At 40.9% G+C, this 288,358-nt stretch overlaps 1 protein-coding gene across 1 annotated transcript; it reads left to right on the top strand.

The window, feature by feature from the left end:
• The first annotated feature begins 79,238 nt into the window (after positions 1-79,238).
• Positions 79,239-260,581, top strand: PTCHD1 (patched domain containing 1). The gene is made up of 3 exons (XM_034404530.3): positions 79,239-81,170; positions 149,000-149,660; positions 249,415-260,581. Exons 1-3 carry the CDS (start codon positions 80,742-80,744, stop codon positions 251,067-251,069), a joined length of 2,745 nt encoding a protein of 914 aa, XP_034260421.2. The 5' UTR covers positions 79,239-80,741; the 3' UTR covers positions 251,070-260,581.
• The last annotated feature ends 27,777 nt before the right edge of the window (positions 260,582-288,358 follow it).

Below are 288,358 nucleotides of genomic sequence, written 5' to 3'. Positions count from 1 at the left end.
AAGGCGTTTTTGATCTTTTCAGACCGTGAGGAGCATGAATATGTGTTACTTCTGCAAATCTGAGCTCTGTTTCAAAGGTTACGTTTTCTGGTTGAATTGCGCCCTACTGCCAACTCAGAGATGCACTTTGGTCTAACTTCTCAGGGAAAGCTCGTACTTGAAAATTGAAGGCGTTTTTGTGCTTTTCAGACTGTGACGAGCATGAATATGTGTTTCTTCTGCAAATCTGAGCTCTGTTTCAAAAGTTACCTTTTCTGGCTGAAATGAGCCCTACTGCCAATTCTGAGATGCACTTTGTTCTAACTTCTCAGGGAAAGCTCGTACTTGAAAAATGAAGGTGTTTTTGTGCTTTTCAGACTGTGACGAGCATGAATATGTGTTTCTTCTGCAAATCTGAGCTCTGTGTCAAAAGTTACGTTTTCTGGATGAATTGAGCCCTACTGCCAATTCTAAGATGCACTTTGGTCTAACTCCTCAGGGAAATCTCGTACTTGAAACTTGAAGGCGTTTTTGTGCTTTTCAGACCGTGAGGAGCATGAATATGTGTTTCTTCTGCAAATCTGAGCTCTGTTTCAAAAGTTACGTTTTCTGGTTGAATTGCGCCCTACTGCCAATTCTGAGATGCACTTTGCTCTAACTTCTCAGGGAAAGCTCGTACTTGAAAATTGAAGGCGTTTTTGTGCTTTTCAGACTGTGAGGAGCATGAATATGTGTTTCTTCTGCAAATCTGAGCTCTGTGACAAAAGTTACGTTTTCTGGCTGAAATGAGCCCTACTGCCAGTTCTGAGATGCACTTTGGTCTAACTTCTCAGGGAAAGCTCGTACTTGAAAATTGAAGGCGTTTTTGTGCTTTTCAGACTGTGAGGAGCATGAATATGTGTTTCTTCTGCAAATCTGAGCTCTGTGACAAAAGTTACGTTTTCTGGCTGAAATGAGCCCTACTGCCAGTTCTGAGATGCACTTTGGTCTAACTTCTCAGGGAAAGCTCGTACTTGAAAAATGAAGGTGTTTTTGTACTTTTCAGACTGTGAGGAGCATGAATATGAGTTTCTTCTGCAAATCTGAGCTCTGTGTCAAAAGTTACGTGTTCTGGTTGAATTGCGCCCTACTGCCAGTTCTGAGATGCACTTTGGTCTATTTCCTCAGGGAAAACTCGGAGTTGAAACTTGAAGGCGTTATTGATCTTTTCAGACCTTGAGGAGCATGAGTATGTGTTACTTCTGCAAATCTGAGCTCTGTTTCAATAGTTACGTTTTCTGGTTGAATTGCGCCCTACTGCCAATTCTGAGATGCACTTTGCTCTAACTTCTCAGGGAAAGCTCGTACTTGAAAATTGAAGGCGTTTTTGTGCTTTTCAGACTGTGAGGAGCATGAATATGAGTTTCTTCTGCAAATCTGAGCTCTGTGACAAAAGTTACGTTTTCTGGCTGAAATGAGCCCTACTGCCAGTTCTGAGATGCACTTTGGTCTAACTTCTCAGGGAAAGCTCGTACTTGAAAATTGAAGTCGTTTTTGTTCTTTTCAGACTGTGAGGAGCATGAATATGTGTTTCTTCTGCAAATCTGAGCTCTGTGACAAAAGTTACGTTTTCTGGCTGAAATGAGCCCTACTGCCAGTTCTGAGATGCACTTTGGTCTAACTTCTCAGGGAAAGCTCGTACTTGAAAAATGAAGGTGTTTTTGTACTTTTCAGACTGTGAGGAGCATGAATATGAGTTTCTTCTGCAAATCTGAGCTCTGTGTCAAAAGTTACGTGTTCTGGTTGAATTGCGCCCTACTGCCAGTTCTGAGATGCACTTTGGTCTATTTCCTCAGGGAAAACTCGGAGTTGAAACTTGAAGGCGTTATTGATCTTTTCAGACCTTGAGGAGCATGAGTATGTGTTACTTCTGCAAATCTGAGCTCTGTTTCAATAGTTACGTTTTCTGGTTGAATTGCGCCCTACTGCCAATTCTGAGATGCACTTTGCTCTAACTTCTCAGGGAAAGCTCGTACTTGAAAATTGAAGGCGTTTTTGTGCTTTTCAGACTGTGAGGAGCATGAATATGAGTTTCTTCTGCAAATCTGAGCTCTGTGACAAAAGTTACGTTTTCTGGCTGAAATGAGCCCTACTGCCAGTTCTGAGATGCACTTTGGTCTAACTTCTCAGGGAAAGCTCGTACTTGAAAATTGAAGTCGTTTTTGTTCTTTTCAGACTGTGAGGAGCATGAATATGTGTTTCTTCTGCAAATCTGAGCTCTGTGACAAAAGTTACGTTTTCTGGCTGAAATGAGCCCTACTGCCAGTTCTGAGATGCACTTTGGTCTAACTTCTCAGGGAAAGCTCGTACTTGAAAAATGAAGGTGTTCTTGTGCTTTTCAGACTGTGAGGAGCATGAATATGAGTTTCTTCTGCAAATCTGAGCTCTGTGTCAAAAGTTACGTGTTCTGGTTGAATTGCGCCCTACTGCCTATTCTAAGATGCACTTTGGTCTAACTCCTCAGGGAAAGCTCGTACTTGAAACTTGAAGGCGTTTTTTTGCTTTTCAGACCGTGAGGAGCATGAATATGTGTTTCTTCTGCAAATCTGAGCTCTGTTTCAAAAGTTACGTTTTCTGGTTGAATTGCGCCCTACTGCCAATTCTGAGATGCACTTTGCTTTCACTTCTCAGGGAAAGCTCGTACTTGAAACTTGAAGGCGTTTTTGATCTTTTCAGACTGTGACGAGCATGAATATGTGTTTCTTCTGCAAATCTGAGCTCTGTTTCAAACGTTACGTTTTCTGGTTGAATTGCGCCCTACTGCCAATTCTGAGATGCACTTTGCTCTAACTTCTCAGGGAAAGCTCGTACTTGAAACTTGAAGGCGTTTTTGATCTTTTCAGACTGTGAAGAGCATGAATATGTGTTTCTTCTGCAAATCTGAGCTCTGTGTCAAAAGTTACGTTTTCTGGATGAATTGAGCCCTACTGCCAATTCTAAGATGCACTTTAGTCTAACTCCTCAGGGAAAGCTCGTACTTGAAACTTGAAGGCGTTTTTGTGCTTTTCAGACCGTGAGGAGCATGAATATGTGTTTCTTCTGCAAATCTGAGCTCTGTTGCAAAAGTTATGTTTTCTGGCTGAAATGAGCCCTACTGCCAATTCTGAGATGCACTTTGCTCCAAATTCTCAGGGAAAACTCGTACTTGAAAAATGAAGGTGTTTTTGTGCTTTTCAGACTGTGACGAGCATGAATATGTGTTTCTTCTGCAAATCTGAGCTCTGTGTCAAAAGTTACGTTTTCTGGATGAATTGAGCCCTACTGCCAATTCTAAGATGCACTTTGGTCTAACTCCTCAGGGAAATCTCGTACTTGAAACTTGAAGGCGTTTTTGTGCTTTTCAGACCGTGAGGAGCATGAATATTTGTTTCTTCTGCAAATCTGAGCTCTGTTTCAAAAGTTACGTTTTCTGGTTGAATTGCGCCCTACTGCCAATTCTGAGATGCACTTTGCTCTAACTTCTCAGGGAAAGCTCGTATTTGAAACTTGAAGGCGTTTTTGATCTTTTCAGACTGTGAAGAGCATGAATATGTGTTTCTTCTGCAAATCTGAGCTCTGTGTCAAAAGTTACGTTTTCTGGATGAATTGAGCCCTACTGCCAATTCTAAGATGCACTTTAGTCTAACTCCTCAGGGAAAGCTCGTACTTGAAACTTGAAGGCGTTTTTGTGCTTTTCAGACCGTGAGGAGCATGAATATGTGTTTCTTCTGCAAATCTGAGCTCTGTTGCAAAAGTTATGTTTTCTGGCTGAAATGAGCCCTACTGCCAATTCTGAGATGCACTTTGCTCCAAATTCTCAGGGAAAACTCGTACTTGAAACTCGAAGGCGTTTTTGATCTTTTCAGACCGTGAGGAGCATGAATATGTGTTACTTCTGCAAATCTGAGCTCTGTTTCAAAGGTTACGTTTTCTGGTTGAATTGCGCCCTACTGCCAACTCAGAGATGCACTTTGGTCTAACTTCTCAGGGAAAGCTCGTACTTGAAAATTGAAGGCGTTTTTGTGCTTTTCAGACTGTGACGAGCATGAATATGTGTTTCTTCTGCAAATCTGAGCTCTGTTTCAAAAGTTACCTTTTCTGGCTGAAATGAGCCCTACTGCCAATTCTGAGATGCACTTTGTTCTAACTTCTCAGGGAAAGCTCGTACTTGAAAAATGAAGGTGTTTTTGTGCTTTTCAGACTGTGACGAGCATGAATATGTGTTTCTCCTGCAAATCTGAGCTCTGTTTCAAAAGTTACGTTTTCTGGCTGAAATGAGCCCTACTGCCAATTCTGAGATGCACTTTGGTCTAACTTCTCAGGGAAAGCTCGTACTTGAAAAATGAAGGCGTTTTTGTGCTTTTCAGACTGTGACGAGCATGAATATGTGTTTCTTCTGCAAATCTGAGCTCTGTGTCAAAAGTTACGTTTTCTTGATGAATTGAGCCCTACTGCCAATTCTAAGATGCACTTTGGTCTAACTCCTCAGGGAAATCTCGTACTTGAAACTTGACGGCGTTTTTGTGCTTTTCAGACCGTGAGGAGCATGAATATGTGTTTCTTCTGCAAATCTGAGCTCTGTTTCAAAAGTTACGTTTTCTGGCTGAAATGAGCCCTACTGCCAATTCTGAAATGCACTTTGCTCCAAATTCTCAGGGAAAACTCGTACTTGAAACTTGAAGGCGTTTTTGATCTTTTCAGACTGTGACGAGCATGAATATGTGTTTCTTCTGCAAATCTGAGCTCTGTGACAAAAGTTACGTTTTCTGGTTGAATTGTGCCCTACTGACAGTTCTGAGATGCACTTTGGTCTAACTTCTCAGGGAAAGCTCGTACTTGAAACTTGAAGGCGTTTTTGTGCTTTTCAGACCGTGAGGAGCATGAATATGTGTTTCTTCTGCAAATCTGAGCTCTGTTTCAAAAGTTACGTTTTCTGGTTGAATTGCGCCCTACTGCCAATTCTGAGATGCACTTTGGTCTAACTTCTCAGGGAAAGCTCGTACTTGAAAATTGAAGGCGTTTTTGTGCTTTTCAGACTGTGAGGAGCATGAATATGTGTTTCTTCTGCAAATCTGAGCTCTGTTTCAAAAGTTACCTTTTCTGGCTGAAATGAGCCCTAATGCCAATTCTGAGATGCACTTTGTTCTAACTTCTCAGGGAAAGCTCGTACTTGAAAATTGAAGGCGTTTTTGTGCTTTTCAGACTTTGAGGAGCATGAATATGTGTTTCTTCTGCAAATCTGAGCTCTGTGACAAAAGTTACGTTTTCTGGCTGAAATGAGCCCTACTGCCAGTTCTGAGATGCACTTTGGTCTAACTTCTCAGGGAAAGCTCGTACTTGAAAAATGAAGGTGTTTTTGTGCTTTTCAGACTGTGAGGAGCATGAATATGAGTTTCTTCTGCAAATCTGAGCTCTGTGTCAAAAGTTACGTGTTCTGGTTGAATTGCGCCCTACTGCCAGTTCTGAGATGCACTTTGGTCTATTTCCTCAGGGAAAACTCAGAGTTGAAACTTGAAGGCGTTTTTGATCTTTTCAGACCGTGAGGAGCATGAATATGTGTTACTTCTGCAAATCTGAGCTCTGTTTCAATAGTTACGTTTTCTGGTTGAATTGCGCTCTACTGCCAGTTCTGAGATGCACTTTGGTCTAACTTCTCAGGGAAAGCTCGTACTTGAAAATTGAAGGTGTTTTTGTGCTTTTCAGACTGTGAGGAGCATGAATATGTGTTTCTTCTGCAAATCTGAGCTCTGTGACAAATGTTACGTTTTCTGGCTGAAATGAGCCCTACTGCCAGTTCTGAGATGCACTTTGGTCTAACTTCTCAGGGAAAGCTCGTACTTGAAAAATGAAGGTGTTTTTGTGCTTTTCAGACTGTGAGGAGCATGAATATGAGTTTCTTCTGCAAATCTGAGCTCTGTGTCAAAAGTTACGTGTTCTGGTTGAATTGCGCCCTACTGCCTATTCTAAGATGCACTTTGGTCTAACTCCTCAGGGAAAGCTCGTACTTGAAACTTGAAGGCGTTTTTGTGCTTTTCAGACCGGGTGAAACATGAATTTGTGTCTCTTCTGACAATCTGAGCTCTATGTCAAAAGATAAGTTTTCTAGCTGAATTGAGCCCTACTACCAATTCTGAGATACACTTTTGTCTAACACCTCAGCGAAAGCTCATACTTGAAAATTGATTGTGTTTTTGCGCTTTTTAGACCGTGGGGAACATGAATATGTGTTTCTTCTGCAAATGTCGAAAGTTACATTTTCTGTCTGAATTGAGCCCTATTGCCACTTCTGAGATATACTTTGTTCTAACTCCTCAAGAAACGTCGTACTTGAAAATTGAATGTTTTTTTGCGCTTTTCAGCCCGGGTGAAACATGATTTGTGTTTCTTCTGCAAATCTGAGCTCTGCGTCAAAAGATAAGTTTTCTAGTTGAATTAAGCCCTACTACCAATTCTGAGATACACTTTGGTCTAACTCGTCAGGGAAAGGTCGTACTTGAACATTGTTTCTGTTTTTGCCCCTTTCAGACCTTGGGGAACATGGATATGTGTTTCTTTTGCAAATCTGACCTCTGTCTCAAAAGTTACGTTTTCTGTCTGAATTGAGCCCTACTGCCAGTTCTAAGATAAACTTTGGTCTATCTCCTCCGGCAAAACTCGTACTTGAAAAACGAATGTCTTTTTGCACTTTTCAGACCTTGGGGAAAATGAATATGTCTTTCTTCGGCAAATGTCAAAAGTTACATTTTCTGTCTGAATTGAGCCCTATTGCCACTTCTGAGATATACTTTGTTCTAACTCCTCAAGGAAAGGCCGTACTTGAAAATTGAATGTTTTTGCGTTTTTTAGACCGTGGGGAACATGAATATGTGTTTCTTCTGTAAATGTTAGCTCTGTGTCAAAAGTTAGTTTTCTGGTTGAATTGAGCCCTATTGCCAATTCTGAGACGTACGTTGGTCTATCTCTTCAAGGAAAACTCGTGCTTGAAAATTGAATGTGTTTTTGCGCTTTTCAGACCGTGGGGAAGATGGATATGTGTTTCTTTTGCAAATCTGACCTCTGTCTCAAAAGTTACATTTTCTATCTGAATTGAGCCCTATTGACAAATCTGAGATACACTTTGGTCTAACACCTCAGAGAAAAGTCGTACTTGAAAATTGATTGTGTTTTTGCCCCTTTCAGACCGTGGGGAACATGGATATGTGTTTCTTCTGCAAATCTGAGCTCTGTGTCAAAAGTTACGTTTTCTGGATGAATTTAGCCCTACTGCCAATTCTAAGATGCACTTTAGTCTAACTTCTCACAGAAAGCTCGTACTTGAAACTTGAAGGCGTTTTTGTGCTTTTCAGACCGTGAGGAGCATGAATATGTGTTTCTTCTGCAAATCTGAGCTCTGTTGCAAAAGTTATGTTTTCTGGCTGAAATGAGCCCTACTGCCAATTCTGAGATGCACTTTGCTCCAAATTCTCAGGGAAAACTCGTACTTGAAACTCGAAGGCGTTTTTGATCTTTTCAGACCGTGAGGAGCATGAATATGTGTTACTTCTGCAAATCTGAGCTCTGTTTCAAAGGTTACGTTTTCTGGTTGAATTGCGCCCTACTGCCAACTCAGAGATGCACTTTGGTCTAACTTCTCAGGGAAAGCTCGTACTTGAAAATTGAAGGCGTTTTTGTGCTTTTCAGACTGTGACGAGCATGAATATGTGTTTCTTCTGCAAATCTGAGCTCTGTTTCAAAAGTTACCTTTTCTGGCTGAAATGAGCCCTAATGCCAATTCTGAGATGCACTTTGTTCTAACTTCTCAGGGAAAGCTCGTACTTGAAAAATGAAGGTGTTTTTGTGCTTTTCAGACTGTGACGAGCATGAATATGTGTTTCTTCTGCAAATCTGAGCTCTGTGTCAAAAGTTACGTTTTCTGGATGAATTGAGCCCTACTGCCAATTCTAAGATGCACTTTGGTCTAACTCCTCAGGGAAATCTCGTACTTGAAACTTGAAGGCGTTTTTGTGCTTTTCAGACCGTGAGGAGCATGAATATGTGTTACTTCTGCAAATCTGAGCTCTGTTTCAATAGTTACGTTTTCTGGTTGAATTGCGCCCTACTGCCAGTTCTGAGATGCACTTTGGTCTAACTTCTCAGGGAAAGCTCGTACTTGAAAATTGAAGGTGTTTTTGTGCTTTTCAGACCGTGAGGAGCATGAATATGTGTTTCTTCTGCAAATCTGAGCTCTGTTGCAAAAGTTATGTTTTCTGGCTGAAATGAGCCCTATTGCCAATTCTGAGATGCACTTTGCTCCAAATTCTCAGGGAAAACTCGTACTTGAAACTCGAAGGCGTTTTTGATCTTTTCAGACCGTGAGGAGCATGAATATGTGTTACTTCTGCAAATCTGAGCTCTGTTTCAAAGGTTACGTTTTCTGGTTGAATTGCGCCCTACAGCCAACTCAGAGATGCACTTTGGTCTAACTTCTCAGGGAAAGCTCGTACTTGAAAATTGAAGGCGTTTTTGTGCTTTTCAGACTGTGACGAGCATGAATATGTGTTTCTTCTGCAAATCTGAGCTCTGTTTCAAAAGTTACCTTTTCTGGCTGAAATGAGCCCTAATGCCAATTCTGAGATGCACTTTGTTCTAACTTCTCAGGGAAAGCTCGTACTTGAAAATTGAAGGCGTTTTTGTGCTTTTCAGACTGTGAGGAGCATGAATATGTGTTTCTTCTGCAAATCTGAGCTCTGTGACAAAAGTTACGTTTTCTGGCTGAATTGAGCCCTACTGCCAGTTCTGAGATGCACTTTGGTCTAACTTCTCAGGGAAAGCTCGTACTTGAAAAATGAAGGTGTTTTTGTACTTTTCAGACTGTGAGGAGCATGAATATGAGTTTCTTCTGCAAATCTGAGCTCTGTGTCAAAAGTTACGTGTTCTGGTTGAATTGCGCCCTACTGCCAGTTCTGAGATGCACTTTGGTCTATTTCCTCAGGGAAAACTCGGAGTTGAAACTTGAAGGCGTTATTGATCTTTTCAGACCTTGAGGAGCATGAGTATGTGTTACTTCTGCAAATCTGAGCTCTGTTTCAATAGTTACGTTTTCTGGTTGAATTGCGCCCTACTGCCAATTCTGAGATGCACTTTGCTCTAACTTCTCAGGGAAAGCTCGTACTTGAAAATTGAAGGCGTTTTTGTGCTTTTCAGACTGTGAGGAGCATGAATATGAGTTTCTTCTGCAAATCTGAGCTCTGTGACAAAAGTTACGTTTTCTGGCTGAAATGAGCCCTACTGCCAGTTCTGAGATGCACTTTGGTCTAACTTCTCAGGGAAAGCTCGTACTTGAAAATTGAAGTCGTTTTTGTTCTTTTCAGACTGTGAGGAGCATGAATATGTGTTTCTTCTGCAAATCTGAGCTCTGTGACAAAAGTTACATTTTCTGGCTGAAATGAGCCCTACTGCCAGTTCTGAGATGCACTTTGGTCTAACTTCTCAGGGAAAGCTCGTACTTGAAAAATGAAGGTGTTCTTGTGCTTTTCAGACTGTGAGGAGCATGAATATGAGTTTCTTCTGCAAATCTGAGCTCTGTGTCAAAAGTTACGTGTTCTGGTTGAATTGCGCCCTACTGCCTATTCTAAGATGCACTTTGGTCTAACTCCTCAGGGAAAGCTCGTACTTGAAACTTGAAGGCGTTTTTTTGCTTTTCAGACCGTGAGGAGCATGAATATGTGTTTCTTCTGCAAATCTGAGCTCTGTTTCAAAAGTTACGTTTTCTGGTTGAATTGCGCCCTACTGCCAATTCTGAGATGCACTTTGCTTTCACTTCTCAGGGAAAGCTCGTACTTGAAACTTGAAGGCGTTTTTGATCTTTTCAGACTGTGACGAGCATGAATATGTGTTTCTTCTGCAAATCTGAGCTCTGTTTCAAACGTTACGTTTTCTGGTTGAATTGAGCCCTACTGCCAATTCTAAGATGCACTTTAGTCTAACTCCTCAGGGAAAGCTCGTACTTGAAACTTGAAGGCGTTTTTGTGCTTTTCAGACCGTGAGGAGCATGAATATGTGTTTCTTCTGCAAATCTGAGCTCTGTTGCAAAAGTTATGTTTTCTGGCTTAAATGAGCCCTACTGCCAATTCTGAGATGCACTTTGCTCCAAATTCTCAGGGAAAACTCGTACTTGAAAAATGAAGGTGTTTTTGTGCTTTTCAGACTGTGACGAGCATGAATATGTGTTTCTTCTGCAAATCTGAGCTCTGTGTCAAAAGTTACGTTTTCTGGATGAATTGAGCCCTACTGCCAATTCTAAGATGCACTTTGGTCTAACTCCTCAGGGAAATCTCGTACTTGAAACTTGAAGGCGTTTTTGTGCTTTTCAGACCGTGAGGAGCATGAATATTTGTTTCTTCTGCAAATCTGAGCTCTGTTTCAAAAGTTACGTTTTCTGGTTGAATTGCGCCCTACTGCCAATTCTGAGATATACTTTGCTCTAACTTCTCAGGGAAAGCTCGTATTTGAAACTTGAAGGCGTTTTTGATCTTTTCAGACTGTGAAGAGCATGAATATGTGTTTCTTCTGCAAATCTGAGCTCTGTGTCAAAAGTTACGTTTTCTGGATGAATTGAGCCCTACTGCCAACTCTAAGATGCACTTTAGTCTAACTCCTCAGGGAAAGCTCGTACTTGAAACTTGAAGGCGTTTTTGTGCTTTTCAGACCGTGAGGAGCATGAATATGTGTTTCTTCTGCAAATCTGAGCTCTGTTGCAAAAGTTATGTTTTCTGGCTGAAATGAGCCCTACTGCCAATTCTGAGATGCACTTTGCTCCAAATTCTCAGGGAAAACTCGTACTTGAAACTCGAAGGCGTTTTTGATCTTTTCAGACCGTGAGGAGCATGAATATGTGTTACTTCTGCAAATCTGAGCTCTGTTTCAAAGGTTACGTTTTCTGGTTGAATTGCGCCCTACTGCCAACTCAGAGATGCACTTTGGTCTAACTTCTCAGGGAAAGCTCGTACTTGAAAATTGAAGGCGTTTTTGTGCTTTTCAGACTGTGACGAGCATGAATATGTGTTTCTTCTGCAAATCTGAGCTCTGTTTCAAAAGTTACCTTTTCTGGCTGAAATGAGCCCTACTGCCAATTCTGAGATGCACTTTGTTCTAACTTCTCAGGGAAAGCTCGTACTTGAAAAATGAAGGTGTTTTTGTGCTTTTCAGACTGTGACGAGCATGAATATGTGTTTCTTCTGCAAATCTGAGCTCTGTGTCAAAAGTTACGTTTTCTGGATGAATTGAGCCCTACTGCCAATTCTAAGATGCACTTTGGTCTAACTCCTCAGGGAAATCTCGTACTTGAAACTTGAAGGCGTTTTTGTGCTTTTCAGACCGTGAGGAGCATGAATATGTGTTTCTTCTGCAAATCTGAGCTCTGTTTCAAAAGTTACGTTTTCTGGTTGAATTGCGCCCTACTGCCAATTCTGAGATGCACTTTGCTCCAAATTCTCAGGGAAAACTCGTACTTGAAACTTGAAGGCGTTTTTGATCTTTTCAGACTGTGACGAGCATGAATATGTGTTTCTTCTGCAAATCTGAGCTCTGTGACAAAAGTTACGTTTTCTGGTTGAATTGCGCCCTACTGCCAACTCAGAGATGCACTTTGGTCTAACCTCTCAGGGAAAGCTCGTACTTGAAACTTGAAGGCGTTTTTTTGCTTTTCAGACCGTGAGGAGCATGAATATGTGTTTCTTCTGCAAATCTGAGCTCTGTTTCAAAAGTTACGTTTTCTGGTTGAATTGCGCCCTACTGCCAATTCTGAGATGCACTTTGCTTTCACTTCTCAGGGAAAGCTCGTACTTGAAACTTGAAGGCGTTTTTGATCTTTTCAGACTGTGACGAGCATGAATATGTGTTTCTTCTGCAAATCTGAGCTCTGTTTCAAACGTTACGTTTTCTGGTTGAATTGCGCCCTACTGCCAATTCTGAGATGCGCTTTGCTCTAACTTCTCAGGGAAAGCTCGTACTTGAAACTTGAAGGCGTTTTTGATCTTTTCAGACTGTGAAGAGCATGAATATGTGTTTCTTCTGCAAATCTGAGCTCTGTGTCAAAAGTTACGTTTTCTGGATGAATTGAGCCCTACTGCCAATTCTAAGATGCACTTTAGTCTAACTCCTCAGGGAAAGCTCGTACTTGAAACTTGAAGGCGTTTTTGTGCTTTTCAGACCGTGAGGAGCATGAATATGTGTTTCTTCTGCAAATCTGAGCTCTGTTGCAAAAGTTATGTTTTCTGGCTGAAATGAGCCCTACTGCCAATTCTGAGATGCACTTTGCTCCAAATTCTCAGGGAAAACTCGTACTTGAAAAATGAAGGTGTTTTTGTGCTTTTCAGACTGTGACGAGCATGAATATGTGTTTCTTCTGCAAATCTGAGCTCTGTGTCAAAAGTTACGTTTTCTGGATGAATTGAGCCCTACTGCCAATTCTAAGATGCACTTTGGTCTAACTCCTCAGGGAAATCTCGTACTTGAAACTTGAAGGCGTTTTTGTGCTTTTCAGACCGTGAGGAGCATGAATATTTGTTTCTTCTGCAAATCTGAGCTCTGTTTCAAAAGTTACGTTTTCTGGTTGAATTGCGCCCTACTGCCAATTCTGAGATATACTTTGCTCTAACTTCTCAGGGAAAGCTCGTATTTGAAACTTGAAGGCGTTTTTGATCTTTTCAGACTGTGAAGAGCATGAATATGTGTTTCTTCTGCAAATCTGAGCTCTGTGTCAAAAGTTACGTTTTCTGGATGAATTGAGCCCTACTGCCAATTCTAAGATGCACTTTAGTCTAACTCCTCAGGGAAAGCTCGTACTTGAAACTTGAAGGCGTTTTTGTGCTTTTCAGACCGTGAGGAGCATGAATATGTGTTTCTTCTGCAAATCTGAGCTCTGTTGCAAAAGTTATGTTTTCTGGCTGAAATGAGCCCTACTGCCAATTCTGAGACGCACTTTGCTCCAAATTCTCAGGGAAAACTCGTACTTGAAACTCGAAGGCGTTTTTGATCTTTTCAGACCGTGAGGAGCATGAATATGTGTTACTTCTGCAAATCTGAGCTCTGTTTCAAAGGTTACGTTTTCTGGTTGAATTGCGCCCTACTGCCAACTCAGAGATGCACTTTGGTCTAACTTCTCAGGGAAAGCTCGTACTTGAAAATTGAAGGCGTTTTTGTGCTTTTCAGACTGTGACGAGCATGAATATGTGTTTCTTCTGCAAATCTGAGCTCTGTTTCAAAAGTTACCTTTTCTGGCTGAAATGAGCCCTACTGCCAATTCTGAGATGCACTTTGTTCTAACTTCTCAGGGAAAGCTCGTACTTGAAAAATGAAGGTGTTTTTGTGCTTTTCAGACTGTGACGAGCATGAATATGTGTTTCTTCTGCAAATCTGAGCTCTGTGTCAAAAGTTACGTTTTCTGGATGAATTGAGCCCTACTGCCAATTCTAAGATGCACTTTGGTCTAACTCCTCAGGGAAATCTCGTACTTGAAACTTGAAGGCGTTTTTGTGCTTTTCAGACCGTGAGGAGCATGAATATGTGTTTCTTCTGCAAATCTGAGCTCTGTTTCAAAAGTTACGTTTTCTGGTTGAATTGCGCCCTACTGCCAATTCTGAGATGCACTTTGCTCCAAATTCTCAGGGAAAACTCGTACTTGAAACTTGAAGGCGTTTTTGATCTTTTCAGACTGTGACGAGCATGAATATGTGTTTCTTCTGCAAATCTGAGCTCTGTGACAAAAGTTACGTTTTCTGGTTGAATTGCGCCCTACTGCCAACTCAGAGATGCACTTTGGTCTAACCTCTCAGGGAAAGCTCGTACTTGAAAATTGAAGGCGTTTTTGTGCTTTTCAGACTGTGACGAGCATGAATATGTGTTTCTTCTGCAAATCTGAGCTCTGTTTCAAAAGTTACGTTTTCTGGCTGAAATGAGCCCTACTGCCAATTCTGAGATGCACTTTGGTCTAACTTCTCAGGGAAAGCTCGTACTTGAAAAATGAAGGCGTTTTTGTGCTTTTCAGACTGTGACGAGCATGAATATGTGTTTCTTCTGCAAATCTGAGCTCTGTGTCAAAAGTTACGTTTTCTGGATGAATTGAGCCCTACTGCCAATTCTAAGATGCACTTTGGTCTAACTCCTCAGGGAAAGCTCGTACTTGAAACTTGACGGCGTTTTTGTGCTTTTCAGACCGTGAGGAGCATGAATATGTGTTTCTTCTGCAAATCTGAGCTCTGTTTCAAAAGTTACGTTTTCTGGCTGAAATGAGCCCAACTGCCAATTCTGAAATGCACTTTGCTCCAAATTCTCAGGGAAAACTCGTACTTGAAACTTGAAGGCGTTTTTGATCTTTTCAGACTGTGACGAGCATGAATATGTGTTTCTTCTGCAAATCTGAGCTCTGTGACAAAAGTTACGTTTTCTGGTTGAATTGCGCCCTACTGACAGTTCTGAGATGCACTTTGGTCTAACTTCTCAGGGAAAGCTCGTACTTGAAACTTGAAGGCGTTTTTGTGCTTTTCAGACCGTGAGGAGCATGAATATGTGTTTCTTCTGCAAATCTGAGCTCTGTTTCAAAAGTTACGTTTTCTGGTTGAATTGCGCCCTACTGCCAATTCTGAGATGCACTTTGGTCTAACTTCTCAGGGAAAGCTCGTACTTGAAAATTGAAGGCGTTTTTGTGCTTTTCAGACTGTGAGGAGCATGAATATGTGTTTCTTCTGCAAATCTGAGCTCTGTGACAAAAGTTACGTTTTCTGGCTGAAATGAGCCCTACTGCCAGTTCTGAGATGCACTTTGGTCTAACTTCTCAGGGAAAGCTCGTACTTGAAAATTGAAGGCGTTTTTGTGCTTTTCAGACTGTGAGGAGCATGAATATGTGTTTCTTCTGCAAATCTGAGCTCTGTGACAAAAGTTACGTTTTCTGGCTGAAATGAGCCCTACTGCCAGTTCTGAGATGCACTTTGGTCTAACTTCTCAGGGAAAGCTCGTACTTGAAAAATGAAGGTGTTTTTGTGCTTTTCAGACTGTGAGGAGCATGAATATGAGTTTCTTCTGCAAATCTGAGCTCTGTGTCAAAAGTTACGTGTTCTGGTTGAATTGCGCCCTACTGCCAATTCTGAGATGCACTTTGGTCTATTTCCTCAGGGAAAACTCAGAGTTGAAACTTGAAGGCGTTTTTGATCTTTTCAGACCGTGAGGAGCATGAATATGTGTTACTTCTGCAAATCTGAGCTCTGTTTCAATAGTTACGTTTTCTGGTTGAATTGCGCCCTACTGCCAATTCTGAGATGCACTTTGGTCTAACTTCTCAGGGAAAGCTCGTACTTGAAAAATGAAGGCGTTTTTGTGCTTTTCAGACTGTGAGGAGCATGAATATGTGTTTCTTCTGCAAATCTGAGCTCTGTGACAAAAGTTACGTTTTCTGGCTGAAATGAGCCCTACTGCCAGTTCTGAGATGCACTTTGGTCTAACTTCTCAGGGAAAGCTCGTACTTGAAAAATGAAGGTTTTTTTGTGCTTTTCAGACTGTGAGGAGCATGAATATGTGTTTCTTCTACAAATCTGAGCTCTGTGACAAAAGTTACGTTTTCTGGTTGAATTGCGCCCTACTGCCAATTCTGAGATGCACTTTGGTCTAATTCCTCAGGGAAAACTCGGAGTTGAAACTTGAACGCGTTTTTGATCTTTTCAGACCTTGAGGAGCATGAATATGTGTTACTTCTGCAAATCTGAGCTCTGTTTCAAAAGTTACCTTTTCTGGCTGAAATGAGCCCTACTGCCAATTCTGATATGCACTTTGGTCTAACTTCTCAGGGAAAGCTCGTACTTGAAACTTGAAGGCGTTTTTGATCTTTTCAGACTGTGAAGAGCATGAATATGTGTTTCTTCTGCAAATCTGAGCTCTGTTTCAAAAGTTACGTTCTCTGGCTGAAATGAGCCCTACTGCCAATTCTAAGATGCACTTTGGTCTAACTCCTCAGGGAAATCTCGTACTTGAAACTTGAAGGCGTTTTTGTGCTTTTCAGACCGTGAGGAGCATGAATATTTGTTTCTTCTGCAAATCTGAGCTCTGTTTCAAAAGTTACGTTTTCTGGTTGAATTGCGCCCTACTGCCAATTCTGAGATGCACTTTGCTCTAACTTCTCAGGGAAAGCTCATATTTGAAACTTGAAGGCGTTTTTGATCTTTTCAGACTGTGAAGAGCATGAATATGTGTTTCTTCTGCAAATCTGAGCTCTGTGTCAAAAGTTACGTTTTCTGGATGAATTGAGCCCTACTGCCAATTCTAAGATGCACTTTAGTCTAACTCCTCAGGGAAAGCTCGTACTTGAAACTTGAAGGCGTTTTTGTGCTTTTCAGACCGTGAGGAGCATGAATATGTGTTTCTTCTGCAAATCTGAGCTCTGTTGCAAAAGTTATGTTTTCTGGCTGAAATGAGCCCTACTGCCAATTCTGAGATGCACTTTGCTCCAAATTCTCAGGGAAAACTCGTACTTGAAACTCGAAGGCGTTTTTGATCTTTTCAGACCGTGAGGAGCATGAATATGTTTTACTTCTGCAAATCTGAGCTCTGTTTCAAAGGTTACGTTTTCTGGTTGAATTGCGCCCTACTGCCAACTCAGAGATGCACTTTGGTGTAACTTCTCAGGGAAAGCTCGTACTTGAAAATTGAAGGCGTTTTTGCGCTTTTCAGACCGTGGGGAAGATGGATATGTGTTTCTTTTGCAAATCTGACCTCTGTCTCAATAGTTACGTTTTCTGTCTGAATTGAGCCCTACTGAGAATTCTAAGATAAACTTTCGTCTATCTCCTCCGGGAAAACTCGTACTTGAAAAACAAATGTCTTTTTGCACTTTTCAGACCGTGGGGAAAATGAATATGTCTTTCTTCGGCAAATGTCAAACGTTACATTTTCTGTCTGAATTGAGCCCTATTGCCACTTCTGAGATATACTTTGTTCTAACTCCTCAAGGAAAGGCCGTACTTGAAAATTGAATGTTTTTGCGTTTTTTAGACCGTGGGGAACATGAATATGTGTTTCTTCTGTAAATGTTAGCTCTGTGTCAAAAGTTAGTTTTCTGGTTGAATTGAGCCCTATTGCCAATTCTGAGACGTACGTTGGTCTATCTCTTCAAGGAAAACTCGTGCTTGAAAATTGAATGTGTTTTTGCGCTTTTCAGACCGTGGGGAAGATGGATATGTGTTTCTTTTGCAAATCTGACCTCTGTCTCAAAAGTTACATTTTCTGTCTGAATTGAGCCCTATTGACAAATCTGAGATACACTTTGGTCTAACACCTCAGAGAAAAGTCGTACTTGAAAATTGATTGTGTTTTTGCCCCTTTCAGACCGTGGGGAACATGGATATGTGTTTCTTCTGCAAATCTAAGCTCTGCGTCGAAAGATAAGTTTTCAAGCGGAATTGAGCCCTACTGCCAATTCTGAGATACACTGTTGTCTATATCCTCAGAGAAAATTCGTACTGGAAAATTGAATGTGTATTTGCCCCTGTCAAACCGTGGGGAACATGAATATATGTTTCTTCTGCAAATCTAAGCTCTGTGTCAAAAGTTACATTTTCTGGTTGAATAGAGCCCTACTGCCAATTCTAAGATAAACTTTGGCGCAAGTCCTCAGGAAAAGGTCGTACTTGAATATTGTTTGTGTTTTTGCCCCTTTCAGACCATGGGGAACTTGGATATGTGTTTCTTTTGCAAATCTGACCTCTGTCTCAAAAGTTACGTTTTCTGTCTGAATTGAGCCCTACTGCCAATTCTAAGATAAACTTTGGTCTATGTCCTCCGGGAAAACTCGTACTTGAAAAACGAATGTCTTTTTGCACTTTTCAGACCGTGGGGAACATGAATATGTCTTTCTTCGGCAAATGTCGAAAGTTACATTTTCTGTCTGAATTGAGCCGTATTGCCACTTCTGAGATATACTTTGTTCTAACTCCTCAAGGAAAGGTCGTACTTGAAAATTGAATGTTTTTTGCGTTTTTTAGACCGTGGGGAACATGAATATGTGTTTCTTCTGTAAATGTTAGCTCTGTGTCAAAAGTTAGTTTTCTGTTTGAATTGAGCCCTATTGCCAATTCTGAGACGTACGTTGGTCTATCTCTTCAAGGAAAACTCGTGCTTGAAAATTGAATGTGTTTTTGCGCTTTTCAGACCGTGGGGAAGATGGATATGTGTTTCTTTTGCAAATCTGACCTCTGTCTCAATAGTTACGTTTTCTGTCTGAATTGAGCCCTACTGCCAATTCTAAGATAAACTTTGGTCTATCTCCTCCGGGAAAACTCGTACTTGAAAATTGAATGTGTTTTTGCCCCTTTCAGACCGTGGGGAACATGAATATGTCTTTCTTCTGCATATCTGAGCTCTCTGTCAAAAGTTACATTTTCTGTCTCAATTGAGCCCTATTGCCCACTTTGAGACTCACTTTGGTCTAACTCCTCAGAGAAAGCTCGTACTTGAAAAGACAGAGGTCAGAGGCGCTTTTTAGACTGTGGGGGACATGAATATGTGTTTCTTCTGCAAATGTTAGATCTGTGTCAAAAGTTAATGTTTCTGTTAGATTTTTGTCAAAAGTTACGGTTTCTGGCTGAATTGAGCCCTATTGCCAATTGTGAGATACTCTTTGGTCTAAAACCTCAGGGAAAGGTCGTACTTGAAAATTGATTGTGTTTTTGCCCCTTTCAGACGGAGGGGAACATGAATATGTGTTTCTTCTGCAAATCTAAGCTCTGTGTCAAAAGTTACGTTTTCTGGCTGAAATGAGCCCTACTGCCAGTTCTGAGATGCACTTTGGTCTAACTTCTCAGGGAAAGCTCGTACTTGAAAAATGAAGGCGTTTTTGTGCTTTTCAGACTGTGAGGAGCATGAATATGTGTTTCTTCTGCAAATCTGAGCTCTGTGACAAAAGTTACGTTTTCTGGCTGAAATGAGCCCTACTGCCAGTTCTGAGATGCACTTTGGTCTAACTTCTCAGGGAAAGCTCGTACTTGAAAAATGAAGGTGTTTTTGTGCTTTTCAGACTGTGAGGAGCATGAATATGTGTTTCTTCTGCAAATCTGAGCTCTGTGACAAAAGTTACGTTTTCTGGTTGAATTGCGCCCTACTGCCAATTCTGAGATGCACTTTGGTCTAATTCCTCAGGGAAAACTCGGAGTTGAAACTTGAAGGCGTTTTTGATCTTTTCAGACCTTGAGGAGCATGAATATGTGTTACTTCTGCAAATCTGAGCTCTGTTTCAAAAGTTACCTTTTTGTGGCTGAAATGAGCCCTACTGCCAATTCTGATATGCACTTTGGTCTAACTTCTCAGGGAAAGCTCGTACTTGAAACTTGAAGGCGTTTTTGATCTTTTCAGACTGTGAAGAGCATGAATATGTGTTTCTTCTGCAAATCTGAGCTCTGTTTCAAAAGTTACGTTCTCTGGCTGAAATGAGCCCTACTGCCAATTCTAAGATGCACTTTGGTCTAACTCCTCAGGGAAATCTCGTACTTGAAACTTGAAGGCGTTTTTGTGCTTTTCAGACCGTGAGGAGCATGAATATTTGTTTCTTCTGCAAATCTGAGCTCTGTTTCAAAAGTTACGTTTTCTGGTTGAATTGCGCCCTACTGCCAATTCTGAGATGCACTTTGCTCTAACTTCTCAGGGAAAGCTCATATTTGAAACTTGAAGGCGTTTTTGATCTTTTCAGACTGTGAAGAGCATGAATATGTGTTTCTTCTGCAAATCTGAGCTCTGTGTCAAAAGTTACGTTTTCTGGATGAATTGAGCCCTACTGCCAATTCTAAGATGCACTTTAGTCTAACTCCTCAGGGAAAGCTCGTACTTGAAACTTGAAGGCGTTTTTGTGCTTTTCAGACCGTGAGGAGCATGAATATGTGTTTCTTCTGCAAATCTGAGCTCTGTTGCAAAAGTTATGTTTTCTGGCTGAAATGAGCCCTACTGCCAATTCTGAGATGCACTTTGCTCCAAATTCTCAGGGAAAACTCGTACTTGAAACTCAAAGGCGTTTTTGATCATTTCAGACCGTGAGGAGCATGAATATGGGTTACTTCTGCAAATCTGAGCTCTGTTTCAAAGGTTACGTTTTCTGGTTGAATTGCGCCCTACTGCCAACTCAGAGATGCACTTTGGTCTAACTTCTCAGGGAAAGCTCGTACTTGAAAATTGAAGGCGTTTTTGTGCTTTTCAGACTGTGACGAGCATGAATATGTGTTTCTTCTGCAAATCTGAGCTCTGTTTCAAAAGTTACCTTTTCTGGCTGAAATGAGCCCTACTGCCAATTCTGAGATGCACTTTGGTCTAACTTCTCAGGGAAAGCTCGTACTTGAAAAATGAAGGTGTTTTTGTGCTTTTCAGACTGTGACAAGCATGAATATGTGTTTCTTCTGCAAATCTGAGCTCTGTGTCAAAAGTTACGTTTTCTAAATGAATTGAGCCCTACTGCCAATTCTAAGATGCACTTTGGTCTAACTCCTCAGGGAAAGCTCGTACTTGAAACTTGAAGGCGTTTTTGTGCTTTTCAGACCGTGAGGAGCATGAATATTTGTTTCTTCTGCAAATCTGAGCTCTGTTTCAAAAGTTACGTTTTCTGGTTGAATTGCGCCCTACTGCCAATTCTAAGATGCACTTTGGTCTAACTCCTCAGGGAAAGCTCGTACTTGAAACTTGACGGCGTTTTTGTGCTTTTCAGACCGTGAGGAGCATGAATATGTGTTTCTTCTGCAAATCTGAGCTCTGTTTCAAAAGTTACCTTTTCTGGCTGAAATGAGCCCTACTGCCAATTCTGAAATGCACTTTGCTCCAAATTCTCAGGGAAAACTCGTACTTGAAACTCGAAGGCGTTTTTGATCTTTTCAGACCGTGAGGAGCATGAATATGTGTTACTTCTGCAAATCTGAGCTCTGTTTCAAAAGTTACATTTTCTGGTTGAATTGCGCCCTACTGCCAATTCTGAGATGCACTTTGGTCTAATTCCTCAGGGAAAACTCGGAGTTGAAACTTGAAGGCGTTTTTGATCTTTTCAGACCTTGAGGAGCATGAATATGTGTTACTTCTGCAAATCTGAGCTCTGTTTCAATAGTTACGTTTTCTGGTTGAATTGCGCCCTACTGCCAATTCTGAGATGCACTTTGCTCTAACTTCTCAGGGAAAGCTCGTACTTGAAAATTGAAGGCGTTTTTGTGCTTTTCAGACTGTGAGGAGCATGAATATGTGTTTCTTCTGCAAATCTGAGCTCTGTGACAAAAGTTACGTTTTCTGGCTGAAATGAGTCCTACTGCCAGTTCTGAGATGCACTTTGGTCTAACTTCTCAGGGAAAGCTCGTACTTGAAAAATGAAGGTGTTTTTGTGCTTTTCAGACTGTGACGAGCATGAATATGTGTTTCTTCTGCAAATCTGAGCTCTGTGTCAAAAGTTACGTTTTCTGGATGAATTGAGCCCTACTGCCAATTCTAAGATGCACTTTGGTCTAACTCCTCAGGGAAAGCTCGTACTTGAAACTTGACGGCGTTTTTGTGCTTTTCAGACCGTGAGGAGCATGAATATGTGTTTCTTCTGCAAATCTGAGCTCTGTTTCAAAAGTTACGTTTTCTGGCTGAAATGAGCCCTACTGCCAATTCTGAGATGCACTTTGGTCTAACTCCTCAGGGAAAGCTCGTACTTGAAACTTGAAGGCGTTTTTGTGCTTTTCAGACCGTGAGGAGCATGAATATGTGTTTCTTCTGCAAATCTGAGCTCTGTTTCAAAAATTACGTTTTCTGGTTGAATTGCGCCCTACTGCCAATTCTGAGATGCACTTTGGTCTAACTTCTCAGGGAAAGCTCGTACTTGAAAAATGAAGGTGTTTTTGTGCTTTTCAGACCGTGAGGAGCATGAATATGTGTTTCTTCTGCAAATCTGAGCTCTGTTTCAAAAGTTACGTTTTCTGGCTGAAATGAGCCCTACTGCCAATTCTGAGATGAACTTTGATCCAAATTCTCAGGGAAAACTCGTACTTGAAACTCGAAGGCGTTTTTGTGCTTTTCAGACTGTGAGGAGCATGAATATGTGTTTCTTCTGCAAATCTGAGCTCTGTGACAAAAGTTACGTTTTCTGGCTGAAATGAGCCCTACTGCCAGTTCTGAGATGCACTTTGGTCTAACTTCTCAGGGAAAGCTCGTACTTGAAAAATGAAGGCGTTTTTGTGCTTTTCAGACTGTGAGGAGCATGAATATGTGTTTCTTCTGCAAATCTGAGCTCTGTGACAAAAGTTACGTTTTCTGGCTGAAATGAGCCCTACTGCCAGTTCTGAGATGCACTTTGGTCTAACTTCTCAGGGAAAGCTCGTACTTGAAAAATGAAGGTGTTTTTGTGCTTTTCAGACTGTGAGGAGCATGAATATGAGTTTCTTCTGCAAATCTGAGCTCTGTGTCAAAAGTTACGTTTTCTGGTTGAATTGCGCCCTACTGCCAATTCTGAGATGCACTTTGCTCTAACTTCTCAGGGAAAGCTCATATTTGAAACTTGAAGGCGTTTTTGATCTTTTCAGACTGTGAAGAGCATGAATATGTGTTTCTTCTGCAAATCTGAGCTCTGTGTCAAAAGTTACGTTTTCTGGATGAATTGAGCCCTACTGCCAATTCTAAGATGCACTTTAGTCTAACTCCTCAGGGAAAGCTCGTACTTGAAACTTGAAGGCGTTTTTGTGCTTTTCAGACCGTGAGGAGCATGAATATGTGTTTCTTCTGCAAATCTGAGCTCTGTTGCAAAAGTTATGTTTTCTGGCTGAAATGAGCCCTACTGCCAATTCTGAGATGCACTTTGCTCCAAATTCTCAGGGAAAACTCGTACTTGAAACTCAAAGGCGTTTTTGATCATTTCAGACCGTGAGGAGCATGAATATGGGTTACTTCTGCAAATCTGAGCTCTGTTTCAAAGGTTACGTTTTCTGGTTGAATTGCGCCCTACTGCCAACTCAGAGATGCACTTTGGTCTAACTTCTCAGGGAAAGCTCGTACTTGAAAATTGAAGGCGTTTTTGTGCTTTTCAGACTGTGACGAGCATGAATATGTGTTTCTTCTGCAAATCTGAGCTCTGTTTCAAAAGTTACCTTTTCTGGCTGAAATGAGCCCTACTGCCAATTCTGAGATGCACTTTGGTCTAACTTCTCAGGGAAAGCTCGTACTTGAAAAATGAAGGTGTTTTTGTGCTTTTCAGACTGTGACAAGCATGAATATGTGTTTCTTCTGCAAATCTGAGCTCTGTGTCAAAAGTTACGTTTTCTAAATGAATTGAGCCCTACTGCCAATTCTAAGATGCACTTTGGTCTAACTCCTCAGGGAAAGCTCGTACTTGAAACTTGAAGGCGTTTTTGTGCTTTTCAGACCGTGAGGAGCATGAATATTTGTTTCTTCTGCAAATCTGAGCTCTGTTTCAAAAGTTACGTTTTCTGGTTGAATTGCGCCCTACTGCCAATTCTAAGATGCACTTTGGTCTAACTCCTCAGGGAAAGCTCGTACTTGAAACTTGACGGCGTTTTTGTGCTTTTCAGACCGTGAGGAGCATGAATATGTGTTTCTTCTGCAAATCTGAGCTCTGTTTCAAAAGTTACCTTTTCTGGCTGAAATGAGCCCTACTGCCAATTCTGAAATGCACTTTGCTCCAAATTCTCAGGGAAAACTCGTACTTGAAACTCGAAGGCGTTTTTGATCTTTTCAGACCGTGAGGAGCATGAATATGTGTTACTTCTGCAAATCTGAGCTCTGTTTCAAAAGTTACATTTTCTGGTTGAATTGCGCCCTACTGCCAATTCTGAGATGCACTTTGGTCTAATTCCTCAGGGAAAACTCGGAGTTGAAACTTGAAGGCGTTTTTGATCTTTTCAGACCTTGAGGAGCATGAATATGTGTTACTTCTGCAAATCTGAGCTCTGTTTCAATAGTTACGTTTTCTGGTTGAATTGCGCCCTACTGCCAATTCTGAGATGCACTTTGCTCTAACTTCTCAGGGAAAGCTCGTACTTGAAAATTGAAGGCGTTTTTGTGCTTTTCAGACTGTGAGGAGCATGAATATGTGTTTCTTCTGCAAATCTGAGCTCTGTGACAAAAGTTACGTTTTCTGGCTGAAATGAGTCCTACTGCCAGTTCTGAGATGCACTTTGGTCTAACTTCTCAGGGAAAGCTCGTACTTGAAAAATGAAGGTGTTTTTGTGCTTTTCAGACTGTGACGAGCATGAATATGTGTTTCTTCTGCAAATCTGAGCTCTGTGTCAAAAGTTACGTTTTCTGGATGAATTGAGCCCTACTGCCAATTCTAAGATGCACTTTGGTCTAACTCCTCAGGGAAAGCTCGTACTTGAAACTTGACGGCGTTTTTGTGCTTTTCAGACCGTGAGGAGCATGAATATGTGTTTCTTCTGCAAATCTGAGCTCTGTTTCAAAAGTTACGTTTTCTGGCTGAAATGAGCCCTACTGCCAATTCTGAGATGCACTTTGGTCTAACTCCTCAGGGAAAGCTCGTACTTGAAACTTGAAGGCGTTTTTGTGCTTTTCAGACCGTGAGGAGCATGAATATGTGTTTCTTCTGCAAATCTGAGCTCTGTTTCAAAAATTACGTTTTCTGGTTGAATTGCGCCCTACTGCCAATTCTGAGATGCACTTTGGTCTAACTTCTCAGGGAAAGCTCGTACTTGAAAAATGAAGGTGTTTTTGTGCTTTTCAGACCGTGAGGAGCATGAATATGTGTTTCTTCTGCAAATCTGAGCTCTGTTTCAAAAGTTACGTTTTCTGGCTGAAATGAGCCCTACTGCCAATTCTGAGATGCACTTTGATCCAAATTCTCAGGGAAAACTCGTACTTGAAACTCGAAGGCGTTTTTGTGCTTTTCAGACTGTGAGGAGCATGAATATGTGTTTCTTCTGCAAATCTGAGCTCTGTGACAAAAGTTACGTTTTCTGGCTGAAATGAGCCCTACTGCCAGTTCTGAGATGCACTTTGGTCTAACTTCTCAGGGAAAGCTCGTACTTGAAAAATGAAGGCGTTTTTGTGCTTTTCAGACTGTGAGGAGCATGAATATGTGTTTCTTCTGCAAATCTGAGCTCTGTGACAAAAGTTACGTTTTCTGGCTGAAATGAGCCCTACTGCCAGTTCTGAGATGCACTTTGGTCTAACTTCTCAGGGAAAGCTCGTACTTGAAAAATGAAGGTGTTTTTGTGCTTTTCAGACTGTGAGGAGCATGAATATGAGTTTCTTCTGCAAATCTGAGCTCTGTGTCAAAAGTTACGTTTTCTGGTTGAATTGCGCCCTACTGCCAATTCTGAGATGCACTTTGGTCTAACTTCTCAGGGAAAGCTCGTACTTGAAAAATGAATGTCTTTTTGTGCTTTTCAGACTGTGACGAGCATGAATATGTGTTTCTTCTGCAAATCTGAGCTCTGTGTCAAAAGTTACGTTTTCTGGATGAATTGAGCCCTACTGCCAATTCTAAGATGCACTTTGGTCTAACTCCTCAGGGAAAGCTCGTACTTGAAACTTGACGGCGTTTTTGTGCTTTTCAGACCGTGAGGAGCATGAATATGTGTTTCTTCTGCAAATCTGAGCTCTGTTTCAAAAGTTACGTTTTCTGGCTGAAATGAGCCCTACTGCCAATTCTGAAATGCACTTTGCTCCAAATTCTCAGGGAAAACTCGTACTTGAAACTCGAAGGCGTTTTTGATCTTTTCAGACCGTGAGGAGCATGAATATGTGTTACTTCTGCAAATCTGAGCTCTGTTTCAAAAGTTACGTTTTCTGGTTGAATTGCGCCCTACTGCCAATTCTGAGATGCACTTTGCTCTAACTTCTCAGGGAAAACTCAGAGTTGAAACTTGAAGGCGTTTTTGATCTTTTCAGACCTTGAGGAGCATGAATATGTGTTACTTCTGCAAATCTGAGCTCTGTTTCAATAGTTACGTTTTCTGGTTGAAATGAGCCCTACTGCCAGTTCTGAGATGCACTTTGGTCTAACTTCTCAGGGAAAGCTCGTACTTGAAAATTGAAGGCGTTTTTGTGCTTTTCAGACTGTGAGGAGCATGAATATGTGTTTCTTCTGCAAATCTGAGCTCTGTGACAAAAGTTACGTTTTCTGGCTGAAATGAGCCCTACTGCCAGTTCTGAGATGCACTTTGGTCTAACTTCTCAGGGAAAGCTCGTACTTGAAAAATGAAGGTGTTTTTGTGCTTTTCAGACTGTGAGGAGCATGAATATGAGTTTCTTCTGCAAATCTGAGCTCTGTGTCAAAAGTTACGTGTTCTGGTTGAATTGCGCCCTACTGCCTATTCTAAGATGCACTTTTGTCTTACTCCTCAGGGAAAGCTCGTACTTGAAACTTGAAGGCGTTTTTGTGCTTTTCAGACCGGGTGAAACATGAATTTGTGTCTCTTCTGACAATCTGAGCTCTATGTCAAAAGATAAGTTTTCTAGCTGAATTGAGCCCTACTACCAATTCTGAGATACACTTTTGTCTAACACCTCAGCGAAAGCTCATACTTGAAAATTGATTGTGTTTTTGCGCTTTTTAGACCGTGGGGAACATGAATATGTGTTTCTTCTGCAAATGTCGAAAGTTACATTTTCTGTCTGAATTGAGCCCTATTGCCACTTCTGAGATATACTTTGTTCTAACTCCTCAAGAAACGTCGTACTTGAAAATTGAATGTTTTTTTGCGCTTTTCAGCCCGTGTGAAACATGATTTGTGTTTCTTCTGCAAATCTGAGCTCTGCGTCAAAAGATAAGTTTTCTAGTTGAATTAAGCCCTACTACCAATTCTGAGATACACTTTGGTCTAACTCGTCAGGGAAAGGTCGTACTTGAATATTGTTTCTGTTTTTGCCCCTTTCAGACCATGGGGAACATGGATATGTGTTTCTTTTGCAAATCTGACCTCTGTCTCAAAAGTTACGTTTTCTGTCTGAATTGAGCCCTACTGCCAGTTCTAAGATAAACTTTGGTCTATCTCCTCCGGCAAAACTCGTACTTGAAAAACGAATGTCTTTTTGCACTTTTCAGACCTTGGGGAAAATGAATATGTCTTTCTTCGGCAAATGTCAAAAGTTACATTTTCTGTCTGAATTGAGCCCTATTGCCACTTCTGAGATATACTTTGTTCTAACTCCTCAAGGAAAGGCCGTACTTGAAAATTGAATGTTTTTGCGTTTTTTAGACCGTGGGGAACATGAATATGTGTTTCTTCTGTAAATGTTAGCTCTGTGTCAAAAGTTAGTTTTCTGGTTGAATTGAGCCCTATTGCCAATTCTGAGACATACGTTGGTCTATCTCTTCAAGGAAAACTCGTGCTTGAAAATTGAATGTGTTTTTGCGCTTTTCAGACCGTGGGGAAGATGGATATGTGTTTCTTTTGCAAATCTGACCTCTGTCTCAATAGTTACGTTTTCTGTCTGAATTGAGCCCTACTGCGAATTCTAAGATAAACTTTCGTCTATCTCCTCCGGGAAAACTCGTACTTGAAAAACGAATGTCTTTTTGCACTTTTCAGACCGTGGGGAAAATGAATATGTCTTTCTTCGGCAAATGTCAAACCTTACATTTTCTGTCTGAATTGAGCCCTATTGCCACTTCTGAGATATACTTTGTTCTAACTCCTCAAGGAAAGGCCGTACTTGAAAATTGAATGTTTTTGCGTTTTTTAGACCGTGGGGAACATGAATATGTGTTTCTTCTGTAAATGTTAGCTCTGTGTCAAAAGTTAGTTTTCTGGTTGAATTGAGCCCTATTGCCAATTCTGAGACGTACGTTGGTCTATCTCTTCAAGGAAAACTCGTGCTTGAAAATTGAATGTGTTTTTGCGCTTTTCAGACCGTGGGGAAGATGGATATGTGTTTCTTTTGCAAATCTGACCTCTGTCTCAAAAGTTACATTTTCTATCTGAATTGAGCCCTATTGACAAATCTGAGATACACTTTGGTCTAACACCTCAGAGAAAAGTCGTACTTGAAAATTGATTGTGTTTTTGCCCCTTTCAGACCGTGGGGAACATGGATATGTGTTTCTTCTGCAAATCTAAGCTCTGCGTCGAAAGATAAGTTTTCTAGCGGAATTGAGCCCTACTGCCAATTCTGAGATACACTGTTGTCTATATCCTCAGAGAAAATTCGTACTGGAAAATTGAATGTGTATTTGCCCCTGTCAAACCGTGGGGAACATGAATATATGTTTCTTCTGCAAAACTAAGCTCTGTGTCAAAAGTTACATTTTCTGGTTGAATAGAGCCCTACTGCCAATTCTAAGATAAACTTTGGCGCAAGTCCTCAGGAAAAGGTCGTACTTGAATATTGTTTGTGTTTTTGCCCCTTTCAGACCATGGGGAACTTGGATATGTGTTTCTTTTGCAAATCTGACCTCTGTCTCAAAAGTTACGTTTTCTGTCTGAATTGAGCCCTACTGCCAATTCTAAGATAAACTTTGGTCTATGTCCTCCGGGAAAACTCGTACTTGAAAAACGAATGTCTTTTTGCACTTTTCAGACCGTGGGGAACATGAATATGTCTTTCTTCGGCAAATGTCGAAAGTTACATTTTCTGTCTGAATTGAGCCGTATTGCCACTTCTGAGATATACTTTGTTCTAACTCCTCAAGGAAAGGTCGTACTTGAAAATTGAATGTTTTTTGCGTTTTTTAGACCGTGGGGAACATGAATATGTGTTTCTTCTGTAAATGTTAGCTCTGTGTCAAAAGTTAGTTTTCTGGTTGAATTGAGCCCTATTGCCAATTCTGAGACGTACGTTGGTCTATCAATTCAAGGAAAACTCGTGCTTGAAAATTGAATGTGTTTTTGCGCTTTTCAGACGGTGGGGAAGATGGATATGTGTTTCTTTTGCAAATCTGACCTCTGTCTCAATAGTTACGTTTTCTGTCTGAATTGAGCCCTACTGCCAATTCTAAGATAAACTTTGGTTTATCTCCTCCGGGAAAACTCGTACTTGAAAATTGAATGTGTTTTTGCCCCTTTCAGACCGTGGGGAACATGAATATGTCTTTCTTCTGCATATCTGAGCTCTCTGTCAAAAGTTACATTTTCTGTCTCAATTGAGCCCTATTGCCCACTGTGAGACTCACTTTGGTCTAACTCCTCAGAGAAAGCTCGTACTTGAAAAGACAGAGGTCAGAGGCGCTTTTTAGACCGTGGGGGACATGAATATGTGTTTCTTCTGCAAATGTTAGATCTGTGTCAAAAGTTAATGTTTCTGTTAGATTTGTGTCAAAAGTTATGGTTTCTGGCTGAATTGAGCCCTATTGCCAATTGTGAGATACTCTTTGGTCTAACACCTCAGGGAAAGGTCGTACTTGAAAATTGATTGTGTTTTTGCCCCTTTCAGACCGTGGGGAACATGGATATGTGTTTCTTCTGCAAATCTAAGCTCTGCGTCAAAAGATAAGTTTTCTAGCTCAATTGAGCCCTACTGCCAATTCTGAGATACACTGTTGTCTATATCCTCAGAGAAAATTCGTACTGGAAAATTGAATGTGTTTTTGCCCCTGTCAGACCGTGGGGAACATGAATATGTGTTTCTTCTGCAAATCTAAGCTCTGTGTCAAAAGTTACGTTTTCTGTCTGAATTGAGCCCTACTGCCAATTCTAAGATAAACTTTGGTCTATCTCCTCCGGGAAAACTCGTACTTGAAAAACGAATGTCTTTTTGCACTTTTCAGACCATGGGGAACATGAATATGTCTTTCTTCTGCAAATGTCTAAAGTTACATTTTCTGTCTGAATTGAGCCCTACTGCCAATTCTGAGATACCCTTTTGTCTATATCCTCAGAGAAAATTCGTACTGGAAAATTGAATGTGTTTTTGCCCCTGTCAGACCGTGGGGAACATGAATATGTGTTTCTTCTGCAAATCTAAGCTCTGTGTCAAAAGTTACGTTTTCTGTCTGAATTGAGCCCTACTGCCAATTCTAAGATAAACTTTGGTCTATCTCCTCCGGGAAAACTCGTACTTGAAAAACGAATGTCTTTTTGCACTTTTCAGACCGTGGGGAACATGAATATGTCTTTCTTCGGCAAATGTCGAAAGTTACATTTCCTAGCTGAATTGAGCCCTACTACCAATTCTGAGATACACTTTTGTCTATATCCTCAGAGAAAAGTCGTCCTGGAAAATTGAATGTGTTTTTGCCCCTTTCAGACCGTGGGGAACATGAATATGTGTTTCTTCTGCAAATCTGAGCTCTGTGTCAAAAGTTACATTTTCTGTCTGTATTGAGCCCTATTGTCAATTCTGAGATACACTTTGGTCTAACACCTCAGAGAAAAGTCGTACTTGAAAATTGAATGTGTTTTTGCCCCTTTCAGACCGTGGGGAACATGGATATGTGTTTCTTCTGCATATCTGAGCTCTCTGTCAAAAGTTACATTTTCTGTCTCAATTGAGCCCTATTGCCCACTGTGAGACTCACTTTGGTCTATCTCCTCAGAGAAAGCTCGTACTTGAAAAGACAGAGGTCAGAGGCGCTTTTTAAACCGTGGGGGACATGAATATGTGTTTCTTCTGCAAATGTTAGATCTGTGTCAAAAGTTACATTTTCTGTCTGATTTGAGCCCTATTGCCAATTCTGAGATACACTTTGGTCTAACACCTCAAAGTCGTACTTGAAAATTGAATGTTTTTTGTGCTTTTTAGACCATGGGGAACATGAATTTGTGTTTCTCCTGCAAATTTGAGCTCTGTGTCAAAAGATGTTTTTTAGCGGAATTGAGCCCTACTGCCAATTCTGAGATACACTTTTGTCTATATCCTCAGAGAAAATTTGTACTGGAAAATTGAATGTGTTTTTGCCCCTTTTAGACCGTGGGGAACATGTGATATATGTTTCTTCTGCAAAACTGAGGTCTGTGTCAAAATTTACGTTTTCTGGCTTAAATGAGCACTATTGCCAATTCTGAGATACACTTTGGTCTAACACCTCAGGGAAAGGTCGTGCTTGAAAATTGAATGTGTTTTTGCGCTTTTCAGACTGTAGGGAACATGGATATGTGTTTCTTTTGCAAATCTAAGCTCTGTGTCAAAAGTTACGTTTTCTGTCTGAATTGAGCCCTACTGCCAATTGTGAGATACACTTTGGTCTAACTCCTCAGGGAAAGCTCGTACTTGTAAATTGATTGTGTTTTTGCCCCTTTCAGACCGTGGGGACCATTAATATGTGTTTCTTCTGCAAATCTAAGCTCTGTGTCAAAAGTTACGTTTTCAGGCTGAATTGAGCCCTATTGCCAATTGTGAGATACACTTTAGTCTAACTCCTCAGGGAAAGCTCGTACTTGTAAATTGATTGTGTTTTTGCGCTTTTCAGACCATGGGGAACATGAATATGTCTTTCTTCTGCAAATGTCTAAAGTTACATTTTCTGTCTGAATTGAGCCCTACTGCCAATTCTGAGATACCCTTTTGTCTATATCCTCAGAGAAAATTCGTACTGGAAAATTGAATGTGTTTTTGCCCCTTTCAGACCGTGGGGAACATGAATATGTGTTTCTTCTGTAAATGTTAGCTCTGTGTCAAAAGTTAGTTTTCTGGTTGAATTGAGCCCTATTGCCAATTCTGAGACATACGTTGGTCTATCTCTTCAAGGAAAACTCGTGCTTGAAAATTGAATGTGTTTTTGCGCTTTTCAGACCGTGGGGAAGATGGATATGTGTTTCTTTTGCAAATCTGACCTCTGTCTCAAAAGTTACGTTTTCTGTCTGAATTGAGCCCTACTGCCAATTCTAAGATAAACTTTGGTCTATCTCCTCCGGGAAAACTCATACTTGAAAAACGAATGTCTTTTTGCACTTTTCAGACCGTGGGGAACATGAATATGTCTTTCTTTGGCAAATGTCGAAAGTTACATTTTCTTGCTGAATTGAGCCCTACTACCAATTCTGAGATACACTTTGGTCTAACACCTCAGAGAAAAGTTGTACTTGAAAATTGAATGTGTTTTTGCCCCTTTCAGACCGTGGGGAACATGAATATGTGTTTCTTCTGCATATCTGAGCTCTCTGTCAAAAATTACATTTTCTGTCTGAATTGAGCCCTATTGCCCATTGTGAGACACACTTTGGTCTAACTCCTCAGGGAAAGCTCGTACTTGAAAAGACAGAGGTCAGAGGTGCTTTTTAGACCGTGGGGGTCATGAACATGTGTTTCTTCTGCAAATGTTAGATCTGTGTCAAAAGTTACGTTTTCTGGGTGAATTGAGCCCTATTGCCAATTGTGAGATACTCTGTGGTGTAACACCTCAGGGAAAGGTCGTACTTGAAAATTGAATGTGTTTTTGCCCCTTTCAGACCGTGGGGAACATGAATATGTGTTTCTTCTACAAATCTGAGCTCTGTGTCAAAAGTTACATTTTCTGTCTGAATTGAGCCCTATTGCAAATTGTGAGATACACTTTGGTCTAACTCCTCAGGGAAAGCTCGTACTTGAAAAGACAGAGGTCTTTTTTCTAAAGTTTGTCTGTGTTGAAATATGGCGTTTAGACTAACAAAGCTAGACAAACAAGCAGTGGGGGGGATTCCCCCATTTACAAACTCTATGAACAAGTTTTGAAACTACAGACTCAGAAAACTGATTTTAATATAATTGAATTTCTCTTGGAGGAGATTGTAAGAAGGGATGAGATTATGAACCAGAACTTTGAAAAATTTAAGCAGGAAATTAAAGAATTGGTGCAATTAAAGTTTGATACTTTGCAACGAAAGATAGTAAAAGTGACTAATGGTTTTTCAGAAATTGCTATGAATTTGGATGCAAATATTAATTTATTAGAGTCTAAAATGGAGGAAATTGAGGATAATTTTGACAATAAAATACAAAGAATTGAAAATGATTTGATAAACACTCAAGACAATAGCTTAGAAGAAAAACCTAAAATGGAAGCTGATCATGAGACTTGTAATGCTGAAAATATAAAACAATGGATTGAAAAAGAAGTTTTAATGATGCAATATAATCTCACAGAATATGCGATTAGACTGAGAGGAATACAGGAAAATAACAGAGATGATTTAAGGAAAATATCTTCTGAGATTCTGGATGGGATCTTAAAGGTTCATCCTGAGGAAGTATTTTGTAGGATTGATGGAGTCTATAGAATAAATTCCTGGATTGCAAAGCAAAGGCAACTGCCTAGAGATGTGGTGATTTATTTTTACAGATAAAGAAATAAGAAATAATATTGTGCAAAAATCTTTTAATTCTATTTTGCAATTGTTTGGAAGAAAGATTTGGATATATAAAGAATTACCGCCTAAGATGTTATTGGAAAGAAAGAAATTTGGATTTCTGGTGACTGAGCTTAAAAAACAAAATATTTTATTTAGATGGGATGTTCCAATTGGTATAATATTGAGATATCAAGGAGAAAGATACCAATTAAATACTGTTGAAAAAGCGGAAGAATTTCACCAAATTTTTTTGAAAATGAGCTCAACATTTTTATGCACAACACAAGATAAGCAGAAGGAGTTGGAAATAAAGGAAAAATATCGAGCTACAGAGGCCTCTGTAGATGAATCGCCTTTGGATTCTTTAGATGCCCCAGTTGGATTATCTATAAATAAGAGAGACGTGGCATCGGATTCTAATGTGATGACTCATCAAGTCACAGACAAGCATGGAAATCAATTAGTTGATATACAACTTATAGAAAAGAAATATGAGCCACAAAAGCAAAACCAACAAGATCAAGTTATAAATCAGAATGAAAATGGGCTTTGCCTTACCTGAAAGCCCTTTCTGATTGTGGTGGGTCCGGTGGTCCTCTTCCATGGGGAGTGCTCTTCCGATGACGTCGGATCGGGTCTGCTAGCTGAGAAGCTCCTCCCTTCCTGTAGCCTCCCAGCTTTCTGATGAGATTCGATTTGTAGCAGACCTACACGGTGAGCTGCAAGAAAGGAAACAGGACACCAGAACCCCGCCGAATCGGCCCTGGGCATAACAGGGCGGGGCGGACCACCGGACCCACCGCAATCAGAAAGGGCTTTCAGGTAGAATGAGCCCATTCTCATTGAACGTGGGTCCGGTGGTCCTCTTCCATGGGACATACCAAAGCGTGAAACTATAGGGAGGGAGTTGCCCTGGCCGATGAGGAGGTCCGCTGGAGGACCTGTTGGAGTACCCTACGCCCAAATGCTGCATCCGCAGATGCAAACTGGTCTAGTCGATAATGCCTAATGAACGGGGTAGGGGACGACCAGGCCGCAGCCCGGCAGATTTCCTCCAAGGAGGCTTGGGTGGCCCAGGCGGCCGAAATGGCCGCACTGCGGGTGGAATGGGCTGTGATCCTGGGTGGAACTGGCAAGGCCTGGGATCCGTAAGCCGTGGCTATGGTGGCCCTAATCCAATGCCCCACTGTAATGGATGAGACTTTTTGGCCCATACTAGATGGCTGGAAGGAGACTAGAAGGGATTCTGATCTCCGAAAGTCAGATGTCCGATGGATGTAGATCCGAAGGGCTCTCCTCACGTCCAGGGAGTGCCAGGCTCGTTCTAAGGGCAGGCTAGGACGTGGACAAAAATTTGGAAGGACTAGTTCCTGTGCCCTGTGGTAAGGGGAATTCACCTTAGGGAGGAACGTGGGGTCCAACCTAAGTACCACCCGGTCAGGATGAAAAACGCAGAGATCAGCCCTGATGGAGAGGGCTGCCAACTCTGAAATCCGCCTGGCCGAGGTTATGGCCAGTAGGAAGGCGACCTTATAAGACAGGAAACGTAGGCCCACTGACCTTAGGGGCTCGAAGGGAGCCTTCGTGAGGGCGTCTAGCACTAAGGGCAAATCCCAGGAGGGATATCTGTGGATAGACCCCGGGCGAAGGTTGGAAGCCCCCCTGAGGAAGAGGCGGATGAGGGAACGACTCGAGAGGGAATGTCTAGAACCGCAACACAAAATAGTGGATAGGGCGGAGACCTGCCGACGGAGCGTGTTAGGGGCCAGGCCTGCCTCAAAGCCGTCCTGCAAAAACACCAGTACCTGCACCGTGGAGGCCGACGTAGGGACGATGGAGCGACGGTTGCATCATGACACAAAGGAGCGCCAGGTGGAGTCGTAAATCTGTGCTGTTGACGGGCGTCGAGCCGCTTGGATAGTGTTGGCGACCCGAGAAGGAATCTTGGACTTCTTCAGCAAGCTCCGCTCAACCGCCAGGCGGTTAGCTGAAGCCACACCGGATCCGGGTGCAGTAACGGCCCTTGACGAAGAGTCACTTTGTTTTGAGGAAGACGCCAGGGATGACGGACGGACAGGGCTTGGAGGTCCGCGAACCATGGCCGATGGGGCCAGAACGGGGCAATCAACAGGAGCTCCGCCCGGAGGAACAGCATCTTTCTGATGACTTTGGGAATGAGAGGCAGAGGCGGAAAGGCATAGAGGAGGCCGGCCGGCCAGCTGCTGTGTATTGCGTCCACTGCCTCCGCCCCCGGCTCCGGGTAGCGAGAGAAGAATCTCTCTGTCTGGCGATTGGCCCGAGTGGCGAACAGATCCACCACCGGGAGGCCCAGGCGGTCGGTGATCATCCGAAACAGGCCCGGGTCGAGGGCCCACTCCCCTTGGTCCACTGACTCCCAGCTGAGCCAGTCCGCCTGGGTGTTCGTCACGCCCGATATGTGAGATGCCCGGAGGGACCTCAGGTGAGACTCTGCCCAGGCTCCCAGACTCTCGGCCTCCTGCATGAGGTGGCGAGACCGGGTCCCCCCCAGGCGGTTTACATGAGCCTTGGCGGCTACGTTGTCCGTCCGTACCAATACGTGTTTGTCTGACACCTGATCCTGGAAGATCCGAAGAGCCAGGTGGATGGCCCGAAGTTCCAACCAGTTTATATTGTGTGTCAGATCTGACTGGGACCAGCGCCCCTGGGCCATGGACGAGGACAGGTGGGCCCCCCAGCCCAGGAGACTGGCATCTGTAGTCAGAATAAGGAATTGGGACACCCTGAACTCCCTCCCCTTGAGGACTGCTGCTGAAGACCACCACTGGAGGGAGAGGAGAACTTTGTGGGGAAGGAGGACCTTGCGGTCGGAAGTCCCTAGATGACGTTTTTGGAACGGGATCAGAAACCACTGCAGATCCCTGCAGTGGAGACGCGCCCAAGGGATGATCCCGATGCAGAAGACCATCTTTCCCAGGAGCTTGGACAGGGCTGCCAGGGAGACTGGTCTCCCTGACGACACTGACCTGACCAGTGACCGCAGGCTGGACAGGCGGTCCTGGGAAAGATAAACCTTGCCTTCCACCGAATCTATGATGGCTCCCAGGTGCTGTATGCGAGTCGTGGGTATCAAATGGCTCTTGGCCATGTTGACGGAAAACCCGTGGCTCTCCAGGACCTGGAGGGTGGTGTCCAAGTCCTGGCGCGCTAGATCCTCCGAAGTCGACTGGACGAGGAGATCGTCCAGATAGGCCTGGATCCTTACTGGAAGAGTCCGGAGGTAGCCCACTAGCGCGGCCATGATTTTTGTAAAAACTCGGGGAGCCGAGGATAGGCCGAATGGGAGGGCTCGATATTGATAATGACAGAAGCGGAGGAACTGCCTGAAGGCCGTGTGGACTGGAACGTGGAGGTAAGCCTCCGTCAGATCTATTGAGGACAGAAGGTCCCCGGGCCTGATACCCTCCAAGATGGAGCTGAGGGACTGCATTTTGAACCGACGGTATCGGATCCGTCGGTTCAGGGATTTGAGGTCTAGAATTGCCCTCCAACCCCCCGACGACTTCTGGATGACGAACAGGCGGGAGTAAAAGCCTTGTCCGCGCAGCTCCTGAGGTACCGGTTCGATGGCCTGAATCTCGAGAAGATGTTGAATGGCCGATACCATCAGGAGCCGACGAGCCCGATCCCGAGAGAAAGGGCATTTGAGAAATCGGGTCGGGGGTGTGGAGAGAAATTCGAGGGAGAGGCCCACCCTGACAGTCTCCCTGACCCAGGCGTCCGAGGATGTGGCCTCCCATTGGCTGGCAAACAGGGCCAGGCGGCCTCCGATGGGAAGGCTGGACGAACCGTCAGCGGGATCTGCGGGCGGAGCGCCCATGATCCCCACGGAAGGGGCGCCTAGATTGGCCCCGCTGAGATTGGAACCCCTGACGCTCGGAGGGGCGGAATTGTCTGGATGGAAAGGACCTCTGACCTTGTCGAGGAAAGGAGAATCCTTCTGGCCCTCGAAAGGGACGAAAGGAGGAGGAGGAGGAAGAGGGGAGGAATCTTTGTCCCGACCTACGAGACATGGAAGGTAAGTATTTACGCTTGTCCCTAGATTCTGCTAGGAGAGGTTCCAATGGAGCCCCGAATAGGAAGGGGCCTTCAAACGGGGATGTTGCCAGACGCCATTTAGATTTGGCGTCTGCCTGCCATTGTCTGAGCCAGGAAAGTCTACGGGCCGTGATAGTTGCCCCAATGGCCTTGGCCGTGAACCTGGATGAATTCAAGGTGGCGTCGGCCGAAAACTCTAAAGCTGCCAGTACCTTAGTAATGTCCTGCTGAGAGCGTAAGTCAGACACTGGAAGACGTTCCTGCAGTTGCTTGAGCCAAAGAATGGACGCTCGGTTAAAGAAGGAAGCAGCCATTGAGGATCTGACGGCCCATGCAGAAGCCTGGTGAGGCTTGACCAACACGTGCTCCAGACGGCGTTCCTCCGGCCGGAGGTTCTCCTCTGGAGGGCCCGCAGTATACGAAGAGGTCGAAAGGGCGGCAACCGGAGCATCCACCGAGGGCACCTGCAGAAGGGAGGAAAACTCCGGGGCCATATTATAAATGCGCTTGTCCAACGCATTGGGTCTAGGCAGGGGCAAGCCATTGCTTAGTGAAGACATCCCGGAACAATTTGGGGCCTGGGATCTCTTCGGTTTCAATGAGAGGTTCCTCAAACAGAGGCACTGAAGAAGTTCCCTCCCCAGCCGGATTAGGGCGGGGTGTTCCTAAACCAGTTGTTAACTTAGCTTTGTGCAATAAGGACCTGAACAATTGAGGTTTGAATAGGCCTATGAAAGAAGGTTGGTCTGGGGATAAATCTTCATCATCAGACAACTCAGTGTCCTTAACCTCCTCACCGGTGAGAGAACCTTGGACAGAAGAAGCTGATGAATGAGCTCTGGCAGGGGGTTGAACCCTATCTGACATAAGACATGAACCTTCCACATCTATGTGAGAGGGTGAATCAGAAACCCATGAGGCTGTTCTGTGCTGTCTGTCGGCCTGAATGCCTTGCTGAATGGCCTGATGGATATAAGCCACCAAATCTGGGGAAATTACAGGCCCCTGCCCTTGGTTATCAGAACTCTGCAGGACTGGGGAAGGAGAAACCCTGCCCCCCCCGGGGATTGAGCCCTAGAGGGCTCTTCTTCTTGATTCCCAAAGAGAGATTCATTAACTTGTTGCTGTGGCTGAACAGAAGCCCCATCCCCATCCGGGGATAAGGCTGGAGGCAAGGCCTGGGCAATGGGTTCAGGTCTCACAGGAGAGGAGGCCCGAGCAGGGATAGAGGCTGAGGCCTCAGCTTCCTTAATAGAGGCCTCCTTGAGGGCCTTTTGTATTGAACGTTCAATTGCCTGGTGCAGCCTCATCTCCTCCCTTGATCTAGATTCAGAAGATGTTGCAATATTTTCAGGATCAGACTCAATAATAATAATAAGAGTTAGAGGTTTAAATATATTTCTCTTTAATTATAATAGGCATTCTATATTCACTGAATATTCACAGATAGAAGCAAAGAAAATGGTGAAGGTGGCTCCTTATATATACAAAGGGTGGAGCCAAGAGTGGGAGTGGTGAATTATGAATACATTAAGAGTCAAAGAATAAGTTAACCCCTGATATCCCATATATACATTATTTACACATTAGGGAATAAGGCATTTACATCTGACAAATCCCCCTCTAAATGCCGGTTCGCTATACAACACCAATTACATTCAGATTCAGGACAATATAAGACATACAATTTGGAAGTTAAGTATTTGTGCTGTTTAGAAGGTAAAGGCTTCGTCAATATGTCAGCTAATTGTTCAGAGGTATCACAATGCACTGCTTTGATAAATCCATCTTGAGACAATTGTCTCACATGCTTAAATTTTATATCTATATGCCTGGATCTTTGTCCAATGGCATCGGATCTAGATATTTCAATGGCTGCTTTATTGTCTTCATGCATAACAAAAGGCAAAGCAGGTTTTTTCCAAACATCTGAAATTAAATCATTAAACCATACAAGGTTATTTGCAGCTTTGGATAAACAAACATATTCCGCTTCTGTGGTTGAAGTGGCTACCAGTTCTTGTTTACCAGTGTACCAGTAAACTGGACAGTCATTTAACAGAAAAATATAACCAGAAGTACTTTTTCTGCATGATATATCTCCAGCCCAATCCGCATCTGCGTAACATGTAAGTTTTGGTTCTTTATTATCACTAGGTTCTAATACTAGGCAAAAGTCTAATGTACTTTTCAGATATCTTAAAATTCTTTTGACAGCTTCCCAGTGATACATTGTTGGCTTGCTAACGTGCCTTGATAATAAATTGAGTGGTAATGCAATATCTGGCCTAGTCCAATTAGATATATAAAGAAGTGAACCTATGACTGATCTATAAAATGTATTATCCTTGAATTCAGGGGAAGATTCATCAGTATTTCTAAGGAAATCAGTTTGCATAGGAGTATCACAGGGTTTGGCATTGTTTAAATTGCATTTGTTTAGAAGTTCAATAATCTTATCTTTTTGAGTAAGTTTGAATCCCCTTCTAGTTTTGTTAATTTGTACACCAAGGTATTTGTTTACTTTACCTAGAGATTTCAACGAGAAATGTTCATTTAGCTTGTTTACAAAGATTTCTCTTCTCTCTTTGTGTTTTCCTATATATAAAATATCATCTACATAAATCAATACGAATTCAATGTAATCATCACTCTTTTTGACAAAGAAACAGTTATCAGCAGTGGTAGCGTTGAAATCCATGGTCTTAAGTACTTTTACCAAGCAATCGTACCATCTTTTGCCAGATTGCTTTAACCCATATAAACTCTTGTTCAATAGCCAAATTTCATTTTTATTAGTGTATTGACTGTGAGGTGCTCTTACATATATTTCCTTATCTAGTTTTGCGTGTAGATACGCAGTCTGTATGTCATATTGAAATACATCAAGATTGAGTGCGGATGCTACTACTAGAGCTGTTTTAACACTCTCTGTTCTTACTGTGGGGGAGTACGTGTCAGTATAGTCCTCCGGATATTTTTGTGCATAACCTTGTGCAACCAATCTAGCTTTGTATAGGGTATTGCCTCCTTCTAGGTTCTTAATTTTATAAATCCACCTGGTACCAATAATTGTTTTATCTTTAGGTGCAATCGCAGGTGTGAATACATTTAATCCTTGCAAACTTTCCATCTCTTTTTTCATAGCTAGTTCCCATTTTTCCTTTTCTTCACGAGGGAGTTTTAATACTTCCTCATATGTATTAGGTGTTATTTGTTCACCATCCATATGCATTATGTAATCTCTGTATTTATTTGGTATTTGATTTCTGTTGTTCCTAATAGCTCTTTCAGGTTTGCTATGGTAGTCATGCAAATATCTCGCTTCCTTTTTTGTTAATGTGTCTGTCTTTATTTTGTGTTGACTATTTGTCCATGTTTTGGTTTTGTTTTTACTTTTGTTGATATTTTGATTTTCTATTGTCCCTTCCTCACGAGATTTTGTATCTATGCATTTATTTGGAAATATTTCATTAAGATGTAATTTAGACCAGTTGGCCTGTTCATGGAACACAGCTGTTCTGGAAACTATAAATTTGTTATTATTATCAATGAATCTGTACCCTTTGGTGCCAGTTTCATATCCCATAAATCTTAGTCTTCTGGATACGTTTTCTCCCTTTCTTCTCAACTGTTTAGGTATGTGTACGTCTGCAGTGACCCCAAATATGTGCATGTGTGCTAATTTTGGTTTCCTATTATACATCACCTCATATGGTGTCTTATTCACAATACTGGACCAGGTTCTATTTTGAGTGTAATTTGAATAATGTAAGGCTTCTGACCAAAATTGTTTGCCTAAACCAGCATCCTCTAATGTGCACCTAATCATGGTTTGTAATGTGGAATTCTTTCTCTCTACAATCCCGTTCTGGAACGCAGAAAATGGACTAGACGTGTAATGTAGCATTCCTCTATCCTTTAACCATTGGGAGAATTCTTTAGACATGAATTCACATCCCCTATCTGTCATAATTTGTTTTATTCTGATATTATGTTGTGTTTCTATGCGTTTGTAAAATTCCTTAAATTTTTGAAAGGTTTCATCCTTGTGTTTTAATGTGTAAACAAAACCATAGCGACTGTAATCGTCTACTATTGTTAGGAAGTAACGTTTTCTATAAGTGATTGATGGAGTTAATGGGCCAACTAAGTCCATGTGTACTAAGTCAAAAATTTTGTTAGTTGATCTGGTGGATTTTTTTGGCCTGGGACTAGTTTTTAGTTTAGTAGATTTACATACTGAGCATTCCAAATAATTTTCACAATTTTTTATTTTGACACCTTCTGCGTGTTCAGTCATTTTTTGTACTACAGGAAAACTTGCATGTCCTAACTTCCTATGTAAGATGTGAGCACACTCGTCATGAATTGGTTTACCTATTTTTGGTTTCTTCTCATTGTGTGTATCTGTGTGATCATGAGATATTTTACATTCATCATTGTCACTGTTACTAATATTTTCATCATCTGCCTCAATACAATCTTCCATATTTGAATCAATGTTATGTAACCATCTTTCTTTTGTTATCAGATAGGGTAGGCCTCCTTTAATCATCACAGTGCCTACATTTGTTTTATTCTTCTCTAAAGTTGCTTTTCCCTTTGAGAAAACTATATTGATGTCAGAATCTCTGCTTAGTTTTATGGCACTTAGTATGTTATGAGGTATTTCTGGTATTAACAATACCCCCTCTATTTTTCCTAGACCAGGCAAGGTCACATTCCCTCTGCCTAATACTTGAACTTTTTCTTGATTAGCTACCTTTATTACAAACTTATCTTCTGTAAATGAAGACAATATATTTTTGTTATTAGTGGTGTGATTAGTTGCCCCAGAATCAATAAGCCAATTATTGTTCTCATTTTGTTGCGTTTTAGTGCTGTCTTGTTTATTTAGTCCATTCAATGAACCAGATTTTCTCTCTTTTGAATTTTCTCTGCCCCCTCTACTTTCTCTGTAATTTGGTGGGCTTCTATATTTATGTCTATCTGTGGAAGACTGTCTATAATTGTATTTATTCCTATATTCTGACCTATGTCTTTCCTTTGAAATTTTGGGACAATCTCTTCTATTGTGTTCCCTGGACCCACAATTGTGGCATTTAAAAGTTTCATTATATTTTTCTTGGAAAGCTACCTTCCTAAAAGATTTGTGTTCTGTGTGATTGCTATAACGATTTTTTCTTGAATTGTCTTCTGCTATCAATTTGTTAGACAGACTTTCTATTGATAAATATCCTAGATTGATGGTGTCTAAGTGTGACATAAAACTATCCCATGATGAATCAAGTGAGTTGATAATAACACTTTTCATTGTTTGATCTGAAATCACTTCCCCCCTCAAATGCAGCTCAGCTCTTATTTTGTTTAAAGATATTAAATGCTCACTTATGGAAACCCCTGGTTTTACTCTGGAAGAAAAGAAGTCCTTAGACATTCTTGTGGTGGTAGCTACACTATCGCTGTGAAACAAATTGAACATGCATTGAATTATTTCTGAAACAGTTAGATTTGGTTTGATGCTATGATACATTGCAGGAGACACGCTAGATATTATTAAGAAAAATGCCTTATGGTGTAAACAATCTATTTTTAAAGTCCAAGGTCTTCTTGGGGGACTAGTGATAAAAAATAGTAAATTTTCTTTCATAAAGACAACCTGGAGCTGTTGGTACCATTCTTGCAAATTAATGCCATCAGCCCTAAGTTTTGGGAAGTCACTGGGTAAGTTTCCCACATTATTTTGTCCATTACTTACAACCTGAGGTAGTCCGTGGTCTCGCAAGTGTAGGAAATTGCAAAACGGCATGGGGATGCTCGCAACGAGTCTGCGCGGTTCTCTGGCCAGTTCAAGTCTTTCCGGACCGTCTACGTAGTTTCGCACATGCGCGTTGTTCATTTCTTCTTTGGCGTCGTCGTGGAAGGTTCTCTCCATTGTAGCTCGCTCGCTCCGCTCCTCTTCAGACGAGTCGGTCTCTGGCTCGGTCTTAGGAGTTCTGATGGCGGCGACTGTTCTTCTCTTTCTTTTGGGTGCGTTGGCACTTGCTTCGGTCTGCGGTGTAGGGCGGAATCGACATGGCTCTCTGGGCTCGGGCGTCGTCGCTCTCGAAGTCAGGATGGGAGCGTGCAGGTCTTGAAGTATCGGCTTGTTCGCTTGCTTCTTCGTTGGCGCTTTGGAAATTTTTAATTTTGGCCCAAATGCAGCAAAAAGTGTCTTCATTGCTGACTTTACTTGGGATTTCGTTAAGTCGTCTTCACTTTCTGATTCTGGCTCTTCCGAAGAGTTTGAATCCTCCTTTTCACTTTCGTTGTCTGATAACGTTTTTCGCGCTAGAAATTTTGAACTGAGCATTTTGATTGGCTCTGCTTCGCTCACTTTGGAGGCTTGTTGAAACCAAGATGGCTGCCATTCAAAATTTCGCGCGGGATCACTTTTTTTCTTTTTCATAACGACTTTCTCTGTAGTCATATCACTCACAGTTTTTTGGTCTTTGGGTTTCTCTTTAGCGATGTTTTTCTCTCTCGCTGCTCCGCTGTTCTTCAGCATTTCTTGGAGGTTCGCGATGAGGCTTTCATCATTCTTCTGGCTTTTTAATAACTTCAATATCTCTGACCTGAGTTCGTTATTTTCTATTTCGATTTCCTCCTGGCCATCATTTTCATTTATTAATTCTTCTTCTTCAGTGGTGTATTCTCCGGATTCTCTCGAAATCGCGTTTGTGGATTCGTTGATTATTTCTTGTTCAGTTTCTATTTCTTTGCTGTAGGCCCTGGTGTTGGGCCTATCTTTCTTAGACATTTTTAGGTATTTATTGAGTCAATTAACCATCCTCTGCTACCAGCTTGTTGCAATATTTTCAGGATCAGACTCAATAATAATAATAAGAGTTAGAGGTTTAAATATATTTCTCTTTAATTATAATAGGCATTCTATATTCACTGAATATTCACAGATAGAAGCAAAGAAAATGGTGAAGGTGGCTCCTTATATATACAAAGGGTGGAGCCAAGAGTGGGAGTGGTGAATTATGAATACATTAAGAGTCAAAGAATAAGTTAACCCCTGATATCCCATATATACATTATTTACACATTAGGGAATAAGGCATTTACATCTGACAGAAGATTTGGAGGAGGATTTTTTAGTCTTTTTTGTAGGAACCTCAGCTGAAGTTCCAGGTTGGTCCAAAGAAGGGCCCTGTCTCTTAGTCTTAGACTGTCTGGTGGAAGCCATTGTAGAAAGAGGCCCAGACCTCGCAGAAATGCAAAATGGCGGAGGGAGCAGAAAGGCCAAAATGGCGGCTGCCACGAGGTGAGCAGGGATCCCTGGAGAGGCCTAGGAAGGCTGCAAGCCGTCTGCCGAAGAAAGGGCAAATAGAACAATTAATCCAGGAGGGGAGGATGATCCTTAGTTAATCCCCCCCCCCGCAGGGAGAAACTTACTTTGGCAGCAATGAGTTCCAATTAGACTGTGCTGTCTCCTTTGCAATTCCCTCCAGGCGCGTGGGCGAAAGCCCAGGGGGCGCCAAATCGCTGCTGGACAGGCAGGAAAAATCGCCCTGCCTGCGGTCCTGCCGGAGCTGAAAGGAGAGCCGGAGGAGAATGGAGCGATTAGGCCCGAGGGAAAGGCTCCCAGCTCCTGCGCCTTCCGGCGCGATGCAGCCCAACGGAGCAGTGGAGGCTCCGCCTTCCCCGCCCCTTCTGAAGCCGGTGCGGCGGCGGGGAAGCAACCACCTAATCCCTGCCTGAGGGCTGCTGCAGCGGCATAGGGAGTTTAACCCCTCTCGCTGCCAGAGAAATCTCCACCTCGAGGGAGCTTAACTCACCTCGATCAGTCCTCAGCGGCCTCGGGACGAAACCTTGCTCGCTGGGAAATATTCCCCCCCCCCGGGGGAATCAGGCAGGCAACAATTTAGGAGTCCAATTAGCTGGAAGGCAGGGATCAATTTAGAATATCCAATTAGAGTTATAATACTTCCAAAGTTATGGAGCAGCTCAAACCGTGACTTGATCCAAATCGGATCGAGTCTGAAAGCTGGGAGGCTACAGGAAGGGAGGAGCTTCTCAGCTAGCAGACCCGATCCGACGTCATCGGAAGAGCACTCCCCATGGAAGAGGACCACCGGACCCACGTTCAATGAGAATCGACCAATTGATATACAACTCATAGAAAGGAAATTAGGATGGAGATCAAACCGACAAAAATTCAAGAAAAAAAAGAAATAGATCTCACAAAAATAAAAAATAAAAATTTCTAAATTAGGCAACAGTGAAGCCAGTTAATTAAAAGATGACTGAATACATGAAAAGATAGTTGAGGCGAAGTATTGGTTAATATTATCCTGAGGAGAGTGACGGACCTCTGCAATGCCATAATTTTGGGATGTGAAAAGGGCCTTAAATTGTTGGATTGGAATTATCTATTTTGGATTTTTTTTTTTTTTTTGATAAATGTATTATGTTTATGCTGAGCTATATGGCAAGAGAGCTATGCTGGGGCATGCAGAAGATCTGGTTTTTACCCCAGTATGACAGTGGGAATTAATAATCCTGAAGAAAGCCACTACTACAGATATTATATGGAATATAATCACAATGTCACTCGGGTGGTTGTTTTCTTTTTTTTACATACATGAAGATATTCATTACTGGGGGGCAGATGATAACTAAGGATTTTGAACATTCTGTTGCAATCAGGATGTTATGTTACCCTAATATGGGTGATGGAGTTAACAATCCAGTGGAAAGACATCAAAGAAGACATTATATGGACTATAAGTTTAAAGTCATTGATTTTATCTATATAAGGGAATATTTTTTTTAGCAGGGAGGGCAGAAGAATAAAGATATTAAGAATTGTTATGTATGGTAATTTTGTAGGAAAGTGGGTGGAGACAGACTAGTTTATTGATTATTTAGTTTAAGAAAAGGGATGTTTAAGAGATATATTGGAGTGGCGGAAATGGATAGAGTTGAATAAATGTTAAATTAGGATTTATTATATAGTTTTATAGGGGAAGGCTGCTTTGAAATGTTATATTAATATACACAAAAGATTAAATGTTAAATTAGGATTTATTATATAGTTTTAAAGTGGAAGGTTGTTTTGAAATGTTATATTAATATACGGATATATGTATGGGGGAGGAGAAAAAGGGCAGATTATTGCTAAATTGGGAGTCATAATAATATTACTATGCTAAATTAGAAGTTATTATATAATGTTATAGTAGAATGTTATTTTGAAATGTATGGAAAAAGGGGGATGTAATAATATTATTAGAAAGAAAGGGTCAGTAGTTGGGGGATGGAGTAAGGGGATGGTAAAATATTATATAATCTGTTATGAATTTGGATCTTACTTTGAAGAAGTCACAGGGGGACGGGTGGTGAGGGGGGGTTAGGGAGGAGGGGGAGAAAAAAGGGGGAAAAATCTGTATTTGAAAAACTTTTTCAATAAAAAAAAAAAGTCTGATTCTGTTAGACTCAAAATCACCAATATCCTCTGCACCAGCAAGCCACCCAAAAGCAACTTACCCAAAGAGGAACAGACAGCACTACATAACATGAAAGAAGACATTGGCATAATAATCCTACCAGCAGACAAGGGAAACGCCAAGGTGGTTATGAACACATCTGACTACCAAACCAAATTAACCAACCTACTCCAAGACTCCACATACAAACCCCTAAACACAGATCCCACCACCTACCTGGAAAAAACCACTAGATCCAAAATAAAAGTCTTGGTAGTACTAGGGTTTAAGGCACCCTGTTATTAAGCTGCTTAAGACCAGCTGCCTGCAATTACTGCAGGGTTCGAATCTCGCCAAGGCTCAAGGTTGACTCAGCCTTCCATCCTTTCTAAGGTAGGTGAAATGAGGACCCAGTTTGTGGGGGCAATAAGCTGACTTTGTATAAATATACAAAAGGATGAAGGCTATTGCTGAGCACATTGTAAGCCGCCCTGAGTCTTCGGAGAAGGGCGGCATATAAATCAAATTAAAAAAAAAAAAAGCCTCCCCCATCAGCAAAGAGATCCAGCAAAGAATCATTCCCAGAGAGAAATCATCCAAATGCCCTAAGCTCTATGGTCTCCCGAAGATACACAAAGAAGGAACCCCACTTAGACCCATAGTCAGCTCCATAGGCTCACCTCTACAAAATCTAGCCAAATTTCTCGCCAAACAACTACAGCCCTATGCAGAATCCATCAACTAACATGTAAAAAACTCATTCCAGTTCATAGAGATAATAAAAAAACAAAACTTACAGCCCAGTGACCTACTGGTGAGCTTCGATGTCATATCCCTCTTCACCCAAGTGACAATCAAAGAAGCCTTGACAGCTATCCAAAACAAATATAACCCCCCCAAGCACATCCTAGATCTGACCAACCACTGCCTATCCAACACATACTTCATTTATAACGGACAAAAATACAAACAAATAGAAGGAGCACCCATGGGATCACCCCTCTCACCTGTCATTGCTAACCTCTACATGGAACACTTTGAAACCCAAGCTCTAGAAAAATCTGATCACAAATCCAAACTCTGGCTCAGATACGTAGACGACACCTTCATAATCTGGCCACATGGGAAAGAAAAACTGGACAACTTCCTCACACACTCAACAGCCTACACCCCAAAATACAGTTCACCATGGAAACAGAAGCGAACAACCAACTTCCCTTCCTGGATGTCTTAGTCTACAAAAAATCCAATGGCTCCCTAGGACACACCATCTACCAGAAGAAAAAACACACAAACCGCTATCTGCACGCACTCTCACACCACCACCCAGCACAGATCAACTCCGTAGCCAAGACACTCATCTCCAGAACAAAACGCTTAGCTGACGAATAACACCTAAAAACCGAACTACACACTCTCACTAACATACTAACATCCAATGGATTCCAAAGAAATAAGATTACCAACCTAATCCAAAAAGAAACCCCCACTAAAATCCAAGACAGAGAACAAGAAAATGGCAAAGCCCTCCTCCCATACATAAAAGGCACCACAGACAAAATCAGCAAGATCTTCCACAAACACAACATCAAGACAGCATTCTGCACAAACCGAAAAATATCCACCATCCTAAGAAACCCCAAAGACAAAATTGAGTTAGAAAATAAAGGAGTATATGAAATCCCATGCACCGCCTGCCCCACCACATACATCGGACAAACCAATAAGTGCACACATTGAAGAACACAAGAACTCAGTTAGAAAAGAGGAACCAACTTCTTCCCTGGTCCAACACCTCAAAGCCACAGGACATGATATTGACTTTAAAAAGACCAGAACTATCGCCAAAACTGAACACTTTAACAACAGAATAATCAGAGAAGCCATCGAGATAGAAAAACGTCCACACAGCATGAATAAACGAGATGATACCTCCCGTCTACCAGCCATTTGGAAACCCGCCCTTATTGACAAACGAGTCCCTAACACAAAGAATGACACCAGACCCACACTCATGAGAGCCACACAGGATGTAACCAGCACACATCCATGCAGAAAGCAGACTCAAACCCACACTGATGATGAGGCACGACCCCGGACCAGAAGCCAGACCACAGCTGCATCATTAGCCACTTTAAACCCCTCCAATCCATACATGAAGCAGACTGACACCCACCATGAAGAGGTAGCACGGCCATGAACACAAAGCCAAAGAACAGCAACACAGCTCACCAGCTCAAATTCCCCCTGCTACTCAGACTAACCCGAGCACAACCAAGCCCCCACCTAAACAGAACACACACCCATCCAATCAGAGCACAGCCAACCCCCCATCCAATCAGAGCACAGCCAAACCCCCAACAAATCAGAACACACCTCCGCCCAATCAGAACACAGCCAAGCTCCCACCCAATCAGTTCACACCCACACTGGCAGTTAAAAGGAAGAAACAGCTGCGATCACACACATTGCTCCTAGAAGCACGAAGCCGAGAACACCAGCCTGAAGATGACGAATGAGACTTCATCAAAACATTGCCAAGAAACCTCCAATTTTATGTGGGAGAAAACCCGAATAACCAAAGACCTACATACAAACACCCGCGAAAACCTCAGAAAACAAATATATATATGTATATGTATATGTATATATTTCACGGGTGTTTTGTATGTAAAAAGTTAAAATCTCGGGTGTTTTCCCGCGTCATTAAAAATCTGTTAGTTGAAATACTTAAAATCTTGGCTAAAATCCCATCTGTCAGCCTCCTCTGGAACCACCTGTGCTCCACCGAACAAACACCACACGCACACACTCAAAGGTGAAGCTATCCGGTTTAATCATAGCTTACACGGTGGTCATACAGTAAGCGCTGAAGTTTTCTGATGGAAAACAAAGTCGGAGACGCCCGATTCCTCCGCTTATCTGGCTTTATAGAACGCCCCCAAGCGCCCCGCCCTTGCTCAATTGTGCATTTAAAGTGACCGCGCTATTTACTCCTTCAGTTACTTCCGGATCTCGCTGTCCCTCGTATTGAAGGGCGTTTGTTTCCTTTGACATCGTTTTAATGACCCTGTCCCCAGATTCCCTATACCGTCCACCACTTGATATCACCGTGCCCTGCTAAACGCTACAACACCCCCCTTCACCGTGTCTCTGTTCTTCTGGCTTGTCACAGTCCCCGGGATCATGTGTCGAGGGAATGGCTGACACTCGACATGCGGCCCCCCAGTACTAGGTCTCTTCCTGTAGGGACATAAAAACATTCGGTTATTCTCATTAAGTGGGAAAGTGTCCACCTGGTTTGTTTGGATATGTTTCATGGAATTGTTTTAGTAATCGTGGAGCATCTATATCCTTCGTTTTCACCCATGTTGCTTCTGATATAGGGTATCCCTTCCAATGTACTAAATACCTAAGCTTCCCATGATATATTTTAGAATCAAGGATCTTTTTAATTTCGTATGAGCTTCCTGTCATGGGCCCTGGACGTGTTCCTGTCTCTTATTTTGGCTGCTGGTTTTAGGAGACTACTGTGGAATACTGGGTGTATTCTTTTCAGTAAGGGGGGTAGTTGTAAGGATACCATTATGGGATTTATTATTTTGGTGATGGGAAAGGGACCTATATACTTTGGACCTAATTTTTTACTGGGCATATGCAGATTGATATATTTTGTGGACAAATACACTTTTTCTCCTATTTTTCTCCGTTTGTTTACTTGGGTTTTTTACGCTTCAAAAAGCTTTTTCTAATGCATTTTTGATGTGTGGCCAACTCTGTTTAACCTTCTCTGTCCATTCTTTGGGACTATGGGAACTAGTCATTTGTACATCTAGATTGGGGATGGCCGGGAACTCTTTTCCAGAAACTACCAGGAAGGGTGTATAACCTGTACTGCTGTGCACGGTGTTATTATATGCTGATTCTGCGAAAGGTAAGAGTTCGTACCAGTCTGTTTGTTGGTATGACACATAAGAACGTAGATACCTTTCTACCATGGCATTGGCTCTTTCAACAGCTCCATTGGTATTTGGGTGGAACGCAGAGCTCAGTCCCTGTTCTGTTCCTAATTGTCCTAGGAAACATCTCCAGAACCGGGCGGTAAATTGGGGACCTCTGTCTGAGATTATACATTTGGGTGTGCCATGAAGTCGATATACGTGTTGGACAAATAGTTTCGCTAGACGCCCTGCGGACGGTAGTCCTTTACAGGGGACAAAATGTGCCTGTTTGGAAAACAGGTCAATAATAGTCCATATTACATTGTGTCCTTTGCTGGGAGGCAATTCAACTATGAAATCCATGGCTATATCTTCCCAAGGCCTCTGTGGTTCAGCCACGGACTGTAATAAACCAGACGGTTTCCCTGACAAGGGTTTAGCTCTTATACAGACGGGACAGCCTTGTACATATGTCTCTACCTGTTTTCACATACGTGGCCACCAGAACTGTCTCCTCACTAGATGCAATGTTTTCACGAAACCGAAATGCCCTGCTGTTTTTACATCGTGGCATTGTCGTAACACCTTATCTCTCAATCCTTCGGAGATATATAATTTATCTCCTTTCCACATTAGTCCTCTTCTCTGTGTGACTATCTGGGGATTGGTCTTCAACCAACTGTCTGTTGCTAATTTTTTCCTCAACTCCACTACCCAGGTTGTGGGGAGCGGGAATACGTCCCTTCCTTGCTTTCCTGTCTGTTTATAAGGTATTAAGGCTTGTGTTATCTCCTCTTTTTGGCTCTCAAATTGCGGCATGCACGATAGGGCATCAGCTAAATAGTTCTTTCCCCCTGGTATCGCTTTCAGCTTGATGGTGAATCTGCGGAAATATTGCGCCCAACGTGCCTGTTTTGGGGACAGTTTACGAGGCGATTGAAGTGCCCCTAGATTTTTGTGATCCGTCCATACCTCAGATTCTACCTTAGTCCCTTCTAGCAAATGCCTCCACATTTGCAAGGCCCATTTTATGGCATACGCCTCTTTTTCCCAAACCGTCCAATTTTGTTCTGTATCGGTTAGTTTTCGGGAGGTGTAGGCGCATGGTTGAAGAACCCCATGTTCATTTCTTTGTAGGCGAACACCTCCTACCGCCACATCACTTGCATCCACCTGGGTTACAAAGGGTTTCAATGTGTTAGGATGTCTTAGTATGGGTTCATTAGCGAAGAGGGTTTTCAACGTGTCAAATGAACGTTGACATGATATCGTCCAATTGATTTTTTGTTGTGGATTTCCTTTCCCTACTGCAATTTTTCTCATCTTTAAGAGATCAGTCAACGGTAAAGCCACCTTAGCAAATGAGGGGATAAATCTTCTATAAAAATTTGCAAAGCCCAGAAAACTTTGTAACTGTTTTCGGGTCTTTGGAGCCTGCCATTCCAACACTGTCTTAACCTTATTTGGGTCCATTTCAATCCCTTTTTCTGAAATCCTAAACCCCAAGTAATCTATCTCTGTCTTGTGAAATTCGCATTTCGATAGCTTTACATACAACTGAGCCTTCAACAACTTCAGTAATATTTGCCGTACCAGACGAACGTGTTCTTCTAGGGTATTGGAGTATATTAGTATATCGTCTAGATATACGAGAACTCCGTGATACAGGTGGTCATAGAGTATACTATTGATAAACTGCATAAAAACTGCAGGGGCCCCCTGTAGACCAAATGGCATGACCCGGAACTTATAGCTGCCCAAAGGGCAGTTAAATGTGGTCTTCCATTCATCACCCGCTTTTACCCGGACCCTGTAATACGCTTCTCGGAGGTCCAACTTAGTAAAGATCTTCCCTGTCGTGAGAGTGGAAAGCAAATCTGTCATAAGGGGTAAGGGGTAAGGGTTCCATACAGACAGCGTTTAATTCCCGAAAATCAACACACAATCTTAGCCCTCCATCTTTCTTCTCCTTAAACAGAACTGGCGCTGCCATATGCGCACAACTGGGCGAGATAAAACCCCTGGCTAGGTTCTGATCTATATAATGCCGCAATTCCTCTAATTCAAGGGGAGTCATGGAATACATGCAGGTTTTAGGTAGACTAACACCTGGTTTCAACTCTTATCGCACAGTCTGTAGGACAGTGGGGTGGAAGGGTCTCACATTCCTTCTCGCTAAACACACGCCATAGATCTCTGTATACGTGTGGGACTTTTTCTAGAGAGGTCATCTCCCTTCCAATCGCTCCTACATCTCTACTGTCTTCAGGTGGATCAGGGCCTACTGCCAAGCGTAATTTGCGAAAAACCCCTTCCCACCAAATGGTAGGTTTCCACTTATCTAACCATGATAGGCCTAGAATGATGGGTTCAATCATTTTTTCTACAACCACAAATCGTACTACTTCCCAATGATTCCCGATCTCAAGTGTCACAGGCTCTGTAACATGGGTAGCCGGTTGTCCTCCTAGCGTTGAACCATCCATTTGCTCAGAGTAAATAGGTTTCTGCAATCTCACTACACGGAGTCCAAGACTGTCTGCTATCACCCTTCGTAAAAGGCAACGGGTGCAACCGGTATCTATTAAGGCCCCTTGCTGTTCCAGTCTACCCGACCCAGGGTGTTTTAGTGTCACCTGGATAACGAAAGGTCGGACAGGATCACATACTATAGGATCCATGTGTTCCATTTCCTCCTCAATGTTCCCCTCCTCCGTCGGTGTTCGGATGACATCAGGAGAGCCACCATTGCCATCACGACCGTTGGCCTCACCACCTCTTGTTTGAGCCGTGATATGAGAGCGCTCCGATAGTCTGGAACGGAAACCCGCCCGCCTACCGGAACCTGATGCCTGGATGTCTGGGGCTCGGAGAGGCGGGAGTGGGCAATCAAGCACTCTGTGGCCCTCCTGATCACACCGGTAACATCGGAATGGTCTTCGTGAGGCAATACCACCTCTTACTCCTATAGGCATATATGTTCGAATGCCTCCCCGCCCTGTTGGCGGCTTCTCCAACACCTTCCGTGGTGGGGTCATGGTGTCGCTTCGCATCCGGAACTCCTTCAGCCTACATCCAATTCGACAGCCGCTTTATACCAGGCTGTTATGTAAGAACCAAGGCCCCTATAAACGCAGGCCTGACATAGGTCTCCATCCAGCCCCTTATGGAAATGGTGAACTAATAAACGTTCAGGCCAGCCCCTCAACTGATTAGTCAAGGTACGAAATTCCTTTACATAGTCTTTAGCCGCTTGTCCATTTTGTTTTAGTGAAACTAGATCACTTTCGACAATGGCCTGGGTGCTGGCATCGTCCTCAAATCGACTCCGTAACGCTTCCAGGAACAGTCCCAAATCTGCCAGTTCTCGAGCATGCATGGTGTATAAACTGGCCACCCAGTCAGCTGCCTCACCTGTCAACACCGTCGTAACCGCTACTACTCTGGCCCACTGAGAGGAATAATAGTGCCTGTAAGCATCCATGTAGCTGATCACCTGGCTTAGAAAGAGGGCTACACGGTCTGGATTCCCATCGAACGTGGCTTGTAAGGGAGGGAGACCCCATGGTATTTGCTGTACCCAAGGCCCTGGGATCCGTGCAGGTGCTGGATCCCATTCACGCCCGGACCGCTCTCCACCCCGAGGGGCTCTTTGTTCCCGTGAGTGGGACCGTCTAGCAGCAGGCTCACCTTCCTGGTCCTCACGATGCCCCTGACTATGTGGCTGTCGTTGTGTACCATGTATCCCCTCCTTGACTAGGAACACCCCCCTGGGGAGCAGGGTCTTCATCCCTTCCGCCCGTGTATCGACTACGGTCTACTCGCAGCTTTGGACTGGCCAAACGCACCCTGGATTCAGACATTCCGCCCGTTGATGCTCCCACCCCACTCGGCCACGTATTTGACTGGTCTGCCCCAGGCGCCCAGGGCTGCCAAGAGGGGGCATCCCGGAAGCTAGCTTCCCCAAACCTCTCCCTCAACATATCCATGGTGCTTACACTGGGGCCAGAAGAATAACTCCAGTCCCCCTCTTCCTCCTCCTCAGTCCATCTCCTTTTCTGCCACCCTTGGAATTGAGGGGCTAGAGGGGGGTTAGCTGACGTCTGAAACCCCAACTTCCCCAGTATAGCGGTACTTTGCCACCAATTTCCAGATGGTTTTCGAGCAGCTTCAGTCCCCAATGAATCCTGTCTTTTCTGCTTGTCTTCTGGGGGCGGGGGCGACACCACTCTCTGTTTGGGGTGTACCACTGACTGTTCGCAATGCTCCTCCATCTCCACGTTCTCCCCCTCCTCTGCCTCCAGCTCCGTCCCCAAATCCAACACCGTAGCATCATCCGTCACGCCCTCTGCCATCACAGCTGCTTGCAGTCCTCAGACAGAAGAATAAAGCATCTCCGACTTTCTGTCAGCCTCCTCTGGAACCACCTGTGCTCCGCCGAACAAACACCACACGCACACACTCAAAGGTGAAGCTATCCGGTTTAATCGTAGCTTACATGGTGGTCATACAGTAAGGGCTGAAGTTTTCTGATGAAAAACAAAGTCGGAGACGCCCGATTCCTCCACTTATCTGGCTTTATAGAACGCCCCCAAGCGCCCCGCCCTTGCTCAATTGTGCATTTAAAGTGACCGCGCTATTTACTCCTTCAGTTACTTCCGGATCTCGCTGTCCCTCGTATTGAAGGGCGTTTGTTTCCTTTGACATCGTTTTAATGACCCTGTCCCCAGATTCCCTATACCGTCCACCACTTGATATCACCGTGCCCTGCTAAACGCTACAACACCCCCCTTCACCGTGTCTCTGTTCTTCTGGCTTGTCACAGTCCCCGGGATCATGTGTCGAGGGAATGGCTGACACTCGACACCATCTTAAAATCTTCCAAAATCCCAACAAAACACTTTGTAAGGTCTTTTGAAACTGTGGCTAAAATCCTAACCAACACTTTAAAAGTTTTCTTTTTGGCAACGTTTCGACAAGCTCTCTAACTTGTCATCATCAGGCCTCTACTTTCAGTTTAGAAGCTGTGGGTATGCTGCGAGATCGGAGTTGTTGCTTTTCTATGTTCGCTGCTGCTGACGTATGCTGGTTGCCCTGCAACTCTGTGTCCTGATTGGAGGGCAGCAGTTTTTTCTCCTGCTTCATTATCCTGACTGTGTGTTAAAGGCCCAGCTTTCTCTAGTTCCCTATTACTAACTGTCAATTGCAAAGAAGGAAGGATTCTGGTAGGCATCACAACACCGCTGATTGCCTGTTGAGATCTCAGCCTATCTTCTGGCTCGGTTCTATCTCTCTCCCTATTGCTAGCTATCATCTGCAAAGAGGGAAGGACTCTGGCAGGCATTACAACACCACTGGTTGCCTGTTGGAATCTCTGCCTATCTTCTGATGTTAAAACTCGAGTTTCCCTCAGTGCAGGTCTCCAAATACTTGATAACCTAGAAGTGTCATCTCATCTATTCATATTCTGCGGCCTCTTTTCAATTTTGATAGCCTCCCTAATTATTCTCTTATTAAGATGTTCCTTTTCACCACTGTTCTAGTATTGTTGAAGCCGATATTATGTCCCGTGGCCTTCATGTGTTGTACCAAGGAAGAAGTTCGCTGTTCTTTTTTCACTGTGTTTTTGTGTTCTTCTAAACGCACACCTATTCGTCTATTCATCTGTCTAATGTAAGATGACTGACAGGAGGCACATGGCACTTCGTATACCCCTTGATTTTCCAGCTCAATTTTATCCTTGGGGTTTCTTAACATCATCAATATTTTTCTATCTATGCGGAACACTGTTTTTATTTTGTGTTTCTGTAATATCTTACTAATTTTATCAGTGGTTTCTTTTATATAGGGAAGGATGGCTTTTCCCATATTCTGTTCTTCTTGGGTTTCGCTCTGTCCTGATGCCCCTTGCCGGATTATACTTCTAATTTTATTTTTGTGGAACCCATTTGCCATTAATACCTGCAGTATTTGTTTTCTTTTCTTTTCCAGCTGGCTGCTGGAAAAATAGCCTAGAAACTAGTGGATTGGGATTTCACTGACCTAGGGCTGCATAAAAATCTTGGTTTACGTAGGAAGAACCTGGCTAAAGAGAAATACACATAAAGACTTACGAAAAAAAACAAACACACACACACACACACATACATATATATATATACATATATATACGTACAATATATATATATATATATATATATATATATATATATATATATATATATATATATACACACACACACACATATATATACACATATATATACATATATATACGTACAGTATATACATATACATATACATATACATATACATATACATATACATATACATATACATATACATATACATATACATATACATATACATATACATATACATATACATATACATATATATATACTGTCGAGCCCTGGCCAGGGCTCGCCATCTCCGGGACGCTGGGGTGTTTGGGACCAGACGGGGCGTTCACCTGACCTCCCGGTACAGCGGCATTGGCTCTGTGCAGCAGCTAGAGAAGCGGGCGTTGCAGCAGCTGGAGAATCGGGCAATGCAGCCGAAACCTACCGGCGCTGTCCTATGACGTCAGAGCTGTGACGCTGAGCGGCACAGAACTCAACAGCTGGTGTGGGAGGGAGGAATTTTGAATTAGTTTGCCGGATGGTGGTTTGGGAGCGGGGAAAAATATAAATAGCGCTGCACGGCGGCTGCGTGCAGTGCTGACTTAAACTGTGTGTTCCGGCCCATTTTGTTCTTCTTGCTGTGCTGCTGCTTATCTTGAATAAAAGATTGTTAAAGGATGCTGCTTCTGAGGATTTCTTGGTGGACACGGTCTGGATGACAGACAGAGCTGAGAGAAAGTCAGCGCTGCCTCTTATTCCGTTCCCAGCTTTGCTGCTCTTGCCTGCTGCTGAGGAAGGGTCGATGCCAGAGGAGGTGAAAACGGAGCTGTTAGCCGAGGCAGCTGGGGGCAAGATGCTCGTAGAGGAGGAGGTCCAGGGGGAGCCTATTGAGCAGCCGGTGGTGAAGCCCAAGGTACGACAGACCCCGGAGGAGGAATGCCAAGAGCAGAACGATGCCCAGCCGCAGAGAGGCCATCCTGTACAAACAGCCACAGGGGACTGGTGGCACAGCTCTGCTCTTGCTGGACTGAAACTGCCCCCCCCCGTTTTGGGTCCAGCCTTCCAGGGCTGGAGGGAGAGATGGTGGATAGAGGAAGAAGAGGGGGAATGGGGTTATGACACCAGGCCCAGTGCTATGGATCCCCTCTGGGACCGCTTTGGGGAGGCGAGCTTCTGTGATGCCCCCTCATGGCAACTGTGGGCCACTGGTTTGGAACCTGGGCAAGCGCCATCCTGGCAGGACACTGGGACGTTTAGTTCAGGGGGTCATTTCCACCTTGCCAGCCTGAAGCTGTGGAAAGAGCAGGCCCCAACCCAATTAGAGGACCGCACGGCTGCATGGGACCAGGAGTCCTCTCCGGGCAAGGGATTTATGCGACGCCAGGAGCACCAACCGGAGCGGCAACCCCGGGCACAAGAGAGGGCCCCTGCGAGAGGCCTCCAAAGACCAACAGCAGGCCAGGCTCACATTGACTGAAGGGGTGTGGAGGCAAGAAGGCCACCTGACCTGCCGCAGATGTGGGCCCCAGCTCCAGGCATGTGGGTACCACCCACTTGAGGCACTCCTGCTTTGCAGGCCACTTTCGCTGGGAGTCCAGATCGGGTGGCTTTATTTCTCAGCCAGGTAATAAGTCATCTGGACCAGTATGGACGCTGGTACCCTTCCCAATGGGCCATGGTCGTGGCCATAACGGCGGTCTTGACTGGGGACGCTGCTGATTGGGTGGCTAGCCTGCACAGTAACCACGCTAGGGAACTGGTCGATGTTGGGAGATTCCTGGAGGCCCTCCGGTCTATCTTTGAGAATGAGTCCAGCGTGCAAGTAGCAGAGGGCGACCTGGTTGCCCTTAAACAGAGGGGTGCTCCTGCTAATGACTATGTAAGAGACTTCAGGAAGATCACAAGTCGCTTGGTGGGCTGGCCAAAATGGATGTTGGTCCAACAATTCCGCATGGGCTTGGACCGAGAACTACGACAAGCCTGTGTGTACCGGGGTCTGGCACCATGTTTGGCAGTATGGTTTAAGGCTGCTATAGAACTGGATCTTGGCCTCCGAGAGTTCCGAGCTTGACCTGAGAGTAGTGCAAGCCAGAGGAAAGGCCAGATGGACAAAGCAACAGAAAAGCCCCAAGGCATAAAAGAACCTAGACCGGCTGTATTCTCGGAACCACCGGAGAGGTCCCAGCGACCCGGATTCCGATGTTTCCGGTGTAACCTGGTGGGACACCGAGCAGCGGAGTGCCCATCGCCAACACCTTGGCCACAACCCCAGAGGTCAATTACCGGAACGGCGTCAAGAGGGCGAACATGACAGCCACCCGAGAAATCCCGGGCAGCCCAGGGCCCCAAGACAGCTACGGAGTCTCAGACCAGGGGTCCTGCAACAATCCCAGCAGTGGGGAAGTTTCCTGTGGTGGACGGGGACAGTGACGATGAGGACCTGGAAGACCCAATGGTGAGCCATTCCATTTGCCCTTTTGTGATACCGGTGACGATAAGGACCCCTCGAGCCATTTCTGGGACTCGTTATGGGGCCCTAGTGGATTCGGGGTGTACCCGGTGCCTTATCCGTCAAGCAGTGGTGGATGACTTGGGGTTGCGGGTGAGACGGCTAAAAGCTCCCATAACATTTGAACAGATGGATGGATCGTTGTTGGGGGGGGGCACCGGCTACCCATGTGACAGAGAGGGTACACCTGGAGATAGGAGACCACCGGGAGGTGATCCACTTTATAGTCATTGAAAAGATGCTAGAACCAATAATATTGGGATTAGCTTGGCTTGATAAGTGGCAACCCACCATCTGGTGGGAAGGGGGGTATCGGAAACTGCGGCTGGCTGTCGATCCAGCGCAGCTTGATGTGGCTAGGGACCCCTGTGCGTCCTCTACGGCGGGGCATAAAGGGCTGTGCTGTGCTACGATGGTACCCCCTATGGAAAGAGACTTCCCTAGTGTTTATGAGGATCTTGCACTCGTATCTAGCAAAGAGGAGTGTGAGGTCTTGCCTCCCCATCGGCCTACGGACTGTGCTATAGAATTGGTGCCTGGGGCCACACTACCAAAACCAAGGATGTACTCTATGACCCAGAAGGAAATAGCAGAGCTATGGTGATACATTGATAAGAACTTGGCTAGAGGGTTCATTAAACCCAGTAGATCACGTATGGCAGCCCCTGTCCTTTTCAGGGAGAAGGATCGGGGTTTATGCTTATGTGTCGATTTCGGAGACTTAAATGCAGTTTGTGTGGAGCATTTGTACCCACTCCCCTTGATGAAGGACCTCTTAGCCACGTTGGCGACTGGGCGTATTTTCATGAAATTGGATCTGCGAGAGGCATATTATCGGGCTCGTATCAAGCCAGGGGACGAGTGGAAAACCACTTTCAACTGTCCCCTCGGACGTTACCAGTTTCAAGTCATGCCATTCGGTCTCCAGGGCGCTCCTGCAGTTTTTATGCAGCTCATCAACAAGGTGCTGCATGAACATTTGTACAGGGGTGTTCTGGTGTACCTGGACGATATCTTAATATATACCCAAACCATGGAAGAACACGTCAAGTTCGTGCATCAGGTGTTACGAAAGTTGTTGGCGGCCAAACTGTTTGTGAAATTGTCGAAATGTGAGTTCCACAAAACAAGAATAGACTACCTGGGTTACCGAATATCAGTGGATGGTGTGGAAATGGACCCACGAAAGGTCCAGGCAATCGTGGACTGGCAAGCCCCAGGGACTAGAAGACAGCTCCAGAGTTTCCTTGGTTTTGCCAATTTTGATCGACAATTTATCCCTGCATTTGCTAGGATAGCGTTGCCTCTAACAGACTTATTGTGTACCAAGCCGCACACCTCCAAACCAAAACCCAGCCAGTTGTTACATTGGACCACAGCATGTCAAACAGCGTTCGAACAATTGAAATACCTGTTCACTAAAGAACCAGTCCTTAAACATCCTGATCCAACACTAGCGTTCATCGTTGAGGCAGACGCCAGTGACGTAGCTGTAGCGGCTGTTCTTCTACAGAAGGATGGGCAGGGTCGTCTGCGACCGTGTGCGCATACACCTCCCGCAAATTAAGTCCCACCGAACGAGGATGGGCTATATGGGAGAAAGAGGCCTTCGCTGTGAAATGGGCGTTGATGACATGGCGTCACCTTCTTGAGGGGCAGTGCATCCGTTTGAGGTCTGGATGGATCATAAGAACCTGGAGGCCCTACAAACACCGAGACGGTTGTCCCCTAAACAAGTGCGATGGTTGCAATACTTCCATAGGTCCTCCTTCCGCTTGAAGTACGTACCGGCTGGGAAAAATTTCCTTGCAGATGCCTTGTCTCGAATGCCACAATACCATAGCAGACGGGAGGAGGTCGTAGAAGCTCTTATACCGCCCAGTCAGGGGTCACATGATATGTCAACCATGCTTCGCTCAGAGGGGTCCTTTATAACTGAACTCAAGGCCGCACTGAACAATGATCAATGGTTGACACAGAACCGAGCCTTACTTACCATTCGGGAGGGGTTAGCATGGAAAGGCGATAAAGTGTACATTCCAGAGTCGCTGAGAATGTATGTTCTACGCCGTTGTCATGATTCAAAACTGGCAGGACATTTCGGCTATTTAAAAACACTTCATCTTGTCAGGCGACAATTTTGGTGGCCGCAGATGCGCGGCCAGATCGAGAATTATGTAAGAGGATGTTCAAATTGTGCGGCGGCTAAACCATGGTCAGGAAAACTGATTGGACTGTTACAGACTGTAGCTGATCCCAGTAAGCCATGGGAAGAGATCGCTATGGACTTTATAGTCGATCTTCCCCCTAGCGATGGATACAATGTGATCTGGACGGTGGTGGACTTGTTCTCGAAGCAAGCTCATTTTGTGCCCTGTAAGGGATTACCATCTACACGACGTCTAACCGACATGTTTCTCCAACACATCTATCGCCTTCATGGAGTTCCTAAGCGGATTATTTCAGATCGTGGAGTCCAATTCACCGCTAAATTTTGGAAGTGCTTCGTACAACGTATAGGCTCCACCCAAGGGTTAAGCTCTGCGTTTCACCCCAGTACTAATGGAGCAGCAGAGCGAGCTAATGCTGCAGTTGAGTGATACCTTCGTTGCTACGTTTCTCACCAGCAATCTGATTGGTCCAGGCTGATCCCATTCGCAGAAGTAGCTTATAATAACGTCATTCATCGTAGCACAGGCCTTTCCCCCTTTCAGGTCGTATATGGTCGAGACTTCCCAATCATACCGGAGGTAGAGCCTCCATCAACCAGCGTGGACACCCCTGGTAGTTGGGCAGAGAAAATCCGCCGCATATGGCCAAACGTTAAGATAGCATTACAAAAAGCGGCAGACGAATATAAGACCTACATAGATAAAAGAAGGGCAGACCCGAAGCCATTTCAAGTAGGAGATAAAGTATACCTGTCAACCAAATATCTAAAGCTTAGGTTGCCGAGTAGGAAGCTGGGTCCAAAATACCTAGGGCCTTTCCCGATTACCCGAGTAATCAACCCTGTAATCAAGTAATCAAGTCTGATTCTGTTAGGGGACTTCCGGTTTGCTCTCTGTCACTGCCAGACGGTCCCTCGGGACCGCCAGCCCCATCGCCTGTAAAGAGCCGCCTTTACAATGGAAAGGCGGCTCGAAAAACTCCATTTCCATAAGGAAATGTGAGATAGAGCAGGTGAGGGTAGGTAGAGCTCTCCACGAAGCCCCCAGAGTTTATTTTTACTCTTGGGGGCGAAGCGGATGAGGCTCCCTATATCCCTCGCCGCTGCTCCGGGCTTTGGGAGACCTCTGCCTTTTTTGCAGAGCCAGGCGATGAGATCAAGCCTTTTAAAGAAAAATAACAGATTAAGTAAAGAGGATGAGATCTGGACCTGTGACCCTAAATCGCAAGTATTTTTATTTACTTCGTAAAAGATATTGAAGAAAGCAAAAAAAAAAAACTTTTTAAAATGGCGACTGCCGAGGCTTGAGCAGGGAAAGCTGAAAAGGGAAAGTCCTTCCGTTTCTTATTAAGCTACAAAGTAGCGGAATAAATACTCCTGGCTACAATTGAAGAAAAAGCTCCACTTTTGTGTTTTCTCTTTCTTGGAGATTTGATATTGATCTTGTTTGGAAAGAAGCTTTTTTTTCTCTGCTTTTCTTTTTTTTTCTAAAGTTTGTCTGTGTTGAAATATGGCGTTTAGACTAACAAAGCTAGACAAACAAGCAGTGGGGGGGGATTCCCCCATTTACAAACTATATGAACAAGTTTTAAAACTACAGACTCAGAAAACTGATTTTAATATAATTGAATTTCTCTTGGAGGAGATTGTAAGAAGGGATGAGATTATGAACCAGAACTTTGAAAAATTTAAGCAGGAAATTAAAGAATTGGTGCAATTAAAGTTTGATACTTTGCAACGAAAGATAGTAAAAGTGACTAATGGTTTTTCAGAAATTGCTATGAAGTTGGATGCAAATATTAATTTATTAGAGTCTAAAATGGAGGAAATTGAGGATAATTTTGACAATAAAATACAAAGAATTGAAAATGATTTGATAAACAATCAAGACAATAGCTTAGAAGAAAAACCTAAAATGGAAGCTGATCATGAGACTTGTAATGCTGAAAATATAAAACAATGGATTGAAAAAGAAGTTTTAATGATGCAATAAATCTCACAGAATATGCGATTAGACTGAGAGGAATACAGGAAAATAACAGAGATGATTTAAGGAAAATATCTTCTGAGATTCTGGATGGGATCTTAAAGGTTCATCCTGAGGAAGTATTTTGTAGGATTGAAGGAGTCTATAGAATAAATTCCTGGATTGCAAAGCAAAGGCAACTGCCTAGAGATGTGGTGATTTATTTTACAGATAAAGAAATAAGAAATAATATTGTGCAAAAATCTTTTAATTCTATTTTGCAATTGTTTGGAAGAAAGATTTGGATATATAAAGAATTACCGCCTAAGATGTTATTGGAAAGAAAGAAATTTGGATTTCTGGTGACTGAGCTTAAAAAACAAAATATTTTATTTAGATGGGATGTTCCAATTGGTATAATATTGAGATATCAAGGAGAAAGATACCAATTAAATACTGTTGAAAAAGCGGAAGAATTTCACCAAAATTTTTTGAAAATGAGCTCAACATTTTTATGCACAACACAAGAAACGCAGAAGGGGTTGGAAATAAAGGAAAAATATCGAGCTACAGAGGCCTCTGTAGATGAATCGCCTTTGGATTCTTTAGATGCCCCAGTTGGATTATCTATAAATAAGAGAGACGTGGCATCGGATTCTAACGTGATGACTCATCAAGTCACAGACAAGCATGGAAATCAATTAGTTGATATACAACTTATAGAAAAGAAATATGAGCCACAAAAGCAAAACCAACAAGATCAAGTTATAAATCAGAATGAAAATCGACCAATTGATATACAACTCATAGAAAGGAAATTAGGATGGAGATCAAACCGACAAAAATTCAAGAAAAAAAAGAAATAGATCTCACAAAAATAAAAAATAAAAATTTCTAAATTAGGCAACAGTGAAGCCAGTTAATTAAAAGATGACTGAATACATGAAAAGATAGTTGAGGCGAAGTATTGGTTAATATTATCCTGAGGAGAGTGACGGACCTCTGCAATGCCATAATTTTGGGATGTGAAAAGGGCCTTAAATTGTTGGATTGGAATTATCTATTTTGGATTTTTTTTTTTTTTTGATAAATGTATTATGTTTATGCTGAGCTATATGGCAAGAGAGCTATGCTGGGGCATGCAGAAGATCTGGTTTTTACCCCAGTATGACGGTGGGAATTAATAATCCTGAAGAAAGCCACTACTACAGATATTATATGGAATATAATCACAATGTCACTCGGGTGGCTGTTTTCTTTTTTTTACATACATGAAGATATTCATTACTGGGGGGCAGATGATAACTAAGGATTTTGAACATTCTGTTGCAATCAGGATGTTATGTTACCCTAATATGGGTGATGGAGTTAACAATCCAGTGGAAAGACATCAAAGAAGACATTATATGGACTATAAGTTTAAAGTCATTGATTTTATCTATATAAGGGAATATTTTTTTTAGCAGGGAGGGCAGAAGAATAAAGATATTAAGAATTGTTATGTATGGTAATTTTGTAGGAAAGTGGGTGGAGACAGACTAGTTTATTGATTATTTAGTTTAAGAAAAGGGATGTTTAAGAGATATATTGGAGTGGCGGAAATGGATAGAGTTGAATAAATGTTAAATTAGGATTTATTATATAGTTTTATAGGGGAATGCTGCTTTGAAATGTTATATTAATATACACAAAATATTAAATGTTAAATTAGGATTTATTATATAGTTTTAAAGTGGAAGGTTGTTTTGAAATATTATATTAATATACAGATATATGTATGGGGGAGGAGAAAAAGGGCAGATTATTGCTAAATTGGGAGTCATAATAATATTACTATGCTAAATTAGAAGTTATTATATAATGTTATAGTAGAATGTTATTTTGAAATGTATGGAAAAAGGGGGATGTAATAATATTATTAGAAAGAAAGGGTCAGTAGTTGGGGGATGGAGTAAGGGGATGGTAAAATATTATATAATCTGTTATGAATTTGGATCTTACTTTGAAGAAGTCACAGGGGGACGGGTGGTGAGGGGGGGTTAGGGAGGAGGGGGGAGAAAAAAGGGGGAAAAATCTGTATTTGAAAAACTTTTTCAATAAAAAAAAAAGTCTGATTCTGTTAGACTCGAAATCACCAACATCCTCTGCACCAGCAAGCCACCCAAAAGCAACTTACCCAAAGAGGAACAGACAGCACTACATAACATGAAAGAAGACATTGGCATAATAATCCTACCAGCAGACAAGGGAAACGCCAAGGTGGTTATGAACACATCTGACTACCAAACCAAATTAACCAACCTACTCCAAGACTCCACATACAAACCCCTAAACACAGATCCCACCACCTACCTGGAAAAAACCACTAGATCCAAAATAAAAGCCTCCCCCATCAGCAAAGAGATCCAGCAAAGAATCATTCCCAGAGAGAAATCATCCAGATGCCCTAAGCTCTATGGTCTCCCCAAGATACACAAAGAAGGAACCCCACTTAGACCCATAGTCAGCTCCATAGGCTCACCTCTACAATATCTAGCCAAATTTCTCGCCAAACAACTACAGCCCTATGCAGAATCCATCAACTAACATGTAAAAAACTCATTCCAGTTCATAGAGATAATAAAGAAACAAAACTTACAGCCCAGTGACCTACTCGTGAGCTTTGATGTCATATCCCTCTTCACCCAAGTGACAATCAAAGAAGCCTTGACAGCTATCCAAAACAAATATAACCGCCCCAAACACATCCTAGATCTGACCAACCACTGCCTATCCAACACATACTTCATCTATAACGGACAAAAATACAAACAAATAGAAGGAGCACCCATGGGATCACCCCTCTCACCTGTCATTGCTAACCTCTACATGGAACACTTTGAAACCCAAGCTCTAGAAAAATCTGATCACAAACCGAAACTCTGGCTCAGATACGTAGACGACACCTTCATAATCTGGCCACATGGGAAAGAAAAACTGGACAACTTCCTCACACACTCAACAGCCTACACCCCAAAATACAGTTCACCATGGAAACAGAAGCGAACAACCAACTTCCCTTCCTGGATGTCTTAGTCTACAAAAACTCCAATGGCTCCCTAGGACATACCATCTACCAGAAGAAAACACACACAAACTGCTATCTGCACGCACTCTCACACCACCACCCAGCACAGATCAACTCCGTAGCCAAGACACTCATCTCCAGAACAAAACGCTTAGTTGACGAACAACACCTAAAAACCGAACTACACACTCTCACTAACGTTCTAACATCCAATGGATTCCAAAGAAATAAGATCACCAACCTAATCCAAAAAGAAACCCCCACTAAAATCCAAGACAGAGAACAAGAAAATGGCAAAGCCCTTCTCCCATACATAAAAGGCACCACAGACAGAATCAGCAAGATCCTCCACAAACCAACATCAAGACAGCATTCTGCACAAACCGAAAAATATCCACCATCCTAAGAAACCCCAAAGACAAAATTGAGTTAGAAAATCAAGGAGTATATGAAATCCCTTGCACCGCCTGCCCCACCACATACACCGGACAAACCAACAGAAGAATAAGTGCACGCATTGAAGAAAACAAGAACTCAGTTAGAAAAGAGGAACCAACTTCTTCCCTGGTCCAACACCTCAAAGCCACAGGACATGATATTGACTTTAAAAAGACCAGAACTATCGCCAAAACTGAACACTTTAACAACAGAATAATCGGAGAAGCCATCGAGATAGAAAAACGTCCACACAGCATGAATAAATGAGATGATACCTCCCGTCTACCAGCCATTTGGAAACCCGCCCTTATTGACAAACGAGTCCCTAACACAAAGAATGACACAAAGAATGACACACTCATGAAGCAGACTGACACCCAACATGAAGAAATGGCACGGCCACGAACACGAAGCCAAACAACAGCAACACAGCTCACCAGCTTAAATCCCCCTGCTACTCAGACTAACCCGAGCACAACCAAGCCCCCACCTAAACAGAACACACACCCATCCAATCAGAGCACAGCCAACCCCCCATCCAATCAGAGCACAGCCAAACCCCCAACCAATCAGAACACACCTCCGCCCAATCAGAACACAGCCAAGCTCCCACCCAATCAGTTCACACCCACACTGGCAGTTAAAAGGAAGAAACAGCTGCGATCACACACATTGCTCCTAGAAGCACGAAGCCGAGAACACCAGCCTGAAGATGACGAATGAGACTTCATCGAAACGTTGCCAAGACACCCCCAACTTTACGCAGGAGAAAACCCGAATAACCAAAGACCTATATATACATACATACATACATACATACATACATACATACATACATACATACATACATATATATATATATATATATATATATATATATATATATATATATATATATATATATATATATCTTTTCGTAGGTTTTATGTGTGTTTTTCTTTTAGCCAGGTTTTTCCTACGTAACCAAGATTTTTCTACAGCCCTAGCTCACTAGGCAGCATAGGGCAGCATAGGGCCTGCTGGCTGCTAGAAGAAAAAAGCCCAGAATCTAGTGGATGTGACTCTACTGAGCTAGGGCTGTAGATAAATCTTGGTTACGTAGGAACCTGGCTAAAAGAAAAACACACATAAAACCTCCGAAAAGTAAGAAAATAGATATTGTACCTTTACAGGGAGGATACATGAGATGTGGGTGTGGCTTACTGATGATGGCTAACAAGCCAGAAATAGATCTATATAAGTCTCTCACTAGGCAGCATACAGCAGCATAGGGCCTGCTGGCTGCCAGAAGAAAAAAGCCCAGAATTGAGTGGATGTGACTCCACTGAGCTAGGGCTGTAGAAAAATCTTGGTTCCGTAGGAAAAACCTGGCTAAAAGAAAAAGACACACACACACACACACACACATATATATATATAAAATAAAATTTTAATTATTTTAATTAAATAAATTAAAATAATTTATTATTTTAAGAAGCAGGATGTCTGCTTCTTTCTTTACTATATATATGCTGACATCATCAGAGTATTAAACTACCATTACAGAGATCTCTGCCTTTATATACATCAGAGTATTAAACTACTGTTACAGAGATCTCTGCCTTTATATGCCATTAATCAATTTGGCCACTGTGTATATAATAGGCCCTTCCAGCCATCTCCCACTTGTAATTAGCTGTGTTGTTTTTATTGTCATCACGCTGAATGATGGAGGCTTATCCTACTGTTTCCTCCCTCCTAGCTTGCTTATCAGTAGGGGATGATGTTAGCCTGTCAACCATTGCAATTTGCCGCCTTGTCCATGACCTTGTGGTCGGCCAGGTTTGTTTCTCATTAATCCTATCTGTTACAGTTTGAGACAGCCCTGCTGGGTTGCTTTGTGTTTGGTCAGGATTGACTATGCCTTCACAGGCTGAGTATGCATGCTCAGAGGTGGGGGGTGGGTACCATTGCTCACTGATGGAAAGCCGTCTCTGCTCATCCTGCAGGGTCTTTTCTAGTGTCTCAAAGCCTGGTAGGTTCGATATGCCTGTTGATGGAATTGTTATTGGGAGATGGCTGGAAGGGCCTATTATACGCGCAATGGCCAAATTGATTAATGGCATATAAAGGCAGAGATCTCTGTAATGGTAGTTTAATATTCTGACGATGTCAGCAGATGGTTGACGAAAGCTTAGTAAAATAAAATTTTAATTATTTTAAAATTTTAAGTTCCAAAGCTCGCAGGATGTCTGCTTCTTTCTTTACTAATATACCTGGAACTCGTATTTTTAGAATAGTTTGTTATTTCCTAATTTTTCTAATCTTTCCTAATTTCAATTCTTCTGAAAGTTCTTCTAGGACTCTTGTTTTAAGTAATTACTATAAGTCCACTATATCAGGGTTTATAATGTCTTTTGGATTATTATTTCTTTCTCTTTAAGTCCAATGTATGGGGTTTTTTTTCTCCCCCCAAGATGTTGTCTCGGTTCAAAAAGGCACAGTCACCATAGTTCTCTCTAGCAGGATTTCTCTTCCAGCACGCACAGTGTTCTCTCTTTTAAGATACCACTGTCAAAAGCCAGTTAATCTTTCAATAAAAGCCCAAGTCCACTCATTCACTCGCACCTCTCATGCATTACTTTCCTTTTTGGTGTTTGACAGCTCATAGCCTCCACTCCCACTGCCAATTCACCACTTTTTTCAGGAGCCTGATCAGAAATTCCTTTTGTTAAACGGGAGTTTGCACCTCTCTCTGCTTAAACTCCGAAGGTACTCCTCTACTCCATCGATCACTCCAGGATCCAGGTCACCTGTGTGGGCCTTGAAAACATGGAAAATTGGGTGAAAATGAGTGGAGCCCCACTTGTTTGCCCCACAACAGCGTGATATCACCACTGGAAGTCCCAAATGCTGCTTTTCTATACAGCTTCAGATCATCCATGCAAAAGAGGTGGGATAGCCTGGCAGATGTTTTTGATGTTTGATAGCCATGACCTTAGTTATTCAGTATTGTTGAAGAGGAGACAGTGTAATGACAAATAGTAGGGGTAACAGTGAATCTCTTGTAGTACACTGTGTGCACAATTATTAGGCAAGCTGTATTTTGGAGGATTAATTTTATTATTGAACAACTACAGTGCTCTCGGTCAATCCAAAATGTTAATAAACCTCAAACCTGAATATTTAAGAAAATAAAAGTGAAGTTTTGATTTCCTTAGGAGAATATCTATGTGTGCACAATTACTGGGCAAATATTAGTGTGCAGAATTATTATGCAACAAAATGAAAAATGAAAATTTGCCCATCTCACTTGTTTGTTTGCATCTGTTGAGAAAAAACAAACAGCTCAAAATGTACAATAAATATTTTTGGACATTTTAAAAAAATAAATCAGTGACCAGTATAGCCACCCTTCTTTTCAATAACAGCCATAAGCTTTCCATTCATGGAGTCTGTCAATTTCTTGGTCTGTTGATGATCAACTTTTTGTGCAGCAGCAACCACAGCTTCCCAGACACTGTTCAGAGAGGTTTACTGTTTTCCTTCATTGTAAATCTCACATTTAAGAAGGGCCCACATGTTCTCAATAGGGTTTAGGTCAGGTGAGGAAGGGGGTCATGACATTATTCTTTATCTTTAAGGCCTTTACTGGCTAGACACACAGTGGAGTACTTCAATGCATGCAATGGAGCATTGTCCTGCATAAAAATCATGGTCTTCTTGAAAGATGCAGACTTTTTCTTATACCGTTTGAAGAAAGTGTCTTCTAAAAACTGACAGTAGGGAGATGCTGATCTCCTTAGGCCACACCCCATTACACAAATACACATCACCTGATATGTTTATATCCAGTAAGCATTCAAGTTTATACAGCTTGGAGGTGGAAAATATGGATGAAAATGATATGGTCAAAATACTCACTTGCCTAATAATTGTGGACCCAGTGTATGTTGGTAAGCTGCTTGGCAATGAGAAGGTATAGACCAGTGGTGAAATCCAAATTTCTTTTACTACCGGTTCTGTGGGCATGGCTTGGTAGATGTGGTATGGCTTGGTGGGCGTGGCTTGGTGGGCGTGACAGCAGAAGGATACTGCAAAATCTCCATTCCCTCCCCACTCCTGGGGGAAGGATATTGCAAAATCCCCATTCCCACCCCACTCTGAGACCAGCCAGAGGTGGTATTTGCCAGTTCTCCAAACTGCTCAAAATTTCCACTACCAGTTCTCCAGAACCTGTCAGAACCTGCTGGATTTCATCCCTGGTATAGACCAGTTAGATCAGGGGTTGGCAACCCATGGTTCCAGAGCCACATGTGGCTCTTTTATCCCTCTGCTGCAGCTCCCTCCTTTCATCCCTCTGCTGCAGAGAGAAGCGGCTGGGGCTGATTCTCCAGTGCCTCATCTCTTGCTTGATCTTGCAGGCTCTTCTTACGGCCTTTGTTGGTGCTGGGCATCTCAGTTGCTTGGGATGCATGACCTGCTCTCCACCCTAAGACACCGGCTTCACCTGGCCGACACCACTGCTTTGGCGCCTCCATGGCCTCACAGCGCCTTGTACAGCACAGTGAAATTTAGTATGCTTCACAATGGGGGAGATGGGGTCCCCTCCTCTTCCTGAAGCCCATTACGATACAGAGCCACAATGTGACCCTGCCCCACTGGCAACAGCAGCGGTGTAGGCCACAGCATGGGTCGGGCCAGTGTCTTGGGGCAGAGAGCAGGTCACACATCTCCCCAAGCAACCGAGGCACATCCAGCACCAACAAAGGCTGGAAGTAGCCACCTGCTGTTTCCTGCTGCAGTCTGTTGGGCAGCAAGACCCAGCTAGAGATGATGCACCAGAGAATCAGAATCAGAGAGAGAGAGGCAAGAGACAGAGAGAGAGACAGAGAGAGCCGAGTGTGGCAAGGGGTGGCTGAGAGGGAAGGGGTGAGGTGGGGCCGGGCGGGGCAAATAATTTAACAACCTGTTCTCTGCCCTAATGACCGGCTGGGTAGGTGTGGCTGGAAGGGGTCATGTGACTGGGTCTGGTTATTAAATTATTGGCTCCTGGTGTTTTCTTTTCTGTGGGAAACGGGTCCAATGGCTCTTTGAATGTTTAAGGTTGCCCCTGAGTTAGATGTTTCAACCAAAAACCATGCAGTTCATCTTCACCTGGTGCTGACCAATTCTTGATCTTCTTTGCTCTTATCTCTACCATTTCTGTTGTTATTACTAGTTCTTTCATTTCAACTTCTGTTTCATTTTTATCCACCTCATTTAACCAAGTTGCGTCCTTGTTGTATTTCTTTGGGTTATCCCATATCTGTGCCCAGAACTGCACTGATTCTTCCTTGTCAGGTACTGACTGATTCACTGCAGTTTCTCCATTGATAGATTGGTAGAAATGTTTCTTTCTTTTTTTTTATTGAAAAGTTTTAAAAAGTTTACATATATATCCCCCCCTTCCCTCCTCCGTCCCCAACCCTCCCCCTCCCACCCACCCACCTCCCTACTTCCCAGAGCAAAATACAGGGTATAACATTCAACAATCATGATCTAACATAGTCTAATTAATTATAACCTCTTACATCTCTCTAATACTTTAACTCCCCATTTACCAAACTAAATTTGAATACATAATAACATCTCTCTATCTATTCGTAAGCTATTTGAAATTTTTTAGTCCGGTATTTATTTTGAATATAATCTATCCATCTTCTCCATTCTATCATATATTTCTCATTTGAAGAGTCCTTCAAATACGCTGAGATCTTTGCCATCTCTGCTAAATTTGCTACTTTTAATATCCATTCTTGAGTAGTAGGCAAATCTTCCTTCTTCCAATACTGCGCCACCAACAATCTTGCTGCAGTTATTAAATTCAGGATCAAATTAGTCTCTATAACCATACAATCCGTGATTATACCCAACAAAAATAACTGTGGAGTAAACTTTATCCTCTTTTTAAGAATATTTTGAATAATCCACCAAATTTTTATCCAAAATGCTTTAACTTTTTTACAAGTCCACCATACATGAAAATAAGTAGCGTCATCACAATCACATCTCCAACATTTAGATTGTAAATTCGGATACATACAAGGTAACTTTTTGGGATCTAAATGCCATCTATAAAACATTTTGTAAAAGTTTTCTCTCAAATTTTGCGCTTGTGTAAATTTTACATTTCTTACCCATATCTTTTCCCATGTTTCCATCATTATTGGTTGTTCAAAGTTTTGTGCCCATTTTATCATACAATCCTTAACTAACTCTGTTTCCGAGTCTGTTTCTATCAATATATTATACAACCTTTTTATATGCATTTGACTCTGGTCTCTAATTTGTTTTACCAAATTTTCTTCACTTTGTATAATACCAATGTTCTGATCTTTTCTCCATTTAGCTTGTAATTGTATATACTGAAACCAAGTTTGCATTACCCTTTCTTCCCTTAGTACCCTCAAGGGCTTTAACTTTAATATACCTCTCTCTGTGTTAAGAATTTCTTTATATGTAATTACATCCTGTCTTTGTTCTATACTTATATTCTCTTGCACAGTTAACTGGAGAGTCCAAAGCAGAGTGTGACTGGCAAATTGATAAAATTTATCGTGTTAATTCATGGATTTCCAGGCAAAGACAAGGCCTGGCTAGTAGCACAAGGCTACGCACAGCGCTACTTACAGGACTTTGATGAAACCTACTCCCCCACCGTGAGAGCAGAAAGTGTGAGGGCTGCTTTGGTCAGCGCAGCAGCACATGGGGAACACATTTTTCAATTTGACGTGCAAACTGCTTATTTACACGCACATCTAAAACAAAAAATTTACGTCAGAGGTGCCCCCGGATTCCAGCAGCAGGAAGGCCACACCTGGCTTCTGAAGAAAAGTTTGTACGTCCTCAAACAATCAGGCAGAATGTGGTACAAATGCCTGACTACAACACTCAAATCACTGGGTTTCCATCCATCTCCAGCTGATAAATGTACCTTCATAAGGGATACCAAAGGGGGGCTGGAGAAAGTCCTAGTGACCTTTTATATATAGAGCCTGACAAGGGGGGATGTAATATATTTGCCAGGACCCTACAAAAAAGGTTCACTCTAAAGTCTTTAGGATATGTGGACAAGTACCTAGGCATACAAATCATCACTAGACCAAAAGGTTTTGCTCTCTCCCAAGAGGATAAGATAGAGGAACTTTTGGTGAAATGTAAAATGGAAGATAGCAAGCCAACTGCTATCCTAATGCAGACCGACTATTATGGATTGGCACACAAGGATAGCCCAGAGTTCCAAAATAATACTCTATTTAGATCAGTGGTCGGCTCATTATTATATATAAGTAATTGGAGCCGTCCAGACATTGCCCTGGCCGTGAACCTGCTATCCAGACAAGTGGAACATCCTACCTAGTTCCACTGGTTGGCCATTAAAAAGCTATTAAGGTATCTCAAGACCACAGCAGATTACGTGCTTCGCTTGGAACCTGAGAATAGAGACAAGGCCCAATTAGAATGCTTCGCGGATGCGGACTGGGCCGGAGATACCAAAATCCATAGGAGTACTTCGGGGTTCTTGGTACTGTTAAATGGGGCACCCATCCATTGGCATGTGGGACAACAGAAATTTGTTTCGTGCTCCACCGCTGAGGCCGAATTTGCATGCCTATCAGAGGCAGGGAACGATCTGATATGGTTTGATGCCTTAATATCTAGCATCTGGACACCACCGACTTTGCCCATCCAAATTATAGAAGACAACACCGGGGCCATAGGCATTGCCAAAGCCTATGCAGTGGGGAAAAGGTCCAGACATATTGATATCCGTTATCAAAATGTTAGACAACTAGTAGAGATGGGGTGTATATCTTTAACACACTGTCAGACCAAACATCAAACAGCTGACATTTTCACAAAACCTCTACCAGCGGATAGGCACAAAGATCTGTGTAGGAAGTTATGTCTCACAGGGTAAAATCTGTTGTGCATTGCATTAGTGTGTTTGCATGCCATTGGCTCGCAAGGAGGGGAACTGTCAAGTATTTGCAAGCCATTGGCATATGTGTCATACAGACATCAGTGGAGGCAGAGAGTGTCTCCACCCCTATGTGGAAAGGAGGGGCTTACCCTGAGTATAAAACCCCCTCCAACCTTTTCCACCTCGCTCTCTCCATCTCTCTCTTTTCATGTTTGTTCCTCATGAGACTTGATCTCTGTTGTACATAGTTAATATGATTTATCATATGAATAAATAGGTTTAAGACATTTATTTATGCATCTACCTCTGAATTCTTCTATGCTCCTGGGTGTTTCTATGATCCCAATTCCACATTCAGACTCTGATAGAACCGTCTTTGGTCTGATTGGAACAATTGATTTTGTTTGTACTGGATGACTCTAGCTTCGTATCTTTCAATTTTTCTTGCTGTTGCTGTTATCTGCTGCTTCACAATTTCCAATGCTTCGTCATTTCTTCTTGTGCTGAGCCCATATTTTTTTATCAGGTGTTTCTTGATCTTGCTGTCCTTCAGCTTTTTCTTCTGCAGATTCTTCAAGTTGCTTGCATCTGCTCACAGGCTCTTGATTTTCAACTCCAACCTGATTTTCCATTGCGGTTTTCCAGTCGATTTTCTAGGGGCTTGCAGCTGTTGAATCCCCAGTTCTTCCGTTACTATGCTGTACTATGCTGTACTGTAGGCAAGCTGATTTGTTTGTTCAATTGATGTTATCTGGACTGCTGCAAGTGCATAGTTCGCATCTATCAGCAATGGTGCCAAATGTTTTCTAGGGACAGTCTTCAATGTTGGAAGCCTTTTTCTTTCTGCATTTATTGCAGCATGTGCCAAGATTTTAGCTTTCAGTTCTTGCTGCCTGGCATTGAGTACTCCTGGTGTTTCAATGATCACTTCAAGCCTTTGCTGATCCTGTTCTTGCAGAATATCTGCATTTTTTTCGAATTCAAGCTATTCAGTTGCTCCAGACGTTATTGGAGTATTTTCTGCTGCCACTCCAGCAGTCTGTTGTTCAGCAGTCTGTGTTCCCATTTCACAATTTTTCCATATTTCTTCAAGTTCGATTTCACTGAGCACTTTGTTCTAAGTGATGAATCATTGCTGATCGGCTAATCGTAATTCAGTTATCCTTGAGTCTGGGTATTCTTGTTTCCATAATTGGTACATCCTTTTTTGGTAGCCTCATTTCTCTGGTTCTGCTTTGTAGTAGCATTTCATTACATTGCAGTTCTCTGACATGGTGTATTTCTGCCGCTTCTGAGGTTGTTCATCTTCCAGTCACTCTACAGGCCCATGCCCTGGTTCCTCAGCTATGGGACCCGTGGCCTGTAGCCTACTTGTCGACCGATGGCCAGGTTCCCCAACACCTAATGCGGTCCTTGTTAACCCGGGCGACGACCGAGCTGATATAGGCTTCGTTCAGTTGTGTTGATTCAATGATGCAATGATTCATTGCATGGGTTGTTGGGTGCACTCAGTTCTGCTCCTCAGCCTAGACCTCTCTGACATGGTTGGACCTGCTGGTAGCAGTTAAGCCCCCCACCATGTCAACGTGGCACCCCATGGGGATGTAGTTGTTTATTATTATTATTATTATTATTATTATTATTATTATTATTATTATTATTATTATTATTATTATTATTATTATTATTTAATCTTTAGTGAGATTCACAGCCTTTGAGGCTGGTTAATAGCTCAGCAGCTCGAGTCCTAACCAAGGACCTAGGAACTGTTAAGGTATCGTCGGAGGATGTAAGCTGTTCTGAGTAAGGTGGTTTTTTGTAGAGTCAAAATGTTCAAGTCCGGCAAATTTAGAATTTCTAAATAGCGGGGTAGCCCTTTGGGTATTGCTCCAAGGGCTCCAATTACAATCGGGACAACACACGATTTCTTTTTCCACAGTCGCTCAACTTCAATTTGCAAATCCCGGTACTTTGTGATTTTTTCTTGCTGCTTATCTTCAATCCGTGCATCACCAGGTATTGCAATGTCAATGAACCATACTTTTTTCTTTTCAACTATTGTTATGTCAGGTGTGTTGTGGACCAAGTACCTGTCAGTCTGAATCCTAAAGTCCCACAAGATCTTGAGTTTCTCATTCTCTAAAACTTTCTCAACCTGATGTTCCCAGTGGTTTTTGCTGTACTCAAATCCAAACTTCTGGCACAATTTCCAGTGAATGATCTTAGCAACATGGTCATGGCGTTGTAGGTAGTCAGTTTGTGAAATTTTGCTGCACCCACTGATCAGGTGGTCGACTGTCTCATCTTTCTCATTGCAGAGGCGGCATTTGCTGTTGGTGGTAACATGTTGAATTTTTGCCTTCATGCAGTTTGTGGCTAGGGCTTGTTCTTGAGCTGCCAAAATAAAGCTTTCCGTTTCTTTTTTCACTACTCCTGATCTTAACCAGTTCCAGGTTAGTTTCTGGTCAGCTTTGCCTTCAATACTTTTCAAGTGTTGGCCATGCAGAGCTTTGTGTTTCCAATTTTCAGCTTGTGGTCAATTACTTCTTTCTTATATTCTGCTTTTGTTTTAGTTGTCTTTAAAAGGCCTCCTTTATTTACTTCCTTAATCATTGGTTCTTCACTTTTCTGGATGTAATCATTCAAGCTGCATTTTTCTTCTTCCACAGTCTGCTTTACTTGTAGGAGTCCTCGACCACCCTCTGCTCTTGGTAAATATAATTGGTCAACATCACTTTTAGGGTGCAAGGCATGATTCATTGTCATAAGCTTCTTTGTTTTTCTGTCCAAATTGTCTAACTCCATCTGGGTCCAGTCAATTATTTCTGCAGAGTATCTAATCACAGGTATAGCCCAGGTATTTATGGCTTTTATGATGTTTCCTCCACTCAATTTGGGCATTAATATCTTACGAATTCGCCGAATGTACTTGGCTGAAGTTAATTCCTTGACTTTATTATGCATTAAGTCAGAGGCTTCTAAAATCCCCAAGTACTTGTAGCCTTCTTCTGATTTTACTGCCTTTATCATTTCTTCATTCTCTAGTTCTATTCCATCCTCTTCTATGATCTTGCCTGCTTTGGTTGCTATTATTGCACATTTGTCAATTCCAAACTGCATACCAATGTCTTGGCTGAATTCTTTTGTGTTTTCAATTAATAAATTCAGTTATTATTATTATTATTATTATTATTATTATTATTATTATTATTATTATCATCATCATCATCATTATCATCATCATCATCTCTTTTATTCGTTAAACTCAGTCAATTGAACATTTAAAAATGTGTCACAAATACGATTGACTGGTGCTAATGGTTGATACGAATTGCTGCCAGCGTCCTAGATATCAACCAAGTATCTTCTTAAAATATATGTTCTGAGTAGTGCAGTTTTTTGAAATTCTGCTGGTGTTATTGCAGAAAATTGTTATTATTATTGTTGCTGTTATTTTACAAAAATGTGAAATCACAACTGTCAGTTCTTTAGCTTGTGTTCGCCTTCATACACACTGAGTTCTTTCCAGGAACTGGAATGTCATATTGTATCTTTTTAACCACAGTTTATATTATTATGGTTCACTGCACAGTCAGCCAGATGTTTAGACTAGATTTAGCATTTTTATCCACCTATGGAGTCTTTCCCAAGGACATTGGATTTTGTAGTTTGATAGTAATAGTAGTACCCTGTTTCCCCCAAAATAAGACATCCCCTGATAATAAGCCCAATCAGGCTTTTATATATATATATAAAATTTTTATTAATATATTCTATACACTAATACACAAATAAAATATACAATCCTGCCACCATGGTATATGATTACATTGTCCATAAGTATAAAGTCATTCCTTTATACATACATATTTGCCATCATATATATACATCATCATATATCTGTTCTATCCCACCTTTTCTAGACCCAATCGTACCACACTTTCCAACTGTTATAAAATTCTGAATCTTTTCAATCGGGCTTTTGAGCGCATGGCAATAAGGCCAAGCACTTATTTCAGGGTTCAAAAAATATATAAGACAGGGTCTTATGGGAAACACAGTGGTAGTAGTAGTAGTAACAGTATTACTTGTTTGGTAATTGTCAAGACCCCATTTCTACTACATTGCTTTCAGACAGCATACTGAGCTTCACAAATACTAACTTCCATTCTCCGTCTGCCTGATAGCACCTTTTTCCTTTGAGAGAAAAGGGGAGATTTTAAGCAAGCTCAGGGCAAAGTGTTAAGGGCACCGGCTTCTGTGCAGCGTCACCTTGTTAATGGGCATGTGCAAAGCATTCGCACATGCCCATTTAGGTAAGAGATTGAGCAGTTTCTCCTCTGGCACCAGAAAGACCGTTGAACCCGCATCGCACCGAAAGAACGAGGCAGACAGAATCAGTACGAAAAGAAGGCGGGGAGAGCAGAAGACAGACAGACGGAGCAAGTGAGAGAAGCATGTGGGAGGGAAGTAAGAGAGGGAAATTCGTGGAATTGCCGAGACGTTTCTGATCCCTGGCATTTAAATCGCCGAATCCTCACTATGCGTTGACAAAGAAGAGCAATCGCTTGAAACCAATGAAATACACAAAACTCTATCTTTGCGCTGCTCCGGTCGGGAAACAATAGGAACCACGTTCGCTTGCGTGCGGATAAGTCCATCTCTCCCAAACGGGCTTCTTCGGGGACTGCTTCAAAGGTGAGACTTGAAAACTTTGCCATGCGGCAGGAATCGGTTGGTTGTTTGCTCCCCCCTTTTCCTTGGTGATCTTCCGACACTGATGGGCAGCAGTTATTTCGCTTGGATGGGACATGCCGGCGGCGCTGACATGGATCTCACCTGAAGGAAGATCCCGTCTTTTTTTAAAGAACAATTACACCCGTTCTAGTTGCGGGATAGTTTCCTTGAAACTGCAACCCCGAGCGAACAAGGAAGCTCCGATTAAGGCCACCGGTAATTGACAATCAGCAGCCGGGACTTCCAGCTAAATTGCCCACACTGTGGGAGGGAGGGGTTGTGTTATCTTATTTAGTATTAATCCGGTGCGACCGTCCAAATCCCAGTGCCGGAAATGAGCCTGGGAAGATGAGGCGAGAAAGCGCTCCTCCGCCTAGTCGCCCGTTCTGAGCCACCAGCCTCTCATACAGCTCAATAACTGTCATGAAAAAGCCGGTAAAGAAACTGACCCTGAACTCCGGCGCAGCCTTAGTGGCGGCGGCAGAGGCGAGGGCTTTGAAACGGCACATCTCTCCCACTTTCGGGATTATGGCTGAGAAAGGGGCGAGTCTCTTTCCTGGCCTCGATTAGAGGCGTGGGTGGGGGAGGAAAACCACCCATTCAGTTCTGCAGGTGTGTAGTCAGCCGTAGCCCCAGGGTCTTGGGAGCTGTGTTCTGTGCTTAACTGAGTTAGTCAGCGAGTGTGTCTACCGACAAACCCCACCCCCACTTCTGTATTCCCCCATATATCTTTCCTGGGTAAACAATCCTTACCCACCCACTTGGTTTGGCAGAAAGAGCTGCCACCATAAGAAGTGGAGAAAAGAAATAGGTTTTTCCGTCAATAAGATCTTGGCTTCCTCGCTGACCAACACCAACACCCCCCCCCCCGATTTTTATTTTTTTATTTTTTTATTTTTGCTCCCGCCCTCCTCCCTTTCGGAATCTCTGGTGTTGTTTAAAGTCAGACAATGGGGCGCCAGGAAACTCCCTTCGGCAGCTTGGAGGGAGGCGAAGAGCTTTAGCACCCACCGCGCAGAAAGGGGGAGTGCGGGTTGCCTGCTTGGTCAATTTCAGCCCACGGAAAGCTCCCGCCTGCCTGGGCTCCCCGATGGTTTTGCCTGGGCTCTGGAAGAGCTTCAGATTCCGTCGTGCGCACCTCGCCCTCCTGAGCTGCTTCTGCACTAGAATGTTGCGGCAGGTCTTGCACAGAGGACTGAGAACGTCTTTCGCCAGACTCGGCCACTTCGTTGCCAGCCACCCGGTCTTCTTTGCCTCTGCGCCCGTGCTCATCTCCATCTTGCTGGGGGCCAGTTTCAGCAAGTACCAGATCGAGGAGAGCGTGGAACACCTGCTGGCCCCCAAACACAGCCTGGCCAAGATCGAGAGGAACCTGGTCAATAGCCTCTTCCCTGTGAACCGGTCCAAGCACCGGCTGTATTCCGATCTGCAGACCCCAGGGAGATACGGCAGAGTCATCATCACATCCTTTGTCAAGGCGAACATGCTGGACCAATATCACACGGATCTGATCTTAAAGGTAAGGAACAGCCGTTCCTGATGAGTCACCCTTTTCTTCTCCACCCGTTGCTGAAATCCTTTCTTTGCCTTCCTGCATGGATCCTTAAGAATGTGTAGTGGTAACTGTCAATGGAATACCAGTCATGTATGTCTGTTCAAGTAGCTCTTATCTTCAGTTCATAGTTCTGCAACAGTTGGGTTAACTATGGGTTGCAGAGGAAAATGCCTGTACAGATTCCTTCTCCTTTTCAGAGGTGATGGGGGTGGGTGGGTTATGAATGAAAGAATGGCACCTTTCTCTCTCTGCCTCTTGTCCCTCCTGTACAAGCTGAGTTAGTGACAACCACTTTTGTTAATTTGAAGTTCAACCTAAACTTCAACATTGATGGGTAACACTTGTAGGTTACTCTTAATTTACTCAAGACAATCCTTTGATTACAATGGCTATACAAATTAATTGAAAATTAAATACAGGAGCTGTTTTATTTCCAAAAGATTTCTTTCATAGCATCCTAATCACATCATTTTGAAAACTGCTACATGCTACTTTTACATACACAAGATTTGAAATCAGAAGAAATGATTGTTTATATAGTTTCTTTGTGTAGTTATTTACTGTGTAATGTAATGCAGCTAATTTTACTGAATTGTTCCTGAACTGTATACAAGGTCCTGCCTATTGCAATATTTTTGTCAATATTGTCTGTTATTTTACAACAGTAGCATACTTCTCAATACAGGTTTGAAATAAAAACATGAGAAAATGCATGGATGGAATGGAGATCATGTTGATGAAAAGAAAGGAAGATTAGATAGAGAGAGAGAGGAGAGAGAGATGGCTTTGAGCCTACACATTTACTTTTTAGCATTAAACAACATTTTGATAAGCTTTGATAACATACTGCAAAGTAATCACAATCATTGGACCTTTAGTATCTCTTGCAATGAGAAAATACATATTCATAGAGTCCTGCCAGTTCCACTAAAAAAAAACTTGCAATGGAATCCATGATATTAGCCTTTACAGATCTCTTTCTGTCTCTCTCTCTCTCTCTCTCTCTCTCTCCCTCACACACACACACACACACACAGACAATCTCATGTAGCAGTTATAATATGTCTTCACATGGAAAAAAATGTTAACTAGGAAAACCTTCAGAAATATCAGTGCTTATATTTGAAATACTTTGCAAGCAGATGTCAGTAAAGATTGGTGATATTTTTTCTGGTGTGCTATCTTAGAATCTCAATTAAAATTATAGTGATAAATAACTATTTTTTCTCAAATAAAATTGTAATAAAAGCATTAATTATTGAAAAGAAAATTGATTAGTTGAAAATTGCATCATATTCAACATAATCTAAAATAGTTATTGTTAACTTAAGATAATAGTCATCTATGCACCATTATTTCAATACCATCAGCTCTTGAAATCATTGAAGCCTTCAGGTACATTAAATGTTACCTCTTGTTTTGTAGTCTTAATTGTCTAAAAGCTTGGTTTAATTGCTCATTTAGTAAATTAGTGCCATGTTCTATCAAATGTATGGCCTAAGTCTGAAAGATGCTGTAGGTTGGGCTTAAGCAAGTAGAGACAGAAAAAAATAGTTCTTGATAGGTTGCAGTGAAATGATATTGAATTGTGCAGTAAAAGAACATATCAAAGAAAGGTAAGAACTAAAGTTATAATAACTAATTCTATTAATTGGATAGTAAACCATATGGAACTAAGTAGAATTTACTTCCAAGTAACACGATAGGATTCTGCTACACTTGTGAAAAAAGGTTCCTTTAGAAAAGATGGTCCAAATAGAAATTTAGTTATAATATTATTAAGATTAAATATAGCTGTCCATTCTATATTTAATATATTTATATTTAGTATATATTCCAATAATCAACCATTTTTCCCTTTTTTATCAATTCTCATGTCAAAAAAGCTGACATTGGCGCCAATGTTGTAACCAAATATTTGAATGTATCTGAAATATCTCAATTGTAAGATGTGAAAATGATTTAGTTTACCAAAACCTGAAGTTACTAATGTCTTGCTTACCCCCAGTATTTTAAATTTTAAAAGGAAAACTTCATCTCCCCACTTTTTAAATGTCAAGCCATTGTGTTTTTATCTGATTGACAAATTGTGGTATTGGTCCGAAAGTTTTGATTCAGGTCAGTTTCCTGTTGATGGATCTTGGGACTTAAAGGAAGAACTGTTTTTGAAGTAATGAATCAGACTTGGCAGAAAGCGAAAATGCATGGAAACAGCAGCTAAACTATATCAGCCATTGAAAGCTCTCCCAGATCAAGGTGGATGTCAGATACTAATGTTACATCTGCTCCTTATCTTCCAGGGTTAAATAAAAGACCATGAAATCACATGTAGGACTCTCATGAGCAGTTCTGGAATGCTGACTGTTAATTTCTGACTTCATTTTAAATATTTCTAAGTATTTTTTTTTTTTTTAAATTTGATTTATATGCCGCCCTTCTCCGGAGACTCAGGGCGTCTTACAATGCACTAAGCAATAGCCGCCTTTCTTTTGTATATTTATACAAAGTCAGCTTATTGCCCCCACAACTGGGTCCTCAATTTACCTACCTTAGAAAGGATGGAAGGCTGAGTCAACTTTGAGCCTTGGCGAGATTTGAACCTGCAGTAATTGCAGACATCTGGTCTTAATAACCAGCTTAATAACAGGGTGCCTTAGACCACTGTACTACCAAGGCTCTGTATTTATTGCTAATTGTTTGAAAATGCAGGAGTGAAGAAATCCTTTCACATTTATTTTGGTTTGGGGTCTAAATTAATTAATTTTTAAAATCTTCATACAGCAATATAATATTGAGATACATTTTACACCTTCGCTTGCAGATATTTGGGGGTAATTCCTTGGCAGCTAATTCCATTTTTTGTTAGGCAAAATGCTAAAAAAGGCACAAATTTTGGGGCAAATCTATTAAGTTACTATTTCTCATGACAGAGGGTTGTTCTAACAGTTATAACAATTGGATTTTTTAATGAATGATCATATTTCTTATTACAGATGATCCTTGATTTACGACTGTTTAACAATTTTTCAAAGTTTCAGAAAAAGTGATTTATGACCCTTCCTCAAAATTAACCCCGCTCACAGTCATGTGATTGTAATTCAGGCATTTGGCAACCAATTCACATTTACAGTGGTTGCAGCATCTTGCAGTCATGTGATTGTGATTTACAACCTTCTGACAAGCAAAGTTGATTGTGGAAAACAGAATGACTTAATGACTGTATGATTCACTTAATAACCACAGTAAAAATGGTCATAAAATCAATTCCAGTCACATAAATTTCATTCCCAATTGTGAACTTAAATCAGGGACTATATGTATGCATAGGTCAGAGGTCTCATCCTGTTAAGTAGAATTTACTTCTTACTTATTAATTAATGTGTGCTTAATACAATAATATATTTATTTTAAAAATGGAATCTCAACAGAATTTCTAAGCAATAGCTTCCCAATAGAACCAAACTGTTAGAATTCACTATTGTGTGACCAGGAATTTTTTTTGCTGTTGTTGTTGTTGTGAGAAGTAACTATTGTACGGTCAATAAGGATGAGGTGGCAATTTTGTTTGTTTCTTGTTTGAAATTCATTTTAGGGTATTAACTAGCTGAAGAATTAGCATCATCTTTCCTATAATCTATCTTGGACAACAAAGGATTGTTATCTGTTTTATAATGTTTACTTCAGATTTGCTTCTTAGTACCCTGCTTGGGATTCTTTTTATTTTTCTGAAAAACAATTTGCATTTATGATCAGCTATATCTGACTATAAGAACTTTGAAGGGGAGCAATTGATCTAGATGGTTTTTATTTTGTTTTCCTATGGATCTAAAAGCAAACAAATATTTTCTCAATTTCTTCTTTTAAAAAAAACTAGATTAGGCTTGTTCTACAAGGTGGTCTTCAGATATGTTGAACTTCAATTCCCATAATTGACCTTCTAACATTAACAAGAGTCACCTGCCATTAGGATCCCTCTGTTTGATTCTGTTTGATTTGTCTTTATCAAAGGATGAAAGTAAACATATTGTCTGTGGGCAGTTTATTAAATCTGTTCAATTGATTATGCCAATTTTGGATCTTCTGTCAAAGGTTAAAACCAAAATTAGAACAAGAGCCCAATTATTATGGCAAGACTGAGCAGTTTAGTATCAAATACAGGGTGGATTCTTTATAACCTATGACAGTAAATTCACTTTTTAAAGCAGTGTTTTGTTTACCTTTGCTTTTTTACACACTTTTGTATTACTACCAAGATATTCAATCTAAATTCTCAACCTATAATCCTCAGAATACAACCCTGAGATCTGCTGCAGGATGCTTGTTCTGGTTTTCATGAATGATGCTAGATATTTTGCTGCCCAGAAGATGAGCTCTGCATTCCACTCAAATCAAGGTGGACAGGGATCAAGTCAGTGAAGTTATTTTGGCACAAGAACAGATAATTCCATAAGCACCTCTGGCAATAAAAGTAAATCAATTGTTTTTGACATTTCTAAGATGATTGATTCCCTTAACCAACAATTACGGTCTTTTCTTCCTCAGAGTAAGCTTTTTATACCTAGAATTCATCTTTAATCCAAGGATTTGTTCATATTCATATTTATTATATATTTACTAGAACTGGATCCCAATCTACTTGCTAAAGGCCAGAAATTTTAAGGAAAACAGCTTGGCAATATTTACTGTACTCTACTTCCTGTGTTTTCAGCAACATATACATGTTTCAGTATCAAAAATATAGATATACAGAGTTATTAACCACCTGAATTTGAACACTTTTAGCAAAAAAAGACCCATTTTTCATGCACTCAAGTGGCTCTGGGTAACAGCCTTTGCTAGCATATAAATATATGATGCAAATCTTTTTTCACACTTAATTGACATGAATAAATTGCACTTTACCCATGGAGACTTAATAGTATAAAACAGATTTCTTGAAATATTATGTAGACAATAAACCTTTGCTGAGAGAAAAATTGCTTAAAAATTATTGGGAATTGTACATTCTTTTCCTTTTCATTATTATTAGCATTAGCATTAAAATTTCAGTCCTGCTGTTCCAGAAGCTGGATCACAGACATCATTTATACAACTGATTAACAAAAATAGTTTTCTGATTGTTCACAAGAACTTTTTAAAACGGTCAATATAAAACATGGAAGAGAATAAAATGGTACAAAAGATACATTAAAATACTAACTTCATCTTAACAATTTAAATCATGTAAAGAAAAGGTTAAAATCTTCATCAGATATGAAAAACTTTCTAAATTGTGTTCCAGGCCAAAAATTTCTCTGTTTAGTACCCATTCACCTTTACTGAATTAATGGAACCATCCATAGAATAATTTGTGGATCTTAAGATTTGGATAAAAATTTGGATAAATTTGGACCTTAAGATTTGGTAAATGTCTACAGGAAGTGATAACCCTCAGATAACCTGGTAATACATTTTTGTGAATTAGGTGACCATGTAAATATGATACATAAATAAATAAAATAATTCAGATAAGAATAGAAATTGGTGACTAGCAGATGTTACTGAATTACTCTCAGCAGCTGCAATCATGAAGGACTTTGGGAGTTGTAGTTTTATCAACATCTCAGTGACAAGTTCCTCATCCTGCTAAGATATAAAATAAAGTTTTTTGTGACCAGGAATGCACTTTTTCTTATATATTTAGTAGCTACCATGTTTTCCTGAAAATAAGACCAGGTCTTATATTTTTTGGGGCTGCAAAATAAGCACTAGGGCTTATTTTTGGGGAATATATCTCTTTTTTTAATGTACAAGAGGCAGTGAGCTCGGGGGCCAATGAGAGGGGGAATGCTGCTACTGCCAGCCCTGCCCTCTCTGTCCCACTGTCTGCTTGTAGCAGCCAAACTCTCAACTTTCCCCAGCTTCCACCTGCCCTGCCTGCTGGCCCTGCTGCTGCTGGGACACTTCTTGGCCATGGCAGGTACCTTACTGGCCTTGGAGCGGCTGCCTGTGCTGCTGCTGGCCTCGTGGGGGCTTTTTGCCCTCTTGGCCATGCTGCCTGCTGGGCTGCTCCTGCCTGGTGCGGGGTGAGTCAGCCCAGATCTACAACCTACAAAGAAAAAGGCTAGCCGGTACTGACCAACCATGTGTGCTGGTGTGTGTGTGTGTGTGACTGGCATCAGAAAAGAAGCTCCAAGTGCCCGCCTCCTTTCATCCTGAGTTGGAAGAATCACATGGTCAGGGACTGTCGGTCAGGCTGCTATGCAAACACCTTCACCAGCTTCTTCCTTTAAGTGGTAGCGCCACCCCAGTGCAGGAGCTGGCCAAAAAGCCCTGCCTTTGGCACATTCACACCAACATGCCCTGGCCACCTTCAGCATCTACCTCACCTGCGGCTGGTCTGCCACCACGTCGCCTTTCACCCAGCCTGGCCCGCCATTGGGGTTGGAAGTTCAATTGTGCCCCGCAAGGGACCCTCCACCCTTGGTGTCTGCAAAAACAGAGCAGCTGGAGGAGATGGGGGAGGGGGAATGAAGGGAAGGAGAAAGCCCAGACCTTCCTTGGCACAAAGCTTCACAATAAACACAGCATAAAAGAGCTGCCGTGCATGTTGGCCACTACAGTGCCCGCTGTGGCTGAGAAGTATCCCAGGAGCAGCAGGGACAGCAGGCAGGGTGAGTGAAGGCTAGGGAGCAATGAGAGCTTGGCCAGCAGGTGCCACAAGAGCAGCAGCAGGGTGGTAGCCAGAGCTGAGGCCAGGAAGGGCAGCGGCAGGTTGCACAGCAGCTGCATGGAAACAAAGGGAGTCGCTTGCACCACTGGCTGAAGAGCAGCCCGGCCAGGGCACCACTGGTCCCCAGCAGCAGCAGGTGCAGCAGGCCCAGCCGCCAGGCCATGTGGCCAGTGATGGCAGCTGCTTCTGAAATTGATCTGGGGAAGAATGGACAGTTTCTTCCCTTTCAGCCCCTTCTGCAGTTGCCGTAAGATCCAAGCGGCAATTGCTTGGGGAGAAAAGAAAGGTAAGGGAAGTGAAGAAATCTTCCTCCCCCCCACAGGTGCCCCATGATGTGAGTGACATCAGATGACCATGCCCATCACTGATGACACTTTTAACTAGGGCTTATTTTTTGGGTAGGCCTTATTTTTGGGGAAATGGGGTTATTATGGCTGTTAGGATGTCAGCAAATATGACAATATCATTGTGCCAACATAAGATTGATTCTTTTGCCTTTTCTCCTTCTCTTTTGAAGCAGTGCTTTTTTATTTGTTTCCCCCACTGAAAATTGTTGAATGCAGATGGTCCCAGATCCAATTTTCAGTATCTTTGGACTTAGAAAAGTGATTGAAATGCAAGAGTATTTCAGTCAGTGGCAACTATACTGTGCTTAGTGATCAATAATATAGCATAATGTAAAGCTCCAGGCAATGTAATTAATGGCCATGATCGATGAGGATAATGGATGTTTGATTTTGTAAGTAAACAATTGGAAAGTAGCAGATTGGAGAGTACTAACCAATATAGCAAACATTCTGAAATTATAGGATTATAAATGATTAGAACCATTATTTATACTGTGCTATAAAAGAACTACAAAAACCATCAAACCCTGCAGATCTATATTTATAAATATACAGTATCTATATTTAATGTATTGGAACATTTAATATATTCTGTAGATTGTGCCACATTTGACAAGGGTCAACATGAAAAAGTATTGACAAATCTAAATGAATTCTGTGCATCCTCCCAAGTCTAGGCTGTCATATTTAGGTAATACCATCATCATTGCTTACCAATATTTTAAAATATTCACAATATACTCCGTGCTTATCCACTCTTAAACATTTAAAGTAATTATTTAGTTGGTGATGCACCTAACAGGAGCAAATGTAGCCATCCAAAAATTTGAGCAGTAATATCTAGATCCACAGGTGGCACACCGAGCAATATTTGTGGGCACGTGAGCGTTGCCCTAGCTGAGCTTCAGCGCACATGTGTGCGCTTACCAGCTGATTTTCGGGCTTTCTGGTCCCACCAGAAATTGGGAAATGGGCTGTTTCCGGCCTCCGGGGGGGGGTCTCTGGGCGGGTGTGGGAGGCCATTTTCAGCCTCCCCAAGCTCCTAGAAAGCCTCTGGAGCCTGGGGAGGGCAAAAAAATAGGCCTACCGGGCCAACCAGTAACCTTTTTGCCATTTCATGCCAAAAGACGGAGCACAGGGGTCGACGTGTGCATGCATGGGGGGCAGGGCCCGGGGGCATTGAATTATGGGTGTGGGCATGGGCACGCATGACCTCCCCACGCTCCCCATGCTTTTGGCACGTGACAGCAAAAAGGTTAGCCATCACTGATCTAGATATTCAGAACAATCCAGCTGTGTACCTTTTTCGTTTTAGTTTCGAAGGAGAGGATTTAAAAAAATTGTAAACCTGTAAGAGTCCAAGATACAGGGATGTAGAAATAAACTTAACAGATAAAAAGGAAGGAAAATGCACCTTTAATTTTCCACTTTCCAAATATACATTCACTCCACTAAAGATGAAAATGTTCAGATTATGGACTACCAGTCATTAACTCTTTCACTCTGCATATCATAGAAAGAAAAAGCCTCAGGAAATAGTAGTGCGAAACAAGAAGTCTTGGTAGTACTGGGGTTTGAGCCTTGGTAGTACAGGGGTTTAAGGCACCCTGTTATTAAGCTGGTTATTAAGACCAGCTGCCTGCAATTACTGCAGGGTTCGAATCTCGCCAAGGCTCAAGGTTGACTCAGCCTTCCATCCTTTCTAAGGTAGGTAAATTGAGGACCCAGTTGTGGGGGCAATAAGCTGACTTTGTATAAATATACAAAAGGATGAAGGCTATTGCTGAGCACATTGTAAGCCGCCCTGAGTCTTCGGAGAAGGGCGGCATATAAATCAAATTAAAAAAAAAAAAAAGTCCTTTTCAGCTTTTTTTACTAAGACTTTTTTTCTACACCACATATGTAAGTACATAGTTGAATAAAATACTATGTTTCATTTCCATATTGTCTGTAATCTTGCAGTGAATTCTTTGGTTGTGGCAGTGGGGTGGATTTTTTTATTGCAGGTATTAGATAGCCATACAAAATCAGATTTGTGCAATGTCACTATTACAATAATCAGTGGATTTGTTGAAGTGCAGCACACGCCCTCTAAAATTGAAGCAATCTATCTATGATATATTCTCATCTTCTTTTTTTTCAATTTTTTTTTATTAAATCACTTTTTTTATTTTAAAACACAAAAAAAGAACATAAAAACATCATCATAACCCCAACGATGCCCTTGAATAGATGTCCCAGTGCCTGGAGGCTGTGCGGATCTGGATGGGGAGGAACAGGCTCAAGCTCAACCCTTCCAAGACTGAGTGGCTGTGGTTCCCGGCATCCCGATATAGTCAGTTGACTCCATCACTGACTATCGGGGGCGAGTCTTTGGCCCCCACGGAGAGGGTGCGCAATCTGGGAGTCCTGAATACGCAGCTGTCCTTGGAGGAACATCTGACGGCTGTAGCCAGGGGGACCTTCTGTCAGGTTCGCCTGATTCACCAGTTGCGGCCCTTTCTTGATCGGGATTCCCTGTGCACAGTCACTCATGCCCTCGTCACCTCTTGCCTGGACTACTGCAACGCTCTCTACATGGGGCTCCCCTTGAAGAACACCCGGAGGCTCCAACTGGTCCAGAATGCGGCCGCGCGGGTAGTCACGGGAACTGCATGGCGCTCCCATACAACACCTCTTCTGCGTGAGCTGCACTGGCTCCCAGTGGTCTTCCGGGTGTGCTTCAAGGTATTGGTTATCACCTTTAAAGCGCTCCATGGCATAGGACTTAGGTTTTTTTTTTTTTTTTTAATTTGATTTATATGCCGCCCTTCTCCGGAGACTCAAGGCGGCTTACAATGCGTTAAGCAATAGCCTTCATACTTTTGTATATTTATACAAAGTCAGCTTATTGCCCCCACAAACTGGGTCCTCATTTCACCTACCTTAGAAAGGATCGAAGGCTGAGTCAACCTTGAGCCTTGGAGAGATTCGAACCAGCAGTAAATTGCAGGCAGCTGTGTTAATAACAGGGTGCTTAGACCACTGTACTATCAAGGCTCTTGATAGTTATCTTCGAGACCGCCTGCTGCTACTGACGGCCTCCCATCGACCTGTGTGCTCCCACAGAGAGGGTCTCCTCGGGGTGCCATCAGCCAAACAATGTAGGCTGGTGACCCCCAGGGGAAGGGCCTTCTCTGTGGGGGCACCTACCCTCTGGAATCAGCTGCCCCCAGAGATAAGGAGAATCCAAGACCTCGGTGCCTTCCGCCATGCCCTTAAAACCTTCTTTTTCCAGCAAGCCGGGCTGGCCTAACACTTTTAAAAATGTTTTTAATTGTCTGTTATTGTTTTTAATCATGGGGCCAAATTTATATATATCTTTTTAATTGTATTTTAATGTTCGTAGTTTATGTTTTTACTTGGCTGTTCACCGCCCTGAGTCCTCAGGGAGAAGGGCGGTATACAAATTTAAAAATAAATAAATAAATAAATAATTCCAAATAATTACAGACAGTGTATCGATCGGTTAACATCTTATTGTGCTCCCTCTTCTCTTCAAAATATCACTATACATCCAAAGCTTATTTTCATAAAAAATATTCCACTTAATTTATCTCAATATCTACATGTTATATATTTATCTCCATATTTTATTGTCCATCCATTGATAAAATAAGTCCCATATCAAGTAATATTGTTTATCTTCCTGTTCTCTTATTTCAAATGTCAGTTTGCTCATTTCAGCACAATCCATCATTTTCTTAATAATTTCTTCATCAGTAAGTGTCTTGTCATTTTATAGTTATGCGATCACAATTTTTGCCATTTCTCTAAATCAGTACCATGACCAATATATTCTCATCTTCTTATTGGTCACTTTTTGCATTCAGGTGTTCACAAACTACCAGGGCAGAATCTGAAAAATGGATTTGTTTTGAAACAACCTCTTCTGGGACTTGTGCCATTGACATTTGCAACATTTTCCTCTTCAAAGCCCTGAGGAGATAATTTTTCTGTTTAATGAGAGAACCTAAAGTCTTCTGGTAACAATTCTCGTATAATGACATGGCTCCAGGGGGCTCTGGCTTTGTGAAGAAAAAATTGTTCCACCATGAGAGTTTTTAACCCTGCCCACATTGAGCATCCTCTTTAGTTCTTCTAAGTTGCTCTTTGTCCTTGGCCTCAAAGTCAGTCTGTAAACAACTAGAGGGCAAAATTTATAGTTCCACAGGGCTGTCACAAGTGTCAGACTGTCATATTGGCAATGTTTTTCTATTCTTGTCAGATGACTCACTCTGCTGGAGCAAAATAAACTCAATACCCCTAATTTTATATGGTGATTTATTTATTGCCACATGTCTAATGACACACCATAATTTAGAGTAACAATGTACTATATTTCCCTGCAAAATGTTTTGTACAAAGAACCTCAAAGCAAAACAAAAATGAACATATTTAAATCTCAAGTACAGGTAGACTAAAAGAATGAGGACTGACAAGCTGTTTTTGAAATACAGAAAATATTGCCCATTCTTCACTATTACTGAAATTACCATAGAATAGTTCTATAGTCATCATTAATAGCAGCATTAATCATAACTGAGTCTTAATCCCAGAGTTCTTAATTCTGTACTTTAAATGTGGGAAATAAGATTTAGATTTAACTGTGATCTAACTAATAGATCTAACTAGTCTAGGATTGCAAGATTTGTGCTTCCTGTCTTCTGTTAGTTTCCAGATTTTTGGAAACACTTTGGTGGACCTTATTTCTTATTCTTCTCTACTCACTGAACCTTTGGAGCTGCTCAGTCACTGTTTTGGTGTTTTCAGAAAGAAAGCATAAAAAGAAACCTATTCTTTGCTTTTCCATTCTTGCTTCTTTATAGCCAGTTAGATAATAGTAAGATGAACAATAACTTTGATAAGCGGATGGTTTAATGTTTGTAAAGTAGATGACCATATGAGCTAATTTACAGCTTTCCGCAACTCCAACGGAACTCTAACACATGTACTTTGCCTATAAAGTGTTTCTGTTTTGCCTTTTATTAAAATATATAGTTTAGTACTCTGAAATTCTATGGCACAGTTTTAATTAAGCTCCCAAACAACACTTAAGATTTTTTTAAAAATCTGACAGTTTTAGAGTCCAAAATAAATCCTGGATTTAATCCAGAAGAACCATAGTAATCTGCTTTGGGGACAAAGATACAGCTTGACATTACCATTGGAAAAAAACTTTCTAGAGGAACAAAATTAGCATATTTAATGGGGGAAGTATTTATTTATTTATTTATTTATTTATTTATTTATTTTTCAAACTTCTATACCGCCCTTCTCCTTTCGGACTCAGGGTGGTGAACAGCCAAGATAAAAAACATTTATACATAAAAGTTAAAAATAGATTTAAAATAATTAAATAAATTTGGCCCGTAATTTAAAACTTATCAATTACAATCCATATCAAATTTTAAAACCAACCATAAAATCAGGACAGTCCGGCTAACTGAAAAAAATAGGTTTTTAGGGCCCGACGAAAAGTCCGGAGGTCGGAGATCACTCGTATCTCTGGGGGTAGATTGTTCCAAAGGGTAGGTGCCACCACAGAGAAGGCTCTCCCCCTGGGGGTCGCCAGCTGACATTGTCTGGCCGACGGCACCCTGAGGAGGCCCTCTCTGTGGGAGTGAACGGGCCCTCTCTGTGGGAGCGTACTGGCCGGTGGGAGGCAATTGGTGGCAGAAGGCAGTCCTGTAAGTACCCCGGCCCTAAACCATGGAGTGCTTTAAAGGTGATCACCAACACCTTGAAGTGCACCCGGAAGTCCACCGGAAGCCAATGCAGCTCGCGCAGGAGAGGAGTCACATGGGAGCGTCCTGTCGCTCCCATAATCCCCCGCGCGGCCGCATTCTGCACCAGTTGGAGCCTCCGGGTGTACCCCAAGGGGAGCCCCATGTAGAGAGCGTTACAATAGTCCAGACGAGAAGTGATGAGTGCTTGAGTGACCGTGTGTAGGGAGTCCCGATCCAGAAAGGGGCGCAACTGGCGTATCAGGCGAACCTGATAAAAAGCCCCCCTGGCCACGGCCGTCATATGCTCTTCTAAAGACAGCCGTGCGTCCAGGAGGACACCCAAGTTGCGGGCCCTTTCTGTGGGGGCCAATGATTCGCCCCCAATAACCAGTGATGGCGTCATCTGGCTATACCAGGACGCCGGCAGCCACAGCCACTCGGTCTTGGAAGGGTTGAGTTGAAGCCTGTTTCTCCCCATCCAGACCCGCACAGCCTCCAGACACTGGGACATCACTTCCAAGGCATCGTTGGGATGGTCTGGGGTGGAGATGTACAGCTGAGTATCATCAGCGTACTGATGGAACTCCACCCCAAAACCACGGATGATCTCACCCAGCGGCTTCACATAAATGTTGAACAGGAGGGGCGAGAGGACCGATCCTTGTGGCACTCCACAAACAAGGGGCCTTGGGGTCGACCGCTGCCCCCCTGTCAACACAGATTGCGACTGGTCGGAGAGATAGGAGGAGAACCACCACAAAATGGTGCCCCCCACTCCCAGTCCCTCCAGCCGGCGCAACATGAGACCATGGTCGATGGTATCAAAAGCCGCTGAGAGATCTAACAGGACCAGGATAGAGGAATAACCCCTATCCCGAGCCCTCCAGAGATCATCCACCAACGCGACCAATGCCGTTTCTGTGCTGTACCCAGGTCTGAAGCCGGACTGGAGTGGATCCAAATAGACAGCTTCATCCAGGTACTGGGGAAGCTGTCGCGCCACCACACTCAACAACCTTCGCAATAAAATGAAGATTGGAGACTGGACGATAGTTAGCCAAAACAGCCGGATCCAGGGATGGCTTCTTGAGGAGAGGCCTCACCACCGCCTCTTTCAAGGCAGCTGGCAGGACACCCTCACTCAAAGAAGCGTTAATAATCCCCTGGAGCCAGCCTCGTGTAACCTCCCGGGAAGCCAGCACCAACCAGGAGAGACACGGGTCCAATAAACATGTGGTCGCGTTCAGCCGTCCCAAGATCCTGTCCATGTCCTCGGGAGCCACAGGATCGAACTCCTCCCAGATAACACTCTCAAGGCCTGCCTCAGTCATCTCGTCTGAACTAACCCAGTCAGCGGCCAAGTCTTCCCGAATCTGAGTTATTTTATCATACAGATACTGTACAAAATCCTCAGCTCGGCCCTGCAAGGGGTCATCCCGCACTCCCAGATGGAGAAGGGAGCGGGTCACCCTGAACAGGGTGGCTGGGCAGTTATCTGATGACGTGATAAGAGCGGCACAATAGCTAGATTTTGCCGCTTTTATCGCCACTAGGTAGGTCTTAATATGAGACCTTACCAGTGTCAAGTCAGATTCGGAACAACTGGCCCTCCAACCACTCTCTAGGCATCTTTTCCGGCGCTTCATCTCTCTCAGCTCCTCGGAGAACCAAGGAGTTAAGTGAGTTTGGTGCCAGGTCAGAGGCCGCAAAGGCACGACCCGGTCCAAAGCCCCAGCAGCCGTGCTATCCCAGGCAGCCACCAGGCCTTCAGCCGAGTCATGAGCTAGAGTCTCAGGAAATGGCCCAAGCTCCATCTGGAACCTATCAGGATCCATCAGGCACCTGGGGCGGAACCACCTGGTTCGCTCCGCCTCCCTGCGATGGGGTGCGGCGGTCAGAAAGTCAAGTCGAAGGAGCGAGTGGTCAGACCATGACAAGGGTTCAGTATCTATATCCCCTGTATCAAGGCCACTCAACCACTGACCAGAGATAAAAACTAAGTCCAGAGTGTGTCCCCCTATGTGAGTAGGGCCGTGAATTACTTGGGTCAGGTCCATGGCCGTCATGGAAGCCATGAACTCCCGAGCTACCTCAGATGTTTCACCGATAGATGGCAGGTTGAAATCCCCCATGACCACAAGTCTGGGGGTATCAGCCGCCACCTCGGCTTGACATTGAGGAGTTCGGGCAGGGTCGTTGCCACGTGGCAGGGAGTCAGGTACGTGATCAACAAACCATCTGCACCCCACGACCCCACTTCACAAAAAGGGACTCACATTCGGCTATCTGAGGTACGGTGGTCTCCCTTGGATCAAGACCTTCTCTTAGAATGACCGCTACCCCCCCGTCCCTGCCCTGAGCTCTCGGCTGATGAAATGCATGGAAGCCTGGTGGGCACATCTTCACGAGGGGAACCCCCCCTCATGGCCCAACCAGGTCTCCGTAATACCTGCCAGGTCCGCTCCCCCCTCCTGAATAAGGTCACAAATGAGGGGGGCTTTATTTACTACGGACCTGGCATTACACAACATCAGCCGGAGACTTGGGCCCTGAGATTCTGAGCAACCTGGGGAACGGGAAGAGCTAAGGGGACCGGGGCATGCAATCGCTCGAAGATAGCAAGTGCGTGTCCCCACCACATGATATGGCCCCCTGCTCCCGCCATACCTGCCCCTCCCACTCAGCGTATTAATGGAGAAGACCTCAATAGAGGGCATTCTAACAGTCCCCTTTCCCCCAGAGTCCATATCCACTATGACACCATTAACTGCCGGGCTAGTCCCCATCCCCCGTGGATTTTCCCCCAAACCCACATAACCTCCCCACCCCTCAGAACCCCTTAAAAGTCTGTTTAAAAATGTCCTTAAAAAACCCCTCAATCCCCTTTTTGCGACATGCCACCTCTTACGGTCCCAAAACCCGTCATTAAGGTGGGCCCTCGATAACATAGAGGGCCAAGCCTGTGAGAGGGGGGAATCTCGCAGCGCAAGAAGCTTTGCCCTGGAATACATTTAAAAACACTGAAGTCATAATACAAATTTGGCCTAGACATGGCCTACGGGTCTATAATAATGGTCTTCAATGTCCAGGAAGCAAGGCTAAGTTAATCGGAAAGAATCACCACTACCCTCTCACGGTAATGGGTAGGAGTCCTCACGTTCTGTCCAACTGGGGGAACTATCCAACCACCCTCTCATGGCGGTTGGCCATCCTAATCAAGGCAAGATGGAAAAGTCCAAAACCACCCTCTCACAGTGGTTGGCCCTATTGGCCCTGAAAGATGGCCCTGAAAGATTTATCCCAAAGGCACTACCTTTCCTATTTTAAATAAGTGTAACTACATGCAGATCATGCATACTGTTCCCTTGCCCAACCCAGAAGAACTGGTCCAGATAGCTCTTGCCCTCTGTATTCGGCCTTTCTGTTCTGTGGCTTCAATCTTCAAAGCAAAGCAAGACCTCATCCTGAAGCCTTCTGGGCAGGGCTGCTCTTTCAATCTCTATCACTCCTCAGGGACATCTTTATGCTGTTTGCTGCTGTTGATGATTCTAGCTCATCGGTTTTTTTCCAACCAGGTTGTCTCTCAATTCAGCATCCTTTCAGGCACAGATCCATTCCCAGTGTTGCCAACATTAACTAATTAACAGTAGCAACTGTCAAAGTGACCATTTCTCATTTCAAATTCCTGGCCAGATATGTTATTTATAGGCTTCTAATTCCCAGTTCAAAAGTTTGATCAATCCAAGTGGTACTTACTCTCTCTAGTAAATTTTTTTTTTTTTTAATTTGAGTTATATGCCGCCCTTCTCCGGAGACTCAGGGCAGCTTACAATGCGTTAAGCAATAGCCTTCATACTTTTGTATATTTATACAAAGTCAGCTTATTGCCCCCACAAACTGGGTCCTCAATTTACCTACCTTAGAAAGGATGGAAGGCTGAGTCAACCTTGAGCCTGGGGAGATTCGAACTAGCAGTAATTGCAGGCAGCTGGATGATAATAACAGGCTATTAGTCTGCTGCGCCACCAGGCTCTTCCTGGCTCTTAAATTTTTAAGTTTCCTTTGCATTATCAATGAAAACAAGGTAAGGTTGTTATCTCATGAATAGTGCAAGTATCAACTCTAAACTTATATCCTGGTTATGTGTACTCATATCTCTTTTTTCTCAGGATTCTGCTACAAGTGCAGAGGGCAAACATTTGATCCTGAGAAGTGACACGGTGTTTTAAGAAGTTGCAAACAGTGTCCTTCTTTTACTTTGAAGTGCTACAGAGCCCTATTATGTACGAATAAATATGCATGTTTTCTTTAGTGCCTGGGACTATACTAAAGTTTCTCTTCTTTAACTTGCCAGCCTTTGCATTAAGAATACCAAAAGAAACTCTTCTGTTAGCAATGTTGTTTATTTGGAGGTATATCTCTCAGACTCTATCTCACTGCTAAGCAGAATGGTGCCTGTGCCAGCCCAAGCAATTTACCACCAGTGAGACTGTCATCCATAATGAATGACAGGGTCATTGACAACAGTCTTTGCTACCTTCTCCATGCTATTATTTGTTGTATTCTACTGCTCGATTCTACTGTGGTTTCAGGGGTTCTCAAGAAATCTCATACAATATGGTTATAGACCTAGAAAGTAAGTTTCTATGTAATATCCTTAAGCATATTATATACTATAATTTATCCTAATTTTTTTTTTTTTTGCAGGATCCAATCTGGGTGGGTCGCCAGTGACCAACCCAGATTGGATCCTGAAAATTATCCTGGGACACATATATTCACCTATTTTTTTGTTCAGATCCTTCTCTCATTTTTTGCTGTGGCCAGCTGCATGATATATTATTACAAATTGATGATTATCTTTATTTAGGCCCCTAATGTACTAAATAAACAGATACAATGCCTTTTTATTCAGAAGTATTTCATACATAAAATGGACATGATTTTGCATTTGAGGGCATTCAGGTAAAAAACTGTTTTGTAAGAAATGGGAAAAATTTGTGAGCAATAGGAAATGGGGATAAAGTATTTAGACCACAACATGTTCAGGTTTCTGATTGCTTTTCATTCTGCCCTAAAACTTCTCACAGACAACCAGCAGTTTCCTTCCTCTCAGTGCTTTGTTTTTCATCTATCTTCTCCGTGCTAAGACTGCTAAGATTTTCCCAACTAATTGCAACTGATGGTTTGGCTTTACCACTGACAAAAACAGAGCCTTTTTCATTGGCTCTGTTCCTGAAAGAGATCTATGGTATGTCTCCCTCTTTCCTTCCATCCTTCCTAAATAAGATTTAACCATTTTCCATATTATAAATTAGGACTGTATAGAACACTATAAATCAGTCTGCATTACAGTCTTAGAGTCTTTACAGTGTTTATCAGGGAACATTCTGCACTGATATATCCATTCCATATTTTGTAATTTCCCCAATATAGACAGTTATTATATAAACATAGTTTACACAAGGGAAATTTATGTAATAGAGAACAGAAATAATACAATGTGCAGTGGAGTAAAAGTCCTTTCTAGCCTGGGTCTATTATTTATTTTATTTTATTTTATTTTATTTTATTTTATTTTATTTTATTTTATTTTATTTTATTTTATTTTATTTTATTTTATTTTATTAGTTCAATTTCTATGCCACCCTTCTCTGGAGACTCAGGGCGGCTTACAATGCATTAAGCAATAGCCTTCATACTTTTGTATATACCTGCTTAGTAGGGCTTTTTGCCCCCCCTAAGCGGTGTTCTATTTTATACAAAGTCAGCTTATTGCCTCCACAAACCGGGTCCTCATTTACCTACCTCGGAAGGATGGAAGGCTGAGTCAACCTTGAGCCTGGTGAGAATTGAACTCGCAGTAATTGCAGACAACTGGCAGCTAAGTACTACTTTAACAGCAGTTTAGTCCGCTGCGCCACCAAGGCTCATGTATATAGTATGATTATGTAGTCATACTCGTGCCATTCATTTCTCAGGGGTCATTGTTTCATTCTTAAGCCTGTCATTCAGTAGCAGGGGTATCATCCAAAGTTCAGCTTGCCCAGGTTCTCCCTAAGGACCATCATTCCATAATTGGGCCTATCATTCTAACACAAAGGATCATCATTTCAGGTCTAGGCCTATTGATTCTTCAGTAGCCATGGGATAAGAGAATGGACTGACAAAAACTCAGAAATTCATAGACTAGGAAAACAAAATAGCAAATGACTTTGAGGGATAAACAGCGCACTTTAAAACCAGATATGTTTCAATTATTATACCATACCTACAGTATATACAAATGCTCAAAGCTTGGGGAACAAATAGAGTGAACTAGAAGCAATAGTACATGAGGGTATGCATGACATAGTTGCCATTACAGAAACCTGGTGGGATGAAACCCAAGACTGGAATGTACTGATGGATGGATACAAATCGTTCAAAAGAAACAGATCTACAAAAAGAGGAGATAGAGTTGCACTATATGTAAGAAATCACTACATATCTACAGAAAGGCACGTGACCGAAGATACAATCCATCCAGAATGTATATGGGTCAATATAAAAGGGGGAAAAGTGACATTGCCATAGGTGTTTATTACAGGCTGTCCAACCAATCAGAAGAAATAGATGAACTCTTTGCCAACCAGTTAACAAATGTACCGTATTTTTCAGAGTATGATACACCAGAGTATAAGACGCAGCTTAGTTTTTGGGGAGGCAGATAGGGAAAAAAAATCTGCCTACCAGGTATTCATCTGGCTAGCGTCCTTAGTCTGGTCAGCTTCAGCACATTAGTTTGCTGGTTTTTATCCCCTGCTTGGGGATAAAAAACAGCTTCTAAAGCACAACTGATCTTCGGAGAGAGAAGCAATGAGAAAAGCAGGCAAACCATGGAGATCGCTTCACTCGCTAGTTAGGGCTGAAAAAAGCTTCACAGCTGAGAGTTGGAGGGAGCGGGGAAGATTGCTTCACTGGAAAAAAGCTTCTAAAGCACAGCTGAGAGTCGGAAGTAGATCTAACACCTCCTTGGGCTGAAAAAAGCTTCGAAAATGCTACATTTGGAGTATAAGACGCACCCAAATTTTCAGCCTCTTTTAGGAGGGAAAAAAGTGTGTCTTATACTCCGAAAAATACACTATGTAGGAAGCATACCATAGTAGTAATGGGAGACTTTAACTATTCAGATATCATCCGGGAGACCAACTCTGCAGTGAGTGGGAGATTAAATAGATTCCTAACCAACCTAGCCAATAATTTTGTCATCCAAAAGGTAGAGGAGGGAACTAGAAGTAAAGCTATACTGGACCTAATTCTTTTTTTTTTATTGCAAAAGTTTTACAATTACATTTTCACCCCTTTCCCCCCACCACCACCCACCCCAAACTTCCCAACCTCCCTAACCCTCCCTAACCCTCCCCTCCCCCCAGACTTCCCTATATTATACTCATATCTGGTAAAAAAATAAAAAAAACCCCTTAATATAAAACTTGTATAAAAACTTGAACCCCTCCCTCCCCTTTATAATTTTTCTATTTACCCTCATTACATTAAAATATTTCTAATACATTATTTTCAAATAAAAGCTATTTGATATTTTCTAGTTTGATATTTGTTCTGAACATATTCTATCCACTTTTTCCATTCCCATTCATAAATCTCTTGTGAACAATCTTTTAAGTATGCTGAAATCTTCGCCATCTCTGCAAAACTGGCCATCTTCAAAGTCCATTCCTCAATAGTGGGCAAAGCTTCATTTTTCCAATATTTACCTATCAACAATCTTGCTGCTGTTATCATATGCAATATCAGTTTTGTTTCACCCAATGTAAAACCCTTAACTATACCCAATAAAAACAATTGTGGAGAGAATTGAATTTTTTTCTTCAAAACATTCTGCATGACCCACCAGATTTTTATCCAAAAAGCCTTAACTTTCCTACAGGTCCACCAAACATGATAATACGTAGCATCCAAACATTCACATCTCCAACATTTTGGCTGAACATTAGGGTACATACATGACAACTTTTTGGGATCTAAATGCCATCTATAAAACATTTTATAGAAATTTTCCCTCAAATTCTGCGACTGAGTAAATTTAACATTCTGAACCCAAATTTTTTCCCATGTTTCCAACATCACTGGTTCTTCAAAATTTTGTGCCCACTTAATCATACAATCTTTAACTAATTCAGTTTCTGAATCCCTTTCTAACAAAACATTATAAAGCCTTTTGATATGCATTGGACCTTTCTCTTTTATATGTCTAACCAATTCTTCCTCGTGCAACATAATACCAGTTTTTTGGTCCTCTTTCCATCTCAATTGTAATTGATTATATTGTAACCAAGTTAGATTAATCCCTTCGTCCAACAGTGTCTGCAATGTCTTCAGCTGCCATCTGCCTGCATCTGTAAAAAGAACCTCTTTGTATAAAACCCCCCCGAGTGACATTATATTTGTATTCCACAAAATATGACCAAGATCCAGCCATAGCGGTATTTTATAATCCCATTTGAATCGGTGCTTCTTCCAAACTCTCATCAAAGAATCTCTAAGTATATGGCTTTTAAATACTTTATCAACTTTGTCATCATAAAATAAGTAGGCGTGCCATCCAAATTCAAGATCAAAACTTTCTGCATTCAATATTCCAGCCTTTTTCCTTCCAAACCAATCACTTGTTAAAGTTAAAGCTGCTGCATCATAATATAACTGTAGGTTTGGAAGTTTAAGACCTCCTCTTTCTGGAACATCTTGCATAATTTTCAATTTCACTCTCGGCTTTTTCTCGTTCCAGACGAACTTATTCACTCCAGTTTGCCAGACTTTCAATTGTTTATCACTTTTAAGCACCGGAATCATTTGAAACAAAAAAAGAAATCTTGGCAAAATGTTCATCTTAACTGCTGCTATTCTTCCAAGTAGAGACAGCTGCAGTTTTTTCCAAGTCTCCATGTCTTTCTGCACCTCTCGCCACAACACCTCATAATTATTTTGAAACAATTTCATGTTTGATTCTGCAACCTGAACTCCTAGATATTTTACCTTTGGTACAATCTCAAAACCTGCCCTCCTTTCAAGCTCATGTTTACAGTCTTGTGTCATGTTTTTAGCTATCATTTTAGTCTTTTTTGGATTCAGACTAAAACCTGAAACTTTACCATAGTCTTGTATAATGTCCTTCATCAGGATTATTGATTCCATTGGCTGTGATAGGGTAACAACCAGATCATCTGCAAATGCCTTTATTCTGCAATCCTCTTGCCTAATCTTTATACCTTTCAGGATATTAGAGTCCCGTATTGTATTTAGCAAGACTTCTAGTGTTAAAATAAATAAAAGTGGGGACAGCGGACATCCCTGTCTTGTTCCTTTTTCAATTTTGAACTCTGTTGTCAAACTTCCATTAATAATAATCTGTGCCTTTTGCTCTTGGTAAATTGCTGAAATCGCCTGTATAAATTGATCCCCAAAGTCCATCTTTTTTAAAGTCTTTAGTAGAAAATTCTAATCCACTCTATCAAAGGCCTTCTCTGCATCCAAAAAGACCAGCACTGCAGGAATCTGTTTATTCTTCTCAAGATATTCCAATAAATCTATTACTTGCCTTGCATTATCCTTCATGTATCTGCCCTCGATAAATCCCGCTTGATCATCATGAATCACCTTTTGGATTACTGGCATCAACCTGTTGGCTAATACTTTCGCATAGATTTTATAGTCTGTATTCAAAAGAGATATTGGTCTGTAATTCTCTGGTTTTTTAGGACCAACTTGTTTTTTTGGTATCAAAGATATAAAGGCTGTTGTCCATGATGGGGGTATTTTACCCCCTTGTTGAATATTGCAAAATAAATCTCTAAGTTGTTCCACCATTTCAGCTTGCAAAGTTTTGTAATACACTGCGGTCAAACCGTCCGTACCAGGAGCTTTGGCTGTTTTTAACTGTTTAATTGCTACTATTATCTCCTCCTCTGTTATAGGATAATTCATTCTTTCCTTTTGTTGATCAGTAATTTTTGTAACTCTTTTATCGTTTAAATATTTTTCTATAAGTCCATTCTGCACCTCCTCTTTGGCATATAGTTTGGTATAATAGTCCACAAAAGATTCTTTAATTAATTTTTGTTGAAAAATTTCTTTCCCTCCAATATCAATACTATCAATAGTCCGTATACTCTGTTTTTTCCTCAATGTGTAAACCAACCATCAACCATCAACAATCAACCAACCACAATTTCTATTGGGGTACCTTTATTCAAATTTATTTCAAAAAATTCTTTCAAGTGCTTTTTAAGTTCTATTATGTTTTTTTCATATCTGAACAAGTTCTCATTTAATCTCCAAGAACGTCTCTCAATCTTATCCATCTCAATTTCTATCCATACTGGGCTATGGTCAGTCAAAGTTCTTGGAAAAATCTTTGTTCTTTTTGTTTTGACAAGTAAATCATCTGACAACAAAATGAAATCAATCCTAGAGAAGGATCTATGTCTATCTGAAAAAAAAGTATAGTCCAGTTCTTTTGGGTTATGTATTCTCCAAATATCTTTTAGTTCCAAATCTTCTTTCATATCAAAAAAGGTCTGAGGTAACCTAATCCTAGATTTCGCTGAACTCCTTTTGTCTAATTTAGAGTCTATTACTCCGTTCCAGTCTCCCATGATTAAAATAGATCTATAGTCCCATTGTAGTATTTTAGTATGTAACATTTTATAGAAATAATCCTGTTGTTGGTTGGGAGCATAAATTCCTATCAAAAGAATTTGGCCATATGTTGTAAGTAATTCAATTGCTACAAACCTACCATCTTCATCTGTTTCTATAACTTTAGCCATAAATTTCTTATTTACATAGATAACCACACCATTCTTTTTTTGCAACGTTGAAGATATAAAGTGTATTCCTAGTTTGGAGTTTATCAAGTATTTTTGATCTTGAACTGTAATATGCGTTTCTTGTAGACAAATTATATCATTATTAAATTGTTTCAAATATGTAAATAATTTCTTCCTTTTCTGTGCTGAATTCAACCCATTCACATTCCAAGATAAACACTTAAGCGTCATCTTCATCTTTCTGGAGCAAAGAGCAGAATAACCGAATATCATCCAAAATCTTCGGAGTCGCTCCCCCCATGGCTCCAGTCTCTTGTATAGTAGTCTTAGCTCCCTTCTTGTCTTGTCTTTCCTGTTGTTGTTGTTGCTTTTGTTTAAGTAACTTAGATTGAGCTCGAGTTATACGTTGATCCTTAACTTCGATCATCCGAACCGGGTCCAAGATTGGAGAAGATTCCAACAGAGGCTCATCCAGAAAACCTCCTTCTGCGCCTTGCATTTCCTCTGGTTCCTGCTTAGACTGTTCTTGCAATTCTCGTTGAGGTTGCTTCTCATCACTCTCCTTAATTTCCAAAACTGTAGATGTTCGTGGGGATGGTGTTCTTTCCTTAAGAGTAGTAGTGTAGAAGTGCTCTGCCTTCTCCACGGTATTCAAACGATATCTTTCTCCCTTGTATCTCAAAATTATACCAACTGGGGCGTCCCACCGAAATGGTATCTGTTGATTTCGCAATTCTTTAACAAGAAAGCCAAAGTCTTTTCTAGTTTTCAACATTTTAGGAGGTAATTCTTTAAAAACTCCAATTTGTGAGCCCCCCACTTGCACAGAGGTGTAAAAGGATTTTTGCAGGATGTCATTTCTTATTTCTCTGTCTGTAAAATATATGACCACATCTCTGGGCAATTGTCTTTGTCTGGCCACCCAAGAATTCACTCTGTAAATTTTATCTATTTTGTGAAAAACCACATCAGAATTAAGTTTTAAAATCTTAGCCAGAGCCTCAGAACAAACCTGTCTCAAATCCTGTCTATCCTCTTCTCGGATTCCTCGAAGCCGTATTGCAAACTCCATTGCCCTGAATTGTACCATCACAATTTCGTCTTCAACTCTCTGCATTTTATTGTCAACATCAGCAATTTTATAATCATTATCTTCCATCTTAACATTAACTTCTGATTTAAATTCTTCAACTTTAGAATCAACTTTAATAATAAATTCTGCCAGGCCAGACGTCACTTCTGATATTTTTTTGGTCACCTTGTTTTGATTCTGTTTCACCATATCTTTAACTTCATTAATTTCCTGCATAAATTCCTGATGTGACTTTTGAAGTTTGTCATCTATCTCCTGTTGAGATTTTTGAAATTTATCATCCAAAATTTTTGAAATAAATTCTTTTAAATCTCCCACATCAAAATCTTTTTTCTGAGTCTGTGTCTGTTGTGCAGGGGGAGGCTGTGTTTTATGTGTGGGAGATCCACCTCCTGTTGCCTTCGCTTCCTGCTTCTTTGAGGCCATCCTGCCACGTAGGCTGGTTTTACTAAAAAGGGAAGTTCTTCTTCCTCTCCCACCTCCACAAAGACTTCTGAAAAAGTCCCCCAGATTTAATCAAATAAAAACTAAAGTAAAGCAAAGTCCAATATTAAAAAAGGAGAAATTTCTCTCTTATTTCTCTTGTTACAAGCGAAGCAACTTCGTAACAATTTAGAAACTTTGTGACAAAGCAAGATGAGTTCAGCAATCCACACTCGCCAGCTCGTTAACTCTGAGGCTAAGCGCCATGTTTTTACAGTTCACTTTCACTCATCCGCATTTTTTCACTCAGATTAGAAAGCCAAGAGAACTCTAATACTTGCGATTCCGAGTTTCAGGGTTCAAGTAAAAATATGCTGCTTGTTAAGGCTAATTCCTTTCCTTTCAGTTTGAAGTTTCCTGTAGCCGGCTTGTTCTGCAAAAGCAGACTTGTCCCACGCCGCCCGGAGTTCCAGCAGGTTAAACGGGAGCCGCTCCTGTTCCCTCCCCAGAAACTATTCCCTGGGGGGGGGTTGCAGGGGCTCAACCTGTGCCCTGCGATCTCTCTTCAAAAATCCTAAGGATTTTGAAGTTTTCGAGCCGCTTCTTAGTCGTGAAGCGGCTCTACAAGCGGCGGGGCTGGCGGAGCTTCAAAAGGCACCGCCGCCTCCGAAGACGAAGAAACCGGAAGTCGGACCTAATTCTTACTAATAGAGAAGAAGTGATAGATGGAGTTGAAATTGCCGGAACCTTGGGTGAAAGTGACCACATACTGGAATTCAATATACTGCAAACACAAGCGATAGAAAATAATCTAACCAGTGTCATAAACTTTAAAAGAGCTGATTTTAACAAACTCAGAGATTCCATGGATGAAAATCCTAAAGGGGAAAACAAGAAACATGGGAAACTCTGAAAAATGTGAAATTCAAGAAGAAACTATCATGGTTGCACAAAGATATCTTTGACAAACTGAAAGATAAAAATGAAAAGTACAAAAAATGAAAAGAGGAACACATAACTAAGGCTGATTATCAGCAGATAGCCAGAACATGGAAAGATGAAGTCAGGAAAGCAAAGGCTCAGAATGAACAAAGTTTTGCAACAAAAGTCAAAGATAATTTTTAAAAAGTTTATTTCAACATATTAATAACAAGAAAAAAGTCAAGGAAACAGTAGGTCCACTAAAGAGAGAAGATGGCAAGGAAGTAACAGGCAGTAGGTAGAAAGCAGAGTTGCTTAACTCATTTTTTGCATCAGTCTTCATGCAAAAAGAAATTATTTATTTATTTTATTTGTTTGTCAAACATGTGCAAGATAACAAGTATAAGTATGAACATAAACATGAACAAAAAAGTAAATACAGATAAATGGGAACAGTAAGAGAGGGATGGTAGGCACGTTGGTGTGCTCATGCATGCCCCCTTTACAGACCTCTTAAGAATGGTGTGAGGTACATGGTAGACAGTTTGAGATTGAAGCTGTGAGGGTTTGAGGCTATAACAATGGAGTCAGGTAGAGCATTCCAGGCATTGACCACTCTGTTTGCTGAAGTAATATTTTCTACAAAATACATTTGAAGCGGTTTATCTTGAGTTTGTATTGATTGTTTGCCCATGTATTATTGTGGTTGAAGCTGAGGTCGTTGACAGGCAAGATGTTGTAGCAGACAATTTTGTGTACTATGCTTAGATCGGACTGCAGGATTTTTATAGCCCAAAGTACCAAAAAAATCTTAATGTAAAAGACAAACTAGAAATAAAATTAAAATAAGCAAGAAAATGGTAAGAGAACAACTATCTGACCTTGACGAGTATTAATCACCAGGACCTGACAGATTACATCTCAGAGTTCTGAAGGAGCTGGCAGATATTATCTCAGAACCATTTTGGAAAAAATTTGGAGCACCGGGGAAGTACCTGAGGATTGGAAAAGGGCTTATGTGATTCCAATCTTCAAGAAACGGGGGGAAAACAGACCCAGGAAGATCTGGGAAGAACCTGGTGGGAAAAAACAGATCTGAGAACAAGCAGAAGCAAATACAGTTATAACTAGTAGCCAGCATGGCTTTATTAAAAACAGATCATGCCAAAACAATCTTATTTCATTCTTTGATAATGTGACTAAATTAGTAGTCCAGCAAAATACGGTGGACATAGTATACTTAGATTTCAGTAAGGCATTTGACAAAGTAGACCACAACCTACTTCCGGGTAAGCTAGAAAAATATAGAATAGACAACATTACCAGATGGATTTGTAGCTGGCTGACAAACTGTACTCGACAACTAGTCCTTAATGGTACTACATCCACATGGAGAGAAGTAAGCAGTGGGATACCACAAAGCTCCATGTTAGGCCCAGTACACTTCAATATCTTCATAAATGATTTAGATGAGGGAATAGAAAGGGACCTCATCAAATTTGCAGATGACACTAAACTGGCAGGAATAGCCAACACCCCAGAAGACAAGCTCAGGATCCAAAAAGATCTTGACAAACTTGAATAATGGGCCCTATCCAACAAAATGAATTTTAATGTTGAGAAAAGCAAAGTTTTACACTTAGGCAGGAAAAATCAAAGGTATAAGTACAGATTAGCCATGACCTGGCTCAAAAACAGTAACTGTGAGAGGGATCTTGGAATCCTAGTGGATGATCACTTGAATATGAGCCAGCAGTGTGCAGCAGCAGCCAAAAAAACTAATACAATCCTGGGTTGTATAAACAGAGGCATAGAATCAAGATTATTATTATTATGAAGTATTAGTACCACTTTATAAAATAGTAAGACCACACCTGGAATACTGCAACCGATTTTGGCCACCATATTACAAAAAAGATGTTGAGATTTTGGAAAAAGTTCAGAGACTAAGATGAGGCCAAACATATGAAGAATGGTGTTGTGGCCCGCCAGCGGCCAGCAGAGCTGGCAGCAGATTTGGACAGTGAGGAGGTTGGGGAGGAACGTGGGCCAGTCCTGGAATCTGGGGAAGGCTCGGATGAGGGCTCTGCATTGGAGGCAAGGAGGGGGGCAGGGCCATCTGATAGTTATGTGTTGCCTCCAGAGCCTCTGGAATCTGACATTAGCAAGGCAGAAGAACAGTGTGAGCCTATTCCCAGTGCGCATATGTGCAGAACTGTCAAAAGGCAAGAACAATTAAGAAAAAAAGGGGCAATTTGGGAATAAGGCTTGGCGATGAAGGACTTCTCCTTTAAGACATAAAAGAGGAGCAAACTGGCATGAGCCTTTGCAGGAAGCAATTAATTCATATAGTCAATTCAAGCTCTGAGAAGTCTGTTTGACTCTGTGCTCCGTTTGGCCTTGCAAAACTAATTGACAATTAGGTTTCAAGGGAGATAAAGGTAGGTATTTTTCAACATTACCCTGAAAGACTATGTCAACTTGAGCAGACATCTGTCAGAATCTTCACAGCTGTTTGTGAATCATTACGGACTGTGAATGACCATAATTCACAGCTGTCTCAATAAAAGAGGTTTTTTGAGACTAAGATTGTGATTTATGCTTTCTCAGAAAGCCTAGGTCAGAACAAATGGCTGCAGGATTTGGGTTTGGCTAATCTAAAGGTAAGATGAATTAGGGATGACATGATATCAGTATTCCAGTATTTGAGAGGCTGCTCCAAAGAAGAGAGGGTCAAATTATTCTCCAAAGCAGGAGAGGGCAGGACAAGAAACAATAGTTGGAAACCAATCAAAGAGAGAAGCAACCTGGGATTAAGGAGAAACTTCCTAATAGTGAGGACAATTAACCACTGGAACAGCTTCCTTCAGAAATTGTGGGTGCTCTGTCACTGGAGGTTTTTAAGAAGAGAATAAATAGTCATTTATCTGAAATGGTATAGGTTCTCCTGCTTGAGCAGGGGGCTGGACTAGAAGAGCTCCAAGGTCCCTTTCAGCTCATTCTATTCTAAGATACTTAATCTGTCTAGCCTTCAAAATATGAAGTAGAAAAGAGGTACTTTTACTGAATTTGAAATGATAGCAGCGAAAGAAAAGCAAGATCTGAGCCAAAAGGCGCAAAAGTTACATATTGAAAGTCTCCCCAAATTCCTCTCCCCAGGGACCCAGACAGAATGTTCAATCCCCATCCCACATAGTGTTATGTGGGGCACATCTTCAGGTGTTTTCGTCCATCTGGAATTCTAGGACGGTTGGCCTTGACTGGATATAAACAACTCCATTCAGCAGCACAGTAATTCGTGAGAGCAAACCCCCCTATTTATTCACATGGGCCTTCTTCACACCAGCTCACTTCCCAAACCCTAATGTCATGCCTCCCCCTCCCCATTACTATGGCAGCCGATAGCAAGCAAGCATCAAAGCCATGCTGGAGATTCGGCTGATATTTGGTCCTCCTGCAGTAGGGGCGTTAGCCCTAAGGAAAGACAAAATAGACAGGATAGAAGCAATCTACCATACAGGGGAGTAAAATAACATTAAGGCTTGTCAGGTTATTTAGTGTGAAGCAGTTGTAGGAGTTTAGGGGCCCTGATATCCCGAGCATTCACCCATTCAGACTGTGAGGGAGGGAAATGTTTCCAAGCCACCAAATACTGTACTTCCCTCTATGCTTCCTGGAATCCAGGATTTATTTGATCTTCAAGTGTTATTCACCATTTTTATATATATATAAAATAATCTTTATTAAATATTTACAATAAAATTAATGCACAATAATGATTGAAAAGCAATATAGGAAGCGAAATATAGAAACACATAAACACAGGACTAAAACCAAACAACAAAAATGACTAACCGAGAGTCAAGCTCACTCTCCAATTAATATTAACTAATATCATCCTAGACAAACATTTCAATGCAATCAAGTTCTTTTTACTAACTACAAAACAATTGGTCTGTTTTTATCAAAATTATAAAGAGTTATAAAGCCTAGTAAATATCTAGTTAATCTAATTAGACGATCTTATCACCCTTCTCCTAAGTTTAACCTTCTTTTGAGCCAAACAAAGCATCTGTCCCAACTTCTATTATATACTGAATCTTGTCTTTTAAGATATACATTAGCCTATCCATCTCAGCACATCGAAGAATCTTGTTTATTATCAGATGGTCAGGGGGCGTATCTGCATCTTTCCACAGTTGAGCAAATGTCATTCTCGCCGCTGTTGAGATGTGGACAAATATATACCAATCCTTCTTATCGATGTAGTCCGGTCTTATTCCAAGTAAGTAGAGGTCTGGGTGAAGGGGAAAGCTCACACTTGTTATTTCCAGCAGCCACTGCTGTATTTTCCCCCAATAGCATCTAGCTGATGGACAAATCCACCACTGATGGAAGAAAGTTCCCTTGGCCGACCCACATTTCCAACATCTATCAGAAGATCCTGGGAAATCTTAGCGATTCTGGCAGGTGGGGGGATACCAACGGTAAATCATTTTATAAAAGTTTTCTTTGAACGGGGAAGAAAGGGTCAGTTTCATAGTTTTGTTCCATACATTTTGCCATGCATCAAGCTGAATTGTTCCAATATTTCTCCCCCAGGCAATCATCGTGTCCTTTACAATCTCCTCCGCCATAAAATTGGACAGAAGAAGATTGTAAATGTTGGAAATAAATTTCCTTCAACCACCTAGGAGAAGCTTGTCAAACGTTTGTAAATGAAGGAAAATACCATGTTCCTGTTTATACCTAATGAATCTAGTTTGAATTTTCACATAGGACCACCAGTCTCTGTCTAATCCTCTAGTTTGGAGATCGGCTCTAGATCTAAGTCTCCCAACTTCATCCAACAAGTCACCATAAACCCAGTTCCTCTTTATATTGTGCACAGTCGGAAGGGTCATTGCCTCTAACGGAGACACCCACTTAGGAATCTGTGTGTAAACTTGCTTCTTCACCGTTTCCCAAACCCTTAATAAAATTCCTCTAATATAATGATTAGTAAAATGTTTGGATTGTTTGTCTTTCTGAGACCACAAGAAGGAATGCCATCCCCGCTGCAAATCATATCCTTCAATTGCCAAAATGTGCTTTCTTGAGAGGATCACCCAATCTTTTATCCAAACCAGGGTGAAGCTTGGTAATAAAGCTCCCACATAGGGAACCCCAACCCACTCCTTGTTTTGTGCTCTTGCAGCATTTTTCTTTTTATACGGGTTTTTTTACTCTGCCAAATAAATTTACTTAGAATTTGGTCTAATTTCCTAAAAAAGTTTTTATCCAATCTTGCAGGAGCCGTTTGGAATAAAAAGATCCATTTCGGTAAAACATGGGCTTTTATCGCGGCAATTCTACCCAAAAATGAGATCTGAATATGCCGCCATCTCTCCACTTCATTCGCTGTGTCTATTAATAATTTGGAATAATTGAGCTCTTTGATAGAAGAACATCTATTTGTAAGCCAAATACCTAAGTATTTAAGTTTTTTGACACAATTAATCCCCATAATACTTTGGATCTGTTCCTTTTGGGCACCTGACAAATTTTTTGTTAACATTTTGGTTTTATCCTTATTGATTTTTAATCCTGCTACCTCCCCGTATTTGTCTAATTTAGTATGTAATTTTGGTCCCGTAATAAGGGGATCTTCTAATATGAAAACCAAATTGTCGGCAAATGCTTGGAGTTTGTATTCTTCCCCTTTAACTTTTAAGCCCTTAATTTCCGAATCCTGCCTGATTGTCTTAAGAAGTGTGTCAGCACTTCAAGTTGCATTTACTGTAGTGCTGACATAAGAAGGAGAAGCGGAGGCATCTGAAAAGGGACGTTTGACTTTTCACCTACTTATTTTCCCTGGAGATAATATCCCCTAGGAGATGGGATGGGAGGGGGGAAATTCCTTTGAGCTGGAGCAGTAGATTAGGGGTAGAGTGATTTGGAAGATGGCCAATGAGTGCAGGGGAGGGAACGGAAAGGGAGGGTTTTGGGTCTGGAAGTCAGTGTTGGCTGTGATGAGTCGGAGCTAGAATGTCGTGCTTAATAAAATCAGAGTTTTTCATCAAAGACTTCGTTTGAAATGCAATTTATTTGAGACAACCTCAAAACCTGACAAAGTGGTTCAAGTGTTAAAATAAAAAACAGCGGTGAAAGAGGGCATCCTTATCTAGTACCTTTATAAATCTGTATCTCATCTGATAGTGATCCATTAAACAGTAACCTTGCCGACTGTTTAGAATAGATGGCTTGAACTGCCCTTGTAAATTGAGACCCAAAACCCATCACTTCCAATTGTTGTATTATAAAATTCCAGTTGACTCTGTCAAAAGCCTTTTGGGCATCCAGAAAAATCATTACCATTGGTTTATCAGGGTGTGTCTCATAGTATTCTAAGGCGTTCAATACTACCCTTACGTTATCTCTTAGATGCCTATGAGTCAGGAAACCATTTTGATCTTGGTGGATAAATCGGGACAGGAACACCCGGAGTCTCTCAACTAGTATTGTCGCAAAAATCTTGTAATCCACATTCAGGAGCGAGATTGGCCTATAGTTCTGGATCAGAGTTTTATTTGTATCGGGGTTCAGGATTAGGGAAATGTAGGCTTCCGTCCAGGACCGGGGTATCCTAGAGTGTAATAAAACCTCATTAAATAGATCTTTGATCTACAAACTAAGTGAGTCAATGACTCCTTTATAAAATTCACTAGGAATCCCATCCGGTCCCGGAGTCTTGCCATTGGTTTGTTTCTTGATAGCTACTGCTATTTCTCCAACTGTAATTTCTGCATTTAAAATTTCTTTACAGTAATCCGGAATCATCTCCAATTTTAGATTCTGGAGATAACTCTTGAGTTTATCTTCCTGATGAATTTCTTGGCTATATAAGGAGGTAGAAAAAATCTTGGGCCGCCTTTGCTTTTTGCTCTGTAGTACCTACCAAATTTCCCATAGAGTCCTGTAAAAATTCAATCTTTCTGGATTCTGCCTCTTTTCTTAATCTATATGATAACCACCGGCCCGGTTTATTAGCATGCTCAAATTGGTTTTGTCGACATTTCCGAATTTTATTCGCCAAATTGTTTTGATCTAGGATAGATAACTCATGCCTAATCAAGTCAATTTTCTCCTTAATCAAATTATTATGTGGATCTAAACGCAGCTCTCCTTCAGCTTTCTCCAATTCAGCCATTAACTCAATCTGTTTGGCCTTCTCCTTTCTCCATTTGGTAGCTGTATATTTTATTACCAATCCCCTAACTACTGCTTTGACAGTATCCCAAATATTTTGAAGGAAGTATCTTCTCTCTTGTTTTCGGTAAAAAAATGATCTAATTCTTTTTTAATCATATTTATAAATCCCTCATCTTTCATGATCTCAGCCCTCATAGACCATCTCGCTCTTCTAGTGGACCCCTTCCATTTTATTACCAGGGGATGGTGGTCTGCCCAAATATTCATCCCTATTTCAACCGAATTTATGCCTTCTTTCAAATCTGATGTTGACCAGACCATATCTATCCTAGACCACGATCTATGCCTGGGGGAAAAATATGTAAAGTGCTTTTGCATAGGATGGAAGTCACCAAATACTGTACTTCCCCCTATGCTTCCTGGAATCCAGGATTTATTTGATCTCGAAGTGTTATTCACCTTTGATGAGGAGGGGAATTGGAGGGGCAGGTTGGCCTGGTTCAAAAGGAGATACATGCTCAGGTTTCAACAAGCTAACATGAAACACAGGGTGGATCCCAGTGGTCGGATTCAAAATTTTCTACTACCGGTTCTGTGGGCGTGGCTTGGTCGGTGTGGCTTGGTGAGGTGTCACATGACCCATCAAACCACACCCACCAAGTCACACCCACAGAACCGGCAGAAAAGGCAGCTCCAGCAGCCTGTCCCTTTATGGTCCCCCCTCCCCCCTGCGTTGAAGTACTTTAAAGGGACACTGCAGTCTGGCTGCCTTCTGAGTATCTCCACTGCGACATCGGTCCTCCAGCACAGCAGGCCATTCTCCTGGCTGGGTCCGGCAATGGGGTATGGCTGTGCATGCACACTGGCAGGCAATAGGGTTTGCCAGCCGGAACCAAGCTGGCTTCTCACACCGAAAAAGAGGAGGTGGCTGCAGACTTCTTGCACCGAAAACTACAGACTGAAAAAGAGGCCTGAAGAAGTCCTGTCATCGCCGTCGCCACCCTGTTCTTAACACCAGCTGCACACACACACACCCATTGATTGCTGGATACTGCTGGAGAATGGCCTGTTGTGCCAGAGGAATGGTGTCACAATGGAACTGCTCGGAAGGCAACCAAAAACTACTGGCAGCTGGAGACTCGCTGGCCGAGCCTCGCCGGGGACCCCCACCAAGCTGGGGGTAAAGGTAAGATAAAGGTGAGCAAGGCAGAGGATGAGTAGGCGGCATGCAGGCGGAGGCCCCAGGGAAGGCCAGAGCCAGGGAATGGTGCATTCCCCAACCCAGCCAAGGTGAACGGTGAGTGGGCAGAGGCTCTGACTGGGGCCTCGGGGAATGGCGCCTCCCTGGGCCCTGACCCGAGGTGAAGGGCAAGCATGCAGCATGCTTACCTTTGGTGAGCAGAACAGGCAAGGCATGGAGGCAAGGTGATTAGCTGGGCCGCATAGTGAAGGCAACATATATAGGGCAGGGTGGGGCGAGGGTGGGTGGGGCAGCCAGGGGCAGGGCAAGCCAGAGGTGGTATTTGCCGGTTTGGTGAACCACTTAAAATTTCCACTACCAGTTTGCCTGAACTGGTCCAAACCGGCTGAATATCACCTCTGGTGGATCCGTCTAAGGGTTTTGGGTAGCTCTAACTATACTGTGACCGGATTTATGATCCTAACCATAGGGAAAGGGCCTATATACTTGGGCCCCAGTTTCTTTGATTTCTGGGTGATCTGTAAGTACTTTGTAGATAGGAAGACCCTGTCCCCTATTTCGAACCCTTTCGGTATAGCTCTTCTCAGCTTGTCTTTTATGGGCTTGATGTTCCTCATCTAGTGCCTTACAGGTGATGGGCCAAATATATTGATGCTGTTCAATCCATTCCACTAAGGAAGTGATCTGGGGATTACTCTGGAGCAGTTCTGGAATGGGTACGAAATCCTGACCAGAAGCAACTTTAAACGGGGTGAAGCCAGTGCTACTGTGGATCAAGTTATTGTAAGCGACCTCCACAAAAGGCAGCAAGTCGGTGTAATTGTTCTGCTGGTAGTTTATATAGCACCTGAGGTACTGTTCCAGAACCGAATTAATACATTCACAGGCCCTGTTAGTTTGAGGGTGGTGGGTGGAGCTTAGACCCTGACAGTTTTTGGGGTGTTTTTAGGGTTTCCAGGTTTTTAGGGTCAGTCCACACCTCAAAAGAGTGTTTTTCCTCTTTGAGGAAATGCCTCCAAGTTAATAGGGCCCATTGGACAGCAAATGCTTCCTTCTCCCATATTACCCATCTCCTTTCAATTTCAGTTAATTTTCTGGAGGTATAAGCGCAGGGTTGTAAGGCCCCAGCTGCGTTTGCCTGTAATAGCATGGCCTCCACAGCTACGTCACTGGCGTCAACCTGGACTACAAAGGAGACATCCATGTCAGGATGTTTAAGGACAGGTTTAGTTGCAAACAGCTGCTTAAGTTTCTCAAAGGCTGCTTGGCATTCCAGTGCCCACTCAAGTGGATGGCTAGGTTTGGCCTCCCTTTGTCTTTAGAAGGTTGGTAATGGGTAACACAATTTTAGCAAAGGAAAGTCAATAAAAGTTCGCAAAACCCAGAAAGCTTTGCAACTGCTTTCTGGGGTGGGGGAGGCATGACCACTTGCACATTCTTGGGGTCCATTTCTATCCCCTCATGTGATATGTGGTAGTCAATTTTATCCTGGTGAAATTTGCACTTTGACAATTTGGCATACAGTTCAGCAGCCTTGAGTTTTTTCAGGACTGAGTGCACTGCACAATGTTCTTCCATAGTGTAGTTTCAGTGTAGATAAGGATGTCATCTAGGTAAACCAAGATCCTCTTGTACAAATGTTCATGCAGCACCTCATTGATCAGTTGCATGAACACAACAGGTGCCCCTTGTAATCCAATCGGGAGCACCCTGAACTGGAAGCAACCCAAAGGGCAATTGAAAGTGGTTTTCCACTCGTCTCCCTCCTTAATGTGGACTCTCTAATAAGTTTCTCTGAAGTCCAGCTTAGAAAAGATTTTCCTTTGGCCAGATAAGCCAACATATCCTTCATTAGGGGTAGTGGGGAAACATTCTCCACACACAATACATTGAGACCTTTATAGTCCACGCATAAGCAAAGAGAGCCATCCTTTTTCTCACAAAACAACATTGGGACAGCCACCCATGGCCTAGCTGGTTGGATGAAGCCCCGCTTTAGATTTTTGTCAATAAAGGCTTGCAGTTTTTCCAGCTCTTGCAGGGTCATTGAGTAGATCTTTGGCTTGGGGAGTTTCACCCCCGGGAGGATTTTTATGCTGCAGGCTGTGGGAGCATATCTGAGCCACTCTTGCTGAATGCCTCCTTGAGGTCCCAGTATTCTTCTGGTATTTTCTACTCACTGTCTAGGTGCTCACTCACTACAACTCCTAGTTCCCTTGCGGCCTTGGCTCTGGGTGGGGTTTTGCCTCCCCCCTTTTCCTGGCTGTGTGGAATGGATTCATAAAAGCCCCTTCCTCCAGTTCACATGGGGGTTCCATTTTCAGAGCCCGGGTAATCCAAACAAGAGGGGTTGCTCCATTCCGGGGGCTACAATGAAACTCAGTGTCTCTTGGTGATACCCCATCCACATTTCCACTGGTTCAGTTACAAAGTGAGCTGGGCCTCGCCCAGCTACCAACCCATCCAGCTGGCAAAATGCTATAGATACCCTCAGTGTTCTCAGTTTCAGACCCAGTTTCTCTACCACCTCAGGGCTAATCACACATCTTGTGCATCCAGAGTCCAAAAGGGCTAATATCTTCCCCTGGGCACCAGATGAAGGCACCCGCAGGTCCACTGGGATGGTCATGGGGGCTGCATGCTGACTTACCAGGGGGTCAGAGTCGGAGTTGGTCTTACTCTCCTCCAGGGTGGTCCGAGTTCCCAGCTCCTCCTGGCCAGGAGGGATGAACTCAACAACCTCCATCCCTTTCAGCGCTGTTTTGCGGTGCTTTGCTGGCTGCTTCTCGGGCTTCCTGCCCCCAGCAGTTGTTGGCTTGGAGCATGGCTTGGTGAGGCAATCAGCTGCTCGATGCCCCTCCTTCCCACACCTGAAGGCAGAGGGGGAAGGCTTGCTCCAACTGCAGCTTCCATGATGCTGGTCTCTGGCCAGATCAATTTCCACCTCAGCTGCCAATACATACCAGTGCTGAAGGCCTCGGGGGGGCTCCCCAGGAGATGCTGCTCTGATAGACATCATTGTTAAGATCGTCTTCGTAGCACTCCATCAGGGCCTCTGTGGAGCAGCCAACCCTGGGTGTATTCTGCTACTGACCTCTGCCCCTGGTTTATGGTCTTCATCCTGGTCCTAGTCTTGTGTTTGGCTAGGGGGGTCCTCAAACTGCGAGCAGAGCATCACTATAAATTGGTTGTAATCCCTCAGCTGGTGGGCATCATTGTTGTGAAGGGTGACCATGCTGCAGTCCCTTCCAGGGCCATGGAGACACATCTCACTTTGGCTGCCTCTGAAGCAAAATCTTCCTCATATTCCTGCATGTGATTACAGGCTAGAACTAGGAAGAATCCCAGAGCTTTGGGATCCCCTCTGAATTTTACTCCTAGCTGAGGAACCTTTGGAATTCGACACCTTCGGGGGTTGCCCCTACCACCAGATGGCCTGGGCTGCAGCAGCCATGACTCCTGGGATGGCTGCAGCAGACACGGTTGCTGGGATGCTGCAGCTGGAGCTGGCCTCTTCTGAGCTACAGAAAACAAAGCTGGGATTGCAGAAATGCCGGTTCCCCCTGTTGCCTCTCCAGCTTCTTCATGCACTGGCAAGGATGCTTCTCTGTGAGGGCCCCCTGAGTTCTCGGGCTCTCGAGTGCTTCATGCAGGAGTTGCAGGGCATGGGTCAGCAGGAGATCCTCTTTGTCAGCTTCCTGCAAGGCATCATCTCCCCGCTGGCATCTGGCGACAGTTATCCCCCGGGGTGCTCCTCTGGGTCTTCCATGCATCTTACGCCCAGTGACCATCTGGCTCAGACCAGTTTCTCCTCAAGCTGCAACTTCTCCAACCATTCTGTCTCCTCCCAGCAGCAGTGTGGCTGGGGGGAGGTTGACCCCATGGCTCCCCAGTCTTCCTGGTCACTCCTGTGGGTTGACATTGTGTGCTCAGCCCCCTCAGTAGACTAGGTCTCTGGGTTGGCCATTAAAATCTTGCTTAATATCAGGCCTGCCTCCATTCAAAACTCAAGAAAGAAACCCCCATTGAAGTAGAGAAGAGGTACTTTTACTGAGTTAGAAATGATAGCAGCGAAAGAAAAGCAAGATCTGAGCCAAAAGGCATGAAAGACAAGCTGGCATTTCAGCCAACCCACCTCCACTTTTTTTTAGAGCAGGGATAAAGAGAATTAAGAAGAAATATCTATTGTGAGCAAGCTTGTGCAACATCTTGGCAGATCATATTCATGCACCAGACTTAATTAACCTGCCACAAAGCACATGTAATAGAAGAAAAAGGATGAAATAAGGAAGCATACATACCCAGGATAGCATTATCTAGTATTAGATTTCTACAGAACTAGAATCTAGATAGTTTCTTTCATTAGAATTAGCAAAGTGAATCAGACACACTATTGACTATTTTGTTACCTGTACAGGTAGTCCTGAACTTCCAACCACAATTGGTACTAGAACTTCTGTTGCTAAGTGATACAATCATTAAGTGAATTGCGCCTGATTTTGCAACCTTTTTTGCTGCAGTCATTAAGCAGATCTGGTTTCCCCCATCGATTTTGCTTGTCAGAAGCCCCCTGGGAAGATTGTAAATGATGATCAGATGATCCCAGGATGCTACATGTATCATAAATACATGCTAGTTGCTAAGTGCCTAAATTTTGATCACATGACCATGGGGATGCTGTGACAGTTGTAAGTATAAGAATTGATTGTAAGTTAGTTTTTTTCAGCACCATCATAACTTTGAATGGTCATCAAACAAATGATTATAAATTGAGGACTACCTGTAAACCAAACCAAAATCTTGAATCTACTTCAATTTGTGATTGAAATAATCTGCAATATGAGAAGCACTATAATTTTGCATCCTGTTCTAATTATTCAGTATCTATATGTATCATACAAGCTAGTTGTTAAGTGTCCAAATTTTGATCATATGCCATGGGGATGCTGTGACAATTGTAAATGTAAGCTTACTAATGGGATCTTGTTTTTTCTTCACTTTTAAGGAGTGTTTACTTTTTAGGGGAAAAAAGTATTTAAAATACCGTGAAAGAAGTACAGTGGATGGAAAAGCTCTAAGAAACTTCTGCCACAAGAAACACATAAATTTTATTAGAGGTACAGGTGCAAGTGTAAATGGCATCGCTTAATATCTATGGAAATTCTCAGTCATCCAAGTCATGGTTGTCCCAAAGGTGCTTTTTCAAAAGGCAACTGGACCTTCTGCTTTTTCTTTGAAGACATTTTGCTTCTCATCCAAGAAGCTTCTTCAGCTCTGACTGGATGGTGGGAAATGGAAGGATTTATACTCCTTGCAGACAGCTGGTCATTTGCATTCTTTTAGCAAGTCATTAAGATCACCTGGAGATTTATCTGTGTCATCAGGGTCTCCTGAGTGGTGCAAATGGATGTGGAGCCTTCTTGGAACTGTTGAAAGGACTGTGTTGTTGATTGGAGATAGATGATATTGTATCCCTCCCCCTCTGTTGAGAGAGGGCTGTTCAATTTTGACATAGATGGCCTCTTTCAAACCAGTGGTTCTCTCTGCCCAAATTGTGGACTTTATTGTTTTCAAAAGAGTGGCCTTTGTCTTTCAAATGAAAATTGACATGCTGAAACTTGTCCTGATGTGTTTGTTCTCCTATGTTGTGCCATGTGTTTATGAAGTGGCTGTTTTGTTTCCCCAATGTACACATCTGCATATGTCTCACTGCATTGAACTGCATATACCACATTGCTCAGTTGGTGCCTGGTGTTTTATCCTTGGGATAGACAAGCTTCAGCCTTAGTGTATTCTTGGGTTTGAAGTGTGCATGTATGGTGTGTTGGCTGAAGATCCTCCTGAGCTTGGAATGACAATGTTTTTCATCTATTATGGAGGAGCTCCTGTAGGGTCTTTTTGAGATTTGATGAAGGCCCACTTGGAATAGCAACATGTTCTGAAGGCTTCCTTGGTGTGTTTTAGTTTTAGGGTTTTTTTCTTTCCCATCTTTGCTGGTAGGCAGGCCTTCAGCTTGGTGGTGTAGGTTTCTAATGACTCTCATTTTGTGCTCCAGTGGGTGGTAAGAATCAAAATGTAAATATTGATCTGTGTATGTGGGTTTTCTGTAATGTTAAAACTTCTGTCTTCCTTAAGGTGCATTGCACAGTCCAGGAAGACAAGACTATTTTCCTTAACATCTTCCCATATTAATTTAATGTATCTGTTCACAGAGTTGATATGTTTGGTGAACGCTTCCAATTCCTGTGTTTTGATCTTGTATCATCCACATACCTATATCAAGATACTTTTGATCAAGTATCATTCACATACCTATACCAGTGAGTGGGTGGAATTCCTGTGAAGGAGTCTAGGACTTTAGTTTCTACCTCTTCCATGTAGAGATTGGCCACAATGGGGGACACAGGTGAACCCATGGTGCAGCGGTGTTTTTGTCTGTAGAAACTTTCATTGTATTTAAAATAGGTAGTGGTCAGGCAGAGGTCCAGCATGACACATATGTTGTCTGGGCTGAAGCTGGTTCTGTCACCTAAGGTGCTGTCTTGTAGGAGTTGTTTCTTCACTACCATGGCAGATTCAGTTGTTGGAATGCAGGTGAACAGGGAAGTCACATCATAGCAGTGGTGGGTTTCAAATTTTTTTACTACCAGTTCTGTGGGCGTGGCTTGGTGGGTGTGGCTTGGTGGGCATGGCAGGGGAAGGTTACTGCAAAATCCCCATTTTCTCCCAATCAGCTGGGACTTGGGAGGCAGAGAATAGATGGGGGCTCGGGCAGTCAAAATTTTTACTACCGGTTCTCTGAACTACTCAAAATTTCCACTACCGGTTCTCCAGAATTGATCAGAACCTGCTGAAACCCACCTCTGCATCATAGGAAATCATAGTCTCATCCGGGTCCAGTTTTAGTTTCCAAACTTTGCTGGCAAAGTCCTGTGAATTGTTGATGTGATGGGTGGTGTTGCCAACTAGAGGAGCTAATAAGGTCATTGATTTCTTGCAACACCTACTGAAGGACAATGCCATCGACAAGCTACAATATTACCATCTTTACCCTGGGGAAGCCACCCATGCATATATGAACTCCCCAAAATCCATAAAGAGGGAACTCCACTCAGACCAATTGTCAGCAGCATTAACTCTGTCACCTGCAACATTGCAAAACATTTGACCACCTTATTTGCTCCTCTGGCTGGCAACACCACCCATCACATCAACAATTCACAGGACTTCGCCAGGAAGGTTTGCAAATTAAAACTGGAACCAGATGAGACCATGGTTTCCTATGATATGATTTCCCTCTTCACCTGCCTTCCAACAACTGAAGACTGGTTCTTTTTTTCCCATCCCTTGCCTTATTAATTCAATGCTTTGCAATTGTATAGTAGCCTGAGTTTAAAACTAAAGCCTTTAACCAACTCTTTGCTTAGGTGATTGAAACAGAACTGCAAGCATTATGTCTCTGTATCTTATTTACTCATTTTTTTCTACCTTGCCTAAATTTTCCTTTGAGTCAATAATGGTGTGTGAATGATAGACCTGGTATAGATAACTGAATAGGTTAAAACTCTAGGTTTTCAATTGCCCACTACTGGAAAATGCAATGTTTACTCTTCAACAAGAGAAAAATGTTTGTTAAAAATAGAAAAGGATTACTCTACAAGTTTAGCAATTACGTCATCCCGAGACAGTATTTTCACTGCTGTTGTTTTGTCTCCCAAATAGTTAAGAAAAAGTTGGCCATAATTTTAAGTAGGAAAAACAATATTGGTTTAATCTGGGAACAACATGGAAAAGTTCTGGATATCCTGGTAACTAGCAGATGCTGCAGTGTATTTAGTGAAAATGCAGTGTTCTTGACTCTGAAGTTATTTATATTGTCCAAGCTCTTAAATTATGAACAATGACTAAGCAGGGCCAGATGCTTTTTTCCCCCTGTACTTTTACAGTTACAAGTTTCTTGAGCAGCTTAGATTATCCATTATTTAATCTATTCTCTCCAGATTTTTTTAAAAAATAACTTTTTGTTCATCATGATTATTCAATTTAAAAAAACATCTTAATCAAATCAATCTGCTTTTTCAAGTTAATCTACTTTTCTGCATTCTTTTTCAAACCTTACATTCACTTTTAACAATTCTCACTTGATTAAGCCTACTTTAAAATTATTCTAATGAAGCATCTTTTACTGTTACTAAATTAAAAAGTTATTTTAATATACTGTGTCCAAATAAATTCAGATTTAATATACTAATTCATGTTTATAATGTTTTCATGTTTTATATAAAAAAAGATGAAAGCATTACAATGAATTCCTTGAAAAATTAATTACTGAAACCATAATAATGAAAATTAAATAAGTGTTGCAGATGTGCACAATGCCAAGAAATTTGGGGGATGCAAAAATAGCCCTTTGAGTTTCAAACCTTTTTGGGACTTTCGTAGTGATAGTGAGGTCTGGCCACTGCTAGCGATAGGGATTCTACATATTTCTTATGAAACAGTCTTTCATACAAATGCAAATAATATACAGAGAAAGACTGCATGGGTAGAGTCTTGACATACCTATTTTTCAATGGTATAAGGATGAAGGTTCATTCTCCGAGCTTGTGGGTTGGTTTCCGAACATTTTGGTACCAGGCTAGGTAACATCTTCAGTGGAGTTTAGAGGATGTCAGTGTTGGTGTTCTTCTGTTTATAAGGGCTTCCACTATGGGTATGTCAAGTGAGGATCTTGTGATGGGTCAGCTGTGAGTCTTGTGATGCATGTGATAAAGAGATTACATCTGATCAGGGTCATTGGGAGGTAAACTGCTGGTGGTGGAAGGTTGCATGGGTTGGTTGAGGGTCGGTGCTGTCTCTAGTTGGTTGTGCAGTTGATTCTGAGGAGTTTGTAGGCTAGTTGTAGGTCAATGTGTCTGTTGATGAAATTTCTTGTGGAGTGCCAGGCTTCAATGAACTCACGAGCTTGATGGGTGGTAGTGTGGCCAATGATTTTTCTGTTGCTCCAGTTGAATTGGTGCTGTTTGGTGTTGGTGTGGGTAGAGATTAAGATTTTGGGATCATAGTGTTTGACTTCCAGCCGGTGTTCGTGGATCTTGGTTTTTAATTGATGTGATGTTTGTCACATGTAGAATTTGTTGCAATGATTACAGTTGATTTTGTAGATTACATTGTTTCCTTTATTCTGCTGTATTTTGTCTTTGATCCTGGATAATTCCTGACGGAGTGTGACTGTGAGTTTGTGGGCTATTGTTATTCCTAGGGGTTGGAAGATTCTGGCTGTCATTTCTGACACCCCTTTTGTGTATAGTAGGGTTAGTTTTTGCATGGTGGTTGGCTGTGGGGTGTGTAGTGGTGTGGGTGTGTGTTAGGATAGCCATTATGGAGAAGGACATTGAGTAGCTGTTTCTGTTCTGCTTTTCTTTCTTTTTTTTTTAAAAAACAATTTTTTATTTTAAAACCAAAAATAAAACATAAGACCATCATCATTCCAAACAATTACAGACACTGTATCGATCGGTTAACATCCTTTTGTGCTCAATCCCATCTTCAAAATATAAATATATGACCAAAGCTTGTTTTCATAAAGAAAAATTTCACATATTTTATCTTAACTTCCACTTCATATTTCATATTTTATCTCCATGTTTTATTATCTAACCATTGATAAAATAAATACTATATCAAATAATATTGTTTATCTTCCTGTTCTCTTATTTCAAATGTCAATTTACTCATTTCAGCACAGTCCATCATTTTCTTAATAACTTCTTCATCAGTAAGTATCTTCTCTCCTTTCCAGTTTTTAGCAAATACAATTCTGGCTGCTGTTAAAACATTCACAATTAAATATTGCAGTTCTCTACGATATGTCTCTGGTAAGATCCCTAATAAAAATATCTCTGGTTTAAAGTCAATGTGTCTCTTTATCATTTTTTCCAACCACGTGTGTATCTTAGTCCAATAACTCTTGGCTTCTACGCATGTCCACCACATATGGTAATAAGATCCTGGAGTCTGATGACACTTCCAACATTTCTCCGATTTATTCTTGAACATCCTGGTTATCCTCGTCGGGGGTAAATGCTACCTGTAAAACATCTTATACAAATTCTCCTTATATGCTATAGACATTGTCATTTTATAGTTATGCGACCACAATTTTTGCCATTTCTCTAAATCAATACCATGACCAAAATTTTCCCCCCACACTATCATTGATTCTTTAACTTGTTCTTCTTCCAATTTTACCTCGTAACAAGTATCCATATAACTTTTTAATTACATGGTCATCAGAACCCATTAAAATCTTATCTAAATTAGTCAAAACATTATAAAAACCTTCTTCTTTAAGATCTTCATATCTAGAGCATATTTGCATGTATGAAAACCAATCCATCTTGCATCCCTGATCTTCTAATTCTTGCTTTAATTTAAGTTCACCCTTTTCATCCAAGAATTCCCTATATCTTACAAATTGTTCCCTTTTAAATACTACTGAATATGAAAAGACTTCAATTGTAGATACCCAGACTGGAATCTTCAAATAATAATGTTTTTTGACCTTCTCCCAGTTCAACAATAAAGCTTCTCGTATTTGGTGCCTTCTAAAGTACCCCTGTATTTTTGTTCCTTTGTACCATAAAAAGGCATGCCATCCCATCAACAAATCATGTCCCTCTAAATTCAATAATCTGGTATTTCTCAAAGTTATCCATTCTTTAATCCACATCAAACTTGTTGCTTGGTAATAAAGTTCAAACTTAGGCAAGCCAAAACCACCCCTCATTTTAGCATCTTGTAACAGCTTTAATTTTATCCTCGCCTTCTTTCCCTGCCAAATACAGGTGAAACTCGAAAAATTAGAATATCGTGCAAAAGGTCATTTATTTCAGTAATGCAACTTAAAAGATGAAACTAATATATGAGATAGACTCATTACATGCAAAGCAAGATAGTTCAAGCCTTGATTTGTCATATTTTTGATGATTATGATTTGATGGCTGCCGGCGTCCCGATATAGTCAGCTGGTGCCATCGCTGACTATTGGGGGCGAGACATTGGCCCCCATGGAGAGGGCGTGTAACTTGGGTGTCCTCCTGGACGCACGGCTGTCTTTAAAAGAGCATATGACGGCCGTGGCCAGGGGGGCTTTCTATCAGGTGCGCCTGATACGCCAGTTGCGCCCCTTTCTGGATCGGGACTCCTTATGCACGGTCACTCATGCCCTTGTTACTTCCCACCTGGACTACTGCAACGCTCTCTACATGGGGCTCCCCTTGAGGAGCACTCGGAGGCTCCAACTGGTGCAGAATGCGGCCACGCGGGTACTTATGGGGGCGACATGGCGCTCCCACATGACACCTCTCCTGCGCGAGCTGCATTGGCTTCCAGTGGTCTTCTGGGTGCGCTTCAAGGTATTGGTTCTCATCTTCAAAGCACTCCATGGCTTAGGGCCCGGTTATTTACGAGACCACCTTCTGCCTCCGATAACCTCCCACCGGCCAACACGCTCCCACAGAGAGGGCCTCCTCAGGGTGCCGTCTGTCAGGCAATGTCGCTGGCGACCCCCCCGGGGAAGAGCCTTCTCTGTGGGGGCACCCACCCTCTGGAATGAGCTACCCCCAGGGATACGACTGATCCCGGACCGCCAGACTTTCTGCCGGGCCCCGAAGACTTTTTTATTTCAGCAAGCCGGGCTGGGTTAAAAATCTTTTAATTGGGGAATTTTATGGGTAAGGGGTTTTAAATTGGGGAAGCCAAAGATAAATTTAATTTCATTTTAATGTATTTTAATATTTGTATTGTGTGTTTTTAATTTTGGCTGTTCACCGCTCCGAGTCCTTCGGGAGAGGGGGCGGTATAAAAATTTAATAAATAAATAAATAAATAAAATAAATTATGGCTTACATCAAAAAAGCTCATGAAAAAGCCAAATTCACAATCTCAGAAAATTAGAATATTACATGGAATCAATAAAACAAGGATTGTACATAGAACAATATCGGACCTCTGAAAAATATAAGCATGAATATGTACTCAGTACTTGGTTTGGGCCCCTTTTGCATCAATTACTGCCTCAATGCGGCGTGGCACGGATGCTATCAGCCTGTGGCACTGCTGAGGTGTTATGGAAGACCAGGTTGCTTTAATAGTGGCCTTCAGCTCTTCTGCATTGTTCAGTCTCATGTCTCTCATCTTTCTCTTGGCAATGACCCATAGATTCTCTATGGGGTTCAGGTCAGGCGAGGTTGCTGGCCAATCAAGCACAGTAATCCCATGGTCATTGAACCAGGTTTTGGTATTTTTGGCAGTGTGAGGAGGTGCCAAGTCCTGCTGGAAAATGAAGTCAGCATCCCCATAAAGCTCGTCTGCGGAAGGAAGCATGAAGTGCTCCAAAATCTCCTGGTAGATGGCTGCGTTGACCCTGGACTTAATGAAGCACAGTGGACCAACACCAGTAGTTTCCCCAAATCAACACAGACTGTGGAAACTTCACACTGGACTTCAAGCATCTTGCAGTGTGTGCCTCTCCATCTTCCTCCAGACTCTGGGTCCTTGGTTTCCAAATGAGATGCAAAAGTTGCTCTCATCAGAAAAGAGGACTTTGGACCACTGAGCAACAGACCAGTTCTTTTTTTCTTTAGCCCAGGTAAGACGCTTCTGACACTGTTTGTTGTTCAGGAGCGGCTTGACAAGAGGAATACGACATTTGAAGCCCATGTCCAGGATCCGTCTGTGCGTGGTGGCTCTTGATGCACTGACTCCAGCCTCAGTCCACTCCTTGTGAAAGTCCCCAACACTTTTGAATGGCCTTTTCCTGACAATCCTCTCCAGGCTGCGGTCATCCCTGCTGCTTGTGCACCTTTTTCTTCCACACTTTTCCCTTCCATATAACTTTCTATTAATGTGCTTTGATACAGCACTTTGGGAACATCCAACTTCTTTTGCAATTACCTTTTGAGGCTTTCCCTCCTTATGGAGGGTGTCAATGATGGTTTTCTGCACAACTTTCAGGTCAGCAGTCTTTCCCATGATTGTGATTCCTACTGAACCAGACTGAGAGACCATTTAAAAGCTCAGGAACCCTTTGCAGGTGTTACGGCTTAATTAGCTGATTAGAGTGGGACACTTTGATATTGAACCTTTTCACAATATTCTAATTTTCTGAGATTGTGAATTTGGGGTTTTCATGATCTGTAAGCCATAATCATCAAAAATATGACAAATCAAGGCTTGATTTGTCTATATTAGAATATATTAGTTTCAACTTTTAAGTTGCATTACTGAAATAAATGACCTTTTGCATGATATTCTAATTTTTCGAGTTTCACCTGTATATTTCAGCATCATTTTATTCAACTCTTCAAAAAATTCCTTACCCAACTTAATTGGAATTGTCTGGAATAAATACAAAATTCTAGGCAGAATATTCATCTTGATAGTTGAGATCCTACCAATCAAAGATAGCTGCAAATTTCCCCATTTCACCAAATCTTGTCCTATCTGTTGCTTAAGCTTGTTATAGTTATTTTCTTTAAGTGCACTACATCTTGCTGTCAAATATATCCCCAAGCATTTTACCTTATTTGTGACCTGCATCTTTGAAATCTCCATCAATTCCTCTTTTTGCTTTTTCAACATATTTTTAGTCACTATCATCATTTTATCTTTATTAATTTTCAAGCCAGCTACTTTCCCAAACTGTCCAATATTTTCTATCAGTTTATTTATTGTTGTTAATGGTTCTTCAATAATAAAGACCAGGTCATCTACAAAGGCTTGTAATTTATATTGTTCTTTTCTAATTTTCATACCTTTTATATCTTTTTCTTCTCTAATATTTCTATTTAAAACTTCCAGCATCAATATAAACAAAAGTGGGGACAACGGACATCCTTGTCTAGTACCTTTTTCTATCTCAATAGAATCAGTCAATTCTCCATTTATCATTACTTTTGCCATCTGCTTAAAGTATATAGCTTCAATTGCCTGAATAAATTTCCTGCCAAAGCCCCTCTCTTCCATTTGGACATCATAAATCGCCAATTTACATTGTCAAAAGCTTTTTGTGTGTCTAAGAATATCAAGGCCATCTGCTTTTCAGGATGTGCTTCATAACATTCTAAAATATCCAGAATTATTCTAATATTGTCTCTTAATTTGTCTTTTTGGAAGAAATCCATTTTGATCTGTATGTATAAAATTATTTAAATATCTCTTAAATCTTTCTGCCAATATTGAAGCAAAGATTTAATAATCTGAATTTAGCAGGGATATAGGCCTATAATTTTTTATTTGTTGTGGGTCTGTATCTTCTTTGTGAATCAATGTAATATATGCCTCAGTCCATGATTTGGGTATTTTCTTCTTTGTCATCACTTCATTCATTACTTCCAGTAATGGGAGAGATAAAGATTCTTGTAATGTCCTATAGTATTCAACAGGTAAAGCATCTGGCCCTGGTGCCTTTCCATTCTTTTGCTTCTTAATTGCTTCTGTCAATTCCATCATCGTTATATTCCCCTCCAACATCTCCTCAATATCTTTGGAAATCCGAGGTAATTTTGCTTCTTGTAAGTACTTTGCCACTTTTTCCTCCTCTATCGTCTCTCTCTTGTAAAGTTGTCTATAATATTCTTGTATTATTGTTCCCATCTCTTTATTTCCAAATTTACTTTGCCCTTGGTCATCAATTAATTGTGTTATTTTTCTTGATTCTCTTTCTTTTTTCAGTTTATATGCTAGCCATCTTCCTGGTTTATTTGCATTTTCAAAATAATTCTGTTTAGTGCTTCTTATTTTTTGGGCTAGTTCTTCTTTCTCCAGTAAGTCCATTTTGTGCTTTATTATATCCATTTTCATTTTTACATCTTTCTTATATGGATCTTTTTGGAGCTCCTTTTCAAAGCTCTTATATTCATCAATTAATATTTTAGAAGTTTGTCTTTTCTTCATATTTCTTTTCCTTGTATAATCCATTATTAGACCTCTGGCATAGGCCTTCATTGTATCCCAAAGATTTTGTGCTGATGTATCTTCTTTCTTATTCTCCTTGAAAAAAAAAGCCAACTCTCTCTCCATTTTCTGTACAAAGTCTTTCTCTTTTAATATTGTGTTATTTAAAGTCCATCTAGATTTTCTTTTTTGCCCTTTCCAGGTAGCTATCACAGGATTGTGGTCAGCCCATAAATTTGTTTCTATTTCCACATGCTCTATATTCAAAGTCAAATCCATTGTTGTCCATGTCATATCTAACCTAGACCAAGATGAATGTCTATCGGAATAAAAAGTATATTGTCTGTTTTTCCCATTTCTATCTCTCCATACATCTTTCAAGTTTATTTCCCCTATCATCTTAAACAAGGGTTTCGGTAATGTCTTTCTATTATGTCTTACTATTTTTGTGTTTTATAGTCCATATTTTCATCCACTATTCCATTAAAATCTCCCATCATACATATATTGTCATATTCCATTTCAATTATTTTCTTTTTTTTTTAACAATTTTTTTATTGTTTTTAAAATTCAAACAAAATAAACGAATCACTTATCTAATTAAACATTTGTGCAACCCCCCCTTCCCTCCCCCCTCCCCCGGCTTCCCAGAAGAAAAACAGGGTATAGGTTTTACCAAACATACACTAAAATATGCTAAATTAAGACATTAAAACTCCCTAGACCCCTTAACTCCCCTTCTACAGATTATTCATCAACCTCCCTTTAAACACAAAATAACATATAATCCTTTAGCCCTAAGAATTTTTTTTTTAAAAAAAAACCAATAACAAACACTAGTAGATAATACATACTTAATCATTTGGCTATTCCTCCTGCTTTTGTTCTCAATATTCAAATATTTTTAACAATAACTAAACCTTAATTAATCATTAATTGAACTCCCAATTCATTTAGTTAATCATTGTAGTTAATCATTAATACATCAATAATTAGACCAAAAAATTTAATCTTCCCTTCTTCCTTTCTTTCTGTATTTTTTCCAATCTTTGTTCCTCCCTCCTTCTTTTATTTTGAGGAGGTTTTGAATTTTAACTGAGGGTTGTTGTATCTTTAAGACTTGTCCCTTTCTCAAAACCATTTCCTCTGGTTTAGAGCCCCCATATCGACTCTTCTTGCTTGTATAGACAGTCAGTTCATAGAACAAAGAATTAACTCGATCAGTTTGCAAAGAAAAATCCAGTTGCTGCATTTCAATTAATTGTGTGAAAGCCTCTGCCAAATCCTCCGAAACCTCGTAGAGCTGACCAGTTTCTTCTTCTTTCTGCTCCAAATTATATTTTTGAAAAGTTCTGTCAGTTAATTCCAAAAGGGCAGGAAGAAGGTTTGAAGATTCTTGAGGGTCAGCCAGTTCCAGCTTCTCTGTCTTGATCAAAATGTCTCCTGCATTGTCATTATGCTTTCCTTCAAAAACATCCTCAGTTGCTTTTTTATCCTCCACCAGTTCTGTAAATTTTTGTTCCATGATTGCTGTAAAGTTATTAATAATTTCAATTTGGTTATTCATGGCTTCCTTTATAAATTCTGCAAGGTCTCTAAAAAAAGCCTCCTGGCTCTGTGTTTCAGTTCTCTGTGTCATTTCTGACGCCATTAAAGAGTCTCCACTTTCAAAAACTCCTTCCTTGGAAGCCATATTATTTTAAAAGAATTTTTCTTTTCAGAGCCATAAAGTCTCTCAAACAGCTTTCTCAAATTTATTTGTAGTTTATCAAGCAAAATAGTCTTTTCTGGATCCAGCTCTCAAATCCAGCAGTTTAAATCCAGTCTCTGAGCACAAGTCTATTAACAAGCACTTTCCTACTTTCACTTTCACACCCACAACAAAGACACCATTTCCAGCTCCAGCTCAGCAAAATCAAATAGAAACAATGTATCCCAGGAGTTAAGCATATACTTGCAAAAGCTTGTTCTCCTGCTTCCGTTCTGCCTGCTTTTTGAAATCAGTTGATCTTCTTCTTGGCAGCAGAGTCGGTCACCGGCGTCTGGCTCTGTTTAAACGGAGTCGCCACCGATCCGGAGCTTCAGTGGGCTGAACGGGGAGCTCGCATCCTCCAAGCCCCTGGAATTGCTCCCGGGGCTCCCGGGGAGCTCTACCCTCGCCCACCGGCTCTCCTCTCCTTCTTCTCCCAAAGGAGAGGTTTTTAAGCCGTCTGATGGCTGATTAGCGCTGTCAGAATGGCTCAACGGAATCGCGGGGCTAGTGGTCCAAAAAGACCGTCCACGACGCCAGGTGGTGCCAACCGGAAGCCTCCCCATTTCAATTATTTTCATGTGTAATTTTCTATAAAAGTCACTTTGGTTGTTGTTTGGAGCGTATATTGCTACCAAAAGAATTTTCATATTATTGTCAATTATTTCCACCATCAAAATTCTACCTTCTGCATCTGCATATATTTGCTCCACAGGTATTGAATTACTTTGTGACAATGATAAGAAAGTTCTTCCAAGTTTTGGTTGTATCAATAATTGTTCATGTTGCTTTTTAATGTGTACTTCTTGTAGACAAATTATGTCAAATTTTAATTTCTCTAATTTGTGAAACACCTTTCTCCTTTTAACTACTGAGTTAAGTCCATTTCTTCCATGTTCATACTTTAATGTAGGTTTTGTTGCTCTAGTTGATCTTACTTCACGTTGTTCCTTGTATTCCACAATCCCACCTACAGTGCCTTCTGCTGTTTCAATCATTGCCAATTCCTCTTCTCTGAATTCTACAGGCACTACTGTAGCTTGGATTTCCATTTCCATTTCCACTTCCTTTTCTTTAAGAAATTGTTCATGGAAGGCTCTCGCTTTGTCAATTGTATCCAGCCTATATCTTTAAAGTTGCCATGTTAAAATTAACCCTTCTGGTATCAACCATCTGTAATTAATTCCTTTTTGGATTAATATTTTAGTCAAAAATTAGTATTCTCTCCTCATCTCTCTTACTTTTCTTGGTATTTGTTTCAAGACCACCATTTCTTTCTCCTTGTATTTCAAGGTTTTTTCTCTGGCCACCTGAAGAATTTGTGCTTTAATCAATTTCTTAGTAAATCTTATATGTACTTCTCATGGCAACTTATTATGCATTGCATATCTAGTGTAGACTCAATATAGCTCGTCCACGCCGTCTATCATCTTCTCTTTGATAGTTTCTAATGCATCAGCCAGCATCTCAATCATAATATCTGCCAAATTCTCTCCATTTTCTTCTTCCACATTTTGAAATCTAAGATAAAATTCTGCTTTATCCATTTCCCATCCAATTAAACCACTCCTTTCTCATTCAACCTCTCCCAGTCTATTATCTATATCCTTCATTTTTTCCTCTTTTTGATCATCCTTTTTCTCTAATTTTTGCAACCTTTCTTCATATTTCAACACTGTTTGCTGAATGCTGACCACTTTTTCATCTGTCTTAAGTAGTTGTTGTTCCATCCTTTGGACTTTTTCATCTGTCTTAAATAGTTGTTGTTCCATCCTTTGGACTGTTTGAAGGATCAGTTGTATCAATGTATCTTTCTCTTTCTCTTGTTGAAGCATCGCCTGAATGGTGTGTTGTCCTCCAGATGGAGATGAAGAGGGTGTGGTTGCAGCAGCTCCCACTGTCGCAACTTTTCTGCTCATTTTATTCAGTGGTCAACAAAAGCCAAATCCAAAAAAATAATTAAAAAATGCCAAATATAAAAATATATTTTAAAAAAAGAGAGAAAAGAAAAAAAAATAGAATATAACAACTCTTCAGGTTCTTCCAAACCCTAATCCATTAGGTGCCAATCAAGAGAGAAAAAAATAAAAAAGAGAGAATAAAAAAAAGAGACAAGAAAAAAAACAAGCCAGTCAAGATTCAAAAGGAAAAATAAAATAAAAATCCAAGCTCAAAAATCAGCAGTCAATCTTCAGGCTCTTAAGTGCCTTAATCCAATTCGGTTATAAAAAAATCACAAAAAGAAGATCCATCAAACACATTTGTACCCAGAAAGCATATGGAGAGTTATCTCTTAGCCAAGCCACAAATAAGAAAAATGAAAGTAGCTTTTGGGATCTTTAAAAAAAAATAGTTAATTGGGACTTTTTTTAGTTGTTCTTTTTTAGACCTAGCCATTTAAAGGTTAGGAAGTTTTAAATTTAGCATTCATATAAAAATAAAAATAAAATAAAATAATATTTGTGCAGCTTTCTGAGATTTAGTGTGTTTTTGTAGTGTTTCACTCTAACTACACAAACACACAAAATCTCACAAAGCTGTATGTGGAATTTTGTGTGTGTAAAGTGTGAAAGTTGGGTTTTTGGGCTTTTTGTGGCTGTGTGAGGTTCCTGCTTGTTGCAGGGGCCATTTTGGGTCTAGCACAGCTGCTTTTACATTGTGGGTGAGCCTGATGTGTTGTGTTGTGTGTGTGTAAAGTGTAAAAGTTGTTTTTTGGGGCTTTTTGTGGCTGTGTGAGGTTCCTGCTTGTTTCAGGGGCCATTTTGGGTCTAGCACAGCTGCTTTTACATTGTGGGTGAGCCAGTTGATGTTTTTTAATTTTTATTTGGTGTGCGTTGGAAGAGGGGTAGTCTTATACGGCGAGTATAGCCCAAACCCTATATTTTAACAGGAAAATTCGGGGGTCGTCTTATATGCCCAGTCGTTTTATATGCCGGAAAATACGGTATATTATAATAATATGTAAAATATTAAATTACATTTTACTTTACTGTCGTGTGTATTTTTTATTTGACTGTGCAGCTTTGATCAATTCTTTGTGTTTTAAGGAATAATTCTTTAATTTCAGTACAAGGTTGAGAAATATTAAAAAATATACAAAGTTCACTTCGAACTGATACAAGCAGTCGGTTACGTTCGTCAGTCCACAAATTTCCCATGACGCTGAAAAGTCATTCAACGTTTGCATTTGATACTGGAATTGATGCACAATACTGGAACAGTTTCAGTAAACTCGGAGGTGGCTCTTTCTTGAAAAAGTACGTCCACTTATCAAGGGATGAATCGCCCTGCAGATGAACATAAACTTCTTCTAAGGCAGAAATTTCATCGAAGAGAGTGTTGGGTGGAAGTTCTTCTCGCCATGGTGATAATAAGCAGATATTCGTCATTTCTTCTAAAGTTGGAGGATTATTGCGATCAATTAAATTGAAACAACTTAGCATCTCATATACTGAATCGGTGAAATTATACCACTTTTCTAGGTACGCAATGTCTCTTTGATACACGTTGATGGCTTCTTTCTTGAACTTTTGCACGGCATTCTCAGGCAAATGTTTTTTATGTAAGGCAAATAAAACTTTCATTCCAAAAAACTGCTCATCGTATTTTTTTTGTAAAAGAATCACCAGCTTACACATGATAATGTGAAGATCACATGCAAGAATTTTCTTGCTTTCCAGCTTCAGTAGGGTGTCTTGCATTATTGACATGAAGAAGTGCGTGAAATATAAATACAATTCTGAAATTGTTGGTTCATCGTCCTTTGCGAGTTCATTTTCCTGATCCGAAATAAGGTTCCAGATAACCTTATGGCACTCATCAGATCCAAGAGAAATAAAATACGATTTTAGAGGTATCCAGTTTAAAAGAAGTCTTTCGATCGCTTTAAACAAACTTAACCAACGTGTTGGAACATGGTGCAAAACTTCATGGAATTCTGACTCGCAAAACTCAAAAAATGATTTCAACTCTTCTCGTTTCTTCGCAGAATTCGAAAATTCGGCAAAAACCTTTAGCACTACATTTTCGATATCAAAAGATAACTGCTTTAATGCATTTTTTGCGCTGTTGTGTAAAATGTGATTATTGCAATGAGCATTCGATCTTTGTCTCATTCTAACTTATGAAAAAAAAGACAAAACGTGATTCTCCTATCCTTATTCTCTTAGACTGTACAGCTTTAGATTACGTATCATTTCATCATAAAGCTTTTGAATAAAAAAAATGTGCACTGTTTTTTGAAAAAAAAATAATGAACATAAGGTGAAAAAAGTGGACTGTCCACTCAAATAGTGGACACCTGGCAACCCTACTAATTTTTAACTGGTTCATAGTTTAAATATCTATTTCCCAGATGTATTTTCCAATACTCCTGTCTGTATTTATTTAAACTGGTTCACAGTTTAGCTACTATTCTCCAGTAAAATCTCTTCCACTTCCTCCTAAATTTATTTTTTAGCTGGTTCGCATTTTAATCAGCTGCTTTCCAGCAATGCTTTCCTCCACTCCTTACCTTAATTATTTTAGCTGGTTCACAGTATAATTTTAACTGCACACCAACCTTCTCCTTAACTCCTAAATCTATTATAAAACTGGTTCACAACTCAAGTAGTTGCCTTCCAGCAATGCTTTCCTCCACTCCTACCCCTATTTTTAACTGGTTCACAACTTTATTTCAATTGATCCCCAGGTATAGTCTCCTCCACTCCTAACTTTTTATTTTTGGCTAGTTCACAGTTTTGCTTTAACTGTTACCCAGCGTATGCTTTCCTCCACTCCTAACTCAATATTTTGGCTGGTTCACAGCTTTGCTTTAACTGTTTTCCAGCACATGCTTTCCTCCACTCCTAACTCTTATTTTTATTTTTAACTGGTTCCCAATTTACTTTAACTGTTCTCCAGTATGATGCTTTCCTCCACTCCTACCTTATTTGTAAAACTGGGTCACAGCTTTGCTTTCACAGATCTCCAGAATCATGCTTTCCTCCACTACTAAATTCATTTATTTAACTAATTCATAACATTTATCTCTTATTCAGTTGTTTAGCTCCAAATTACTTCGGAATGTGTTACCAATATTGTTTTCCAATCTAGTCTCCTCCATATCTCTTACCAATTTAAGATAAAAATATATTTCAATAAATATCTTATCTCCTATTCTCTCTTAAGTTTTCTCCCATTCCATGCTTATTTCTTATTTTCAATAGAAAACATTTTAAAACACTTTAAGATCAATTTTTCATGGTTCTTAATTCTATAAATAATTCTTTTTAACATCCAATGCCTTTAAAGGTAAACATTTTCTTCCAAATTATTAAATCTGTAGGTAGTGCTAGTTAAAAATTCAAAGTTTAAAAAGGCATTAGACCATCCAGAAATCATGTTTTTCTTCAATCATTTATGCTCTTATTTCTTAATCAAATTGTTTATATATTTATATGAGAATAATAATAGGAAAAAAAGGAAAGAGTAATAGCAATAATAATAATAATTACAATAAAAGAAATACAAAAAAAATAAGGCAACACTAAAAAAGAAAAAGGAAAAAGGAAGAGAGTAGAAATATAACAAAAGAAGTCAAATGGATTAAAAAAGAAAATAGAGAGGGGAAAAGAAACATAGAGAAAGATACTAAAAGAAAGAAATAGAGAGAGAGCATAGAGAAAAAAAAAGAAAAAAAATGATCTCCTAGCATTATTCAACCATCCAGAAATCGTTACATTCATTTAAATCAAAATATAATATTTTGTTGTCTTGTTACATAATATATTCCATTATTCCTTTCTCCAGTCTATTCAAATATGTATCTTTTCCATTTCAATGTCATCAAAGTTATGAGTTCTACAAAGTTAATTCTGAAGCTATTCCATATATGGTATCATCATGTCCTTCTTCTATTGCCACACCCTTCTTTTGTTGCCACGTTTATTAGTTCAGTTTTCATTGTTCCATTTAATTTCTTCTTTCTAATCTTCAATAAATCCTCCAGTGAACAGATTATGTATCCTAAGTCAAATTCTCTGAGTCTTTTCCTCAAAATAGTCAAGTTTAAATAACAAGCAACAAAGTTTCTCTTTTCAAGTAACAAGCAGCCTGGAATTTACACTTTCACTTTTCAGCTGGCAAACAATTTTATCCGTCTCCGTTTGTCTTTTTCCTTTGCTTTTGAAGGCATAATTATTTCCTCTTCTCCTTCCTCTCTCCCAAACATAGTCCAATCTCATTTATCCACCTAAAAATAAAGAAAAAATATATCCAGATCTGTAGTCAAACATTTCCAAAAGTTAGTAATTTATGTTATCCACCAACAGGTCTTTTATCTTTGTTCCCCAATAGTTCTCAGCCGCTGTTAAGGCTGGGGCAGACTAATTGTAATTCAGTGTTTGTGGGCAGTTCCTGCCTGGGTTGATGTCCACTCACCCGGCATGCAAACTCCCAGCTCCGCTCTCCGCTTCTCCTCTTCTCCTCCTGCACATTCTTGTATCCCGGTTGCTGCGGTCTCAGGGCAGCCGCCATGGCCGCCGTTCCACTGGCGCAGAGGCAAGGCTCCGGCCCCGAGGAACCTGCCTATTCCTCTCGGCCATCCGAGAGGTCCCTCTCTATCCCCCTGTCCCTACAGGACAGGGTAGGTCCAAAGACCTACCGGCGGGGGCTTGGCAGACAGGGTTTTCGCGGGGCTCTGAAGAGCCCGGTAATTGCCCGTCTGTATCCCCACGGTGCCAACCAGAAGTCAGTCATTCTATTTCTTTTAATTATGATTTGTCACACAGAGCCAGAAATTCAAACTTTTTGTCCACTTATCAAGTTCTTCCCAAGGACCTGGGATAGGTAGATGTTGATGTTTGATGATGTTACAGATATTGTTGCAGAATGTAAACTATTCCAAATAAAGATTCCTTTTGCAATTGACTGACGGTGAATTTGTCAATACTGATGATGTTCAAGTGGTGCCCCAGTTGTTTTGAGATTGTATCCAAGGTACCTATTGGTACTACCTTTGCTTTCTTTTGCCACAGTCATTCTATTTCTATTTATATAGAAATATTATATTATATAATATATAAATATATAAATTTTGGAAGCTTTATTGATGAAAAGGAGATACCATATCTGATCTGATCTATAACTTTTCAAATGCACAACAAATAAACTTTCAACAACAAATTAATTACCGTATTTTTCAGAGTATAAGACCCAGCTTTCCCCCCCCCAAAATCTTGGTGCGTCTTATACTCCGAATGTAGCCCCACCCAGCCTCGAAAACGGAGATTTTAGAGGCGGAAAGAAGCCTCTGAAAGAAACTTCAGAAAAAAAGCTTCTGAAAGGCTTTTATCTAAAATAATATGGCAAGCAACAAAAGAAGAATCAGTAAAGGGTCTAACCAAACTATGTTAACAAATCTGGAGAATGACACAACAGATTGGAAGGGGTTAATCTACATACCAATACCAAAGAAAGGAGATTGAACAGAGTACAGATAGTCCTTCAGAATAAAAGCCTCTGAAAGAAGCTTCAGAAAAAAAGCCTTTTTTTCTGAAGCTCCGTTTTGGAGGCTTTCAGAGGCAGAAAAAAAAGTAAGGCACAGAGCTCACAACCAACAAACTTTTTGCTAAAATTCACCTTTGGAAACAGCTAATTGGGGGTATTCCGGGAGGCCAATCCACCCACCAATCAGCTTTTTTCTTATTTTCCTCCCCAAAAATTAAGGTGCGTCTTATACTCCGGTATGTCTTATACTCCGAAAAATATGGTACTATAAAATATTATGCTTTATATGTGATTTATGTCCAAACTAAACAAAATCTTTGATCCAAGATCTAACACAATGTTCCTTGATTTTAATAGGACTTACAGTACTTGAAGAACTGTATGTAGAATTTACATCTGAAAACACTGCTAGTTTTCAAAAGAAATATGTATATGGTATACAGTAATTGCCATTAACCAAAAAGGAAGCATACTTTATTCATGTAGATTTCATATATTCATCTACTTTAAGAAAGAGTAATTAAATAGCTTTAATGCAGTAAGATCAATTGAGATGTAAATATTCAGTTATTTCCAAAACTTATGCTAACTGAATGAGCTTCAGCATAAGCAGAAGTTTGAAAATAATATTTATCATTTCCTTTTTTATTTATTTTCATTTCATTTTTTTTTTCATTTTATTAAATTTGTATACCGCCCTACTCCCAAAGGACTCAGGGCGGTGAACAGGCACAAAATAAAACACATGAATACAAAAGTTAAAAAAACATAATTAAAACCAAATTAAATAATTTTTGCCCGAGACAATTAAAATTCCCAATAATTTAAAATGAATTAAAATTTCAATTTAAAAATTTAAAAGAAGGGGAGAAAATTAGGCCAGGCCGGCCTGCTGGAATAGGAGTGTCTTCAAAGCACGGCGGAAAGTGCGCAGATCCGGGGTCCTCCGTATCTCCGGGGGGAGCTCGTTCCAGATAGTAGGTGCCCCCACAGAGAAGGCCCTCCCCCTAGGGGCCGCCAGTTGACATTGTTTGGCTGACGGCACCTGGAGGAGCCCCTCTCTATGAGAGTGTACCGGCCGGTGGGAGGCTGTTTGTGGTAGTAGGCGGTCCCGCAAGTACCCAGGTCCTGAGCCATGGAGCGCTCTAAAGGTGGTAACCAAAACCTTGAAGCGCACCCAGAAGACCACCGGGAGCCAGTGCAGCTCGCACAGGAGAGGTGTCACACGGGAGCGCCATGTTGCTCCCATAACCACCCGCGCGGCCGCACTCTGCGCCAGTTGGAGCCCCCGGGTGCTCCTCAAGGGAAGCCCCATGTAGATAGCATTACAATAGTCCAGGCGGGAGGTGACAAGGGCATGAGTGACTGTGTGTAGGGAGTCCCGATCCAGAAAGGGATGCAACTGGCGAATCAGGCGAACCTGATGAAAGATCCTCCCAGTCACGGCCGTCAAGTGCTCTTCTAAAGACAGCTGTGAATCCAGGAGGATGCCCAAGTTGCGAGCCCTCTCCGTGGGGGCCAGCGATTCGCCCCCAATAGTCAGCGATGGCGTCAACTGACTATATCGGGACGTCGTAAACCACAGCCACTCGGTCTTGGATGGGTTGAGCCTGAGCCTGTTCCTCCCCATCCAGATCCGCATGGCCTCCAGACACCGAGACATCACCACAAGGGCATCGTTGGGGTGGTCCAGGGTGGAGATGTACAGCTGGGTGTCATCAGCGTACTGGTGGTACTTCACCCCGAAACCACGGATGATCTCACCCAGCAGCTTTACATAAATGTTGAACAGAAGGGGCGAGAGGACTGACCCTTGTGGCACCCCACATATGAGGGGCCTCGGGGTCGACCTCTGCCCCCCTGCCAACACAGACTGCAACCGGTCGGAGAGTTAGGAGGAGAACCACCGTAGTACAGTGCCTCCCACCCCTAACTCTTCCAACCGGTGCAGCATGATACCATGGTCGATGGTATCAAAAGCTGCTGAGAGGTCTAACAGGACCAGGACAGAGGAGCATCCCCTGTCCCGAGCCCTCCAGAGATCATCAACCAACGCGACCAATGCCGTTTCCGTGCTGTACCCAGGCCTCAAACCCGACTGGAACGGATCCAGATACGTCGTCTCATCCAGGTGCTGGGGAAGCTGTTGCGCAACCACTCTCTCGACAACCTTCGTCACAAAACGAAGGTTGGAGACCGGACGATAATTAACCAACATTGCCGGGTCCAGGGAAGGCTTCTTGAGGAGAGGCCTCACCACCGCCTCTTTCAAGGCGGCGGGGAAGTCACCCTCACCCAATGAAGCATTTATAATCCCCTGGAGCCAGCCTCGCGTCACCTCCCGGGAAGCCAGCACTAACCAGGAGGGACACGGGTCCAATAAACAAGTGGTCGCATTCAGTCTGCCCAGAATCCTGTCCACGTCCTCAGGGGTCACAGGATCAAACTCATCCCAGATAACATTCTCAAGACCTGCCCCAGTCCCTCCCCCTGAGACTACCCACTCGGAGTCCAGATCTTCCCAGATCTGAGTGATTTTGTCATACAGATATTGAACAAAATCCTCGGCTCTACCCTCCAAGGGGTCCTCCTGCGCTTCCTGGTGGAGCAGGGAGCGGGTCACCCTAAACAGGGTGGCCGGGCGATTATCTGAGCAGGAAAATAACTACATTTCGCTACTTTTATCGCCACTAGGTAATTCCTAATATGGGATCTTATCAGTGTCCGGTCTGATTCAGAAAGACTGGCCCTCCAACTACTCTCTAGCCGTCTTTTCCAGTGCTTCAACTCCCTCAGCTCCTCAGTGAACCAAGGAGCCAAATGAGATCGGTGCCGGGTCAGAGGCCGCAAAGGCACGACCCGATCCAGAGCTCCAGCGGCCGCCCTATCCCAGGCGGCCACTAGGTCTCCAGTCGAGGCGTGTGCCAGAGCCTCGGGAAATGGCCCAAGCTCCATCTGGAACCTATCAGGTTCCATCAAGCGCCTGGGGCGGAACCATCTTACCGGCTCCACCTCCCTGCGGCGGGGTGCAGCGGTTTGAAGGTCGAGATGAAGGAGAGAGTGATCTGACCATGACAAGGGCTTGGTAACTATATCCCCTATCTCAAGATCACTCAGCCACCTTCCAGAGACAAAAACCAGATCCAGCGTGTTTCCCCCCGTGTGGGTAGGGCCATGAATTAACTGGGTCAGGTCCATGGCTGTCATGGAAGCCATGAACTCCCAAGCCACCTCATACACCTCACCCACGGACGGCAGGTTGAAATCCCCCATGACCATAAGCTTGTGGGTATCAACCGCCACTGCGGTTGATAGGTTTTATTTTATTATATAAAATACAAAAAAGAGAAGAAAAAATAAGCAATTAAGGGAAGGAAAGGGAGCGGGGAAAGGGGAGTGTGTGATATTTTTTCGTCAAGCATGTATTTTATGACAGATACAAGTGTAAACATAATTATAAATACTTGAAAAGGATATGAATAAGAGAAAACATTAGGACAGGGACAGTAGGCACACTGGTGCGCTTATGCACACCCCTTACAGACCTCTTAGGAATGGGGTGAGGTCAACAGTAGACAGTCTAAGGTTAAAGTTTTGGGGGTTTGGGGACCTGACAAGAGTCAGGTAGTGCATTCCAGGCATTGACCACACTGTTGCTAAAATTGTATTTTCTGCAGTCTAGTCTGGAGCGGTTTACCATGAGTTTGTATCTATTGTGTGCTCTTGTATTGTTTTGGTTGAAGCTGAAGTATTCATTGGCTAGTAGGACATTGTAGCAGATGATTTTATGTACTATGCTTAGGTCAGGCAGAAGACGGCGAAGTTCTAAGTTATCTAAGCCCAAAATTTCGAGTCTGGTGGCATAAGGTATTTTGTTGCGAGCAGAGGAGTGGAGGACACTTCTTGTGAAATATCTCTGGACTCGTTCGATTGTATTAATGTCCAATATGCAATGCGGGTTCCAGACAGTTGAACTGTATTCAAGAATTGGTCTGGCAAAAGTTTTGTATGCCCTAGTTTGCAGTTCAATAGTACTGGAGAAGAAACTATGCAAGATTAGGTTAACAACTCTTAATGCTTTTTTAGCAATGCTGTTACAGTGGGCTCTGGCACTTAGATCATTTGAGATGAGTACTCCAAGGTCTTTGACAGAGTGAGGGTGGTCTATTAGGTTGTATTCATCCAGCTTGTATTTTGTGTTCTGATTTTTTTTGGCAATGTGTAAGACAGAGCATTTGTTGGTTGAGATTTGGAGTTGCCAACTGCATTGACATCCAACTCTTCTTAGCACACTCCAATTTCAAGATAAACACACTCCAATTTCAACTTTTTGCTTTTATACATTAATATATAACTAGCCATTTCTATAACACCAAATCTTTCTAATCAACAAAACCAAAGTCAAAGTTTCATTTTTTTCTTCACAAGCACAAATTCCAGAAGTGATATCCAAATAAAAACATATTTTCCTCTTTGAATAAAATAATCAATGTAACCATTCCTGTATTTATCTTCCCTTGCTATGGAAATAATGTGTATTTCTATTTGCACCTAATAATCTTTGTAAACTGTCACCAGTTTTATTGACAAAATTCATTGTATACTTTCAAATTCTTTGACTTTACTGAAAAAAAGGGGGGAAGCCTTTTTTTCACCTTTTGTTTTCCTTCAAAGTACTAAACTTTTTTTTAAAAAAAAGAACACTTTTTTAAAAAATCAAAACTTTCTAATACATCTTTTTCTTTGACTTCTTAACATACAAGCTTTAAACTTAGGTATTACGTTTAGATCCCTCCCTCAAAACTGCCCTTATAGAATATTTTTTTTCTTCATAAACATCCTTTTTAACATAAGAGTTTTTCTTTAAACTGGTACATCATTTTCTTTAACTTTTTCTTAATACAGGTACTCTCAAATACGTTTTCAATATCTTTTGCCTACTTTAAGAATTACTTAAGCATTATATATATGTTTTTAAAAATTACATTTTCAAATTTTGGGTTAAACCTTTCTTTCAGTTGCACATATCAAGCAGAGAAAAATGCTTCCTGATTCCAGTTAACTCATTAAGTTTAAGTCACTTAATGAGCTTATTTTCATGGAGTAAAATCTTTTTCTTCTTTGGAAGTATTAAAGACTTGTAAGTCTTTCTTTTTATCATGAAATCCTCAACCTTGTTAATGTCTTTAAAGAAAAAGTCCCAAATTTGTCTTTTTCCTGGATGTTCTTCTTTCAGTTGTGTTGAAGAGGTTTATATTTGAACCATAGGAGTGGAAGTTATTATCAGGTTCTTCCAAAACTGCGATAAACTCCTCTGCATTTTCAGCTACTTATGAAGTTGCTTCGGTAGTTTGGTAACATTCTCCACATGTTTGCATCTCAGAAGTAATTTGAGAGGATTTTCATCATAAGAGAACAGCTGGTCAACAATTAGTGTATTTTATTTAGAGACCTTTCAAATATATCTCTAATACTTTGCTCCACCATCTTGGCTTCCTCTTTTAATCAGAATCAGAAGATTTTAGCCACCAATAGCTAAGAAGATCAAGCTACCAGTTACTGCAATAGTAAACTAAAATCATAGCTTTCAATCTTTATCTTTCTCCATCAACTTTTTTTTCTCACCATACTTCTTTATTTTACTTGCCTTAGCAGCCTTCTTCCTGTTCTTTGAGACAAAAAGAAATCTCTAAAATGGCGCAAGTCTTCAAAATGGTATAGCAGGCTGTAGCTAGAAAGAGCCTTTTTTAAAATTGATTTTAAAAAGGTTAAAAGTTGAAGGTGATTAAGAAGAGAAAGGCATAACTTTGACGGCATAACCGTTTGAAAGGTGAGTTTCAAAACAGCGGATTCTTCAACCCCAAACAGATTGCATCCTCTCCCCTCCCAACCTTTGGCATGCAGATAGCTTTGGAGTTCAACTCTAGAAGCTATTTCTTGGCTTACAGCTCTATTGGAGAGTTCAGAGGGGAAGTTCTTTGGCACACCTTAGCCGAGTGGATCATAAAAACCGATGGGATGCCAGTCCCTTCAGTTAGAAGCCAGAAGAGCTACACCCCAGGGAAAAATCCTTCAGAGATCTCTCCCCAGACATGTGTTCAGTTAGCCATCTTCCCGGAAGTGAATATTTACCATTTCTGATTTTTTGTTCATTAGCTTTCCAGAACTATGATGTAAAACAAAATAGAAATCATTGCTGCTGCAGTAAATAAGTCTGGATTGTCTAGTTCAACAATATCTTCTGTTTATTATCTGCATAATCCAGAAATAAAATAATAATTAACAAGACTATAAAATGTGTTAGATATATATACACCAGACACAATGATTCATTTTCAAAATGCTTCCAGTTCTTTATATTCATATTTGACTCACATAGTAATATAATCACTATATCTAGTTAGTACTGAGTTGGGGGATCATCAGAAAATGCAAAAACTCTGGGCTCCTCTATATGTCTGTCCAAATTCATTAAAGGGAAATCAGTAGAGATTTGGAGTAAGAACGTAGACCATATAAATATCTACTGGCTATTCACTTAGCTTGAGAAAGGAATACAAGAACTCCAGTTGGGAAATTTAAAAAAAAAAAAAAACTTATTTCCTCACCTCAATATTCAAAAGCTGTTTGCAGGAGCTATCATTTCTAAACTATAATAAAGAATAGTTCCTAGAAAATCATACTGCTCAAGACTTCAAAAGCTTTAACTTAGTTCATGTCTGCCTTGGAAGCCCAACAGCTCTTTGAAATCTTTTATAGGTCATTTAACAACCATTTGGAATTATGATGACCTCAAAAAGGATGATTTACGAACCGTAAAGTACTTCTGGCCATTGTAAAATGTCAAGCTGCCCTCTCCCACAGTCATATGACTGCATTTCAAATACTTGGCAACTACTTCAAATTTACAAATGGTTGCAGTGCTCCACAGTCACATGACTGCTATTTGCTACTTTTTTGCTGGCTTCCAGCAAAAAAGCCCATTTGAGAGAGAAAGCTTTCAGATTTATGACTGCATGATTTGCTTAACAATTGTGTGATTCAGAGTGGTAGACTTTAGGAGAAACCCTCCCATACTACCACCTCTTACAATACTAGACAACACAGTACCTTCAAATTTCTAGGTTCTACCATATCTCAAAACCTAAAATGGACAACTAACATAAAAAAGTCATAAAAAAAGCACAACGAAGAATGTTCTTTCTGTGCCAACTCAGAAAGCTCAAACTGCCCAAGGAGCTGCTGATACAGTTCTTCAGAGGAATTATTAAGTCTGTCATCTGCCCCTCTATAACTGTCTGGTTTGGTTCTGCAACCCAACAAGACAGACACAGACTTCAGAGGATAATTAGAACTGCAGAAAAAACAATTACTACCAACCTGCCTTCCATTGAGAACCTGTATACTGCACGAGTCAAAAAGAGGGCTGTGAAAATATTTACAGACCCTCGCATCCTAGACATAAACTGTTTCAACTCCTACCCTCAAAATGACTCTATAGAGCACTGCACACCAGAACAACTAGACACAAGAACAGTTTTTTCCTGAACTTTGCTAAAGAAATAATTCCCTCAACACTGTCAAACTAGTTACTAAGTCTGCATTACTATTAATCTTGTCATCGTTCCTATCACCCATCTCCTCCCACTTATGACTGTATGACTGTAACCTTGTTGCTGGTATCCTTACGATTTATATTGACTTCTTTCCTAATATGATTTGATTGCTTATTTGTACCCTATGACTATCATTAAGTGTTGTACCTTATGATTCTTGACGAATGTATCTTTTCTCTTATGTACACTGAGAGCATATGCACCAAGAGAAATTCCTTTTGTGTCCAATCACACTTGGCCAATAAAGAATTATATTCTATTGTATTCTAACATAACAGTCATAAAATCTGGTCCAGTCACATGGGTGCCTTACCTTACAATGGAAATTATGGTCCCAATTGTAATCATGAGTCAAGGACTAATGGTACAGTATCTTAAACATAATAATTCACCTTCAAAGGACTTTTACCTCTTTGGGTTGCATGTTGATCAATCTATCATTCAGGGACCACATAGCAATGTGACCACTGGACTTAGCTAGTCCTTGGATGGGAGGCTATCACAGAGTATCAGGGCTGTAGATTAGACTGGAGAGTCAGAAAACATCTTGAACAAATTGGTATGCTGTTGCCAAGAAAAATACATGGATGTGACCCTTCAAATATTTCAGCAATGGATTCTCTGCCGGGTGGGTGTGGCCATGGTGGGTATGGCCTAGTTAGTCTCCTGCACCATGTGGGGGGGGCGTTTTTGCCTTCCCCAGATTCTGGAGGCTTTCCTTGAGCCTCTGGGAGGACAAAAACTGCCTCCCCCAGGCTCTGGAGACCCTCCTCAGGCTGGAAACAGGCCTGTTTTTGGACTTCCGGGAGGCCTGTTTTTCCCCCTCCCTGAGCCTCTGCATGGGCCCTGCACTTACCTCACATCCAAAATGGGCCGCATGGAGACTCCGGGGTGGGGTAGGGTGTGCAGGACCAGCAAGGAATGGGATTTGGAGGTTCTCTGAACTGGCCATAATATTAGCTATGGGTTGTCCCGAACCCGGGCAAATCTGTAGCAGCCCACCCCTGGATGTGACCATGCATTAACCAGGGATCTATTTCAATTCAAACACAATTGTAGTTAATGGTATGGTGACATTATTGATTTGTTTCATTTTCTTTTGGATAAGAAAGCAGTTTTGATCTGATTGCAACAAAGTTCTTTATTGCTCCTGATAGAGAATTTCTGAACTGAAACTTGTTTGCTTTCTTAAAGATGGGGAAAGTCTATTTGGATGTATGAAAAGACAGAGCAACGAACTGAGACCCAGGGTGTTTCTTTTGCCAGAAGTTAATTAAGTTGTGCAAAATAGTGTTGGGGAATGATAACAATACTTCAATGCATTTTTTTTAATTTTCAGAAGGTACTTTTTATTGTTTTGGTTATTAAATCCTGCTTGCTTGGGTAGATAAGAAAAAACATAATGTTGTTCTAGTTGCCGCTGCTGTTCTGTTGCTATAATGCAGGATTATCAGATGATAAATAATATGTGATTTTTTTTCCTCTCTCCCTTGTAGTTGCATTCTGCTGTGACCAGAATCCAAGTACAAAGACCTGGTTTCAATTACACATTTGCTCATATCTGCATCCTAAATAATGACAAGTCCTGCATAGTGGATGATATTGTACATATTCTGAAGGAACTGAAGGCTGCTCGTTTGTCTAATCAAACTAATTTTGCTATCCGATATCCAATCACACACTTAAAGGATGGCAGGGAAGTATACAATGGGCACCAGCTTGGTGGAGTCACTGTGCACAGCAAAGATCGGGTAAAGTCTGCCGAAGCCATTCAGCTTACCTATTACTTGCAGGCAATCAATTCCTTAAATGACATTGTAGCAGAAAAATGGGAATCCAACTTCTGTGACACAGTAGAACTTTTCCAGAAATCCAACCGGAATGTCACACTGTATCCTTTCACTTCATCATCCCTTCAAAAAGACTTCCAGAAGACAAGTAGGATATCAGAACATTACCTAACCACAAGCCTAGTCCTTGTGGTGACCTTGGCAATGCTCTGTTGTTCCATGCAAGACTGTGTCCGCAGCAAACCTTGGCTTGGCTTCCTTGGCTTGTTAACTGTGACCCTGGCCATTCTCACTGCAGCTGGAATCATTAATCTGACTGGTGGGAAATATAATTCTACCTTCCTGGGAATTCCCTTCATCGTGTTAGGTAACTATATCTCATTCTGTTATTACTGTGGATTTATCTGCAATATTTATTTGATCTACTCTATTATGGCAAAATAACGAAAACAAAAGAGGACATTGTGAAGTGCTCTAGCAATTTGCTAACCCTCTCATTTTGTTTAATCATTAGCAATCATTCAAATTTGGGATACCTTATTTATGCTTATTTTGTAGTCAATAAATCTTCAGAAATTGTTGTCTATCAGTATCTCCCTCTGCCCTCTCATTTTGTTTAATCATTAGCAATCATTCAAATTTGGGATACCTTATTTATGCTTATTTTGTAGTCAATAAATCTTCAGAAATTGTTGTCTATCAGTATCTCTGTTTACTTTGCTATGGCATATTTAACATTAGTCCCTTCAAAATACAAGGAATTTAAAAGAGTGTGTGTGTTAGATATACCAAGACCATCCAATTTAGCTAAGTTCAAGTAGGAGATATGTCTAATTCATGCCACTCTAAAAATTCTCCAGCTCACTTTAAAACCCAGATCTGAATTAAGTTTGAAAAAGCAGAGCTCCATTAATTGAAAGTGTGATACAAAAAGAACACAAATACTATAGTTTGTTTTATTCTTTATGAGCAAGCTAAATGGGATGAAGCATCCCAATTTCATGACAGATGTGGGGAGTTGTAGTTCCTTTAAATGTTTTGTTTCTAAGTGCCTCCAATTATGTTGTTTTAAGGAAGAGTGTAAAACATTTTGTGGTGAAACACTTGCAAAAGATTTTCTGAAGGAAAGTGTATTCAAAAGGACTTCCTAAATACTGTAGAGTTTATTGTTGAAACTTGTATTGAAAGCATAAAGGAATAATTCTCTGCCTTTTCCATAAAATAAATCAACCATTCTCTTGTGCACTGCTTGGAGAGTCCAAGCATGGGTTAATTTCAGTCTGTTCTGACGTCACTGAGTTGGAATTTCTTTGGCCACGCCTTCCTCCTCCAGCCGAGCCTCAGTTTTTTTTCAACTCAGTCTGCCAGAAAGACTTGTTTTGAGTTGGTTCTTCAAAATATTGAATTAAATTAGGAAAATTGGCTATTTTAAATTCTTTTCAAATAAATTCAATTAGAGCCTCTTGGTTTGGCTTGGAGTGGCGAAAACGGAGTGCAGAGAGTGATCAGTGCTGCAAATTCTGCAAACAGCGATACGATCGCTGTGGCGGCCGCCATTGCCGCATAGCATCTGATCGCGCCAAAATTCGAGCCAGGGCTGCAGGCAGGCATTGTGAGAGCCTTCCCTTTGAGCTGCATGGGAGCAGCTGGTCGGAGGAACGCGTGCTGAATGTAAGACCGGTAGCTGCCATTTTGCTGGTGGTGGCTATTTTGTTGCAGCATACAATGCAGCATAAATTTACCAATTGAGAAGCTGGGCAGTAATTGGAGCAAGGGATCTTCTCCTGAGACCTGACTATCGCAGGGAATCATGGCCACGCAAGTAAAAACTGTTTCACCGGTTTATAAAGCATTATTTGTTGTGTTGGCAGCCACGTTATTGGGATCGAGCCCTGCTAACACCTGAGGTGCCTGGTCATTGCTGCTGCTGCTTGTATTTACAGGCTAACAAACCATTTTGCTGGTTTGGGTGTGATTTGAACTCTGATCTGCACAGTGAGTAAATCTTTCACCTTCTATTATCCTTGGGAATTCTAAAACCTGTATTCTGGGTTAGACATGGCAAATAGTAGTGATTCTGAAGATTCCTCACACTCCCAACATCAGGCTGATTGTCCTGTGGTTAAAAAGCCCAGATTGAGATCTAGCAAGGCTTCTTCCAGCACCCAAGCCAAATCTTCCAAAGTTTCCAAACCTCCATCTGTAGCTGCTGAGAAAGATGTACTGAGGAGGCAAAAAGGCTTAGAAAAGCATTTTGCAAAGGCCCAGCAACAGGCTGCAGCTTCTAAATCCCCTGAGGGTTCCAGGAATCTGGAAGAATCTTCTAATCCTTTATCTTCAGAATTGCAATTGCAGGAAGTGCAGGAGGATCAGCCTAACTGGTCTCCCACTGTACCTTTGGAATCACATGGGTTCCATGCAGTTCCCTTTCAGGAAGGATTCGTCCGTAGCTTTTTAAAGGGAGCTGCCAACCTGTTACCACCGATTGTACATAGATACCCGACCTGGGATCTATCATTGGTTTTACAAGCACTCACCTTGCCTCCTTTTGAACCGCTGCGGACTACCACGTTTAGACTGTTTACATTTAAAGTTGTGTTCCTGGTTGCGATTACATCTGCATGCAGGATATCGGAGCTAGCGACACTCTCAGTGCGCCAGGATTTATGTATCTTTCACCCGGACAGAGTCATTCTTAGATTGGACCCTACCTTTGTGCCAAAGATAAATTCCTGGTTCCACAGGGCACAGGAGGTTATTTTGCCGGACTTTTGCCCCAATCCACAACATCCAAGAGAAAAGCGATGGCATGCATTGGATGTACGTAGGGCCTTGAAACGATACATTAAACATACTGCCTCCTGTAGGAGAACAGAGGCCTTGTTCGTGTCATTCCAGCCCACTTCGATGGGGAAGAAGGTGTCTCCATCCACCATTGGGCGTTGGCTCAAGGCTTGTATTGCTTAGCTTATGAACAACAAGCTCGTCCAGTGCTATGTCGTATCACGGCGCACTCTACTCATAGTGCCGCCACCTCGGCAGCCTGGGCTACACAAGCATCAATTCTGGAAATCTGCAGAGCTGCCATTTGGACTTCCCCTTCACCATTCGTGAGGAACTACAAGTTGGATCAGTACACATCGGCTGAAGCAGCGTTTGGGAGACGGGTCTTACAGAGAGTCCTGCCAGCCGAGGAGACCCTGGACCAAACTGCTTCCCACCCAACATCACTTTAGCTTGGGTATATCCCATGCTTGGACTCTCCAAGCAGTGCACAGGAGAATGAACGTTGGGCTTACCTTGAACGTTCGTTCTATGTGCACTGCAGGAGAGTCCAATCCCACCCTGGCTGTTACTGGTCCGGGGTCCAGGAGAGGTCGGTACTTCGAACGAGCTGCGTCTTCCCTGGTTTCGGTTTCATTGAAAAAAACTGAGGCTCGGGACTTCCGGTTTCCTTGTCTTCGGCGACGGCGGTGCCTTTTGAAGCGCCGCCAGCCCCGCCGCCTGTAGAGCCGCTTCGCGACTGAGAAGCGGCTTGAAAACTTCAAACTCCTTAGGATTTTTGAAGAAGAGATCGCAGGGCACAGGTCGAGCCCCTGTAACCCCCCAGGGAAGTGTTTCTGGGGAGGGAACAGGAGCGGCTCCCGTTCAACCTGCTGAACCTCCGGGCGGCGTGGGACAAGTCTGCTTTCGCAGAACAAGCCGGCTGCAGGAAACTTTAAAGCGCAAGGAACCAGCCTCAATAATCAGTGAAAATTACTTGAACCCAGAAACTCGGAATCGCAAGTATTAGAGTTTTGTTAATGTGGATGAGTGAAAGTGAACTGAAAAAACATGGCGCTTAGCTTTAGAGTTAACAAGCCTGTGAGTGTGGATTAGCAAACCTATCTTGCTTTGTTACAAAGTTTTTAAGTTGCTACAAAGTTGCTTCATTTGTAATAAGAGAAACAAGAGAAAAATTCCTCCCCTGATTTTGTTCTATTTTAGTCCTCATTTGACTAAATCTGGGGGACTTTTTCAGAAATCTTTGTGGAGGTGGGAAAGGAAGAAGAACTTCCCTTTTCAGAAAAACTAGCCTACATGGCAGGATGGCCTCAAAGAAGCAGGAAGTGAAGGCAACAGGGGGGGGATCCCCCACACATAAGCATGAAACGCAGCTTCCCCCTGCACAACAGATACAGACTCAGAAAAAAGATTTTGATGTGGGAGATTTAAAAGAATTTATTTCAAAAATTTTGGATGATAAATTTCAAAAATCCCAACAGGAAATAGATGACAAACTTCAAAAGTTTCAACAAAAAATTACGCAGGAAATTAATGAAATTAAAGATATGGTGGAACAGAATCAAAATAAGGTGACCAAAAAAATATCAGAAGTGGCGTCTGGCCTGGCAGAATTTATTATCAAAGTTGATTCCAAAGTTGAAGAATTTAAATCAGAAGTCAATGTTAAGATGAAAGATAATGATTATAAAATTTCTGATGTAGATGATAAAGTGCAGAGTTGAAAACGAAATTGTTATGTTACAATTCAGGGCAATGGAATTCACTATACGGCTTCGAGGAATTCGAGAAGATGATAGACAGGATTTGAGACAGATCTGCTCTGAGGCTTTGGCTGAAATTTTAAAAATTAATCCTGATCTGGTTTTTCACAAAATAGATAAAATTTACAGAGTGAATTCTTGGGTGGTCAGACAAAGACAATTGCCTAGAGATGTGGTCATATATTTTACAGATAGAGCAATAAGAAATGACATCCTGCAAAAATCTTTTTACACCTCTGTGCAAGTGGGGGGCTCACAAATTGGAGTGTACAAAGAATTACCACCTAAAATGTTGAAAACCAGAAAAGACTTTGGCTTCCTTGTTAAAGAATTGCAAAATCAACAGATACCATTTCGGTGGGACGCCCCAACTGGCATAATTCTGAGATACAAGGGAGAAAGATATCGATTGAATACTGTGGAGAAGGCGGAGCATTTTTACACTACTATTCTTAAAGAAAGAACACCATCTCCACGTACATCCACAGTGTTGGAGATCAAGGGGAGTGATGAGAAGCAACCTCAACAAGAATTGCAAGAACACTCTAAGCAGGAACCAGAAATGCAAGGCGCTGAAGGAGGCTTTCTGGATGAGCCTTTGCTGGAATCTTCTCCAATCTTGGACCCGGTTCGGATGATTGAAGTTAAGGATCAACGTATAACTCGAGCTAAATCTAAGCAACTTAAAGAAAAGCAAAAACAGGAAAGACAAGATAAGAAGGGAGCTAAGACTATTACCCAAGAGACTGGAGCCATGGGAGGAGCGAGACCGAAGATTTCGGAAGATATTCGGTTATTCTGCTCTTTGCTCCAGAAAGATAAAGATGACGCTTAAGTGTTTATCTTGGAATGTGAATGGGCTTAATTCAGCACAGAAAAGGAAGAAACTATTTGCATATTTGAAACAATTTAATAATGATATAATTTGTTTACAAGAAACGCATATTACAGTTCAAGATCAAAAATATTTGATAAACTCCAAATTAGGAACACATTTTATATCTTCAACGTTACAAAAAAAGGATGGGGTGGTTATTTATGTAAATAAAAAATTTATGGCTAAAATTATAGAAGCAGATGAAGATGGTAGGTTTGTAGCAATTGAATTACGTACAACAAATAGCCAAATTCTTTTGATCGGAATTTATGCTCCCAATCAACAACAGGATCACTTTTATAAAATGTTACATATCAAAATACTGCAATGGGACTATAGATCTATTTTAATCATGGGAGACTGGAATGGAGTAATTGACTCTAAATTAGATAAAAGGAGTTCGGCGAAGTCCAGGATTAGGTTACCTCAGACTTTTTTCGATATGAAAGAAGATTTGGAATTAAAAGATATTTGGAGAATACACAACCCAAAAGAACTGGATTATACTTTCTTCTCAGATAGACATAGATCCTTCTCTAGGATTGATTTCATTTTGTTGTCAGATGATCTACTTGTTAAGACAAAAAGAACAAAGATTTTTCCAAGAACTTTGACTGACCATAGCCCAGTATGGATAGAAATTGAGATAGATAAGACTGAGACGCTCTTGGAGATTAAATGAGAACTTGTTCAGATATGAAAAAAATACAATAGAACTTAAGAAACACCTGAAAGAATTTTTTGAAATAAATCTGAATAAAGGTACCCCAATAGAAATTGTGTGGGATGCAAGCAAAGCATATACGAGAGGGGTGCTTATTTACATGAACTCTAAACATAGACTGATTCGACAAAAGAAAAGATCTGAACTGGAAGTAGAAATAAAGAATAAAGAACAGCTACTTATTAAAAATCCAACAGATGAAAGAACACGTGGTGCTATAAAACTCTTGAAAGACCAATTTCAAATGCTTATGGCGGAACAAGTTGCAACAAACTTACAATATGCGAAGCATAATACATTTTGCAATGCTAATAAACCAGGCAGATGGTTGGCCTACACACTGAGGAAAAAACAGAGTATACGGACTATTGATAGTATTGATATTGGAGGGAAAGAAATTTTTCAACAAAAATTAATTAAAGAAGCTTTTGTGGACTATTATTCTAAACTATACGCTAAAGAGGAGGTGCAGAATGGACTTATAGAAAAATACTTAGATGATAAAAGAGTTACAAAAATTACTGATCAACAAAAGGAAAGAATGAATTATCCTATAACAGAGGAGGAGATAATAGTAGCAATTAAACAATTAAAAACAGCTAAAGCTCCTGGAACGGATGGTTTGACAGCAGTGTATTATAAAACTTTGCAAGCTGAAATGGTGGAACAACTCAGAGATCTATTTCGTAATATTCAACAAGGGGGTAAAATACCCCCATCATGGACAACAGCCTTTATATCTCTGATACCAAAAGAGCAAGCCGGTCCTAAAAAACGAGAGAATTATAGACCAATTTCTCTTCTGAATACAGACTATAAAATTTATGCGAAGGTATTAGCCAACAGGTTGATGCCAGTAATTCAAAAGGTGATTCATGATGATCAAGCGGGATTTATCGAGGGCAGATACATGAAGGATAATGTAAGGCAAGTAATAGATTTATTGGAATATCTTGAGAAGAATAAACAGATCCCTGCAGTGCTGGTTTTTTTGGATGCAGAGAAGGCCTTTGATAGAGTGGATTGGAATTTTCTACTAAAGACTTTAAAAAAGATGGACTTTGGGGATCAATTTATACAGACGATCTCAGCAATTTATCAAGAGCAAAAGGCACAGATTATCATTAATGGAAGCTTGACAACAGAGTTTAAAATTGAAAAAGGAACAAGACAAGGATGTCCGTTGTCCCCACTTTTATTTATTTTAACACTAGAAGTCTTGCTAAACACAATACGGGACTCTAATATCTTGAAAGGTATAATGATAAGGCAAGAGGATTACAGAATAAAGGCATTTGCAGACGATCTGGTTGTTACCCTAGCACAACCAATGGAATCAATCATCCTGATGAAGGACATTATACAAGACTATGGTAAAGTTTCAGGTTTTAGACTGAATCAAAAAAAGACGAAAATGATAGTTAAAAACATGACACAAGATCATAAACACGAGCTTGAAAGGAGGGCAGGTTTTGAGATTGTACCTAAGGTAAAATATCTAGGAGTTCAGGTTGCAGAATCAAACATGAAATTGTTTCAAAATAATTATGAGATGTTGTGGCGAGAGGTGCAGAAAGACATGGAGACTTGGAAAAAACTGCAGCTGTCTCTACTTGGAAGAATAGCAGCAGTTAAGATGAACATTTTGCCAAGATTTCTTTTTTTGTTCCAAATGATTCTGGTGCTTAAAAGTGATAAACAACTGAAAGTGTGGCAAACTGGAGTGAATAAGTTTGTCTGGAACGAGAAAAAGCCGAGAGTGAAATTGAAAATTATCCAAGATGTTCCAGAAAGGGGAGGTCTTAAACTTCCAAACCTACAGCTATATTACGATGCATTAGCTTTGACTTTAACAAGTGATTGGTTTGGAAGGAAAAAGGCTGGAATATTGAATATAGAAAGTTTTGATCTTGAATTTGGATGGCATGCCTACTTATTTTATGACGACAAAGTTGATAAAGTATTTTAAAGCCATATACTTAGAGATTCTTTGATGAGAGTTTGGAAGAAGCACCGATTCAAATGGGATTATAAAATACCGTTATGGTTGGATCTTGGTCATATTTTGTGGAATACAAATATAATGTCACTCGGGGGGGGTTTATACAAAGAGGTTCTTTTTACAGATGTGGGCAGATGGCAGTTGAAGACACTACAGACATTGTTGGCTGAAGGGATTAATTTAACTTGGCTACAATATAATCAACTACAATCGAGATGGAAAGAGGACCAAAAAACTGGTATTATGTTGCATGAGAAAGAATTGGTTAGACATATAAAAGAGAAAGGTCCAATGCATATCAAAAGGCTTTATAATGTTTTGCTAGAAAGGGACTCAGAAACTGAATTAGTTAAAGATTGTATGATTAAGTGGGCACAAAATTTTGAAGAATCAGTGATGTTGGAAACATGGGAAAAAATCTGGGTTCAGAATGTTAAATTTACACAGTCTCAGAATTTGAGGGAAAATTTCTATAAAATGTTTTATAGATGGCATTTAGATCCTAAAAAGTTGTCGTGTATGTACCCTAATGTTCAGCCAAAATGTTGGAGATGTTTAGATGCCACATATTATCATGTTTGGTGGACCTGTAGGAAAGTGAAGGCTTTTTGGATAAAAATTTGGTGGGTCATGCAGAATGTTTTGAAGAAAAAAATTCAATTTTCTCCACAACTGTTTTTATTGGGTATAGTTAAGGGCTTTACATTGGGTGAAATAAAACTGATATTGTATATGATAACAGCAGCAAGATTGTTGATAGGTAAATACTGGAAAAATGAAGCTTTGCCCACTATTGAGGAATGGACTTTGAAGATGGCCAGTTTTGCAGAGATGGCGAAGATTTCAGCATACTTAAAAGACTGTTCACAAGAGACTTATGAATGGGAATGGAAAAAGTGGATAGAATATATCCAGAACAAATATCAAACTAGGAAGTACCAAATAGCTTTCATTTGAAAATAATGTATTAGAAATATTTTAATGTAATGAAAAGGGAAAAAAAAAATTATAAGGGGGAGGGAGGGGTTCAAGTTTTATACAAGTTTTATATTAAGGGGGGTTTCTTTACTTGATATGACTATATTGTGTGGAAGTCCGGGGGGGAGGGGAGGGTTAGGGAGGGTTAGGGAGGTTGGGAAGTTTGGGGTGGGTGTTGGGGGGGAAAAAGGGGTGAAAATGTAATTGTAAAACTTTTGCAATTAAAAAAAAAAAAAGAAAAAAACTGAGGCTCGGCCGGAGGAGGAATGCATGGCCAAAGAAATTCCAACTCAGTGACGTCAGAACAGACTGAAATTAACCCATGCTTGGACTCTCCTGCAGTGCACATAGAATGAACGTTCAAGGTAAGCCCAACGTTCATTTAATTAGGTCAGTTGTTATATATAATCCTTTGCTTTGCTTTTGCTTTTATTTGATTTGTATACCGCCCTACTCCCGAAGGACTCAAGGTGGTGAACAGCCAACAATAAAATACATACATACAAAATTTAAAAAGCAGAAATAAAATCAAATTAAATAGTTTGGCCCAGACAGATTAAAACCCCAATCAATTTAAAACCAATTTAGACTTTAAGTATTAATGATATTAAAATATTAAAATTGTTTAAAAAGAGGGAGAAAGTTAGGCCAGGCCCGCCTGATGAAATAAAAAGGTCTTTAGAGCCCGGTGGAAGGTGCGCAGATCCGGGATCCTCCATATCTCCGGGGGGGAGTTCGTTCCAGATAGTAGGTGCCCCCACAGAGAAGGCTCTCCCCCTGGGGGCCGCCAGTCGACATTGTTTGGCCGACGGCACCCGGAGGAGCCCCTCTCTATGAGAGTGTACCGGCCGGTGGGAGGCTATTGGTGGTAGTAGGCAGTCCCGCAAGTACCCAGGTCCTGAGCCATGGAGTGCTTTAAAGGTGGTAACCAAAACCTTGAAGCGCACCTGGAAGACCACTGGGAGCAAGTGCAGCTCGCGCAGGAGGGGTATTACATGGGAGCGCCATGTCGCTCCCATTACCACCCGCGCGGCCGCACTCTGCGCCAGTTGGAGCCTCCGGGTGCTCCCCAAGGGGAGCCCCATGTAGAGAGTGTTACAATAGTCCAGGCAGGAGGTGACGAGGGCATGAGTGACCGTGTGTAAGGAGTCCCGATCCAGAAAGGGACGCAACTGGCGAATCAGACGAACCTGATGAAAAATCCTCTCGGTCACGGCCGTCAAGTGCTCTTCTAAAGACAGCTGTGAATCCAGGAGGATGCCCAAGTTGCGAGCCCTCTCCGTGGGGGCCAGTGATTCGCCCCCAATAGTCAGTGATGGCACCAACTGACTATATTGGGACGTCGTAAACCACAGCCACTCAGTCTTGGATGGGTTGAGCCTGAGCCTATTCCTCCCCATCCAGATCCGCACAGCCTCCAGGCACCGGGACATCACTTCAAGGGCATCGTTGGGGTGGTTTGGGGTGGAGATGTACAGCTGAGTGTCATCAGCGTACTGGTGGTACTTTACCCCAAAACCACAGATGATCTCGTCCAGCGGCTTCACATAAATGTTGAACAGGAGGGGCGAGAGGACCGACTCTTGCGGCACCCCGCATATGAGGGGCCTCGGGATCGACCTCTGCCCCCCTGTCAACACAGACTGTGACCGGTCAGAGAGAAAGGAGGAGAACCACTGCAACACAGTGCCTCCCACCCCTAACTCTTCCAACCGGTGCAGCACGATACCATAGTCGATGGTATCAAAAGCCGCTGAGAGATCTAACAGGACCAGGACAGAGGAGCACCCCCTGTCCCGAGCCCTCCAGAGATCATCTACCAATGCGACCAATGCCGTTTCCGTGCTGTACCCGGGCCTGAAGCCCGACTGGAATGGATCCAGATACATTGTTTCATCCAGGTGCTGGGGGAGCTGTTGCGCAACCACACTCTCAACAACCTTCGCCACAAAGCGAAGGTTGGAGACCGGACGATAGTTTACCAACATTGCCGGGTCCAGGGAAGGCTTCTTGAGGAGAGGCCTCACCACCGCCTCTTTCAAGGCAGCGGGAAAGTCACCCTCACTCAACGAAGCGTTGATAACACCCTGGAGCCAGTCGCGTGTCACCTCCCAGGAAGCCAGCACTAACCAGGAAGGACATGGGTCCAATAAACAAGTGGTCGTGTTCAGTCTGCCCAGAATCCTGTCCACGTCCTCAGGGGTCACAGGATCAAACTCATCCCAGATAACATTCTCAAGACCTGCCCCAGTTCCTCTCCCTGAGATTACCCCGTTGGAGTCCAGATCATTCCGAATCTGAGTGATTTTGTCATACAGATACTGAGCAAAATCCTCGGCTCTACCCTCCAAGGGGTCCTCCTGCACTTCCTGGTGGAGCAGGGAGTGGGTCACCCTAAAGAGGGCGGCCGGGTGGTTATCTGATGACGCAATAAGAGTAGCAAAATAGCTACATTTCGCTGCTTTTATCGCCACTAGGTAATTCCTAATATGGGATCTTACTAGTGTCTGGTCAGATTCAGAAAGACTGGCCCTCCAACTACTCTCTAGGCATCTTTTCCGGCGCTTCAACTCCCTCAGCTCCTCGGAGAACCAAGGAGCCAATTGAGATTGGTGCCGGGTCAGAGGCCGCAAAGGCACAACCCGATCCAGAGCTCCAGCGGCCGCCCTATCCCAGGCGGCCACTAGGTCTCCAGTCGAGGCGTGTGCCAGAGCCTCGGGAAATGGCCCAAGTTCCAACTGGAACCTATCAGGTTCCATCAGGCGCCTGGGGCGGAACCATCTTACCGGCTCCGCCTCCCTGCGGCGGGGTGCAGCAGTTCGAAGGTCGAGACGAAGGAGAGAATGATCTGACCATGACAAGGGCTCGGTAACTATATCCCCTATCTCAAGATCACTCAACCACTGGGACTTCCGGTTGGCACCGCAGGGTCCGTGGACGATCATTTATGACCGCCAGCCCTGCGTCTCCATAAAAGCCGCTTTGATAGCGCAAATCGGCTGTCTAGCGGCTGAAAAACTCTCCTTCAGGAAAAGAAGGAGAGGAGAGCCGGTGGGCGAGAATAGAGCCCCCCGAAAGTCCTCTGGATCATTTCCAGAGGCTTGGAGGGTGAGAGCTCCTCAGTCAGCCCGCCAAGAAGCTCCGGAGCCAGGACAACTCTGCAAAAACAGGGCAAGACGCCGCGATCTGATCCTACTTTTAAAATTGAGTTTGATTGATCCCAAGCGCAGGCAGAGTGGAAAACAGGAGAACAAGCCTTAAGAGTACAGAGCTTAACTCCGAAGTTACTTTGTTTCAATTTGAATCTTGAGCTGGAGGCGGAAGATGGCGTCTTTGTTAGGGCTTTGAAAGTGAAAGCCAAAAACGAAAGTGCTTGAGAACTTTGTGCTGGGAGAGTGGATTAGCTGCCTATTAACTGCTGGGAACTGAGAGTGCAGAGGGAAAAGGAAAAAAAAACCTACTTTGTCTGGCAAATTAGAGACTATAAATCAACATCTTTAAGGACTTTGTTGCTTTTAAAGAAAAGAGGGGGAGGAAAGAAAAAAATGGCTTCTAGACAAGTGAAACCAGGAGTTGTTAAAGGAGGGGGAGGCTCTCCAGTTGTGTCAGTGGTGACACAGAAAGCACAACTTCCGGCTGATACACAGAGCCAGACCCAGAGTCAAGATGCAGCACTTAATGATTTTAAGGAAGCTATGAAAAAAGCCATGAATAATCAAGCAACAGCAATGAGAGAAGCAATGAACAATTTAACATTACTTGTTGAAGGGAAATTTAAGAAAATTGAGGAAGACATAAGCTCGATCAAGAGAGCAATTGCAAAGGAGCAGAATAAAATAAGAGATGATATTGTCTTTGCTGTATCAGGACTCTCAAACCTTGTTATTTAGCTTGATGGGAAAGTTGAAGAAATTAATGAAGCCAACTTAAATTTGGAAAGCAAAATGGGTGATGTCATGACTAGAACAGAGAAAGTGGATGATGAATTGGTAATGTTACAATACAGATCTATGGAGTTTGCTCTGAGATTGAGAGGCCTGAAGGAAAATAGCAAAGAAAACTTAAAACACATTTGTGCTGATGCTATTGCGGAGATAATTAAAGGAAGACCAGAAGATGTGGCAATCCAAATTGATAAAATTTACAGGGTTAATTCCTGGTTGGCAAAACAAAGACAGCTGCCAAGAGATGTGGTGATCTACTTTACAACTAGGAGGATCAGAAATGAAATTCTACAAGCTTCTTACAAGAAGAAAGTTCAGGTGGCTGGGCAGGAGGTGGTGGTTCTGAAAGAGATTCCTCCAAAGATGTTGAGAAGCAGGAAAGACTTTGGCTTTTTGGTAAATGAGTTGAGAAATCAACAAGTGGCATACAGATGGGACGTTCCAACTGGTCTAATAGTGACTTATAAAGGAGAAAGATACTGGTTAAACACAGTTTGGAAGGCAAAAGATTTTTATGTAAATGTTTTACAAGCTGGATACCCGCCCTCACCAGGTGGGGGAAGGAAGAAAATGGAGATGTTACAACAAGAAAAAGATGGAAAACAGATACAAACCTACGCTGAAGCTGCAGCTGGAGGAATTATTATGGAAGAAGATTTGGATTTTGGAGGCTTACCCCCAATTTTGGAACCACCTAAGAAAGGAGAGCCGAAAGCACAACGACTGACCCGATCAACTTATAAATTGCAACAACAACAATCAAAAGGGCAACAATCTCAAGATTCATCTCAAGAAGTCCAAAAAACAGAAGCAGTGGGGGGAGCTAGGCCGAAGAGTAAGGTGGAGGAGGAGCTTCAGCTGATGCTCACAAGGCTTCGAAAGGCTAAAGATGGCAACTAAATTCCTATCTTGGAATGTTAATGGCCTAAACTCACCACAAAAAAGAAAGTATTTCACTACTTGTAACAATTTAATAACAATGTTATTTGCTTACAAGAAACATATATTAGATTATCAGACCAAAAATATTTGATAAATTCAAGATTAGGTACAAAGAGCCTTGATAGTACAGTGGTCTAAGCACCCTATTATTTACACAGCTGCCTGCAATTACTGCTGGTTCGAATCTCTCCAAGGCTCAAGGTTGACTCAGTCTTCCATCCTTTTTAAGGTAGGTGAAATGAGGACCCAGTTTGTGGGGGCAATAAGCTGACTTTGTATAAATATACAAAAGTATGAAGGCTATTGCTTAATGCATTGTAAGCCGCCCTGAGTCTCCGGAGAAGGGCGGCATATAAATTAAATTAAAAAAAGAAAATTTGTGGCATCAGCGCCAGAGAAGAAAAATGGGTTAGTTATATATGTAAGGAAAGGACTATCAGCTAATCTAATTGAGGCAGATGATCAAGGAAGATATATTGCAATTGAATTATTGACACAGTCTGGAAAAATGCTTCTTGGAATATATGCCCCTAACCAGCAACAAGACAAGTTTTATAAATTTTTACATACTAAAATAATACAGTGGGACTATAAATCTTTTATATTAATGGGTGATTGGAATGGAGTAATTGATACGTAGAAAGATAAAAAAAGCTTATCAAAGACTTCAGCACGTGCAAAACTACCTAAATCTTTTTTTGATATGATGGAAGATATAGAACTGAGAGATATCTGGAGAGAACGTAACCTGGAGGAAAAAGATTTTACTTTTTTTTCTGATAGACATCAATCCTTCTCCAGGATTGATTTTATACTAATCACAAATGATTTTATTTCCAGGGTGAAGAAGACGAAGATATGTCCAAGAACTTTAACTGATCATAGTCCGGTCTGGATTGAATTTGAACAGGAGAGGGGAGAAAAGAGGTCTTGGAGGTTGAATGAAAACTTATTTAGATATGAAGAAAATGTAAAGGATCTTAAAAAACAAATGAGAGAATTTTTTGTTATTAACATGAACAAGGGTACTCCTATGGAAATGGTCTGGGATGCTAGTAAGGCCCATATGAGGGGTATCTTAATACATATGAATAATAAATATAGACTAAAACAACAAAAGAAGCGTAAAGAGATAGAGGAAGAAATAAAAAAGAAAGAACAATTACTTATATCTAATCCAGGAGATAAGAAAGTAAAAGAAACAATAAATATACTACGAGGCAATTTAATATGTTAATGGCTGATCAGGTGGCAACTAGTTTACAATATGCTAAACATAATACATTTTGTAATTCCAATAAACCAGGTAGGTGGTTGGCCTACATGCTGAGGAAAAAACAGAAATCACGAGTCATTGGTAAGATAAAATATAGAGGTAAAGAAGTTTACCAACAGAATATGATTAAAAAGGCTTTTTTGGAATTTTATACAAAGTTATATGCTAGTGACTCAATACAAGGTATAGACATAGATAGATATTTAAAGGAAGGGAATATTTTGGAATTAACGTTGGAACAGAAGGAAGGATTGAATCAACCAATAACTTCTGAGGAGATTGTTGCGGCAATTAAGCAGTTAAAAATAGGGAAAGCTCCAGGAACAGATGGACTAACAGCTGTTTATTATAAGAACCTACAGCTTGAAATGGTAGAGCCGCTTAGAACTCTATTTTGTAAAATTCAATCGGGGGAGGAGTTCCACCCTCTTGGAGAACAGCTTTTGTTTCATTGATTCCGAAGGAAGATCAAAACTGTATTAAACCTGAAAATTTTAGGCCAATTTCACTTTTGAATATGGATTATAAAATTTTTGCTAAGATACTAGCAAATAGATTAATGCCAGTTCTGCAACAAGTTATTCACAATGACCAATCAGGTTTTATAAAAGGGAGACAGATGAAATATAATGTTAGGCAAATTATAAATTTATTGGAATATTTGGAGAAAAATAATCAGGTCCCTGCAGCGTTTATATTTGTGGATGCAGAGAAAGTATTTGATCGATTGAACTGGCAATTTCTGTTTAAAATAATAGAAAAAATGCACTTTGGGGAGTATTTCATACATTCAATTAGAGCAATATATCAGGAACAAACAGCACAAATAATAATTAACAGAGGTTTAACAGATGTGTTTAAAATTGAGAAAGGTACGAGGCAGGGCTGCCCCTTGTCACCATTGTTGTTTATTTTAACTTTAGAAGTTTTGTTGAATAAGCTACGTGATTCTGACAAAATAAAAGGAATTGTAATTAGACAGCAGGATTATAGACTAAGAGCGTTTGCAGACCTGGTTCTTACTTTATCTCAATCTATAGAAGTGGCTCCCTATATGTTGGATATAGTAGCTCAATATGGTAAAGTATCTGGATTTAAAGTAAATCTACACAAGACAAAGATGATAACTAAAAATTTATCTATAACTCAAAGAGAAGAGTTAGGGAGGATAACGGGGTTTGAAGTAGTTAAAAAGGTTAAGTATTTAGGAGTATATATTGCAGCCTCAAATATGAAATTGTATAAAAATAATTATGAAATTCTTTGGCAAAAAGTACAGAAAGAAATGGAAAAATGGAAAAAGTTACAACTATCACTACTGGGAAGGATAGCAGCAATAAAAATGAATGTACTACCTAGGTTTTTATTTTTGTTCCAAATGATACCAGTGCTTAAAAAAGACGGAAATCTGATGGAATGGCAGAAAGGGGTTAATACTTTTATTTGGGCTGGGAAGAAACCAAGAGTGAAACTGAAAATTATACAGGATATACGTGAGAGAGGAGGTCTTAAAATGCCTAATTTAAGATTGTATTATGAAGCAGCAGCTTTATCACAAATTAGTGATTGGTTTAACTTAACTGAAGAAAGAATGTTAAACATAGAAGGTTATGATTTGTTATATGGATGGCATGCTTATTTGTTGTATGAAAAAAAAGTGGATAAAGTGTTTAAGGGTTATATACTCAGAAATGCATTGTTGAGGGTTTGGAAAAAGTACCAATATAAGCTGAACTATAAGATACCTATATGGGCAAATCCCAGACATGCAATAGAAAATATGAGTATAGAGCAAAAAATAGAGATGATTACCTATAAAGAGCTTCTTCTTTTGGAAAGGGGTAAGTTGCAACTGAAATCTCTAGATGAATTAAAAGAAGAAGGGATAATTTATACTTGGTTTCAGTATGGTCAGCTTCAAGCTAGATGGAGGGAGGATCAAAAAATTGAGGTTATGCAAAATGAGGAAAATTTGGTGAAACAGATTAGAGATGCATATTAAAAGGTTGTATAATGCATTATTGGAAATAGACTCAGAAACAGAATTGGTTAAGGACTGTATGATAAAATGGGCACAAAACTTTCAGGAACCAGTGATGATGGAAACGTGGGAAAAGATTTGGGTCAGAAATGTTAAATTTATGCAAGCACAAAATTTGAGAGAGAATTTTTATAAAATGTTTTATAGATGGCACTTAGATCCTAAAAAATTATCATGTATGTACTCGAATTTGCAAGCTAAATGTTGGAGATGTGAATGTAATGATGCAACCTATTATCATATATGGTGGACCTGTAAGAAAATCAAGGCATTTTGGATAAAAATTTGGTGGGTGATGCAGAACATCTTGAAAAGAAGGTTGAAATTTACTCCTCAATTGTTTCTATTGGGTATAATTACGGACTGTACAGTTTCAGAGACTAAATTGATTTTGAACTTAATATCAGCAGCTAGGCTGCTGGTAGTTCAATATTGGAAGAAGGACTCTTTGCCTACTATTGAAGAGTGGATATTGAAAGTAACAAACCTAGCAGAAATGGCGAAAATCTCAGCGTATTTGAAGGACCACATGCAAGAAAGATACGTATTGGAATGGAGAAGATGGATTGATTATATTCAAAATAAGTATCAGACAAGATACTTCATAAGCAAATAGCTTATGAATGAATGTTAGTATTAGAAGTATTTGGTTATCTGTAGTGGAGTTAAGGTTTCAGTGGGGGAGGCAGTACTTTGAGGATAAGTAGATTAATCTAGTTTATGTTTGATTAAATGAAATACCTTGTATTTTGCTCTGGGAAGTCGGGGGGGTGTGGGATGAAGGGGGGGAAAGGGTGGGGGGAACATTGGGGCGGAAAATTTTTTGTATTTCTTTTTTGTAAAATTTTTCAATTAAAAAAAAAAAGATCACTCAACCACTGTCCAGAGACAAAAACCAGATTCAGCGTGTTTCCCCCCATGTGGGTAGGGCCATGAATTAACTGGGTCAGGTCCATAGCTGTCATGGAAGCCATGAACTCCCGAGCCACCTCAGACGTCTTACCCACGGATGGCAGGTTGAAATCCCCCATGACCATAAGCCTGGGGGTGTCAACCGCCACCGCGGCAATGATGTTGAGTAGCTCGGGCAGGGCTGTTGCCACGTGGCAGGGAGCCAGGTACGTGATCAGCAGACCCATCTGAACCCCATGACCCCATTTCACAAGAAGGGATTCACAGCCGGCCGTCTGAGGGACAGTGGCCTCCCTCGGTCTCCCACCTTCTTTAATGAAAATACAATCTCACAAACCCTCAAGATTAGTAACTATAGAACAGAGCAAAGGTTATCTCTCAGTGCCCAAGATATGCCCACCACTGAACTCTCTGAGAAAATTGGAATTGGTGAATTGTGGCTGTATTATGGTAGAAGCAAACATCAGAACTAGATGTGTTCTTTGGAGTTCTTGGTGCTATCTAAACTTGGTTGTTTACTGAGATATTTATTAACCAACTAGGTGACAACATCATTTCCCCATGATAATTATTAATTGGATAATGAAATCTCTGCAAGTAAATATCCAAACTCAGACAGCATCAAATATGCCACAATTCAACTCCAAACTATACATATGCTCTTCCAGTAATTCTGATCATTGGAAATTGAAAAGTGGTCAGGTTTCTGTTGCTTTATTGTTCTGAAGATTTAATAATACTCTAGATTAGTTGTAGATTAGCTGTGGATTTATTTCAGACTTGTTGGAACATAATGTAATAAAAATTTGAATGGTGATAGTGCCTATGATATACTGTATGTAATAAATCAAGAAATATAAACAATGGACTTGTGCTAATTGTACTTCAGAACTTATAGTTACATTGGTTGTGGATTTGGACATAGGTTTATTGTGACAATTTGGCAGGTTATTTGTGATAGAGGTTGGAAGCTAGCATTGCACCGAGAAATTTATCAGTGTCATGAAGCAGGTGGGCAATCTGTAAGATTGCAAGGAAACACTTGAGTGTGGAGTATATGCTGTTGCAAGTAATAGAACTTGTATTTGCCTCTTGCAGCTAAATGGGTATTTCACCTTACTTGTTTGACTGTCTATCACCTGACTAGTAGTAGCTACATATACTTTAAAATTACCTACCAAATCAAAAATGATTCTATATTAGCTGGTTATTCATCACCAACATTTTGCCTATCCTGGTGGTGATGTGAATAGAAATTGCCACCTGATGCAGAAGTTTCCCTGTCTGATGTTCAGCTTATTTAAGTGGGGAAAAAGAAAATGATGAGAAAAGGGGGCTGTTCTCTCTCCTCTCCCATAATGTTATTTCTTCTGTACTTGTTGCCTCTATTGTTAGTAACAGCACCTGGTTTTTTAGGTCCAGCAAATTGCTAGTACTATACTAATCTGCCTTCTCCCCTGATATATTGATACTCTGAAATAATTTAAAACCTTAGTTCTGTTGCCTAGTCTCTTGGCAAAAAGAAACAACTGCTTTAACATTTTTAAGGCGCTTTACACTTCTTATTCTTGTATGTTCTAAAGCACTGTAGTGAAAATTTTGCCCACTTCTGATTTATATAAATAATAGGAAACTGGATTTTGTCCTTTGCTCCGTTTTAGGACTGTTCCTCCATAGCAGTTTAAATTGTTTAAATGTAATTCTGGCCCCAGATTGTTTATTTATTTTTTATTTTATTTATTTATTTTTGTCAATCATGTATTAGATAACAGATATAAGTATAAATATGATTATGAATACATGAAATGGATACGAATAAAAGGGGACATTAGGACAGGGATGGTAGGCACATTGATGCGCTTATACACACCCCTTACAGACCTCTTAGGAATGGAGTGAGGTCAACAGTAGACAGTCTAAGGTTAAAGTGGGGAAGAAACCACAGAGTCAGGTAGAGCATTCCAGGCATTGACCACTCTTTTGCTGAAGTAGTATTTTCTGTAATCAAGTTTGCAGTGGTTTACCTTAAGTTTGTATCTATTGTGTGCTTGTGCATTGTTGTGGTTGAATCTGAAGTAGTCATTGACAGGTAGGACATTGTAGCAGATAATTTTATGTACTATGCTTAGGTCAGACCAAAGGCGGCGAAGTTCTAAGTTGTCTAAGCCCAAAATTTCAAGCCTGGTGGCATAAAGCAGAGGAGTGGAGGACTCTTCTTGTGAAATATCTGTGGACTCACTCAATTGTATTAATGTCCGATATGCAGTGCGGGTTCCAAACAGATGAGCTGTATTTGAGAATTGGTCTAGCAAATGTTTTGTTTGCTCTAGTTATCAGTACAATATTACCAGAGAAGAAGCTACGCAAGATTAGGTTAACAACTCTTAATGCTTTTTTGGCAATGTTGTTACAGTGGGCACTTAGATCTTTAGAGATGAGTACGCCAAGGTCCTTGACAGAGTGAAGGTTGTCTGTAATTGGAGCTTTGTGGAAACACAGAATTAACAATGGCAATTGTATTCAGACCCTCGTCTTTTGCCAAGAAAATTGAAATTCATTCCAAATTGCCACATTTTGTCTCAGGATAGATCTTTGATCTTAATTCAGTGTACAGTCTATTACAATTTATAAAATATTGTTTCTGCTGAGGAGGAGGGTTGATTTCCAGTTTTATGATTCTATATAATCACCGTGAGGCTTCAAGGGAGTCTTTATTTAGTAAGTTTTAAGGAATAGAAACTAAGCTGGTCCATAAGCATAATTTTTTCCCACTACTATGAACAATGTAAACAATACCTGAGAAAGATATGATAGAGAAAAATATACAGTATTTCAGTACAGAAATTGTGGTTGGCTCACATACAAAATTTTGCACAGATTTTCTTACTAGAATACATGTTTTATAAAAGTAGTGCAGTAATCACCATACTTTAGCAGGATTGTTATTGGCTTTTATTTTAAACAGGGTTTTTTTTAGAGAATAATAATATATAATCATAATTTGGTTTTTTTTATTGAGATCATTAATTTATGTTATGAATAACATATAGAATCATATTCTGCTGATTTGCAGTTGTTAACTTTAAAAAAAATTGTGAAAGTAGTTCTCTAATTTCAGATTTGCAACCTACTTTACCTCTGAAAGTAGATTCTAGAACTGTAGAATAATCTTAGGGGAGGAAAAAAATCCATTTCCCTTAATTTACTATAGAATACCATAATTTTTGATTGAAAGTACTAAATGTATTAGGATTCAGTTGGACATGATTAATTGAAGTAATTGAAGATGCCATCTGGAGAAATTAAAATCATCATGTTAAATATGCTATACATGCTGTCATTTAAGATTAAATGACATTTCAAAGTTACTCATCTTATATTTTGTAAATCCCATACTTTAATTTTGCTGCTTCTCATAAATATAAGAAAGCAAAAACCCCAATTCATCTTTTGTCAAGAGCATTATTCATTTGCAGCAGATTCAATGCACTGATTTCATAGAGGCTTCAGAACTGAGATTTAATTTACAATGCATCTTTATGCTTTAGCATAAGGAAGCTCATATTTTTTTCTCACATCTTGTACTGTGTTATACATCTCTCAGGTGGGTTTTATGACTTTTAAAATATACATTCAAATTAATATTAATATATGTTAGCCATACTTACTTCTTGCTTTTAACTGAAAAGCAGTTATAGATTCATCCTTTGCAGTAGGTATCTGTAGACCTTAGATGTGCTTAGTTAAAAATAAGGAAATCAACCCTGTAGGTAAACATTGTTTTATGCCAATTCCATATTATATCCAGACTATAAGATAAATACCACATGATTTAAATGAAACATACTACAAGGATTTGTTGTTAGACATCCGGTGCTTACATGAGTTCCATACATTGTCTGAATATAAAGTGACAATGCTTTGATCAAAACTAAATCAGATATATAAATCATTATTTTCCCCAATCTGAATAAGGAAAATATCTACAGATATAAATTATATTTTATTAATTTCTGGACTTTATTAAATACAGATATTTTAATTGCATGATAAACTGCTGGAACAGAATTTTGGTTATGGCAGTTAAGTGATTAATTGATTCATCAATTGGTTGTGAAAGTAAAGGATGGGTGCCCAAAGTGAACAACACATGATTGCTTTTTTAAACTCCAGTAATAGGTTTTTTAAAAAAAGTCCCTGTGGGTTTTACTCTGCTAGTCATCAACCATAGGGGGCGGTGCTCATCTCCATTTCAAGGCCATTGAGCCAGCACTGTCCAAAGACATTTCTGCAGTCATGTGGTTAGCATGACGTCATAGAGCACTATTAGCTTCCCACTGAAGAATCTATTTATCTACTCACATTTTCATGGTTTTGAACTGCTAGGTTGGCAGGAGTTGGGGTGAGGACCGGAGCTCACCCTGTCACGTGGCGCTCAGGTCTTGAACCTGGGCTGCTGGCTTTCCAGCTGACAAGCCCAGCGTGTTAACCACTGAGACACTGCACCGCCCACCCCCATAAAATATAGGAAGCCTGAAATACCAGCTTTTGCATTAAGTTCCCTTGAGGAAGGCAGGAAACTGTTGATTTCCTGTTCACACTTTTGGAACATCAAAAATTAAAGCACAAAATAGATGTCATAAAACTTCTAGGTACTTGAGGATTTCACTCCTTAAATTCTCCTACCCTTTGAAACAATGGGCCTGGGCCCCACTCACCTTTTGCACATCATGGGGTTAAGGGATCAATATATCTGTCCCCTAAGAACAGCTTTTCAAATGTTTCATTGATTGGCAATGAATGCACTTCAAGCTTTACTTTTCAATGAACTAGTGTTAACTTTGTCAAGGCTTTAGTTTTAAGCTTTCCATTGTTTGCCAATAGAATCAAGCACATTGTTGTTCACTCCAGGAATTATTTTCAGCTAAGCTGTATATTGCTCAATAAATCAGAATAAAATTGTCCAATTATTCAAATCCTCTTAATTTTTTTGCACAGCTTAATAAAAACTGACAGAAGCTGGACTGTAAACTAGCACATAACAAAGAATATTTTATAAAAATTAGCTCAGCTTGACAGACAATTTTTAGTTTTCTAATATAGAATAACAGTTGATACAAGGAATTACAGTTGATACAAGGAATTACATATTTAATAATAACAAAGTGCTGGCTTTCTCTTTTATACCAATATGAAATATCCTATCTAATTTCCCACATCTTTATCCAGATAGCTTCAGTTGTCATAAATTCCTATGATTCTCCTCATCACTTATGTGTCTTTCTACTCTTACAGCTTTTCAGTTCTTTTCCTATGGCCTATTAATCCCCTATTGTCCTGAACATATGCCACATTTTCTTTTCCCCTTGGCAAAGAGGATACCTATTCACTGCCTATAAAGTAAGCCTGTTATTTTTCTCAACATGTTGCACTAAAATAGCTCCTTTGGCTGCTGTGACAATTCTCACAAATTGAATCAATGCATGAACAATTCAGCAAGGGAGGGAAACTATTATGAAAAAAGCTAGCAATAATTGGGCTTTCAGGCAATAGTCTATCAATTGCATTACTTTTGAAATGAACATTGGAGTCTAGCATGATCGTTAGGCCAATTTTTCTTGAACTGTGGTAGGTGGCATATGGCTGGAGGAATCTCATAAAGTAAAATCTCTTCTGGATTCAGTTCAACTTCTGGTGGAGTCTGTGTTAATTTTTTTGCCTCAAAATACAGTATAATTTGCCATTGCCATCTTTTATGATAATCTTAGTATTCCCGGGAAGTGTGCAATCTAAATATTAACTAGGCCTGACCATGCTTAGCTTGCAAGACCAGCAAAATGCTGCCATCTACTGAGAGGAACTGCCTATATACTGTAATTCCTCACTTTAAAATATTATACTTTGCATTTGATTATAATATCACAATGCTTTATTTGCATTGACACAAAATCAGTGGTGGGATTCAATTTTTTTAACAACCGGTTATGTGGGCGTGGCTTATTTGGGGGCATGGCTTGGTAGTCATATGTCTGGGTGGGTGTGGCTTGGTGGTCATGTGACCGGGTGTGCGTGGCTAGCTGGTCATGTGACCGGGTGGCCGTGGCTATGTGCATGGGAACTACTCAGAGGGCTGAAAAAAGTCATTTCTGACTGGTCCTCGCACTTTTGACCAGTCCTCACACTTATGACCATCCTCACATTTATGCCCGTTGCAGCATTCTTAACAACCGTGTCACTCATTTCACAACTGCTTCTCTTCACTACGGTGACAAGATAGGGCGCAAAACATAAAATGTGAGGACAGTCGTAAGTGTGAGGACCAGTCAAAATGTGAGGACCAGTCAAAATAACTTTTTCAGCCCTCTTAGTAGTTCATATGCACATAGGGACTACCCAGAGGACTGAAAAAAGTGATTTCTGACAAGTCCTCGCACTTTTGACCGGTCCTCGCACTTATGACCGCTCATCATTTATGCCCGTTGCAGCATTCTTAACAACCGTGTCATTCATTTCACAACTGAGGTGCTTCATGTGACCGGGTAGGCATGGCCAGGTGGTCATATGGCATCGCTTCTTTGCCCTAATGACAGTTTGCTGCAATGGTCGTAAGTGTAAAAAATGGTCATAAGTCACTTTTTTCAGTGCCATTGTAACTGTTATAAGTCAAGGATTACCTGTACAAATGCTTCTTTGCTTGCAAAAAGCTGCCCTAAATACCAATCATTAGATTAGAAATACTTGCAAACTGGAGTTACAAATCAGGCAGGGTGCCAGAGCACCTTGAGGAATTAAAATAGTTAAAATGCAATGATAACTTATCAGCAGCCAACTCTTGCTCATAAAGTGAAACCCTTTAGCAGAGAGATCATTTAAGATCTCCAGAATGAAGCAAAGGAGCAAACAGAGTATCTGTTGCTTGTTAAACCAATTACCAGAACAAATAGACACAGGAACTAGTCAGATTTCTGAAGCTGCTTCTTTTCAGGAACAGAGATTAACATTTTTCCTTCCAAACAAAGCTGAATAGGGAAAATTATCTCATCACTAAACACAGGATTAAACATCACCAAGCACAGAATTAAACTTCACCAAAACCCAGTTTTAGACCAAAAATCAGAAAGGGTATGTAAACTCACATTTGAATGTCAATCTTTCTAGCTAGCCAAGAAGCCTTGCTGAATATCACTCATCTTGGTTCCTTGTCATTAAAAGTTTCTGCTTCATTATTTAATTATTTCTTCAAATTGCTGATCATTGCACCCTGGCTGGAAGAACTCCAACAGGGGAGTATTTCCTCCCAACAGTGGTATAAAAAGCTTAAAACAACCCTTCCCCTTTAAGAAAGTCAAGCAAAAAAAACCCCAAAACCTCCGAGAAACTCCGGAAGCAATAGTAAGTCTAGGCGTTACTGCCAAGAATGTAATAAGGATTAATGGAGAGGCAGTTTCTGTAAGCAGGGCAATAAAGATTAGGAAACAACAATTCCTTACAGGAATAACCCTGTAAAGTGGGAAAAAAGAAAAGGAGATTTCTTCTAACAAGCAGTTCTCCGAATTGCTTAACTATTTAACAACCGGTTCTACCGAACCAGTGCGAACCGGGAGAAACCCATCACTGCACAAAATCAGTTATAAAAAAAGAATGAAACTCAAACAAATGAGTGGGATGTTGACAGTTGCAAGAGAGCAGGGGATATGTAGAAGTTGAATTGTAAGGATCGCCTCTCCTTCCAACTTAAGAAAGTACGAACTCTTGAAACGTAGTTGTTCAAAAGGATTCTTTTATTAAGCAGAAGTGAAAACCATCCAGCTAAAGCACAATCTGAATGCCCTTAGGCAAAGCAGTAGGATTAAAGTGGTAGAGACCCCTCCCTTTAGGTCAGAATGCAGATTTCAGCCAATACACAAGTGTGAAGATGTTTTCTTTACTATTTCCTTTGAGAACCCGAACAAACATGCATTCCCACCACTTCCCTTTAAAGTGAGACAACCCACATGGCTATCATATAAATTCCTGCAGGTAAAGGGAATATCAGGCTTCCTTGGCGCCAGGATATAGGTTGTAAAATATCTGATGACACAGGCCATGCTAGTAAATCGAATCCAAGTCCCCACTTCCTTCACTTGAATGGCAGTATCACTTTTAGGGATCTGACATGCTACCCTCCTTAGAAAACAAAAGGGTCCACCTGTAAAAAAAAAACAAAAAAAAAAACAAATATACACAAGATTTCATGATAGTAGATCAACAAGGTTTGTTAGGGTATTGGGAGTGAAATTTTCTCAGTAAGATTGGAGCCCTAACGTGGTGTTTAGTGACCCATTCATTGTGTGCTGATGGTAAATGTTTCCAAGCAACTAAGTATTGGACTTTCCCTCTGTGGATCCTAGAATCAAGGATTTCCTTGATTTCAAAATGTTGTTCACCTTCAATCATGATGGGAACAGGTGGTGTAGATGCAGGTGGTCTGAGGGATGAGATTACTTCTCGTTTGAGTAAACTGATATGGAATACTGGGTGGATCTGCCTGAGTGTCTTTGGAAGAAGTAGTTCAACTGCTACTGGATTTATGATTCTAGTGATGGGGAAAGGTCCAATGAACTTTGGCCCTAGTTTCTTTGATGGTTGTAATGATTTCATGAATTTTGTAGATAAGTATACTCTGTCTCCAATATGAAAAGGTTTGGGTTCCATCCTTTTCTTGTCCGCTTGAATCTTAAAAGCTTCTCTAGCTTCCTGTAAGGCTAATCTAACCACTGGCCACGTGTTTTGCAAATTATCCATCCACTCCTTAAGTGAGGGGATGGTGGGTTCTTCTGTGGGTAGTTCAGGCATGGGGCTGAAATCCTGGCCTGTTGCTACTCTAAAAGGGGTAAAACCAGTGCTTGAATGTACAGCATTATTAAACGCAACTACAGCAAAAGGCAAAAGTTCGGTCCAGTTATCCTGTTGAAAATTAATGAAACATCTTAAATATTGTTCTAGTACCGAGTTCAAAATTTCAGAATTACCATTAGTACACGGATGAAAAGATGTGCTCAACCCCTGGCCAGTACCAAGTAAGCCCAAAAATGCCCTCCAAAAGTTGGAGGTGAATTGAGCCCCTCTGTCGGAGATGATCCTTTGTGGAGCACCATGAAGTCGATAAATGTGTATTAGGAATAATTTGGCTAAACTTTTAGCAGTTGGGATCTTTTGGCAGGGTATAAAATGTGCCTGTTTTGAAAATAGGTCTGTCACAACCCAAATAACAGTATTTCCCTCACTGTTTGGCAATTCCACGATGAAATCCATAGCGATCTCTCTCCAAGGCGTTGCAGGTTCAGCTACCTTCTGCAATAGACCTGGGGATTTCCCCTGGCGTCTTTTTGCTGCTGCACAAATGGGGCAGCTAGCTACATAGCTTTCTATGTCCTTTTTTAGTGATGGCCACCAAAATTGTCTTTTAATCAGGTGTAAAGTTTTCACAAACCCAAAATGTCCAGCTAATTTGGAGTCATGACACCGTACCATTAAGCATAGTCTTTGGCTTGCAGGGACATACAACTTCCCCCCCACCCAAGCCAAGTCTTCTTTCATCAGACAGCTGGATTTGTTGTTCAAAAACCATTCATCAGTGGCCAATGCTTGTTTAAAATTTTGGGTGATGTCATTGTCTGTCACTGTTTCTTGTTTTTCCTGGGATCTGGTGACTACTTTAGCGGCTAGTTGACTGTTTTGTACTATAGGTTTGATTACGTCTGACCTTGCACGAATGTATTGCGGTTTTCTGGATAGTGCATCCGCCAGAAAGTTTTTCCCCCCCGGGAGGTATTTTAGAGTAAAATCAAACCGTTTAAAGTACTGAGCCCATCGTACTTGTTTTGGGGAGAGTTTCCTTGGGGTCTTTAGGGCTTCTAGATTTTTATGATCAGTCCAGACTTCAAAAGGGGTCTTACTGCCTTCTAGGAAGTGCCGCCAGGTTAACAATGCCCAACGAACTGCATATGCCTCTTTCTCCCAAATAGCCCACCTTTGCTCAGTCTCATTCAACTTTTTGGATGTGTAAGCGCAGGGTTGTAGTTGGTCTTGCTCATTCTTCTGAAGCAGGACCGCTCCTATTGCCACATCACTGGCATCTGCTTGTATGGCAAATGGTTTCTCCGTGTCCGGGTGTTGTAGAATTGGTTCTGCTGAGAACAGCCGTTTAAGTTTTTCAAATGCTGCCTGGCATTCCATAGTCCAGTTCAATGGTTGCTTTGGTTTAGGGTTGTCCTCCCCCTTTGTTTTTAAGAGCTTGGTGATGGGGAGGGCAATCTGAGCGAACGCAGGGATAAACTGGAGGTAAAAGTTGGCAAACCCCAGGAAGCTCTGTAACTGTTTACGTGTGCGTGGAGGGTCCCAATCAAGTACAGCCTGCACTTTTAGAGGATCCATCTCAACCCCCTGGTGTGAAATGCGGTATCGCAAATAGTCAATCTTCTCTTGATGGAATTCACATTTGGAAAGTTTGGCATAAAGTTTGGCAGCGCAGAGTTTGTTTAAAACTGCCCTGACTAGTTTTACATGTTCTGCTTTGGTCTCAGTATAGATTAAAATGTCATCCAAATAGACCAGAACCCCCTTATATAAATGCCGATGCAGCACTTCATTTATTAACTGCATAAACACTGCAGGGGCTCCTTGTAACCCAAAGGGGAGCACCTTGAATTGGTAGCAGCTGAGGGGGGTGTTAAATGCCATTTTCCACTCATCCCCTTCCTTAATTCTGACACGGTAGTAAGCCTTCCTTAAGTCCAGCTTTGAAAATTTTTTCCCTTTAGCGAGGTGTGCTAACATATCTTTCATAAGGGGGAGAGGATACATGTTCTGCACACTGATAGTATTAAGGTTTCAATAGTCAACACATAAGCATTTTGAACCATCTTTTTTCTCTCTAAACAACACTGGGGCTGCAATTTTTGGTCAGGCTGGCTCGATGAAACCCCTTGTTAGGTTTTTCTCAATGAATGTTCTCAGCTCTTCCAACTCCCTCGGTGACATGCTGTACATCTTGGGTTTAGGGAGTTTCGCGCCGGGTAAGATTTCTATTGCACAGTCAGTGGCACGGTGGGGGGGGGGGAGCTCATCTGAGGCTTTTTCGCTAAAAACCTCAGCTAAATCCTTGTATTCTATGGGTATGCCCTCAGTTGGTGTGGCATGACCAGGCATGGCTGTTTCTCGATTCTCTGCTTTCTCAAGTCCTTTATGTGGATACTCAGCAAAAGTCACCTTCCTCTGAAATTTTATGATGCCTTGTTTCCAATTGATTTGTGGGTTCCATCTTTTTAGCCACGCAAGGCCCAGAACCAACGGCCATTCCATGCCAGGTGCCACTATAAAGGTAAGCCTTTCCTCGTGGCTTCCAATGCCTATATGTAGAGGCACGGTGGCCAGAGAAGCTGGCTCCCCTCCTGCTATTGACCCATCTAGTTGGCAGAAAGCAATGGGGGTTTTCAGCTTTCTTACGTTAATCCCTAACTTCCCTACTAAGGTTGGGCTGATCAAACAACGGGTGCACCCCGAATCCACTAGGGTGGGGATACTTATCTCCCTGTCCTGGTTTGGGATAAATAGTCTTAAGGGGAGGGTAAGCGGTTTAATTGGTTTGCTTACCAGTGGTTCATCATCTGGATCGCTTCCGAACGAGTGTGATTCCTCCTGTTCAGATGCCAGGGTTTCTTCCCCAAAGAGGGGAGGGGATGAGACTTCTATAGTCTCCCTGCTCCTCAGGGCAGTCTCCTTCCCACGCCGACCCAGTTTTCCAGGACCCTCCCCCGGTGGGTGGTTCCGGGTGGGTGTTTGCGAACGACACTCTGCAGCTCGGTGCCCTTCTTTTCCACACTTGAAACAGGCTGAAGATCTCGGGGAGAATGCGGTTTGTGGTGTGTGGGGCTCTTGCTTCCATTGGGGTGAGGATTTCTTCCATGTTCGCCCCGCTCGATACTGGTTTCTGGCCATATCGATCTCAGCTTCTTTGGCGGTGACATACCATTCATGTAGGTCATTCGGTGCCCCTTGGGTCACGCAGGCATTGTATAGATCATCACTCAGTCCATCCTTGAAACAGCTCACCAAAATATCTTCCGGCCAGTGCACACGACACGCGAGGTCCCGGAATTCTTCAGTATACTCTGCTACTGGCCGTCGCCCCTGCCTCACCACCTTAATGCGGTCACGTGCTTTGCGATCTGCCAGTGGGTCCTCGAACCGACATCGCAGGGCCATCATGAAATGGTCGAAATTCCGCAGTTCTGGTGCGTTGGCATTATGTAGGGTCACCATCCATCTGGCTGCGGCACCCTCTAGGGCTAGGGTCACAACTCGCACTCGGGAGCCTTGGGTTTGGAAATCACGCCCATACTCTTGCATGTAGGTGAGCACATGTGCCACAAAGAATCCTAATTGTTGCGGATTCCCATCAAACTTCACCCCAAGAGGGGGAGTTTCTCTTTCCAGCTGAGGAGCCCGGGGTTGGTTGGGAATGGGTGCCGATGTGCGTGCTGCCTTGGGGGGAGGGTTTGCTGGGTCTTCTCCCGCAGCTGCTGCACCATCTGCTTGATAGGCGGCCTCCAGGAGGGGGGTGCCTCCTCTGGCATCATCCATGACTGCTGCCCTTTCAGTGCTCTTTGGTTGTTGTCCTGGCTCCCTTCGGATGTTAAGATTTTCCAAAGTCTCCATCACCAATTGGGTTATATGCCTCTTCAGATAGTCCTCCCTCAGGGGTGCTTCGGTCAGCCCCCCCTGGTCAGTAAGGGCTTCTAGTTCCAGTTTCCACCCCGGTTTTCGGTTGCCACGGTTGAGGGTGACTCCTCTGGTTCTCTCATCCCAGCCATCTTTCTTCCCAATGCCAATTGACCAGCGGGGCTTTTCAGGATTCTCCAGGGTTACCTCATCCTCTCCGATGGGTTGCACGAGACAGGCATCCGACTGGGTGGCAGTTGCTGTCTCTCCCCAGCAATCGGTTTCTCCCAGCTCTCTGCTTTGTTCAGACATGGTTTGCAAGGTCCCCTCAGTAGAGCAAAGATTGCTTCTCTGGGTTGACCGTTTTGCAGATTGTGCTTTCTGTAAGGATTGCCTCTCCTTCCAACTTAAGAAAGTACGAACTCTTGAAACGTAGTTGTTCAAAAGGATTCTTTTATTAAGCAGAAGTGAAAACCATCCAGCTAAAGCACAATCTGAATGCCCTTAGGCAAAGCAGTAGGATTAAAGTGGTAGAGACCCCTCCCTTTAGGTCAGAATGCAGATTTCAGCCAATACACAAGTGTGAAGATGTTTTCTTTACTATTTCCTTTGAGAACCCGAACAAACATGCATTCCCACCACTTCCCTTTAAAGTGAGACAACCCACATGGCTATCATATAAATTCCTGCAGGTAAAGGGAATCTCAGGCTTCCTTGGTGCCAGGATATAGGTTGTAAAATATCTGATGACACAGGCCATGCTAGTAAATCGAATCCAAGTCCCCACTTCCTTCACTTGAATGGCAGTATCACTTTTAGGGATCTGACATGAATATTCGATGTACTAAGAGGAAAGAGATTGCTTATTGTGACTTATTAGACTGCCATCTTTGTCATCCACATTAGAACATTTATCAGAAAATTATGCTTCAATGCTTGCAAACAAAGAACTCATTTCATCAGCATTCATGCATGTACACCTACAATTAGTTAGACTCCTTAAGAAAAAAATCCCAAATTTTCAAAAAAGTTTGAAATTCCCCTTACTTTATTTTCACAAGAAATTATTCTTGTTCTCATACAATTTATATACTTTACTACAGTGATGTTTGGTCAATGAATTTGTGTGACATGATTGTTCATGTCAGTGTTAATCTCTGACCTTGTCAATGAAAAGGAATCCAAACAGCCAGAGTAGGAAGGGTTTTTTTTTCCCTGTCTCAAATCTTATTGAGTTTTTGCCACTTGGAGTCAACAGGACTGGATTGATTGACCAACGTAATCAAATCTGAGCCAATTCACTGTATATCACCATGATGGCGAACCTATGGCACGCGTACCAAAGGTGGCAAAGCCATATCAGTGGGCACACAACTGAGCTCCAGTGCGCTTTTCGGGCCTTCCGGTCCCACCAGAAGTTGGCAAACAGGCTGTTTCTGGCTACTGGAGGGCCTCCGGGGAGGGGAGGCTGTTTTCACCCTCCCCAGACTCCTAAAGAGGCTCTGGAGTCAGGTGAGAGAGAAAAACAGGCCTACCGGGCCATCGCATGCCAGGAGCGGGGTGGGTTGCACGGGGGCAGGTTGCATAGAATTATGGGTGTGGGCATATGTGTGCGTGACCCCCCCTTCCTCCTGGCACACGATGGCAAAAAGGTTAGCCATCACTGGTATATCAATTGCAAATGTAAGGAACTGAAAAATCATTCTCACACAGAAATAGACCAGTCCTTATAAACATTCCCTTCATTCTTCCAATAGAACCTGCAAAAATGAAGGGAAAAATACCCAACATGAAGTTTGGGTGAAAAAAATGGGTAAATGAATAGGGAAACAAAAAGGGGAAATGTCTATGGAGATTTTTAGTCATCCAGCTCATAGCTGTCTCAAAATGCTTTTTCAAAAGGCAACTGGACTGTTTTTCCTTGAGAAAGAAGAAGAATCCTCCAACCATCCAGTCACAACTGATTAAGCTTCTTGGATGAGAAACAAAATGTCTTCTTCCTCAAGGAAAAACAGTCCAGTTGCCTTTTGAAAAAGCACTTTTGGGACAAAAAGGGGGAAACAAACCTAAATGGAAGTGAGGTAAAGAGAACATTTAACTGGTGAAGAAAGAAAAGTCCTCTTACAACAAGGGTTAAAATTCATTGGGCAAATAAACTTCAAACGTCGGCTAACTTTAAGCTAAACTAGGCATTCATGCTTTTCAGCAGCAAAGTACTAATACCTTCATTGATGATCCTTTGGCCTGTTTCACAAGCCCAACATTTCACTGATGGAGAGAACCTCATCCTGTTATATAATATAGTATTGTGCATTTGATTTCTTTTTCTTTTTGTTTTTCGGTCATTTTTATTTGATACATGTTTCTATTATTGTCTTGGGGTTCCTTGTCCTCCATTTTTTTTATGAGTGCCTTCTCCCAGTTTTTCCTTCTTTTCCTTCATTGATCTTTGTTCTTAGTTTCTTAGTGGAGTCCTTCTAGCCTTCTCCCGTCCCAACCCCCCCTCCCCCAAACTGTCATTATCTTCAACCAGGATCCTGGGATTACTTTTCTTCAGTACATCCTGCTCATGTTTTCTATGCCTTATCATATTTTCTCAGGACTATAATTCTCTGGTTCTTAGCCTTCCTTATCATGCCCGCCCCCCAATTTTTGGTAAGGATATCTTTCTTTCCTACCCCATTTTCTGAGCAGTAATCTATTTGTTCACAATTTATAACATCCCTCTTTTTTCCCCATCCTGAATTCTGTTCCTTCTTTTTGATACTTTCCTGGCATTTCTTTGTATACAAGCAATACTTTTCTACTTTGTGCTTGCTTGTTAATGTCACCAGTCACCCTTAGGGAGATTAAGCCTGTTTACCTTCCAGCTAGAAAGGTTCATAGTTGGGGCGTAGAGGGCTTCTCAGTGAGATTTAAAACATTGCTAGGTTATTTTTTTTATTGCAAGATGTTACATATGTAAATAGCAAGTGAAGCCAGAGATGTAGGCTTTACTCAGGTCCGGGTTTAGCTGGACATTTGCATGCCCACCGCTGATTGGTGGATTCAAGCGGAGAGAAAAGTAAAGCATTGTCAGTGGCTGAATCAGTGGGACAGTTCCCTTTAAAAGGGAATGCTGCCGGCTAAGCCTTTGCAGAAGTCACTTACTTAAATAAAGAGCTGAAGTTACTGTCTGTCATCCTGCCACTTCATTGCCTCTCACAATCTAACACTGATGATGAAGGTGGGATCGAAGAGGACGAAGGACTCAGGCTGAACAGAAGGAGCAACACGTGGCATCCACCATTATCTAGCAGCTGAACCACTGCATCGATTCCAGGATGATGTCTTACGCGCCACCAGCTCCATTCACTCGGGCTAAGGAAACATGGAAGAAATACATGCTTCGATTCCATTGTTTCCTGGAAGCCAACAACCTGCTAGGACTCTCGGACAACAGAAAAAGGGCACTTTTCCTGAGCTAATGTGGACCCGAAGTCCTCGACATGGCCAAAGCCATTTCGGAACCCGCTGACCTGCAGACCATGCTGTGGCCGACATTGCAAGAAGCACTCCAGGCTCACTATGCTCCCGTACCCTCTCCGATGGTTTACAAGCATGAGTTTTACCATCGGAATCAAGAGGAAGGTGAGACCATCAATCAATATGTTGCAGCCCTAAGGAAGACTGTGGCGCGCTGTGAATTCAGCAACATAGAGGAGGCCATGATGGATAGATTGGTTTTCAGACTCAGAGACCTGCAATTGCAAAGGCAACTACTATCCAGGCTGAACCTCACATTCAAAATCGCTTTAGAAGAAGCGCGGGCAGCTGAAGCCACAGATTGAATGGCAGCAGCAATCTAGAAGATGGGAAGCACCAACTGGCAGCCGAAAACTGCCAGTGTGAACCAGGAGTACTAGGAAACTGATGACTCTACCGATAATGACAAGGACATACATCAGATGCAGTCTGAGAAGAGACCCCCAAGAACTGATGTCCCATTGCCTGGAGGCAGTACGGGCCTGGATGGGCAGAAACAGACTCAAACTCAATCCCTCCAAGACTGAGTGGCTGTGGATGCCGGCATCTCGGGTTTCAGAGTCCCCATCACTTTTGATGGATGGGGAAAAACTTGCCCCCGTTGATAGGGCTCGCAACTTGGGTGTCCTCCTGGATGCTCGGCTGTTCCTAGAAGACCATCTAACAGCCGTGACCAGGGGGGCCTTCGCACAGATTCGCCTGGTACGCCAGTTGCCTGGACTGAAATGACCTTCGCACAGTCACTCATGCCCTGGTTACTTCCCGCTTGGATTACTGCAATTCGCTCTACATGTGCCTGCCCCTGAGATGCACCCAGAGACTCCAGCTGATCCAGAATGCAGCCGCATGGGTTGTTACAAGAACCCCTCGTTAACTCCCATATAACACCCCTCCTGCATGAGCTGCACTGGTTACCAGTGGTTCTCCGGGTCCGCTTCAAGGTGCTGGTTCTCACCTATAAGGCCCTACATGATTTAGGTCTGGGATATTTGCAGGACCTTCTCCTGCTTGCCTCTCACCATCCTGTTCGCTCACATAGGGCCACTCTCCTCAGGGTTCCGACGGCGAGCCAATGTCATCTTGCTGTACCCAGGGGTAGGGCATTCTCTGTGAGTGCTCCCACCCTCTGGAATGAATTACCTACCGAGCTCTGGACGGCTCCTGATCTCCGCTCCTTCCGTTGGGACCTGAAGACTTGGCTGTTCAAACAAATAGGCTGACTCAGATTCCAGGTTTTATTATTTATTATTAATTAGTTATTTGGTTTAAAATGGGATTTTATTGTACATGTTTCTTAACTTATGTTCGCCACCCTGAGTCCTTCGGGAGAATGGTGGCATATAAATACATGTAATAAATAAACTGAGATGAGGGAGAGACCACAAATGTGTGCAGGCTGTGGAGAGAATCATCCCAGATCTACTTGCAGGTTCTGGGACACCGTTTGCCAGAGGTGCGAAAAGAAAGGGCACATCGCCAGAGCATGTCAAGCCAGCCAGCCAGCCAGCCAGCCATGTACAGACCTTGACAGACCACGTGGCAGACTGAGAACCTAGACAGACCCAGGAGAGCACAGTTCCAAAGGAGATACCAAGGAAGGCCATCAGACAACTATCAGCCATTCCAGTGGCAACAAAAGAAAAAAAATCCATGCCGAGGTACACATTGAAGGACACCCATGCAAGATAGAAGTGGACATGGAATCGTACCTGAACATTGTATCCTGGCAAACAATCAAGGACGCAGTCCCTGGGGTGAGAAAGACACAGCTAAAACCCTAAAGGATGATCTCAAAAGACTACCAAGGGAACCGGATTCCCGTGCTGGGAAGCGGCTCTTTCCAAATCAGCTTCAAAGAATTCTCCGGCCAGTTGCAGATGACCATCATGGACAATGACCTACCGAGCCTGCTGCAGTTGGAGTGGTTTGAGGCCCTGGGCCTGGGCATGACAGGCATCCATGCCATCCACAATGACGCCATCAATTGCGCAAAGGATCTTAGAGCCCATAGACCATGCTAAATAGGAGCCCCCGATAGTCACCCCAATTGAACCAGATGGGTCTGTCTGTTTCTGCGCTGACTATAAATGTACACTTAATAAAGCCCTACAACAACACACATACCAGTCATATAACACTGTTACACTCTCTGGGACCAAGGAAAATTTTTTGCAAAAGTTGATTTGCCACAAGCATATCAGCAGCTGCTGGTAGATGATGCTACGGCAGAAGCGCAAACAATTGTAACTCACCGCGGGGCATTCAAATGCCACCGATTACAATTTGGGGTAAGCATGGCCCCTGGGCTATTCCAAAGTATAATGGAATGCTTGTTACAAGGCATTCCCGGAGTAGTTCCATACTTCGATGATGTTCTCATATCAGGGGACAGCAAAGAAGAATTATTATGGAGGGTAAGGGAAAACCTTAAGGTGGTTTAAAGAAACTGGGTTGAAGGTAAATAAGGAAAAATGCAAAATAGACGTGTCTAAGGTTGAATTCGTAGGATATCTCATTGATGGGTCAGGGATACACCCTACTCAAAGTAAGATAAAAGCTATTAAGGAAGGTCCCACATCACAAAATCAAATGGAGTTGCAAGTGTTTCTTGGACTTTTAAATTTTTACAGTATTTTCTTGCCCCAGAAGGTGACGGTGGCCGAGACTGTTGCATAGACTGTTAGATAAGAAAGCCAGCTGGAAGTGGGGATGGAAGGAAGCCACTGCCTTCACAGCAGTAAAGAACTTATTATCAGCACAGACTTTTCTTATTCAGTATAATGAAACACTGCCCAAATACTAAACATGTGACGCATCACCATTCAGAGTAGGGGCAGTGCTCAGCCACAAGATGCCAAACGGAACAGAAGCACCTATTGCATTCTACTCAAAGGCACTGTCACCAGCAGAAAGGAACTATGGTCAATTAGCTAAGGAAGCACTGGCCATGGTAGCGGGGGTTAAGCATTTCCACAAATATTTGTATGGAAGGGACTTTGTTGTGATCACTGGTCACTGACTTATTGTGGGAGACCGGCCAACACCAAACACATTATCACCAAGGATGACAAGATGGACAATTTTCTTAGCGGCTTACAATTACCAGTTAATACATCGACCAGGCAAGGACATCAGACATGCAGACACCCTCAGCCAGTGCCCCCTTCCAGACCTCGTCGAAGACCCAGCACCCAAAAGCACCCGTTCCACTCATTGAGGACTCCACAGACATTCCACTGACAGCAACGGACATAGCGGGTCAGTCGACTAAAGACAGAGTCCTATCAAGGATTTTGAAGTGGATGTTGAGAGGTTGGTCAGAGGAACCATGGGGGGAGGAATATAAACCATTTGTAAATAAGAAATGGGAATTGTCGGTACAGAAGGGGTGCCTATTGTGGGTCAGGGTGGTAATTCCACAAAAGCTAAGGGGAACAGGTGTTAGAAGCGCTGCATGTTCGTCACCCCAGGATAGTACGCATGAAGGCTCTGGCTAGGAGTTACGTGTGGTGGCCCAACATGGATGGGGATGTTACAGAGTGGATGGCAACGTGTACCCCCTGTCAGGAATCTAGACCAGCGCCACCCTGGGGACCCATAAGAGAGTGGGACAAACCAAGGGGCCCATGTTCAAGATTGCACATAGAACTAGCAGGACCAGTCCAAGGCCAAACATTCTTGATCATTGTAGATGCATACTCGAAATGGTTAGAAGTCAATTTGATGCCCAGCATAACGGCTAAGGCAGTAATTAGGGTGTTAAGGAAGGTATTTTCCACTCACGGGTTACCCGATGTCTTGGTATCAGATAATGGGGCACAATTCACCGCCAGATAATTCGAGGTGTTTTTAGCTCAACAGGGTGTATGGCACGCATTGGTCGTACCATATTCGCCAGCCAGTATTGGGCAGGTCGAACGAATGGTTAGAGCGACCAAAGAAACACTAGCACGAATGGGCCCTGGGGATTGGCAAGCCAAAATAGACAAATTCCTATTAATGCAACATATAACACCTAGTGCGACCACGAATAGGAGTCCAGCTGAGCTACTCATGGGAAGAAAGCTAAGATCCCCGTTAGACAGACTGCACCCCAATTATAGCACAGACACCCCCATCAATTGAGTGAGGATTATTAACGATATTATAAATAATATTCCTATTAGCTGTGCCATCTAAATCAACATCTAAATCAACATGCAAGACTAGAGTCTTTCTTATTGCCCTTCTTCACAATATAGCCTCTGTGCTTTACCACTTTGCTCAAGTCTTTTAGCTGTCATGGTTTTCCTTTGCAATAGCCTTCCACCCTGTTGTTAAGCCGTAACTTCTGACAGTAAAATCCAAGTTTACTTCAGCATGTAAAATAAAAATTCAAGGCATGCATGTAAAATAGAACTCCATGATTTTTCTTAACTAAAGCAGTGAAGTTTTACAAAAATTAAAAAACCCATTTGAATGGTTTCAAAAATGAATTAACTGTTCATCTCCTTTTTTTATTTTATTTCCTTTCAAGCACACCAGTAGTTCTTTTATTTTCCTTTTAGTTATCTATACCCAGACATACCCTCAATATTCACAGTACTATATGTCATAAGGAAAGGATCATAAAATGTAAAGGTTGAAAGGAAGCTTGTAACAGGTAGTTCTCAAGTTAAACAGTTTATTTAGTGACCATTCAAAGTTCCACAGCATTGAAAAAAGTAACTTATGAGCATTTTTCACAGTTACAACCTTTGCAGCATCTCCAGGATCATGTAATCAAAATTCAGATGCTTAGTAACTGGTTCATACTTATGACCATTGCAGCATCCTGGGGTCACATGATCCCCTTTTACAACCTTCTGACAAGCAAAGTCAATGGGGAAACCAGATTCATCTAACAACCAGATTACTAATTTATCAACTGCAGTCATTCACTTAACAACTGTGGCAATAAATGTCATAAAATGGGGCAAAACTCACTTAAAATTTGTCTCACTTAACAACAGAAAATTTGGGCACAATTGTGTCCATAAATCGAGAACTACCTGTACTTCCAATTTACAGTGATGAAATCCAATATTACAACAGACTATCTTTCATCCTTCATTCTGATTTACTTTACCTTACTACTCTGGTTTGCTCTATCCAACAATGGATAATTTCCTTGTGAGGCCTACAGTCTCCAGAATAGCTATAATCTGCATATTTTGCCTTTTCCCCCATGTTTTACTGATTACAACTAAAAGTTTGAAAGTTTAGGAATAATTGAAGATACCAGCATAAGCATATTTGTTTTAAAAAGCTGAACTGTTTTAATGGGAATGGGAAATAAATAATGTTCAGTCCCTTGCTCAAGCAGGATATTCTATACCCGTGATGGCGAACCTATGGCATGCATGCCACAGGTGGCACGTGGAGCCATATTAGTGGGCATGCCAGCTCAGCTCTGGGGCGCATGCGCGCGCCGGCGAGCTGATTTTCGGGCCTTCTGGGCCCACAAGAAGTAGGGAAACAGGCTGTTTCCTGCCTCTGGAGGGCCTGGGGGGGGGGAAGGCCCGTTTTTTTTTTCTTACCTGGCTCCAGATCCTCTCTGTGTATCTGGGAACGGCGAAAACAGCCTTTCCCACTTCCTTGGAGGCCCTATGGAGGCTCAAAGGGTCCATTTCCCCACTCCCGGTGGGACAGGAAGTGACGTTTTTTCCTGTCCCCAGCCTCCAGAGACTCCTAGAGAGGCTCCTACAGACTCCTAGAGAAGCTCCTAGAGACTCCTAGAGAGGTTCTGGAGGCTGGGGACAGGAAAAAACGTCACTTCCTGTCCCACTGGGAGTGGGGAAATGGGCCCTTTGAGCCTCCATAGGGCCTCCAAGGAAGTGGGAAAGGCTGTTTTCGCCGTTCCCAGATACACAGAGAGGATCTGGAATCAGGTAAGAAAGAAAAACGGGCCTACCAGGCCATCATGTGCTAGGAGCGGGGGGGGGAGGGGGTTGCGCACACGTGCGCGTGGGCACGTGCACGCGCGACCCTCCCCCGCCCTCCCTCTCCTGGCACGCGATGGCAAAAAGGTTAGCCATCACTGTTCTATACCATTTCATGACTGTCCAGTCTCTCCTTAAAAACCTCCAGTGATGAAGCACCCACAATGTCTGAAGGCAAGCTGTTCCACTGGTTAATTGTCCTCACTGTTAGGAAGTTTCTTCTCAATTCCAGGTTGCTTCTCTCTTTGATTAGTTTCCACCCATTGTTTCTTGTCCTGCCCTCTGGTGCTTTTGAAAATAAATTGACCCCCTCCTCTTTGTGGCAGTCTCTCAAATACTGGAATACTGCTATCATATCTCCTCTAGTCCTTATTTTCTCTACAAACCCAAACCCAATGTTTGCATTTTTTCCAAAGTCTCAACATCTTTTTTTGTAATGTGGTGACCAAAACTGGATGCAGTATTCCAGGTGTGGTCTTAATAAGGCTTTATAAAATGGTACTTGTTCTGACCCAGCCTTCGCAGAAGCAAGAAACAGACTCCCTGCAAAGAAAAACCTCTCTTTATTTACACATTGGGAATTAACTGCATTCATCAACAGAAAGTCCAGGCCCCTGCAACAAGCAGGAACCTCACACAGGCACAAAAAGTCCCAAAAACCAATTTTTACACTTTACACACACACAAAACAACACAACACAACTGGCTCATCCACAATGTAAAAGCAGCTATGCTAGGCCCAAAATGGCCCCTGCAACAAGCAGGAACCTCACACAGGCCCAAAAAGCCCAAAAAACCAACTTTCACACTTTACACACACAAAATTCCACATACAGCTTTGTGAGATTTTGTGTGTTTGTATAGTTAGAGTGAAACACTACAGAAACACACAAAATCTCAGAAAGCTGCAGAAATATTATTTTATTTTATTTTTATTTTTATATAAAAGCAGCTAAATTTAAAACTTCCTAAACTTTAAATGGCTAGGTCTAAAAAAAGAACGACTAAAAAAAACCCCAATTAGCTATTTTTTTTAAAGCTCCCAAAGGGGGAAAAAACTTACAGGCAGGCAGGCAGGCAGGCAGATAGAGCTGCTCACCAATGAGATTGATTGCAGGCAGGGAGATTTTTTTTTTATTAAAAAGTTTTATAAGAAATACAAACATTTTCTCCCTCCTACCCTTTCCCCCTCCCCCCTTTCCCCCAACCCCCCTCCCTAGACTTCCCAGAACAGGCACAGGGTATAGCATTCACAAACATAAAGCTAAGATATGCTAACAAATTATTGCATTCATATTCTCCCTAAATCTTTAACTCCTTATAACTCAAGAACTATAAACATAAACTACTTAAAAATATTTCATTCATAAGCTATATGAATCTTCTTGTTCGGATACTTTTTTTGCATATAGTCAATCCATCTTCTCCATTCTGATATGTATCTTTCATTTGAATGATCTTTAAGATATGATGAAATTTTTGCCATCTCAGCCAGATGCACAACTTTTAATGTCCATTCCTCAATGGTAGGTGGATCTTCCTTCTTCCAGTACTGTGCCACCAGTAACCTGGCAGCTGTTATTAAATTCAAAACCAACTTAGTTTCTATTACAGTACAATCCGTGACTATTCCCAACAAAAAAACCTGTGGTGTAAATTTAATTTTTTTCCTTAAAATATTTTGAATAATCCACCATATTTTTATCCAAAAAACCTTAATTTTTTTACATGTCCACCATATATGAAAATATGTAGCATCTTCACACTCACATCGCCAACACTTGGGTTGTAAATTTGGATATATGCAGGCTAGTTTTTTTGGGTCTAAATGCCATCTATAAAACATTTTGTAAAAGTTCTCTCTTAAGTTTTGAGCTTGTGTGAATCTTAATTTCTAACCCATATCTTTTCCCATGTATCCAACATTATTGGTTCATTTATGTTTTGTGCCCATTTTATCATACAATCCTTGACTAGCTCTGTTTCCGAATCTATTTCCACTAATACATTATACAACCTTTTAATATGATTTAATTTGACCTTTATCTCTTATTTGCTTTATCAAATTCTCATCCTGCTGCAAAATACCAGTTTTTTGATCCTCTTTCCATCTGGCCTGCAGCTGATCATACTGAAACCAAGTCTTAATAATCCCTTCTTCTCTTAATTGCTCGATAGATTTTAATTGTAATCTAACTCCTTCCTTATAAAGGAGTTCCTTATATGTAAACTTATCTTGCTTTTGCTCCAAATTTATATTCTCTATCGCGTGTCTGGGTGCTGTCCATATTGGTAACTTATCCTTTAGTTTATATTTATACTTTTTCCAGACACGCAGTAGAGCATTTCTTAATATATGACTTTTAAAAGTCTTATCTACTTTCTTGTCATACAATAGATAAGCATGCCAGCCGTAGACCAGACCATATCCTTCAATATTCAGTATCTCTTCCTCCGTTAAATTTATCCAATCTATAATTGCTGAGAGGGTAGCAGCTTCATAATACAGTCTTAAATTGGGCATTTTAAGACCACCTCTTTCTCGGGTGTCTTGCATTATCTTTTGATTAACTCGTAGTTTCTTCCCTGCCCACACAAACTTGTTTATGCCCTTCTGCCATTCCTTCAAATTTTCATCTTTTTTAAGTATAGGTATCATTTGAAAAAGAAATAAAAATCTTGGTAAGATATTCATTTTTACAGCGGCTATCCTACCCAGCAAAGACAGTTGCAATTTCTTCCAATTTTCCATCTCTTTTTGTATTTTTTACCATAATGGTTCATAATTATGTTGATATAATTTCATATTTGCAGTCATAATATAAACCCCTAAATATTTAACCTTCTTAACTATTTCAAATCCTGTTAACCTTTCTATCTCTTCTTTCTGGCTTCTGTCCATGTTTTTAGCTATTATCTTTGTTTTAGCTGTATTTATTTTAAAACCAGATACTTGTCCATATGAGCAGATTATATCCATCAAGGCTGTAATCGATTGTACCGGTTGGGCTAGGGTAACTACCGGGTCATCCGCAAATGCTCGTAACTTATATTCATGCCGTCTAATTCTAATTCCCTTTATTATATCAGTCCCACGTATTTTATTTAATAAAATTTCCAGCGTCAAAATAAACAATAACGGAGACAAGGGACAGCCTTGCCTTGTTCCTTTTTCTATATTAAAATTATCTGTTAAACCACCATTGATTATTATTTGCGCTGTTTGTTTTTGATATATTGCCTTAATAGATTGTGTAAAATGTTCTCCAAATTGCATCCTTTCTATTAGTTTTAATAAAAATTGCCAATTCAATCTGTCAAAAACTTTTTCAGCGTCCAAAAAAACTAGCACTGCGGGGACTTGGTTGTTCCTTCCCAAATACTCTAATAAATTAACAATTTGCCTTACATTACTTTTCATTTGTCTTCCATTTATAAAACCAGTTTGATCATGATGAATCATTTGCTGCATAACTGTCATTAATCTATTTGCTAAAATTTTAGCAAAAATCTTATAATCTGTATTTAAAAGTGAAATCGGCCTATAGGCAGAGAGATTCAGTTGCTTGCTGATGCAATGGATTGCAGGGATTATAGGAAGCGAAGCAAGGCAGGCGTGCAAAGATAAGCAAGCTGGAGGCTGGGGGCGGGGAAGGGATTTTTGCTACCGGTTCTCCAAACTGCCTGCCGCCATCGCTACCTACTCGCCTGAGCCAGTCCGAACCGGGAGCATTTCACCCCTGCATTCTCTCCCAAAAGCTACTACAGAAGCAAAGATCGATCAGCCTCTTTTTGAGGTGCTGAGAAAAACAAGTTTGGTATGAGAAATCTCTTCTAAGCTTGATTTCAACATGATTTCTTGCAGGTGAGGAAGTGAAAAGCTATGGCATATTTTTCTCTGGATTATGTCCCACTTCATCATATGGCTGATGAACCCCAAGAAAAGTGGCATAACCTGATTGTCAAAGACAGAGACATAGTAAAAGGAAGGTTCAGAGCAAAATGAAAATACAATTGTTTATACGGTAAAACCCAGTATAAAACATACACTAAAATTGGTGGACACTGAATGCTACTGTACTGCATCTACTAAGATCTGTCAAATACTAAAAGAATCCTAAATGCTGGGCTGTCATTGTATAAAATTGCTAGGATTTAATTTTAGAACTGTTAGCTGAATAATAATGACATCTTTGAGTATGATACCAAAGTGTAAGGCAACTTTGTCTACAGTATTTAGAGGAACTATAAAACTTGTAGGTTTCTACATTGGCAAGCAATCTGTTTTTCTTTTATTTTTGCCTTCTTTTCTTTTTTTAAAAAAGGTCATTTTGCTTTTATGGAGGTAGTGAAAGTGAGCTTAATTATGTTCCCTGTTTAGAATAGATCATAAGTATTTAAAACATAATTAACAATACAATGTCAGTCAGTGGTTATACCTTTTTCCTAGTTTTTATGCCTGGAGAGTTTCACTGTTCCCAATTAGTTTTAATGGGGGCACTGTGCTAGTTAGCAAATTGACAATCATGACCTACCCAGCGGAAGCAACCATAAAACAATTTGGAGAACAAAGATTAACAGCAAACATCTCACCACAAATAGATGCCAAATATTCTGTATGCATGTATTCTAGTTTTGTATGTTAGTGTAAGATCTGGGTGCTTAGCAACCCCACTTCTTAAGATATCCACCAGGCATGGAGTTGGACAGAAAAACAAGATAACAGGACAGAAAAACAAGATAACAGATAACAGAAGTTAGATCACTGGTAGAAGCAAATGGCAAAGGCAATTCCAATTCTTAGCAAAGCAATTCTTACAGAAGCAAAACAGCAAGTTATCATTATGTCCCAGTAATTCTACCTATTCTACTATTATTATGTCCCTACATTCCTTCCTTTTCTTTTAGGACAGGATGTGTCCTGTCAATGGTGAACTAGGGGTGTATATTTAATGGGGATCGTCTGGAGGACCATGATATTTGCCGGTTTAATGGGAGGGGTAGAAGACACTATGCATTGGATTAAAGGGATGAAACAGGAGAGGAGAAGGAAATCTCCAAAGGTTAAAAACATTAGAAACCCAATCCTTTTCCAATTAGAGAAGAGACTGCCAAACCATGTGAAGTCAACTGCCCCAGTCCAAGGCTGCACTGGAACATATGTGACCTTCTCCACTTTGGCAGTTTTCCCCTGTATAGCTTTTCCCTGGCCATCAATTTTGCAAACAAAATTTGTGAGATTAAATTTTCCACACACACCTACTACTTTTGCTAACAAATAGTGTAAAGCAAAGGTATTCCGAGATATTGCTGTTTTAAACAAAGTATGCTGTTTAGCTATTAAATTTAAAGCAGTAGGGGCTTCCTTAGTTATGATTTCAAGCACTGCCTATAACCTTATAATTCTAATCAGCAAATAAATGGGAGTTCCAGCTTCTGCCCAGGTGGCTGTCCTTATACCGGAATTATTCTGCCTAGAGGCCAATCATCTTTCTGTGGCCTACTTCCTCATAAATAGGTACACCCAGTCTTTCACCTTGTTATATGGGCAGTAGAAAAAAGGAAGAAAAATAGGTTTCACAGTTCCTAATACACATGCTTCATACCATCGGCTAGGCAATTGCACATAGACAAACTTTTCACATATCCAGTATAAGCCATCTGGAGCATGCCGATTAAGAGTTACCACATTTGTCCATAACCCACTCAGTGTAGTTATATTTTCAAATGGGTTACTAGGTTGTGTCAGGTTAATTCCAGACTGAAAGGTGACAGTAAGCAAAGAAAACACCCTTGCTTGTAATATATGATTTTTCACACTTATCATTGCATTATATTCTCCTTCTATTAGTCCTACACATAAGAAAATTAGTCCAAAATATTGAACCATTGCATTAAATCAATACATTTTATATTGTGAGGGATTATGATATCACTATCTCCTAGGACTACCATGTTCAAGTCAGGTTGATCTGATTCAATGTCCTAATCCTCCTGTGTAGGATGTGTGTGTGTGAGTGTGTGAGTGTGTGTGTGTGTCCCAGTATTCCCCACAGGTATGTATTAGTTTACAATCACAATAAGAATAACAATAACATTCAGTGATACAGTTACAATCACGGAACCAACACAATCTGTAGAATGCAAAGTTGCACAGCTTCTTTTGGGATCTTCACATGGAATAACATAGGCCATCACTCAGGCTGGAAAGACCAAAAATTTGCTACTCCTGCAACTTGATTTAATGCAATGGTTCAATATTTGGGACTAATTTTCTTATGTGTAGGACTAATAGGAGGAGAATATAATGCAATGATAAGTATGAAAAATCATATATTACAAGCAAATGGAATAACATAGGCAACCACTCAGGCCGGAAAGACCAAAAAAGTTGCTACTCCTGCAATGAGAAAAATCACAAAGAAAACTCATTCATACCACAACGACCAAATCAATTTTTGGGAATGTTTATTCTCAGCGGGTCTTCTCCAGAAATCACTTTCCACTCTTTAAGTTCTTCCACTGGTCCTTTTACATGGGTGTAGTGGTCCACCCTTTGCCTTTAGTTTGGACTGCTGTTTCAGTGGTCAGCAGGGCTTGGTAGGACCTGTCCCAGGCTGGGCCAAGTTTCTCCTCACATCTGTTTTTTATCAGGACTCAATCATCAGGCTGGAACCTATGGACAGCAAATTCGAGAGGTAGGGTTTGAGCTAGTCCTTTGTTTCTGAAGTAAGATAAAGAAGACAACAGACCAAGTATACAGTTCTTTACAAACATATCCTTAGCTTCATATTGTGGAATCTTCCCCATTCTGTCCAAGTGTGGTAATCCAAACATCATTTCAGAAGGCAAGGCGAGGGGTAAAGATTTGGTTCATGGCATAGACAATTTTGCATTCCATGGAACATGACATTCCCACTGAATTCCCACTGCCTCCATGATTGATTGAAGCACTTTTGCAGTAAAATGAGTCGCTTGGTTGTTGCCTATAGCTTCTTCTACTCCATACAACGGGCCTCAGCAGACTAAAAGAATTGTGATTAACACCAGCTGTCTGCAATTACTGTAAGTTCGAATCTCATCAGGCTCAAAGTTGACTCAGCCTTCCATCCTTTCTAAGGATGAGAGCGAGGGAGGTGATCTGTCATTCCTGGATCCACGCCAACGAAGGCATGATAAACGGTTGCAGCAGTTAAGGAGGCGTGCCAGGGATTATAACTGTGTCACTGGACCACACCCCAGAGACTATATAAGAGAGTGTGGTGACCATTTAAGACTCTGTGACAAACAAAAACTAACTCTGGCTAGTCACTTGAACAACGCTTAAAGCTGCCGAAAGGTTTCTTGTTTGGAACTGGACTATTTATAAAATGTGTGTATTTCTGTTTATCTGGTGAAGGGATATTCCGTTTATTGAAGTAAAAGCACTTGGCAGTCGGTGCTCGTATTGCTGCCAAGTTTCTGATAACAACCTGTGTGCGTGCCAAGTGCTTTCTTAACCCTCGGCTGGCTGTGTTTGTGTGTGTGTGGAGACGGGGACAGAACAATTACTCCTAAAGGAGGAAGAACACCCCTTGCTAACATGGTCGCAGTGTAATGATTAATGGGATTTTGAACATCTATGTTTCGACGATTCCTTAACCGTCCTTTAAGTAAATGATCAGATATCACTACAGAGGGAGCAATGTATCCCAGAGTACAACGACCAGACCACCATGCAGGAATATGTTGATATGCCCTTCTACCACATAGCATCCAAATATTATTTAAAAGCGGAATTGCTAAGTTATCTGATGACTAGGTTTGCTGGACCATAGACTCCACCGCATTACAAAGGAACAACCCACCACACTTTAAAACATCTGCTGGTCCTGGACATGTGCATGTTGTAGGACACCCTAATATCTGGTCTGTACACCCATAGTGAGTGAAATTATGTAAATGTTCATATAGGGTAACATTTTAAAAAGTATTGTTTCTCTTCATAGTGGTGCTAAGAACAAATGTTGTGTTACAATAAGGATACTTTCCAACGTCCACAGATGCACGTCTAGTATTATTGATAAATTCCCAACAGTATGTCGCTATTTCCTGAAACCTGCTTCCAATGGCTAAGATATTGTTCTTGCCAGTCGTCTTAGTGCCTCAAACGCCTCCATCCTTCCAAGTGAAAGTCTTCCATCTCGTGTCATTAAAGGGAACAGCATGTATTAAAAGTTCTCCTTTGGCATGTGGGGGAACGTGCATGCAGATCCAGCAATCAGTTTTACCTATTAATCGAGAGATATTCTGCACATCCCATATATAGGAATTTTGATCCCAAAGACCTTGTTCTGGAATTCCATGTTGCAAAGTCATCGTAGCCGCACAAGGAGGGAAAATACATATAAAAAGAATACACATTATAATGGTTACAGAATTAGCATTTAAACAAGCAAAAGCCGCTACTAAAAAGTTCTCCGGCGTCTGCGGCACGTTCTTTTCCTGTAGTAATTTTGTAGATTGAGCAGAGAGGGCCTTAATCTGCCCCCAGGTCACTTGATGAGCCTGGCGAGGTGCTCGGTCCCGATCCTGCTGAGGGTTCTGCAGGCTGAGTAAGAAGTTTGGGATCAGGTTTTACAGTCCTTGGTGCCACGCCATCCTTCCACGGTTTCACACACCGAGCAGGGATCCACACTGGACCTGTAGGCGTAAGCACAACAGCATAGCCCTGTCCCCACGTCAATAAGGGAACAGGTCCATGCCATTCAGGGTTAGGCAATAATCTATACATTACCTGTGGCTGGGGATGACTTATTCTACTTCCAAAATGATCATCTACTGGAGTTGATAAATTTGTAATATTAAGATGATTCAGAGTAAACAGAACTTTATTTAACCATTCCTGTTTACCAGGGAGACCTATAGGAATCCCTCCTGTTTGTTTATGTTTATCCAAAGCAGACTTTAATGTAAAATTTGCGCGCTCCACTATGGCTTGTCCTGTAGAGTTAAACGGTATGCCAAAAAGATGTTTAATTTGCCATGTGCCACAAAATTCAGCAAAGGAGCGACTACAGTATGCAGGGCCATTATCTGTTTTTAACGTAGAAGGCAGCCCCATGACAGCAAATGTTCGAATACAATGATTAACAACATGTTTAGTAGCTTCTCCTTTCTGAGGAGTAGCCCAAATAAAATGAGAAAAAGTATCAATGGTTACATGAAGATATTTCCAAGGAGCAAAAGAGGGATATCGAGTTACATCCATTTGCCAAAGTTTGTTTGCTTTAAGCCCTCTCGGATTCACCCCAATGGAAGGAGATGGGGTGATTTGAGAACATTGAGGACATTGTTGTATAATCGCTCTAGCATGATCGAAAGGAATGTGAAATTGTTTTGCAAGAGCCTTGGCATTTTGATGAAACATAGAATGACTTTCCCATGGAGTAACAGATAAAACATGCTGCTTCATTGCAGTGTCTGCAACAGCATTTCCTTCTGATAACATACCTGGGAAAGACTGATGACTCCTAATATGTGCAATATAAATTTGATTCTTCCTGAAATGCAAAAGCTGTTGCAACATTAAAAAGAGGGACAAGAGATCCTCATCCAAAGATGGTGTAACATATGCACCAGGGAGGGAGGTGACAATTTGACAAACATACTGGCTATCTGAAATAATACTAAGGTCTTGAGTTGGAAAGGTTTGCAAAGCCAAAATTACCGCTGCAACCTCTGCACGCTGAGCGGATTTTTGTGGGGGTGTGATTTTAGTAACCCATTTTTCATGCTCAAGCCAGGCAGCTGCACCCCATTTTGGCCCCCCATCAGTAAAGACTGTGAAGGCATTCACCAAAGGTTTTAATGAGATACCATTCTGAACTATGATTTCTATCTGATTAAAAGCAAGCAGGCGCGGATCTGCAGGAATATGATAAGAGATTTTCCCAACGTAATCAGTCAGTGCCGCTTGCAAAGGAGAGGAGAGGCTAACCATATGCTCCCAATCTTTCAATGGCAAGGGAACTACAATATTAACAAGATCGAGACCTAGAAGAACCTTGCAGCGTTCCCTTCCCTTAAAAATCAACTCTGCATGCATTTGTGCTGGCACACTAATAGTATGACTAGAGCTATGTGAAAGATATAGCCATTCAATTATTAACAAAGAAGGTTTAGGCTTACTTTGTTGTTGGAATTCCTGAGCTAATACCGCTGTAGGTTGTTTTGCGGTTGGAATGATAATCATTAACAAAGGAAGATTTTCCTGACATCTATCTACCCAAACCAATTTCAATGCTTCATTAAGTTTTGTGAAGACTGCTTTATGAGCTTGAGTAAGTGTGATCACCTCAAATGGATCTTTCTTATTCCTTAATGCATCAAACAAAGGACTAAGCATATTAGTAGGAAGACCAACGTATGGTCGCAACCAATTAATTGAACCCAAAAGTTGCTGTAATTGAACATAGGAAACTTTATCCTCTACCTTTAGCTGAGGAATTTGTGGATGTGAATATGTTTGCAATAACTTGTGACCTAGATAAAGAAATGGCTCTTGTAGCTGTACCTTCTCTGGTGCTATCTGCAAACCATACGCAGCTAGATCTTGTGTTAAATGTTCCAGCCAGTAGGGAGGAATTTGTGGCCCAGCAATTAAAATATCATCCATATAATGATATACCAGAGCTTGAGGATATCGTTGCCTAAAGGGTTTTAAAGCTCTCGCAACAAATTGCTGACAGAGTGTAGGACTATTTAACATGCCTTGAGGTAAGACAGTCCATTGATATCTTTCCGTGGGTTGCTCAGCATTTAAGACTGGAACCGTGAAAGCAAACAATGGCTTATCCTTTTTACATAATGGAATGGTAAAGAAACAATCCTTTAAATCTATGATCATAACCTGAAAGTATCTGGGAATTATGTTTGGATTTGGGGTGCCACATTGTAGAGATCTCATTGGCTGTAAAATGGCATTCATGGCTCGAAGGTCACAAAGAAGCCGCCATTTACCAGATTTCTTTTTTATTACAAACACTGGTGAATTGAATGGACTTGTAGTGGGTTCAATATGGTTAACGGCTAGCTGTTCTTTCACTAGCTCATGTAACGCTGTAAGCTTTTCTTGTGTTAAAGGCCATTGCTCAATCCACACAGTCATATTAGATTTCCATACTAAAGGAAGAGCAGTAGGTGGCGACATAGTACCTATTAATCATAAATAATTAACTTCTCTTGAAACTGTAACATCAAATCTCTCTCCCACAGATTTACATGAATGGGGAGAATAACAGGCTTTAATTGAGCTGTGCGCTTGCCGTCAAGAGCTGTTACCATAAGCCATTTGGTGCTGCATCGAGCTGCTTGGGGTCCTCCAACTCCCCACACAGAAGGCGATTCCGTAGTAGGCCAATCTGTGGGCCAATTGTTAGTGGCTATGACAGAGACGTCTGCGCCAGAATCAAGGACTCCTTCAAAAGATCTGCCATTTAACAAATATATGCGCTTTGGTTTTTCTTCTTGAATTGATTGTGTTACTGCCAGAATGCTAGGATGCAGGGAGCGGATAGGATTAGTAGAACTAAAGCCTCCACTTCCTCTGTTAATTTGCTCACCCCCTGCTGGCACTACATACGGAACAATCACCAATTGTGCCCAAGAATCTCCTTGTTTTAAAGTCATAGGCACATTTGTTTCAATTTGTATCATAATTATGCCTTCATAATCTGAATCAATGACTCCAGGGATGACAAAAATCCCATTTTTCCCTGCGGAAGACTGAGGGAGGACCAATCCCACAGTGTTAATAGGTAATGGTCCTTTCAATTGTGATGACATTAAAGTAACAACTCCAGGGAAAGGAATGAATTTTTCTTCTTGATTAATCAAATCAATACCCGCGCTACCTTTTGTAGCTGCTTTAGCATTTTTAACAGGAGTTGCGACAATTGGGACGGGGCTTGCCGTGAGCCCGAAATCTAGTTTCCCTGACTTCTGCACTGATTTGCCCAGTGAAACCCTTTCTTACATTTAGGGCAAAAAATTTTTGGTCTGGATGTTTGATCTCCTCCTGGCCCGCCGCCTTTTGGGCTCCGCCAGCAGGAGCTCTGCATTGCTGTTTGAAATGGCCAGGTTTATTACAATTAAAACAATTACTTTTGAGCTTGCCAAACTTTCCTTTTTGTAAGGCAGCTGCTAAGGCTTCCATCTGATGGACATTTGTGCCTATGTCAGCGCATGCTTTTAACATATCAGCCAGGGTGTAATCTCCTCTGTTAATGATAGACTGCAATGCGTGGTGGCAATCCACATTGGCATGTTCATAAACTAGCCTTTTCATTAACTCTCCACTAGCTTCCTCATTATCTACTTGCTGCTGAATAGCTTCTTGCAATCTATCAATGAAATCAGAGTATGCTTCACCAGCCCCCTGTCGAATTGCTGCAAAAGATTTACTAGGCTTGCCTGAGATCGGCACTTTCTTAAATGCTTTAATCACACAGCGCCCTATCACAGAATAAGCTGGCGGGAGTGTGCCATTGGTTTGTTGCTGTATTGTAGAGAAAGCACCCACCCTGTATAATTGATCTGGTATATACAAACCTCCTGAACTGTTCCCTGCATGAATAGCTTCCCTCTGGTATTCTGAATCCCAAACAACATACTGTGCTGGCGTGAGAAGCATGCGAAACAAATCCTTCCAATCTTGTGGAATCAAATTATAGCCATTAGATATGCCCTCCACCATCCCAGTAGTATAGGTGGAACGCAAACCTGTCTCTGTGATGCCTTTCCTCAGCTCTCTCAAAACTTGATATGGCAAAGGATTCCACTGATATTGGGCTTGTCCCTGGGGATTAACTGTCTGTATGACAGGAAAAGCTTGGAGACCCTCTGTTATTTCTACCCCAGTGAGAGTTCCTTTTTGTTGCTCTTCCTGAAACCCTGCTCTGACAGCTGAAAACATCTTCTGTAAAGGAGAAACCGATAAGGGAGCTGTCGGGGAGCTACTTTCTTCTGGCTGTAGGGTAGCTGCAGCTGGCAAAGTCAGCTGAAAATAAGGCGGAGAGGGAGCAGACCCCTGATCAGAAGACAGAGAGAGAGATGGCGACGGTGCCTTGAGTTTATGAGTCCCCATAATCTCTACTGCTTCCTTACATTTTTGCCATAGCAACAAATGCTTTATTTCTGTTCGTGGCGGTGAGTGTAAGTGAGTTCCAATTTTAATCCAATCCTGCAAGTCCAAGGTTCCGTCTTCCGGATATCATGGCCATTGGCAACCTATTTCATGTACTAACTGTTCTAACTCTCTGAACTTAATTCCTGCCATTCCATTACTTTTAAGTATTTTCCTCAGTTCTTGTGCATGAAGCTTCTGCGGAACTGAGATTTCCCCTCCCATACTCATGAAATTTTGGGAGCGAAGTTCGCTGAGGTGCACCTGGGCTCGTCCGGCCGAGTAAGCATAGGAAGTATCACGTCGGGGTTACCAGATGTTGTTTCGATGAAGAAAGACACGTAGAAGATGGTTCACGGGAAGGCCCCTAGATGTGAAGGCACCTTGTTCAAGGCACCCTGACCCCATTCAAAAGGCTCCCTTTTATTGTCATTTTACAACTCCCATGGCAAAACATTAATCAATGTTTACTTGTACTGATTGGCTAAAGAAAGCTCGTGAATTCCATATGGACCCCTCGTGTTTCCCTCATGTTCTTCCTGTGACAAACAATGCCTACGTGCTGGGTCTCCATGCCTTGCATATCTGAGATAGGGTCTCTGCCAGACATCCTGTCTTAACATTTCTGATAAGATTAGGACTTTGTGTTGACGTTGTTTACCCAGCGTGGTTTACCGACAACTGAGATCACACCATCCCCACACATACAATAGATACAAACTTAAGGTAAATTGCTCCAAGTTCAATAGCAGAAAATACGACTTCAGCAACAGAGTGGTCAATGCATGGAATGCACTACCTGACTCTGTGGTTTCATCCCCAAACCCCCACAACTTTAACCTTAGACTGTGTACTGTTTACCTCATCCCATTCCTAAGAGGTCTGTAAGGGGTGTGCATAAGTGCACCTACGTGCCTACCGTCCCTGTCCTACTGTCCCCATTTATTCGTATCTGTTTCATGAATTCATAATCATGTTTATACTTATATCTGTTATCTTATACATGCTTGACAAATTAACAAACAAACAAACAAACAATCTGGCAATACTTAACAGACAGGATCTAACGTTTTAGACAAAAATGCCATTGACTCTCTCTTTCCTCCCCACTTTTGTGTTAAAACCCTCAAAACCATTCCCTTATCCATGTAACACTAGGCTCTTTGCATACCAGTCTTTATTCAAAATAGCATAATTATCTATTCACAACCTACAATATTCAGTCAATCCTAGAAATTTCCTTAACTTCTTCAGGTGTTATTTTTGTTACTTCATTAATTAATTAAATGTCATAAGTATTTTATCTCTCTACATATTGTAATTTCAAACTCATCTCTGTAACAATTCCTAAAAGGGCAACAACTTGTGCTGCTAACAAAGAAAGAAACAAAATGCCATAGGATGGAGTACCTTGACTCAAAAGCATTCAAAATGCATGCAGACATAAAGAACTAAAGGGGTGGGGGGGTGGGGAGGTACGAAGAACAGCTTCCATAATTTTGAGTCAATACTCTGAAATATATTTGGGTCAAACTTTAGTGTTAATTCTCTGTTTTTAGTAAAATAAAATGTCAGATTCAGATTCCATTCAGATGGAAGCAACTCTCATTAAGTAGGTTAAAAACATTTACTAAGAAAAAGGCAGGTATTAGATGTCACCCTTTACCTCACCTTTCTCAGGCTGGCTCAGCAGAGAGAGAAGAAACACGCAGCTGCAAAAAAAAAAAAACCCTTTCCTGCTTCTCTTGCTCTTCCAAGGCAAAAAGTCCTTGTGTAAAAGAATGACCCGGGAGGGGGGGTGGAATTCAGGGAGGAAAAATGTTTAAACTACACAGAATTGTCACCTCCTTTCTCCACAAATTTCACTCCCACATCCTCCATGGGATTTTTCTCATTTCTTTTTCTTGCAAACACTGGCTATTGCCTTTTTCACTTACTTCACAACAATAACAAGAAAACCTTGCAACTATGGGCACAAAACATAGGTGAACCAATAATGTTGGATACATGGGAAAAGATATGGGTTAGAAATGTAAGATTCACACAAGCTCAAAACTTAAGAGAGAACTTTTACAAAATGTTTTATAGATGGCATTTAGACCCCAAAAAAATAGCCTGCATGTATCCAAATTTACAACCCAAGTGTTGGCGATGTGAGTGTGAAGATGCTACATATTTTCATATATGGTGGACATGTAAAAAAATTAAGGTTTTTTGGATAAAAATATGGTGGATTATTCAAAATATTTTAAGGAAAAAAATTAAATTTACACCACAGGTTTTTTTGTTGGGAATAGTCACGGATTGTACTGTAATAGAAACTAAGTTGGTTTTGAATTTAATAACAGTTGCCAGGTTACTGGTGGCACAGTACTGGAAGAAGGAAGATCCACCTACCATTGAGGAATGGACATTAAAAGTTGTGCATCTGGCTGAGATGGCAAAAATTTCATCATATCTTAAAGATCATTCAAATGAAAGATACATATCAGAATGGAGAAGATGGATTGACTATATGCAAAAAAAGTATCCGAACAAGAAGATTCATATAGCTTATGAATGAAATATTTTTAAGTAGTTTATGTTTATAGTTCTTGAGTTATAAGGAGTTAAAGATTTAGGGAGAATATGAATGCAATAATTTGTTAGCATATCTTAGCTTTATGTTTGTGAATGCTATACCCTGTGCCTGTTCTGGGAAGTCTAGGGAGGGGGGTGGGGGGGAAGGGGGGAGAGGGAAAGGGTGGGGGGGAGAAAATGTTTGTATTTCTTATAAAACTTTTTAATAAAAAAAAAAAAGAAAACCTTGCAACTTACTGTTTCTTTATATGAAAGGGATTCTCTCTGTGGAGCTCAACACACAGGCATTCACAGGTCTCAGGATCACTTCGCCTTATCACTCCTTATGAGCTTCGGGGCATCTCACACACACACTCACATTTGTACTGCAATTAGACTTTTTCTGTAAACAAACCAATCATAATTATTTCAGGGAGCTTTTTCATAAGCCAGTGAGCTGCATTTTCTAAATAACTTTTTGTGTATTATTATTAGAGGGTCTCATCCTGCAGATTTGGAAATGATTACACACAGACACAGACACACACACACACCATTAAACAACATTTCCAGACCTGTGGAGGTTTTGTCCCTTCAAATTTCCATTCACGGACCCGTCAGCTCAGAGTCTGGCCAGACCCTCCTTTTTCCCTAAGAGATTTCTCGGACCTTTTTGTCAGTTCAGAGTTGGTTAAAACCCTCCCCTGAGTCTCAAGCTTTCTAAGGGGATTTCTTAATAAGGGGGATTTCTCGGACCATTCCGTAGGCTCGAAGCCTGACCAAACCCTCCCTTCTTCCCTAAGGTACTTCTCGGACCTCCCCACCGGCTCAAAGTCTGACCAAGCCCTCCCCTGAATCTAAAAATTCTTATTCCAACAGTCACACTCCTTTCAAAGCATAGGCAAACCTCTAGTAGGTATTTCCCACATCTCAGTCACAAACACACAAGGCAACACTCCTCTATCCTTCCCTCCCCCGAAAAAAGTTCTACTCACCTAGAAGAGCTCAGTGCAAGCCTCTTTAACACATTCAGGTTTGGCTGGAATCAGAATCTGCCAGCAAATGACCAGGTCGAGGTCACCGGGTGAAATTTGCCGAAAGCACTCTTGACTTTGCTACTGGTCTCAGCTGGTTTCTTCCATCTGCCATAGTGAAGCCACTGAACTACAAAAAAGTTCAGCTTGTGAGGAGCTGAATGCAGCTACCTCGAAGGAACGATGCCCTCGAGCCTCACGTTGGGTGCCAGAAAATGTAAGGTCCCAGAAGTTTCCCTGAGCCACTGAGATGCCAAAGAGAGTGAGACTTGAGACGAGGCTTGCAAAAAGAAGCAGATTTTATTTTTGGCCAGAACAAAATACTAGGTGAAACTATATCCAGAACACACAGACACAGTGCATGTAAAGGGTAGCCACACCTTGGGGAAGGTATTGTGTGTCCCTTTATACCTTCAGAGGCATCAGCTTAATACCCAATTCTGGCCCCTGGCCCATGCCTTCCTTTGGCAGTGCAGCAAGGAACAGGGGGGTTGAGTGCTTAGCAACAAAGGGGCTGGGTGCTTAGCAACCCCACTTCTTGAGATATCCACCAGGTATGGAGTTAGACTGAAAAACAAGTTAACAGATAACAGAAGTTAGATCATTGGTAGAAGCAAATGGCAGAGGTAATTCCTACAATAGGATTACAAATGGTCCCATTGCATCCAAAATGCTCAAAAATACAGTTAGAGGTCTTGTTCTCATACTTCTCAGGTGGTTATAAGGAAGGTTGCTGAAGGACTTCCGGCGGCGACCTCAGCGTGTTAGGGACGAAAGGGACGGGGCTCCGTTCCTGAGTCGCTAATAATCCCACATCTGGAGCCGAAACAGGCGCTATCGATCTTGGAGGGATTGATAGTTTAAAGGGGAACGTCTTAGGACCTCGGAGGAGATCGCAACTCCTTCGAAGGTACAAGGCAAGCCCTTAATCCAGAGTGAGGAAAAACCAGCCTTTCGAGACTGGCCAGAGGCGCTGAAAACTGCGTGAGTGGGAAGCGAAGATTGAAAAAAGAAAAGAAGTCATCAACAGAGGACTTTAACCTAAAAAACCCCAAAAAGCATTTGATGAAGAAGCAGACACTGGTGGCAGAGATACTGGGGAAAGACATTAGACAAGCGGCGGCAGAAGGATCGGGCGGATTGGAGCCATTTTGAATAGATATGACAGTGCAAAAATCTTGAACAGCCGAGAGAAAAGAGAGAGCGACGAGAATCGCGGAGGATTCAACTCCGATATAACTGGATTTTATTGGGGTGGACTGGACCGAGAGGACTAAATTGAGAATAAGAACAGATCTTGCGAGATTGAAGAAAATAAAGAGAGAGTGAGGAGAGCGGTGTGCCGGAGATAAGAAGAAGGATTTTGGACGGATTGCTACAAACTGATCGCATTGGACTCTATTGGCTTCGGTCGAGCGGATTGGACTAAATTGGAAAATCGAGTGTGAAATAGACTGAAGGAGAGTGTGGACATTGCATGGACAGAGACGAAACAAACTTTGATATAACGTATTTGAGCGGACTTTTAGAAGCTATCAATATTTCCACCATTTCCACTGACACTCTTCCAAAAAACTGGGATATATAACGATCTAATCATTAAATACTGAACTATTTAACTATTGAAACATTGAAACAACTGGTGAACACAAGGACGATATAGCTATTAAAGGTCTGGCTTAATCTTATTACAACATATTAGAATGCAATAGAACTGAAAAGAATATTTAATAATTTAGTATTTTTTCTTTCTTCTTTTTTCTGTTTGTGACTATATAAGAATAAGTTGATTATAATAATAACAAGTTGATCATTCAGACAACTATAGAATACTATATGTGTGATAAATATATTGATTGAAAGCTAATTAATTTAAATAATTTAATACAGTTATAACAATGAAGATAATTAGAAATATAAACTAGAATTGATTTTAGAATTACTATAAATACTGCTAGTGAAATAGATCTCTTAATTTGTAATTAATTTAAGAATAAGGTAATTTATGAATTGCTAGAAACATGCCCTTTCCCCGCTGTCTCCCCCATTTCTACCTTCCCTCCCCCTCTTCTTTCTATATATATCATTATATTGCTGATTGCTGATTAGAAGTATTTCCACTAATATTAATTCCAACAATAACATTCCATTTAAGCCATTAACATAAAGTAGGCAACACATAATTATATGAAACTGTGGACAAGACTAACACATATAATAGACATGGCTACTTCAAGTACATCAACTACCATTAAAACAACCAAAAAGGTACCCCAAACCCAAACACTACTGGTGGCCTCCCCAGTACAGCAAAAGACGGGAGAAGAGAAGACCAATACTATCATAGGCATGCAGAATATACAGGCTGCCCTCGCAATGATACAAGAGGGAATGAAAAGGATGGAAGATAAGATGACGCTAAATCATGATGAAACCAGAAAAAAACATGAACAATTGTGACTGGATGTAGGGGAAATCAAAGATGACATTAGAAACATAGATGAGAAGATAGTGAAAATCCAGCAAAATATCATAGAAAATAAACAGAGAATACATAAAGTGGAGGAAAAAATGGAAGCTACAGCCTCTAGGCTGGAGAGGATGGAGAACCAACAAACGATGAGGAGCCGAGACACCGAAGATGCACTCACATTTCTTGAAATGGAGAAGGCATCCTTCTTTCTTAGATTCCAAAATATAGAAGAACAGAAAGATGAAGACCTGGGCGAGATTATGATCGAAATACTGGCAAAGGCAACGCACAAAGATAAAGATGAAATTAGAAATGGAATTGATGAAATTTATAGAGCCTTTACAAATTACGCAAGGAGAAACAAACTCCCCAAAGAAGTCCATATTAGGTTTACAAAAAAAACAATGAGAGAAATATATAGAAGAATGAGAGAGGAGACAGTCATGTACAAAGGGAGGGAAGTTCTAACATTGAAACAAGTACCGAGAAGAGCCAGAGACAGGAGAAGAGACTACAATTTCTTAAGTAGACAACTGAATAAACTCAAGATAAAATTTAGATGGCTCATACCGGAAGGCCTACTTATTTCATGGGAAGGAAAGAAAATCAGAATAGATACAATAGAAAAAGCTCAAGACTTTGTGGACCAACATCTAGGAAATGAAGGAGAACAGGAAAGCAGAGATAGTAGAGAAGAACATAACCCAAGTGACCAAGAGATACAAATGACAAACAAGGAAGACAAAGAACAAAAGAAGGGAAGGTTGGAGAGGGAGGAAACAGCGGGGATTTCACAAAGAATTACAAGAAACACAACAAAACTCAAAATAACAGACAAATAAACACTAGCGGAAATGGAAGAAGAAATAAAGCTCATTTCCATAAATATAAATGGTTTAAACTCACCAAGCAAAAGACATCAGATGTTTACAAGGTTGCAAAAATTAGAGGCAGACATAATCACATTACAAGAAGTACACATAAGAAAACAACAGAAAAAACTACTTGAAAACAAAAAAATTAGGAATAATATACACATCTTTAGGAGATTGCAAAAAAAGGGGAGCGGTAACATATATTAGAGATCACATAAGATCTAAACTGATTTACACTGATAAAGAAGATCGAGTCTTAATGGTAGAACTAAAATTGGAAATAAAAACAATATTGTTAGTAGCTATTTACGCTCCAAATGGAAACCAATCAGATTTTTACAAAAAATTACATGACAAACTAAAGGAGTTGGACTACGAAAATGTATGCATTGTCGGCGACTTTAATGCGATAGTAAACTTACGAGAAGATTACCACAGCACTAGAAAGAATAAAAATAAAAGGAAGACATTGCCACAAACATTCAAAGATTTAGTACAAGAAATGAGCCTACACGACACCTGGTGAGAACTAAATACCAAAACAAAACAATATACATACTTTTCTGGCCCACATCAATCGCGGTCCAGGCTGGATATGGCTTGGATGACACCTCAACTAAGCAAAGAAACACACGAAGTAGAAATTATGTCTAGTATATGGGCCGATCACAACCCTATCAAAATAGTCTGGAAAGGTTTTCGAAAACAGAAGAGATGGAAAAACAAGTATAATAAAGGAAAAAGAATATCAGCAAATGATAGAAAAGGAAATCAAGATATTTCTACAGATAAATACAAAAGATACAACATCGTTACAAAACCTATGGGATACCACGAAAGCCTATATTAGAGGATTAACTATTGCATATGTGGCAAGAAGGAAAAAAGAGAAACAAAGAATTAGAAATGAATTATTGGCTGTATATATCGCTCCATTTTCATTCCACCTTCTAGGAAGGGATTTGTGGGATGAATTAGATTCAGTATTAGCTACCTTAAAGGGACGCTTTCCCCAAGCAAAAATTATATTAGCTGGAGATACTAATGCAAGACTAGGTCCCTCAATGAAGAGCTATGCTAACCGAGGCCTGGTACCAACTGGTTACTTTTATAATGAGTTCACTTGGTCCTCAATGGACAAGAGGACCAATAAATATGCCCAGAGGTTAATTTCCCTGCTGTTTATGAATGATATGCAAGTACTTAGTGGCTCGAGTGATGGGTATATATATCCCTATACTTTCTCGTCCAACAAAACCTCAACCTCTATCGATTATATCTGCACTTCCTCTAGTTTAGTACACCATTTTTCAGAAGTAAGAGCTATATTTAGAGAGGAAAGTGACCACTTTCCCATCACGGCTCTGGTTTCACTCTCTTCAGAAGTTAGGCCTCATTCAAGAGAGGAAATTGACACCTTAGCAAACGCCCGGGTTTATAACTATAAAAGGTTATATTGGCACAGACTTGATGTCAAATCTGTCACCACTTATTTGGGCTCAGACGAAGCCAGTCACCTAGCAAGGGAAATCTCCCAATCTAAGCCCGGAGATAACACCCCAATGCCAGCTTATACAGAGCTAACTTCTACTCTTAAGAACTTAATGATCCAGAATGATAGAAAAGTAGATGGGATCTCTAGAAAGTGGTTTGATGATGATTGCCATAACTTGAGGTCAAATCTAAGAGCCGCAGTTAAGAAAGTTAACCGATCCAGACAGGATGGTGATTATTCAAATATGGTTCAACTCAGGAGAGCATACAAATCCCTACTGAAAAACAAGAAAAGTAGCTATAACACCAGGATGTGGAAAGAGGTAGAAATGGCAGCGAAATCCCAATTCCCTACGATCTTTTGGCATAAGATAGCCGGTATATTAAAACAACGTTCCCCATTTATGGACACTGATATATCAGCAGTAAAATGGGAGAAGCACTATCTTGCTTTATTTGATGGTAACAATACAACAAATGTCTTGCAATTGGATATCCTCCAGCAAGAATTAAGGAAATGTCCGGAATGGACACCAGTTACCCCTACCGAAGTTAAGCATATAATTCAATCCTTAAAGGCCGGGAAGGCCCCTGGAGAGGACTTGTTGCCTCCTGAACTCTTTAGGTCCAACATTGACTTTTGGGTACCGGTGCTGGTAGCACTGTTTACTTATATCGATAAAGTAGGGATAATCCCTGAAGGGTGGAGGTTAGCTATAGTTTTTCCAATTTTTAAGAAAGGTGACAGAGCTGCCCCATCCAACTACCGACCCATCAGTCTTCTTAATATAATTTCAAAAATGTATACGAAACATCTCCTAAATAAAATAGAGGACTGGTGCTTGGATAAGGAAATTCTGGCAAATGAGCAAGCAGGTTTTAGATCAGATATTTTATTTTTTTTATTTTATTTTGAATTTGTATACCGCCCTTCTCCCTGAGGACTCAGGGCAGTGAACAGCCAAGTAAAAACATCAAGTACAAATATTAAAATACAGTTAAAATATATATATATAAATTTGGCCCCATTAATTAAAAACAATAAACAAACACTTAAAAACACTTTAAAAATTAGGCCAGCCCGGCTTGCTGGAAAAGGAAGGTTTTAAGGGCACGGCGGAAGGCACTGAGGTCTTGGATTCTCCTTATCTCTGGAGGCAATTGATTCCGCCAGAGGTAGGTAGGTATGGTAGATAGGTCTACCATAGACAATTGTTTTGTCCTTTCCCACTTAATTAATAAATACAAGACCCAGGGGAAAAAGCTGTATACCGCCTTTATTAACCTTACTGCTGCTTTTGATTCTATAGATAGGAAGCACTTGTGGAGGAAACTACAAGTTATGGGGATGGACCCCAGACTTATTTTGTTGATCAGGATTCTCTATACTAATACGGCAATTAGAGTCAGATATGCAGCAATTGGGGCCTCAAGAAACAGCATACCGACAACTAGAGGAGTGAGGCAGGGCTGCCTGCTGGGCCCTACTCTTTTTAACCTTTATATAAATGATATCCCAGCGCAGCTGGATGATCTTCTGACGCACAGCCCCCAAATAGGCTCTAGATTTATTAACGTATTAATGTATGCCGATGACTTAGTGTTGTTTTCTAGAACCCAAATAGGAATGAGGAGACTTCTTGACAAGCTCACACGTTACTGTACTGCAAACCACTTGACTATAAATGTAGCTAAATCAAAAGTTTTAGTCTTTGGCAATAAAAATAAAAAGCACAATTGGCAGATTAATGACACAAAAATTGAGCAAGTTACCCAATATACTTATCTTGGAATTGTTTTTTCCAGTGCAGGAGGTTGGACTCCGCACCATCAATACCTTTCTCAAAAGGTCAGAGCAGGAGCAAGCCTAGTATCCAAATTAAGTAAACGAATCCAACCAACCTCCATTTTACCTCTTCGTAAAGTCTTTCAGGCTAAACTTGTTCCGATCATGCTCTATGGTGCTGAAATTTGGGGTCTTACAGAGGCCCCCATATTAGAGAGAACTCAAAATAATTTGTTAAGGAGGATGCTTGGGGTAAACAATTCCACTTCAGCTGCAGCCGTCAGAGCTGAATTGGGACATTTCTCACTGTACACCTATACAATCACTAGGGCGGTAGCCTACTGGCTAAAAATGACCCAGATGGATGCCAGCAGACTCCCTAAAATATGTCTAGAGGAACAGCAGATTTCAAATTCTCAAAGGTATTCCTGGCTAACCCGGCTGTCAGAAATATTGAACCGATATGGCGTAGGGTTCCCGTTGTGTGACACACTGAACCAAGTTAAACAACGGATTAAAGATATACATGGGCAAATGGACATGGCAACCCTTTCAACTAATCATTCCCTTAAACTGCTGACAGCAGTTAAAACAACTTTCACTCTGGAAAAATATTTACATTTAGAAATGCCATCAGTGGAGAGACAGTTATTTGTTAAGTTTAGATTCGAACTTCTAGATACCAACGTTAGATTCGGCCGCTATCGGAAAATCCCATATGACAAAAGAATATGCATATGTGGGGTAAACGTCGTGGAGGACACGGCACATAAAATATTCGAATGTAGTCTCTATCAAGAAGTAAGAAAACAATATCTGTCCCCAATTATAAATAAATTTCCCCACTGGAATATAAGCCAAAAATTAGCATTTCTGTTGAGGGCTGACTCTCCTCCCCTGGTAAGACCGATCACTTGATACCTTAAAAGAATGACGGCAATACGAGCCAGTTATATCAAAAAACATTTTATCGATTGTAAGGAAGATGAGCTCAGTTAGAGAGGAGCTATCCTATTTGGGTTATCTAGTCTTGGCAACTTAGCTATTGAAATTTGATATTGTAAAATTTTAATGTCATCTATCATATATTTTTAGATTGCTATTTTTGTAACTGTTTTATCTTTTTCCCTTTTTCTTTTCTGTTTTGTTTGAAAAGGCCTTCGGGCTATTCAATAAACTAAATGAATTATTGGAAGAAATTAAGACAGAGGAAATTAAATTACAACAGCCCAACAACACGATTGTGCTACAAAAGCTAAATTTGGCCAAACACAAACTGAATCTAACCACAAAAACCGAATTGGCACAGAAAATAAGAATGGTAAAACAAATTAATTTTGAACACGCTAACAAAACTGGACGCTGGTTAGCATATAAACTAAAAAAGCAAACAGAAAAAAGAATTATACACCAACTCCAAGAACAATCAGGAACTCTTTACCACACACATCTGGAGAAGAAAAACATAGCTAAAAAATTCTTTCAAAAACTTTACCGCCAGGAAGAGGTCCCGGAAGATCAAATCAAAAAATACCTCCATAAAACCAATCTCACGCACTTCACAGAAGATCACAGAGAGATGTTAAACCAGCCCATAACAATGCTGGAACTAATGGAAGCCCGCAAAAAACAAAAGATTCCATTGACAGTTGCAAAACCAAATGGCAGCTCAGAGCTGAAACTCCGAGGCTAGGAGGGAGATGTTTCGACATTTTCAAGAGTGTGGGGGTCAATTAACCATCCACAGACCCCCCCCTCCCAGCAAGCTGAGGTATTTTCGGCTCAATAGAGCTGTGGATGGAGCCCAAGGATAAAACCCGAGCCGAGCCCGAAGATCAGCTGTTTGTCAGTAAAAAGACTGAGGGTGGTGGGGAGAATGTCAACATCAAAGCCTGGCTGTCATGACCGGGTCAACCACTGAGTCTAATACAGCTGATGAAATGGTTGGCGAGATGGTGGCAACAGCGACTCCGGATAGGGTGTTGATAATGATGCCTGGGCTAATAGGCGCTGCATGTAGCAACACGGCGGCAATGATGTCTATGGCAAGGGGGGTTACCACAATGGCGAGGGGAATGGCGCTAATGGCAGCGACGGTGACGGCAACACCAGGAGGCTGCAAGGAAGCCCTCGTTGTTAATAGAGGAGAGGGCAATGCTGCAAAGGCTATAAATGTTAGGATCCCTTCAACTTCTAGGGATCTGTTGCACTCCTCTTTCTTGAAACTCTGAGGACTTATTAAACTAATTGAACTAAGTAGCCTGAGCAAGGTGATGGATAGGGACTGAGGATTACAAACAGGAGATGATGACTTACTCTCCCCCTCAACTGTCCCTCTCTCCTTTATCAGATCTAGATCTATTACGACCACTCAGCGTTAACTTGCAATCTTAGATCAATCTGCAGCTTTATTTACCACCTATTCCCCAAGATTACCCTGATTATTTAACCCTAAATACTTTGTCCAGTGGCTCTGCCTTACTTTTTTTATCTAATCCTCGGCCATCGCTGGTATCAGGACTGGAGGAGATACAGACATCGAGAGTCTTGGATTATGGGGAGATAGACCACCTTCTCTTTGTTTGTTTCAAATGGTTTGGTCGCTGTGAGAGGACGTCCCTTTGAGACCTCTATCCCCACCTCCTTTGGATGGACTTACTACAACCACAAGACTTCCCATCGTCATGAGAGGGCGATGATGTTCCGATGTATTGACATTTGTAACATACTGGTCTCCCTTTTACATCTATTTCCTCCCTTATTTTAAATTACCTGTCTTAACCATCTCTAACATTCTTAGAAGAAAATGATCCTTCATCTCCTTCAACTCCCTCCTATCTTTGATGTATTCAACTGCGGAGCTCCTTGCACTGCGAGATTCCCCCCTCTCGCATGTCTGGCCCTCTCAAGGGCCGCCCTTGAGGATGGGTTTTGGAACCCTGAGAGGTGGTTTGAAAAAACCGACGGCTTTGGGGGTTTTTAGATAAATCTTTAAGTTCTATATTAAGGGGTTCTGGGAGGGATTGTGGGAATGGATCTGGGGGGATCCATAAATCCACTGAAAGGGGTAATGGGTCTGATAATCATGGTGGGGAGGATGGGGACAGAAATCTGACAAGGATGCAGGGGGATGAAGCAATGGGCATTAGTATAGTAAGTGGGAGGGGCAGATATGACGGCTGCAGGGGGCCATATTATGTTTCGGGAGTGCGCACTCGTTGTTTACGAGCGATTGCCCACTCCGACCCCCAAAGCACTGCTCGTTTCCCGGGTTGTTCAGAGTCTCAGACCCTGGGTCTACGGCTGATGTTATCTAATGCCAGGTCAGTGGTAAATAAAGCCCCCCTCATTCATGATCTTATTTCAGAGGGGGGTGCTGACCTGGCAGGGATTACGGAGACCTGGTTAGGCCAGGAGGAAGGAGTTCCCCTTGTGAAAATGTGCCCGCCAGGTTTCCGTGCATTCCATCAGCCAAGGACTCAGGGAAGGGGTGGGGGAGTGGCAGCAATCATTAGAGAAAATCTTTGCCCGAGGGAGGCCACTGTTCCTCAGATAGCCGGATGTGAGTCCCTCCTTGTGAAGTGGGGTCGGGGGATTCAGATGGGCCTACTGATTGCGTACCTGGCTCCCTGCCACGTAACAGCGGTCCTGCCTGAGCTGCTCGACATTATAGCCGGGGTGGTGGTGGAAACCCCCAGACTTATTGTTACGGGGGATTTTAACCTGCCATCCGCTGGTGAGATGTCGGAGATGGCTCGGGAGTTCATGGCTTCCATGACGGCCATGGACCTGACCCAGGTAGTTCAAGGCCCCACCCACTTGGGGAATCACACTCTGGACTTGATTTTTGTCTCTGATCAGTGGCTGAATGATCTAAGAATAGGGGATATAGACATCAAGCCCTTGTCATGGTCTGATCATTCTCTCCTTCACATGGACTTTCAAGTCACTTCCACCCACCGCAGGGAGACAGAACCAACCAAATGGTTCCGTCCCAGGCGCCTGATGGACCCCGAAAGGTTCCTGATGGAGCTTGGGCCATTTCCTGAGACTCTGGCTCACAACTCGACTGAGGACCTGGTGGTCGCCTGGGACAGGGCGGCTACTGGGGCCTTGGACCGCGTTGTGCCTTTGCGGCCTCTGACCCGATGCCGATCTCGTCTAGCTCCTTGGTTTTCCGAGGAGCTGAGAGAGATGAAGCATCAGAAAAGACTCCTGGAGAGTGATTGGAGGACAAGCCGATCTGAATCTGACTGAACACAGGTGAGATCTTATATTAAGACCTACCTAGTGGCGATAAGAGCAGCGAAGTCTAGCTACTTCTCCGCTCTTATTGCATCTGCAGAGAACCGCCCAGCTGCGCTGTTTAGGGTGACCTGCTCCCTACTTCAGGTGGGGGTACGGGAAGATCCCTTAAAGGGTCGAGCTGAGGATTTTGTACAATTCCTGCATGATAAAGTCGCTCAGATTCGGGAAGGCCTGGACTCCAATTGGGTAGATCCAGGGGAGGAGATGGGGGCAGGTCTTGAGAGCATTATCTGGGAAGAGTTTGACTCTGTGGCTCCTGAGGACATGGACAGGATTCTGCGCAAGCTTAACGCTGCCACATGTTTATTGGACCCGTGTCCCTCCTGGTTGGTACTGGCCTCCCAGGAGGTTACACGAGGCTGGCTCCAGGGGATTATAAATGCTTCTCTGAGTGAGGGTGTCTTTCCCGCCGCCTTGAAAGAGGCGGTTGTGAAGCCCCTCCTCAAGAAGCCTTCCCTGGACCCGGCTATATTATCAAATTATCGTCCAGTCTCCAATCTTCACTTTGTTGCAAAGGTTGTTGAGAGTGTGGTGGCGCGACAACTACCCCGATACCTGGATGAAGTTGTCTATCTGGATCCGTTCCAGTCGGGCTTCAGGTCACGATATAGCACTGAAACGGCATTGGTCGCATTGGTGGATGATCTCTGGAGGGCTCGGGACAGAGGTTGCTCCTCTATCCTGGTCCTATTAGATCTCTCAGCGGCTTTTGATACCATCGACCATGGTATCTTACTGCACCGGCTGGAGGGGTTAGGAATAGGGGGCACCGTGCTTCGGTGGTTCTCCTCCTTCCTCTCTGACCGTTCACAGTTTGTGTTGGCAGGGGGGCAGAGGTCGACCTCGAGGCACCTTATTTGTGTGGTGCCGCAAGGGTCAGTCCTCTCACCCCTTCTGTTCAACATTTATGTAAAACCGCTAGGCAAGATCATCCATGGTTTTGGGGTGAGTGTTCATCAGTATGCTGATGACACACAGCTATACATCTCCACCCCAGACCACCCCAATGATGCCCTTGCTGTGATGTCCTGTTGCCTGGAGGCCGTGCAGATCTGGATGGGGAGAAACAAGCTCAGACTCAACCCCTCCAAGACCGAGTGGCTGTGGCTTCCGGCGTCCCGGTATAGTCAGCTAGTACCATCACTGACAATAGGGGATGAGATCTTGCTCCCCACAGAGAGGGCCCGCAACTTGGGTGTCTTCCTGGATTCACGGTTATCTTTAGAAGATCATTTGACTGCCATGGCCAGGGGTGCCTTTTATCAGGTTCGCCTGATCCACCAGTTTATCAGGTTCGCCTGATCCACCGCCTGATCCCTTTCTGGATCGGGACGCCTTGCGCACGGTCACTCATGCCCTAGTTACCTCCTGTATGGACTACTGTAATGCTCTCTACATGGGGCTCCCCTTGAAAAGCACCTGGAGGCTCCAACTGGTCCAGAACGTAGCCATGCGTTCTGGACCAGTTGGGCGCAGCTCGTTATGCCCATGTAACACCTCTCCTACGCGAGCTGCACTGGCTCCTGGTGGTCTTCCGGGTGCGATTCAAGGTGTTAGTTATCACCTTTAAAGCGCTCCATGGCTTATGACCTGGGTACCTACGAGACCGTCTTTTGCCACCAATAGCCTCCCACCGACCAGTTCGTTCTCACAGGGAGGGACTACTCAGGGTACCGTCAGTCAAACTATGTCGACTGGCGACTCCCAGGGGGAGGGCCTTCTCTGTGGGGGCTCCAACCCTTTGGAATGAACTGCCCCCGGAGATACGGAATATCCCTGATCTCCGTGCTTTCCGCTGTGCCCTCAAGACCCTGATGTTCCAACAGGCGGGGCTAAACATACGAACATGTGAATGATATTTTAAATGTTATCTAATTCTGGGTTTTATTTAATTGACCAAACTAAGTAATAATTTTAATTAGCAATTTTATGATGTTTGTGTGTCTATATTTTTCTTGACTGTACACCGCCTTGAGTCCTACGGGAGAAAGGCGGTATAGAAATATAATTAATAAATAAATAAATAAATAAATAAATAAATAAATAAATAAATAAATAAATAAATAAATAAATAAATAATAAATAAATAAATAAATAAAATAAATAAATAAATAAATAAATAAATAAATAAATAAATAAATAAATAAATAAATAAATAAATAATAAATAAAATAAATAAAAGAACAATAAGACTCCAGGACTGGATGGAATTCCTACTGAATTCTATAAACTTTGTCAACAATCTATAGATCAAATACTGTTACAAGTTTTTAATGAAGCATTGTTGATAGCTGAAATTCCCAAATCCTGGACAGAAACTATTATTACATTAATACACAAAGAAGACTCAGATCCGACGCAAATTAAAAATTACAGACCAATTTCATTACTCAACGTGGACTATAAGCTATTCATGTCAATACTAGCTCAGAGACTCAAAGCAATAATACATAACTATATACACCCAGACCAAAACGGTTTCATACCTAAAAGACAAATCAGGAATAATTTGAGAATGATTATAAATATTCTGGAATACTATGATCAGAAGATAGATAGAGAAATGGCCATATCTCCCTTGATGCCCAGAAGGCCTTCGATAACTTAAATTGGTCTTTTTTCATAAAACAACTTGAACTAATGAACTGTGGAGAGAAATTTCATAACCTGATTAAAAAAATTTATTCCCAACAAACAGCAAAAATCTCAATAAATGGTGACATGACACAAATTTTTGATATTCAGAAAGGAGTACGACAAGGATGTTCCATGTCACCGCTAATATTTATAATAGCATTGGAGGTATTATTAAATGAAATAAGGAATGAGGAAGAAATCAAAGGACTCAAGATCCGGGGAGAGGAGTACAAATTGCTCGCCTTTGCAGATGATGTAATTTTCAACTTGGAAAACCCAAGACGATCTGGACCCAGACTGATGTCGATGATAGAAGAATACGGGGAAGTTGCGGGCCTCAAAATAAACAAACAAAAAACAAAAATAATGATGAAAAATATGACCCAGACATAGAGATTGGAATTAGAAGAAGAATTAGGAATCCAAATAGTAAAGAAGATAAAATATTTAGGTATTTGGCTGACGGCAAAAGCAATCACGATCAAAGAAGACAATTACACGAAATTACTAAAAGAAATTAAAAAAGACCTGGAAATCTGGAATAGGTTACAATTGTCATTGATGGGCAGAATCAGTTCAATTAAAATGAATATATTACCGAGAGTACTATATCTATATCAGGTAATACCATTACATCCAGGAAGGGACTTCTTCAAAAATCTCAACAAAATCACAATGACTTACATATGGCAGGGAAAGAAGGCTAGAATTAAGTTTAAAGCGCTACAAGACACACGAGACAGAGGAGGCCTTGCAGTACCAGACTGGGAGCTATATTATAAAGCAGCCGGATTGACCTGGATCAAAGAATGGATGAGATTAGATGACAAAAGAACTTTATATCTAGAAGGCTTTGATCTCATACGAGGATGGCACGCCTTCCTATGGGATGGACCGGACAAACAACACATGTACTTCCAAAGACACATAATTCGGGCCTCACTCTTCAAGATTTGGCAGGGAATCAAGAAAACTTATTATACTAAAATACCAAAATGGTGGTCCCCGATGGAGGCATTGATATTTCCAAATACTCTTGAAATAGGAAAGATGATGCGATACCAAGATTTACTGAATCATGAAGGAGAACTTACTCCAAGACATCAACTCCAAAATGGCGATATAAATATTGATTGGTGGCACTATACTCAAATATATTCAAGATACAATGTGGATAAAATCAAATATGGAATTGCAAAAGAGGAAGGTTGCTGAAAAGACCTTCATCTTCTTTCTTGACTTTTGACCTTTTGAGTAGGTGAAATTGCAGTAACTATAAAATAATCTCATCAAAAGAAGATGGTTTTGAGATCCATTTCCTTCTGTTTTAAAATTGGCTGTCTCCCATGCATGTACATGTATGTATAAATATATTCTTAATATTCTGCTTAAGTTCTAATAATACCAACTAATTTTGCAAAGCCATGTATTAATGATTAAATTAAAATCTGTAAAGGGTTATCAATATTTAATGTCAGGAATTTATACTTAAGCAAGGTGTTCCCAATCAATTATTTGGAAAAGTTTTTCAGTTTTATTTCTTATATGCATAATATAAAATGTACATTTTCTTATACATAATTAATCCTACATATACATGTTTTTCTTAAAGAAAGCATTAAAATAAGGCATTTTAATTACATTCAGAGTTGCTCTTCTACCCTTTCTTCCCTCATTTCGCAACAACCCTTCTTCTCCTCTTTTTTTTTTTTTTTTAATTTGATTTATATGCCGCCCTTCTCCGAAGACTCAGGGCGGCTTACAATGTGCTCAGCAATAGCCTTCATCCTTTTGTATATTTATACAAAGTCAGCTTATTGCCCCCACAAACTGGGTCCTCATTTCACCTACCTTAGAAAGGATGGAAGGCTGAGTCAACCTTGAGCCTTGGCGAGATTCGAACCCTGCAGTAATTGCAGGCAGCTGGTCTTAATAAGCTTAATAACAGGGTGCCTTAAACCCCTGTACTACCAAGGCTCTTTCCCTTCCCTCCCTCCTCTCTTTCCCTTCCCTCCCTCCTCTCCTCTCCTACTTTCTTTTCCCTCCTCTCCTACCTCATCCTACTTCCCCTTCCTTTCCCCCACTCCTCTCTTCTTTTCTCCCTACTCACTTTCTCTCCTACTCCTATCCCCTACCCTTCCTTCCTCTCCTTTTCCCTTTCTTCCATTCCTCTCCCTCCCTCTCCTCTTCCTACCCTCTACTCCTCTCTCCTTTCTATCTTATTTGCTGTGGAATATTCTCCTTGTTTGGTATCTGAACAACTCCTGTATTCTAATAGTATATACTTTCTTTCAATTTCTTTTCAGATTTATTCTATCAGTATTATCATCATAATTGTACACTTATTCTTATTATCTTCTTTCTTTTTTTTTGAATTTTTTATTTTTAAACACAAACAGACTTACAACGTAAATACATGTAAAAACACATACATATACATCAATACAATACACACACAAAGAAAAAAAGAAAAAAATATCCTAAGAAGCTATCACATCGATGGTTTTCTAATTTACCTATTATTTCTTTATTTAAAAGTTTGCATTTCTGCTTATTTGTGCCTTAACGTAATTGTGCATTTCTAAGCATAGTTTTCTGCAAATCGTACTAATTATTTATAACTACCATCCTACTGTTTTCCTCATGTGCCACTTTCTGTACTCTTATTTAAGTTTTTCTAACATCTTATTTTACTGGCCCTATCTTTCCCTCCAGCCATGAGTACCATCTTTGCCAAACTATATAATAATTGGTATCTTCCTTCTCTTGGAGCTCTTTAGTGAGTCTATCCATTTCTGCACATTCGGTTATTTTTGCAATTATTTTTGCTTCTGTTGGTAGTAGTTCGGATTTCCAATTTTGGACGTACAATATGCGTGCTGCTGTCAAGATGTAGACGATAAGGTATTTTATCTCCTTAGTATATTGTGGTGTAGTCATTCCAAATAGAAAAAATTCCGGTTTCATTTCAACTTTTTGTTTGGTTATTTCTTCAATCATTCTCTTAATTTCTTGCCAGTAGTGTTGTGCCTTTCTACAGGACCACCAGAGATGGGAGTATGACCCCTTTTGCGACTTGCATTTCCAACACATTGGTGATGTATTTGGAAACATTTTAGCCAAACGTGCCGGTGGGAGGTGCCATCTGTAAAATATCTTATATAGGTTTTCTTTGTATGGGATCGACATTGTCAATCTTATGATTTTCTGTCCATAGCTTATCCCATTTGTCCAGTTCTATGTTATGACCTATATTTCTTGCTCAGCTTATCATGTTTTCTTTTACCGTTTCCTCCTCTAATTTATACCTTAGTAAGTAACTGTAAATTTTAGATATAATTTTCTCGTCCGTGCCTTTTAGTATTTTGTCCAATTCATTCGGTTCAGTTTGGAATCCATATTGTATCCGGTCTGCTGTGAATCTTGACTCTATTTGAAGGTATGGCCACCAATCAATAACTATACCTCGCCTTTCCAGTTCTTGTCTCGTGCTCAACTGCTCAACAGTTCTTGATATTTCCTCATCTTTCCTATTTCTATAGTATTGGGGTAGATTAATGCTTCCATAGGGGACAGCCATCTCAGGATTTTACTATAATGTTGCTTTCTGATGTTTTTCCACGTTTTGTATAATGAACCTCTGATTAAGTATCTCTGGAAGTACCCGTGTTTTTTGTCTGTGCCTTCCCACAGAAAGGCGTGCCAACCTCGACTCAGATCAAATCCCTCTAGATATAGTGTTCTCCTGTTTGTTAAGTCTATCCATTCTGTGATCCAATTAAGTGACGCTGCCTTGTAGTATAACTCCCAATCCAGTAGATTCTAGCCTTCTTTGCTTGCCAAATATATTTCATTATTATTTTGTTAAGGTCTTTGAAAAAATCTTTTCCTGGGCCAATTGGTATCACTTGAAAGAGATAGAGGAGTCTTTGTAATATGTTCATTTTTATTGAGGCTATTCTACCTAGAAATGACGGTTGTACCTTGTTCCAAATTTCCAGGTCTTTTTTAATTTGTTTCATCAATTTAATATAATTGTCCTCTCTAATCGTTGTTACTTTTGTGGTGAGCCAAATTCCCAGATATTTTATTTTCTTAACAATTTGTATTCCTAATTCTTCCTCCAATTTTATCTCTTGTGTCTTGGTCATGTTTTTGGTTAGGACTTTGGTTTTTTGCCTATTGATTTTGAGTCCCGCCACTTTGCCGTACTCTTCTATCTTCTCTAATAATTTGATTCCTGCTGCTTCTGGCTGCTCCACTATAAACACCACATCATCAGTGAAGGCCTGTAATTTATATTCCTCTTTCCGTATCCTTAGTCCCTTTATTCTTCCTTTCTTACTTCATTTAATAGGACTTCCAATGATATTATGAACAGTAGGGGCGATAGTGGGCATCCTTGTCTTACTCCTTTTTGTATATTTATTTTTTCTGTCATATCCCCATTAATTGTAATTCTTGCTGTCTGGGAGGAGTATACTTTCTTAACCATTTTTAGAAATTTGTCGCCGAAATCCATAAACTCTAGTTGTGCTATAAGAAATTTCCAATTCAAGTTGTTGAATGCCTTTTGGGCATCAAGGAAAATTAAGGCTACCTGTTTGTTAAATTTTTGCTCATAATATTCTAAGACATTTAAAATTGTCCTCATATTACTTTTTATTTGTCTCCTTGGGACAAAGCCATTCTGATCCGGGTGTATATAATTATGTATGATTGTTTTCAGTCTTTGTGCTATAATTGTTATGAATAATTTATAATCGACATTTAACAGAGAGATCGGTCTATAATTTTTAACCTTGGTCGGGTCCGTATCTTCTTTGGGGATAAGTGAAATAATAGTTTCTGCCCAAGATTTAGGTGTTTCTGCTTCCAGCAATGCATCGTTGAGAACCTGTAGAAGTAGTTCGTCTATTGCAGTTTGACAATTTTTATAAAATTCAGTTGGAATTCCGTCTGGGCCTGGGATCTTATTATTCTTTTGTTTCTTTCGGGCTTCCGTCAACTCTATCATTGTGATCGGTTTGTTTAGTATGTCTCTGTGGTTTTCTTCCAATTTTGGTATATTTACTTTTTGCAGGTATTCCTTAATATCTTGGTCTTGAATCTCATCTTGTGTGTAGAGATTTTGGTAGAATTCCTTAACTATGCGCTTTTTATCTAGGTTCATATTGTATATTTGTCCTGCTTCATCTTGTAGTTGGTATATTATTCTCCTCTCCCTCTCTTTCTTCAGTCTTTCTTTTCCCCCCTCCCATCCCCCTTTTTCACTTACTCTGTTGTCATCTGGGTTCTATTTCTTTTTTATCCTCTCCCTCATTTAACTTTCTATTATCTAAATCATTTATCTATCCTCTTATCTTCATATTTCTTTTCTAACCTTATATAAAATCTTCCCCATGTCTTGAAATACACTGATTCCTCTTTATCTCTTATTCTTAGAGTTAATCTATTCATTTTCACACAGTCTAAAATATTTTTTATTACTTCACCTTCTGACGGAATTTTTTCTGTCTTTCAATTTTGTGCAAACACAATTCTTGTTGCTGTTATTGTATGTATAGTTAAATACACATCTTCTTTATTATAGCTCTCTGGGAGAATACCCAATAAAAAAACCTCTGGTTTTAATTCTACAGATTTATGTAATATTTCTTCCAACCATTTCTGTATTCTAGACCAATAATTTTTTGCTTCTAAATGATCACCACATATGATAGTATGATCCCGACAAATGCAAACATTTCCAACATTTGGCTGATTTATACTTAAACATCTTTGCTAATCTTTCTGGTGGCATATGCCACCTTTAAAACATTTTATATAGATTTACTTTATATGCAGTTGCCGTTGTCAATTTATAATTCCTTTCCCATAGTTTTTTTTTGTTTGTTTGTTTTTTAATTTGATTAAAATTAAATGAGTCTTCTCCGGAGACTCAGGGCGGCTTACAGTGCATTAAGCAATAGCCTTCATACTTTTGTATATTTATACAAAGTCAGCTTATTGCCCCCAGAAACTGGGTCCTCATTTAACCTACCTTAGAAAGGATGGAAGGCTGAGTCAACCTTGAGCCTTGGAGAGATTCGAACCAGCAATAAATTGCAGGCAGCTGTGTTAATAACAGGGTGCTTTAAACCACTGTAGTACCAAGGCTCTAGTTGTTGCCATTTCTCTAATTCTATTGCATATCCAAAAATTTTCGCCCATGTTATCATTGTCTCTTTTACCTCTTCATTTTCCAATCTAATTTGCAACAAATAATTATACATTCTCCGAAGTGAAGAAATGCCAATCAGACTGGGGAGACGACTTCCTCTATCCAGCGTGGACCGGGTCTGCGTAAATTTAAATAGCTCCGCCCTCTTGTCCCAGTGTTTCGACTCGGTCCATGCTGGATGGTCGTGTCTTCCATCCTTTCTAGTCAATTTGTCACAGTTAAGAATCGTTTGGATCGTTTCTTTTCCAAATTTACATTTCTCGCTATTGGAGATTTCCTGATTGCCGCCAGCCGGGACTCCGGCTTGGAATCTGTCGGCTGACAGATTCCCTCGTTAGCGGCCCTTTCTTCCTCCTCCTTTTGCAAGGCGCTGCGTTTTAAAGGCGATTAGCCCAGCAGCCGCTTCTACAATCGGAAAGCTCCTCTCCTTATCTGATCGCATTAATAGCCTTGAGCTAGCGATCCCGTGGCTTTGCTTCCCAGACCGCTGCAGCCACTGAGGAATTCTATGGAACAATCCTCCTTATCTGATCGCTTTCTAGCCTCGAGCTAGCGATCTCGCTGATTTGTTTACGGCAACGCTGCAGCCGCTGAGGAGTTCTACGGAGCAGAGCCTCGCTCAAAGTAAGTCTCTCTGGGGCGGTTTATTTTGGCGCGCTTGGGACAGTGGCCATTTTAAAGGACCTAACTCAACCTCTGGCAATGGCTGACAAGAATCAGGGCCGTAAACACCCTCATAAATCTTCTTCCTCACGCCAAGACCGTACTGCCCTTGATCCCTTGGAGGGCCCATCAGGCTTGCCCCAGCCAGCGAAGAAGCATAAGAACAATAAGGCTTCTTCCTCCCATGCCACCTCAGCCCCCTCCAGAGAGGAGCAACGGTGCCACAAGGCTATGGAAAGGGCCTTTAACAAGGCCTCCTCAAAAGCAAGGCCCATTTCTCCTGAGCGCCCTGCTCCAACATCCTCCAATTTAGAGCCTGTTTCCCAGGATGAGGCCCGCAGTGTGAGGAGCCTATCACCAGACTGCCCAGTCCCAGTGGGCCCTGCCCTTCCCCCGGGCAAAGAACCTCTTTTCCAAACTCAGGCTGGATGCATTTCTTCTCCCAGCTCACCTCAACCGGTCCAGTCCCCTGCTCAGGTGATTCCTCCACCCCCTCAGGACTCTATTCCTCAACTTCCAGAGGCCTTTGAGGCTCTTCTCACCAGAGCTATCTGCCAGGGCTTTGTCCAATGCCTACAACAAGCTGGCCTTCAACCTCCTCCCTCTGTTCCAGCCCCTTCCGCCACCGGGGGGCTTCACCACCTTACCACTTCGGATCAGGCCTTGGATATTGATCAGGACGATATTGAATTTGCCACGGAACAAGCAGCTATCTCTGAGCCTGACGAGGCCCCTGACTCTGCCCTTTCGGAGGATGAGGGTTTGAGTCCAGACCAATCCCCCTTTATAGGCCTTTTCCGCCCGCAGATGTTCCGCTCTCTCCTCTTTAAGGCTATTGCCACCACTCGATTGGGCGAGGCCCCTCCTCCAGATGTCTTGGCGTCTTCAGCGGATCCCGCTTCGGCCCTGTTCGCGGAACCAACGGTGGCCCCTGAAACCATCCCGGCTCCAAAACTCTTTCTCGATGTTCTCCGTTGTCAATGGTCTCTCCCAGGCGCTGGTCCAAGTTCAAATAATCTAGATAAACACCTCTACAATGCGGCCTCAGCTATGTCTGACCTTCTTCAGCCACCCACCGTTGATGCCCCAATTGTGGCCTTGTCCAACCCTTCACATCCCACAGGTCCTCCAGAAGATTCCCTTCGCCCTGAGGACAAGTGGGCAGAGAAGACACTGGTTAAAGGCCACCTCGCCGCTGCCTGGTCTATTAAATCTTCATCAGCAGCTTCATTCTTCAATAGAGCTGCCCTTCCCTGGATCAAACAGCTCCAAGACCACTTACCTCATTCTGATCCCAGGGTTCAGCAGGACATCAATAAAATCACGGCTGCCCTGGAGTATTCCACAGACGCAACTCTGAATGCTACCCGATTTGCAGCAAAAGCCCTGGGTTCCTCCATTACTTCACGTCGCCTTTTGTGGCTCAGGAGTTGGCAAGCTGACATGCGCAGCAAGTGGCAGTTGGCTTCTTCCCCTTACACTCCCGGCAATCTCTTTGGGCCACCTTTGGAACCTCTACTGGTCGAGACAAGGGACCGACGTAAGATTCTCCCTTCGCAACTTAGGCGCTCCGACACCCGCTACTCGCCTTATCCACGGACCCAGCCCTTTCGGACATCAGATTCCTCCTTCCAGTCCCACTACCAGCGTACTTCCCAACCAAGATCAACTCAACCCGACCTTCAGGTCAGATCGGGGGGTCGTTTCCCACCTAGATGGCCCTTTCGGGGGGGGACGGGGTCGTTTCTCCCGGAGGGGTAGATAGGCCCGACTGGGATCCTCCCATTGGGGGCCGCCTTTCTCTCTTTTATGACCAATGGCGGTCTTCAATAACGGATGCTTGGGTTTTGTCCACTATAAGATCGGGCCTTCTGTTAGAGTTTTCTTCCCCTCCTCCCTCGATTTTTCTTTCCTGCCCTCTCTCTAACGACCCCGTTAAACAGGCTCTTGTTTCCTCTGCTATAACTCATCTCTTGACTATCAAGGCTGTTCAACCTGTTCCCCCTGAACAACGGGGCCTGGGGTTTTACTCCCGTCTTTTTGTTGTAAAGAAATCCTCAGGAGGCTGGCAGGCCATTTTAGATCTCAAGACCTTGAACCGGTACATAACTTACCGCCGGTTCAAGATGCACACTTTGTTTTCTATTTTGGAGTGTCTCAGGCCCGGGGATTTTCTCTCTTCTATCGACCTAACGGAGGCCTATCTCCATATCCTTATCCACCCTTCTCACCGCCAATTTCTTCGTTTCCACTACAAGGGTTCCCATTTTTAGTACTGCGCTCTACCTTTTGGTCTGTCCTCAGCCCCTAGGGTCTTTACAAAGGTCATGGCCTCCCTAATGGGTCACATTCGCTCTATCCTGATTCGTTTACAATTTTATTTGGACGACATTTTACTTATGTCTCCCTCTATCCCTTCTGCACACAAAGACCTATCCACTGTCCTGACCCTCTTACAGAGTCATGGGTTCTCGGTAAATTGGGCTAAGAGCCACCTTTCCCCCTCCACTCGCATAGTTCATCTTGGGGCCTCTATTGACACGCTTTCCTCCCAGGTCTTCCTTTCCCCTGACCGCCAGGTCAGCCTCCAGACCTTGGCCACTCAGTGCATTACACAGGGCTCTGCTTCACTGCTACAGTTATCCTGCCTTCTTGGCAAAATGGTCTCCACATTTGGGATTGTTCCATGGGCCCGATTACATAGTAGAGAGCTCCAGTGGCTCCTCCTTCCCCATCAACGATCGGGACACAGTTCCTCTCGGTCCTGTGTTCGCCTGCCTCGATTGGTCATCTCTTCCCTCAGATGGTGGACTTCGGACGCTATCTCCAAAGGCAGCTGTTTCAGGGAACCTTCTCATCTGGTCCTCACGACGGACGCCAGCTTGACAGGTTGGGGAGCCCACCTTCTTCACCACATGGTTCAGGGTCAGTGGTCCCGGCTGGAAGGCCAACACAACATCAATTACCTGGAACTACGCGCAGTTCGGTTAGCTCTCCTCCGATTCCAACCGCTGGTCGAGGGCAAAGACATCCTAGTTTTAACTGACAACATGGCCACAAAGGCTCATGTAAACAAGATGGGGGGCACTCACTCCAGATCTCTTCTGGCAGAAACGGTCCTCCTCGGTCGGTGGGCCGAAGCGCACCTCAAGTCAATAAAGGCAGATCACATCTCGGGATCAACCAACCTTCAAGCAGACGCCCTCAGCTGCTCACGGTTGGATCACGGGGAGTGGAGCCTTCCCCTTCTTCTCTTTCACGACATCACGAGCCGTTTCGGCCTCCCAGTGGTCGACCTCTTTGCCTCGAGCCAGAACAACAGGCTCCCCAGATACTTCTCTCGCTTTCCGGATCCCCAGGCCGAAGCCACAGATGCTCTCCGCAGCCCATGGCCGTCAGGCCTCCTGTATGCCTTTCCCCCCCTGCCACTCATCCCCCGCATACTCAGGAAGATGCTGGAAGAACAGGCGGAACTCATTCTCATTCCGCCTCACTGGTATGCGGACCTGCTCTCTCTGTCAGTAGCACCACATTGGCGCATTCCGGACTCCAGGATAGTGCTCACCCAGGGAGCTCTTCATCATCCAGATCCCGCTTGGCTCCATCTAATCGCTTGGAGGCTGAGCGGCTCCTCTTAATGGAGGCCAGAGTCCCGACCAGAGTAATTTCCACGATGCAGGCGGCTCGCCGACCATCTACTTCACGCATTTATGAAGCAACGTGGCAATCATTTTCTAAGTGGTGTAGGCGCTCCTCCATCGATCCTCTGTCAGCCTCAGTCCTCCAAGTCCTTTCCTTCCTTCAAGACGGCCTGGATTCAGGCTTGACTCCAAACATGCTACGTCGCCATGTTGCAGCTATCGCCTCTATCCTCTCCTGCAACTCTCCGGACTCTATCTCTTGTCACCCTCACATTCGCATTTTCCTTCGGGGGCGGTTAATCTCCGCCCTCCCCCGATTCATCGATATCCGACATGGAACCTCAACAAGGTCCTGAATGCTTTAACTCTGTCTCTGTTCGAACCTCTCCGTCAGGTGTCCCTCCGCTTTTGTCCTTCAAGGTAGCATTTCTCGTTGCTATAACTTCAGCCCGTAGAATATCTGAACTGGCCTCTCTATCTGTCCGCAGTGACCTCTGCATTTTTCATAATGACAGGGGAGTCCTCCGCCTGGATCCGGCGTTCCTACCCAAAATCAACTCTAGATTCCATCGAGCTCAGGAGCTCGTGCTACCGGACTTTTGTCCGTGCCCAGTTCATCAGTTGGAACGGTTTTGGCACCTCCTAGATGTCCGTTGGGCTCTAAAGATTTACATCTCTAGAATGGCATCTCTTCGTAAGATGGAGGCTCTATTCATATCCTTTCAACCTGCTTCCATTGGGACCAAAGTCACCAGTACCACTCTAGGTCGCTGGATTAGGGCGACCATAGCTACAGCCTATCAACAACAGCATCTCCCAGTTCCACCCCGCATCACTGCGCACTCGACGAGGAGTGCCGCCACCTCAGCGGCTTGGGCTACCCAAGCTACTCTGGAAGAGGTTTGCCGGGCGGCAACATGGACGTTGATTTCTCCATTCATTCGCCATTATCGGGTGGACTCTTTCGCATCCGCAGAAGCAGCCTTTGGTCGTCGGGTCCTGCAGGAGGTGCTTTGTTCTTAGAGCCTTCGGGCCAGAGTTTCCCTCCCTGGCAACATCTGGCTTTGGTATGTCCCCAGTCTGACTGGCGTTTCTTCACTTCGGAGAATGGACGTTGCTCTTACCTGATACGTCCGTTCTTGAGTAGAAAAAAATGCCAGTCAGCCCCACCCTGTTTCCGGCCCTTGGGGTTGGATGGGAGGGAGGTTTTGGATATTAATTCTCTCTCATTTTAGGAAGACACGACGGTCTGTGCCATGGCCCTCGCCGAAACACTGGGACAAGAGGGCGGAGCTATTTAAATTTATGCAGACCCGGTCCACGCTGGATAGAGGAAGTCGTCTCCCCAGTCTGACTGGCGTTTCTTTCTACTCGAGAACGGACGTATCAGACCGTCGTCCAACCTTTTAATCATTTTTTCATCCTTTCCAATCATTATCTGATCCAACTCTGATTCCCCCAAATTAAAACCATATTGTTTCAAGTCTTTATCATATCTTGATTGAATCTGCAGCCGTGTATACCAGTCAGTCTCCATCCCTTGTTTTTCTAAGTCTTGTTTCTGTTTTAATTCTCCCTTCTCTGTTAAAATATCTTTATATCTTACAATCTTGTCCATGTTAATCATATTTGGATGTGTCAACGCTTCTATTGTTGAAAGCCACATTGGTACTTCCATATAATGTTTTTCTTTCACTCTTTCCCATACTACCAACAAGCCATTCCTTACACAATGTCTCTGGAAATATCCACGAATCCAATTTTTTCCATACCATAAGAAAGTATGCCATCCTATTTGTAGGTCATGTCCTTCCAAAGTCAATAGTCTTGTATTTCTCAATAAGATCCATTCTTTAATCCAAGTTAACATCGCCGCTTGATGATACAATTCCCAATTTGGTAGGCCAAATCCTCCTCTAAACCTGGAGTCTTGAAGCAATTTAAGGTTAATTCTCATTTTTTCCCCTTGCCATATGTATTTCCACATTATTTTATTCAAACTTTCAAAGTATTTTTTCTCCAACTTTATCGGAATTGTTTGAAAAAGAAACAACAATCTTGGCAATACATTCCTTTTAATTAACGCTATTCTCCCCATTAAAGATAATTGTAAATTTTTCCATTTTTCCAAATCTGTTTCAATTTGATTTCTTAATTTATAATAGTTATCTTCCTTCACTGTAATACATCTTGAGGTTAATTGGATACCCAGATATTTCACTTTTTTCACTATTTGAATATCTAACTTCTCCATTAATTGCTTCTTTTGTTTTTCTCTCATATTTTAACTATAATTTTTGTTTTATCTTTATTTATTTTCAATCCAGTTACTTTTCCATATTCCTCTATTTACTCAATTAACTTTGGACCCATTTCTATTGGTTCTTCCATAATGAATACTAAATCATCCACAAATGCTTGTATTCTTAATATATATAATATATAATATAATATAATGTATAATATAAGAATCTTATATTCTTCTTTTTTAATTCTCATCCCTTTTATTTCTTTGTCTTGTCTTATTTTCCTGTTTAAAATTTCCAGGGTCAGAATAAATAATACTGGAGATAATGGACATCCTTGTCTGATTCCTTTTCTTATATCTACTTTCTCTGTCATTTCACCGTTTATTATTACTTTAGCTGATTGGTCTTTATATATAGTCTTAACCATATTGATAAATCTGTCCCCAAAGTCCATCTTTTGTAATTGTAAAATCATAAATTGCCAATTCACATTATCAAATACTTTCTGCATATCTAAAAATAACAATGCCATTTGTTTCTCTGAATGTGCCTCATAATATTCCAATGTATCCAAAATAATTCTTATATTGTCTCTAATTTGTCTTTTAGGCAAAAAACCATTTTGGTCTGGGTGTATAAATTCATTAAACAGCCTTTTCAATCTTTCTGCCATAATTGATGCAAATATTTTATAATCTGCATTTAATAGTGAAATTGGTCTATAATTCTTTATTTGTTGTAAATCTGTTTCTTCTTATGGTATAAGAGCTAATTAATAATTACATACTTGTAACAATATATTACTTACTACATCTTGCAACTTTTTATATACTTCTGCTGGTAGACCATCTGGTCCTGGGGTTTTTCCATTCTTCTGCCTTTTAATTCCCTCCATCAATTCCATCATTGTTATTCTTTCTTCTAATGCTTTTTAAAATTGTTCTGGTATTTTAGGAGTCATTACCTTTTCCAAATATTGTTCTATCTTTTCTTCTGGTATCTGCTGTTGTTGATATATTTTCTTATAATATTTCTCAATTATCTTTTTCTTTTCCTCATTTCAGTAACATATCTTTCTCCCTTGATCTAATAATTGAGTTATCAATTTCCTTTCTTTTTCCTTCTTCATCTTGTATGCCAGCCACCTTCCTGGTTTATTTGCATTTTCAAAAAAGTTTTCTTTGAAGCTTTTATTTTCCTTGCCAATTCTTCATTTTCTATTAAATTCAATTTATGTCTCCCCAATTCCATTAGGTTTTTAGGTTTTTTGTCTTGTGGATTTTTTTGCAATTCCTTCTCTAACTTCTTATATTCCTGCTCCAACTTCTTTTGAGTTTGTCTGTCCTGCTTGGTTTTTTTCCTGCATATGTCATTGCCAAACCCCTTATATATGCTTTGTAGTGTCCCATACATTTTGCAGTGATGTATCTTCTTTTCTATTTTCTTTGAAGAAAAAAGTCAATTCTTTAATCTTTCTCATTTAATAGGCTTTGATTTAATGTCCATCTCATTTTTTTTCTTTGTCCTTTCCATGTCATCTTTATTGGATTGTAATCTGCCCATATATTTGTTTCTATATCAATCTTGTCTATCTTGGATATTAAGTCTATGGACATGCACACCATATCTATTCTTGACCATAACATATGCCTGTTTGAGTAGAATGTATATTGTTTTTCCCTTAAATTTCTTTCCCTCCAAGCATCCTGTAAACTTAATTCATCTACTATTGTATAGAATGTTTTTGGGAGTGTCTTTCTTGGTTTATTATTCACTTTTGTAGATTTATAATCTAACTCATTATCAACAATCACATTAAAATCTCCAATTATGCAAATATCTTCATCTTCATATTCTAATATTTTCTGGTGTAATTTTGCATAAAATTCTTCTTGATTTTCATTTGGAGCATATATACCCACAAGTAATATTTTTTTATAGTTCATTACAATTTCTACCATTAATACTCTTCCTTCCTCATCCTCATATATTTGTTTGGATTGTATTGTCTGTTTGATATAAAATGCTACTCCTCTTTTGCTTTGACCAGCTAAAGTTGTATACAATGTCCCTAGTTTTATTCGCTCCAAAAAAAATTTATGTTGCTTTCTAATATGCACTTCTTGTAAACATATAATTTCTAATTTTAACTTTTCTAATTTATTAAATATTTTTCTTCTCTTTATTGCCGAATTTAATCCATTTATATACAACGATATTATTTTAATTTCTTCTTCCATTTCTTATTTATTTATTTGCTTTGTTGATTTAGTCATTCTTATCTCCCTTAGTTCCTTAACTTCTTTCACCCTTGCTCCTTCTCTTAACACTCTCTCTTCTTGTTCTTTTGTTGTCTCTCTTGGCTGTTCTTTCTTCTCCTCCTGTTGTTCATCCCCTTTTTCTTCCCTCAACCTTCCTTCCTCTTGGACATCTATGTATTGTTTATAAAATAACTCTGCTTTCTCTACTGAATCTAGTCTGTATCTTTGTTCTTCCCTGTTCACCAATATTCCTTCTGGAATCAACCATCTAAAATTTATTCCTCTCTTTATCAAACATTTTGTGAGAAATTGATATTCTTTTCTCAAATCTCTCACTCTTCTTGGAATTTGTTTCAGTGCCACTACTTCTCTCCCTTTATGCTTTATCGTCGTGTTTCTCATCAATTGCAATATCTCTGTTCTCAGTGTTTTCTTGGTGAATCTGGGTAGATTATGTCTCATCGCATATCTTGTGTGCACTCTGTATATCTCGTCGATTCCACTTAATATCCCTTCCTTACTTTCTTCCATTGCTTCTGCTAGTATCTCTGCAATTTTCTCTGCTAAATTTTCTCCCTTTTCTTCTTCTTAGATAAAAATCAGCTTTATCCATTTCCAGGGTTATAATTGTTTTTTTCTGATTTTTATCAGTAATTGTAAGTCTATAGTCCAGTGATGGCTAACCTTTTTGCCATTGCATGCCAAAAGCAGGGGGAGCGCGGTGGGGTCACACACACGCGTGCCCACATTCATAATTCTATGTGCCCCCGTGGGCTCCCCCCACTTTTGACACATGATGGCCCGGTGGGCCCGATGGGCCTGTTTTTTGCTCTCCCCAGGCTCCAGAGCCTTTCTAGGAGCCTGGGGAGGGCAAAAACGGCCTTCCCCTCCCCCAGAGGCCCTCCGGAGGCTGGAAACAGTGTGTTTCCTGACTTCTGGTGGGCCCAGAAGGCCTGAAAATCAGCTGGCTGACGCACACATGCATGCCGGAGCTGAGCTCACATGCCCACTGATATGGCTCCGCGTGCCACCTGTGGCACCTGTGCCATAGGTTTGCCATCACGGCTATAGTCTATCTCTTCAACTTTTTTCTCTGTTGCTTCTGCTTTTTCTTCCATTTGCTGCGATTGTTCATTTTTTCCTATCATTTCTTTAACTTCTTTCAATTCTCCCGTTTTTTCCATTCTTCCATCTACTTTGTCTAATCTTGTTTTAAGATCTTCATATATAGTCTGTAGCATATTTTTTAATTCTATGTTTATTTTCTCTTGCTGTAGCGTGGGTTCTGTTGTTTTTTGCCTAATAGTACCAGATGCTACAGATATTGATGGTGATGATGAATGTTGTGTTGTTTTCTTCATCTTGTTGTTTTTTTTTTCAAATCTTACTGCCCAGTTTATAATCCAAATATTCGATTTCTTCAAATTCAAACTGCCCACAGACTCTTCAGGTTCTTGCTATCCTAATCCACATAGATTTAATCCATATAGGATAAAAAAAGGTAGAAAGACTGTAACTGAAAAAATAACACCAAAAACAATGAAAAATCAAAAACAGCCAAGATGCCCCAAAAAGGGGAGAAAAAAAGGAAAAGGAAAAAGAAGGAAAAAGAAAAGCAAAAGAGAAAAAAGATTTTTCAAATTTTACTACCCAGTTTTATAATCCAAATACTCAATTTCTTTAAATTCAAAATGCCCAATTAGATTCTTCAGGTTCTTGATACCCTAATCCACGTAGATTTAATCCATAAATTATACAAAAAGCCAAGAACAATCAAATAGCCCAAAAGAGCAAAAATGAAGAGAAAAAAAATAAAAATTAAAAAGATTGGTGGGGGGGGAAGAGAAGATAGAACCAGATCGGCGCAAAAAAAAAAAAAAGAAATAAAAATTCACTAGTCCAAAACTCAGGTATTTGCCCAAAATATCCAACCAGGCAATAAAAAGATGGAAAAAAATGTATCCAGAATTTATAGCCCCATCAAACGAAAGGAAGCAACAAGCAGCTTTCCTTCTTCTTCTTCTTTTTTCTTCTATATCTTCCCCTTCTATTACAAAGTCAGTAGACCACTTCTTATCAAAATCCTCTTGCCAACTGGCAAGAGCCAAAACATCCCAAAGTCACTCCCAAAGTCCAAAACATCCCAAAGTCACTCCCTTCTCATCTTTTCCTTTGTCCAATTTATCTCTTTAATTTCCTCTGCAATCCAAAATAGTCTTAAAGAAAAAATAAACCCCCAGTTCAAAACTCCAAACTCTGATTTGCAAATTACAGTTCTTTAGCCAAAAATGACTCTTTTCTCAATCTGCTTTCAGTTTATTAAATTGCTTTTTCAACTTTTGTTAATTAGCTTTTATTAATGGCTTCTGCTTCTTCACTGCTGTTCCGGAAGTGGGGAGGTAACCTTTTTCCAGTCCCTCCCCTCTCTCTTTGCCAATTTTCTCAAGTAAATAGTTTTAAAAGTTCAGGATTTATATATATATAGGAATCTTGTTTACAAGACCACAGTCTTATCCTTCTTTTTCCTTTATCTTCTTGCGTGTGGCCGCCTGACATTTGGCAGCTCCTAATGGCTGCCTTCCCACACTGCTAGGTCGAGGACTGATGCAGACACAGAGAATTTGCGGCTTCTCTGTTCATGCCTGCCTGTGCCTTTGTTCTTCACTGTTCCTCCAGAACAGTGAAGAATAGCTATGATCCTGAGGATCCCTTAAAGCAGCTGAGATATTAGCATTTTTCAGGAGCCCCCGGAATTTGCTGTATTGCCACTGACCCTGGCCACACCCCTCCCCAATCAATTATTTGGAGATTCTTTTTCCCTCCACCCATATCCAACACCAAGACCTACCTTGTATAGTGAAAAGGCTTTCATAGTAAACATGGCAAGGGAATTCTGCTTCTACCAATCCAATTGCACATGGATAGTGCCTATTATAGTTTATTACTGTAGAAGGGACATTTATGGATTGCCTGTGAAAAACTACAAGGTCCTTTGACTTTTAAAAAAATATTAATCCTATTTGTCTTATGGGTAAATATGATTCGTGAATAATTTCATGTGAAGGTTTGAGTTTTGGAATGTTGCTTGTTTAATTTACAGAAATGTATGCAATAACTGAAAGCAAGTTAAAAACTAAGAATTTAAGCATAAGCAACCAAATTTGCTTGCTCCCTTAAAGATCTTACCACAGGTTATGAAATCAAATTTAAATGTGGTATGGTATGGCTTAAAGTAAGCTTTCAAGCCTGCTTCTCTCCAAAGGTGTTTCATTGCAGCTTTCAGAAATCTAAAACAGCCTAGCCTAACATTTTTAAAAAGCAGATATCAGGGAAAAATAGTTTACAAAGGATATAAGTAGTCCTAGACTTACAACCACAATTGAGCCAAAATTTCTGTTGCTAAACAAGACAGGAGCTAAGTGAGCTTTGCCCCACTTTATGACCTTTCTAGCCACAGTTAACTACTGCAGTTGTGAAGTTGGTAACACGGTTGTTAAGTGAATCTAGCTTCCCCATTGACTTTGCTTGTCAAGGTTACAAAAGGTAATCACATGACCTTGGACATTGCAACTGTCATAAATATGAACCAGTTGCCAAGCATCCAAATTTTGATCACGTGAGTACGGTGATTCTGCAGCAATCATGAGTGTGAAAAATGGTCATAAGTCACTTTTTTCAGTACCATTGAAATTTGTATCTATAAAGTTTTACAACAGTTTACCTGTAACAGGTAATCCTCAGCTGATAAACATTTGTTTAGAAAAGTCACTTAGTGGTATCGTCTCAGTGGAGCGGGGAAAGGTGAACGGTCTCTGTTCCCAGACCCCAAATACTTCATGTTTTGGGGACCTTTGGGGGTGCAAAGAGCCTGGAGGGCTTTGCGGACTAGAGGGGAAGTCCAGAGTACAGCGAAGTGAAAGGCGATCACTTGTTGCAAAGGATGACACCCCTGTCAAACCAATATGAAAGTGTCTGCAATCGCGCTATGGTAGACCCGAGGCTGCGATGATCGAGAGAGCACAGGGAAGAGAAGATTTTTATAGCAGACTGTGACATTTGAAGTGGCTTATTATCCTGAAAACCACAAGGCTGATGATCGCTTGGAAAAGTGAGTCCTGTTTGCTTGGTTAAAAGGGATCTCCAGCTGGGGAGCGGGTGGCAACTCTGCAGGAGGAGCAGTGATTCAGCATAATATATCTAACCGCTAAAGTGGTGAAGAGGAGGAAGGACAAAAGTGTTCGAGACAGTGATGTTATGATGAGATGGGTGGACATTCTGGTGAGAAACTGAAGGAAAGGAGAAAGCGAAGGAGAGAAATCTGGTGTGCTAGTGCAACAGGAGAGGAAGAGAAGTGGTGAGAGCATGACGGCATGCCATGACTGCAAGAGAGGCTTGAGCGGATGAGCACCCGAGCCAGAAAGTGGAGAAAGAACTTGCCACTTTAATAGAATTTTTAAACAGAGGGACCAGAAGAACCTGAGGCTGAATAAAAGTGGAGAAAGACAATAATAACTTAATAGACTATAGAAAATATATAATAATATAATCGAGGCATTAAAGACTTAGGAGGATTAAAGAGAGCTATAACCGGAAGAAGATACAAGGATTCACGCTCTTTTAGAATTAAATGCCTGAACTTTGCACTTAAGGCTTACTTATTACTATTTATCACCCTCTATTTACTAATTCTAAGCTTACTAAGAAGACTCAAAGGATTAAATATACCTATATATTTCATACATAAATACTAGTGTAATGTAAGTACTTATGAATCAGTAACATTTATAAAATACGCATTTTATAGAGAACTAAAGTATAATATATTTATATCTGTATCTAGCCACTTATAAATTTGGATATATTTACGTGTTTATAACCTGGTATTTAAAATTAATTCTATAGATACTCTGAATTGCTTACACATTGATAATTGTAACTACATTTTTGTACAAATTGATAATTAGAATTAGAATTAACTTTAGATATATACTAACCAGGGGTGGGTTCTACTTACCTTTACCACCGGTTTGCCACGGGATCATGAAGTTTTATAAGAAATTGCATTAAAAGATAATTGTGACAGGCCACAGGAATATATGCATTGTGGGTGATTATAATGGGATAGTCGATACCAAAAAAGATTATGTTAGTGATACAAATAACAAGAAAAAGAGAAATATATTACCAAAAACCTTTTTTAGAATGATAGATGAACTAAATTTGATAGATACGTGAAGGACCCTACATCCAAAAGAAAATAAATATACATTTTATTCCAACCCCCATGCATCCTTGTCTAGAATTGATATGATGTGGATGAATAAGGAATTAGGTATAGAAATAGAAAAGATTGAGATCTCCCCAAACACGTGGGCAGATCATAATCCCCTTGAGATAATATGGAGAGGCCAAAGGAAAAAAAAATCAGAAGATGGACGCTAAACCCCCAAATCTTAAAGGAAAAGGAATACATTGAAAGAATTGACATTATTTTTTAAAAAAGAATTGATATTATTTTTTAAAGAAAATAAAAAACAACCTCATTAACAAACTTATGGGACATTATGAAAACTTATATAAGGGGGATAACAATAGCTTATATGGCAAAGAAAAATAAAGAAAAATGGAAGCAACATAACACCCTAATGGAAGAAATTGGAATGAACTTGTTAACAAGATGAACTTGTTAAAGAAACTTTGACCCTTGTTAGACATAAATTAAACATATTAGAGCAAGCGGAGATCGCAAGAAATTTAAATTTTTTTAAACAATACTTTTTTGAACATGCTAATAAGACTGGAAGATGGCTGACTTACAAACTGAAGAAGGAGAAAGAAGGACCGACTATCCAACAATTATATGATGAGATGGGGACCCCACAAAATAATGAAGAAGAGAAAAAGAAAATTGTACAAAATGATTATGTGAATCTTTATAAACAAAAGGAAATAGCAAAGGATAAAATTGATAATTATTTGTTGGAAGAAGGGATTACACCACTAGAGGAGGAAAAAAGAACAATGCTGAATAGAGAAATAATGCCAGAAGAATTGAGAGGGGCAATCCTAAAACTTAAGAACAATAAGACACCAGGACTGGACGGCCTCCCAGGGGAAATCTACAAAAAAATGAGTGAGATTATAGAACCAGTATTGTTGGAAATATGTAATGAAGCACTATACGAAACGAAAATACCCGAATTGTGGAGGGAGGCATACATCACCTTAATTTCGAAAGAAGGCACAGATAAAAATCAAATCAAAAATTACAGACCAATATCCCTCTTAAATGCAGATTACAAAATATTCATGAATATAATAGCAGAAAGGCTGAAAAGAGTGTTGAATGAGACTATATACCTGGATCAAAATTTGGCTTCCTTCCAAACAGACAAATAAGAGATAACACAAGAATAATAGTAGACATACTGGAATATTATTAAGCCCACCCAGAGAAACAAGTGGCTCTTGTTTTTCTGGATGCCAATAGGCTTTCGATAATCTAAACTGGCAATTCATGATTAGGCAAATTAGACACATGAAACTGGGAAATAAATTCAAAAATATGATAGCAGCAATATATATGACGCAGAAGGCAAAAGTAATAATAAACAGGGACACCATCAACACATTTCAAATAACCAAGGGGTACATCAGGGATGCCCACTGTCACCACTTCTCTTTATTTTAATGTTAGAAATTTTACCAAATAGAATCAGAGCAAACCGAGAAATAAAGGGAACAAAAATTAAAAGAGAAGAGTACAAAGCACAGGCCTTCACGGACGACATGGTATTCATGATTGGGGAACCTCTAGAATCCGGTCCTATTCTAATATGAGAAATAGAACAATATGGGGAAATATCTGGACTTAAAATTAACAAAGGGAAAACCAAAATGATAGTTAAAAACTTAACAAATCAGAAAAAAGAATTAAAAAAGAAAATGGATTTACAAATTGTAAAAAAAAATTAAATATTTAGGGATATGGTTAACGGCGAGATGTACGTCCCAAAAGGAGGATAATTACATGGTATTAGTCCAACAAATAAAGAAGGATTTGGAAAAAAGGGGGGACCCTACAACTATCGCTTTTAGGTAGGATAGCAACCATCAAGATGAATACCTTACCCAAATTATTATATTTATTTCAGATAATTCCCATATCATTAGATAAGAAGTTTTTCGGAGAACTTAACAAAATTACTACAAAATTTGTTTGGTCAGGAAAGAAGGCAAGGATAAAACTACTCTCTCTCCAAGATAGCAGAAGCAAGGGGGGCCTTTGGACTCCCGGTGTGGGAATTTTACCACAAGGCAGCAACTCTGCTTTGGATAAGGGATTGGGTGAACTTAAACAACAGAAGAATCTTAACACTGGAAGGACATGATCTGCAAAAGGGGTGACATGCCTTTATGTGGGATAAAGGGAATAGGACACACTCATATTTCTATAGACACAAAATAAGAGATGCATTGTTACGAATTTGGGAGGATATAAGGAAAAAACATTACATGAAAATCCCTGGTTGGTTATCCACCATGGAAGCAATGATCCACCCCAACACATTAGATATAAGCAAAATGTCCACATTTTCAGAAATTTTAGATAAACGGGAAGCTTAAAAACAATCAGATGCTAAAGGAACAGGGAATTTCTATCAATTGGTGGCCATATTTACAACTGCAATCTAGGTACAAGAAAGACCTGGAAGAATACGGAATTGACAGGGAACCAAAACAACTAGACAAATTGTTGATAGGCCCCGAAGGAAAATTAATATTCAAAATATACAATTATCTATTACAATTTGATAGAGTAGAGGAGGTGGTGAAATAACCAATGATTGCATGGGTTAAAAACATAGGGCATAATATAGATTGAGAGGATTGGGAAAGAATTTGGAACAAAAATTACACTATAACAAAATCCGCTGCTTATAAGGAAGATCAATACAAAATGCTTTACCGTTGGCACCTAGCCCCAGCAAGGCTGGCTAAAATGTACTCGAATTTAAGCCCAAAATGTTGGAAATGTAACCAACGTCAAGGTACCTTCTTTCATGCTTGGTGGCTATGTCCTGAAGCGAAAAAGTACTGGACTAAGATACAAGGATGGCTACAAGAGATAATAAAATGTCAAATAGAACTAAACCTGGAAACATTTCTCCTGGGAATACTTAAAACAAAATTTGATGGAAAGATAAGATATTTGATTCTACACATATTAACAGTGGCAAGAATTGCATTCGCGCAATACTGAAAGGAACGCAATACATCACCAGAGGGATTGATCATTCAGAAGATATATGAATGTGCCGAAATGGATAAACTTACCCTAGAACTAAAAGAAAAAGATGATTCGGAATTCTATGCGGTTTGGGAAAAATGGTACACTTGGATAGATAATAGAAATAAAAATTGGAAATATACATAAGGCTTTGAGGATTAGATATTGAATATATATAATGTATATATTGTATGGAATGTTGATCCAAAGTATACAAAAATGACACAGTCTGTCGATTATGTACTAGAGTTGTGTAAAGGAAAATTGTAATAAAAATTATTTCAAAAAAAAAAGTCACTAAGCAAATGTTTGTACCGTGTTTCACCGAAAATAAGACATGACCGGATAATAAGCCCAACTGAGCTTTTCAGCACATGCAATAATATAAGCCACCCCCGCAAAATAAGCCCCCCAGCTAACTACTTACTCGCATGCGCAGTTGGTCCTGCCATTTCCTCTGGTTGCTTGCCACACAACCAAAATGAGTTGAGGAGGCGAGGCCAGAGGGGGGGAAGGGGGGGACATGCCCTCCCCTCTCTGTTCTTCACACCGGCTAAGCAGCCCAACACATCCCACCCCACCCCAATGGCAACAGCAGCCTGGCTGCTTCCCTTCCCCACCATCTCTTTATTGAGAGAGGTGGCAGGTGGGGCAGGGGAGAAGCAAGACACATGGACCAAGACGTGGGTCCCCTTGCCATCTCTTCTCCCCCCCACTTGCCAGGCATGGCAGGGCTCCTGCCCCTTGCTTAGCCACCCACCCCCTTTAGGGATGCAATTTGAGGATGGCAGGTGGGTCAGGTTGGAGCTTTCAAGTTGAGCGTGAAAGGTAAGACCTGTGTCCTGCTTCTCGCCCGTCCCACCTGCCATCCCCAAATTACATCCCTAAAGGGGGCGGGTAGCTAAATGAGAGGCAGGAGCTCTGTCATGCCCAGGGAGGGGGGGAGAAGAGGCAGCAAGGGGAGCCAGGTCTCGCGCCACACATCTCGCTTCTCCTGCGCTCTACCTGCCACCCCTCTCGATAAAGAGACGGTGGGGAAGGGAAGCAGCTGTTGCCATTGGTGTGGGGTGGGATGTATTGGGATGCTCAACTGGCGTGAAGAACAGGGAGGGAAGGCTATGGCAGCGATGGGACATCCAGTCCCATGCTTGCCGCCTCCTGCACCCCCAAAATAAGACCCCCCCCAATAATAAGGCAAAGCCCTTATTTGGGCTCAGAAAATAAGACCCTGTTTTATTTTTGGGGAAACACGGTAAATTGAGGACTACCTGTTATAAGTAAACTGTTATAAAACTTTATAGATACAATATTTAAGAATTAAGTTGACTTTTGTGGTGATCTTTACATAAATGGCTTTTAAATTTAGTTTTAAAGTAGCACATGAAGGTAGATAAAATTAAAGTATCCTATCTTTTAATAAGGAATTGGTATTCTGTTTAGAAGCATTTTTACCTAAAGGCTTATAATATTGGCAGGCTCAGTATTTGAATTCTCATTAGCTCAATCAAGCCCTCTAGAAATAAACTGAACATATCAGTCAGAGGCCAACTAATTTATCAATGTGTACATCAGATGGCATTCTAAGAAGACTGAGCATTCAGCATGAACCCAGAAAGATATTTGCAATCTTTTGCCATGGTTCCAAATTAATTCTATGAAAACAGACCTATCTGACAAAGGCCACTTTCTTCAGGCATTAATGTTGAATCCATTACAGTAGCACACAAACCCCAACACTAATGGCAACAGTGCTCAATCTTATTTTCAGTTACCCATTCCAAGAATGCATAAATAATGTTATCCTTTTAACTGCAATAAATGTCATCAAAGCAGGACCTTTGTACTGATTCTTGTTTGCCACAGGAATGTACCCAAGCATCTAAAATGGGCTATCTGTACCAGAGTGCCCTTAATTGGGAGGCTGTGATTAATCAGTTCAGCACTATAAACTTGGCAAAAATGTGTAACAATGTATCACAAAAATAAGTATAACAATGATATGACAAGAGAAATGCTTTGCAGGAAGCATCAGAACCTCTCTTGATCATTTTTAGAGGAAATTTTTAGCTGTCATGATGGCAGAGATAACATCCTGAAGGTTAAGCAAAGCAAATGCAGAAATGTGTGTTTAAATGTTCTGATTTTCTGAATAAGTTCAGCTTTCAAAGAATGGTTTTGGTGATATAATGAACAGTAATTTAAATAAATACTTATAGGATTGCACTGCATGAAAACAAAGCATAGTGATTAAACCCTCGAAGTAGAATGCTCTCTATCTATTTCAGGATTTATTTTGCATTGAATATATAAACATTTGATCCAATTGTAACTTTTTGATTCATTTACTCAAACTTCTGTACTGGCTATATCAAAAAAAAATTCCCAAAGTAATATACTGCAAAGATAAATGCAAAATGCAAATATCAAAATAGAAAGTAGTGCAATTACATACAATTATATAAACAAAAAGCATTTAACATAATCTATCATAAATTTTCTCTCAGATTAAATAAACATAGTCCAAGACTCAATACAAAAAAAGTAGGTGAAGAGATGCTGAATATTAAAGAGGAGAACACTGTAGATCAGACGCTTGCCCTGTGACACTGTAGGTTACAGTATAACCAACAGAATTCCCCTAATGCACAGATCTGTATCAGTGAAGTTAATCTAGAACCATGATGGCAAATTTATGGCACACGTGCCATACATGGCATGCAGAGCTGTTTCTGTGGGCACGTGCGCAGTCGCCCCAGCCCAGCTCCAATCGCGTTTCTCCGTCATGTTTCACTCAATCAATTCCAACTTCTTGCAAAAGAAAAAGATCTCGCGAAGTTGGAATTGATTGAGTGAACTTTTTCACTTGCACACTTTACAATGAGGGAGACAGGGTCCCGTCCTCCTCCTGAAGCCCTTTTACTATGCGGAGCTACAATGTGACCCTGCGTCGGCTCGACAAAAAAAAAAGCAGTTTCTTTTCCTGCAGAGCTGCCGGTGTTGGGATGCCCTGCCTCCCCACTGGCCAGTTGAGCTTCTTCAGGCACTTAGTTTGGCCACCTATTAGCTCCACCCCACCCTCTGCCTCAATGAGTGGCGGTCAAAAGTTCGGCTGGGCTCCTCGAGAGATGGAGTTTTCAGGGGTCGATCTAGCACCCGGGCTAGCTTCAACATAAATGTTCATTCTCTGCTTTGAGATTCCTAGCTGCAATGGACAGCAAAGCTAGGTTCATCCCCCTGTGTATATACAGCAGGCAAAACAGGAAAAGGGGGCAGAGAGAAACAGTCCTGTTGCCAAGGTACATGCGGGTCGGAGGAGGGCAGAAATTTCAACTTCAGCCTCCTGGTGCGGCTAAGCCTGCCTAAAGCATGGAGGGAAGGAGAGAGAGAGAGAGAGAGAGAGAGAGAGAGAGAGAGAGAGAGAGAGAGAGATCCAATCTAACCTGTGTGCGAGTGTGTGTGTGAGAGAGATCCGATCTAACCTCAGTGTGTGTGTGTGTGTGTGTGTGTGTGTGTGTGTGTGTGTGTGTGAGAGAGAGAGAGAGAGAGAGAGAGAGAGAGCTGATCCAATCTTGGAGAGTTATATCAGGGCTTGCAGTGGTGTGCTCTCTCTCTCTCTCTCTCTCTCTCTCTCTCTCTCTCTCTCACACACACACACACACACACAGAGAGAGAGAGAGAGAGAGAGAGATGTATATTTCTTTCTTTCCTCCCACCCCCCCACCCCACCCCCCAGAGACCCCTGGATTCCCTACCCAACTCTGCCTGTCTCATACAGGCACCACCCACATGAGTGACGTAGAGTTGGCCATGCCCACTCAGTCACATGCCTACCTCCCCAGCCACGCCCACCAGGTGATTAGGAAGAACTGGTTGTTAAATTATTTGAATCCCACCACTGGTAGTAAAACCTTATTATTCAGGTTTAATTGCCGTGTTGGCACTTTGCGATAAATAAGTGGGTTTGGGGCTTATCTCAATCCTCTTTCAGTATCTTTCATCTTCAAAGTGCTGTATAATTAGCTATGTAAATAGAATGACAGTAGTTTTGGAGGATATTGGGACACTGAAAGCTGATTTATAAATAAAGCATATTTATAATATGTTGCAGAAATAGTGCTTCATAAAAAGGGTATGTGTAGGAAATGACCAGGCTGAACCTGAGGGAGACATCAAACACATCATCAGTAACTAGCCCTTCATGCCCACAAGAGATCTAAGTTCAGCCACCTTGAATGTCTTTGACTCCTATCTGCCGCCAATTTGCTTTGTCCATTAGTAGTTCAGATTCTTGTAGTGAGCTTAAGCTTGCAATAAATCTTTATATTCATTTGAACTGCCTGGATTTCCTGATTACCCTGGCACTTGGCATTATGTACATATGGTAGGTAAAGAAATCCCTGTGGATTTTACTCCACTAGACATACCCAACTATAAGGGATGGTGCTCAGCTTCATTTCAAAGCCATTGAGCCAATGCTGTACATATGGTACATAGGTGTATATCTTCCATTGTTAAAATAACTGTGTATTGGGTATCATTAATAGCCACAATTTTATAGGGAAGTAAAATTCTAATTTTTGCTATGATGCTAAATCAGTTATTTAGACTGGACTCCCATAACCTTACCTGTCAACCATCCTGTTGGTAAATGCAGCAAAAGAAACTCCTGGACGTTATTTTACCAAGAGTATAACTTTACCGATAATTCCATATAAGAGTAGTAGCACAGAACTAGCAAAGCTGGTTCTAAAGTTTTTATTGTCCACCAATCAATTGTATTCATTTTGTTTAGGGAACATTTGGAACAGCTCGGAGTTTTCCCAGTGTTTGACCTTAGGGTGTTAGGGCCGTCCTGGGCTGCATTGGCTCACTTGAATTCCTCAACTCCCTCCCAAGCCTCTCTTGCATTCCAATACTTTCCTTCCCCACTCCCTGTTTCTATTATCTGGTTGAGAGCAGGGGTGCATGGTGAGTCAGCCATGACACCACTAATCCCATTTAATTTAGCCATAAAAACCAATTGGATTTAGTATTGATTAGTTACTTATAGAATCAAACTAATATACATGTAATTAGGCTAGTGAAAAAAATATTTAAAATCATCTACATCTTAAAAGTTTAAATATAGTGATCAATATACAGTATATTTCTTCCGTACCTTATACGTGGCAAAAGTATAATAATATTTCAGTTCATTCATGTCTATCATCTAAATTATTGTCTAGGTTGACAACAATATATGCATGAAACCTCTTGGTTTCATGCATATAGAATTTTGCACAGAATTATGAATTCAATGGATAATCAATCTAACCTACCTTTGTAACTTTTAGAAACAAGCCTTTGTATTTCACACAACATTGTAACTGATGCAGAATCTAGCACCTTAATCTATTTTTGAAAATAAATATTGAGATATCACAGTTATCTAAATCATATGAAGCTATAGTCTATTCATTTTCAAACATTAATGCCAAAATATGCCCCCGCTTTAAAAACAAGCATTTTCATTGTGTGAAAAGATCCATCTGTACATTTTGACAGCATCCACAAGGCTTTTTCTGAGCATGTTTATCAAAGAAAACAAATGAAAAATAATTATTTGTGCCATGGCTCAAATTAATCTTCATTGCCTCCTACATAACATAGACTTTATGTTGAAGTTTTCTGTTTAAGTGCAGTATCAATAAAATACTACTGAAGTTTCTTTAAGTTTGGTTACTCTTAAATCATCACAAAGTAAAGCCATGGCATGAAAAATGCATAATTTAACTTTAATTGGATAACTTGTTAGCATAATTCTTCTTGGCCACAAATTTCCTGGCACAGATTATTACCATCAATAATCACTGTAGTTCTATTTTTAAAAATAATTTTCATGTCAGTGTATATGAACATTTGCCTACACCAGGACAATTTCTTCCTAAATTACCCAGGTCATGCAATGCACAATTAGCTATATCCTCATTTGCAGGAGTCACCTGACTTTCTAATTATATAACAGCATTACAGTTGCTCTTTTCTTCGTTCCAGGGCACGGATTATATGGAACTTTTGAAATGTTGTCCTCCTGGAGAAAAACTAGAGAAGACCAACATGTAAAAGAGAGAACTGCAGCTGTGTTCGCAGACTCCATGCTCTCCTTTTCTCTCACCACTGCCATGTATCTGGTGACTTTTGGGATTGGTGCCAGCCCTTTCACCAACATTGAAGCAGCCAGGATCTTCTGCTGCAATTCTTGTATTGCAATTTTCTTCAACTACCTCTATGTACTCTCCTTTTATGGTTCCAGCCTCGTGTTTACTGGCTACATAGAAAACAACTACCAGCATAGTATCTTCTGCCGAAAGGTACCAAAACCAGAGGTATTGCAAGAGAAGCCTCCTTGGTATAGATTTCTTCTGACAGCCAAATTTAGTGAGGATACAGCAGAGTCAGAGGAAACAAACAGTTACGAAAGCCACCTTTTGGTGTGTTTCCTCAAGCGTTATTACTGTGACTGGATAACAAACACATATGTCAAGCCTTTTGTAGTTCTCTTTTACCTTATTTATATTTCCTTTGCCTTAATGGGCTACTTGCAGGTCAGTGAAGAGTCAGACCTCAGTAACATTGTAGCAACTGCGACACAAACCATGGAGTACACTGCTGCTCAGCAGAAGTACTTCAGCAATTACAGCCCTGTCATTGGGTTTTATATTTATGAATCAATAGAATATTGGAATGTGACCGTTCAAGATGACATGCTAGAGTATACTAAGGGGTTTGTAAGGATATCTTGGTTTGAGAGCTATTTGAATTATCTGAGAAAACTCAACATATCAACTGGATTATCCAAAAAGCATTTTACTGATATATTGAGGAACTCCTTTCTGAAAGCTCCCCAATATGCCCATTTTTCAGAGGATATCATTTTTTCAAAAAAATACAGTAATGAAGTTGAAGTGGTGGCCTCTCGAATGTTCTTGGTAGCTAAGACCATGGATACCAAACGAGAAGAGCTCTATCACCTCCTGGAAACTTTACGAAAGCTGTCTCTCAAATCTAAAGTGAAGTTCATTGTTTTCAACCCATCCTTTGTCTACATGGATCGTTATGCCTCCTATGTGGGGGGGCCCTTGCAGAACTCCTGTATTAGTGCTTTATTCCTGCTCTTCTTCTCTGCATTCCTAGTGGCAGATTCTCTCATCAATGTATGGCTCACACTCACCGTTGCCTCAGTTGAATTTGGAGTTATAGGTTTTATGACCCTGTGGAAAGTTGAGCTGGACTGTATTTCTGTGTTGTGTTTAATTTATGGAATTAATTATACAGTTGACAACTGCGCACCTCTCTTGTCAACATTTGTCCTGGGCAAAGATTTCACAAGAACTAAATGGGTAAAGAATTCCCTGGAAGTGCACGGGGTAGCGATTTTACAGAGCTACCTCTGCTTCATTGTTGGTCTGATTCCTCTCGCAGCTGTGCCTTCAAATCTGACCCGTACACTGTTCAGGTGCTTGTTTTTGATAGCATTAGTCACCTTCTTTCATTGCTTTGCCATTTTACCTGTGATACTAACTTTTCTGCCACCATCAAAAAAAAAAAGGAAAGAGAAGAAAACTCCTGAGAATCGGGAGGAAATAGAATGTGTTGAAATGGTAGATATGGATAGTACCCGTGTGGTTGACCAAATTACAACAGTCTGACTAGTTGGTTTGTCTTGCTTTTTTTAAAAAAAAATAACCATCATCCCTAAATATTGCCAAGAGAAAAAAATCATATTGATTATAACAATAGGATTTGGATGTCTGTTTTCAAATTAAAACCAGGAGCATCCAGAACACCATGTGAAGGGGGAAATGTGACTGTTTGTGGATTGGCCTTCACATATAAAGTACAGTGACATTTACATTCACCCAATACAATGAGAGTGACAACTTGGGTTGCTACCTGAGATAAAGACAATAGAGATGGGTTATTAAATAGCATACTGCCGTGTCTGCCCTGCCAATGCTGCTGCCCCTGGGGCAGTGTGTGCCCACACATTGAAAGGTCAACTGTCAAGGCTGAAGAAGCAGTAAGTGTACATTTTGGACACAGAGGCTATGTAAAACTTTCAGTACAGCAATAACTCAGTTCCATGAGTCAGCTATTATGGATCTTAGCCATTACATCTAACTTTTATTTCTATTGCTTCTATTGCTGAGTCTTCGGAGAGGGGCGGCATATAAATTGAATTAATTTAATTTAATTTAATTCTTTTTTTCTTTTTTCTTTTTCTTTTTCTGAATAGAAACATATATGCAAGTTGTTAAACAAAAGTAAACCAACAATGGCCAAGAAATTCAAATTTATGCACGGCTAAATAGAGTTATCACTGTTAATCTAGGGTCATTTCGCAGTTGCCTTCTTTTCTGAATTAATAAATATTTTAAAGTGGAATTAATCCCCTATATATTTTAATACAACATAATTTTCTAGCATTTTTAAAGAAAAAAAAACAAAATTAGTAATACATTCAAGTTATCTGTTACATCACTTTTTCAGTAGGGTTTATTAATGTTATTTAATAGGGATTATTATTGTTGTGGTGGTGGTTGTTATTGGAAACCCTGCTTTCCTATGCTAGATTTGATAACATTCTCTGATACGTTAGGAGATCTAATGGCAGATTGGAAAAGGAATATATTTAGCAAATCCTACCAAAATCCATGAAACAAGCCTCAGATGCCTAAATTTTGTCTCATAAATGTGTATGTTGTAGAATGTCTTAAACTACCAACCATTGTTCCAGGCTGTACACTATTAGTACACAAAAAGAGGCTCAATGTGTAGCCATACATAATAGGTAACATAAGTCACAATCTTCAACTAGAATTTCTGTCTCTGAAGTCTCTACTATAAACTATAAATCAAGGAAATCAGTTGAACTCTCCAGAAAAGTGATTTTGAATTCTTAATGCTACAGTCTTTCATGAGATAATGTTTAAAGGAACTGTTCTAATATAATAAAACAGAGTAAATAGTTATCACTGCCCTCTTGAAAGGTATAAGATGTGGTGCCACAAGAGAAGAAGGAATCAAACAATTTACAGTTTTGCAGTGAACTAGGCCAGAGGGATCCATAAAACACATTTCCATCATCTTTGGTGTATCTACTTGGTATATCCCTGATACTTGCTAAAAAATAATATTGCCCTCTGTGATACAGAAAAATACCGAATTTGCTTACAGTACTGACAACTCACAAATTCTGGAAAATTTCAATTGACATTAGCTACTTGTAGCTTTAGTGCTGGGCATGCTATTAGAGTCATAGTAGGTAAAATGTGTACTTAGCAGATGGAACAGAGCAGACTATTTCTCAAAGTTCCTTCTTAAGTAGGCATGACCCTGGTGACACTAATCAGTCAATTCTCTAGATTTGGTACCTGGCCTCCCAGAGTTCTCCTTTCTCTTATTATTTGCCCTGAAAAAACTGGCAAAGTTGAATTAGAATTGTGCAGTGGTAATCACCAAATTACATTATTTTTATCTTTATATTGGCACTGTCCTTTTATGTCAAATCCTCCATACCATTGCAGAAAATAAGATTGGCATGTTGAAGTAGCACAGGGGTGTCAAACTCAAGGCCCAGAGGCCGAATCCGGCTCACAGGGTGCTTAGATCTGACACGTGGGGCCACCCTGGAAACAGCAAAGGACCAGCCTGTGGTGCCTCTGCCAGTAAAAACAGAGCTCAAGAGGGCCGCCTGTTTTGCTGGCAGAGGGTTGCAGGACACCGTTGCAGCCGAAAACAGAGCTCAGGAGCCTGTTTTCGCTGGCAGAATGCTTGAGCCATCACAACATGAGTGACATCGAGCTGGCCATCCTTACTCTGGCCATGCCCACTCTGGCTCCCCAAGGTCAAACACAACCCTGATGCAGCCCTCAGTGAAATCGAGTTTGACACCCCTGATGTAGCAGATAAGGAATTAAATTGGTTAATCCCTAGAGATTATTTTCCAATAGTATTTTCACTGCTGCTGTGCGGCAGGGTGAGTTCCCATCATTCACTCCAGCTCCTTGACGGGAACATGAAAGGAGCCCCCAAGGGCATCCCCTGGGCAACTGTGATATCACTGACTAATTCTTTCAATCTGGAAGCACTTCAAAGGTGCCTCTGACACAAATGGGATGGGGGGGAGTAGAAGAAAAAAAATGGAGTAAGCTTTTGTGTTCCACTACTATAAATACGCCATTAAAATAACTTACAAAGGTTATATCAAGAACTTGACAAGCTTGTAATTCAAACATACTTGAACTTTTCTATATCACAGGGCTTTTTCAGCAATCTAGTGATTGGACAAACAGTGAGGATAAGCACACTGAATTATTTGCAAGAAAAAATAGTGCACAGTGAATTTGTTTTGTTCATTTTCAGATAGATATTGTAACATTTTTATTCCATTGTTACAATAAACAGCTTCTATTGTTGTTAGCCTCTGAAATATCTGCTATAGAAGAAAGTTAAAATGTTTTGTTCCTTATCAAATAATTTTCTTCAAAAAGGGACAGCTTTTTCCTGCCAAACCTTATTTCTTCCCAATATGAAAACCATCACAGCATTCTTCCTCTCCCAGCATTCAGGTTGGCAAGTTGCTACATGCATAAAATATCTGTAAAATATGCAGTAGCTACTGCCATATAAATTGTTTTGAGAAACTTCTTAAAATTCACATTTACCAAAACTAAATATGCTTTTGAGAGTACAAAATAATTGAAGGAATTGAATTCTTTGCTCCCAATTGATAAATTCAGGTCCAATGATATCTATGACTTTGTCTTCTTTTATACCAAATTTAAATTAATGCATAACAGCTTCATGTATAGTGTGATTTCCCCCCCCCCCCTTATCTTACCACATAGCAGGCTCTGGTAAAATCTTACTGTATGCCCACAAATTTGTAAGCTTATGTGAATTATTATTTTTTTAAATGTTCAGTTATATTTTTCAGACATGTTTATATATTATTCCTAAACTGGATGATAAAAGTACTTTAAATTTGGCTCTCATAAAGACTATAAAGATGTGTATAATTGAACTCCTTATTGAATGAGATTCTTACAGCGCTGCTGTAGTGTGTCCACAGGACACAGGATAAAAAGGTTATATGACTTACAATCATTCATTTAATGACCATTCCAAGTTACAACAGAACTGAAAAAAGTGACTTATGACTGGTTTTCACATAAGCATTGCAGCATCCCCATGGTCACATGATCAAAATTTGAGCACTTGCCAGTTGGCGTGTACTTATGACTGTTGCACTGTCCTGGGGTCATGTGATCACTTGTAACCTTCCCAGCTGGCTTCTGATAAGCAAAGACAATGGGAGAAGGTAGACCTCTTAATGACCATATGATTCACTTTAAAATTGCAGTGATTTGCTTAACAACAGTTGTAATAAAGGTCATAAAATGAGGAGCAACTCAAATTAACAACTGCCTTGCTTAGCAATGGAAATTTTGGGTGTGTCTATAAGTCAAGGACTATATGCATGTGGAAATTGATTACATTTTGAAGCTGAAGTCCTACAAGGTATTTACACTACTTTTATGTTTACTGAAATATAATTCATTTAGCCAAATAACTCACTGATCAGAGCAATATTTTTTTACTTTGGAAGGGAAAAAATAAACCTACTTTTCTCTGTCCATCAAGTTAATTCATACAAGTCTGTCTTAGATATTCCTTAGAATGAAACAGAGGAAGAATAACTGAAGTAATTGGAACAATTTCACTATAAATGAGCTATATCTAAAATACATGCCCAGCATTTCATTGTAAGCAGTAGAAATCAGAAAAATACAAAAGCTATGAAACTAGAAGAAAAGCTCTCTAGCAAAAACAAATGGATGTCTTTTTCCAAATCCCAACCATTTTACTAAATGAAACAAGACCTGTAAAAGGTTAAATATATTGCAAAGAGGCTAATGTTACAGTGATATGTGCCAAATTCTATTTGTATCCTGGGAAGCTCCACAAGGCAAGACTATTTCTAGTGCCACTGGATTATTCTTCTGCACGGTCTATATTTATTCACTTGCTAAGGGTGACTCCCTGCCCCAGTAAATCAAGTAATGGGATCATCAGCAAACACTAGCAAAACTATATTACTTTATCTAAAACATTTAGAAATGTTACCATTTGCTGTGAAAACCCATCTCCAAAAAACCAAGAGCTATTTTGTAGGCTGTATCTTAAAAGTCATAATATATTCACTTTCATTTTTTAAAAAACAGTTTTCTATAGACCATATAGATGTTTACCATAAGCATCTGCTACTACAGAAATGCTCCAAGCGTCTATTAATAAGTATTTGAAGGTCATGCAGATTGTTGCTGTGATATGGAAAAGTGACTGCCAAAAATACCATATGAGAATGTTAAAGTATAGCTGCATTACTTAAGTTTCGGTACCATCAATCTGATGCAGTTTACAATCTGGCTAAACTGATTTTTCATTCAATAATTAACTGATTTCTTCACACAATCAAAGGGCTAAAAACACAAATATTATATGATGTCAGGGTACCTTTTGGGCCTCATCAATAACATATTCCCTAAACACTTTTTAAAAAATCAAATATCTTTCTAAATAAAAAGGGTATCAGCCCTATCATTGATCAAAGTAAGGAACTTCATGAAACAAGCCCTAGAAAGATGGAGATGGAAGAAAGAACCAAGCATGCTTCACAAACTGCCCTGATCCTTCTAGCTAGCTATGTCCATGGGTGAAAGGGAAGATGTGTTCCTGTTCCCAGTAGCAAAGTAAGATGAAACCGAGAGTCTAGTCTTCTGCTGTTAAGTAGAAATACTGAAGTTTTGCTGTCTGGAGTTGGGTCTAGGACAACTCGCCACAGCCAACTCGCCATGGCCAACTCACCACGGGACAATTCACCATAGCTAACTCACTATGGGACAACTCACCCCAGGACAAAAGTTACACTACTATCAAAGAAATTGTGGAATAGAATCATTAAATGATGCAAAAATTGACAAATTAATGACAAAAATTAGAATATTTTTAAAATTATTTTAAATAATTAAATTGAATTGTTGAATTGTCCCACGGCAAGTTGGCCATGGTGAGTTGGCAGTGGTGTAGTATCCCATTACATTATATCCGAACTCTAGAGCAAGGGAGTCATTTCCAAATGTGCATGGTACATCATCCTCACAGTTACTAAGAGTATGACTCCTACTGGACTCATTCCTCTTCCCATCAATCTAGTTGTTTAGGAACAAAAGAGTTGAGGCAAAGATCTTGAATTTTTTCAGTAATCTCCCCTACCACCATTATCATCATTCCAAACATAATTCTTGAGGGTGCAGACTCAAATAGGGTTCAGACGTTGCACTAACTGTAATGTTTTTTCATGTAGCAGCTTACCAATTTCCAACTGTTATAATTTATTAAATCAAGTGTAAAGTTTAATGTATTGTGCAAATCCTGCAATATGTGGTTTATTCAATAAACCCTAGGCACAACATAATTTAGATCAATATATAGTCTCAGCTACTGAGTCTCACAGAGCTCCAGCCCAGATAATTGAGAGCCACTAAGAACTTTCAAGCTGCGGCTAGAAATATTATGAAGGGAAATCTATGTTTTAACAATTTCAGTCACAACTTGAAGTTAACTGTTTCTTGCATGAAGCAAATCTTCATGAGCTGATTCACTGGCAATATTGAAGGATGAATACAGTTGGAAAAGGTGATAATTTGGGGCCAGGGGGAGAACTGCCAATCAAAACATGGCAACACAAAGGATGTTTTTATTCCAGCAGGAGGTAGGAACTTGAGAGGAAGGGGTTGGGATATGTAGATGGAAGGTTAGGTCTGGTGGAAGACCACTTTCATAGCCTGGGAATATACTGTTTTGTTTTGACTGGCTGCCATTTTGACTTTTCTGAGCTCCATTATGAATCCTCTGTCTCAGGGACTCAGATTACTTCTACTTTTGATGCTAGAGTAGATTAGAACTGGTGATATAGATACCTTATAGAAATAAGTGAATCTATTTGAAAACCATTTTAGTTGTTAAATAAAAGCTATTTCTTTTGTTTTTATGTAAACCAAATGTCTGTATTATCATCTGTCTCCCCTGTGTTGTATTCAATTCCATAATTTTAGAGACTTAAACAATTTTTAAACCAGAAAAGACAGTTAGTAGTGGCATCATAACAAAAGATAAGGGAAAAGAGCCCCAAAACAAGAAAGACATATGATGGGAAGATTTAGATAGATACAGCTGAAACTAATGGTTAAAGTTGTGAATTACATTATTGACTGAACTACAAAAGCTATATAAATAACATTTCATGCAACTGTTAATTTGAACCAATGAAGTCAATAAACTGTAAGAACAATAAAATAAAATTAAAAAACCGATAACCCTTAAAGCAAACAAGGAGGAGCAAAGTTATGGAAAAAAGGATGTATTTTCAGATATGAAGAACTAAAATTTCCATTTTCTGAAGCTCTCCTGATAGGGCAGTTGGATGTAGTAGTAACACAAGAGGGCACTAAACTTGGAAAAGTTTGTATAAAATATCAATGCACCTGCCAGATAAACTGAAAGTATAAAAATGATGTACCTTCTTTAAAGTCAGGCATTAAAGGATAATTGTAACTATACTTGCTTCTAGAACTTGTCTTTATCACCTCTAAAATATATATTTAATCTAAGTAGAGAACAAACATGGTCCGCCATATGTCACTGAACTGTAATTTTCATCATTTGCCGTTGAGACAAGATGGTTGGAAGTAGAGTTCAAAACTTCTGGTAGGTTGCACATTGTCCAGTCCTGATCTAAGTGACCTACATAAATTGCTTGACTGAATTTGGATAAAAGTTTAGCTATCTCCAATTATTGTACTCTGAGAAAAAAGTCAACAATCAAGAAACGGTTACTTGCCTTAGATGATCAATAATTTGAGTCTGGCTATTTGTTCTTTAACTTTAACTTCACTTCATTGTGCTAGGGATGTAGGGGGAGATGCCTTCTGCTTCCCAACCCCGCTTTCATTTTCCATGCAATTAAGATTCTGTCTACTTCTCCACCTCATTTAAAACAGGTGGCAATTGCTTATATAATGAGTTAGCAGCAGTAGATCCTATGGATGAGAGCAGTAGCAATTGCTGCCCAGAGAAAATCAGTTTGCAACTAATTTACCTGTCCAAGTAAGCAAGCAGTAATGTCCATTAGGAAATATAACATGAGAAGTTGCTCATTGCTTGCACTATCTCTTCACAGCTCCCTGCTGATGCTCTTAGCAGCTAACATCAGGAATTCACTGCTTGCCTTCTGTTAGTTAGGGGCATTTGGTTTGTTAGCAAATGAGTGGCAGCAAGAGGCAGCTACTCTTGCTTTTCCTGTGTCTGTAAATTAGCCAGTGGTGGATTCCAACCGGTGTTACTACCAGTTCTCTTCGCGCATGTGCTTTGCGCTGCTTTTCATTTTGGGTCTTTTTCCCTTGAGCTGTGCACTTAAGACATTTTATGTGAGATGCCTCTCTGTAGTCCTCTCATGAACTAGCTATACTATAGAGAGCAATTGTGAATAGAATCATGATAAATCTATTTTTTACTAATATTTTAAATACTGGGTGTGTGAAAGCATTGTAGCAATGCTTAATTGCCTTATCTAGCAATGTTGCTTCTTTCTTTCATCCCAAGAATACTGTAAATTGATTGTGGCATACAATGTAAATATACTGAGATGGAGAAAGAGCTGGTTTTTAATATCATATCCTTTTCGCGAGTCTCCCCTTCAACTTCCATATAGTCAATTGCAATAGAAGAATATGTGGAAAGAAGAGGAGAAATAGAATAATGGTCCTCACTTTAACAGAGTTGAAGAAATCTTTGATTTACAAAACTTAAGCCATCAAGATTAAATTCACATCCAATTACAACAGACACAGACAGATTGGCTAGTGGCTATTTTAGATATTCAGTCACATCTGATATTCAGTTTCCTTTATTTACTGTTGTTTGCAACTATTTACTCTGCTTAGTCATTGCTTCATGTGGTTCAGAAAGAGAACTGAAAGGTGATGGGTTTTTCTTCTCAAATGAATTCCAGCAAATTATCTCCTGGCATGCAAAGAATCTTTCCTGGAAAACAAACTATTTCTAAAATGTCTAAATTAGGCAGTGTCTTTTAATTATAACCGTTAACAAAAGTACACTATTCAAACTTTGGCAGTTGACCTTCCATGGGTAACAATATAAAGGTATTTGGAGATCCAAAAGTTCCTTTTAGTGGCTGATCATCAATCTCCTCCTCATGCTCTGTGAAAAGCATAATCCTTGTGGATGACCATATACAATTCATCTTCAGATATGGATTTTCCTAACATGGAGTACAATAGCCAGTTTTGGAGTACAGTAGTGAAGATGGTTGTTATTGGCAAAGTTACCTTTGCTCTACAGTCGACAATGAACTCTAATCACTCTCATCCTACACAATTGCTGAACTCAGATTCACCATAAAACTGGCTAAGGCTCTATTATGTTAGGCAGATCCATGGATGAAGATTTAAGCAATGAAAAAATCATATGTAATGTATGTGCATCACAAATTCAATGGCTATTAACATTGCCAAGCTTTCAGTGAACATGAGGAGAGTAAAGAAATCTCAGGTGATTAAGTAATGTAATGAAATGAGTCTATTATTATTATTGTTGTTGTTGTTGTTGTTATTATTATTATTGTCGTTGTTGTTATTGTTATTTCTTCAGACCATTTTGTAGATTTTTTTCAGCCACTGAGGGAGAAAACACTATTCTAAGAAAACAGAATGTTTTCAAGTCTACCATTTGTTTTATATATCGACAGAGAAATGATCTCTTTATTTTAATTTTCTTGCACAATTTCAAGAATTTAGCCACTGTGGTTTAATGGCTCCCCTAACACTCTTTTGCAATTGTAAGTACTCAGGGGTTTCACTGAAAAGGATGGCTGGATGCAGCTTCAGGAGTAATTGTATTCAACAAACTTCTATAATTATGCAGCAACAGCAGAAATGACACAATTTTCAGTCAACCTATTGTGACAGACATTGTGTAACGTCATACAATCAAATGCAATGTTTAGTAAACATAAACCTCTTTGTCATTTTGTATTTATTTATACAGGTTTAAAAATAAAGCACACATTTAAAATATATTTATATATCCATATATTGATATATTTCTACTGTTAAGCTTTTTTATCAACTACACAATTTCAAGGTTGACATTACTTTTAAAACATGGATACATGTTTTGTATCCATGGATACTTTGTTGTATTTGCACATGAAAGAAGTTTTTGTTTTAGAGTAGAACTGTAGAGCTGCAAGTGTTGCAACTTATGAACAGTGTTAATACTAGACGTAGAAGCCCTTCCCCCCCTGATGGAATTGACTAATAAATTTAAAATTTATAGGATTTTTTTTCATTCGGTATATAATCAACCTATGGTATATAATTCCAAAAGATGGTAGTTAGTTGAGGTGGCTTCAGAAGATAAATTCCTAGAGAACAAATCTATTCATGGTTATTAGCCTTGAAGATTAGGCACTCTATTCTGGCATCGAGGCAGTCGACCTATGCAGACTAGGTACACAGGAAAAACAGCATCTATCATCAATGGCGCCAAATGTTTTCTAGGGACAGTCTTCAGTGTTGGAAGCCTTCTTCTCTCTGCATTTGTTGCAGCATGTGCCAAGATTTTAGCTTTCAGTTCTTGCTGCCTGGCATTGAGTACTTCTGGTGTTTCAATGATGACTTCAGGCCCTTGTTGATCCTGTTCTTGCAAAATATCTGCATTTTCTTCGAATTCAGGCTGTTCAGTTGCTCCAGATGATATTGGAGTATTTTCTGCTGCCACTTCAGCAGTCTGCTGTTCAGCAGTCTGTGTTCCCGTTTCACAATTTTTCCGTATTTCTTCAAGTTCGACTTCGCTGAGCACTTAGTTCCGAGTGATGAATCGTCACTGATCGGCTAATTGCAATTCAGTTATTCTTGAGTCTGGGTATTCTTGTTTCCATAATTTGTGCATCCTTTTTTGGTAGCCTTGTTTTTCTGGTTCTGTTTGTAGTAGCATTTCATTACAATGCGGTTCTCTGACATGGTGTATTTCTGATGCTTCTGAGGTTGTTCAGCTTCCAGTAGCCCTGCAGGCCCATGCCCTGGTTGCTCAGCTATGGGACCCGTGGCCTGTAGCCCACTTGTTGATGAGTGCCCAGGTTCCCCAGCACCCGACATGGTTCTTGTTAACCCGGGCGACGACCGAGCCAGTATAGTTTGGTTGTGTTTCACATGATTCATTGCATGGGTTGTTGGGTGCACTCAGTTCTGCTCCTCGGCCTAGACCTCTCTGACATGGTTGGACCTGCTGGTAGTTTGCACTACCACCAGCACAGCTCTCAGCTTCATCACAGCAATTAAACCCCCTGCCATGTCAAGGCGGCACCCATAGGGGGATTATTATTGTTGTTGTTGTTTTTGTTATTTATGACAGTATACACAGCAAACGAGATGACCATGCTGGATTTCGTATCCCAAATCACTAGTCGAACACTTCCCAAGTGTTTAGGACTGTGTGATGTATCGGTGGATTATGCGAGCAGATCCCAGTAAGATGGCCTTCTGCAGCTGACCAATGGTGATCTTGTTAGCGCCAATTGTTTTTAAGTGCTTGCCTAGGTCTTTAGGCACAGTACCCAATGTGCCGAGTACCACTGGAACCATCTGCACTGGTTTATGCCAGAGTCTCTGCAGTTCGATTCTCAAGTCCTGATATCTGGTGACTTTTTCAAATTGTTTCTCGTCAATTCTGCTGTCACCAGGTATGGCAATGTCGATGATCCACACTTTTTTCTTCTCCACAAATATTATTATTATTAGGCGGCATAGAAATATGACTAATAAAAATAATAAATAAATTATTATTATTATTATTTCCATATAGAGTTGGGCTATTCTCCCAAGATATTTAATTGTTTTGGGTGGGGATATATGTGTGCACATGCTTATTTTGATTTTAACTTTGGAGAAAGTATTAAGAGGAGAGGCCAAGACACTGCAGAATAGCCAGCCAGTCACTTTTAACCACAGCCAAGTAGGAGACAGGAAGCTTAATTTTTCCATCAACCAACTAACATTCTGCTCAATCAGCTCCAGTTGTTCCTAGAAGTAAATAGAATGGTTGTTAACTGGCCTGGCCCTACACACAAGTACTTCAGAAAATAGCTACTAATTAATCTAGATCCAGTCAAATTATCTGCTTTATAACACCATGATTTGAATTATAAGATTAGGAAAAAGAGAAATATATTAAGCTAAACCAATAATCCTTCTGTTGAGCAACCCCAAACAACTTTTGTTATAAAGTCAGGAGAGTATGAATTGAAAACAAGTAGTTCTCAAATCCAGCAAATTAAACTATAAAGTTTTAGAGTCAGTTTGGTCTAGTGGTTAAAGCACAGGCTAAAAACTATGAGATTGTGAATTCTAGTCTTTTTTTTTTTAATCAAGTTTTATTAGTTTTTTTTCCCCCTGACACATACCCACATACTTTATGAAACAGAGTATTGACCATATCATATCATATCATATACAACTTGTTATATCCAAATATATTTTACTTAGTTACAATTTCTGCCAAAGTATTATTTTTCTATATTTTTAATCAAATCTTAATATTTCTATTCTTGTTTATATAAGCAGTATCTTCTTTCGCCCTCAAATTTTATTTTCTCCATTTTTAATCATATATATTCTTTTAATTTTTAATAATTCATTCTTTATCCTAGTATATTTAAACATGTTCGGGGATGCTTTTCTTCCATTTCATCTTTTTTTTTTTTTTGTTCTACAGCAATCTTTCTTCTCTTTCTCTTCCTCTCCCTCCCTTCTTCTTTTTTTTTTTTTAATTTTGATTTATATGCCGCCCTTCTCCGGAGACTCAGGGCGGCTTACAATGCGCTAAGCAATAGCCTTCATTCTTTTGTATATTTATACAAAGTCAGCTTATTGCCCCCACAACTGGGTCCTCAATTTACCTACCTTAGAAAGGATGGAAGGCTGAGTCAACCTTGAGCCTTGGCGAGATTCGAACCTGCAGTAATTGCAGGCAGCTGGTTTTAATAACCAGCTTAATAACAGGGTGCCTTAGACCACTGTACTACCAAGGCTCTAAAAAAGGGTTTATCCTTCCAACCTTTTTCTTCTTTCCTCTCCTACTCCTTCTCTACTTCCCCTTCCTTTCTCCCCCTCCTCCTTTCTTCCTCCCTATCTTACCTTCTCTCCTACTCTTATTTCCCCTCCCTTTCTTCCTCTCCTCTTCTCTTTCTTCTATTCCTCTCTCTCCTTCTCCCTTCCTTCAATCTCCCTACTCCTCTTCCATCTCTCTCTATTGCTGTATTTATTTTCAATTCAGTGTTTTTTTCCACGGTGTCCAGGCAGCCCCGATTTTCTTTCCATTTATTGAATATATTTCTCAAAATTCCCATCATGTTTTTTAATTCTTAACAATGTATTTCAACTTATTCCATTCTTACCTTAAAACCTTTTAACATAATAATAATAATAATAATAATAATAATAATAATAATAATAATAATAATAATAATAATAATAATAATAATAATAATTTTATTTCTATACCGCCCTTCTCCCGAAGGACTCAGGGCGGTGTACAGCCTATTTAAAAACACAGACAAAACAGCAATTTAAAATTTAAAATAATTAAATAAATTGGCTCAGATTTAAAACCCCAAAAAATTTAAATACCCCAATTTAAAACTATTATGTTGATAGTCCGGCCTGGTGGAACAACAGGGTCTTCAGTGCGCAGCGAAACACCCGGAGGTCGGAGATCTTACGTATTTCCGGGGGCAGTTCGTTCCACAGGGCTGGGGCTCCCACAGAGAAGGCCCTCCCCCTGGGTGTTGCCAGCCGACATAAGTTGGCCGGTGGCACCCTGAGGAGACCCTCTCTGTGGGAGCGAACTGGTCGGTGGGAGGCTATTGGTGGCAGGAGACGGTCTCGGAGGTACCCAGATCCTATGCCATGGAGCGCTTTAAAGGTGGTAACCAACACCTTGAATCGCACCCGGAAGACCACTGGGAGCCAGTGCAGCTCGCGCAGGAGGGGTGTCACATGGGCACAACGAGTTGCGCCCATAACCACCCGCACGGCCGCATTCTGGACCAGTTGGAGCCTCCGAGTGCTCTTCAAGGGGAGCCCCATGTAGAGAGCATTACAATAGTCCAACCGGGAAGTAACAAGGGCATGAGTGACCGTGCGCAGGGCGTCCCGATCCAGAAAGGGCTGCAACTGGCGAATCAGGCGAACCTGATAAAAGGCCCCCCTGGCCACGGCTGTCATATGCTCTTCTAAAGACAGCCGCGCGTCCAGGAGGACACCCAGATTGCAAGCCCTCTCTGTGGGGGGCAAAGATTCACCCCCAATAGTCAGCAATGGCACCTGCTGACTATATCGGGGCGCCGGAAGCCACAGCCACTCAGTCTTGGAGGGGTTGAGTCTGAGCCTGTTCCTCCCCATCCAGACCCGCACGGCCTCCAGGCAGCGAGACACCACATCAAGGGCATCGTTGGGGTGGTCTGGGGTGGAGATGTACAGCTGAGTATCATCAGCATACAGATGGCACTTCACCCCAAAACCACGGATGATCTCACCCAGTGGCTTCACATAAATGTTGAACTTAATTAACCTTCCACCTCTTATTTTCTTTAATTCCTAATTTCTTATTCCCACTTCAATAATTATTTTTCTCTTTTCCTAATATTTTAATTACTTTCAGTTATTTTTACATACAGTCAGGTCCAGAAATATTGGGACATCGACACAATTCTAACATCTTTGGCTCTATACACCACCACAATGGAGTTGGAATGAAACAAACACAATGTGCATTAACTGCAGACTGTCAGCTTTAATTTGAGGGTATGTACATCCAACTCAGGTGAACGGTGTAGGATTTACAGCAGTTTGCATATGTGCCTCCCACTTGTTAAGGGACCAAAAGTAATGGGACAGAATAATAATCATAAATCAAACTTTCCCTTCTTAATACTTGGTTGCAAATCCTTTGCAGTCAATCACAGCCTGAAGTCTGGAACGCATAGACATCACCAGACGCTGGGTTTCATCCCTGGTGATGCTCTGCCAGGCCTCTACTGCAACTGTCTTCAGTTCCTGCTTGTTCTTGGGGCATTTTCCCTTCAGTTTTGTCTTCAGAAAGTGAAATGCATGCTCAATGGGATTCAGGTCAGCTGATTGACTTGGCCATTGCATAACATTCCACTTCTGTCCCTTCAAAAACTCTTTGGTTGCTTTTGCAGTATGCTTTGGGTCATTGTCCATCTGCACTGTGAAGTTCCATCCAATGAGTTCTGCAGCATTTGGCTGAATGTGAGCAGATAATATTGCCCAAAACACTTCAGAATTCATCCTGCTGCTTTTGTCAGCAGTCACATCATCAATAAATACAAGAGAACCAGTTCCATTGGCAGCCATACATGCCCACGCCATGACACTACCACCACCATGCTTCACTGATGAGGTGGTATGCTTAGGATCATGAGCAATTCCTTTCCTTCTCCATACTCTTCTCTTCCCATCACTCTGGTACAAGTTGATCTTGGTCTCATCTGTCCATAGGATCTTGTTCCAGAACTGTGAAGGCTTTGTTAGATGTTGTTTGGCAAACTCTAATCTGGCCTTCCTGTTTTTGAAGCTCATCAATGGTTTACATCTTGTGGTGAACCCTCTGTATTCAGTCTGGTGAAGTCTTCTCTTGATTGTTGACTTTGACACACATACACCTACCTCCTGGAGAGTGTTCTTGATCTGGCCAATTGTTGTGAAGGGTGTTTTCTTCACCAGGGAAAGAATTCTTCGGTCATCCACCACACTTGTTTTCCATGGTCTCCCAGGTCTTTTGGTGTGCATTCCTTCTTTTTGAGAATGTTTCAAACAGTTGTTTTGGCCATGCCTAATGTTCTTGCTATCTCTCTGATGGGTTTGTTTTGTTTCTTCAGCCTAATGATGGCTTGCTTCACTGATAGTGACAGCTCTTTGGATCTCATCTTGAGAGTTGACAGCAACAGATTCCAAATGCAAGTAGCACACTTGAAATGAACTCTGGGCCTTTTATCTGCACATTGTAATTGGGGTAATGAGGGAATATCACACACCTGGCCATGGAACAGCTGAGAAGCCAATTGTCCCATTACTTTTGGCCCCTTAACAAGTGGGAGGCACATATACAAACTGCTGTAAGTCCTACACCGTTCACCTGAGTTGGATGTACATACCCTCAAATTAAAGCTGACAGTCTGCAGTTAACGCACATTGTGTTTGTTTCATTCCAACTCCATTGTGGTGGTGTATAGAGCCAAAGATGTTAGAATTGTGTCGATGTCCCAATATTTCTGGACCTGACTGTATAAACCATTCTGTGTCTGTTGGTCTATTCTACATTAAACAATATACTCCTTTTTTTTGTTACTTCTTACATATATTTCATTTCATCTTTACTTACATCATTTACTAATATTTCAATTTTATTTCTTAATTTAAATTAATTCCTTTGTTTTTTCAATCTTTAGCACACATTTCTTTACCCTCAGCAAGTGTTTCTCTCCAATCCATAAATCCCCAAACAGCAAAATATAAACCTTTCTATCTTTCACATTGCATCTACTGATCTGTTTTACATTATAAAATATATTCCCCTTTTTTAACTCCTTACATGTATTTCGTTACATCTTTACTTACATCATTTACTAACATTTCAATTTTTTGTCTTAATTTCAATTAATTATTCCCTTTTATCTATATACTTATTCTAATTTGTTTCTTACATACAATTTTTACTACTAATACCATTCCCTGAAATCAACATGTTAATGCTTTAATTCCCTTTCTACTATCCTTTTTTTCTTCCCCTTTTAGCCATTTTCTTTTAAGCTCTCCAGAATTCCACTTCTTAATATTTTCCTCCCTTTCTCCCATTCTCTTATTTCTTTGTTTTTCTTTTTCTTTTTGTATTTATTGTATCTTCCTGCCTGCATCCTTTCTCTAGTTTTTAAATTTATTACCCTTTTAGTTCTCCCCCTCACTCTTTTCCCATTTCCTTCTCTTTTCTTCTTTTTTGAGAGATATTCCCATCTATTTTTATTTCATCACTGTTAATCTCAGGGTAATCATCTATATTTTTCCTTCAATCATTTTTTCCAACATTATATTCATGCCTCTCACTTATCTTTTCTCTTTCTTTTTTTTTTTGTATTCTATCCAATCTTCTGCTTCTTTATTTCCCTTAAACGCTTCTTGCACCTTTTGCAACATCTCCCTCAACTCCTCATACTCATGCTCATGCTCCCAATTCTTCATATTTTCAATTTAAGAAGAAATATTTTTTAAATTTATTATTATTTTAGCATATATATAGTTCCAATTGAAGTCCATTTTATATCTTTTTTCTTTTTTCTTTCCAAGTAGTGTCCAATTCAATTTCTTTCCAAGTAATGTCAAATAGTAATTTGAGCCTTTCCAGTTTGAAATTTTATTCTTTCAACTTCTTTTTGTAATCTTGCTCCAGCTGTTTAAGCAAATACTCCTTAAAAGGCTTGCCACGATGATTTGAGTACAATATTTCTTTTCTACCAGCAGATGTCTCTCTCCAATCCACAAATCCCCAGGCCAAAGTATCAATTGTAAATCCACAAAAGTATTACTTCCTGCTCTTCAATTAATTCCTTTTGTTGTTAAAAAATGCTTTCTCTCAGTTTTCTTTTCCTTATAGTATTCTTTTTTAAAAAAATTTTATTATAAATTAGAGACAAAAAAACAAAGAAGACTATAACGAAACAAAATCACATACATACGACTGAGGTTGATTCAACCCCCATTTATATACAGTTTCTAAGTAACATTACATATCATCATACTACAGCTTCAATTAAGTTTCTCATATTATATCTTGCATTTGTTAATCTTCTTATATCTAATATTACCTTATTTATATTTAGCTTGCTATTTACATATCTATGCTACATGCTTCCCTAACATAAGGTGACCAGATTTTAACATTGGTAAAGAGGGACACTAGTCTTAGAAATTTAACCATTTCTGCTTTCAACACAATATACAATTAATAGTATCTCAATTATTACAATTCCCTAGTTAAATAGAGCTTTTTTCCTTTTATGTTTTAAAATCTTGAACCTCCTCTTTTGCCCTAAATTTCCCATTGTTTGCAGTTTTGCACCTACCTTTTTTGGTGTGGAAAAAGAAAAAGAAATATCTCATTTTGCCTCATTTTGTCACGTTGCAGCAAAGACCCTGCTTTACTTTCAGTTTTGCTTTTTCAGCATAGCTAGGGGAAAAAAAACATTTGCTCCAGCAGTTTACCTCTTTGCAGCTAGCTAGCAACAGAGCCCTCCGCAAAACAGCTGAGACCAAATCAGCTGTGAGTCGGGAGGCTGATCAAATCAACTTATGGTGAAGCTGAAAGGGGCTGTTTTTTTATTTTTGCAGGCACCAGTCTACTCATTTGTTTTCTTTTAACACTGATCAGCTGTAGGGCGGCCCTTTGAAGGCCCGCAGCAAGAATTTAAACAGTTTTTTTCCCTCTAGCCATCAGCTGGGACTCAGCAATAGATTGAGAGTGGGCGGGGTAAGCGAATGGGGACCAGCGATCCAACAGAGGATGAGGGTGAGTGAAAACTGTATATTCCCTTCCTGTTCTCTAGCTTGTCATGCATTCTTTCCAAAAATCGGGACTTTTTTAAAACGCCGTGGGATGTGGGACAAATTATTAAAAATTGGGACTGTCCCACCAAAAGCGGGATGTCTGGTCACCTTACCCTAACATCTACCTCATGACATTTTTACTTCTCTCCATTGGTACCATTTATCCCAGCTTTGATTGAAAGTTGATTCTTGTCTATCTTTAAGAATATATGTTAGTCTATCACACTCTGCATACCACAAAATTTTGTTGATAATCATCTGATCCAATGGTACTTCTTTCCCTTTCCAAAGTTGCGCATATGCAATTCTAGCCACAGTGGTAATGTGTATGAAAAGGTACCAGTCTGTTTTCCTTATGCCCCCAGGGTTTATTCCTAGCAAGTAGACCTCTGGTCTCAGTTGAAAGCTGACTCCTGTAATCTCCATAAGCGAAACTTTTATCTTACTCCAATAGTTTTGGGTTTGTAAACATGTCCACCATTGGTGATAAAATGTACCCCTGGCTGACCCACATTTCCAACATTCTGCTGAGATTCCAGGGAACATCTTTGTGATTCTTGCTGGTGGTATATGCCATCTATATAACATTTTAAATATATTTTCTTTGAAAGACACTGCCATCGTCATTTTCGCATTTCTATTCCATATTTGTTGCCATTTTTCCAGATCTAATGAATATCCGAAATTCCTCCCCCAGGCTATCATCAAGTCTTTAACTATTTCCTCAGCTACAGATCTGGACAGGAGGAGGTTATATACCTTAGTAATACATTTCTCATCACCTTCCAGAAAGGCCTTATCGAACTCTTGTGGTGAAGTAAAGACCCCCCACCATTGGCTTTATCTTTTTGGTATCTTGCTTGAATTTGTGCGTATGCCCACCCGTATTTGATTCCCTGTATTTGTAATTCCGCTTTAGATCTAAGATTACAGCCATCGTCCAACAATTCTCTGTACATCACAGGTTTATCCAAGTTGTATAGAGGGTCGCTTCAAGGGTCACAAACCAATATGGAACTTTACTATACATCATTCCTTTGATCTTATTCCATACCTTAATCAGACATCCCCTTACATAGTGGTTTGTAAAATATTTATGCTGTCCTGCTTTGATTGGCCAGAGAAAATAATGCCACCCCTGCTGTAAATTATACCCTTCAATTTTTAATATACACTTCCTCTTCAGTATTATCCAATCTTTTACCCAAACCAGGCAAGAAGCTTGATAATTCTATTCCCAATTGGGGAGCCCCAAGCCTCCCCTTGTTTTATGCTCCTGCATCATTTTCCTTTTAATACGTGGCTTTTTCCCTTGCCATATGAATTTTCCAGTTATCTGATCCATTTTCCTAAAAAAACTTTTCTCTAATCTTGCTGAAGCCATTTGGAAAAGATATATCCATTTTGGCAGCACTTTTGCCTTTATCACTGCCACTCTTCCTAGCAGGGATAGCTGTAATTTCCTCCACCAATCTAAATCCTGTTCCATTTGCAAGATGAGTTTATCATAGTTATTCTTTTTTATCGAGGAGCATTTTGGGGCCAGCCATATGCCCAAGTATTTTACCTTTTTAACTATTTGTATTCCCATCACATTCTCTATCTCCAATTTCCGTGTCCCCTTAAGATTTTTAACAAGTAATTTGGTTTTGTCCCTGTTAATTTGTAGACCCGCTACTGCGCCAAATTCCTCAATACTTCTTAACAAATTTGGCCTCGAAGTCATTGGCTCCTTCAATATAAAGACGAGATCATCTGCAAACGCTTGTAATTTAAACTCCTCTTTCCTAACATTAAGTCCTTTTATTTCTTTGTTTTGTCTAATTTGATTTAGTAAAGGTTCCAGAGTCAAAATAACTCTGGGGATAGTGGGCATCCTTGCCTAGTTCCCCTACATATTTGTATCTCCTCTGTTGTTTCACCTTCAATTAACACTCTTGCGTATTGCGCCATATAAAGTGCCCGGATAGCTTGTGTAAAACTAAATCCAAAATCTATCTCCTCAATTTGTAATAAGATAAAGTCCCAATTAATCCTATCAAACGCCTTTTGCGCATCGAGGAACATTAGAACCATTTCTTTGTCTGTATGTGTTTCATAATATTCCAGTGTATCCATGATGGTTCTAATGTTGTCTCGTAAGTATCTATATGGCAAAAAGCCATTTTGATCTTGATGGATGTATTCATTTAGAAAAATCTTCAACCTTCCCGCTAATATTGATGCAAATATTTTATAGTCCGATTTGAGCAGGGAGATAGGTCTATAGTTTTTAATCTGTGTTCGATCAGAATCAGGTTTCGGAAGTAATGTGATATAAGCTTCCATCCATGACCTGGGAACTATACCTTTAGTTAGTACCTCATTAAATAAATCTTTCATATTTGGCAATAATATATCATATATCTCTTTATATAATTTGGCTGGCAGCCCATCCGGTCCCGGTGATTTAGCACATTTCTGCTTCTTAATAGCAGCTTCAATTTCTCCTTCCCCAATCTCTGAATTAAGAATATCCTTCATATTTTGTGGGATTTTAGCTAATTTCAAGTTTTCAAGGTATGCTCTTATTTGGGTCTCCTGTATTCCCTCTTTTTGATATAGTTCCTCAAAGAAATTTATAATCACCCTCTTTTTCCCTTCCACATTCCCCACAAGAGTCCCCTCTCCATCTTGTAAGGCATCAATTCTCTTTGTTTCTTTTTCTTTTCTTAACCTATACAAGAGCCATTTACCTGCTTTATTAGTGTGTTCAAAAAAATGTTGCCTCCCCCTCTTAATTTTGTTCGCCAGTACCTCTTGGTCCAATAATGATAATTTATGCTTAAGAAACTCTTTTCTCTCTTTTATCTTTCTATTTCTCGGGTCTACTTGTAATGCCCTCTCTTCCTTTTCTAATTCTTCTAGAATTTTGCCCCTCTTTTCTCTCTCTAATTTCCATTTATGCACTGAAATTTTTATCGAATATCCTCTTATAACCGCTTTCATAGTATCCTAATTATTTTGTAGTGAGGTATCCTCTTGTCTATTTTCCTCATAGAAAAGCTTTAGTTCTTTTTTCAATCCCGTGACAAATTCTTCCTCCCTTACCAAATCTATCCTCATTGTCCACCTTCCCCTATACCTTCTTTCTTTCCAACTAACTATCACCGGATTGTGATCCGGCCATTCGTTTGGTCCAATTTCTGTTTCTACAATTTTGATATTTCTGGAGTAGCCCAAATCATATCTATCCTGGACCACATCCTATGCCTAGGGGAGAAATACATAAATTGGACCTCGCCTGGATGTGCAACTCTCCAAACATCTTGCAATCCTAATTCATCCCGGATTTGATCACATATCAACAGCAGTGTCTTCCTTACTCCTTTCCTGTTTCCCATATCCACCCCCCTGGCATAATCTTTAGTGGTATCCATAACCGCATTAAAATCGCCCATTAAGCAAACATGTTCATACTCCAATTTGTTTAGTTTGTTATAAATCATATTATAAAAATTTTTCTGGTTACAATTAGGGGCATATATATTTCCTAATAAAACCTTCCTTTGGCATATTTTAATTTCCACCAACAATAATCTTCCCTCTTCATCAGCAAAAAAAATTTTTGGGTTCCAAATGTTTCTGTATATATATCGCAACTCCTCTTTTTTTTTTTGGTCAGCCAAGGACACAAATATATCACCTAATTTGGGACATAAGAGTAAATTCTGGTAATCTTTTTTAATATGTACTTCCTGCAAGCCTATTATCTGATATTTCCCCCGCTGTAACTTCATTTGTATTTTCTTCCTTTTATTCGGCAAATTTAATCCATTAATATTGATTGATATTAACCGAAGTCCGTCTCCTGCCAGTTTATTCATTTAGTTCTTTCAATCCATTTCTTTTTTTGTCTCGTCACTATCTGGGATCCCAAGCCCCCAATGGTTTGGTCTTCTCCTTTTTCTCTTAAAGCCTTCTGCTCTTTTATCGTTTCCGTTTCAAGCAGCTCTTCTTGGCTTTCGCTTTCTACCTCTTCCTCACTCTTTTGCTTATCAGCTTTAAAGTGCAGTCAAAAAATTCCTGTGCCTCTCTTAGGTCTTCTATATGTATCTGCTTATCTTGCCAGTTTATAATCAGCCCATCCGGTAATAGCCATCTATAACAAATCCCCATCTTCTGAAGTCTCCTCGTAACAAATTCATAGTTTTTTCTTATTTCTCTTACCCATTTTGGTATTTATTTATTTATTTATTTATTTATTTATTTATTTATTTATTTATTTATTTATCAAATTTCTATACCGCCCTACTCCCGCCCTACTTCAGGGCGGTGAACAGCCAAGATAAAATACAGATAATACAAATATTAAAAATCCCTTAAAATTATTAAATATTTTGGCCGAAACACAGATTAAAACACCCAATTTATAAAATCACGAATTAAAAAATTTAAAAGAGGAGAGTTAGGCCAGGCCAGCCTGCTGAAATAGAAAAGTTTTGAGAGCACGGCGAAACGTGCGCAGGTCCGGGATCCTCCGTATCTCTGGGGGAAGCTCGTTCCAGATGGTAGGTGCCCCCACAGAGAAGGCTCTCCCCCTGGGGGCCGCCAGTCGACACTTTGGCCGACGGCACCCTGAGGAGCCCCTCTCTATGGGAGCGTACTGGTCGGTGAGAGGCTATTGGTAGCAGAAGGCGGTCTCGTAAATACCCCAGTCCGATGCCATGGAGCGCTCTAAAGGTGGTAACCAAAACCTTGAAGCGCACCCGGAAGACCACCGGGAGCCAGTGCAGCTCGCGCAGGAGGGGGGTCACATGGGAGCGCCACATCGCTCCCATAACCACCCGCGCGGCCGCATTCTGGACCAGCTGGAGCCTCCAGGTGCTCCTCAAGGGGAGCCCCATGTAGAGAGCATTGCAGTAGTCCAAGCGGGAAGTAACGAGAGCATGAGTGACCGTATTTAACGAGTCCCGATCCAGAAAGGGATGCAACTGGCGAATCAGGCGGACCTGATAAAAAGTCCCCCTGGCCACGGCCGTTATGTGCTCTTCTAAAGACAGCCGTGAATCCAGGAGGACACCCAAGTTGCGAACCCTCTCTGTGGGGGCCAATGACTCGCCCCAATAGTCAGTGATGGCACCAACTGACTATATCGGGATGTCGGAAACCATAGCCACAGTAGTTGATGTAGTATAATTATTACTCGTCCTTTATAGCTTATTTTTTGATCTCTCGCTTTTTATAGTACCTCATCACATAATGTCTTCTTGGTGCAGCGTACATGTACTTCTTTTGGTAGGTTATGACGTCTAGCGTAACTGGTATATACTCGAAAAGTTTCATCCATATTTAGATAAATTTCTTCTCTATCTTTCCCTGTAATCTCTGCCACTATATCCGTCATAATTTGATCCAAGTTCTCATCTTTGTCCTCCATGATATTCTGAAACCGTATGAAGAAGGCTGCCCTATCCATCTCCATAAATATTAATTCATCTTCCAGCTTCCTATTTTCCCTAGATGGTCTCGTTTCCAGTCACATCACCTTCTCCTCCACTTTCCCCACTTTAGTCTCCATTTCCACAATCTGCTCCCCATGTGAATCCATTGTCAAGTTCATCTCTTCCATTTTGACATTCATTTGCCGTAGCTCATCCCTCACCACTGTTACATCTGATTTCAATTCATCTATTCCTTTAGACGTTGTTTCTTGGTTTTTAACCATTGTCATCATTGTATCTTGTAGTATTTTAAGGATATCATGTAGATTTGAGGGTATTCCATTTGCACTTGAGGCTTTCCCCATTGATGTCATATCTTCCAATGATTTATGTACCATTGGGGAGGTCGTAACTGGAGATGAGATTGATGGTACTGTAGGTATCTTCTTTTTGGTAGTAATTGTGGTTGTGGCCATCTTTGTTAGACAGAAAAGGTTGCTCCACTCTAGCATACAGCGTATATCTTACTCTAGTCTTATTCTCTTTATCTGTATATTACTTTACTTTACTGATTTGCAATACTCTGAACTAGTTATTTTAGCTCTAATCGTCAATTATCAATTCATAAACATTTACTAACACGAATTCATAAATATCTCAATTTAAAAAGTTCAACAAGATAAACAGATAGTCTATTCAATCTTAATTGTGTATATATATGTATCAATCAACCATCAACTGATTAATTTAGACTTAAATAATTTATAGCTAATAATCCTGAAACTTATTCAATTTCAATCTTTAAGGCTTAAGAAAAGGAAAAAATTGAGAGGGAGAGAAAGAGAAAGAGTCAAATTAACCCCAATCAATGTGCAATTCCAGTATCGGCCACAAGATGGTGTTCAGGTCTTTTATATCACTAGGAATGCTCAGTCTATAAACTTCCACTTTCCTTTCTTCTCCCAATTGCTCTAATGGAGACTTAGATCATATGGCTGAGTCACCATACTCCTCTTCCACCACTTGACTCAACTCGGTCTGAAGCAATTCAAACAGGTGGGCAGCAAGTAAAAAAACCCATAAATCCAACAGCAGTTCCACGATCACCTTCAGACTGTCTTCCTCTGAACCAACAGCCCTCGGCGATCATCGGTTAGTTTTCTGCGTTGTCTTTGGCCTCCTCCTCCCTGCCGCTCCCCGATCTCTGGCTTAGTAATCAAATGTCCGTTCTGATATAGATAGAAGTAATGCAGTAAAGTCCGATCTTCAATATCAGCCACCAGCCGCTTATTGGCTGTGAATAATTCTTCACAGCCATGGTTTTGCCTTATTAAATAACCACAGGCTGCCCATTTCTAAGGGTTGTTTCTTGAACCTGCCTTAGCTCTTAATTTAGTGCAACCAGGGTTTGTGAGGCCAAATTGAGGTTAGCCAGTGTGTAATCCAGGCTATTTATTATTTTTCAAATTGTGCACAATGAGTGTTGGGACTCCTGCTAATGAGACTATCAGTGCAAGATATCCTGCTTTACTGGGCAACTGTGCAGCATCATTTGTGAGTCACAATCTTCTGGGCTATAAAAGTTAAAATTTAGAGGTACTCACCTTTCCAAGCAGCCTTTGAGCTCAAAACTCAAAACCCCTTTACAACCCTTGTTCCAAATGGCCAAGGTCCAAGGAAAACTCACCCACAGACTTAATGGGTCTGCTGCCGGCAAGGGAGGCTTACCCGGGCCAGGTCTGTTGGTAAGGTTAGCTTGGAGTCCCATCTGGGGTGCCAAATTGTTGGAAGAAATATCCATCTGGTTCATTCCAAGCCAGGAGAAAAGCACTTGAGACAAAATGGAGGCTGAAGGCTGATTGGAAAGAGGGTCCATTTATTGGTGAAGCAGAAGTACACGGGTGGTTCTGAGCAGCTGACCACATGGAGTTGAGAGTGAGGGGTATATATACTTTCTCTTGGGCTTTGAACTTGGACTTCCTGTTCAAGAACATATTCTATTGGCTGTTGTCAGACTCCCATGGGGCCATGTGGAGTCATGTTTGTCTGAGTCAAGTTTGATTGATGTTTGCTGGGTGATGCAATATCCTTAGGAGATTGTGCAATCACCCTGGAGCTGAAGGTCTTTTGCCTTGTGGATAGGCTGGCCCAGTTTTGCTGGGGTTATTAAGAAAGACTTGTGGGCTGCTTCCTATATTTAAAAACACGTTTCTCCTTTAGGAAAATATAATATTCTGGCTTTTTAAATATTTCTCAAAATATTTCATTCTTCTAGGAGTGGAGTGTCTTCCCAGACAACTTTTCTGTGGGTAGCTCAAACAGGCCCATAGATCTGACTGGCCCTTTTTCTTTCATTTATTTTCCTTCCACAGCTTTTAGCAGAAGAGGATCATCTGTTCTGTGTAAATAGCTATTTCCAAATGAACCTAAATCAAAGTAGTTTTTACTTTTGTCTTGGGAAAATATATGCCATGCATTTTAAAGAGCTCACAGAAATGCTTTTATTTGATTCTGACTTAGCACTTTTCATCTAAAGATTAAGAAGCTCTTCTCAAACTGTAATTAAAATTTTTATTTACAATTTCCTGTGAAGCTGGCTTTTTTCATGACTTTTGCAGAGTGTGACACATTTGCTGTTCTATCTCAGTCAACAAAATGCACTGGGGCCAGCCCTAATATCCATTCTTTGAGTTTTTCTACCAAACATTTACATGTTTCAGAGAAGGAATGCAATTTTGAAGTTTCAGGGGACTTTGAAGATATGAATCAAGTTGGAAATGTATCAGTAAACTGCCTACAGTTATGATGCTGTTTTCTTTAAATTATGGTTACACAGCAGGATAATTTCTCTTGAAGAAGAGTGTTTTTCAGCTATACTTTTTGAACAGTTTTGACCATTTTTAAAAGCTTGTATTATATTTATATTGCTTTTAATTTTTATTGTGCTGCTTTCATTTTCTTTTGCATTTTTACAATCTTGATTGTTCTACTTGCGTAGAAAGATATGGAAACATCAAAGATATAGCTAGATTTGATAAATTAACTGTCTTTTCTCACCAGCATTGAATTAAGGCTTTAATATGTTTCCCTTCTTTTAAATTAAAGAACTACCTGAATGTTTACGGTCAAATTCATAAAATTATTATGAAGTTTTGGTTGTAGCATATTTTATTTCAATGTCTCATATATCAAATGAGCAGAAAAGCCTTATAGTTAATTTGTAATACATTTTCTAGAACTATAAAACAACAAGCCAATTTAGTATATTAAATGCCACTTGGGAAAACTGATGCACTTGTGCATATTTTATAAAAAAAGAAGAAGATAAATTCATCAGATTAATTATTCAAAATAATTTATTCGTTCAACTCTATGGAATTGATTATATGTGTACAAATCTCCTAGAATGAAAGATGTAGAAAATGGAAGCTACTTTTTATTATAATAAGAAAAATTCTTCTCATTTGTAGGGTTTTATTTTTTTCTCAGAAATGCATTATGTTATCCTGGACTCAAATTACCAGTCCAGGAAGAATCGTTTAAATTAATATATGTTGGTCTAATTAGAACTAAACATGCACTTTTCTGAATTATATAAAATGTAAACTTTCAAGGGTTTTTGGCTTCCCTGACCTCCTGCAGCACTCTGCTGGCCAAAAACAGGCCCCATGAGACCCCCGCATGGCCCGTTTTTGGCTTCCATGGCCTCCCGCAGCACTCTGCTGTCCAAAAATGGGCCACACAGAGGCCCTGCCCCACAAGGCCCCTGCACGGCCCATTTTGGCCTCCCCGGTCTCCAGCAGGGGAGTTTTCAACCGGCAGAGTGCTGCAGGAGGACTGGATTGGAGTGGACTACAATTATGTGGCCTCAAGTAAATGCCTGATCTGGATAGAAAACAAGCAACATCCTATGTTAATACTACAGTTTAATGCCAGACTTTACATACTGTAGGTCCATTTAATTTACAATCAACAATCTATAATTGACAGCTATTTCTATTTACTATCCTGGAAATTTACCTCTGCTGTTAGATCTTTATTATCATGTTATTTATGATTTTGTATTTTTATTATTAGTTGAATAAAAAAATACAATAGTATAAATAGCTTTTCTGCTTGGAAAAGCAATTTAGTATAAACAATGGGGTATAAATTTAGAAATAAAAAGTTTAATGGAGTATGAAGGAGAAGTAATAAATGATTGCAAGTAATATCTGGTAGAAGAGATAGGAAAATGGTTATAGTAAAGAACTGTGGAAAGAAAGAGAAGGGAAAAAATGCATCTTGAGCCTGTGTCAAATGCCCACCATGGCCACGCCTACGCTCACCCCCGGCCACACACCACCACCACTCCTTGGCCCTCTGAGGTCAAACACATCCCTGATGCGGCCCTCAGTGAAATCAGGTTTGGCACCCCTGATGTGGACAATGTGAGATTATGGGAAAGAAGTTTGTTTAAGACTGAGAATAATTCCAGAGGAACTACAGAGGAACTATTAGAAAAAGATTATTAGGGAATCCCTAATAAAACTTTGAAATAGGATGAAGAAGATATGGAGGAAGAAGTGAACAAAGTATACAGGATGAATACATAATATGTAAAATGAATAATAGACATATACTTGAATGTTTTGACAAGAAGAAGATAAGATACCATGTTGTATACTTTAATACTGAATTAAGATTAAGTAACTCAGAAATCATTATTCTCAAAGAAATACCTATTAGAATACTGTGCAAGAGAAAAAATATTGCTTTTTGACAAACAAACAAACAGAAAAGGATACTATTTTATAAGGACAAATGGAAAAAGTAATTCTAACTTCCAATCCACAGACTGGATACCAATCTAATTTAGCCCAAAATGCAAGAAATTTTCATGAAAGGTTCAAAGAAAAGATGGAGAAAGTATAAAGGGATCAAAAAGAAGAAGTCATATAACAAATAAAGTAAAATAAAGAGACCACAACTTTGAGCACTATTGACATATACTTTTCTAAGCTTATAAAATAAACATGGATTTAAATACCTAATATGTAACATAAATGGACAAATGCACTTCAAAAAAGTGCAGATATTAATATTAATAACAGATATTAATAAAGTGAAGAAATTACCCAACCTTTTTCAGTTTATAACTCAGTAAGTTTAATAAATAAGAGGATCCTTCCTCTTGTTGCACTAACCTCTCCGCTCACTCGTCTCTCTGTTTTGCGCTTTTTTCCCAATCGCTGCTTTCCTTCCTCTCCGCATCTCACTCCTCTTGTGCCTCTACTCAATAAAAGTTCGTCTTTCTTTCTTTTCTTTTTCTTTTTATCCTCCTTGACCACCAGTGCTGAATCCACTTTTTGCTTCCTCACTGTGCGACTGCCATCACTCTTGGTCCGCCTTGAAGACAGACTTTTCCCCCCGCAGGATTTAAGGGGTTCGGTCTTATCCTCCAGGATGGTAGTGAGTCATCTGGAGTCTTCCAACCTTACCCTTTAATTTTCTGATCCCTCCAGGATCAGAAATGCCTATAAAGGGCTCCTTATCGGGAATTAATTGGAATTTCGGGAGCTATCAACCGTGCCTTCACCCACTCCGCTCTGATGTCACTGCCGGAAGTCACTTTACTTTTATGATACTGTGGAAGAATTTCACTAGAAGTTTAACAATGTCATCCACAGCAACAGTAGTTAAAACGGGGGGAAAAACCTATCACAAATCTCTCACTTATGGCCTCCCCTGTCACTGCGTTATTTTATTTACCAGCTGAGTTCATTATTTCTGGACTGTCAGACTCTCCGTAGCTTTGCCAACTTCTTATCAGTAAGCTACGTGTTTCCGTATCCACCCACATTCCTTCACACACTCTTTTCCTTTGTTCTCTTTCCAGCAAGGTCCGGCTAAGAGATAGCCGGCCCGAATTACTTTCAAAAATGTAACAATTAACTTTTCTTAGTTAGTGAGGTGTTTTATTTTCTTTATAACAAATAAATGAGTTTTATTAGAAACCTTCTTCGCGTTTCTTTATCAGAATAGTGCAACTTGGAATAAGCCTCGATTCATCTCCTCCTTTAAACCAGGGTAATTAGTCCCAGAGCCAAACATGGGATTAATAAATGCCCTGACATTCTGGTAGCAGAGGACGGTTTGATTTATGGCTTTTTTCCTTGTTTTGTTATTTCTGATAAGAGCGCATAGGCAATTAGTTTTTAGCTACTGAGTTTTTAGCTAATTATCTTTGCTGAGATGCCGAAACAGAAGTAAAACAAATACAAAATGTATTTTGCTGAGAAGGTGGCAGAAAGGAGGTTTCCAGATTTCCAGCCCCTTACTACAGCCACACGCCTGGAACAAGAAAAAGCCGTGGGAACAGAAATGGAGACAGATAAGACAGAAGCTGTTTTTGAAGATGATGATTTACGACTGAGGTCAGTAACATTTTCTTCTGATCTTCCAAGCTCTGAAAATGTCTTCCCAGAACCTTCTGAATTTGTAACGCTCGGTGCAAGCACTGCTGAGCAAAATTCCTCCCACGCAGAGAGAGAAACAATTCATTATTCTCCTCGAAGCTCTAAGCTCACCCAGCGTGAGATGGCCATGAAAGCCTACCGTATAAAACTCTATGAACAGCAGCTATCCCAAGCAAAAATGGCTATATCTATGCTTGAGCAAGATATGGGAGATAACTTAAATTTTTCAAAAAGCGCCATATTGTCTTCTTGCTCAGAGCCAAAGACACTCCCCCTGGTGGATTCTGTGTCAGGCCAATTAAGACAGAGAGCACTGCATACATCACATGAAAGTCTCCCTGATCAAGTTACACATGTCTTACATAACCACTCCTACTCTAAAGCATACAATGCCACGTATGCAAAGCTGCCCAAAGGTGCAGCACCATCTGCTGGCAAAAGTAATTTACTACAAGAAGCTGAAATGCCACAAGTGTTTCCACAGGCCCAAACTCAAACACCCCCTGGCGGTGTTGGTGTCCTTTTAGATGGAACACAGCAAAGGCAAATGACTGCATCTCCAGCAGGTCATGCCAATATTGCAGCTCAAGCACAAATGGCAACTGGAACACAGCAGATTCCAGTGCATCAGCCACAGCAGCTACAAATGCCTGCATATGTGCCCCAGCAACAAGTGCAAAGAGGGCCACCTCCTGGCCCACCTCCAATGGCACAACCAAGACCATTTTTAGGTCCACAACAGGCACAGCAAATACCACAGGCATTCCTGCCAGCACAGCCAGCATACCAAGTGCAGGCTCCTTACCAGGCACTTTCTGTCTCTCCACTAACTGGTGAGTCAAAACTAAAAATGTCAGGACACAATTACAAAGCCTGGGTCAGTGAGATTACACTATTGCTTCTTAGAGAAGGAACGCACTGTATGGTATTTAACCCACCTGCTCCACCTTGGACTTATGCAATAAGAGATTTAGAGATAAGGGCTCGCACAACATTATTGATGTCCATGGATACTGAACTGCAGGTCACTTTTCCACCAAATACAACAGCCCGACAAATTTGGGCTGAATTGGAAAATTGCTACAGGCCTATCTCAATTGAATCTTCATGTTTACTCATGTCTGAACTCCACGGTTCGAGATTGAAACCTGGTGAACAAATTGGAGGACATTTGACCAAACTGAAAGGTCTGAGAACAGAATTGAGAGAAAGAGGCCATAACATTGAAGATATTCAAATGATCAGCATCATTATTAACTCTTTGAATTATGAATGGAAAGATGCTGTTACAAAAATTAACCAAGTCCCAATTGCTCAACGCACAGTGGACAATGTCTGTAGACTTTTAATTGAAGAAGAGGCATTCATGTTGGCCACGCCACATTTGAGAGGACCACCCGCATCAAGAGCTCCAGCTAGGCACCCCTTCCGAGGAAGGACCTACGCTCCAAGGATGCCAAGATGCTACACCTGCGATTGTGTGGGACATGCCACCCGGGATTGTCCCCAACGAGTTCCAGCTCCCGTCACGTACCAGCCCAGAGGAACAGATTCCAGAGGCAGAGGCAGAGGCGGAAGACAAGGTCATCGTGGTCCCCGGCGTGATCCACAAACTCCACTCGCCACGTTGGCTTTAACCAATGATCCACAACCTCAACCAGAGTACGACAGACGACTCCTGTGGACTTTGGACAGTGGTGCAGCATTGCATGTCACCTACAGAAAGGAACTTTTCACAGAAATGCACGAGCCTGAACCAGAACTACGTGAACTTTATTCTTTTTCCAATCATCCTTGTCAGGTCAAAGGAAAAGGAACTGTTTATGTTGAAGAGCTCGATGCATTCATTCCTGATGTTTATTACATACCAACAGCAACCAGTAATTTGCTTAGTCAGTATCACTTGTCTAGAATGTTAAAGTTCCAAGTTCACCACCTTGAAAAAGCAAGTTACATAGTTAAAGATGGAGATATTGTTGCTGAAACCATATTAATTGGTGGTGTTTATTACTTAAAGCCAAAGCCTAAAACACAAACACAGGCAAGTATGCAAACTCCAAAAAGGCAGAGCACAGGCCCAGAGAGAGATGCTCCAGTGAGAGATCCTGTTGCTATTCCTAAGGCTCCTAAAGCCAACAAAAATAGAGTTGGTAAACAGGTTGCTCAGAGCAAGCCTGAGGTTCCGCATAAAAATGTTAATGTTGAGAATTCACTAACTGGTAAACCTTTGCATTCCAGGTGTATCCACAAATGGCATAGAAGATTGGGGCATGCCAGTTTCCGTGTTCTTAGGAAGATGCCGGAGTTCGCAAAAGGTTTGGATCTAAAGGGGTGCAAGGTGTTTTTGGATTGTGCTGTATGCAAGAAGGCCAAATCCAAAGCAGCAGCCATTCCCAAACACGCTACACGCCTGTCAACACGCATTTTTGATTTGGTTCACATTGACATAGTTGGTCCATTCCCGCCATCATTTGGTGGTAGAAAATATTTTCTAACAATTGTTGATAATTACTCTAGATATGGATATGTCTATCCTATGAAAGAAAAATCAGAGACTTTTCAGATCTTTAAAGACTTTGCAACCCTTGTTTCTACCCAACACCAAGTTCGCATCGCCAGAATCCAGAATGATCGTGGTGCCGAGTTCATGTCTCAGCGTTTCCAGGACTGGATGCGTAAGAATGGAATTATTCATCAGACATCGGCCCCTGACACATCGGCTCACAACGGAGAGGTACTGCAAACCATGATGCATTGTCTCCTAGAAGATGCCAACCTTGGTAAGATATACTGGGGTGAAGCTATCAAGTATGCAAATTACATTGTAAATCGTACTTGGAGCAGTGTAACAAATCAGACTCCTTTCTTCATGTTGTATGGCTACAAGCCCGATCTTAAAAACATTCATATTTTTGGTTCATATGCTATGGTGAACATTCCCTTAGCTCAAAGAAGAAAAGGAAGTCCAGCAGCAAAGAGACTGAGATTTATGGGTATTGATGATAACTCAAAGTGGAGCAAATTTATTGACTCTAAACATGCAATTGTGATTTCCCAATCTGCTAATTTTGAAGAAGATATTGACTGGTCCAGGATTCATTCCAATGATCCTGGAGTTTATTTTCCTAGAGATGATACTGCTGATGCTACGCAGATTGATGATCAAGATTTCACTGATTCTTCTCAACCCGATGTTCCGTCTTCGCAAGCCGCGGATGCTGACGCTAGCGATGAAAGTGAGGACGAGGATGAAGTAGAAGAAGATTGGACAGTTGTTCCGAGACGTTCCAAGAGGGTCACAAAAGGGATCCCTCCACAACGATATTCTTGGCAACTGACAAAAGCACCCTTGCCTTTGATTTGCAATGTCACACTTCCACCTGATAATTTCACACAAATCAAGCAGCTCCCTGATTCAGAGCAAGACAAATGGTATGAAGCAATGCAGGTTGAAATGGACAGTCTAAAGAAACTTAAAGTATTTACACCTGCAAAACCTCCAGCAAACAAAAGGGTCATTGGCACTCGATGGGTCTACAGAATCAAAAAGAAACCAAATGGTGAGTCATTGTACAAAGCCAGACTTGTAGCTCAGGGTTTTGCTCAACGTTATCCCGAGGACTACACAAATACCTACTCACCCACAGTCAGAACTGAGAGTGTAAAAATTGCTTTAGCAACTGCAACTATCCTTGGTTTAGAAGTTTTCCAGTTTGATGTTGACACGGCTTATCTACATGCAGACCTAGATGAAGAGATCTACGTGAGAAGTCCTCCAGGATTCCGACAACAAGAAGGGGATACCTGGTTCCTAAACAAAAGTCTCTATGGTCTGAAACAATCTGGTTTAATGTGGTATTTATGTCTTACTGACAAACTAAATTCAATGGGCTTTATTAAGTCCAAAACTGATGAGTGCGTGTTCACAAAAAGATCTAACAATGCATATGAGATAGTTCTTGTTTATGTTGATGATATTGTTTATATTGGTCCAAATAAGCAAATGAGTGAAATTTTTGCCAAAGCTTTGCAGAGATATTTCACATTGAAATCATTGGGTCACATTAGCACTTATTTAGGTGTTCAGATTGAAAAGACACAGAAGGGGTTTAGTCTTTCACAAGAAGATAAAATTGAACAAGTTTTGCATCATTGCAACATGAAAGATGCTAACACAACAAAGACACCCATGCAAACAGATTTTCATAACTTGACACAAGAAGAAAGTCCTGAGTTCGAGGATCAAACACTTTATCGTTCAGTCATTGGGTCACTATTGTACATTAGTAGTTGGACCAGACCCGACATTGCACTTAGTGTTAATCTCTTATCTCGACACGTAGGTAAGACAAAACAGTTTCATTGGACATGTATTAAGAAATTATTGAGATACCTAAAATACACTAAACACTTGAAATTATTGTTAGAACCAACACATACTGATTATGCAGAATTATGTTGTTATGCAGATTCTGATTGGGCAACTGATAAGAAATCACGTAAAAGTACTTCAGGTTATATGATGTTCTTAAATGGATGTCCTGTTTATTGGCAAGTACGTAAACAGAATTTTGTTTCTTGTTCATCTACTGAAGCTGAATATGCTTGTGTTTCAGATGCATGTAATTCCCTAACTTGGTTTGATGCTTTAGTCACAGATATCTGGACACACCCGATCCGACCGATCACCGTGATGGAAGACAATGAATCGGTGGTTTATATTTCTGAATCTCATTTCACAGGTTCTAGGTCCAGACACATTGACATTCGTTATCAAAATATAAAGCATTTAGTGAAAAAAGGTTTTGTCAAAATGCAATATGTATCTACACATGATCAAATTGCTGATATGCTCAACAAACCACTTCCAGCAGCTCAACACGAGTATTTGCGTGAGAAGATGTGCCTTATTTGATGATGTACTGATCAAATAAGCAAAGAAGTTCTTTGCTCAACTGGCAAAGAAGGGGAATGTCACTGCGTTATTTTATTTACCAGCTGAGTTCATTATTTCTGGACTGTCAGACTCTCCGTAGCTTTGCCAACTTCTTATCAGTAAGCTACGTGTTTCCGTATCCACCCACATTCCTTCACACACTCTTTTCCTTTGTTCTCTTTCCAGCAAGGTCCGGCTAAGAGATAGCCGGCCCGAATTACTTTCAAAAATGTAACAATTAACTTTTCTTAGTTAGTGAGGTGTTTTATTTTCTTTATAACAAATAAATGAGTTTTATTAGAAACCTTCTTCGCGTTTCTTTATCAGAATAGTGCAACTTGGAATAAGCCTCGATTCATCTCCTCCTTTAAACCAGGGTAATTAGTCCCAGAGCCAAACATGGGATTAATAAATGCCCTGACATCCCCGTCAAACCAACAGTCAATAGAAAATATGTTGGGGAAAGAAAAAATTAAAACAGAGCCGACAATGAATAATATGCAAAGCATGCTCCAAATGATACAATACCCCTAATGAAGTCACAAGAAAAAATGGCCAATAAACATGAAGAGGCGAGAGAACATCACAAAGATATTAAAAATGAGATAGGAGAAGTAAAGGAAGACATAAAAAATATGAAGGAAAAGATGGAAACTATACAGCAGACAATTTTGGAGAATGAGCAAAAAATTAAAAATATAGAAACAAAAGTAGATCAAATGGACCTTAAACTAGAAGTGGCGGAACAGAAAGCATTACAATCAAATAAGGAACTGTCAGATTCAATCGTATTCCTGGAAATGGAGAAAGCCTCATATTTTTTACGCTTCCAGAATGTTGTGGAGGAGAAAGAGGAAGATCTGGGGGGGGAAATGGTCGAAATATTGGCAGAGTTAACACAAAGTAATAAGATGGAGATAAAAGACTTCATAGATGAAATTTACCATGCGCACAATAATTACATAAGAAGAAATCAATTGGCAAGGGAAGTGCATATAAGATTCACAAAAAAAAAAATACAGTAAGAGATGAAATTTATAAGAAATCAAGGGAAGAAACCATAACATATAAAGGTAAAGAAATCATAATCTTAAAACAAATTCCACGAAGAATTCAGACTCAAAGACAACAGTACCAGTTCCTTACATCTCAACTCATTAAATACAAAGTGATGTTCAGATGGATTATCCCAGAGGGCATCCTTATCACTTGGCAAGAAAGGAAATATAAGGTAGATTCGATAGAAAAGGCACAGGAATTCTATAAAAATTATCTCCTACAAGAAGAAGAACAAGAAAGTAAAGACGACTCTTAGAGCAAAAGTCAGGAAGACGACCAACAAGAAGAAATAGAAAGAGAGAGAGAATTAAGAAAAATCCAAGAAAAAGAGCGAGAAGAAAAAGAAGGAGCAAGAGGGAGAATAAAAAGAGAGAGTAAAAAAAGACAAGAAACACCAAGAAACAACTGCAGTAAGAAATGCAAGAGAGTTTAAATCACTTCTCAGTGGATATTAACGGCCTAAATTCACCGGAAAAGAGAACACAAACCTTTATTAAATTAAAAAAAATAGAGGCAGACGTGAGTTGCCTGCAAGAGGTACATATAAAAAAAAGATTTCAAAAATTATTAGAAAATGCAAAATTAAGAGGATTATATGCATCATTAACACAACAGAAAAGAAGAGGAATCGTGGTATACTTAAAAGAGAGAATAAACTCAAAACTAGTCTATGCAGACGAAGAAGGTAGAACTTTGATGATAGAGTTAGAGACAGAACAGAAACAGATTCTATTAGTAGTGATATATGCCCCAAATAAAAATCAACAGGAATATTTCAAGAAACTACACAACAAAATAATAGAACAAGGCCATGACAATATATGCATAGTAGGTGACCATAATGCCATAGTAGACAGTAAAAAAGATTATATTATTTATTTATTTATTATTTATTTATTTATTATATTTCTATACCGCCTTTCTCCCGTAGGACTCAAGGCGGTGTACAGTCAAGAAAAATATAGACACACAAACATCATAAAATTGCTAATTAAAATTATTTACTTAAATAAAACCCAGAATTAGATAACATTTAAAAAATCATTCACATGTTCGTATGTTTAGCCCTGCCTGTTGGAACATCAGGGTCTTGAGGGCACGGCGGAAAGCACGGAGATCAGGGATATTCCGTATCTCCGGGGGCAGTTCATTCCAAAGGGTTGGAGCCCCCACAGAGAAGGCCCTTCCCCTGGGAGTCGCCAGTCAACATAATTTGACTGACGGTACCCTGAGTAGTCCCTCCCTGTGAGAACGAACTGGTCGGTGGGAGGCTATTGGTGGCAAAAGACGGTCTCGTAG

The sequence above is a fragment of the Pantherophis guttatus genome, chromosome 5 (genome assembly GCF_059756535.1).
Source record: "Pantherophis guttatus breed Tessera chromosome 5, ASM5975653v1, whole genome shotgun sequence".
NCBI lineage: Eukaryota > Metazoa > Chordata > Lepidosauria > Squamata > Colubridae > Pantherophis > Pantherophis guttatus.
Note: the sequence above shows the minus strand (reverse complement) of the source record. Positions and strands in the feature narration are given on the sequence as shown.

Excerpts from the sequence above, each read along its gene's own strand:
- PTCHD1 (XM_034404530.3), top strand. The coding sequence starts at position 80,742 with ATGGTTTTGCCTGGGCTCTGGAAGAGCTTCAGATTCCGTCGTGCGCAC. Across the intron at positions 81,171-148,999 it reads ACACGGATCTGATCTTAAAG|TTGCATTCTGCTGTGACCAG; the intron begins GTAAGGAACAGC and ends TCTCCCTTGTAG. Across the intron at positions 149,661-249,414 it reads AATTCCCTTCATCGTGTTAG|GGCACGGATTATATGGAACT; the intron begins GTAACTATATCT and ends TCTTCGTTCCAG.